The sequence below is a fragment of the Homalodisca vitripennis genome, chromosome 2 (genome assembly GCF_021130785.1).
Source record: "Homalodisca vitripennis isolate AUS2020 chromosome 2, UT_GWSS_2.1, whole genome shotgun sequence".
Lineage (NCBI taxonomy): Eukaryota > Metazoa > Arthropoda > Insecta > Hemiptera > Cicadellidae > Homalodisca > Homalodisca vitripennis.
This window is the reverse complement of record NC_060208.1, coordinates 136,085,999-136,305,214: the sequence shown is the minus strand read 5'-3', so window position 1 is coordinate 136,305,214 and position 219,216 is coordinate 136,085,999. Positions and strand designations below refer to the sequence as shown.

Sequence of the window (219,216 nt, the reverse complement as noted above, 5' to 3'; positions counted from 1 at the left end):
AGTAGTCACTGGACTCTCGCAGACCACCCCCGAGACTCTCATGGACCACTGGTTAGGAAACACTGGTCCACTCCAAATAGCACAACACCTAAATACTTATTTCACAACTGTAGCGGAGAAAACACTGAAAGAAGCCGGTCAAGATCTTGACCTCACTGACAACCAAATGGACATAATCAACAATGTTTCTGATTTTAAGTTCGAAATGACAAATCTAACCGAGGTTGAAAAACTATTCTTTCACTGAAATCAAAACCCTCAGCTGGAATTGACGATATATCATCCACTGTATTGAAATATATAGTCGAAGAAATCAGGCTTAGTCCAGTCGTATTACCTGATTGAAAAAATAAATGTTTTCTTACAGCAAACTAATGGCACAATTTAGTCAAATACATCATAAATAAATAAAAAAACCATTCTGAATCAAAATCGTCTATTAGGGGGTATAGGAGGGGTGGTTTTTAGGGGTGAAAATGGTTTTTTTGCAATTTGTGACTAAACAATGCATCCTATTGAAAACAGTTAAATGTAAAAGTTGTTGGAAATGAAAAACTCTACAACTTATGTAGTAATCATTTTTGCCCTAACCTCAAAACTTTCAAAAAAAAATTCAAAAAACAGTTTTTTTTTGTTTTAAATTTTTTTCTTTTACAAAAAATGTTCGATTGAGCTGAAAGTTTGATCAAATATACTTTGTGCTATTCTAAAAATACTGTATTTTTTTCATTAAGAAATATTCAGCCGTTATAATAAAATTCTACTTTAAAAACAATTTTTGATAATTTTCAATCACCATTTTGAAACATTTTTTTTAATCAAAAAAGGTTCTCTGACGGCTTATTATTTTCGTTTTTTTTTTGTCTATTTTGAAGAAATGAAATAAAAAATATGTAGTTTAATTGAAAAAACTGCAGAAAAATTGAAAATAAACAAAATATTGACATTTTTCATTATACATTGTATTACTTACGTGGAAAAATTGTTATTATTTATTTAAATTATAATTTTTTTTATACCAGTGCTATTTGTAAGCATTAAGCAAAATAATAATGAATCATGCATATTTAACAATTACGTGGAAATTTTTTTTAAATAAATCAAAAAACAGAATTCGAGTCTTAGTAAATTTTTTTTTAATTTGTATTTTTCATCATATATTTTTTATTTCTTTACAATATTTTTTACAATTCTTATTGAAATTGAATCAAGAAACCATTATTTCTTTCCAAAAGTTTTTTTTGAATATTTATGTATTTTTTTCAGTGAACTTAAAAATATAAATATCTTTTTTTTCATATTCTATTCTACGTCATCTGATCGTGATTCATACCATATTCTACTCAATTTTTTCCCTGCTTTTTGTAAATGTAATGATTGTATCTCCTTTCATTGAAGGAAACACAAGATCGTTATCAAAACTATCACTCAATTTTTTTTAAATGTATTTAATGTTGGGATATCACCATCAAAATCTTCTTTAATTTCGTTAAGGGAAAATTGGCACTCGGATGAATTTTTTTAAGCAATACACGCAGTAACTTATGAAATCTTTAGAATCTACACTCGATGTATGTCTACAAGATGTTGAGCTTGTCCCATCATAAAAAGATGACATGCACCTATTATGATAATAATATTCAACTTCATCTGATTCTTTGAGAAAATTCAGTCTAACTAACAGACTTTTATTAAATGATTCTGAAACATCTCTCCCCTTTAAAGTTGATAAAATTTTTCTTTAGTCTCAACCTTCTGCATGCCGCGAAATGCTCTATTTTGGTTACAAGGTTCTTCACAAAAAACCCAATGATGCTCAAAATCAAAATCACATGCTTCTTTCATAATCTTCTTCCCAATAGATTTTTTTTCTTGTTTGTTCTTTGGAAGCTGTAACAATTGATCGAGGTATATTGTATGCCGATCGACAACCATCATGAATGTGTGCTTCAGTCAATTTCTGAAATGTTTTGTACCGCTGATCATTGCTTTGTTTACTTGACGAAATAAGAGTATCTATCCCTCGACTTTTTATTTTCACCAAATCTCCATCGCGGCTTTTACAAATGATACAAGAAGGTACCTTTTCCATCATTTACATGAATCTATAAAATGCAGAAAGCACGATAAAATTAGTATACTGAAAATACGTAAAAATTACTAGATAAATAGCATGCGTAAAATTGTATGTACAGAGGCAAAGTTTTATGATCTTTATTATTTTTAATAATTTTTATTGAATAATTTGTATAAAATTTTGTTTCGCAAAACTTTAAAGTTTTACTTACGATTTGTATTTTATATGGACAAAAATCTTGTAAATTGTTAATCACGAGGCTTATTTCATGACACTACTCCAATATAACTTGACTGACGACAAAGCAGCTGCTTATTGAATGCTTAGAAACATACTGAGACCTGTATAATAGAAGAATAGGATTGACCCCGCCCTTTTGCTTCAAGGACACTATTATACAGGGTGTTTGAAAAGTATGGGTACGGCTTAATATTTAAAAAACCATAGGAGATAACATCTATAAACTTTGCACAGTGTCATATGGCTATGTAAACTATTTTTCCTTGCTATTACCATGACATGCCAACCATGGGGGGACGGCCCACAGAGGAAAACATGGAAATCTTAAATTGAAGCATGGGTCGAGTGATACCTCATTTGAAAGAGCTCACTTAGTAGAGTTGAATGCCACAAACCGCATCTCAAAAGGTTTATCCAATCAGAAATGGCGGGTTGTTTTAGGTACACATTGTGAAGTACATTATGCGCTGCCATTTCTGACTGGATCGTCGTATTCTGATGCGGTTGGCGGCGTTTCACTCTACTAACCAATGTGTTTTCACCGACTTTTTTTAATTAGCAAATTATGTCATAAATTTATAACACAATAAATAAAACACAATAAATACCGATGTTTGGACTGCTTGTTTGGGGTGGATCAACTGCAGGAAATCTGAATAGAGTCCTAATAATGCAGAAAAAGGCTGTGAGAGTGCTAGCAAGCTTGGGACCAAGAGACACTTGTAGAAGTGCCTTTAAAGACCTTGGTATCCAAACTGTTACTACCTTGTTTGTCTTTCAGTCCATCATTCACATTCTCACAAGCAATGCTGAACGATTCATTGACATCCATACCCACAACACCAGAAACGCAGTAAATTTCAACCTTCAATCCCACAGACTTGCAATGTTTGCCAAAAAACCTTCCTATGCAGGAGCAAAATTTTTCAATCTACTGCCAAGACATCTCAAAGAAGAGAAGAGACTATTCCCATTCAGGACACGTCTCACCACCTGGCTGGCCGACAAGACATTCTACTGCGTTGAAGAATTTTCAAATTGGAGAGATTTGTCAACCTAATTTATAATTACTTTTATGTATTGACACATATTCTGTACTCTACGTTCACGAATAAAGTTTGCTTTGACTTTGACTTGACTGAACTATAGTCATTTGCCAGATAAAGGGTTAATTTGTGGTTTGTTGTATAAAACGAAGTAAATATATTATATTTTTGTGAACTTGTACAGATGGCACCTCTGATACGATATATTTTAATCAAACCTTTTATTTAACTGTTAAAAGAAGGGGAAAAGAAATTAAAATTGTTAGTGATCTTTTTTTATCACTTTTACAGGTGAAGCTCAGACCTGCAAATGATCAGGGATCATTATTAACAGCTTTAGGATTGAATGGTTACGCAAGCTTAAAAAGTAGCTACTTTTAATATGGTGTGAAGTCTTCATATTTGTGACAATCACTGTCAAATATAACAGATGGGTTATGAGTCAGCACATATCTGTTTGATAAAAAATAAGTGGATATTGTTAAAAGTTGTGCTTATCTTCAGGAATATTTGATCAGATACAAATGTGTTATGTATTTTTTGACAAATAATTTAGCTATGTTTTTATCACACAACTCAATAGTTTGGATCATAAGTTACAAGTGGTGGAGGAATATTAGAATTAGAATATATCTCCATTCCTTCCCTAGCCTTACAAGGAAACAATACAAAGTTTGATAATAAGACATTCTACATTATTTTTGCTGCAAATGAAATATTTCATATTTATAAGAGAAAAATCATCATTTACAATTCAATTCAATTTAATTCTTTATTTACACATTTGATTTGTACAATTTTACAAAAGTAATATAATGGAGTATAGTATAATCAATGAAAGACAAGCAAGAATGAGATACCTTAACTTTCTAAGTAAAAATTGAAAGGAAGTAAAAAATTAAACTCGAGGAACTCCTTAAGAGAATAAAACACTGAACTCTTTAGGAGGTCTCTCAGCGATCTCTTAAACCCAGAAAAGGTTTCTGGTCTTATTTGTTCCCGTAACTTAGTGAACAGCCGAATACCACAGTAAAACGGATTCTTCTCAAACTTGGCCGTTCTGTGCTGTGGAAAGCATAGTTTAGTTAGATTTCTTGTATTAAAATCATGGAAGTCTGTTGTTTTAGGAATTTCATCAAGATTTTTGTAAGTAAGAATGAGAACTTCGTATATATATATATATATAATTTCAATTAACATTGAATCGCAAAAAGTACTTGCTCCGCCGGGACATATATATATATATAATGAATGCGCTGTAAAGATATTGAAATTTTTTTAAATATTCTTTGCAAGACTCGGATTTACGGAGGTTAAAAATTATTCTCAGAACAGACTTCTGGGATCTTAAAAGCCTGTCTAAAGAAGATGGATTACCCCAAACCGCTATACCATAGTAGACTTTTGCAGTATCCTCAGTAAACGTGTATATATATATATGATGGTCTTCCGATCATATGTTAGTTTGCTTATTTAAACGCATATATGACAGATACGGCCAAATACAAAATAATTGAATCTGAAAAAGTAAGCGCTCTGTGGTGTAATGGTAGCACATTCACCCGGCAAGTGAGAGATCCGGGTTCGACTCCCGGCGGAGCAAGTACTTTTTGTGATTCAATGTTTATTGAAATTAAATAAGGCTATTGCCATTTATACAATTTAACGTAAATAAAAAGTCGTTTGACAGGTGTTTGGTCTTCCGATCATATGTTAGTTTGCTTATTTAAACGCATATGTGACAGATACGGCCAAATACAAAATAAATGAATCGGAAAAAGTAAGCGCTCTGTGGTGTAATGGTAGCACATTCACCCGGCAAGTGAGAGATCCGGGTTCGACTCCCGGCGGAGCAAGTACTTTTTGTGATTCAATGTTTATTGAAATTAAATAAGGCTATTGCCATTTATACAATTTAACGTAAATAAAAAGTCGTTTGACAGGTGTTTGGTCTTCCGATCATATGTTAGTTTGCTTATTTAAACGCATATGTGACAGATACGGCCAAATACAAAATAATTGAATCGGAAAAAGTAAGCGCTCTGTGGTGTAATGGTAGCACATTCACCCGGCAAGTGATAGATCCGGGTTCGACTCCCGGCGGAGCAAGTACTTTTTGTGATTCAATGTTTATTGAAATTATATATATATATATATATATATATATATATATAAATATATATATAAAAAAATTAAAAAAATTAAAAAAATTAAAAAAATTAAAACCTTAAATACTTTTTGTAATGCTATAACTAATTGGTTACTTAGTCAAACTGAACAGATAGATATTATACACAACAGATTAGTCTAAAATATTCTTAAATGAATTCATTCTTTTTCTCATATGCAAACTAAAATTCGTCCCCTTTATAGACAATTATTTTATTTGATTGTATTCTCTATTAATTAGTAACCAATATAACAAAACAGTCTGTAGAATCTTAATATTGTTTAGTAACCATCTTAATATATATCTTAATATATCTTATAATCTTATAATATCTTATCTTATCTTATATAATCTTGTAATATGTGTATATATATATATATATATATATTATATATATATATATATATATATATATATGTATGTTGTTGATATATCTTGTATATCTTAATATGTATATATCTTAATATGTCTTGATGTATAATAATATAACATATCTTAATATTAATTAGTAACCAATATAACAAAACAGTCTGTAGAATCTTAATATTGTTTCCATTACTCTAAAATGTTAAGATAATATTGTCATTAGATAAATTGTATTTTTTACATAGATGATTTAAAGTCTTCAATATATTAGTCTTTTATGTATATTTAAACATTGTATGTACGAATAAGATTGATTAGAGTTTAAATTGATTAAGTTGTACTCTTATCAACGTTAATGTATTTTTATTTTAATGTTGATTTTAGTTAAATATAGTGAGAAGATTTCAATATACCGCAGTGATCTGCACATCAAGTCCTTTTCAGAGAAAACCGGACTGTTATCAGACCTTTCCTTGTTTATTGTTAGTTTTATCTAACCACGCAACTTGTTAATGTGGTTAGATTATATTCCTTAATAATCTTGTTTGTAAAGTTTATATTTTTTTGGAATAAATCTCATTATCTCATTATCTCTCATTATCTCATATTGGGTAAAAATAATTCTTAAAAAAATAATACATAAAAATATTTTTTAATTGCAATAGAAAATATAATTTTAAATATATTATTCAGTTACAAACAATACAGTTTATTGATTTATAATAATTTTATAAGTTAAAATATTTGGTTTCTGTGCTCCACAAAATAATGGCTTTCCTTGAATGATTTAAAACAAAGTTTCAAATGTTTATTTCAAACCTTACATTAAAAATATTGCTGGACTTCTTGTAATAGAAGGTACCTATTTAATACTTCCTGTACAGTAATCTGTGTGCCCTTCTGACAACATATATTATATATATAGAGCCACTACTGTAACTTATCATTAGATTAAATTACAAAGCTATCTCCCTCTTATACAATAATCTTTTCATTGAATTTTAAATCAAAGTTAAATGCATCTGTCTTTCACTAACATTAGTGCTTACTTAGGTTGTAAAGCTAAAACATACTGAGTTGTCAATTGCAGCATGGTTTCTACTAGTATCTTTGTTCAGTTAGCCGCCCTGGTATTTTGTATAGTTGTTATTATCTACACTTTCAGCTTATCTATGAAATCGATGGGTGATGAAACAAAAATGACCAATTCCAATGGTACCAGAGTGTCCGACACCCTCAAATTTGCAGTTATTGTAAGTGAAAAACTTAGTTAAAAAATTGAGTTAAACAATATATTGCTTCTGTAAGTTATGAATAAACATGCTATGATGTGCAAACATATAACAAAATATAAATGTAATTATTTATTGCTAAACAATATAAATTCACTATTTATAATTGTTCAAATTATAGCCAAACAATTTTTTAACATTTATGTGATAGGTGGAAATAAAGAACAATAATAATAAAATTTCAAGTTGAATGATATTTTCTCATAGTTAATTGTATCTATGGTATGGATATGAGTCATTTTGACACAGGAGAATTTTTAGGAATAAATGGTAAATGATTTTCACATTAGTTTAACAGACTTGTATTGTTGATTTGTTCTTGTTAAGGTATTAGTCTCAAGACTGTTATTGGTAGTTATGAATACCCTATATTATAGCCACCATACTATGCTTCTTGCCTCAATAACTGAACTTTAACAGAGCCTATTACTTAAGGAGCCAGTTGAACTGACCCATAGACTTGAAATGTTGCATGAAGCTTCATTCCAACACAAGTTTCATGATGGTATTTTGCTGACCATTATAAAATATTTTGACATTGGTCTTATTGGTAAGCATAATTGCAATGAAAAACTATCAGAATAAATATATTTTTTAAACAAACTCAATCCAATCATATGAAATACACAATCTTGTGGTGTCTGTGTAGACATGTACTCATAGAGTAAAAAGAAAACAAAATAGAGTGGAAAGACAATTTCTATATAGACAAGAATGAGTTCTATGATAATTCATGTCCAATCATGAAATTCATTAATGCCTACCATCCAGTATACTCCACAATTTCTTTTTTATTAGTCGGGGTCATACAAAAATTTAATTTCTGTATGATTCTCCATCTGTCTGTAGGATATCTCGAAGAAATGAAATATAGACTTACAATTTTGCATGCAACCTCAGTGAAGCCTGATACCTGACAACATGGAGTGGTGTACTTAGGTTTTTGGCCGTGACAAAACAATTTTGAACACGAGCACAAACTACACACACTTACTATACCAAAGCATTTGTTATTCGTTATTGTTCTGTTTTAGGGCCTATTATTTTAAGTAAATTGTATTTTATTCATTAACATGTATATGCATTAATAAGTGTGTAAATGTAGATTAATTCTAACTGATATAAATATTGACGATTTCAATGTAGTACATGTTAAATATTTATTAAATAAGCATGTTAGTTAAATAAAATTTTATTTTGTTTCAAAAATTAATACTAAGAAACAAGTAAATAAGCTTCCTCCTCCAAGGCTCTCCGGCTCTCTAACCGAGAGACCACGGGTTCAAATCCCGGGGAGGTCCAATCATGTACTTTGTACTTTAATAAAAAAACCAGTGCACTTTGAAGCCGGCATAGCTGACGCTGAGGTTTAAATGAGAAAGCAATGTTGAAATATTACAATTTTCCTTAATGATATGACTGGGCCTGGATCTTAGACACCAACTTTTCTATATCAACCCTATTGTTAGTGACACTAGTTATGTTTTATGGATTTCTTATCAAATAGATTTTTGTAGTTTTTGTTGTTTCTACAAAGTTCACTTGAAAATGTTTTGCTCTGAACTTTGTTTACTTTTTTAGTTGTATATGCCATTCCAATATTTCTTTTATTTTTTTTAAGCTTCTCGTTTACTTCCATATTTTTGGCACTTCCTTATTCTTTTCTTTGCTCTTTCTAAAGGCATTTCTTGTTCAGAAGATTCTTGTGTTGGTATATTCATTACTTCTATACAGTCCTTCCTTTCCCCTATACTTACGTTTAAGATTTTCCACCAACTCCTTCCTGAGATATTGAAAAGCTACTAATTGCATCAAAAAGTTCAATTTTATGCCCTGTCACTATACAAAGTTTTATGTTTGTATATATATATATATATATATATATACAGGGTGTAACAAAAATGTTAGGCTAGCTATGTATTTTCAAATTCTGTGTGTGATTCTAAGCTAAAAATGAAGAAAAACTTTTTTCCTTTTTCCACTTTGGCTACTAGCCACAATTTTTTATTAACAAATTATTATCTCTAAAACTAGTAAAGCTAAAGAAACCAAATTGAGCACATAGGTTTGAATACGTAAGAGGAAAATAAAAACAATAATTGTGTTATTTTCTTCCAGGAGGTGTTACACAAGTCAATTCAAGTTTTAAAAGGATTTAAGATTAGATTTGGATGAGTGCTATTCATTGCAGCTTATCACTCAGTAAGCTGGATAAATTGTTTTGTCCGCTGTCTACCCGTGGGATGTAAAAATTGATTTTCTGTGTGATGTATGTCTATCTGTTCGCAGGACATCTTGAGAATGAAATTGAGCTGTACGCTTAATATTTGCATGCAACCTCAGTGAAACCTATCACCCGACATATGGTGTGACATAGGTACTTGTACCTTGTTTATTGATAAAAGATTACATCATTTTACAGGTTGTTAATAGTTCAGCAGATTAAGTACACATCAACTCCTCAACGAATAGGAGCAATACATTTATCAGCTAATTCACAACAATCTTTCAAACAACAACCATAAATATTGTAATAAAAGAATAAAAATTGTATTAATGGTATGATATAAATATTGCAAATAACCCAAAACAATTTCAGAGAATGCAAGAACAATAAATATTTTAGTCACAACAACTTTAGTATTTCAACCTGGAACTTACAACAAAACAAAAATACTGAAAAGCACAACTAGCATGACTGATAATTAAGAAAATGTTAATGTTTTAGATCTCTCGACATGGGAACAGAGGGCCACTTTTTAATTTTCCAAATAGTCCTTATCCTGTTAATGACACAAAATACTGGCCATATGGCATTGGACAATTAACTACAGTAAGTATTGTTTAAAATAAATTATTGATGGGCGTATTACAATATAGTTGGAAAGGAAACAAGAACCAATGTTTGTGTTGTATAAAAAAACCAAAAATAGTTTTTCAAGAGATCGGTAGAGAAATCTCTTTTAAGAAAGACTTGGATTGATTTTTGCAGAAGAGTGGTGAAAAGGTTAAAAATGCCAAATGGTACATTTTTCATATAACACTAACAAAGCCCATTGCAGACTTGCAATAATGTTTATATGAAGCAATGGATTATGTCAGAAATGAATTAAAGCTACTAAAAAGGACCTGAAAATTATCACTTTATCTCAGTTTTGTTGCCTGATGCTGAAATGACTTCTTTACATGTCTGATTAGTGATGATTGGTTTTAAGTGTGATGGCTAAACAATATGATCTGTGAAACTACAGTGTCTGTAAATGTACAAGGACACTAGCCAAGAACTAATATATATATATATATATATATATATATATATATATATATATATATATATATATATATATAGGTACTCTAGTATTTAAACATTTTCTAAATTTAATTATGTTATGCTATTGTCATATAGTCCATGGAAACAAAATTTTTGATACAAATTAGACCTTTCTATCTTTAATACAGCGGATTCCACAACTGTAGAATGAATAAAACCTGACAAATGGTTTTAAGCATATTAATAGTCTATTAGTTAAAGAATGTTAAGCTAGTCTTAGAAAAAATGGAAAAATGTGTGACAAGTCTGTTAATTACGGGGTTGAATTTAATTTTTCTTTACTTAACCTAAAAACAGTGTAAAATAAGATTTGATATCTCTTCACAGAATAAATAGTCAGAATCAGAATATACTGTATTCGAAAGTTTCAAGCTTAGAATAATAGTTGTCACAGAGTACAAAGGGAAGTTAATGACAGTGTTCACATGATAGATGTGGTTCGTTCCATGTATTCCTCCAGACATTAGACTGGATCCCTCAGCAGCCAGCAATGAAACCGTTCCCTCACTAAAGCTGGTGGCCCCCTCCTCACTTCTGCCGGGACAATGTTAAAGAGCCTTGCTCCAGCATAGCTTGGTTTCCTGGAATAGGGTGTGTGATGGGGCAAGTCGAAGCTGTTCGCACCTTTCGCATTATGCGTATGGATGTCGCTGTTTTTCACTAGGGGCAGCTTGGTGGCGTGGAGAATCACTTCATAAGTGTAGAGGGACGTGGCAGTTAGAATTCCGAGACTTCTGAAGGCTTCCCTACAGCTCTGCCGATGTTGAGAACATGATATGACTCCAATTGCTCGCTTTTGCATCACGAACATCCTCTGGATATTGCTTTGAGATGAGCCACCCCATATTATGATACCATACCTGAGATGGGACTTGAAGAGTGCATGGTAGTAAATTCTGATAACATTGTTTGAACTACTAGATCGAACACGCTTTATTGCAAATACCGCTCCGCCAAGTTTCAAACAAAGCGAGCCGATGTACCAATTGACACAGCCTGGCTGTGGCACAAGGATGGGTTTTTTCTTTGCTAGAGGACCAACGCTTTGTTTTCCCCTCAGGATGAACGCCTGTTGCTGTCGACGCCATAGTAAAAACACTGTTGTCCATATATCTTACAAGTGTTATGTTGATGTCTGTGTCAGTTATTTGGTGGACAGTACCTATCTTGGTTCTTTCTTAAGATCTTGAGGTTGACGATGAGGGACATCCTGAACTCTGGTCCCTGTACCATGATGTCCTCTGTTTTTAACGCTTCTAGCAGTTTAAAATAAGTAAAGAATTTGTCGAAAAACAAACATCAATGACAACTGAGCCTCCCACACCGAATTCAGGAATAGTTGCTCCAGTCGCTATGCTCTGATTCTGATACGTTATTGCTTGAATAGCGAAGCCTAAATTTGTAGCTAATATCCACACTTTAGGGGAGATCGAGGCTATTATCTAATGGTTCAATGAAAATGGTTGGATCTATATCTTCACTCCCTTCCAGTAGCGATGTCAGCTACCATCAACCTAAAATGAAAACAATTTGTTGTAATGGACATCCCTACCGCTAGTGCCCACTGTCGATATTTGTCGACATCAATATTTAAGAATGTAAATCGAGGCCCTAAAACAAAATACAACAAAGTAATACGTCATATACATATCTTTATATCACTATGAATAGTGTACAGACATCTCACAATTTTTTTTTCTAAGACCAGCTTAACATTTTTTGCTTAACTTAACCGTTCTTAATCTTTATCCGTTCTAGAGTTGTATATTTGTTATGCTGTTTTTAAAGCAGTTTTTACAAACAGAAACAAAATTTTGGGGAATCTGCTGCATAGATAGAGAGGTATAATTTGTGTCAAAATGTTGTTTTTCATAGGCTATGTGGCAATAACATACCGTAATTAGATTTATCAAATATTTAAGGACTAGAACCTATGTATTTGTATTTTGCTTGCGTCCTTAATTTTCGACAGACACTGTATATTAACGTTTTAAAACATATAAATTCCCATTAATTTTATCCCCAATGAAAACTGATTGGCTGATGATTGATTTTCTTCTTACATGAATTTCCTCCATCACCTTCATAGATGAAACTAGGTTGTATATTATATAATACAAATTAGCTCTCTGCCCCTGACTATAAAATGTTTTAAAGTTTATTAATAAAAGAAAAATATGTTTATATAGATTGAAAGAGTTATAACAGTTAATTATTAATATATTATATAAGCTAATTTCTTTTTAACTTTTAGGTTGGACGGGATCAAATGTACAACTTGGGAATAAAAGTTCGTGTTCTATACAATGGATTCTTGAACTCAATGTACTACAACAAGGACTTTTATGCATCAAGTACAGCCATAGATAGAGCGCTGCTGAGTGGAGAAGCATTTTTAGCTGGACTGTACCCTCCAACAGGTTTCCAACTTTGGGATAAAGAAATCCTCTGGCAGCCTATACCTATATACTCTAACTCTCCTGATAAGTCACAGGTGTACTTTTGAAACTTCAAAATTAACGTCTCTAAGCTTTAGAATAATTTTTCAGCTTCATCTACTATTTTTTTGTTGTGTTACTTTTCTTGGATGAGGGAAATAATCTTAGAATCTGCACTTAATCCTGAAAGGATCTTTGTACCTTCCTTACTAATTTTTAATCCTCAAATCGGAGGTTTCTCAAAAACCTTAATGGTTTAAGAGCTAATTTCTCTAATTTCCTTTGGGCTCAAGAGATAAGCTCCTATAGTATGAGACAGTAGCGTAGCCAGAAATTTCGTTCGGGGGGGGGGGGTCCGAAACCGGGGCATCCGGGGAACGTTTTGTGTGTTATTTGCCAATGAGTTCACTGGTAAAAGGTAAATACCAAAAATATGGGATTTAGTAACTACGCCTTATAGAAAGTGGAAAGATGTAATAGGCCAATTCAACTCTCACAGCAACTCTAGTACCACAAATTTTCTTGTATAGCTACAGAAACTTTACGAAGTTCGATTCTGGCCGAGTAGAAGGCACCAAAGTGATGTTGGATTCACTGGATAAGAAAGAAAAAGAACAAAACAGAGCTTCACTCAAGCGTATAATTGACACAACTGTATTCTGTGGAGAAAATGAAATACCCCTTCGGGGACATTGGGCCACTAACGGCCGAAAACCCTTTAGAAAAGGAGGGCAATTTTCGAGCGTTGCTCCGGTACAGATCAAACTAACGGTCGGAAAATGCACCGGAAAAACTCTACTGATTAGAAGTTCGGCTACTTTGGATTTCACTGATTGAGGTATTTATGAATGAGTTATAATGACGATTTTTTTTGTATCATTACACTGTAGACGAGTATATAATTATCGGAAAAAAATCACTTTCGGTCGGAAATAAAATGCACCTGAAAAACTCTAATGATTAGAACTTCAACTACTTCTGACTTCAGTTATTGAGGTAAACGTGGTATTTTTGATTGAGTTAGGACGACAATTTTTTGTTATCATTAAACTGTACTCGACTATCTATATAATTATCGACAAAACATCACTTCCGGTCGGTAAACGTCGAAGAAAAGCTCTCTACAGATTCAAATTTTGACGAGTTTGGATTTCACTGGTTGAGTGGTTGAGGTAAAAGTGGTACTTATAATTTTGTTAGGACATTGATTTTAGGTATTAATTCAACGCCGACTAATAAATATGTATTTATCGAGAAAAAAACAAAAATAATCACTTCCGATCGGAATATACTAAGGAAAATGAAATAATACCTCAGTCAGTGAAATCCAAAGTAGTCGGAACTTCTTATCAGTAGAGCTTATCAAGTGTATTTTCTGACCGAAAGTGATATTTTATATTTTTTAGATAATTATATACACGTCTACAGTTTAATGACACTAAAATCAACGTCGTGACTTAATTCTAATTTTACGTCCCCAAGACGAATTTGAACGAAGTGGTCGCTAATTTAAACTGTCCAAGTCCAAGTCGGGTCGCTAGGATGGCCTCTGGGCGCTCCTCCTGGTCTGTGGGCAGTATCTGAGCAGTTGAGCTCAATGACTTGCCTGTCAACTGGAACAATTTGCTCCTGCAGCATTCTAGTAGCTGGTCGGTGTGCCACTGAGGGCCACTGCTTCATTGAAGAGCCGGGTGAGGGCGGACAGCTGCGCAGCAACTTCGGCCAAAACGGCTTGTAGGCTGCGCTGGGCGGGGGCGGCTACTTCTGCTGCTGCATCAGCTGCTGGCGCCTCCGTTTGTTGCGGCGGAGTGGCTGGTGTAGGTGGCCACTCTAGTTTCTGCCTGGGAGTCACCCTGGGCCTCTGTGTGACCGGAAGGTCAGCCACAGATGCCCAGGGCGAGGAAGTCGGTTGGCTTGGGTTTCGGGGTTTCCTCCGGCGCTTCTTCTTCTGCGGCATGTCGTCCTCAGCTTCACTCTCCGATACGGAGTCCGCTGGTGACTCGTCACGCGCTGCTCGCTTGGGCGGCTGGGCCGTTGGTCGCCTCGCCGCTGGTTTGGTTGGCCGGGACTTGCGGCCTAACTGGACAGCTGCCACTCTGGCCTCCTCGTAGGCTGGACACCCACGATAGTTGGCGTTGTGATCGCCGCCACAGTTGCAGCAGTGACCCTTAGGTCTTCAGATGATTTTTCCCGGAGCGGACGCATTTTCTCGGCCTCCCGCAGTTGCCGGAGCCGTGGCCAAAGCCTTGGCACCGGTAACACTGCGGCGGGCCGACCGGCTTCTTGTACGCAGTGACTGAGACCCTGACATGGAGCAGGCTTGTCACGTTGTAGATTTGGCAAGCCCGCTTGGTGTCAGGGTTCTCTCGCTCACTGTACCTGGTCAGCGTGATCAGCCAGCTCCTGGTGGTCCCCTGGCTTTCCGAAGTCGTGCAACCTCGTCGACGGCGAAGCCCTCGTCAGTTAAGACATCGAAGAGCTCCACATCATCGGTGTCGGGCAGTCCGCTGATCACAACCTTAAGCGATCTTTCACGCCCAAGGTTGTGAGTGTAGAAGGGCAGCTTCTTGGAACATAGGTACCGCTGAACTGCCCTGAAGTCCTCCACGCCAACTCCCCCAACTTCTTGGTGTGGGTAGGCCAGTCCGGAACACTGTCCAGTAACAGCAAGGGTATCCTGGACGTAGAAACCGAAGCCGTAGGTTGGTCAGGTGTCACAGTAGCAGAGGTGACGTTGTGGCCTTTAAAAAGGCCCTTTGCTGGAGCAGCGACCTTCTTAGGCGCCGAGCCGGCAGGTGGAAAGCTAGGCCTCTTAGCTGGCTGCCCAGCGCTTCCAAAGGCACGCTGTCCCATCTTCTTGAAGATGTCACTCATGTTGTTCCAGGAGTTGTTGACACAACGAGCGCTGGAGGTCGAATGTTCGCCGTGTTACAATTTAGGTTACATTGCGACGTCACGTGACCGCGCCCTATAGCAATACCGTGATTACACTACACTATCCGAAAGGCCGAGCCCAAAAGTATCGTTTGATACTTTATGATTTAAACGAAAGGACAATTATATTTTTAACAAAGGTCACTTTAATCAATTAAAACAATCAATTTAATGTTTGTAGACAAGAGTAAATGACAACTCTCCTTTTTTTCTCCTGCTCCATGCTTTACTTTTTAATTTGTCTTAAAATTTCGGGGGCGGTCCGGACCCCCTGGACCCTCCCCTTCGCTACGCCACTGGATGAGACATATCAATGCAAGCCTGGGTTATGGCACGGTGTTGCCAGCTGTAACGGAAAAATAGCTAATGATGGAATAATAAACTGAATGCAATAACTGAACAATTATTCAATTGTTTTTAAAATTGTTCAAATCACTTGTTTGTCTTCGATTGTTCCCATCACTAAAAATAGTGAAAGAATGTTGGCTTTTGGGGTCAAAAAGCTTTAGTGCCCATTCTGCAACAAATAAATTGTTGTTTAATGTACTTAGGCTTGATATATGCGTATATGGTTTTAAATTCGCATGAATATAGAAGTTTCTTCCAATAATACTAGTATTAAAAACATATTGTGACATGTCTTTGCGTAACTAATAAATGTTTAAAATTTATTTTTACATATAATATGTAAAACCTAAATTTAAAGAGTTAGTATTTTTTATTTTTTAGACAAAGAACTGATCAAAACAAAAATTTGTTGAGAATTATAAGTGATTGATTATTTTAGTAATATTTATTCAAACATATGTTTTGTAATTTGGCCAAAATCTTTAGCTAAAGATTGAATGATTGAATCTTTATTTTCATGATTTAAACTAACACGTGTTTACAGTATGACACAGAAAGTGGACAAAAAATAATTAATACAATAAAATATGCAGAATAATGTAATGCTGAAGAACAAAACAGATGTAAATAACCGGAAAGACGTATAGGCGAGATGTCGTTGCATCGACTTATACCGAGAATCAACTGATATAACAATTGGCAACGCGTGCAAGGTGATGCGGTAAGTGGGGTGCCCAAATGGACAGGCTTTTAAAGATATGTCTTGTACTGTAGGCATTTTTTTTAGTTTTGCAAATAACAGGGCAGTTTAGCCATTTATACATTAACTTATAGTTTGCATTCATCTGTCTGACAGACCAAACTTCATCAGATGTTTATGAAGGGGACATGTCCTCTTGCACATCTTCCTTGCTTAAATCTAGGAGTTTTGATCATCCTTTTGCATTTGGAGGGATAAACATTTCTGATTGCCTGAGTCCTAAGGTCTAGTCATCCACTGTTAGAATATTTTTAATGTACATTTTTCAATATACTGATGTCCATTAGAATATGTAAAGTAGCCTATTTATGTTTTTAGATATTTGTTAAGTATTGCGTTTTTTTTTTTTTAACCTGATTTATCAGAAATGGCTTGGTTTGGAATGGCTGTTATTCAATACTAGTGTTTCAAATGGGTTCCGCATATGTTGTGGCTTCAACTGGGTTAATATAAAACGACTTCAATTTAAAAAACTTTCTTTTAAAAAGAAGAGCCTGATTCCTTTTTAGACCTTATTTTGCACATCCTCATTTGTGACTAGCCCATGCAAGGTTCCTATCAAACAAAATAAGGAGGAGAGTTGATACAGTTTAAGAACGATAGTACTGATAAAAAATACTGCGGTTATAGATGGGATTTGAACGTGTACTGGTACTATCTTTAAATTGAGATTCAAAAACTGCACGGCCATCGGCTCTCCCAGCTTGATAAGAACATCTCTACAGTTCTTAAGGTTCATGGTTTTGAATCAAGAGACAAGAAACTATATTTATGCACCCAATCTCACCATTGTACTAGGCCTGGAAGCAAGTGTCTTCCAACAGGAACATCTTTGACAATTCTTATACAGGCAGAAACTTGTTTCCAAACATCTCAGATACCAATGTCAGGGTTCCACCAAAGCAATCTATGCATCTTGTATCATTGCACCGGGACAAAAAAACCAGAAACGCCAAATACAAGGACACATCATGAGGCACCCTTACTTGGATGTTGATGACCACTACCAATCTTAAGGTCAGTGATAATATTTATTGTGAAATCTTCTGCAATCTTTTGCATCTCTCTTCAACCAAGCTTGGAAGCAGCTTCACCAATAGAGGATTTATCCTTTTGGGACATAATCTAATGATGGTCATTGGAAGAAAATTCCATCTCCTCATCCTATTCCAATCTTTTTGTTATACACAAAAACTTATGAACACCAGCAGGGACGCCACTGTAACCCATTACTTCGACATTTGTAATACAGGTGAAGTACATGAGGAACACAGATGCAAGTAGCAAAATTTAAATATTGCCATTATATACATTCAGAAAAGTATGTTAAAACTGAAATTATACTTACAATATTTCATTGTTTTAAAAACTGTATAGTTAGAGTTGGAAAGTAGTTGAAAAGTTCATAGTTTTGTTGAAGTATTTTCATTTAAAAGAACATGAATAACCTATTTCTTTTAGTCACACAAATTAATTTTTTATTTCTATTTATAGGATTTGCAGAAATGTCCCAGGTACATGCAAGAAAGGTTGTCAGCAGGAAAGATCTACATTGCTGATAATTATACAAACTTGACAGCAGTTGTGAACTACATAAATAGAATTACTGGTGCCAACCTGACCTCAGTCTTAGGTTTGTTCATATCATGGGACACACTTGCCTCTGAGGTAGGAAGAAATAATACATAACGCTCTTTCAGTTAGAACGAATTTATCTAAAAACATGTACACCAGTGCTTTTTATTTCCGAAAGCTGCAATTATTTTTACAGATTAATAGTGGTATATGACATTTTTAATTTTTAAAGAATGTTTGCATGTTGTTATATACAAATAGTGATAATGTTTTATTGTAGATATACATATAATATGCTTTTCTTTATTTGAAGTTTGTTTTAGACGATGAAAGGATTTTGAAGGAAACAGGATTTTTCTGTACATTTGCCATCATTCACTGATACTATACAATCAGTAACACTATGTTTCGAGAACAACAATCTGATCTCTTCTTGAAGTAAAAGACTAAACTAATTAAAATGTATCTTAAAAACCATGATTAAAATCAAGGTTGAAGTAAACAAAATATACTATAGCATTGTGACACATAAGTCACAACAACAGCCACATTGTGTGTCTATTTCATGCACACTAACTCTAAAACATGCACTTAATAAAAACTTAACATATTATAGACAGGTTCCTTATTGTTCATGCTTCATGTATATCTGTAGGATTATTTTACTTCATTATGAGCTAGTAATCAATAACTCTTTTTAAGAAATCAAAATCAATCTTCTATTACATATGCGTTTGCAAGTACATTTCACAAATTATCAAACTATTATCAAAAGTATAATTTTTATATAGAATTATAAATAGTCTCAGACGTACAAGTTTGAAATAGTTTTGTAACCTATATCCGAAAATAATTTACTACACTATATCCAATACTAAGGGAATAAAGTTATGCAAATGATTTCAACGATAATTAGTGTATTTAAAATCAGCAATACATAGGGAAAAATAAATAGTAGGTAAAACATTGAAATGTTAACTAATGTTTTAAAATAAAATAACAATATTATTTAATACAGCCTTACCAAGTACAATCTTAATGCTATTTGGGCTGGATGGTGATTTGTTTAGCTCTTTCAAAAAATGTTCCTTATCTTAACTCTTTTAGAAACTTAAAAAATGATAAATCACAGGTGGTGGGTGGTCTTCTCATATTTTTCTAGCATTTAGGTTTTACTTCTTTGTCTTTATAAGGGTTAATGTACTAATACAGGGTGGAGCGCGGAAGTTTGCTTTTTTGCACTGCAGGCTGTGGTGGCACTGTTGGTCGAAGAGAGGGGAGAGTGGGCGTGGCTTATAGTGGCTGATGGGAGATTTGTATTACTTCTCGTTCCAGTTGCCATCATGCAGTGGACACGAGAGAAGAGGTCGTTTTGTGTTGAAGCGTATTTCTCAAATGCCCACTCGATCATTGCAGTGCAGCGCGCTTTTCGTTTACGATTCGCTGTTCCCCCACGCTGACTTGTTCCTGGTCGGCAATCAATTGTAAATTGGGTAACTGCATTCAGAACAGCAGGGAATGAGTCATGTGTACGAAGGGGACCCCAGGGAAGGATTACAACACCGGAAAACATCGATAGAGTTAGAGCAGCAGTACTGCAATCTCCAAAACGCTCTGCTCGGAAGCAATCACTTGCTCTTGGCATTTCAAGACGTTCTCTCCACCGGATTCTTCATGATGAACTGAGCTTTTACACACATAAAATGTGCGTGGTCCATCAATTGTCAGCACGGGACTATTTGACATAACGTACTTCTTGTGAAGACATGCTTGCAACTATACCGCGTGACGCAATTGTGTTCTTTTCTGATGAGGCACATGTTCACCTCAGTGGGTGTGTCAACAAGCAAAACATGCGCTACTGAAGTGGAACAAACCCCAGAGAAGTCCACCAGAGACCTCTGCATTTGGACCGCGTCACTGTGTGGTGCGCCATATCACGAGTAGGCATTATTGGCCTTTACTTTTTTCAGGATAACCGTCGTGCCATAACTGTGAACTCCGAACGGTACTTGACTATGATACAGGATTTTTTTCAGCCGGCTCTTGAGGCAATGCAATTAGTGGATACATGGTTCCAACAGGATGGTGCCACTGCACACACAGCGAGGGTTACCATGAATTGTTTGAGGCAAATGTTTCCTGGACGGCTTATCTCTTTGAGGGGTGATGTGAACTGGCTCTCAAAGAGCCAGACTTAGCCCCATGCGATTTTTTCCTTTGGGGTTACCTGAAGTCGAAGGTGTATATCAACCGTCCCAACACCTTGGAAGACCTAAGGAACAATATTGAGGCTGAAATTGGCAGAATACCAGTCGACATGCTTGTTAGAGTTAATGAAAACTTCAGAAAACGTATGCAGAAGTGTGTGGATGCCGAAGGTCGACATTTGCTAGATACATTATTTAAAACCATGTAATTTTAAAATTCCCTTACTGTTCAATATAATTAAAATAAAAAATAATTTTTCCTAAGGTTCATAATTTTTTTATTTCATTTCCAAATCAGCAAATTACCGCGCTCCACCCTGTACTTCAGTTTGATCTTTTGGTATGTATAAAACCCACTTTCAATACATATTTAGCAGTTACATGTATTTACCAAAATCAATGTTCAGTGACCCTTGTTTAAAAATTGCTGTAGTAAAACAACCTTGAATTTTTCTCCATTAGAACAACGTTAAACCTAATGCACTTTATAAATGTCTCATTTTAAAGATATAGTATTAATATACATACAAACACTTTTTAGGTTTTTCTTAAAATATATGAATATCTACACAATGATGTACCAGAGAGGAAATTTTCCTCTGAATAATCTGTAAAAATATTAGAAAAACTAAAGATACATATTAGTTATATCTTTAAAATTAAACACTTTCTATACTATGTGACTAAAATAAGATTGTAAAAGTGAATGAGCTTTAACATTGTTCTTATGGGGATACAATCAATATGGCAGTGTTTCCTCCTCAAGTTCTCTGAAATTTGTTGAATGAGTTTCAAGTTGCTCTTTTGATCCCAAGGGATCAACCCTAGCTAGAGAATTTTACTATGTAAGTTAAACATTTTATTAATTTAGAGTTATAACTAAAGCAAACATAATTAGTTCCATTGTAAAGTTTCTACATAAATTTACAAAATTGATTTAGAATTATGGATTTTGTATAATTCTTGTAGTGAGATAGTTGAGTTGAATATAAACACAATACCAATTATAAATTGTAAGAAAAGATTGTCCAGGTTTTAGTGGTAATCTCAGGATACTATCGTTAAAAGTGTTGAAATTATTGTTGTATATGAATTACTATATTCACAAGCCAGTCTCTCGGAACTAGTGTTAAAGTTCCAAAAACTGATGATGTATTCGTTCATTATTGCAACATCAAACACAATAAAATTATGGGTAATTGTTGTGCCTTAATTTTATTTTCTGTGTAATTCAATGCTAGGCACAAGAATTAGGCTAGTATTTATAGTAAAAGGCTGACTAATTTAAAGGGATTCAACTTTGAATGAGTTTAGGAATATTATCAAGAAAATACTAAATAAAGTATACTAAAATAATAATGATTTTTGTAGATGTTAATAATTACATTTATCTGTTTGATTTGTCAATTTATTTGTTATCCGATATTTTATCTTATATGATCTCATCTTCAGTAGTGTAACATTTAGTGAGTAAACTTTAAATATTACAATAATTTAAACACATGGTTGATATTTACTTGTGAAGTCTAAAACTAACATGGAAATAAATTACTATGTCAATACAATTATGTAAGTTGAGTGTCTGTACATTGTTTTAATCTATTAATTTCATTAATACAGTGGCTGTACTAAGTTGGGTTTATAGAAAGAATAAAAATTTCAAGTTTTTGGAACAACAAAAAATAGTACAAAACATGGATTTTATAGCAATGCAATATTTAAATATTGTAGATGGAGGATATGTGCACTACCTAACTAAGTCACTCTGTGAATATGTTTACCCAGTGTGGTTTACAGTTTACCAAGTTAATGAAGAGAGATTGATTTTACCCTCATTTCAGTCAAGAAAATGCCTCACAACAGTGACTTCCCTTCCAAAATGTTGCTTATACTATATATGAAAAACAACAAATAATACTAGTGCATTTCACTATTAACTTATAACAGAAATAAATTGCAGGAAGTAGAGGGATATGTTTTACCAGAGTGGACGAAGAAAGTATACCCTCAACCAATGAATGATTTAGCTGGAAAACTCTACTATTCCTTCTTTGCATCAACTTATACTATTTGCAGACTCGTCATGGGTATGTAAAGACAGTATCATACTTTGATTACTAGTAATTTACTTGTTGCTGCTGTCATTCTTATTTCAACATTTCTTTTGGCACTGTCAGTAGGAAGATAAATTTCATGTCTGGCCATCAGCTTGAAATAATAATTTACTGGTGCGTTAGTAGTTTTGTTGAATAATTCTTACGATGGTATATCAACTCTTTATTTTTGACATGCTAATATTGTATTCTTTTCAAAATAAGAATATAAAAGTATGAAAACTCCACATTTGTGAAACAATAAAAAATTTAAATAGGTAGTAATGGGCATACAATATATGGTTTGTAAATGTGTATGGGTTTTAAGCTCTTTTAAAAAAGTATCAAAAAAGGTCTTATACTTAAATGAGTGTGAATATATAGCTACTACTACACTGGACATTTTAATTGAATGGTCATCATATATATATATATATATATATATATATATATATATATATGTATATAAATGAATGTTTGTCTGCATGTTCTATATAGAATCGTAAACTATTTGACCGATCATTATGAAAATTTGTATGTGTGTAACTTGCCACCAAGCGGCGCTGCAAAATATAAAAGTTTTTAAAATACCTGCACATTATAAACTGCAATTACGAATCAATTATGTGTATTAAATAGCCAAACACTATTTAAAGGCGCTAAGTTATGATGTTATGATGATGTTTAAAATATATTTCTGGTTGAACTTAAAGATTGAATGTTAGACGACTTTATAATAAAGTACATGTACGTGTTCAGTGGTTATAAACATACACTTTTGAGAGATCTTCTTGATCGTGGCGACAAGGCAAACTCTACATTGGCATTGGAAATATAATTCGCTTGAACCAGAAGTGCTCTTACATGGGCAAAGCTTACGTAAAGCGAACAAAGCTGCAGGAAACAGCTAGTATTTAATATATTATACAATGTTTGCAACCAATTAATAACAATACCTGTAAACTTAAAAAGTATTGTTATAATATTAACAATACTTAGGAATGTTATTGTTATATAACATTCCTGGCTATAATACTTTTGCTCATTGCAATGATAGCTATAGAGCGGGAGGAGTGTTATGTTTTGTAGACAAGGACTTGGGTTGTTTACCAGCACAAGTAAATATGACGTCAGCAGACGCATTACTTCTAAATATTAGTTTTAAGAAGTCCTATTTTAAACTCTTCTGTCTGTACAGACTTCAAAACATACCCGAAAATGTATTTTTACAAGAACTGTCGCAAGAAATTGAATCATTGAAAAATAATGTTATTATTGTTGGAGACATTAATATCAATTTAGCTAGTAATAATTTCACTGTAAACACATATCATAGCCTGATGAACAACAATGGTTTTATCTCCTTAGTCAATTCCCCTACCCGCACCACCATTTCAACTCAAACAATTATTGATCACATTTTTGTAAGAAATCGAGATTTATCACTTTTTCAAAGTGCTATTTTTGACAATCCAATAACCGATCACAATTTTTTAGGGCTAATCTACAACTCCTCTGCAGCACAAAAAATTAAGACTGTCAATCAGAAAGTTTTACTTTTTGAGAAACTTCTGCAGCACATTTTTATTAAAATCTCTGTATCTCGCACTAATAAACTCTCGATTGCAATATGGACTAATATGCTGGGGTGGAACTTATAAATACTTAATTGATAAACTTCGAACAACCCAAAATTATTTTCTGCGCATAATTTTGCATAGACAAAAACGAACATCTTCCTTACCCCTTTTTAGACAACTTAATATTCTACCAATTCAATACATGTTCATTTTTAAAGTATTGCGACTCTTTTATATCAGGAGTGGTAACATAGGTATTGACCATGTTCACTACAACACTCGCTTTGCGCTCAACAAAAATTACCGGTTGCCTAAAGTAAACAGATCAATTTTTCGCCACTCTTTCCAGTACTTAGGTCCTAAGTTGTACAACAAGTTACCCTTGATCTTAAAAAATATTATAAATTTTAAAATTTTCTGCAAAGAAGTAATAATTTGGCTTCTTTCAAAACAGGATATTGGTTACCTAACCTCAACAATGTACTAGAAGTTTCTTACCTGTGAGGATATATATATTTTGTTTTCATCAATTATTTCATAATTTTGTTGCAAGAAAAGAAAAGAAAAAAAAAATTCTTTTTGTTGTTAAAAATGGTTCAAAAAGGCTGTTTTAAACATATGGTTCTACAAGTGATTGTTAAGTTTTGTTAAGTTGTTAAGTTTTTGTTAATCTTGTATTAAGTACTTTATGTATTGTCAAATTTTTCAAATGATAATAAAATACTTATAAACTGTTTTATTTTTCTAACTTTTTAGATTCCATAGATTAAGTAAAAAGTTTTTTTTATTAAAATACGTGCTTACTAGTAACTGTTGTTTCCACTACTTTTTGTACTGTTGTTTTCTTTGTAGGTATTCCTTCCAGGGTTTGTATCTGTTTATTTTGTTAGATTGAGTGAAACAAGCAATAATTTTGACCAATTATTTTGTCATGTACAGATATCGCAGATGGCGACTTTGTGTTTTTATTTTGTTTTAAAGTGCTAGACTCATAAGTTTAAATGTTTTTGTAGGTAATGTATTTTTGTTCAAAACTGGTCACACTATTTATAAAAGTGACCAGTATATTTCCAAAACAATGAAAGAATTGTAAATGTTTGTTAAAATTGGAAATAAATCATTTATTCATTTATTTTATTCATTTATTCAATATTATTGCATACTTCTTCAGAAATTTGTACATCCTTATTATAAAACAATATATTTAATGTTATTAGGGTTTCAAAAACACATATTAATATTGACCAATGATACCAATACAATTCCATGATACAAATTTTGCACACATAATGCAAACGGCTATCATTCTGAAACTTTACATTTGTTGAAATTGTCTGACAAACTTACTTAAGGCATGTATAAGTACTACAGGCATTTCTGTTATAAGTTTAATTTGATTTATTTATACATTGTTATGACACTTATCATGTTCACAAGTTAATTTTTATTGTATGAGCCCATGAAGGTAGATTTACATTTTCAGATGGTGATAGTTTTAGTCAAAGGTTTGGTTGTCAAGAGGTCAAGATCGGTGAAAATTCAAAACTCTTCTGGAAATTTTGTTACGAGTTTCCTCCAATATAGGTAGATTTCTATTAAATATATCTAAATTGCTATTATTATAGTTAAGGTTTTAATATGTATAGAAAAAGCAAAATTGTCATCAATTATGCATGTGTTTTTCAGGTAATTTCGTTGATGAGATGCTGACTGCGATGAAGTCTGTAGTGAATGGAACACTGACTCCAGACCGTAAGATGTACTTCTACTCTGGACATGACATCTCCCTTGTTACCCTACAAGCCGTCTTGGGTATACCGCAGACTTCCATGTTCACCTTGGTGGCACCTGGCTCTGGAATGGTACTGGAACTCCATCAGGATCCAAACACAGAAGAGTTCTCAGTTCAGGTCTGATGTTCTAATAAATCTAAAGTGAATTCAAATAAAGTTTGTAATTTAAATATGATAAAAGTCTAAATAAAATTTATACAAAATGCCTTTAATCTTATACTATACTTATTAAATATTTTTAATGCAAGAATATGTTAATTAATCTAAAGTTTTGTGTAAATTAAAAATTGTGTGTGTGTGTGTGTGTGTGTGTGTGTGTGTGTGTGTGTGTGTGTGTTACATGTAAAATACTGAATTCGGAGGATGTGTAATTTTTTATTACTCTTAAGTGGGTTTTGAACAGTTATTGAATATACTTATTTTTAAAGTTTTAGCATTCATTCTAGCATTTTATTTTTTACTTTGTTTTCTGAAAAATGAAAATTAGTTTAACTGTTTTTAAATAATGCAGTGCCTTAAGTGTTTTATTTTTGTGTTTCAGGTACTCTACATAGATGGGAGCTCCCCAGACTTGAAAATTACTCCTCTGGTTATACCTGGTTGTGGATCTTCTTGTGGTTTTGACCAGTTTCTTGACATTACACAGAAATTTACAAATGTCAGTTTTGAAAAGGAATGCCAACTAAACAGTGACGTTAAACGTGATTTATTACTGTACTATGAATAAACTTGTTCACAAAATAAACTTTAATTTAATGTTTCTTGTTTTATTTAATTTTTCTAACACTTGTTAATATTTATTTACGTGTAATTGTAAAATATTCAATTTTTATTTTCAATCTTTCAAGACAGCTATTAGAGTAATTAATATTAGTCAAAAATATTATTGTTTAAAAATTAATATTACTAATTAATCATTCAAAAGCAATGCACTTTCTAAGCTGTATTAACTCTTTCGACTCTGGGTTTTAGTTTAATACAAAGTTTACTGATATTAAGGTAATGCCTTATTAGTCTTTCATAATAAACTGTGAAATTGACATCAAATTCAAAAACGCACTTATTTTGTTATTAGATATATTTTTTAACAGTTTTTAATCTTAATGACTTACTTAAAGTTACAAAATATTATTTATAAAAAATGCATGTAATATTCAATGTTAAACACTGTGGACAGGATTTTTTACTTTAAATTGGTATTAAGTGAATAAAATTAATTATATCTATATATATTTTAAAACAATTTAACGTTTATGAATCAGTATCAAACATTGTTCATTTAGTACATATTATAGTTTTAATAAAGCTAAACTATTTTACTGGTTGAGTTAAAACATTTCACTTTTTCAATTTTGAAAAAATACATTAAAAATTCCCTTTATGGTGTTCTAGATTGTTAGTTATGGCAAATATTTGGCATAACATTTTTTTACATTAACATAAAACACACACACACACACACACACACACACACACACACACACACACACACACATGACATTTTTGTAAATAAGGAAATTATGTAACAAAATTTAAGGACAAGTCCCAGAGCCATAAACATAACCTTAAAATCAACAATAATACTATACTGTGTTATAAAAAAATGACAGCTGTAAGCTTCTTGTCATCCTTTCTAGCATCATGCATTCTCCTTTATTCCAGACACGTGCCATACGTCCTTGACTTCTTGTTTACTGTGACAAATTCAGGAGCTAGGGAGTCAGGAGTAATTTATTGTTTATTGGTCGTCACCAGCGAGTTCCTGTTATACTAACTCAGCATTGGGGGGCTCCAGAAAAAATATTCGACTGGACCCCGTCATGTTCCGCCACCACAAACCCTTCACACAGCTTCACCCCCACCTCCGTTATCCTATTGATAACATCTTATTATGTTGTTAATCATTAAAAAATTCAATATATGTTGTTAAAAATAAGTACAGAAAAATTGTATTAATCAGACCATTTTAAGCATTATTTTTTTAAATTAATTTAATGAATTCTAAACATGTATGATCCATTAATATCCATATACATTATTTTTGGATATTAATAATTGTGAAAAAATCTTTAAAGACTGTGCTTTTTTAATTTTATTGTTCTCAATTGAAGATAATTCGCCTTTAGTATCGACATACCAGTTATGATTTATTGGGTCAGACCAGATATAAGTGTTGGAGAATTTGTTGATTGATCGCTAAAACTAATATTGACTTTTCTGTTTGAATGCACAGTGTAATAAATTATCACGATTGAGATTATTAAATCAAAAGTAAGATTATCATTTTAAAAGTAATGTGGTAGACATAGTTTTATTGAAACTGTAACTGATTCTTTTCTGCTGGTATACACAGATCGTTTTTATATGGTGAAGTATTCACTTTGTTCGTATTGTATGAAATTATCTTGGTGGTGGAATTCGTTTACCATAACTTTCCTTTTATGTTTCTTGACTTAGGTGTGTTCAGGCTAATCCTTGATTATTATTAAACTAGGCTCAACAGGGGCCAAGTTTCTTATCATTTTCTTGAGTAATCTTCAACATGTCAGGTGTTACAATCTGAACAAGGCAATAGTTACCAAATATTGAAACCTCACGTCTCAGTTGACCCACTGCTGAAAGTTATCTCTATTCAAACAACTGCCCTTGTGGGTGTTAAATATTGGTAAATATTTTTCATACTACCATGTAATGGATGCTATTTGGAATCTAGGAAAAACATTCATCCGTGATGAATTCATTTATTAATATTTTGAAACCATTTATTCTCTTGTCAATTATTTAATGTGGTACTACAAGCTCATATAAATAAATTAATATTGTTTATACAGTGAAGAGTGCAAAGTTTTTAGCTAGGAGTCGTGCTGTAGCCTCGAACTGTGGATTTAAAACTATGAGTTTAACATACTCTCTACACAGATCCCTTACTATCATCTGCCAGCTGATTGATTAAAACCACCTTAAACCATCACCAACTTTACCCATTAACAAGTCACATTATATAGTCGGCCCATCTCCTCTCCAAATTCAATTTCTTCGTTTAAGTTAATTCTTTCACAAATCAACATGTGATCCTTTTTATTAATATTAATATCATTATAAATTAATATCTATTTTTTGTTAAATGTGTAATCAATAAATTAATAACTTTGTTTATCTATTGAGTTTTTTCTGATATTGATTGATTTCTGAAAGTCAAAACATTACACTTAATGAGTTTAGTATCAGCAACTGGGTTGTTTAACTTAACAGTGGAAAATATCTATAATAGCTATACCTTTTTTGTATTAATGAGAAACAGATGTCTTATATGTATTTTGTCTTATTTGTTTTAAAATAACACAGCTATTTTCTAAAATTGACTGGACCAATCCTATCAACTTAAGTGTAAAAATGGACCAATCCATGTTTGATACTACCAGTTACCTGCGACTTCGTAAACAATTTTATATTGAGAAAGCAGGGACATTATGGTGATATTCCTTTTAAATAACATTCTAAAGTGAATATCACATATCTTCTGATCCATTTTAGATTTAAGTTTAAAGAGCAGTGTTTTGGGGCTCTTAAGTCAGATAGTAGAACAGTTTTTTAAGTACCATGAAGTAACTACAATTTCTTTCAAATATTTCATCATAAATGATTTTAGTGACAGTGTGGAGGAATCCTAAAATCAAAATTTATTGCTTTTTAGTTAACACAAATACTCTTTGATTAGTAACTTTTTCTTTGATATCTGCATTACACTAATTTCCAAGCACTGCATACTTGATATTTGCCAAAGTGTACAATTAAAAGTACAGATTTACTAATACTTACCATTTTATTATCTGAAAAACCTCTATGCTCATCAGTGACTACAGGAAGCTTAAAATAATACATAAGAGGTAAAGTAATTTAAAATGGCACTTAAATTAATGAAACCTATGATTGAGTTGTCATAAAAAGTGTGGCTAGAAAATAACCAGATTAGTATCGGCAGAGCCACAGGACGAATATTTGTCATGTGACTCTCCCCACCTTCATAATAGACTAATTCCTTGTGTTATTTTTTCATATAGTTTTGTGACAAATTTTGTACGTTCTTGATATTTTAAATTGTTGTAAGTCAAGAGTGCATCTGCCAGACCATAATTTTATTTTCTGCTAGTGTTATTATCTATTATGTTTCGTTTTGTTATGAATTATAGTAGTTGTCAAAAGTAAAATGAATTTCTAATCAGTCCTCTTAGTTGAACACTAACAGGAATGTGTATTGCTCTAGTTTTAGTTCTTAAACTGTTCTAGTTCCAAATAAGTGAAGTAAATACATTGTCAACTAAGTGTCACACTCAAGAGGTTATTATCTGAGATAAAAATTGAATAAATTGTCTTGGATTTAAACTGTGATTGTCTACACCAGCGGCTATAATGGAAGTGTCCCCAAAATGTTGCTGCTTTCTTGTTCTGCTGAACACACTTTTCATTGTTGGTGTCATTGTTTATGTTTTCACTGTAATGTCTGCATCAACAGATGACCAACCTAAAAACACAAACTCTACTGGACCCAGAGCTACAGACACACTTAGATTTGTCGCTATTGTGAGTGTTCAGTTTTTATGTAATTATTTCAATGAAATCATGTTTAAATAAGTTAAGTTTAAATAATGTTAATGTAGAAACAAATCACAGAATAAAAAATAGTTACATTTTGAGTTCTAAAATTTTTATGAAGTAAAAAACTATTAACTTTTCTTTTCTCAAACAATGTATATCATCTATTTTTGTGCTTTTATATTGTCTTTTTAAGTCTCAAATAATGCGTGACATTTTCAAATAGATGATTGAATTCACTTATATTTTACTGTTACACTTAATTATCATATATTTTTAAACTAATTTAATACTTTTGACTTTGTTAGCAACGTGATTTTAAAATTGGAAATTCATGTATTGATTATTTTACAAAATGATATGTTCCCTTTAAGAAGCAATAATATTTAATTTAATATTATTAATAATATTTAATAGCAAAACATTTAATTGTAATTAATATAGGTACATAACTTTGATTTCAAGTCAGTTTAAAGTCTAAGTTTATGAAACTATTTCTTTAAATCGTTAATTTTGTTAAAATTGTTGATAGACATTATTTATGATCAAACATGTGAGTGACAATATTTTAGATGTCATAAAGTTTATATGTAAAAAAATATATATTTTCATACTATAATAAAATCTTCTAAAATTGTCAAATATATTTCAAAACAAAATCTATGCTACATATAGTTTGTTTAGAAAATATTTAAAAATATACTCAAAATAATAAATAAATATTGAATTTATTAGAAGTTTATATTCTTAATTGAAAATAATTTATGTTACATTGAAATTTATACACACAGCTGTGTTACAGAAATTTGAAACAAAATTATTTAAGATGATCAATAATGTTTTAGATAACTCGACACGGGAATAGAGTACCTCTGCTTGACTTTCCGGACAACCAATATCCTTTGAATAACTCTAAGTATTGGCCTTATGGGATGGGACAGGTGACTCCTGTAAGTATAAAGAAAAACATGTTTGATAGTATAAAGTTATGTTACTGAACATATTGTGTCAATCTTCTGTAAACGGTACTGTTACGTTAATTACTGTTAGGTAATTAATATAAATCAATAGAGCGGGGCATCAAAAGAGCCAACAGAATGAACTAAATCGTTATTGAATGACATTTTAACCCCAAAACCAATATAGTTCTTTCCTAGATAAACAAACCCCATTTACCACGTTTCCACTCTCTACGACCTTTCTATCAAGAGTTATTGCACAGGGGAACAGACACATGGATGGACTGCTCTTTAACCTGTTCAACCCAAAATTAATAGAATTCTTCCTTTGACTGAGAGGAACATATGTGCCAAGTTTCAAGTCTATAGTCTTTTCTATCATTAATTATCGTGCAGATGGACGAACAATGACACAATTTTAAGAAAGCCCCGTCAAGTCCTTAATGTTACATTTTGATTTTGACAATGATTGTAATATATATACTCGTATCCTATACTAAAATTAGTAAATACGTTATAGAAAACTAATGTACGTATGAAAATGAAGTAGACAATACTCAGATATGTAGCTGTAAACCAAGGCTAGTAACTTGTAAACTTTTACCTCTAAATGGTAAACCCTAAATATCTAGCACAAAGTAAATGTTTGGAAAATCAAATATTTATTTTCATAATAATTTTTCTTACAAATTGGAATGAGAATTATTATACAGATAAATTATGTCATCGTTAATTATCAATCCAGCAAATAAAGCTCTTTTCATCTGATTTTTTCAATATTTCCCTCTTTTGAAATTGTTACAAACTCCTTTACCCAGCTGATTTATATGTAAAGGATTGTCCAAAAAAGCTCTGGTTTTTATATATCAAAATAAGAAGTTTATTTTTATCAAAAACACAACATAATACATAAAAATGATCCATTTTGTATTGGGAAAGGTGGTGAATTGATTTTATTGTGCCAAGAGACACATTTTTATGAACTGCTCAATGCACATGCAATGTTTTGCTCAATCCAGCCAGAATTACAATGTCCAGGACTTTTAAGGTTACTCAACCATTTTTTCTTATATCTTTTATATTGAAGTTCTGAAAGATGTCCCTCTTTAAAAATATTATTTATATGCATAAAGCTGATTTAGTACCTTAAGTATATACATTTTCTATATTTTAATATTTGAATGAATATAACTACAAGATTATTGTTTAATAAAAAATAATAATATTGGGAAACCTAAATACCAATGTTACTTATAACTCATTATCGTCTATGGTTCACTTGTGATGAAAATCAAAAAGGCTTTCAGCTCTTAACTTCCTCAAATTTTTTCATAAATGAGCATTTTAGTTAAATTAAATATAGTTTTTAAAAACTACTAGAGATGTCAGAAACTTAATTGTTACTCTTTAGTACGGCCGTGTTCAAATGTATAATCTGGGAGTGAAAATTCGCTCACTCTACAATGGATTTTTGGACCCACTGTACTACACTGAAGATTTCTATGCATCGAGCACTGCCATTGATCGTACACTGATCAGCGGAGAAGCATTTCTGGCTGGACTGTATCCTCCCACAGACTTTCAAGTGTGGGACAAAAATATACTCTGGCAGCCTATACCTATGTATTCCAATTCACAAGATAAAACTGTGGTAAGTATATCAAAGTCCACAATATTTCTATCTATACATTTTAAATATAAATGAAATTTTCATTATGTACAATTAATAGTGTATAACTTGTGAATTAATGATTAATTATGGTATTACTAATAATTATCTTTATATGTTAGAAAAAGTATTATGATAGCAAGTGTTGAAAATATGTGTTTGCATTTAATCCAATGGTAAAATTAAATTTACATGTATTAAAAAAATGTTTGACTAATTTTAGAATTTTAAATAAACAGTATTAAACATATAAAGTAATAAGGTTGTTTATATTATTATGTGCTTTAGATAGTGAAAATATTTGTGATTGAATGAGAATATAATTTGGTTAGATAAGTATTTTATCTCTGATTGTTATACTTCTTAAATAATATGAATATTTCTAGGAAGCCTTTTTCTGCCCCAAATTCATGCAAGAACGGGCTAAGAACCGGCTAAAGTATGAAGAAGACTATGCTGCTAACCTGTCCGCTATATACAATTATATATATGAGCACTCTGGTGTCAATTTAACAACACCTTTTGGTATGTTGTCTGCATGGGACACATTCATTGCAGAGGTAACAGTTACATTGATATATTTTGTGAATCATTTATAGTAACGTTTTTTTTAGAAATAATTTAAACTGACCATTGAAGTTTTAACTGTTAGTTTATATAGTTGATCTCACTGCACTGGTTTATAAATAATTTGAAATTACTAGTGCAGTGAATAATGAGTATTTAAGAATAAACACTTGGATTATGAAATATTTGTTAATTTATTTCATAAAAGGGTAGTTCAATTTTCAAGTAACCATAATTAATTTTGTATGTATACTGTATTTTAATTTATATAAATATTGGCCGAATATGTGTACACAGGACACAGAGGGCTACAAGGTACCTGATTGGGCAAATGGAATCTACCCAGAGCCACTGGCTGATTTGGTAGGAAAAATGTACATAGAATATGTGGCAGGTGATGAAATATCTACAAACCTTATAATAGGTAAGTACCAACAATCTGTTAGCTTCATGTTTTTCAATTGATTGCAGAATGGACACAAGATATAATTAATTATTCTTAATGTCATTATTAAGGTCTCTTCTATGAAGAGTTACTCGGTGCAATGGGGAGTAAAGTGAATGGCACACTGAGTCCTGACAGGAAGATGTATTACTATTCCGGCCATGATACCTCCATAGTGACTCTACAAGCTGTCCTGGGGATACCCAAGTCTGACATTATAGGTATGGTGAAGCCAGGTTCTGCCCTGCTGTTTGAGCTTCACCAGAACTTGACAACTGAGGAGTACTTTGTGCAGGTTGGTTCTACACGTTTACTTTTGTACGTAGTTTTTTTAAGTAAAAATAGATGGATAGCAAAAATTAGTTAATCAAGAAGGAAAATTGATGTGACTGAGAATATTACATTAATTTTTCAACAAAAACAATAAATTGAAAATTGTTATTTTCCTTTCTACCAAGAAAAATTGTCAGATAATAATGTCTTATCTTGAAAATTTTTCTTAAAATCGTCTAGCTTAATACCTTAGAAAAAGAGTAGCATTTATTTACATTCTATAGAAACAGAGCATACCAAGCAAAAATGTACTATAACAAATTGTTAAAATACAATGTGGGAATTCGAAATGTTAGACCATGTTTGTTAAGAACAATTTTGTTATCAATTAATGGTTAAAAGTCATTTAATAAATATTTGCTCAGCTACTTCCTACTCGTAAATAGTGAACTGAACAATACTGATATTCCAACTACAAGTTAATAATCAAAGAGTAGCTCTTAATTTCAATCTTAGAAAAGATAAATCACAGAAGTTCATATAGAAGTTAAATTGCATATAACTATTTAACAAATATTCAATAAAGTAAAGAAAAATTCAGAACATGCAAAATTCCATGTAAAATATAATATTCAAAACTGTAGGGTACATTGGTAGGGATTAAATCTAGTTTAGTTTCTATTGAACTAAGTGTAACCATATAATAAGTATGTTTTTTACTTCCAATAAATATAAAAAACTGCAAAAGATAGACAAGATGTATTCCTTTATACTAGTGATACTACAATAAAGATGAATTTAATTCAGTCAAGATCAATGTTGCGATTAACAACATTTAAAATCTCATAAAATAGGATGAAAAATATGAAATTGTGGTAAAGTATTTGAATGTTAAAAAATATCAGATATTCCCAAAATTTTAAATTTGTTCAATTTAGCTTATCTATAATTATGATAAATAATTTTAAATCTCTTCCTCAAATTAAAAAAAAAAATGGACCCATATAGATCGAACAATTTGAGAATATGGAACACTAAGTGATACATTTTCACAAGTTGATTTTCTTTAGACTGTTTTTCTTAGTTTTAGATATAATAAATAATTAAAAATTGTTTATAAAGTTGAAATAGGCGAAATAGCTTCATTAAGTTTCTCGAGATGGTACTTCTGACAATAAAAATAAAAATATTTTTGAAATTGGTTATCAATTCAGCCTGTAAACTGAACAAAAAGTACATTCCATGTATGTACGTTATAACTAGTAGTGATGCCTCAAGTATCCATTATTATTTATCAGTATTGTTACAGCTTTCAATTTTTAAAGTCTATATATATTTTGTGTGTGTAGGTATTGTACATAGATGGCAGTTCCCCTGACTTGGAGCCAGCTTCTATGGATATCCCGGGTTGCAGTCACCCTTGCGGATTCAGTCAACTCGTCACCTTAACACAAAATTTTACTCACATCACAAATTACACAGATGCATGCCAAATTAACAATTCTCTAAGCTATGATTTAAGTAGCATGAAGTACTTAACTTCATATAATTTATAGTCATATAGGACTAGCACCATTCTGTCAAGCCCTCTGTCTTGTAATGCAAGTTGAAACTAAAATAACTGCACTGTCAATTTTGGTTGGATTTAAAATAACAAACACGAGTTTTTGTTGAACAATATTAGGAGATTGCAAATGTATTTTAATAGTATAATCCTGTACAGGAGTTTGAGAGCTTAAGTGTTCCAATAACAGTAAAAATACAACATTAAAAAAAATGTAAAGATGTGTACATTATGACCATTATTAACCTAGGGTGTGTGTTTGTCAGATATCATTTATTGATGGTCTCTGACATATGGCGTTTCTTCATGGTTTGGTTTGGTAACCCTCAAATCTGTGTCATAACCAGGGGATTATGGAATTACACTATATGTTCCTTACTTATGGTCTCATAAGTCCCAATAAACTTATGGTATTAGAAAATAAATTATCCAAGCTGCAGCATTGTAAAACATTTGTGAAATAGCTGTCACACTTAACATAACTCTCATGCATGGGTAATTGTTGATATTGTTCGCAGTAAATATTTACAAGCACAGAGTAGGCCTAATGCACCTCCTTTTTTTAACATCCTAGCTTTAATAATGCTTAAAATTAATTCAAGAATACCATTTTTGAATTTTTATTTTTCTTGTTTTTCAGAATTTCAAGGGCACTATTATGGTAAGGTTACAGGTTATTTATAGTTCAAAAAGTGCTTTTTCTGTGAGCAATTAGGGTGGCATGGAAATAAAGTGGAATGAGTGTAGAATCCATCAGTATGTAGAAGTTCAAATAACTGATAAGTAAAATAGACAAGATATAGTTAGCTGGATTAACTATTTCCAGGTGAATCTTCAATTAATTATAATAGTCTAAAAATGTTGCTTTCAAGATTGGTATCCATAGCAAAGCCCGACACCCTTCATTTTCTAAGTTTTGTACATCCACGACATTAGATGTCTTATTTTGTTGATAGAATCTGGTAATTTTCTACCTAATCAATAATTAATTATTAATGAACAAAAATAGATAGTGCATTTTAATTGAAAAATGACATCATATTTTAAATCAATATTTATGTTTTACAATTTATTTGAACTGAGAAATAAATGCACCAGGAATGTGCTTTTCTAACTGATCAATCAAACTCAATAATTAGTTTGTCACATAAGTGCTACCAACTTGAAGTGGTGTATGTTAGTTAGGAAGTTCCAAAATAAAAAAAAATATTGTAAAACATTTAACAAATAAAAAATTCTGTAACGGTAATAGTATTTCTGTTTCCTTCTTTCAGTATTCTTATTTACCCTGATTTAAATAATTATCATATCACATAAATAGTATAGTTGACACTTGTGTTGTCATACTCATACATATATGACAGATATAGTTATTGTTGTTTAGAGTGTATTATAAGTGACAAGAACTTAAAAATGTCACTGTTTACATTCTTGGGACAGATAAACTGAGAAAATAATATATGACTATAGTATTAGCAAATAGGGAGGGGACTGAGGATTGGGGGTGAGGTGTATTATACATTGTTTGGTATTATTTTTTATATTATGTTTGCAATCAATATAAATAATTATACTAATTATTTGAGGATAAAATTACAAATAACAATGGTGACTAACAGGGTGGAAGTGCAGCCAATACTAATCCCCTACACTTGTGTGTGTGTGTGTGCGCGTGTGCGTGTGCGTGCGTGCATGCGTGTGTGTGTGTGTGTGTGTGTGTGTGGAGTTTAAAACTATGTACTTAGGCCCAACCGCACTCCATTTGCTAATACTATATTGCTATAGGATATGTAATAATGCCTTGGCGACAGGAGTGTGTGATTTGACATCAAGCAGTTGATGGTCTAGTTTGGCATTCAATGTGTATTTCTGTAATCCAGCTACTCAGAGGATACCTGCCACTACAACCCGACAATTCCTCTGAGGTCACAGAAGGGAGCACAACAAAAGTCCATATAAAAATTGAGAAAGATACACAGTGAAATGAAGTTGCCACACACTCCACGTTCACTCAAAAGGAACACACCTCCACCCCAAGACAAGTGGTATAGCAGGGGGGATATCAGGATGTGTCTCCCCCCCCCAAGTATTGGACGAGATACAGAACTTTGTGTTAATAGAGTTGCACTTAATAACCTTATGGAAAATTGTAGCGGAAACATGATACAAAAATATCAAAATGCAAAATGGAAATGCAATTGTCCAAAACTCAGGGGAGCTAAGTAATTATTTGACAATAACCTGTTGTCAGAAATACATTATATCCCTTATTTAAAAAATTATTACAAAAAAGTGGTCTGCCACATTGGCATATGCTTGCTATTGATCGTTGCTGGAGGCTGTTGCCATTTCGAGAATCTGGTCAAATTGATCAGTTGCATCTGTGTATAAACGTTTTCTATAGTTTTACACAAATTGTAGTATACATTTGATAAAAACTGATATAAAAACAATTAACTGAACACAATGGTACGTTAATACCAAATGTATCCAACTTCACATAAAAAATTTAAGATTTTCTTAAAAAAATTGTTAAAGATATTTAGATTAATTTTTAAGAAATATTTTAACAGGTAAGTTAAGAGTTCAAATTGTATAACTTTAACATTATGTTAATTTTTCTTCCAAATATTTGCCTTTCAAGCAGAAAAATATTACTAAAGCAAAAGTAACCTAAACTTGCAAGTATAAGCACAAGATGTTCTATATTTTCCGAGGGATTACCCATCCTATAACGTCTTGGTTATTCTACGTCTTAGAAAAGGGTATGTTTGCTATGTCCTCAAATCAATGTCAAAACAGACTTCTGAGTAGTCTTCAGGATTACAGGGCCACATCACAGGCCTAGTTATTAACCCCTTTTATCCCTACTCTCGGTAATGGTTGTAGTAGGAAGGTAGCCCAGTCATGCTCACCTAGACCATAAGCTCTCTAATGTCAATGAAAATTGACTTCATTAATCATAAAAGAAGTGCAAATCATCAATATCAATATCAGTGTACAGTGCAAGTGTCCACTTAACTTTGATTTATCATGTAAAATTGACTTCATTAATCATAAAAGAAGTGCAAATCATCAATATCAGTGTACAGTGCGAGTGTCCACTTAACTTTGATTTATCATGTAAAATTGACTTCATTAATCATAAAAGAAGTGCAAATCATCAATACCAGTGTACAATGTGAGTGTCCACTTAACTTTGATTTATCATGTAAAATTGACTTCATTAATCATAAAAGAAGAGCAAATCATCAATATCAGTGTACAGTGCGAGTGTCCACTTAACTTTGATTTATCATGTAAAATTGACTTCATTGATCATAAAAGAAGTGCAAATCATCAATATCAGTGTACAGTGCGAGTTTCCACTTAACTTTGATTTATCATGTAACTATTAAACATTAACCTTGTAGGGTGGGACTCTTATAGCATCTGAGAAACACATGGATAATATTAAGCAAGGTTAACACTCAAGGAGTTAAATAATAACCTCCTAAGTCTTCGAAGTAAGAAAATTTATTATCAAGGTGGCAGATTGATATAAATAAGAATTTCCTAGAATTTATATAAGTTTGGAAATTATTGTCGTTGAGAGTAAATATTTTGAGAGAGTATATTTTTAGCCAGTAATAACTATACTTAATTTTGTTAGATATCTAAAATCTATTTTAAATATATTTCATCTTCATCTCATATGCACAAACGTACTGTTAATGACAATTTGATCAAATGTTTCAATTTGATTGCATTCGGAATACAATAATTAATGTTTACGAATATTTTATAAATATCGTAGTTATTGTAATGTATAATCTAGTGATTGCTATTAATTACAATTTGGTATAAACTGCAAAATTTATCAAACATTTCTTTCATCATACAAATCTTATTTCGATATTATTTCCCAATATTTTATCACAGCTCTTAAAACAATTTCATGGTTTATCATGATAAGTTTAATTGTTGAGGAACCAAACAGTACACAGAATGGGAAACATTTTAGTTAGAGATATAATGCGTTTTTTATTTTCTTGACACTAGAAATCGTCAAAGTAGCCCAACATTTCTTAGAAATTCTATGTAAAAATTAATCTAATTTATATACTACAGTTTCGTACAGTACAAAGAGATTTGATAGAATTATTGATTAGCTTCAGTTTGCTCAGTTACTAAGTTGGTTAGGTCTAAAAAAGTGTTTGCATGCAAGTGTATTTTTCGTGTACAAGTTTGTCCGCAAATGGATTTGTCCGTGCATTATCCCGAGAATGGTTTGATATGAAACGAAGACATTTAGTGCCAATGTTGGTCTATTAAATGGTAAGCTGGAATTTTAAAACTCGCGTCTTAGGCAAGAAGTAGATTACAAGAACAGAGAGACAGAGGTAGACATTTTTGATCGAAGGCTTCTTAAAGCTAGGTGGTACATGTATATTTTCTTGATCAGGGTAGCAAGGCAAACTAAACTATGGCACCGTAAATACTATTGATCCAAACCAGAAAATTTTTTTGGGACAAAATGGCCCTTTTGTGCACTGATTAATGTATAGTTTCGATATTGTGAATAAGATACACTCGAATATGGACAACACTAGAGAACTTCAATTCAGCCTGTTACGCGATACCTGAGATGTTGATTTGGAGTACTCTCAGATTGTCTAGAGGCTTGACGTATAGTGAAGATATTGAGCATTGAAGTTGATCCTTCCCTCTTTCACCAAAAATTTTGCGAAATTCTACTCAAGGTAATGTTTGCTTGTGACTGACACGTGTCCATTACTCAATTTCTCCTTCAAACTTAAAGGTTTCCTTTTCCGGTCTCCTTATCTTCCCCTTTCCCGCTAAGTCCCACTTCGACTCCGGTTCGTCGAGAAGTTGACCACATACACCACAATTTTGTAGCGAGACCAGCCAACAGTGGATCCAACCTCCTGACCCGTACATTGCCGACAAATTACCGCACGCTTGGTTTCTCCCGAGAGTCACACATTTGGCTGGTCTGAATGGTCTCTTGTCTTTAGGTGGTTCCACACAGTTGAAGATTCTCCTTCCGCGATGTGGTATTACTGTCCGCTTCCTGGAGCAATCAGGCACGTCCTCCACAACGTCGTCTTTCCACCGACTAACGCCTCTCTGACACGTGCACGCTGATATTGCGTGGTGCCACCCTACTTTCATTGCACAATGTTGGTAACCCCTCTTTTACCGACTGTGTTGTTGCTGCGATTTGAGGGCTGATAGGTAATGACTCGCGGACGCTGCTGAAGCTTGAACAGGTTTAGTTCTTTGACTATACTAATAATATGTGAAGCAAAATGGAATGGAAATCTATACAGAAGTTAATCGAATGTGAAATAAATATTAATGAATCGTATGCTCTCTGGCTTCGGGTCTTTACGAACTTGAACTTACTGTGGCAGCACCGTATGTATAGGAAATCGTCAGGCGTTGATCGCTTCACTTCGTGATGTGTTGTGGCTGTACTTCTAGTTTAAAAATAATTAAATATTTGCAGCAAAACACAATTAATACATACCCAAACAGCCAATTATAAACACGATAAGTTTTAAATGTTCATAAGTGTATTAAAACTTTTCGAGAAGTTCTATCAGAGAGTTCAAAATCAATCTTTAACAAAATATAATAGTATGGTATGTTACCCTATTAACAGGTTTCGAAAGGTTCCTTACTTCCTGGTGACTACAATAGTGTGAGGAATTAGTGTTTTAGGAAAATACATAAATGTTTTGTAATAAAAATATTGTTACTTAACCAATATTGTAGGTTAACCAAGAAAAAACAGAAAACATTGTATTTAGTTTAAGTAGTAGACCTAAAGGCTCTGAAAATAAATCTGTGAAACTTCTAGGAATTAATCTAGATTCTAGCCTTACTTGGGGTGTTCATACCAACTCACTCTGCTCTCGCCTTTCTAGAGTTATCTTTTGTTTAAAGAAACTCAAGTTATGTACAAGTCCTAGTATACTTATCAATGCCTACTTTTCACTTTTTCACTCTCACCTTTTGTATGGCACTATTCTTTGGGGCAACTCTGGTGGTGCAAAGGAAGTATTTAAATGTCAAAAAAAAGCTATTCGATGCCTTGTGAACATAAGTGAAACAGATTCTTGTAAACCTTTTTTTATAGAGCTAGGTATACTAACGCTGCCAAGTATTTACATTTTGCAAAGCCTGGTTTTTATCAAAGAAAATCTGACTTCGTTTAGCCTAAGAAACTCTGTACATTCTTATAATACCAGATCTGTAAACTTAATTGATGTGAAATATACTAGGCTGAGCAAATCCCAACATAGCTATATCTACATTGGTACAAAACTATTTAATAAGTTACCTCTCAACGCCAAAACAATGAGCACTAAGAACTTTAAGAATATGTTAATTAAGTGGCTAAAAGTGAAAGCCTTTTATTCAGTTGAGGAAGTTTATTTAAGTGATTTTAATAACATTGAATGTTGAATTTTAAACTAGTTTTAAGGAATTTTAATTAGTTGTAAATGTTGAATTTTAAACTGGTTTTAAGGAATTTTAATTAGTTATAAGAAATGTGACAATTGATGTGGCCTAACTCATACCAGCTCTGACATTGTTAATACTTTTAAGTGGGACAACAATAAAGATTCTTGATTTCTTGATTTCTTACTTCTTGGAAGAACTGTATTCCAGCTTTATATGTATAACTAGCAGTTACCCGCGACTTCACACGCAATTCGTAGGCTTTGCACATGTATGAGCATTTATGGTTCGAGTGAATTATACTTCCGACGTCAATGTTGTGTTTGCCTTGTTGCTACGATGAAAAAAATGTGTCAAAAGTGTATAACTGTATTTCATTCAACTACATTTGATACAGCAGTTTCAACTCTCCCTTTGTAACGACAAAACTTTTTTTGTGGCAATAAAGACTTCTGTTTTATGAGAAGGACTTTGCACTCATTTTTATCACCATTTTGAACATGTTTAACCTAATGAAAGTGAACTAAGGAATACTTATTTCAATGCCTAAAAGTGGGATGTTCCTTCTTTATGTTTTTTCCAAATAAATAACGTATAGGGTAGTAGATATTATAGGTTAACATGTACAGTCAGTTAGAGGCTCTTGATGACTCAGGAAACTGTTTATATTCATTCATTACAACGACATAAATCAAAGTCGGGCTAGTTACACCATTTATAACTCAAAGGCTGTTCTGATTATAATTATCTCTGATTTGTTGGATTCGTTTCCGCCAAACCAACAGAATAATTACCAAAATAATACCACCAATACCAGAATAATTATTAAAATATCGTAAAAATGAGTATGTTCACGAAAAAATCAGGTGAATATATAAGGAAAAAAAAGATTTCTATACCGGTATCCTAATTGTAATTATAATCCTAATAATATTATAAAATTTAAAAGTGCCTTATTTGTTTGTTATTTTCTTTCACACGTATTTATTTAACCGATTGTGCTGAGTTGTTACATGGGCATTCTTAGCATCCTGAAATGAATACTCGTATAAGTCTATTCTTATATCGACAATCGCTCCAGGCTAAGCCCCATTAGTCGCTAAAGTAGTGAAAATCCCATCTTGGTCTCTAAAGTTGCGAAATGCTAATTTAAAGAGCCTGTTCAAAATGTAATCAACTTGTCTGTGTAAACATTCTTTTATGACAGCACAACAATATGTTTAATTAATTTAACCTTTGTCTTCAATTTGTTTACATTTTTACTGTGAAAGGATAGAGTAGGTCTAACCTACTCTATGTTGAGCACAAAATAAGAAAAATATCCAGATAAGAAAATAAAAAATATTTAGTAAAAATATACTTTTGACTGTACATTTTTAACAAATATTAAGTATTACATACAAAACACAAAGTTAATATCTAACTTTTACTATAAAAAAGACTGTTATAAAACTTACCTTAGTTGTATTTTGAGAGAAGTAGACTTTTTAGATCTGTGTGTGTGTGTACTGTATATAGTAAGTTTCAGAAAAAAGAAAATCAATTATGGCAAAAAAATACTAAGACCAGAGTAAATTGCAATGTGAGTAGTTTGCTCAAATATATTATTATGTGAGGAATTGAAAGAAATAATACCTAAAAAGTAACCTTCCTCTGCTGATGCTGCAGGTCAGGAAGTAAATTACCACCAGGAGTACATGCATAGGTACATAAAACAATTAATAATAATTGCCACATCAATGTAGTGGGAACAGGTACTGGTTGATCACATAACTTTTTTCCTAGTAGGTATTACAGCACTTTAACCAGCGACACGAAAGACGATCAATTTAGTAATATTGATGAAACCGAAATTTAATTTAATATTAGTGATTAACTAGTAAAAATTAATGATTAAAATACAAATTATAATGTTGATGATTGAATTGTGACTACATCATTAGTATGATATTCAATTGAGTATTAATCACATGTTAATTTGTTGCAATAAATTGTTGTATAAGTACTGCATAGTATTGTAATTTTTATTTAAAAATTTTAACTAAAGAATTTGTATTAAATTGTGAAAACGTTACAGAGAGAAAGTAACTTTGTACATTAATGTAAAAGGTAAATAATTTCTTGTTGGTACTCGTTTTTATGCCTAAAAGTAGGATGCTATGCTCTTATGCGCACATGTGCGGACGCACACGCACACATGGGGGATACAATAAAAAACAGTTTATTTTCTATGAAGAAATATAGGAAATCAATTAGATGATTTAAAAGAATCTGCCCAGGTTGATAGCCTTGAGGAAAGTTCACTGAGGCTATATACAAAATTAAAATATTAGAAAAAACCAGGATGTAATCTTGTGTGAAAATAATAACTTGAAGAAGGAAATTAGCGTATTGTAATTAAAAGTAGAAAATTTCGAAAAGTATGGTAGAAATAAAAATATATTAATAGAAGGTGTACCTGAAGCTACTGCTTAACAAATGCATCTGTAAACCACAGTAGAGGAACCTATTGATTCAGATATTGAATCAGATATTGATTCAGATATTCATCATGCTCCTGCCAAACAGAATAAAGGTTCAAACTCTTTTGTAGTACAGTTTTAAAATAGACAGAAACATGATGCTGTGCTTAAGAAGGCTAAAGCTAAAAACGTAAAGTCAAACAACTTTCTGCAAAACAGTCCAGATACGAATTTTTATGTGAATGAACATCCTACTCGCTATTATAAAACTATTCTTTTTTGTGGAAAAGTCCTCAGGCACCAGGGGTATACATATGTCAGCCCAGGTCTGATGAGTGGATTTTCTATCTACGTGAACTCTGCCCTGACAAATCCCCACAACCTTCTGCTTCTCAACACAGCTGAATTGATAAATTTAAACATTGATCTTAGTTCTGGAAATGTAAATACTAAGTTTACTGTCTATGGTATCTATTGCCAGTGTAAATTTAATTATAATAAATTAAAACATGAATTTTTAAGTATACTAAAAGTAACTAACGATCCTATGATTATTATTGGAGGTATCAATATATGCACTTGACGTAATAATGGTTCAGGGAAAGGCTATTCAAATCTAATACGTTCTTATGGATTTGAAAACCTGGTTAAGGTTCCTACTCTAATTGTTGGCTCTTCACTGGACCATGTGTTAATAAGAAATTCAAGAGGATTATGTATACAATACAATGTAATGACATAGGAATTACTGATCGTTGTGCATTAAATGTTAGTACTCTATATCTGGCGCACTGGGTAAATGTTATTGTTCTGGGTTTGTTAGGGCACTAGATTATAATATATTAAAAGGCAGTTATTGTTAGATGCGTAATGTATATAATAAAATAGATGTAAATTAATGAGTAAAAACTTTTATGAAAAATATTATTATTGCCATAATAATGGCAGTAGTCTGAAAGTGTTAAACAGTAAAAATAGGAAAAGGTGTAAAATGGGTAAATGATAACTACGTTTGATAAAAAAAACCAAATCTTGTATAAAAGATATGTGAAAGATAGAAGTAACTTAACTTTCAGTTCAGAAAATAAAATAATCAAAGTTTGTAACAAAACAGATTAGGGAAACAAAGAAGTATTACTTGTCTTTGATAGAGGACTACCATGCTGATACAAAAATATTGGAGTGTGATAAAAAAAGTTATAAGGACTATTAAAGCAACAATAGATAATATAAGAATAATCAGCACGCTGCTTCATATATATGAGGGCAATTAGTTTAATTTTTGCCAATACTTTTAATGAGTATTTGGTAAATGCCGCCCAAGATTTAAGGAGTAACGACTTTGGCAGTGATGTTTTCATTATACAAATTGTGAAATATATTTTAACAAATATAGTATAAGTTATAATGAAGTAATTGGGGCTTTAAAATATGAAAAGTAAACACAGTAGGGAGTTAGATGGGATTAATAGTATTACAATAAATAAATATGTACAAATGTTTTTACCACTCTTACATTAGATATTTTTAACAAGTCATTACAACATGGGGTATTTCCAGACAAATTTTAAATTGCCACAGTTGTGCCTGTTTTCAAGTCTGGGCGCATCCTCGTACAGCCCTATGTCTCTGATTATCACCATTGCTTAATTATTTGAATCATTATTTATATGGTTCAGTGAATAGAGCTCATTTGTATATATTGTACGTAGACTTGGATAGCATTTAATAAAGCAAACCAGTGTCTAATTTAAACTGTGTTTCTCACTTTACTTACAAAAGACTAGTGCGGAGGTGGGTTTTCTAGCAGGATAGAAGTTTGAGTGTGAGAGGGAAAACCTCTTTACAATATATATATACTCGTATATGTATATATATATATATATATATATATATATATATATATATATATATATATACAGGGGTGCTGAAAAGTCCCGGGACGGTCTAATAACTTTTGAACTAATTACAATATAAGAACCAAAATTTACATCAAGCTTTTGCTCATATAAAACTATTATTGTATGTATTTCACGATGATATCCTGCTTATGGGGGACGTCCCACTAGGGGTTGGTGAAAATTCTTAAATAGAAGCATAGGTCGAGTCGTACATAAAATTAAAGCTCTTTTAATTAGAAACATTTTGGCGAAAATCTGACGTAAAACAGTTGACGCATTACAAAATGGCGGACACTCAAAGATTATAAAATACAGAATTTTTCAAATGCAAACATTCTGGTTGTTAGAGAAAACTGAGACACTTAATCTTTTATTTTACTTCTTTTACTTCAAATCACTTACCAAAACAGTTATAACAAATGTTCAAAGTGTTTGCCTTCAGTTTGCTGACAATATCCCAATCGATTGTAGAACGCTGATATCGCATTGTTTAAAGCTTGGTAAGGAACACCCTGAGCTTCTCTTATAATACGGTTTCTCAACTCATCCAAATTTTGAGGTTTTGTTTTAAACACTTTTTCTTTGAGGTAGCCCCAAAAGAAGTAGTCTAAAGGGGACAAATCTGGAGAACGGGCAGGCCATTCTATTGTTCCCCTTCTACCAATCCACTTATGTGGAAAGACATTGTCTAAAAAATGTCTTACATGTACGCCATAATGTGGAGGGGCTCCATCTTGCTGAAACCAGATATTTTCATTAAACAGATGTCTTACCTCATCACATGATCTAATACGGTCACTAAACCCTCGCATCATTAATAAAGTTATTCTTTCTCTCTCGGAAAGCGCCATAGCAAAATAAACTAGCACTACTGAAACTACTTGCAAAATTAGGGCTTGAAGACTTCTAAGTGACTGAGTTGATAAAACAACTGTATCTGTCAGCTGGCAATTTCATTGTTGTCTTTTTGGTCTTGTTTGCTCCAGCTGATTACCTTCCAGATAAGGAAGGTAATGACCTTACCTGCTGATAAGGGATTTCCAGATAAACAATGCGATATCAGCGTTCTACAATCGATTGGGATATTGTCAGCAAACTGAAGGCAAACACTTTGAACATTTGTTATAACTGTTTTGGTAAGTGATTTGAAGTAAAATAAAAGATTAAGTGTCTCAGTTTTCTCTAACAACCAGAATGTTTGCATTTGAAAAATTCTGTATTTTATAATCTTTGAGTGTCCGCCATTTTGTAATGCGTCAACTGTTTTACGTCAGATTTTCGCCAAAATGTTTCTAATTAAAAGAGCTTTAATTTGATGTACAACTCGACCTATGCTTCTATTTAAGAATTTTCACCAACCCCTAGCGGGACGTCCCCCATAAGCAGGATATCATGGTGAAATACATAAAATAATAGTTTTATATGAGCAAAAGCTTGATGTAAATTTTGGTTCTTATATTGTAATTAGTTCAAAAGTTATTAGACCGTCCCGGGACTTTTCAGCACCCCTGTATATATATGTGTGTGTGTGTGTGTGTGTGTGTGTGTGTGTGTGTGTGTGTGTGTGTGTGTGTGTGTGTGTGTGTTTGTATGTTGTATTACGTTAGCTGAGCGGCTATGTATTAGCTTATAATATAGCATGTATAATTTGCAAGAGAATCGAGGACTGATAAGGCTGCTTAATAATACATCCATTATACATACAAAAGCTAGACTGAAGTTATTGTGTCCATTAATTTGATAGGTATATCTCGATGTTTTTTCTTACCATAACACGAATTTGTACTTCACACTATTAGTCACCGTTATCGATGACGAGTTGAAGTGATTTTATCTGAATCGAGCCAAATGACCCCATCAGAGAAAGCATAGTGTTTGATAATAAAAATGGGATCGAGTAGTTGTTGCCGCTGCTGTATTTTCTCGCTTGGACTCTTAATAGCATTCGCTGTGCTCATTTATGCCCTCAGTTTGGCCTTGAAGTCTACAGATGGCCAAGAGTCTTCTTCTTCTAACGGTCCGAGAGCAACAGAAAGCCTCAGGTTCATTACTGTGGTAAGTATATACTATATTACATGTAATTCTAAATCTAAATTATAGAAAAATAAAACTCTTCTCGGCTCAGTCGGAAAAAGTAGGTTAGATTTCGTGAAAAATTAAATATTACTAATTTATTCTTATGGGATTTACATGTACCGGTGCGCAAGATCTCAATAACTGTTGAAGGTAAAAAAATTACAACAAAAAGCTTAGAAAACGTTATAATCATTCCAGAACACTTTTTATTTGTTCTCAATGTTTTTGTTTATCGGAGTTGTAACTTGCTAAAGTTTCCGCGGCCGCCATATTGTTACTGGTACGGTCCAAATTCACGGCCGAGATATTTGTGGTTTGGACATCTGGGGATCACGTGCGATGAATTTATGCAGAAGTTTTCGTTAGGCGCTACTATTGGTTATGTTAGTTATGCAAGAAATAGCCTTTCTAGTCCAATGCTATAAATTGAGGCACGAAAAACGTGCCATCTGCTGAGTGAAAGATTCAAGTAGCTCCTGTTATAAATATTTGAACGTAACAATCAAAATTACGTGGAAAAGCGCTAGCGTGTGACCTGAAAACCGATTTAAATAATACTCCGAAACTTATCACACCTGTCTCTATGAATGATTTATCAGCTCTCGTGTAACTAATACAATCAAAAGTGCTATCATGAGGACAATTGCATTATTTTTAAATACAAGTTACACAATTTACTAGCTAAAAGTCTATTGTTTCTATGATTTTCGGGTTTGTATAAGGAATATTAAAAAAGATCGCCTTAAAAAACTTTAAAATGATTATCGACGAGACACGAAAATAATTTCCATAGTTGAAATTAAATGGACTGACGTAGTCAAAATTAAGTCGTAATACCATTTAGTGTGTAGTAGTATCTCACTGTTCGAGAGGACTTTAGTCCTTCAGTAGAGATTTTGAGAGTTACTAGGTAAGTGCTTTTGAGGTGGGAACATCAGAAAGTTTGTTTTGATCAAATGAAATTTCAGCACTTCTACCTTTTAATACTCGTATTTTGTTGCCACTAAGTGAGCAAAATTAAGAATTTTCAAAATTTGTATGTCTGTCTGTTTGTTTGCCTCAGGTTGCGTTAGGAACAAAATGTGCCACACATTCCAAATTTTATATATATGGAGCATTCCACAATGTTAGCAATGAATGAAATATTTTTTACAACTTTCGTTGAAATTGGTATCCATCTTTGCATTGTTACAACTTTACATAGCCTACTAGTTCTGCTTCCCGTTCGCCTAGCCCTTCAATCTTTCCAGGTTCGAAACCACACTATCTACTGTCAAATTAATGGGCTAAAATCTCCAATATCAAAACGAATGCATCGGAAACAAACTACTATGAGGTATCGTCATTAAAGATACTCTTCCTTAATCAGAAACTATAAGTTTCCAAAACCTCTCCTTCCTTACAATGTTGTCCTAATTTCGCATCAATAGAGCAGGATAGAACCATGGTTATCATAAAGAACTGGCTTCAATCTGCCATTGAATTTTCGGTATTTGCAATGAGGCTCCTCAAATATATGACATTGGTTGTTGTTTTCCATTGATCTCCTGACATGTTCTCCCAGTAGATGCACAATCACAACATTGTTATTTGCACAAACAGAAATTTCACAGCTCGCTTTGACTCTTAACTCCACACACCTAACCAGAACTTAGGTGGTTGTTAGACAGATTACTATTGTCTGGCTTGTACTTGAATGGTCAAGTTGGCTACGCCAATTTCTACACCAGGAAAAAGTTCGTTGACAATATTGAATATATATTGTATGTTAATATAGTCTTGTAAATTTCTGAATGTGTAACCAAATTATTATTAGGTGACAAAAATTATCCGAATATAACGATATTGTTTATATTTGTATTTGGTAATTTTCTAAATTCCTAAAGAGTTAAACTGTTCATAAATATAATATTAATTATGTGATTATTTAGCTTCATCATAGTAATGTTGACGATTTTAAATTGTAGTAATGTCCTAACGCTTTACACTATTTCCACTACAATATTCCTATGCTAACAGTTTGACATGATGTTGGATGTTTTAGCTAAATTTATTTCAACGTTTAAACGCTAAAATAAAATGTCTAGCTGTTTGATAATGTTTTGCAAAACTAAGCTGTAGCGGGACTGTTTTAAGTGAAAACGTGAATCACGTTGGCTGTTCTTTTAGGTTATAGGAACAATGTTTCGACAAGAAAAGCATTGATACTAGGATTCAGAATTGTCACGCTTTACTTTGTTCAGAAAAATGTTGTTTCATTACAATAAATTTATTTACCGTTATAGTTTCAAATTTGCACCCTTTAACCCTAGTGTCGGTTTTTACTATTTACTGAATCTTATATAGATTTAATGAATTAATTAAGTACTCAGTTACGCACTCAATTCCATTTTCTAAAACTGTAACTTCTCTTTTTATACTCGCACTCGTAACTGGAGTTGCCAGTGTATAAAACACCTTTTCAAGATCTTTATGATTGCAGATTTCGTTCTTTGCTGTTCAATTATAGATTTTTGATAGTTATATCCAATATAGATTAAATAAAATAACGCTCTTAGTAAAGTTAAGTTCTAAGTTTAAATATGATGATAATGTTGATTATTCATAACTTTTTACGTTCTCGCGTACATTTAAGGTTTAGATTCTCGATTGTGGATGTTCGATACGTTTGTCTAATTTATTTTAGACCAAATTCTTATAACTGTTTAATTCTAAAGATCATAATGATTTCAAATTTTCCTTGTTAATGTATTTCTGACCTGAGTAAGGTTGTGTTCGTATCAAGTATTTCCGAACAATAATATAGGCTACTGTACAAGAGGAAGACGGCAGTTTGCCATGTGTAACAACACTCTGGTGTTCTCGTTGTTTACAGTTGTAATAACAGATATTGGTGATAACATTAACAATTTCTGAAGGTGCGTGTTACATGATAGCTTCAGCATTATCTAATTTCTAAGAAAAACAGTCCTGCGACACTTTTGGTCCATGAATTAACGATGGAAATTGTCAGGCTGGCTCTGTCTTGAAGGAATCATGCTGAAGCCACTAACGTTGTTGTCCCGTCGTGCACGAATAATGCTATTCACGATAAACGTATAGCCTAATGGATATCACTTAATGCTATAGTGGATCTTACCAAATATCCAATAAGAGGGACAATAAGACTACCAATCTGCAGAAACTGCTTGAATGCAATGTGAATAAATTACAGTTCTTGTAGTTGGGATTTAATATATTTCTTCATATTTCAGATTGTTTTACAAGATACTTTTCAAAGTTACTGTCCAATTCCATTGTTATCATCTTTAAAATCTTACTGGTAAACGGACTGTAGGTCCACGTCATAAAACTGCCGGAAGCATTTCTTACCTAGTTCTTAAGGGGTGGACAGTGGGTCCACGGTCCCGGCCTGGGACCTACTGTCCGACTCACGGGTTTCTTTTGACGAGGGGTTGACAAGGGATCGTCGTACTCACACTGCAGCACTTGAATGGATGTTTAGAGATCTAAACTCTATATCTGCTAAATATTTTTCAGTACACTACATAAGACAGCTGCAGAAAGAATTAAACAAAATTATATACATAAAATAAAGTCAGGTTAGTTACGCCATTTCAAACTTAAGAATGTCTGTAACGATTATAATGGTCTTTGCTTTTACTATGTTATGAGCTTTAATATTCGTGATTAGTAAATTTGTATTGTTTATTACGCAGGTATCTCGACATGGAAACAGGGGACCAATATTCAATATTTCAAACAGCCCTTATCCTGTGGATGATACCAAGTATTGGCCTTATGGAATGAGAGATTTGACTCCAGTAAGTACGCTTGGTAATCGTTGCTAATATTGTTCATGCATTCTACTAAGTTTGATATGTTATTTCATCGAGCTAAACTTAAGGTTTGTTTATAAGAAAACTAAAAAAATGTATTTTCAGTGTATGTTTAGTCTAATGTTAGTTTAGCGGTTCATTACTGACGCTGAATAGTAATGACAATGGAAGTAATAACGCGTATAGTACAGGTGTTACAGACCACCCGGCATGATACTCCTGTGGTTGAACAGTTTGACATACACTGACGCAATAAGCTGTAACCCTAATAAATATCGTAAGGTAAACGTCTCAAAATTGTTTTTTTCACATTTAAAATATAGAGTGTACCCGAAAATGATGGCTACATGTTTGAATCTCGTAAATTTCAAATAGCAAGATGGGCCATGTAGCACACCATTTTAAATGTCTTTAAACGCTAAACAATTTGGTACAATCATTTTGAAAATATCCTGTCTTTTCCAAATGGCATATATCTGTTAGACATTTTTGAAGTTTTTCTTTTTCATTATAGTACTTTTGTATTATATTTGCGAGTGTCTAATTTTTGTATTCGAAAAAGCACAAGATAAGCTTTGAACCGTGTGACCGGGTTTGAAAGTTTTTCTTACACATCACAAATTTTGAAATTCGAAAAACTTTGGATGCTAGTGCTCAAAAATATTGAAACGAGAGCATAGGTTACGGAGCACATCTAAAAAAGATTAAATTAAAAAAGAAATTAAACTTAATTTCTCTCTCTTCTAGTATTCAAATTATTTGAAAAACTCCCGTATTTTAACAGGCTCAAAAATGTTTCTTTATACCTACTAAAATAAAAATAAAAGTTCATCAAATGTAGTGACATAAGTATAAAAGCCTTGTAATATCTTTAAAAATGCAATTTATAAAAAATAATTACATTATGATGAGCTGAAAAGTTTTATATTCGGGATATAGAGGTTTGTATTTACTCGAGATCCATTACAGCGTTTAAATGTCCTTGTACAAACCTAAACAGCTGAACAACACTGATACTTATATTATGATAAAATATGTTTTATTACACAATCATTTTATTAAGCCTTTGCCAACTGTAGCTTATTGGTAAGTTTCGTTTTTGTCTTAACATCAATATTATTTTATATCCTTTTTTAATTTCTGATAATCATGACTTGGGATATCGCTCTACGTACAAACAAGCAGCATCTGTACAATTCTGAAAAAAAAATCCTAGAACGATAAGCATATCAAAGGCTTCATTTGAAAAATTCATTTTCAAAATAAATGTATGTGCCTTATGTATCCCAAATGTATCGCAAGTAGTTTTACAACAATACACGACATAAAAAAGAAAATGGAAAACACCGTGCCTTTCTTCAATAATGGGCTTCCACAATTAGCAGGTGCACTATATGCTTCATGTCGTATAAGAAAGAAGCAGATACCTGTTTAGGTAGCATTTCTATGGAAAAGTCCACATCCCTTTATAACAAAATCATAAAAAATTGTGACTTCTTTTAGAAATGTTTGTTGCCTGGAACAATTCCAAAGGCGTTTTGTAACTGGTGAAAATCTTTCGTCTTTTATAGAATCTGTTGAGCCTTTATTGCTAAATGTTACAAATACCACCAAAAAAATGTATTTATGCCGGAATCATGTGTATAAGTGGCTTTTGCTAAAAATCATTTATGTATAGCACCGAATTTTATATTCTAGTCAAAAATTGGTTAAATACAAAATAACTTTTATGTCCTGCTCTAATGCTAGTGGCACTCATTAGCTGACAGTGTTTGTCATTGGTAAATTGTCAAATCCTAGAGATGTTTCAATTTACCGGGTTTGTATGAAAAACAAAGGAATCAACACAAACCCACTTTTCACTGAATGGTTAAACAAAAAATTGTTCCACCTGTCAAAATGTTTCTTCTTTTGTACAATATTTTTGAAAATATCGTTCTAACACTTTCATGTGAAGAACACTAACCTGCAATATGTTGTTTTTAATCTATCAAGCACAGTAGTAAACTGTTCAACAAACATATTCATGGTACTGTATAACTCTATTACAAATGTACAAAAAAGGTGATTAGCAACAAAACATACAAAAAGATGTAGAGCTAAATGACTTAAGATGAACCCTGATTGAAAATATTATGGATGATCTAAAAACCTTACACTTAATTTAGACAACTGTTTAGTCGGAGAAGAAGAAGAAATTCCAGAATGCGATAATCTACGAAATCAGGTTAGACTTACTAGGCGACAATGACAAGAACATTGTGCAGTTACTCTCGCAAATACACATATGACAAGGTTTTCGTGTTTTCACAACTACTATAACTTGTACTGAGCAAAATATTATTTTTCCGGCTAACATCTTTACACTAAAAAACTTGAGGAATATGTGTTAAGACATTATTTTTATGCCAAAAAGCTAAAGTAGATACTGAAAACGTTTTTCAACCACCAAGCATTATAAGCACATGAAACATTCTGTTCTAATCTATTTTCTCAATACGTAAATATACAGTGTGGTATTGTATTGAACGAGTTTTTTTTACTTCAATACCACTCATATATTTCAGAATCGATGATCTTCTAATCTCTGCTAACTATGCTTTTTTGGTGAACTGGCTCCTCTGATTCAAATATAGCGTTGAATTTATTATTTTATACTATAATTAATAAATACGTATTGAAAAAAGTCGTACTTTGAGTTTTAGAATATTATTTAGAAGTTTGCCTCATTAGTTATGCTATATCTTATGTGGTTGGTGAAAACATTGTAATTTTTCAGGAATACATTTTAAATTTCGTCTTTATATCTTATAAATTTATAAGGTTTATACATTTAGTTATCTTATAAGGTTTATACATTTCAGAGAGGCCGAATTCAAATGTATGATTTAGGAGTGAAAATTCGCTCACTGTACAATGGATTTTTGGATCCATTGTATTACACTGGTGATTTCTACGCTTCGAGCACTGCTATGGATCGAGTTCTCATGAGCGGTGAAGCATTTATGGCTGGACTGTACCCTCCATCAGGCTTCCAATTGTGGAACAAGAAAATCTTCTGGCAGCCAATTCCTATATACTCTAATTCTCTAGATAAAACTATTGTAAGTATACAAACATTTTAAAGGAATGTTATGTAGTTGGGATACAAACAATTTTAAAATACAGATGATATCTAAATACTATACTTTAAGCATAAATTATTCTTTAAAATGAAATTACCTCAGATGTAAGATTTCTTACACTTTTATGCTTCACGTCTACTTTATGTATAATAATATCTTGAAGTATTCATGAAACTCCGAAATAGTTAGATATATTGATGTATATATAGCGTTATTCGAACATTTATCATTTAATTTGTTGGAAACATTTTTTTATTCTCTTAGGACATGAAGCTTAGAAATTGCATCTAGTCCTATAAGAACCTTTACGATGCTTCTGGATTGACAGGATATTCTGAATGGGTAAGCTTGGGGTAGGGGCCGCCTCCTATCTAGATATATGAGGAAGAATTTAGGGCACTAATTGGAAGAAGGGGAGGCCAGCTCTGAACCAGCCTCTCCAGCCAAAGCAGATATGGGGTGGCACACCCTAATGTTGAGGCTAGCAAGAACATTTGACACTTAGGAAATCTCGACATTTGCGGTTAGTGATGTGCCGCTCCTGTACATCCATAAGGTTGCGCAGATTTAAGTGACACATCGGTTTTTGCTGTGCCCAGTATATGTTCAACTGGAAGGTATAGACCAGTCAGAAGAGATCCCTGCTGGGTCTGGAAACAATGTTACTGTGTGTGTTACTAAAAACTAATGGAGTCTGTGTGTGTGTGTGTTACTCAATCACGTACAAACTACTAGACCGGTTTTAGTGAAATGTTTCATAAACATTATTAGGGTCTCTAGTTAGCATATATACCTATTCCTATTTATCAAATCCCTCCAAGCTACCTACGCCCCACTTGTCACTAAAGGGGTATTACAGCAAGAATATCGTATTAATTCAAAGAGCCTGTTGAATATAATCAACTGTCTGCTTAAACATTTCTTTATGGCAGCATAACCGTATGATTATTTAGTTTAACTATTATTATAAATGGGTTTAAATGTTATAGTCTTAAAAGCAAACAATATAGTAAGCTTGACAGTAAAAAAATTTTATATCAATCTTTTCTAGAATCTTTGTTGAGCACAGAGTTTATTCAGATAATAAAATTAAAAGTTTTAGTACAAAATATATTTTTAACCGTACGGTTTAGTAAATACTAAGTATGCAGTGCTTGGCGTTGACGTTAAAAATATAATTCGCTCGAACCAGAAATGTTCATACACGTGCAAAGCATAAAATAATAGATATGAACAATATTTTGCTTAACATCTGAAACTGTTAATAATGAAAACTGACATGATATGTTTTAAAGCATTGATACCTCCGTTTCTAAACTAATTACAAAGAGCCCCATAATTTATTACAACGTAAGCGCGTTAACTGAAAAGCTAAGGGGACTTTAAGATTCATCCACTCTGACCTATAAATTATTCAATTAGGCCTATCACTGAAATCGCAAGATCTATTCAATAAAATATCATAGGTTAGGAGAGAAATTTGAGTTATTTGACGGATACTAATAAAAACTGTTTCACCTCTGACTTCAGGGTCCCAAAGCATTGTTATTTAAAGTTAAATATAAAATGAATCAGGAGATTGGAAATATCTTCTAGTGACTATCACATCTCTCTGGAGTGTTTACAATGTGATTTAAAAAGAATATACCCATGGTTTTCCTGTTTTCCTGCTAGTATTTTATAAAAATGCATTTTCGTTAAGTGTATTTCTTTACTTAAATAATCAAAGGAAATAAAATATATATATATATATATATATATATATATATATATATATATATATATATATATATATATAAGAAATATGTATGCAGTAGCGAGTGAGTTAGTTTTAATGTTACTTTAAAATTTAATGTTTTAGAAATCTTTAAATGGGTGCATTTTTCAGATTTTCTACAACCCGAACTGTAAAAATTATAATTTAGATCAATATAACCTAAAAAGATATATAATTCACGCACAGTGGATGTTTATTAATAATGTTGCATACTAAAATAACATTTATCGAAATACAGCTCAAATTCAAACAATTTATTTCTTAAGAACTGAATAGTGTATTAAAATGAAAGACAGTGAACGTTTCTTTTTTGAAAATCCACTTGTTTTTTAGAAATCCTGGCTGTTTGTTTCCTGAGGGTGTATCGGCCTCTACCTCATTCTGTATATTGGACGCAGTGGCTGTTCTGTAGCCCAATAACTTGCACACCATATCGGGTGTGTAAAGATTTCTCGTCTACAATCGCTTCCACAACTGTTACTCTGGAGTATTTTTAATGAGTTCCTTTGAGCTTCTTTTCTTTTGTCACTGTATTGACATAATTAATCTGTTGCTAATTATACTTGTTCAGAAGATCCACTAAAAGAAATCTTTGCAAATAAATTTGATCTAGAATGTCTGTGATACCAGTTCAGGAGATTATTTTCTATCCACATTATTGTATTTCAGTAGTACTGGACCCAAGACAATCTATACCTATCTAGTTGTTTGTCTGTCCGCACGATCTCTCGGTAACGAAATGATCTGCAATGATCGAGTTCGATGATGGTCCATGTACCTTCACGTAATTTGACTTTCGCAGCCTACCTCTACAACAAATTGAGCTATGGACTTGAAATGTTGTATATTTAGGAACCACTAAGACGGTTAGCACTATTCCTCTGTTTACTGTTTGTCTGTCAGTCTGTCTGATTTCCACATAATATCTCGAGATCGAACTGAGCTATGGACTTGAAGTGTTGTATATTTTGGAACCACTAAGACGGTTAGCACTATTCCTCTGTTTACTGTTTGTCTGTCAGTCTGTCTGATTTCCACATAATATCTCGAGATCGAACTGAGCTATGGACTTGAAATGTTGTATATTTAGGAACCACTAAGACGGTTAGCACTATTCCTCTGTTTACTGTTTGTCTGTCAGTCTGTCTGATTTCCACATAATATCTCGAGATCGAACTGAGCTATGGACTTGAAATGTTGTATATTTTGGAACCACTAAGACGGTTAGCACTATTCCTCTCTTTACTGTTTGTCTGTCAGTCTGTCTGATTTCCACATAATATCTCGAGATCGAACTGAGCTATGGACTTGAAATGTTGTATATTTTGGAACCACTAAGACGGTTAGCACTATTCCTCTGTTTACTGTTTGTCTGTCAGTCTGTCTGATTTCCACATAATATCTCGAGATCGAACTGAGCTATGGACTTGAAATGTTGTATATTTTGGAACCACTAAGACGGTTAGCACTATTCCTCTGTTTACTGTTTGTCTGTCAGTCTGTCTGATTTCCACATAATATCTCGAGATCGAACTGAGCTATGGACTTGAAATGTTGTATATTTTGGAACCACTAAGACGGTTAGCACTATTCCTCTGTTTACTGTTTGTCTGTCAGTCTGTCTGATTTCCACATAATATCTCGAGATCGAACTGAGCTATGGACTTGAAATGTTGTATATTTAGGAACCACTAAGACGGTTAGCACTATTCCTCTGTTTACTGTTTGTCTGTCAGTCTGTCTGATTTCCACATAATATCTCGAGATCGAACTGAGCTATGGACTTGAAATGTTGTATATTTTGGAACCACTAAGACGGTTAGCACTATTCCTCTGTTTACTGTTTGTCTGTCAGTCTGTCTGATTTCCACATAATATCTCGAGATCGAACTGAGCTATGGACTTGAAATGTTGTATATTTTGGAACCACTAAGACGGTTAGCACTATTCCTCTGTTTACTGTTTGTCTGTCAGTCTGTCTGATTTCCACATAATATCTCGAGATCGAACTGAGCTATGGACTTGAAATGTTGTATATTTTGGAACCACTAAGACGGTTAGCACTATTCCTCTGTTTACTGTTTGTCTGTCAGTCTGTCTGATTTCCACATAATATCTCGAGATCGAACTGAGCTATGGACTTGAAATGTTGTATATTTTGGAACCACTAAGACGGTTAGCACTATTCCTCTGTTTACTGTTTGTCTGTCAGTCTGTCTGATTTCCACATAATATCTCGAGATCGAACTGAGCTATGGACTTGAAATGTTGTATATTTTGGAACCACTAAGACGGTTAGCACTATTCCTCTGTTTACTGTTTGTCTGTCAGTCTGTCTGATTTCCACATAATATCTCGAGATCGAACTGAGCTATGGACTTGAAATGTTGTATATTTTGGAACCACTAAGACGGTTAGCACTATTCCTCTGTTTACTGTTTGTCTGTCAGTCTGTCTGATTTCCACATAATATCTCGAGATCGAACTGAGCTATGGACTTGAAATGTTGTATATTTTGGAACCACTAAGACGGTTAGCACTATTCCTCTGTTTACTGTTTGTCTGTCAGTCTGTCTGATTTCCACATAATATCTCGAGATCGAACTGAGCTATGGACTTGAAATGTTGTATATTTTGGAACCACTAAGACGGTTAGCACTATTCCTCTGTTTACTGTTTGTCTGTCAGTCTGTCTGATTTCCACATAATATCTCGAGATCGAACTGAGCTATGGACTTGAAATGTTGTATATTTTGGAACCACTAAGACGGTTAGCACTATTCCTCTGTTTACTGTTTGTCTGTCAGTCTGTCTGATTTCCACATAATATCTCGAGATCGAACTGAGCTATGGACTTGAAATGTTGTATATTTTGGAACCACTAAGACGGTTAGCACTATTCCTCTGTTTACTGTTTGTCTGTCAGTCTGTCTGATTTCCACATAATATCTCGAGATCGAACTGAGCTATGGACTTGAAATGTTGTATATTTTGGAACCACTAAGACGGTTAGCACTATTCCTCTGTTTACTGTTTGTCTGTCAGTCTGTCTGATTTCCACATAATATCTCGAGATCGAACCGAGCTATGGACTTGAAATGTTGTATATTTTGGAACCACTAAGACGGTTAGCACTATTCCTCTGTTTACTGTTTGTCTGTCAGTCTGTCTGATTTCCACATAATATCTCGAGATCGAACTGAGCTATGGACTTGAAATGTTGTATATTTTGGAACCACTAAGACGGTTAGCACTATTCCTCTGTTTACTGTTTGTCTGTCAGTCTGTCTGATTTCCACATAATATCTCGAGATCGAACTGAGCTATGGACTTAAAATATTTTGTAATGAAAATGCACGTCCGCCCATGCGGTTTAGCTGGGTATTGCCGATGCCTGTAACTCAATAGGGATATCCCGGGAGGAAAATTGAGTTATGAATTTGACATTTTGCATATATATTTACTAAGAATCTGACAGGGGCTTTTTACAATCGTGTTGTTATCGGTTTGTATGTCTATCCTCCGTGTGATAACCTTTGATAGAAAGGTCCTTGAGTTTTGATACTTGAAATATATGTTCCACCTGGTCTTAATTTTACTTTGATCTTATGGATAATATGATGGCAACGAGAAATCGTAGAAAAAACTAATTTCTATGCAAACAGAGTAAAAGCTCACATAGGATCGTCCAAAAATCAGTGGCCACTCCTGTAATTTCTAGACGGTTTGACTAATAGAAATAAAAATTTGGACCCAGTAATTGTCCCCTGGCCCGGACTGAAAGAAATCTGTAAACTTACGGTATTAGCTGCATCAATAGTCATGTTAAGCTCATTACACCCATGGTCCGCATTGTTAGGCTCTGTTAGCGTTTTTGTTTCTTCCATCTACACGAGAACAAAAATACTTCAAATTATCGTATTGTCCCGGAAACCAGGAAAAAATGAAGTCACATTTTATAGAGTGGCTTATTTTCCTACTTATTATTTATTTAATATACAGTGATAGTAATAATTTTAACAGCTTTTTAAATTGTGATAGCTGCAAATTCTAAGGCATTACACGGAACAATTTGAGACCGATACTCGTAAATAAATGTTTTGGTTTAAAAAATGCTGTAGTTATAATTTGATGGTCCAAATTGTAGAAATATTAAGTATTGCAAAATGTATGATAAATAGAAAATGTTGTTCAGTATGTAATAAAAATTGTTGTATTCAAATGTAGTTACAATGCAAGATCCATAATTTATTCTTTACATAAAAGATTATGTAATAATAATGTACTAAATTTGAACATAATAATTACTGAATCGATAATCCTAGTAACAGTTTTACCTCAAATTTCATATATGTTGCACTTAAGCATTTACTTTGTTTTTTTTTTTTTAGCAAATCACATTCATTCAATAATATAAATAAACCTTTTTTGTATTTATGATAGATTTTTGTGTCTACTATTACCATTGCAATTCATACGTAATGAGCTCTGGTAAATGCATGGCAACTAAAGTATTAAATTTTAAGAAAGATTAACTCTAGAAAATTATGAAACATTACTTTACTAACACTGAAGTTTGAGGGGAAACTTGTAAAAGTTTTATAATTATGAATGTGTTGTTTAAATTTGTAGGAACTGGAGTCTTGTCCCAGATTCTTGGAAGAGCGAGAGAAATACTCACAGATATTTGGAGAAACATATTCAGCAAATGTGTCATCCATAGTGAGATACATTAACAACCAAACTGGACTCAACCTTACTAGGTTCGACGGCTTCAGTATGGAGTGGGACATGCTTATCTGTGCGGTAATTTGTACTTCAATTGTTTGAATAATTAAACATTGTTAGTACGTAATTAAATTAACACCAAAACAAACTTCACGTTTCAGTGTAGTTGTTATAAATTTTGTATTAACATTTTTACTACCAATATTTGTTATATTTACAATTGATTGTATTCGTGTACGAAGCAAAAAATCATTTCTTCTAAGCTTCAAATTTTACTTATACAGTAAAGGTTGATGAACAAAATCATGGAATCACTAAAATTAGAAATATAAAAATAGGGTCGTTGAAACAAAGATTCAGAGAGTAAAAAGGGAGACCTCTTCATTTCGTCGGGATTCGAACCCGGACCTCTCATTTTGTGGGAAAGAATCTCACAAAAAATTACATCAGAGCCTTTACTTTTTGTTCATAAACTTTTTTGTAGTGTTTGGTTATTTTTTTGTTATTGCCTCATATACACTTTTAATTAATACACAATTAAAGAAAATTAATAATAATTGTCTCTAAAAACTATTATTTAGATGATTATGCAATAGTAATAAATATAATATTATTATTGAGACTATTCATTATTTTAGCAATAGGGATACGCTGAAATTATGTGATGTAAAAAACAAAATATCAATCAAGTAAAAAAATAAAACAAAATGAATTTTATTACATTAGTTTGAACAATGTTTTACTCATTAGTACATATAAATAAAATATACTTTCGTAAGGATTGTATATGAGTTGTAGTTCTTATTATTTTCTAAGTATATCTTATATTTAACAGGCACCAGTTACTGCACACGCAGTTTTTTTTCACGTGGCAAACATGGATCGTCAGTTTCAGTTCTCTCCCAGCGCAGCGCCAGTCTGTTATCTACTTTGTTTGAGTTCACATCGTGTCTTATAATTACAGTTGTCTTTTTGTTTGTGTTCAACATTTAGATATTTTTATTTCCATCTTATTACCGTTATGTCTCTTACAAAACTAACCAAAAAGAGAAAAATAAAATATAAATAAGTTCATAGTTTTTATCGAACAATAGACAGTACAATATTTTTTTTATCGAGAGTAAAGGATAAAATCTTTGTTTTATTTGTAAGGAAAGTGTCGCAGTATTTAAAGAATCCAATTTAAAGAGCCATTATTATTGACAACATGGGGAGAAGTATTCTCTTGTAAAAGTGGTGAAGCTCGAGAGGCCAAAGTGAAGAAGTTACTGAAGAAGAAATTGACGTCACAACGAACTATTTGTAAAAAGAAGGCAAGTGAGTGCTATACTGCTGTGTGAGCTAGTTACCGCGTTGTCAAACTAATAGCTAAGGGGGCTAAGGCGTGCAGTGATGTAGAGTTTGTTAAAATCTGGGTAAAGTCTATTGTCGAAGAAATGTACCCAGAGAAACGATATATTATTGAAACTATTAGTTTGTCTGCCAAAACTATGACAAGAAGAATTGAGGATATTGGGGAAGAACTACAGTATTGTCCCAAGCACAGCTGTAAGACGTTTATATATTATCCTCTTGCCATGGACGAGATCACTGACATAAATTATATAGCTCAAATCCTCATTTTTATTAGATGAATTGACGATAATCTAACTCATAAATGAAGAACTGGCAGCTCTTCGAAGTCTAAACGAAACATTAGATTTTTTTATTAAAATAGTATGATTTATTTGAAAAGGTGTTTAAAGATCAAAATCTAGACTAAGCCAAATTGAAAAGCGTGACAACTGATTGTGCTCGGAATATGATTGGGAATAAAAGAGGACTTGGGAAAATGCAAGAAGAAGTTTTAAAGTGACAGGCTGACCCCCGCTTTCCTTTCATTGTATCATCCACCAAAAAGTCCCTTCCAGCAAAAGTTTTAAATTGAGAAAATATGATAAATTCAGTTGTAAAAACTGTAAACTACAATAGAAGTAATACACTTAACCAACGCTGGCTGTACCTCGGAAGAGCCTTGGAAGGGGGCTTTTTACTTGCTTTCCGAAATTGAGACATTTTTAGCTGGGTAAGTAAGACGTTGGAAGAACTTTCAAATTTACAATGGATATGCGATTTGGTCTTTTTAGTCGAAATGACACGTCATTTAAACGACCTTAACTTAAAGCTGCACGATGCTGGACAATTTGTAAGTGATATATACATCTTTGTGGAAGCACTTGAAAATAAATTGAAACTTTCAAAATGAGCATAAAGAACAAAACGTTTGCTCACTTTCCAGCTTGTAAGATTCTTAAGGTCGAACTTAGAGAGAAGGGAATTGATAAATGTTTTCAAGCAATTGAACTCATAGAGAACGAGTTTTGCATGAGGTCTTGTGAATTTGATTGTTTTTAAATAAAATGTGATTTTTCCAAAATACTTTTGAAGTAGATGTACTTAACGTAACAAAACATTTGCAAATGGAAGTTATAAAGCTACAAGCTACTGACACACTGGTAGACTCGTTCAATAATAACAATTCTACGTTATTTTATGCGAGTCTTCCAGAGTGCTTCACACAACCGAAAACGTTTGCAGCAGGTATATTCACAATATTCGGTAGTACCTACTTATGCGAGAAGACTTTTTCGCATATTAAACATATGAAGTCGGCGTCTCGCTCGAAAATTACTGATGGACATTTACACCAACTTCTAAGAACTATTGTCACTAACAAAAGGGTTTATATAAGGTTGGCGTCTAAGATGCAAGCCCAGTTATCCCATTGAGGATAATTGGAATATTTCAACAATACTTATCTAATTGTTTCTTATGTTAATTTTTGAAACGAAATAATACTTTTTTTAACTAAAAGGCTTGTTTAATTAGTATTCAAGATGTACTAGATTGACATATTGTCAATATTGATATAAGTTAGAATTAGTATATTTACACAATGATTAATGCATTAACATGTTTATAAATAAAACAGTATTTATTTAAAATAGTAGGCTTAGCTCTGAACAGAATAATAACGAATAGAATGCATGTGTATTGACCGGCTCGTGCTCAAAGTTGTATTAGTCATGGCTTCCTAAACTTGCAGTAGTCCAAACGGCAGGTAGCAGATTGGATGGGTTGCCTATGTTCTCAGACAGCATAACTTTTACTTCGCGCGCCGAACTTTCTCCTCTCCCCCGTTCAGACGAACCAGCATATTGGAAGCCTTTTTGGCCATGCTATGTTGAAGATGCGGCCATAGGTACAGATTTCTTTCTACATATCTGCTACAATAGCATATATATTTTCTTGTTCCTTTATATTTTAAAAGCATTGATTTTACATATGCCGTGAATAGTGACCCATATAATTCTATGATAAATACAGTAGGCTATTTAAAAACTTTAATGTAATGTTTCATTAAAAGTAAAACAACAAAATTGAAAATATACTTTGTTATTGCACTGGCAGTTAAAATTAAAGTATAGTGCATCGATTATGCAAATATTTTGAAATATTTAGAATTTGTTAATGAGGATTACTGGTTAAATATACCAGTATAGGTTTTGTAATGCCTCCATACTTCTTATGATTCATTCTTCTTATTATGTACATTCTTTTAGAACTACATTTTACTTACGTATTAGAACAAAATTCTAGTAGTAGCATATATAATCAATTCATTCCTTGTTACAGGATTCTGAAGGCTACGCTTTACCAGACTGGACAAAAAAAGTATATCCTGAGCCAATGACCAACTTAGCAGGCAAATTATACATTGCTTACTTTGCAGCCTCAGATATTATGGTCAGACTTTTAATAGGTATAATAAAATACTGTCCTCTGTAAAGTTCACTTTTTATCCAATTTCTTGCTTTCATTGTCCAACTAATAACATCTTTATTTCTCAACACAATATCATCTATACTGATACAATGCAATCTCTATTTACCTTTCTCTTTATGCTCAAGCATTCAAAATCGTCTGCACTAAATGAGGTAAAATGATGAACATATGATGCTTTTGTGCCTCTTCTCTTACTTATCACTTAGTTTATGTTGAGTGTATAACATTAAAAGTTGATTTTGTGGGTTTAAAGATGATTCCTTCCCTTATGCAATGTAAACATAGAGACAGAATAAAAAAATAAATAAAATGTATCAGGATAACATCAAAATGAGACAAAAATAACACTAATCAAACAAATGATCTATTATCTTATTTCAAATGACAGTAAAAATCCAGCTCATAAAAGTCTAAAGAAAACGGAATGTATGTAGAACAACTCACATAATCATTAAATGGTATTATCTATTATGTAATGCATCAGATAAAATATATTGATGGGATAAATTAATAGACAATTGTTTTTAGTTACCAAATGTAAATTTTGACTTCCCACCAAACTACCCCATTCCATAGGGAGATGTTGAAATTTTCCAAACATAAAGAAACCCCTCATTGGTTGTATATACATTTCTTGATATAAACCTCTTTAACTCGTTTATAAAAACATGGAGGGGTGGGATGTACTCTATAAATTAATTCTCCACATATAGCTATTTACTGTATCTTCAATATAAAGAGTAATTGGCTATCTTTAGTAATAATTGAGGGAATCTCAAATAGTTTTGATAGTGTTATTTATCACTTTGGAAAACAGTTGAGGTATCACATACTGAAAGTTATGAAAGTAAATCACAGTAAATGTAATAGCCTCTACTTAAAAGACATTTGAATGTTTTAAATTTGTATTTGAAGTTAAACAGAAAAAGATAGTATTGCAAACTATTTTGTATTACCATACATATAGGGACTGTCACTCTATTTTTGTGATTTAATTCCCTGTACTTGTTATGTCTTTTTAAAATTTGGTAACAAATTTTGAAATAAATTTATATTTATTCTTTTGTGTTAACCACTTTTATAAACTTTTCTAGAACATGACTATTGAAGCGTAGTTCAAAAAAATCCTCAAGAAAAAGTAGAAATACAAATTACTTTGGGTAAATTTTAAAAATTTCCAACATGATTTCCTTTAAGTTCTTTACACTTTTCTAAATGCTTCTCCAATTTCTTTAACCATCCGAAAAGTTGCATTTCATTCCATTGTGTTATATTCCATTCTTAAAAGTGGATTTCCACAATATTTTGTCAACGATTTCAAATTTGTTTGTCACAACGGAAGCACAAGAAATACCCACATCGTCTATGCTGCAGATGCCATAGAGCAGCAATATTAAATAAATCCTTCATTGTTACCCCATTTAGAGCTTGGAATTCCTTTCCAGATAGCACTAAAGACTTGGAAAGTCAGTCACGGTTCAATTCAGCTTTGAAAAACTCTTCTTAGATCGAGTGACTATGGCTGCTGAGATCTATATCGTGGACATGGGTGTAAGCGGGTGGAATGAATAACTGAGTGAATGGGTTTCAAAATATATTTTCTTTGTTATGCAATATATGTTATTATGCAGAGTAATATTAGTTTTCTTATAATTTAAAATGTTACAAACAGATTTACGTTGATACATTTTTGTTACTGGAGTGATCTAATTGTTTAGTAGTTGGATTTTGTTGAGGTTAAATGTAAGAAAGGGTCATGTGGCCCTAATTACGCCTCTGTACTCATGTACGAGTAGAAAATTAAGATATGAGATGACTATGACTACAACTGTTTCAGAAGGTTCTCAAAATAGATATCTGTTTGAGAAACGTTTTCTTTGATGTGAATCATCCACAAAACCATTTTTCACTTTTGGAAATTAAAAAAGTTACGTGGGACAAAATCTAGTTGGTTATGGTGAATGAGGTGATAAATCAAACTTCAATTCCACAATTTTAGCTATTGAAACTGCACTAGTGTGCAAATATGGATTGTCATGAACAAGGGAAACCTTTTTCTTGTTCAAACATGGACCTCTTTAATTTCTTGGCTCAACCAAGAATATACAACAACCAGTATAAAATATACCCTATAATTTAATTTTTTTCTGTTTCCAAGTAATTAATGTTAGTTATTATATGCGTATTCTACAACCATCGCCATCACATTACCTGCCAATTTATCTGTCTTTGCCTTCTTGAAAATCCATTCACCTTAAAAAATCCTACCGTTTTGGTTTTTCTTTGCATTTGGAGAATGTATCAATGCAGAAACTCATGTCATGGTGATAAGAATGTTCACTCTGATGGAAAGGAATCAAAAACAGCCTCAAAATCACAAGCTTGTGTTCATTATTCTCTAAACTCAAACATTGCATTCATTTTGCAAAGATTTTTTCATAGCCAATATTTCATACAAAATTAACAAAAACTATTATGCAGACTTTGATTTGTTAATCACTAAAAACCATATTGTAGGTTTTCTCAATCATTTCATATTTTCATGGGTTGTCACTTTCACTGAATGTCCAGAATGTTGTTCATCTTCCGTGGATGTACAACCATGTTTAACACATTGACTGCAGTAGATGAACATTACTACTACACCCACTGTCCTAAAGTCGATACATGACTGGAGTCGCAGTAAAGGTGTTAAACTCACTTACCCAATTATAAACATTTGCAAATACAGGAGCTGATGTATCTAACTCAGCTTTCATCTCGAACCCTTTAAACAATTGCTAAGCTTTTTTTAGAACTGTTTAAACTTTCTCAAAAGTCACTTTTTCATTTTTTACTCAACAAAAGTTTGCTGCCTTAATTGACTAAATGAAACCACAAGCAGGATATAGCTGAATCTTGGGTTTTTAAGTAGAATTATTGACCCTCTCATATAATTTGATTGTGATTAAAGGATTAGTGATTGACAATGTTATCTTTTAGTTACTCAAGTCATGGTCATTAAGAAGATAATATATCAATGAATTTATGGAAAATGTTACATTTTAACTTGAGCATTACAAATAAGGGTATTTCCTTTTTTATACAAAAAAATGGAGAGGTTAAGAAAAAAAATAAAAATGTAAGAATAATTTAAATAATTAAAAGCTATAAAAACAATTGAATATTGTATACTTTTATTTAAGTTTAAGAGTTTTAGCATGTTTGCAACAATTAAAAAATATCTCGTTTCAGGACCTTTCTTTGGAGAGATGTTACAAGTACTGGAAAGCAAAGTGCATGGAACACTGACTCCTGACCGCAAGATGTATTTCTATTCGGGTCATGACACATCTCTCATGACTCTACAACTAGTTCTGGGAATCCCCCAAGATGAAATGATTTCCATTGTCAAACCTGGATCTGGCATGATTTTTGAACTTCACCAGGATTCAAAGTCTAATGATTATTACATCCAAGTTAGTATTTCAATTTATCAGAACTTGCTATATAACTAGTAAAGCTAAAAATTCTAGAATTTAGTTACTATCATAAATAAAATCTGGTGATAAAGAATAAGATAGTGTTGAATATTGCAAAAATAAATCCAGGCCCTACTACAAGTTAAGAGATCTTAAATTACTTTATCATAATACTAAGCTACTAAAGTTTTGATAAATAACCTAATAAATTCTTAAGATAATAATAAATTAGGAGTGATGACCACACTTTAGTAATTTAAAGATAACACAAAAGACAATCAGTAACACTTTTTACCCTAACCTTCCTAACACTTTTTAATGGCAAACCGTTATTGCGGACCAGGTAGTAAGTGTAATCAAATTTCTCCAACTCCAAAAGTACGGATTTATATTATTGGATTAGTGTTCAGTAAAAAAAAAAAAAAAAAAAAAAAAAAAAAAAAAAAAAAAAAAAAAAAAACTATTCATATTATCAAAGAACCATTAGCATTTATTCTTAGCAAATGTTTCGAGTTTGGTTACTTTCCTAAGTTGCTTAAAACCTCCAAAATTGTTCCAGTTTATAAGAAGGGCGATAGGCTATTGCCTCAAAATTATCGACCCATATCCATCTAATCTAATTAGGTCTTACTTAAGTAATAGAAAGCAATATGTTTCAATTGGGGGTAATAATGCTTCTGTAAAACCAGTGAAAATGAGCGTCCCCCAAGACTCAGTACTTGGCCCCATTTTCTTTACTATTATAATAAATGATCTACCAAATAATTTGAATGTTAGTTCAGTAGTCTACGCAGACGACACTTCTCTTTTTGCAAGTAATAAAAGCCTCCCTTATTTACTCACTATAATGAAACAAGCTGAAAAAGAAGCTTTAAAATGGTTTTCCTCTAACAAATTGCTATGTAACCAAGAAAAAACTCAAAACATTATTCTTAGCTTATTCAATAACACTCAAGATGTCCAATCCGCAAAATTACTTGGTATTCACATGATTCTAAACTAAACTGGTCCCATCACATTAATAACTTATGCAGTAGGCTCTCACGAGTAAATTATCTTTTTTGGAAACTAAAAGATGTTGTTTCTATTGAATACTTGAGGACAGCATACTTTGGTTTATTCCAGTCTCATAATTCTTATGGATTAATACTTTGGGGTCATTCTTCCCACGTTAAAGATATTTTGATAATACAAAAGAGGGTTTTATGAACAATCTGTAGAGCTGAATTCTTAGAACACTGTAAACTCACAAAATTCTCACAATTATAAACCTATACATCTTCCATCTATTATTATATGTAAAAACTAATCTGCACTCATTCACATTTAGACAAGATTTACATTCTTATAATACTAGAAATCGTGATAAGCTTGATATACCCCAGCACAGGCTGGCCAAAACAGGTTCGTCTCACATGGTAAACAGCATTGTTTTCTTTAATAAATGTAATTTAACAGCTTGGACTGCCTCAACTGGGGTGTTTAAGAGTAAGGTATTACATTGGTTACAACAAAATCCATTTTATAATCTAGAGGATTTTCTAAATCATGATATGGATGTAGAATTTTGATTCTGAATAACTAAATAGTGCCAGAGTAGTAATTAAACTCATACATTGTAAAAACACAATTATAAAATTGTACTGTAAACTTTACATGTCTAATTTTTAAATTATTTTCTCTATTACGTCTATTATTATTACGCCTATTTCATTATATGTAAAATGTGATCAATAGCAATAAAAATTATGATTATGAATCAATCAGGATGTAAAATTGAAAAAAGAAAGTTGTAGTGACAAATAATCAAACTAATGAATAACACCGATAAACCAATAAAAACCAACAGACTGACCCTTTTTCAATAAGGATTGATATTGAGGTTACTACTAAATGAGGTTACTATTGAAATGTTTTCTTACTAAAGAATAACTAAAAAGTATTCTCCTATAATTTATATTTTGCAAGCCTTTAATCAAGTAGGAAAAGAATTGAACGCTTTCATTTATTGTCTTTCAAAAAAACTCAAAGTCTTGAAATAAAAATCTTACATCTAATCCTTTTTTAATACAGTTTACTTTGAAATCATAATGCAACAGTTCAAGAAACTAAACTTCTTTTACTAACAAACATACTTAATATTGTGTAGTTTTAATATGTTGTAAGTTGGTAATTTGACATTAGTAGGTCATTACTACAAATGATAGTATATTCAAATTATAACTAATAATTTGGAAAGAGATGAAAATGAAGAAAGCCTTGTTTATTCGGCTGGGAAGGAAAGTAACCTGAAGCCAACACATTTAATTCAAACATTTCCTCACAGTCAAATATAGTATATTGATGTATGGTCCTTTGGTGCATTTAAAATAAACCACTGTTTCCAACCAAGGACGTATCCAGAAAGGGTGTTCAAGGGGCCCGGACCCCCCAAATGTTTAATTGTTCCAATTACTTTTTTAGTAAGTGATTATTATTATTTGAATAATTCGATATTACTGACATGTTCTGCTAAAAGATTGTTCTTAACTTAGATACGGGTCAAGAACTTTTTAAGGATCAAAATGGGACATAACTTTCTGTCCACTTTGGGTAAATATCAGTTGTCTTGATCTCCCCCCCAATTTTTTCCTGGCTACGTACTTGTTTCCAACTGATATTGTTGTTGTTTTTGAAGGTAAATGGTAGAGATGTCTCTCAATAGTCATAAATTTACCTCTCAAGTCATTGTTCATTTCATTTCAGGTGCTGTATATAGATGGCAGTTCACCAGACTTGAAGCCTGTGCTCCTAGACATCCCTAATTGTGGAAGTATTTGCAGTTTCAACCAGTTCATCAACATCACCCACAAGTTTGCCAATGTTACCAATTACGAGCAAGAGTGCCAACTTAATTAACAGCAAATGAATAATAACAAGAAATGAGGTCTAAAGATATACAGTTATTTGCCCATGTAAATCCCACCAATATTAATTAAGTATATTATTGATCTATATCAGATAGTATAAACTGCAGAATCCTATAACTAAGATTCTTCAATACTTTCTAAAGAGACATTCAATTTGAAACCTGCTACGTTGTTATAAGAAGGGGGTGTAACCTACCCATATCTTATAATATTTATTTTTAGAATAATTAGTTAACTGCTTTAGTAATTAATAAAATGAAAACACAACAATTTACTATGTATAGTACATTTTGGAGAACAACCTACTATATTTCATCCTTATTCTGAACATCCCGTTTAAAGACTGGAGCCTGCATATTACTAATGAAGAAAAGACAAGGAAGTTTGTACATTTAACATGGAGAACTGCACTGATAAAATATTTTTACATTAAGGCAAGATTTGATCTTGCTGTTTTTATCTCCAGTTTAGGCTTAATATCTTGAAACACCATGACTATCTTTCACTGGTGAGCTGTTAATAGTTCAAAACACATTTCTTATAAAACTCGTATATAAATAATTTACTATAACACAATGTGTATTTAAAGATATGTAACGTTTTCAGATATTCTGCAATTCCAAATAAGACTCCAAAATATTACCAAAATTAATTTTTGTACAGTAGAGCCCACAGGAATTTGAATACATAAATAATTTATTTTTTAACAAGCAGATATAACATCCCTGTAAATGGTCACATTTGGGGTTTTTTCATATTAGAGTTTTAGTAGTGTAAAATTAATTTATCACGTATATCATGAAAAGATCAACTCCATTACTAAACATTTAAAATATACTGTATTTCTTGCTGCCAACTAAATTTATGTTTGGGGTATGAAGAAATCTTATGTAACCTGCATGAAATATGTAAGAAATTTGATGGCTTGCATTTGAACTAGATGTGTTTTTATAAGATATCATGTTCGAAGCTGGGAGTCTATTTGTACGAGGTGGAGAATTGCTTTCATTACTCTGCCCAGGTGGGTAAATAGGAGATGGTTGTTCAGAATCTTGTAATGCCTCAGCATTGATGCTTCAACTAGGAGACAAAATAAACAGGTAATTATGTAGTGTTCCATTAATAGCGTATCTATTATTGAAAAACATTAATTTTTCATATGTTAATGGGCTCATAAAAGTTTTATTTTAATCCCTACAATAGATCTTGAATATTTTCTTATAGGTTCAAACACAAATTTCAAATAATATTCTAAACCTGATAGGCAGATCATTGTTTTTTTCATAAGTTTATAAGTAGTATTTTCAAATGATTTATTATTGTACTACAACATTTTTTTAGTTGTTTTTATGCTTCTTGGCCTAAAATTTATCTTGAATTAAAGACCAGCTAAGGTTATAAACATACATATAGCGTCACTTTACAAGTATCTAACCTTCATTCCTACCAGAAGTAAGTTTGAAAAAGAAATCAATTCAATCAAATAAAATTATAATACTTTTGAATTTTATCACCAAATATATTGATAAGATTTCTTACAATGAATCTAAAGTGTGCATTTTAATGCTTAAATTGTACAACAGGAGGGAAACGTCAATATTGATAATTTTGGCAGAATAAAGTGGCTTTATCTATTCTCCACTCAGTGAAACACAAGTGTCAAGGTGTACTAGGGCTGACACAGTCTTATAATTGTGTCAGGCAGCTATATAACTGTAGTATAATGGTTTCTTGCAGCTGTTTTCGATGCTGTTTATTCTCTTTGGCACTGTTATGCCCATTTGCTATCATCGGGTTTGCTCTGAGTTTGGCCTTCAACAAAGTAGAAGATGTGACACCCCCTGATGCCAGAGGCTCAAGAGCTGTTGACACCCTTAAATTTGTTGTTGTTGTAAGTACAATGTTTGGAAATAGAAGTAATTTATAAAAAGCAATTTTAAAAAAGCTCTTTAAACATTGAAAAGGAATAATCCACTTACAGTACTTAAATACAATTTCTTTTTCTGTAATAATTTGTCCATTCTGACTTGTATAGAGTCAACATCCAAAGCGAAAAAAGGAAGTTAAATTACATCTTCTTTAGTATTTTCATGGCTCTAACACCTCCACTTTGGCACTACTCATGTAGTCTATCATCTTTTAGGGCAGCGGGAGATACTAACAGTATGCATCCGCTGCGGTCAGTGTGTTTAAACTGTCCATAAACTAATATTAGAGTACATTATTTTGTTAAGGTATATAGCACTTGGTATCTTGTAATTACAGAAAATATGCAAAAGAGGATAAACATTTCTGAGACTAGATCTAAAGAATAATTATTCAAATCAGCTTTTTGGTCAGTTTAAGTTTTTTCATTTTCAACTGATTTTCCATATGACCTATTTACTTTGTCATTGTAGTGTCATCTTCTTATGAGTGTATTTAATGATAATCAATGATACTCCTTTATTACTGGTAAAAATAAACATTGCTATTTGTCACACATTGTCACATTGAAAACATTATTGTACCATTGAGTTGTCACAATCCTCCAGTTCGTCCAAACTTGTAAAAGATGCAATACATTAAATAAATAAAAATTAACACAAAAAATTAATAAATTTAAAATCCCTTTACAGCATGGATAAAAGAATGCACCGTACTAAGATTAGCAATAATTGTTTAATTCATCGGTGATCCCAAAAACTCATCCACTTCTTAAAATAGGCGTTCCAAGGGGGAAAAAAGCCAATTTGTCTTTTGAATATACCAAATGGCAGTGATCTTACATTTATTTAGCAGTGCATACTATAATTTTGGTTCTAGAATATTGGTTGCTAATGAATATTGTTTGGAAATCAGTTTTTGGTCTAACCAGTCTTTGACCCCTTATTTTATATTGTTGGATGTTTTGATATGTTGAGTTGTTTGATGTAGCAACAATTTATACACAACTATAAACAAGGAACTGTCAATGATATGGAGTTCTTGAATTTTTGCATGAATCTTTATAACCAATACCAGGAAACATAACTTACTGCTTTTTTGGCGTTATTATTAAGATGTTATTAATGTTCTTTTTAAACGTATTTCCCCATATTTCAATAGCATAAAACAATTGAGTAAAAAAATGCATAATATACCATTTTAAAAGCTTTTTCATTGCAAAATTCAGACAGTTTTCTAATAATAAATATTAGTTTACATAATTTTAAACTAAGAGTAGTTATATGTTCATTCCAATTTAAATTTTTGTCTATAATCAGTTTGAACAATTTTGTAGAATCATACATTGGTATCACTAAATTGCCAACTGCTCTTTGAATTTCCAATCTATTGGTCTTAAATTTATTGTAAATAATTTTATATGATTTGAGTTCTTCAAAAGAATCTGTTCAAATTTTATACTAGGCATTGTTGAATCTTTTTCACTATTATATGAGTTCGTACACATTTCTGATGAGCAGTACAGTATGATAAAAGTAAATTTTTACTAGCCCAAAGATTGAATTTTTAAGGAGCACAAGTCCTAATGAAAATGTGAAAAGCAAGGAGCATAAATGAATTATCTTTGAATACACAAGTGTACTAAAAAATGAAGAAGAGAGATGTAAATAAGAAAAGAGTGGACAAAGGAAAACATATACATAGTTTAAGCCTTGAGATTTAATTTTATTAGAAAGTAATAATATTTTAAAGAAACTTGAATCTAAAGTGAGATAACTTCCAGTTATACAATGGTCCTTACACGATAAAGGAGATTGAAGGATCTGATACATATTTTGTTTGTTTAGGAGATTTAAAAGCAAAATAATGTTGGTGTGTATCATGTTTCTAAAATAAAGAAATGTATACAATTAGAATGATTAAACAATTTTAAAACAAGAGGAAAGAAGATAAATGTAACATAACAACTGATTGATCAAAGAGTCATTAATATTTTTAATACTATATATTTAAAACAGATTATTTTAAATAACAAAGTAATAATGTTTTGATTTGTTAATTGATGGTTTTTATTGCATGTTGTAGAGAATAAATTTAATCTTTCATGGATATTGATTTGACTTATACTGTTAACTAATAATAAAATATTCAGATACTGTATTAAATACATGTATTAGAGTTATAAACTGCATTAAGTTTTCCAAATTGTGTATTGCTCTGAGAATGCATAAACAATTTAATATTCTTGTAATAATATTGGTTTCTGGAAGGATTATTTTTTAATATGGATTAGTATTAAGTTATTGAAACAATTGTATCAAGTTAAGAATATGAAGTGGTTCAAATTAGTGTCATATTGTCACAGCTGTGTCATATTGAGACAGCTGTGATTCTCAATGATTGAACTTTTATATTAACATTAACACATACCTTCTTCAATCAATTCAAACAGTAGTCACCTTCTGGTGTTAATAAGTATTAAAAGCGAGGATTATCCATCTGAAGTGTTTTAGTTTATCATTAACCTCTGTGTGGCTGCCAGTGGTCGTAGGGTGGAGAAAGACTTCCTCCATGCCAAAATACCATACTGTGGCTCATTTGTTTACATGTCAATTATATTCTGATACGCATATAATTAATACAAATATTATTCAATAAAGGAAAATATTTTGTTTTAAAATGTAAATGTTTAATACTAATCTGCATATTTTAACAAGAATTTTGTACATGATACTAGGAATTGAAATGTCCAACTTATTATTATCACACATTGGTACTTTGTTTTGTTTTAGATATCAAGACATGGAAACAGAGGATCATATTTTTCATTTCCGAATGACCCGTATCCTATTAATGATACTAATTACTGGCCATATGGTTCAGCTGAACTCACAACGGTAAGTCATTGAACAGCACTAATTGGTTAATAGATTGTGATTTGTTTTGTTTACAACTTCTTTGATTATGCGTCTGTACTCATTGTACAGCGTAATCGTATTGTTCTTTGCCCTTATAATTATTGAAGCTCATATTACTACAAAGAAACTTTGTAAATATTTATAGGTCAACACAGTCTGCTGTTTGACGTTCAAAATGTTGAGAGATTGCTCTAAATAAATATTTAAAATTGTAATCCCTTTTGTGATAACATTCCTGGAAAGAGTGTGAAAATAAAAATATTGTTACAGAAATTGGATGTCGTTATTTTTATTAGTGTTATAGATAGGCAGTTATTAAAGATATAAAATTAAATTTGAGTTTAAAAAACCTACTAAAAATAATGTTTCAAATAAATACTGAAGGAAAAGTAGACTATAAATGTAAAATATTCAGAACTATAAACTAGAATACAATTAAAAAAATGTCCATCTTATTTTTTGAAAGTGAATACTTACCAAGGCAGTTACATTACATTAAGATTGTGGTTGTGTTCTTGAGCACTGTACATTTGCCATTTATTCATTTTTTAAATGTTTGAATAAGGTCTATAAAATGCTTTGTAATAGTTTTGATTGTATTAGTTACACAGGAGATAAATCATCCATATGGCTTAGAAAACAAGTTTAGTGTAGGTGGAAGGATGTATGATATTACCAAAGCATTCGACACTGTTTCTCACAAAATTCTTCTGCAGAAATTAAAGCACTACGAATTTCAAGATTCAAGTATTGCACTCATGAAATCTTACCTCGATGAACGTTATCAGGCTGTTTGTTTGGAGGGCAGTGAATCTACTTTTCAGTTGATGGAGCATGGATTCCCATAGGGCTCAGTGTTGGGACCACTGTTATTCATAATTTATGCAAATTACCTCCCCAATGCTATTCAGAGTGAATCGGTGGAAGCTTACCAGTTTGCTGATGACTTGCTGTATGTGAGAAGGGTAGCATGGCATTGAATTTGAGATTGGATGGATTATCGAACATCATACAAAATTGGTCTGAAGCAAATAGTCTTTGCCTCAATGACGCTAAAAGGGTGAACATCAAATTCACATCAAATCACACATCAAATCGCACTAGAAATATGCATTCTGAAGCTGTCAAGTTCCTTGGTGTGCACCTTGAATCTAATTTAGGATGGGAGACACACATTTGCAAATCTGTTGCGGAATATTTACTCTCAGAGTCCTTTATCGCACCATCTCAATTCAGGCCTTGCTTACCGCATACTATGCCCATATTCATAGCCACTTGGCATATGGAACCATTCTCTGGGGAAACCATTTTACTGCTATTCGTATACTGGTTCTTCAAAAGAGAGCATTAAGGGTAATGACAGAAGCCCCATCTAGAGCACATTGTAGACCAATCTTCAAAGAACTTGGAATTTTGACCTTACCAGCAATGTTTGTACTTGACTGTTTAAATTATGTCAGATGCAATATTGGAAACTTTTCAGCCTTTGAAGATATACATTATCATAATACCAGACATAGACAGGATCTCTTCATTAAATTTCATAAATACGCAAGAACTCAAAAAAGTTTTGAGGTAGTATCAGTGAAGCTTTTCAATCTTTTACTTGTTGACACAAGACTGTTGTCTGTAAAGCACTTCAGGCAAAAGCTCAAAACGTTTCTTACCAACAACCCAATTTACAGTTATTTGGAGTTTTTTGATATTATACATCTTTTTGAATAATGTATAAAAATTGTTATTTCTTTGTATGTAATTTACTGTTTACTCTAAAAATAATTTTTTACACTATTCCAAGTAACATGATTATCACAAATAAAGATTGTTTGACTCTTGAGATATGCTGAGGTCTGGTGGATTAATTCAAATAGTTTAGAGATCCGTGGTTAGGCTTGTGTCACGTAACACTGTTACTGTTCAAATGTTTACTACCTGAGCCTCTCACTATAGAGTGAGTGGAGATGGAGATGGTAGTCCAAGCACTCTCTTTTCCACACCTTAATTTATAGCATTGGATGAGTTATATCTTGTGAAACTAATACAATCTAATTTATTTTGACTGACAGTATAAACCTAACTTTTAATTTTTAAATCTTTCAGATTGTTAAAAAAAAATTGTTTAAATTTCTCTCTAATGACGTATATGTAGACAAGATATGGTGATGTAACATAGGAACACTTTTATTTCAATGTGCTCCTTCAAACAAAGCAGGTTCTCAAAAATTAGAATTTCCCAAATTTTATCTGCAATTGAGAAAAAATTAGCAAGGTGAAGTATTTTGTCATCACTCTGTGTATTATTAAAATTATGTAACTAACATATGGTCAACATAAGTATAATAAAGAAAGGACGGTGTTATTGAATTGATGTTATACACTTTAAAAACTAAGTTCCGAGAAAATAATTTTTATTGTAGTTCCAACTTGAATTCCTCTTTTTGTATAAAGAGTGCACAACTAATGGTCATTAACCCCTTTCACTGCAACACCATCATGTACCAACTTTAGGTCACTCAGAATACCTCAGTCAATGTGAAAAACTGTGTTACCTCTGAAGCTATTATTATATATTGTTGACACCTTCACTGCAACACCAATCATGTACCGACTTTAGGTCACTCAGAATACCTCAGTCAGTGTGTAAAACTGTGTTACCTCTGAAGCTATTATTATATATTGTCGACACTTTCATTGTAACACCAATCATGTACCGATTTTAGGACACTCAGAATAGTAGTAATGTGTGTCTGTTGCAGTGAATTTGTTAAACATGGTAGGTATATTCTAGATACCAATATTGATTTAATTTTTGTTAGAATTTAAAACTTAAAATATTATTGCTTGAGATATTAATGTGTACATGAGAGCATTGTGAAAAACAACGTTTACTACTTTAGTTTCTATTCTTCAAATTTATGTTTAGTCTTAAATAAATTGCTTATATTAGAGAGATCAAGGAACTTTGTTTCATATTAAACATTTCCAGACTTGTTTTCTTCCTTGTTTTTTTATTTTGTTTTTTGGATTTAAATGATCTTGAGGAAGGAAAGATTGATGGTGCCTTCATTGTAATAAAATACTTTATGCAAGTAATTGAGACTATAAACAATTTGTTTCAGTATGGTCGTGTCCAAATGTACAACTTGGGAGTGAAAATACGTTCTCTCTACAATGGGTTTCTTGACCCACTGTATTACAGTGATGACTTCTATGCTTCAAGCACTGCTGTTGATCGTACATTGATTAGTGGAGAAGCATTTCTGGCTGGGTTGTTCCCTCCAACAGGTTTTCAACTGTGGAACAAGAAAATACTGTGGCAGCCTGTTCCAATTTATTCTAATTCTCTTGACAAGACTATGGTAAGAGTTCATAGGTGTTTTCATAGATACAGTAGACTATTAATTGTCAGTAGATTTTACCTGTGTGGAAACCTTAACTAATAGTGGCAATTTATAATGACTTTCAGTTTATTCTTTTATCACTTTTGATATCTATGTTTATAAAACAGTATTAGCTTTATTGTTTCCAAAATATTTTTAAAGTCTTGAAATTGGTTTTAATGTATTTAGTTCAATGTGAAATCTTTTGCTTTTGGATACCACAGGTAACCCTGTTAAGCAGATAAACCACCCATGGATAATCCAAGAGTTCACTGTAGTTACTAGATATTTTATAGTACATAATAAAAGTAGCTAATGTATACTTGCATTCCTATATATATATATATTCCATATATGGCTGTCATCCTAAAACTTTAGGCTAGAAAGATAACTTTACACAAAGTTTGTTACTTTAAGTACTACTCTGAAGCATTCTTCACTTTTCTTTTACAATGTTTCAAGACTACAGTGTGTTGTACAGTGTATTTCATAATCCTGTTCAAAATATCAGAACAGGGGTTATTGAAGTACAAGTCGTGGCTGTTTTAGATCAAATAAGAAAATTATTCTGTAGAATTACATTTTATTAAGTATTTTTCGGTTCTTACCAACCAATATTTAGAGTAATGAACTATAATTTCAACATTTCAAAACACCCTGTATATTGTAAAAATTTCTGTTTTGCACTATCTTTAAATTTTGGGTCCAAAATATATCTGACCAAGTGTGTGTTTTACCCAGAAAAGATTATAACGATTATTATTTAATTATATCAATAACTGTATATCATAGGTCATATGTATCCTTTCCAACAGTTTCAATAACCATAATTTATTGTATAGTAAAACTTTTTATTATTAAGGTTAAAAGCTATTGATTATCAATTCATTACTATTATGTTTCTTTAAATCTAACTTATAGATTTTAATCCAAAATCCAAACTAGTATTTGGAGGTATGCTAAGAAATACAACCAGGAGAGAATGATCTCAACAGACTGCTACTGAACAATGCAACACTGAAATTGCTAATATATCCTAAATAAATAATAACTTTTATTTCTATCACACTACTAGGTTGGGTTGGTATTATTTAAGAATAACAATGCTTGTCATATTCACATGGTCTACATATATTACCAATCTGAAAAGTAGATAGAAAAATCAAAAATAAACTGTAGTAATTTTTAGGAACTGAGGTAGTTAACATATATACATCAATAATATTTATTTTTATGTCAGTATTATCATAATATTTCAATACAATATATACATTACACAAAATTTAAGTTAGCAAATGTGCCTTTACAATGAAAAGATTTGTACTTATATAAAAAAAATAATAACTGAAGTGATTTTAATTAAGTACTATAAAAACATTCAACCATAAGAGAGTTTTCTGTTTACAGAAGAAATAATATTAAAATATTAATTGTTTTTTGTGTGATTGTTTAGGTAGTAGAGTGGTGTGCCAGATTTGTACAGGAACAGATAATTTCGGAAATGAACTACGAAAATGAGAATGCTTTCAACCTTACTTTTGTGAACAGTTGTCTGAACAGAAACACAGGATCTAACATGTCAGGAGGTTTTGGTCTGATAACTGCTTGGGACACGTTTATAAGCGAGGTAAAAGAGGTCATAAGTTTTAGTTGTGATTTCAGCAAGTTTAGCACTATTTTATAGCTGTTGTAATAATTTACAACTTTAAACTCCTTAGCGGTTAATGTGACTGAAAAAAAGAATATCCATCAATGACATAAAGGAGGTGGGAGAGGTGGCCCAAACTTCCTCCAATACAACTGATTTTTATAATTATTGAAAATGGAATGTGTGATGAGATCCACAATAGAATCGATATTTGGATCCAGTGAAATATAATATAATGGTAGCTTATAAAAGTCATACTTAATTTAATATAATTTTTAAACTATTTTGACAACATGGTAACAAACTATACAAATAACAAAGTTATCTATTTATTGTACAAGCTCAACTAATTTAAAATATTAACAGTGTCCTCTTTCATGTTTATAGAAATTTGAGGTAAAAGTTAAAAAAGTTAATCTCAATGACATTAAAACTTCTTTATAGTACTAACCACGAGTGATGTTGGCTAGTTTTCAAGAGTTGACCTCTTCCCCATCTAATATCAATCATGTTTGATTTTGTAGTTTTCATGAACAAAACTTTAAAATGTACAGACCTAGGTGTATATTGCAGTCCACTGCACAGGTCTTTGATACTGCAGATTCTACTCTGAATAAATTTAACTGGGATTTGCTTGGAATTACAAAGTTGAAGAAATTCCAACTTATAAAATAATAGTAGAATTGGTTACATTGTTTTTAATTTAAATTATTTATTCAAAACAAAGTTTAAATTATTTTATAAATTATGTAGGCCTACACAAAAATGCTGACATTAATTGGGTGATGTTCATTGTCAACCCAATGAGTCCCAGTGGTAGGCATGAGGAACCAAATTTGCTGTATGATACAATCTGCCTGAGGTCAAGAAGGTTATAGAGTAGCCTACACACAAGACTGAGGAAAGGGATGTGGAAAATGCAGTGTACGTATTTCTGGAATCTTTATCTACACTTGTCATTCCACTAACCAACCAAGAGTTAGATCTGAAACACACAAGGAATCCATGCTCTGGAATAACCATATTCTGCAGCATCATTCATATATGATGAGATTTTGTTTGTTAGCTTTAACATTATACATTCTTGTGACAAACCATCTTTATGACCATTTCCTGGTCATTTTCACAGCATGCAGACCACTTAATACAGTTGCCTCTCACGCTCATGACCTGAGCATCAGTGACACACAATCATTTAGTTTAGATATCATAAGAGAGAGTATAGAAGAAGGCAGAGAGAGGAGACTGTGTCGGTAAGAGAGAAGGAGACAGATTAAATGAGAAAGAATGTTGGTTATAAGTGCTTTCTATGGAACATACACAGACCAACAGGTTTTAAGGAAATTGGAAACAAGACAATTTATTAGATAAGATCTGCATTACTAAGTTTTGTATTTATTAGTGTTTTCATTGTTATTAAGTGTAACTATGTACAAAATATGACACTAAGAGCTCAATAAGTACACCAATAAATTATTAATAAACCTGTTGAGTGCATTCTGATTGACTTGACTAATTAACCATGAATGTTTCAGGAAACAGAAGGATATGTTTTACCAGACTGGACTAAACAGGTTTTTCCTCAACCAATGACCTTTTTGATTAGAAGAATGTACTTAGCATACTTTGCAGCAACAGATATGATGGTTAAATTTGTTATAGGTAAATACGATCTTTGATAACAATTTTCTATTTTTACGTGTTTAGAAACAGTTTATGCTTTACATCTTATCTTGTATTTGTATATTAAAATACTAAATTTGCAGTTTTTACAATCAAATGACAAATTGATCACATTTGTGTTTAGTTTTTCATAAACTAATAAGAAAATAACTAATTATAATGTCAAATTAAGAAAACATACTTTAATGAAAAGAGCGGTATTCATTGCAAGCTCAGTGTCCTAAAATCACTAAATAATCATTATTACCTTTTTTAGTCAGATATATTTAAACATTGGCATTTGAGAGTTCTGTTTATTCAAACAAGTATTGATTGAGTAACTTCAGATTCTGTAGCTAAGTCATACATCTGCGAATGAAATTAATATCTTGAACTTAAAATATGAAATTCATCTAATTTTATTACAAAATAAAAATTGTCTACAAGTACTGTATTTGTGTTGGAAACTTCTCAATGCTAAAGGCTAAAAAGAAATAAATCAGGGTTGTCTTGTAAAGTGGCAGGTGTGTCTCTGATCTAGTATACACTTCTGTGTTCATTCAGTTGATGGATGACAAAGTTTTTACACATTATTTTTATAATCTGAAATCAAATTATGCCAATTTAATGATGAGTACACTTAAAATTGTTATTTGAACATACACCAAACAAAGTTCAGGAAGAAACATTTTTGTCCCTTTATAAAATAAAGAAAACGTGTTGTAGAAATAGCATTCCATTCTAATGGTAGTACACGGAACTAACTCATTTCAAAATAGCACATCCAATATGTAAGATGCAATCTCATAACTATATTAAAATTTGTATCCTATAATCAACAATGTCTGGCTACAAAATTACCTCAAATGTGGAATATAGTAGGGATTATTGATTAAAACATACCTTGAATATAGTAGAGTGACCCAATTTGTGGTTTCAAAAATGGGTCTTATGATTTTTTGAATTATATACTTAGTAGTATTTAATAATTTTATAAATGAGAAAATGTATGCTTAATTTAGTTATGTTAAAAATAAACCCATTTGGATATTTTTAATGGTTTGTTATTTACATTAATAATGTTTTTATATTTACATTTGAATTGTTAAACAAGTAACTGATATATGAACAACATAATAGTTATTGAAAAGAAACATCTACAGTGAAGGCTGGGATGGATTTTGTTCAGTTAATAATTGTGTTGTTGATAAAGGAAAAGTAAATAGTTAGTTACCTAAGTTGTTTTAATTCATTCTTATAAATTAGAAGACAGTTTGTTGAAATAGAATTCAGTATGTAACATATACAGATCTAATAAATACTGTATGTTAAAAAATACTGTTCTTGGTGGCATTCCACACTGTCCTGAATTATAGAACCTGCTGAGAAGATAAAGTTGCTAATGCTATAAGGTGTTTCCATTTGAAATCCCTCAATATATGTGCCATCCAACCCCTAATGTTAGAAACACAGTGTCACAGAAGGGTTCATAATCAAGAGTGATGTATATTTATCTTAGGACTTCTTCTTTTCCTTTAATATATGAAAGGTTTAACTGATAATAAGTTAACAATATTTTTATTGTTGTTCAGGCTTACAAAAGTATTGACAAATTCATTCAAATTGAGCAATATTGCCATGTCAATAACCTACTTATATAAATAATATTACAGTACTTAAAGTTAAGACAAATAAGTCAATAAATAAAACAGCTAAAAAAGTTATTGCTATATAAAATCTCTACTAAACTAGAGACCAAAATAAAAATACAGACATAACAACTTATACATATACAAACAAAACACAAATGTATTTATTAATGAAATGAGACAGACACTTATTGTAGAACATTAATACATAATTAAGCACAGTTGCATAGTATAAAAACTAAATTCTTAATTTAAAAATTGATCACAGACATTATGAAAAATTCATTTAAAGAATAAAAAGGATTGTTGAGTAACCATTTATAAAATTGTTGTTTAAATATTTTCACTGAATGTTCACTTATAAGGAGATTAACCTTATTGTGAACTTTCAGAGAAAATACAATGTGACTTGATAAAGATTTGCTAAATCTATAGTACTCAATTACTGCCTTTTTCTTATTGCGAGTATTGAATTTCATTTGTAAATTTCGATAAGTCATGATTCTTCAAAATGAAAGCAACCAAATCAAAGATAAATAAATTGATGATAATTTGTACTTCTAATTGAGTAAACAAATATACAGTAAGCTTTTGTTTCTTGATTTTGTTATTACCCTAATTGCTTTTATTAAGAATCAAAATTTCATCAATCCTAGACCAATTAATTGACAAATTGAAAATAAGCATAGTACATTATTTCCAGATAGTGACTTGGCAAGCCTCTATTTCCAAATGTCAAAAGAATTTCTCTTGCCAGTATGTTCACAGCATCAATCATGGATCTTCCCTTTCTAAATCCAAACTGAGAAAAATTTAGGTAGTAATTATTTTCAAAGAAGAGAGATTAACCTGCCGATATACTATCAGGTCAAACAGCTTGGCTAAGATTTGGATTAACGATACTGGTTGATAACTCTCAGGTTTATCTATCTCACCTTTTTTAATAATCCAACATATTTAAATTGTTTTTTCAGCACTGTCAGCTATGCTGCATAGCTGTTCTCAGTTTACCTAAAAACAATACCGTTTATTTCATTTTTGCAAGATTTTATGGTATACCATTTGTTACTTTCTTGTGTAGAATTAGTAAATATGGCAGTACTAGGAGATTGAAGTGTTACATGTCTGTATACTAATAATGGCAACATTTTAGATTGAGGAAAGAAACAAGAACTTGTCATAATCTCTTCTTGCATATGTTTTTCCTCTATTAAATAGTTAGCAAACAGCATTTAAAAACTCAAAATCTATTAAATTTTATACAAAACTATCAAGAACTATGGTGAAGTATTTTTATAAATAGCATAAGATTGACTTCATATGATTTTTGAAGAGTATAAAGTTAGTTTAGGTGATGATTTAACCTGAGATAATGGTATAAGTTTCTGTATTCACTAAGAGAATGATGAAGAATTGAAATGCTCATCCTTTTGTAATTGTAGGACTTAGGCTACTTAAATTTTAAATACTTTATACTCTTAATTTCAAAATGATACAATGCGTATTATATGAACTACATAAATCTATTCTCTGTATAGGTAAATTGTTGAGTCCATTGGTTAACTTCAGATGTTTTTCTTTCTTTAAGGCCAGTTCTATAAGGAAATGCTTGGAGTGATGGAAAGTAAAGTAAATGGCACGCTGACTCCTAACAGGAAGATGTATTTCTATTCCGGCCATGATACCTCCATAGTGACTCTGCAAGCCGTCCTGGGCATACCCAAGTCTGAAATCATCGGTGCAGTGAAGCCAGGTTCTGCAATGCTGTTTGAACTTCATCAAAATATGACAACTGAAGATTACTTTGTGGAGGTGGGTTATCAAAAATCAAAACTTGACACAGATAATATTCTATATGGACATATGTTGTGTCTACTTTACAGAAAATTAATAACATACGTTAGATTCTGGTTAATTAGAACAAGGATGTCTGGGTAAAGCGATAATGTTTTGTAAGGAAAGTTTTAAGTAAACAAAGTATAAGTAGTAGCGATAATTAATATCTGAAATAATATATCAACTACCTTTAGGAGAATAATTATTTATAATACTTAAGATGCAGATGCATTAAAAATAAGTTTAGAATTTAAGTAAATGAATTTATTATTAGGTAACTTAAAACAGTAAAATATGAAAATGCACAAAATACGAGATATTACAAAGATTTAATGATTAAAGGAAACCCTTACCACTAGTGGATTAGATCTTCGGTAAATACAAAGTATACTCAATAAGTATCCGAATTGGCATTATTAATAAAGAAGAGTTTGACTTACAGCTTTAAAACTTATTATTTTTCAAAGTAGTCCACTTCTGATGCTACTCATCTAGTGTCATTTCCACTACTTAAAGTAGGTTTTGAAGTTGCTTTTTGGAACTTAGAAAAGTCAAGTGATTTCCTGTGTACTGGATGAGATCTTGTGCAGCCAAGATGCTTGCTTTTTTACTGAGGTAAAAAACTTACAACCTTTTTAAACATTTAATAAGCTTGTGTATAACAAAAACAGTCATCACTAAAAACATGCTATGACATTTCATATGTCTCTTTACAAGTATCTCCAAGCTATTCACAAAACTGCATACAGATACTCTGGGTGATTTTTCTGACATATCAACATGCGATGAAGAACTCGATATGTGTGGAGACCAACTGATACTGTCACAGAACTAATCATTGTAGATTTACCAAACCTTGTAAATAAGTCAGGTGTAATACAAAGTTCAACTCTGCTAAGTTTCATTGTTCTGCGATGCTTATCAGAAGAGATATAATACCAAACTAAATAGTTTTTCTTGACTTATAACGTTATAGGCATTAATAAACCTAATTGAAATGCACTCTTACATTTTTCAGTTAAAAATACACTGTTTGTCAACATGGCCTCATAAGATGTGATGAAATTCAAAACAAATGAACAATCTTCAAAAACATATTTATGGCAACGTCCACTGTATCCAATCATCCAGTTGTAGATCACCATCTGATCAGCTCCCTGTGTTTGTCTTGGAGTTTTATATTTATTTATAATATAAAACCCAAATAAAGTTTAATTTCTTATTCTAAAGGGAACTACTTAAATTATTTTTTAGATAGTTCAATTTAGCCTGTCCACTTTTGGTTACTGAAAAGTGCAGACATAAAAAAATATGAGAAATACTCAGTTAAAGTAAGCTTAATCTTTGTCATAATCAAAGTTTTCATTACGGTGTAAAATTTAAAATCTAAGGAGTAAGATTTTTTTCCAACCAAAGAGTTTATTCAAGTTGTATCCCATATACATTGATGTGACAAAGACGAATGGTAGCGGCACTGAAAAAGGAATTATTACAAATACTCAGTTTGCCTTAGCTATTCAGTTTACACTACTCCCTACTAACCAGTTAAAGCATCTCAAAAGAAAATTAAGATTACATGGATTAGTATGAGGAAGAACCATGTATAGTGATAGTTAACTCCTCTAATTATATGACTTGTCTTAAAATATTTATTTTGATACAAATAATACAATCTAATATTGTACAATCTGTTGTAGGTGCTGTATATAGATGGCAGTTCTTCTCATTTGACCCCTGTACCCATTGACGTCTCTGCATGTGGTCATCCCTGTGGCTTTAAACAACTTGTTAACATGACTCAGAATTTTGTTAATATTACCAATTATGAAGAAGAGTGTCAGATATAAAACATGTTTACTTCAATATATTTTTTGGCTTTTTCATCAGATCATGGACTATTATTTTACTACCCAAATGTTCATGAGCATATTATGTTGTTAAGTGTTCTACTATTAAAATACTATTATAAATAAATCCCAGAAATAAGGGAATTCAAATAAGTCAAATTTATCTCTATTCTGATCTACAGACTTAGCAATCATTCTTCAGTTTTGTTTGCAGTTTGAAGATATTACTGATTGAGGGTATCCATTATGTCTAGGATACGATTCAACTTTCTTAAATCCGTCTTTTAATCCATATTTATCAGAGCGTAAGCTCTTTCCTCTATCAAATAACGAGTAGGCCACTCCTTCTTTGACAGATTTTTGATTGTTTGATTGATAGTTTAAAGATTTTCCACTTCCATTGTGAGGCATATGGAAGGAGAAATACTATTAATTTGATTTCAAGAACTCAAGATCTAATATAATTTTAAGAATTAATCTGATGGACTTCTCTACAAAATTCCTAAAAGTTTTGATAAAATTGTCAGTTTTCCTACCAATGACATTAAAATGTCCAAAAGGACTTTATACAATTCTGTGGAAGATTATTCACGAGAACTAATTATAGGCCATACATGTGGTGAAGAGTTCAGTTATATCTTAATTTATCTGAAAAATGTGCTTTTTATTTTCGTAAAGTGTTTCTTACTTTAAATTCAAAGGAATAAGTTGAGTCTTTACTTAAAACTGTATATTTGCAAATATTTAAAGTTTTGATAATCTATTTTTATGCTATTGAGTCAAGCACAACAGGAGCAATGTCTTTATCAGTCAGTAAGATTGTGACCATGTCGCTTTCCCCAAGGATTAGCTATTTAACCCTTTTCTCCTCAATTGTGAAGTTGGTGAAGTTAATAATTTTATAAATTTTTAGTTAATTTTAAACCTAGACTGTTAAATTGTAATTTTAAATTAGGCCTAGTTTTATTGAACAAAATATTCACCATTTTGACAATGTCTTACAAAATGACCAAAGACTTTAATCTTTAATATAGTAAATAAAAACATGTATTTAAGGGTTGATGTATTTTTAAAATGTATTTGTATTTAATAATTATACGTTAGTGTGGATTGTTGTTATCCTTTAACTGTTGACGTTGTTATACACTTTGTGTTCTGACAATAAATGATTGATTGATTGATTGATTGGGCTTTGTGGGAGAAATTTTTCTGAGCAAAAGATTAGGCTCACAACGAAACGGGTCATCCTGTTTCTCAGATAACTCTGCAACAGCTAACTCAATTTCAGTTACGGAATCCAGTGCCTTTACCAATTTGTGTGTCATAGAAACCTTAAATGTGAAAAGTTAAATCATTTTTGATATATTTTGTGGACAGATTGGCAGGTAGAAAGACAGACAGACAGTAAGAGAGACAGAAATACAATTTTCCAGCCCCATAGATGATATGCTTTGTATGTTGTTACTAATGTACTCTTTCTGGAGTTAAGCTTTATATTCAAATTTTATTTTCTCTTGCAGCTTGTTGAATAATTTCTGTACTATTACACAACTATCATATTATATTATGAGTACCTCAATGATTTTATTAAATTTTTTAATGTTAAGAATGGAAGGCGCTCATTAAAATATACCATGAAATAAGTCTAAATATCATAGTAAGGATGTGTCTTAGCCTGAGAGCTACCCATAGTCACAATCAATCCATTACATGTTTATTTTTGACTGAGAAGATATAAGCTTCTTTCCATCCTCGTTTCTTCTCATAGCTTATTTGAAATGTTGTTTATGTGCAATCAGAATATCGTCTATGCGTTTTTGTAATCATGGTTTGTAAATGTTTATTGACATGTTTCCTTTGTTTATAATACTCTCTAAGACATGGAATTCATAATGGTGACAGTTAGCTATAACTTTAGTAAAATTCATCAAAATTAATTAAAATATTATCAGTGGAAATTACATATTTTTAGGTTTTCTAGTTGGGAAATTGACAACATATTTAATAACATAACATTTATTAAATCTCACTGTAAATTAAATCTCACAGTAATTGACTTGTTTTATTCTGATTATCTTATACTAAATTTATATTTTTTTTCACTTGCTAGAATTATATTTTAACATTTTTTAAAATGATTTTTGAAGTAGATTCTAATTTATAAAAAAACATATTTATATTTAATCTTAATTGGCTATTATATACAATCATAATCCCAAAAGAGAAATCTGAAAAGAGTTAAAATAAATTGTACTTTAGAAAATTCAAATTCATTGAATTTATCCTTTGCAGCTGAACTAATTTCTGTTCAATTCCTTTTTATGTCAATTAAGACTGCACTAAATAAAATTTGCTTCCATAAAATGAATCGATTTTGTATCCATATAAATCAATCTTTTTAATTTTTACTGTACCAAAAGTCTTTGATAAATTTAGGTTTCTGATACACCATCTGACCATAAAATAACGAATCACTGTTGCTCTTTTTTGTTGCAAACAGAAAGCAGAACAATATCTTTAAACCGCAGCATAATGATTGCAGTAGCTTTATGCTATCCTGATCGCATTGTAGCAAAAGAGTAGATTTTGAGGGTTGCTCTAAACCTGATACTCTGTGTACTGGCAGGGCAGTGATAATGGAACTAATCTAACAGCATCAAGCCTGCACAGACAACAATTAAAGGATGCATGTACCATCTGCACAATACAAATGTACCACCTCATTCACCAAAGTAAAACTGATTGCAGGTAATAATTGGCTCATTCAAAAGAATGAAAATTTTATGTTTTTAAAATTAACTATGATCAAAGGAAATGAATAATGGTTTATTAAATTAATTATGACTTAGCGGAATTACCTTATTTAAACAAAATATGACATGTTTTTAATGAAATACTAGCTAAGGAATTTTTAAAACCTTGTGCTTCTCTTGAGTAATATGTTACATCTATAAATTTATAAATTTGAAAATTCAAATTTCTTTTCAGCCTTTTTTATGTTCTTTATTTCAAAATGGCCGAAATTACGGCTTTAAATGTCTAAAACAATTTTTGACGTGACAACGTCTTAAATTAGGTTGCGGCTCGGAGTCACTCATGAAAAAGTGTAACGCCCGGTAACGTTATGATGCCCGTCCAGTGGGTCCGCCGCACGGGATAAAGCAGATAACTGTGGGTCCGCCGCACGGGATAAAGCAGATAACTATGTTTATTCGTGAAAATGTGGAGTGCTTAGATTCGTCATTTACAACAACTACAACAATAAAGGTAAATAATTGTACACTGATATTTCATTATCGTAAACTATGATTGATTGATTAATTGTTAGATTGATTGACACAAAAGTTGAGAAACTGAGTTTATAGGTTATGTCATACTATTGACAAATGTTGATAGTGTTTAAGTAAATTATTAGTTTAAATCACTCTGCAATCAATCGTAATTCAGTCGATTGAGAAGAAACAGCGCGTATTGCTAGTCAAACATTTAAAATAACAAATTATAACCTCTAACCTGTCATAACAGTGCGACCAAACAAACGAACTAAACCGACCAATCACCACGCGCGAAGTTAGAATTTAACTGTGTTTAGCAAGAATTTCAAATTCCAATTTTAGTAAATGTTTTATTCAACTTTACCATTTACAATAACAAATTTTAATTAATTTCAAATTATGTACAATGTTTTAGTAAACAAAATATATTTCTATAGTTAAAATTTGTGCAATTCTTATTTTCATTCAATTCCTTGTTCCTATTGTGCAATTTAATAATATTCATATCAATAAATATTCTACCGAGAAAAAGACGTTGTCACGTAAAATCTTCGCCCGTAAAACCGACTTTACAGGCAACCATAATTTTTTTGACATTGCAAACATCTTATTTTCCTATTTTTTTATCCTAAGAGGTTTTGATTACTAAAAAAGATCATGAATATTAGTGATCTACATCTCTTTAAGATGCAGCGTAATGATGGCAGCAGCCTTATGCAATCCTAACTGGTTTATAGTTCAAGAGTAGTTTTTGAGGGTTACTGTAATCCTGATATGGTCTAAAAACAGGCAATGATCTGTATACTATTGACACTCCAGCAGTAAAAGAAATTACTCAATAGTAAAGTATTTGAGTGATTTCCTAGCTCAGAAAGTTTTTCTTCACTACATTCATTAACTGTAAATACCAGTATACTTTTAAAGGAGTTTTTTGTTTTACAGTTATTGCAAATATTATGAGGACTATGTTCTATAGTATATTTTATCCATGAATAATAAATAATTAATTTAACCTTGACTCAAGCAGTAGGTGAGACTCATGTGATGAGTTATCTATATACCATGAAGAGTTTTGTATATTCCTGACCACTTTAACTGCAGATCTTTTGTGGGATCAAGACAGTGCTCTTTGCTGACCCATTCCATAACTTAATTGGTGAGTTAAGAGTCAGTATTGTAAGTACTACTGTCCTAAGTATCATTCCTTTCCTCTCCTATTATTATCTGCTTTCCTTTTCTTTTTATTTACATTGTTCACAGTTTAAAATAAACACACATTGAATGCAGCCAAAAGACGTCAGTAAATAAACATACAAATCTATTCTTTTTCTTCCACATTTATTGAGAGCTAAAACATAACGATTTACTCGTATACCAACGGTATAGTGGTCCAACTGGCCGTTTCAGCTTTCTACAGCGGAAAGTGAAGACAGAGAGAGTGATATCACATCCAGTCCTCTCCACTACCCGACCATTACATCACAACACCATGACCGTCAAAACTGTGAGTATCCATTTCCGATGTTATCTTTTATTACATTTATCTCTAGTGTTCTGGGAATCATAAAGGGTCAAAGCTACTTGTGTTATCTTAAAGAAGTAAAACATTGCTCTCCTAGAAATTTTAAAGCATAAATAGTTCTGGCAAATACTTTTATTCTTACTCTGATAATAATTAAATTCAAACAAAAATGAACTCTCGTAGGATTAAAATAGAATACATAAAAAATTCTATAAACAAAGATTTAAAATGTTTACTACCCATTTTCATGACAATTTTGCCTGATCGTTAATTTAAATTTTTAAACAATTTAAAGTAAACACATTTACACTAATTAAAACACATTAGCACTAATTAAAACACATTAACGGTGGTGACTAATGGAAATTTAGTAGTTTGTTAAACCATTTAAATAATGTTTGACACTTCTCTTGGTGGTCTGCAACAATATTTTAGCTTTCATGACGATTTCTTGTAATATCTAAATTTACTATTACAATATATATAATAAGCATATAATGAAAGGAAATATATATAAGTAAAACATTTGAAATAAACATGTGCTGTGAATTTAATACTAAACAATAATAAATAGCAAACTTTTGTATACAAACAATAGTTGCAAAAATTACTAAAATAAATTACATTAAACTTGTTAAGCTTGTGTGAAAGTTATTGAGACAGAACATATAAAGATTTGTACATAAATCAAAATTGTTGTTTTCGTAATGTCACATAAAGAATATATGTGTATAAGCATGTATTCATTTTTAAGATTTTAACACTTCCATGAAACAATTTAATGCTAGTTGTGCTCCTAAGTTATGTTGTGAATCCCTGGATTATTCTAAAAGCCATTTTAAGCTCAAATGATTTTGTTTCTGTGTGAGATTAAATAAGAAATAATGGCTTCCATTTGGTAGTTTCACTGATATCTTTTACATTATGAGATTAGTTTTTCCAAGAAGAAGGTACATAAGGCAAATAAGGTATAGTAGTTTTAATTTATTCATACAATTTTTGTATGACCATTTATAAAAAGAATAGTAATAATATCTCTTAAAATTATACTAGTTAGAATGTGTTTTGAAATTAAATTAGTGAATACATCATTCCTGTAGTATTCTGACAGAGATACCAGGTCTGTCTTTTCTGTATGGTCTTCTATGTGAAACTTTCAAAATGACTTTCTGGTCATAAACTGAGCTAATGCTTAAAAACTTAAAGAGTGGAACCACTATGGGGCAGCCCTTTTTCATTTAAAAAATAATCATCAAAATCTGCTCCGTAGTTTGTAAAAATTGGTGGACATACAAAATAAAGGACATAGGAGCAAGTTGAATTATATAAAGCTGCTCTTTTTTGAAGTCAGTTAAAAAAAGATGTTATTAATAAATTGATTGCGATGGAGCACACTGAAACTATCTATCCCTGCTATCCTAAGTCAGTAATGACTGGTTTCGCAGTAAAGGTATTAATTAAGTAATGAATTCTAAAGCAAATTAAAAACTAGATCAATAGCGTTGTGTGTAAGGGCCACAGGTGTATGTAAGCACTTCACTCACTAATGCAGCTTGCATCAAGGTCTGTTAGTGCCTCATATAGTTCACAACTGCTGGTATATTCAAGTTTTAAATTTCTTTAAGTTTGCTTAATGGTATCCTTAACGAATGACATATTTCATTGTATTACACTATACTCAGAGCATTCAGTGATAAAGTGGTAGATGTTACACAAATTATGTTTAGTATATATTACTATAAGAAGAGGAGGAACGACCTTCCAATCTAGTTAAGGTAAGACTGCTCTTCCCATCCAGAAAAAAATTTAATATTTAATATAACTTTTATATTTTATAACCCTGGCTATTATAAAATTATCTTAAATTTCTTCCATTAGAATAATGTTGATCAATATTCTCTCATATTGTAACCACACAGTATGTTATGTACCTTCACAAAGTACTATTTTTGTCATATCCATAAACCTTAAGATTTGTAAAATGTCTTCTTTTTGATTGACAAACACTTTCATTTTGAATGCGTTGAGGCATTTATATAAGTATAAGCTGCATCTTTAAACAATTGATATATTAGTTAGTCTAAACATTTGATATGTTATAATAAGTTCTATTGATACCTATGTTAAATAATCAATGTATTAGTTAATTTTAACATTTCATATGGTACATAATAACACTCTGATTTAAACTTAATCAAAAGTATACTGATCAACATAATATAGCACAATTAGTGTTGGAAATGTGAAATTTCTATTAAAAATCAAATAATTCAATCAACTTCATTATGTTGTCCTACTGGAAGCTGTTGCTACAATTTTAATTTCAAATCAATGCAATCTATAACATATGGCGCAATCAACATTAGGATAATACAACTGCTTTTAAAAACTCAAACAATTTGACCTACAACAGTCTATAAAGACAAAATTTTCTTTAAAAAATGTTTCAGTTAGAAATGATTTAATTTAAGAATGAAATAGACTACATATTCTGATGTTGGCCAGTTTTAAATACTCAAGCATGAAATATGGAAAAAATTAAAACTTTAATCTGCTAGCAGTTGTGAATGTTTAACCCATTGAGAGGAGGGCTGCTTATGTAAATCTTCACTGCCATCTCTTAGTAGTGTATACTCACCAGTATACACCGGCAGTCACTTACTTGGTGCAAACACTCACAGCTATTACCAATTGATTCACAGCTGTTGTTATTGACTTAAAATCCAATTTTGAAAATTGCTAGCATTTTAAAATTATGTGTTTATCCTTTTTGCTTAAGCCTATTACAAACTGATTAATGTATTTTTCAAAAATTAGAAAATAAGTTTTATTGTAATAAAAACAAAATATAGAAATTGTTTATATTTATATTTGCATAAGTTTCTATTGCGATTCTTTACTTTACTAAGATTAGTAAAAATGCTCATAACCCATAAAACGTTATGAATTTTGAACTTGATGTTAGTTATTGAAAAATATGATTTTTGTCAAAAAAGAGATATTTTATGACCAAACATCCATAACAGTAATCTGTTTTAAAATCGCTTTAATTATGTATGGGGCAGAAAAAGAACACAAAAATTAAATTTTGATTACCTTTCCAGAGTTTACTAGTACCTTTAAACAAGGTTACAGGTTTAAACTTGTAGTAATGTACATTTATATTACAAGTAAGGTTGTAACAGTTTAAGCAACAGTAGTATTATAACAGCTGTAGTGCACAAGCCTGGAATAACGGCAAGAGCTTTTAAGTATGCCGTTGTGTTGTTATGTTCAGTGTTATGTTCATTATGATATACTGTGACCATTTCTTACACTACTTTAACTATGACTGTGTTCTATATACAGAGAGTTCAAGAACTGCAGTAAATCACCAGAAACACAATCTTTTAAGAAACGTAATTAAAAATAATTTAAGAACTTATGTTACATAGAATGTGAAGAGTACACACCATTTAATCTTAAATGAAAATGATTGTAACAAAGTAATATTTTTGAATTATTTGTATTATTATAAATCATTGAATGGCAGTAAATGTGAATAGTTTTTGGGTCCCACCTGTAAAAGCCGATTCTTGAAATTAGTTTGTACTTATGATTAGTTTAGTAATGCGTGGATTAACTCCAGAGACAAGTTATTCTGATTACAAATTGGGTTTGTAACACAGTGATTCCATGATGAGTAAAATAACAATTTGATAGGTTTTTCATTTATTTAATTACTATAATAACGTTTTGCAAAAGGACCAAATTAATTGGGCCTATCAAATTGATTTATAATATTTGTATAGCAAAAATATGTTCTTATTAAGTAAACAATATTTTTTGCATATAATCTATTAGAAAATCCTGTATATTATTGTGATTTAACAATAATTTGCAGGATTTTATAATGTATTAAGCGTGTACAAAATGTTATATAGTACTTAAAAGGAGTATTATGTACAGACCCTTATGGAGTTATAATAAAAAAAGGAATGGAAAATAATAATTTGTTTAAAATAATATTACAATACTTTAATTTATATGCTGTTAAAATATTTGTTACAGATATTGTGCATTTTAGCAGTGCTCATCTGCATATGCTGTGGTGATGAGCCTCCAAGCAGGTTAAATCTCTTCAGGTTCTTCATGGGGTTTGGTCCAGAAGTGAACAATGTCCAGAAGATATCTTTTAATCCAGAGGCTGGTCTACGGTTCCGGGAGCAATATGAGAAGAAGTATGGGCCACGTGGTCAGTTGCTAATAGAGAGGTTTGGCCAAGGGCTGGGGATGCAGGGTCCCTCTCTGGTTGATGTAGATCAGGTCCTCGATGTGGTAAGTGAAGTAAATGTGCTGAATTGTAAATTTGGCAGCATTCTTTTAAAAGCCTATATTTTTATTTTATAGCACCACATTGGTCATATCACTTTACTACAAGTAGGCTATGTGCAGGGCCGTATTGAGCTTTGATGGTTTCCAGAAAATATATATTCGGCCAGGCTCCGACGTCGTAACACAGTCCTGTAGCGGGCGGCGGCGGGGCTACTGTGAATCGTGACTGTGAATGGAATACTGTGTTATGTACCTGTTTTAGTTAGATAGCCCTTATTTTGTACTAGTAAGATTGCTTTTTGTTTAAGAGGTTAAATGTAAGAAAGGACCATATTGTTGTAATTCCGCGTCAATAAAGAAGTGTTTCTATTCTATTCTATTCTAATGCCACTTCGTCCCTCCTACCAGCCTACGAAAAAGGTGGCTTTATCGTGATGCCAATTTACAACACATTCTTAACATAATATTCTACATCGCAAATCTATTGTAGAAAATCGATTTCAAATACCGAATCCTCAGTTCAGATCCTTGTTGGATGTCATGGGACAATAAGAACGAAGGTAGAGCAGAGCAACTATCGCAAACGAAACGTAAACAATGCAAAAATAAAAACAAAAGTACGTGGTACTGTGCTATATAAAACAATATGTGTGGGGAAACGGTAAAACAACAATAGCTAATAAAACAATTATTTTGATTTCATTATGTTGGGTTTAACGTTAACTACCATTAAAACTATGTTTACAGGTTCGTACAAAAATGAAACTACAAGGGATAACGTAGACGGGTACACAATAACTTATGTGATGAATATTTTCACAACTGCATGTTTAGTTGTAGCACTCGAAATGTTATCATGTGAAATGCGCCTGACTTCATTTTTATTTATAGAAATGACATGGGTTACTATTAAATGTGGTTATATAGAAAAAACTATCAAATTAAAAATAGAAGAGTCGTCTTCTTTTTAAAGCTTCAACTCCTTTATGTTACCTTTTTACTAACTCCTTCTCTTTCTTTCTTACTTCGTAAGTAAACAAACATAGCCTGCGATGACAATTTTGATTTTTAGTACCAGATAAAATACAATTAAAATCTAGAATTGGGTTAAACAGGGTCGGCGATCCACTGTGTACATCGATAGTTTCTTGGCAAGTGCTGCAATCTGCATGTGAATGTGTGAACTAGCTTGCTGCCATTATGGCGTTTTAGTATATCTCATTTCATCGTCACTCATTCACATTAGTGCAAATAAATATTAATTTTTTATGGAAATTGTACGAAATGTTGTGTTTTAAACGTCAATTTTTACATATATGTAGCTACAGCTTATGAGTACTCTAAAAGATTACTATAAATTAATATCTGTTTAAAAAAATAGTGTGTAGCTGTGTAAAAAATGTTCCGAATTGAAAACTATAATAAAAATTATGATGTATTGATGTGGGCCTATTAAAAGAAAATGTCCATTCCAACACGGGCCGAAGAAAAATAAATTTTGTATATGACTGTTTTCCAACTTTCTAAATTCAAACTGTTGAATTTTGACCTTTAAAATAGGAGGAACCGTTAGAGACTGTCAATAAATGGTGCATGCTTAATTTTATTATTTACAGATTTTTATTACTTTTTTATGACAATTCGAGCTGTTATACAATCAAACATTCCAAAACTCAATGGCCGATATTATATCTTATAGTAGTATAATAAAATCTTATATGTTAAAACAAATTGATAATAAAACAAATACGCAAATATGAAATGTTGTCTAACCTATTCTTTTGCATAACAGTTTAAATGGAAATATTTAATACCTACTAATGAAAGCTGATATGTATTTATTTATGAAATCACTTACGTACTTGAACATTTTCATCTCAACAGAGTTGTGAAGTTATTAAAAAATACATTAATTCCACTTTCATAACACACTTTACTAGCAAACGATCTATTATCAAACTAAATCTTGTATCCACTCATTGTAGCTCATGTTTAAGGGTGTTACGACTAACCTAACATAACCTAGTACAAAATGCACGTTTCTTTCATTTCCTTCAGTTATAAACAGATAGAAGCATATTTTATGTTGTCAGCCTTCTCTCAAACAATTCCAACTCACTTGTCTACAACTAATCACCTGTGAGAACCGTCTGGTTAGGACTAATGTAGGATATTAGGTATCTCTAATGACTGTTAATAAAGACCTAACGATATAATATGAAATACGTTAGTATAAGTTAGCTTTGATTGAGATGGAACATCATTACAATAATTTCAATGCTTTTGATAAAAGAAGATCAAGATTATATTTTACACAATTTATACCGTTCTCTGTTTATGTATGCTATGTTTATTTAAGTGATTGTTTATTGCAATAATTTACTATATTTACCTGCTTGATGTTTTCAGCCATTGAAAAACAAGACGAGACATTACAGAACGTATGACTTCAATCCCCCGAGAAATAAAACAAGACGGGGAAACAAGACGAGGATTGAAGCAGATGATACGACACACATTCCGGAGGAAATAGCTCTGCAGTGAAATCGAGATAGGGCCGAACTGGATTTAAAAATCGAAATAGGAGCCAATCTCACACATTATTTGGCTTTCATAAACACCTTTCTTCTAGTTGTGTTCAATTAACGGATCCAAGGTTCTGAAAAACTTAAAACTAGAATACTAAAATATCGATTAATAATTTAAGTGAGATTTTAAAAAAGCTGAAAAGTTTTATAGAAACAGCTATTATTAAATTACATTTTCTAAGACTATTTATATATGAGAAATATTTGTTATCCTGTAATAGGTTTTGTGAATAAACTCTTGGAAAATATGAGCCTTTTTGTATGATTATATTTATTTAAAAACTGAAATAATTATTTTATGTTTTATTTTGGTTTACTAGACGCGCAATAGTAACTATGCGACACAAAGACACGCCCGTTTACAAGTATAGCCGGCTTTCGGCTTTTTGCACAGATCTCACCGGCAAGCAACGATGCAGTATCATCTACCAAACTTGGGTAGTCTTATTTATCCCTCGAATTATTAATGAATAAATTAACAACAAAGAATAGTAGAAAACTGAGGGTTAAAAATACACAATTAATGGTGTTTTATTTATTCAAAAGATTATAAAACAAACTACATGTAAATAATTGTTACGATTTACCTAGGGATTGGAACCCTGATCTCCCTCCCCCGTTTGTATACGCCACTGGGAAGTACAGGTGCTTCCTTTTTAAAACGTTTATTCCTTTAGGAAGTCAGACAGTAACAGGAAGAGATAAAGAAAACAAAAATTTCCTGACATAGATAAGTCAACTTTTAAAATTTGTCTCTTAGCAGTTATTCATTTCTCTCAACTGGAAATGTTTCAGGTTTCACAGCGTCTTTCAAAGAAAGTATTCTATAGTTTTACAGAGCATTTTTCTTCATATTTTTTAGAAAGACTACAGATCTTTTTATTAACTCAATATTAAACCATAACATCGAACAATCTAAAAAACATATTGTCAAGACTGGCCTTTCTGGGCGTGGTAAAACATCCCAATACAGTGAACAATAAGGTTACAAGTCATAACAAAAACCTAACCAACCAACCTGTTTGTGTGTGGTAAAGTTTGATGGTCACTTATTCAAATGGTGAAACCTAATTTGAAAAAGCGCATGCACGTATTTTTCCATCCTTGAAGTTGTATCGTGTAAAATTAGACAGTTGAGTTTATAAGGTATTTCAGTTAAAATAGCCTAACAAAATTTAAACACACCCATTGCACTTTGATGTATATTACCAGATGTATATTTTACTTTTACTTGATTCATGTAACGGTGATTAGGAACAGTAATAATACTCACCGTATTTCATGTTTAACTGAAACACGTATATTTTAATCTAACCATTTTCAAATCTGCATATAAATCTTGTCTATAGAATGGTAATTTATTATAAATTCTTGTTATAACAGACATTAAATCTTAGTTGTTCTAACGTAATACCATGAGTGAAGCATGTTGCACAACTCTGAGTCCAAATAAAATTAAAAACCATATTGATAATATAAACTTTAATACGTCGCAATTTTGGCGTCTAGTTCTTAGAAGTCTTAAAAATCAGAAAATACACTAATATTTACAATTGTTTTCTTATATAATACAACAGTGGGGATAGTAGTACTCCACTTTACTAAAAGGAAGGTGAATTGGAGCTTATTTCGTATAGAATTCGCTAGTGTTGCACTATATGTAGTCTGTAATCGTTGTTGTGAAGAGACTGTCTTGTCTTTCTCTTTGGGTCTTATAGTGACTGGTCATTATGGATAAAATGCAAATGGTTGTCTAAAATGCGAAATATCACCTTTGGCAGTTATGTTTTATAATAATAAAAAAACATAGCGTATAAGTTTTAAAATGGACTGAACATATTGGCATCATGTATATTGACACTTTGCACTGTGACTTGACAAAATTTAATGAATATATATGAGTCATGAGCTAAGTGTCTGAAATATAAACGTTTTGTTATAAAGTTACTCTTACAAGATTTATTCATAGATATAAAAAACCCAGTAATTTTATTCTTGAAAAGAAAAACAACTAAGTACGTTAGACAGTGAAGATCAGCAAGCTGTAAGTTTATCTGAACTTTTTTAATCTGAAACATTAGAAAATTTCATTCCTTTTCGAAAATAGGATAGCGTTCCTGTGCTGACCACTTCATGTCCTTCAAAAAATTATTATCATTTTCTTTTTACTTATAAAATTGACCCCTAATCCTTTTACTGTTTGCCTGTTGAATGGCGCAGAGAGTAGCATGTCGAATTGAAAGCCAAAGGTCATTGCTTGATACTTTTTTTCGTTTAATATGATCTTTTTCTAACGCTCGTGGGATAGGAAAAAATAGTAGCATGTTCCAGTGGCAAGACCATGTGTAAGTAAGTGTAAATGCTATTTTCTTGTGCACAAAACCAAATTAAGTGCTTAATAAACATGTTGGAGTGGGTCGGCTCCCCTTAGTATAAAACGTGAGGGAGAGACCCGTCTTCTCTTCCCTGCGTTGACTAGTAGAGGCCGAGACAGAAAAATCCCTCCCCTCTTCCAAACCAGAATGTCTGTGACGGTGTCCACTGTACCTTCTCACGATAGATGTTAATCATCAGGACACGGCTATAATTCTCACCCTTATTCATCCTCAATACCCTGTCATTTGGAACCAGCGCAGAGAGTAGTCTAATCTCGTATAATATTTTTATATAAAAGACTCAACTAAAAAAAAACTACAAATTACCTTATATAATAAAATGGAAAACCCGGGAACTAAGGAAACCTTCCTATTTACCCTGAAAACAATTAAATATCCATTTTGATACTCCAAAAATATCTATTGACCAATAATTACAACCATATACTTTGTATAACAATATGTTATGTATATATTTTTAAATACATGCAATCAAATAAAAATAATTAAATAAATACATCAGGTCTGGTAATAATTCAAGCGAAGGAATTCACAGCGATTGCATTTAAATAGCTTCATTGTTGGAGTATAATTTAAATGAATATTCATTTAACAGCATAAACCTCCTTGCAAAGCTTCTGATTGAGATCTAATTTCTCCTTAACATTTTACTGGATCTCTGTTCTTTTCTGAGTTTACAAAGCATTTAAATAATGTATTAATGAATGTAAATCAGTGCTACAAATTGCTCATGCTAATCTTTTAATTCAAAGTTAATCTGAAAATTATAGAACATTATGAATTATAACATTTATAGTTATTAAACCAAAACAAATCAAATATGGGATAAGAAATAAATATAAATATGTAAAATTATGATAAACAAATGATGACGAACTGATTTTTAAGTGGCCCAGCTGATCACCAACTTCCGTTAGATGTAAGAGTAAGCCGGTAGGAACTAAATTAGCCTGTTCTACCACGAGCTGTGTCCGTAAGTATTTTACGTAATAGAATAATTATAAGCCGAGAAGTTATCAATAATAAATTGAATTTTTTAAATAATAAAAAAAGTAAATTTACATGGATTTATAATTTTTCTTTAATAAATGATAAAATTTATTTATGCTTGCTCGTGTTTAATCCTTCTGATGAATCAGTTTTATTTTTATTTAATATTAATAAATGTCTCTACATAAGATTAAAACGTTTTGAAACTGTTTTAAGGAGGTTCTTGGCATCAGCCTTTATTGCATATTTCAGCCAATTATTACATTGTTTCATTGCTTGACTACTTTCTTCAAATTCGTTTTTGTAGGATTTTGAAATTTAACTATGAGTCACGATATTGTATGCTACCGTCCAGAATATCTAGTAAAATATCCAGTTAAGGGAAGTCATTTTTAAAAATTAGTGCCAACTTGAGTAAGATTGTAGGATACGTTCAAAGTTAGGCTAAGAATAAGACTTTTAAAATAGACTTATGGTGTCAATGTGCTTTAATTTTTATACATTTACCATGAATGGTAGGTAATAAAATGAATAGTGTTGTGAACAGAAGAAAGTGTGGCATTCTGAACAATTATAATCCCATATGTAGCTAAATTATGTTCCTACACACAAACTGCTGTATTATAGTCGTAATTTGGAATGATTTAAAGAATTATTTCAATAATTTCAGAGTATTTCAGCACTAGCCGAAATTTGAAGCGTATACGATCAATGACCGGCTGTCATTGTCTATCAATGTCAATCATACACGTACTCTGCCACGAGATGAGCATTTTCTCACTAGTCATCTGAGGAACAATTAGCTTACTCATATTATGAAACCAGTCACGTGATCAGTATTTTCTTCAGTCGTAATTGATCAATTTTTGAATGTGTTTATTAACTTAAAAATGTTTAATAAGTAAAATGTATTAGCTATATTAATTTTAGCATTTGTTTCTAAAATTTAAAACATCAGCAGTTGATCCACTAAAGTAGTTAAGGTTGAAAGGAGCACTGCGAGAGCTGTGTATATTGTCATGACGCAAAACTACATTGCAAAATTGAACGATTTTGCATTACTCGATCAAGCTGATTTTTTGCATACAAACACAAATACCATAACACATTACTAAAAATTAGAACGATTACTCAACTAAATAACTACAGCAGTTGTGTACTGGTTTACTATTACCCGTAAAACACAAACCTATCCAATACATTTTATCAACAAGATATGCACGTTATATTCAAATGTCCCGATTTTGTATATCCATTGTATATTAACCACGTATATCATGTGGCTTTTTAGTTGATATTCTATGTACATTTGATAAACCCATCCATCTATTAGATCATCCATGGCTGATTGAAATGCCCGCCAGAAGTACAATGAATATCCACCAGATATCTAATCAATGCTCATTTATATACTCGTATATAATAAAATACACCAAATAATATCTACTGGATATAATTAGATTTTCAACAAATATACATGACATATACATTTATTGTAATGAAATATCGACAGTTTCCAAATTTAATATCGAAATCTCCACCAAGTATACACTGAATGTAATGACAATTCACTGTTCATTGATATATTAATCTTCAAAAGAAGAAGTACACAGCATACTTAACCTACTAGCTGTAAATAAAATCCTGGGAACTTTACAGATTGGTTTGAGGTGAAGAAAAATGTACTATAACTTTTATAATTATAAAATAATTTTAAATAACTGCAATTTTCAGGGGGTGTTAAATAATATTCACACACAAGTACAATAAAAATAAACATATATTAATAAAAAAACAAAATTTACAAATCTCAATAAATTTGATACAAAGAATAATAAAGTGCTCTGATGCACTGCTAACCTAAAACATTTGTACATTATTAACACATTGTGACACAAACCTAGTATATTACACATGACCCTCCTATTCACAGCAAAAAGCATAGGTTATAGCCTGGAAGAGGTACACACCACCAAATGAAAAAGTAGCGGGAACAATCATCTACTTGGATATGTGTTAGTTTAGTAAATGGTCTTATCTCTAATGAACAACAGTGTATACAGGCTGACAGACCTAACGTAAAGAAATGTTTGTACATAAATTAAGTTTTTTATAATTGTGTAGTACAAATACAAATATTGGATTGTGTATAAAAATACACTGCAGGCTTGTGTTTTGTTCATCTTTGGAGAGCAAGTTGAGTTTATTAGTGAGAATATATATATATATATATATATATATATATATATATATATATATATATATATATATAACACATATATATAATAACATATATATATATATATATATATATATATATATATATATATATATATATAAAATATCTTTAATTCAATTTATAGTGCCGGGTGATGATATCATATAAAGTTTCATGTACCTTTGGCTGCACTACCAGTAGTCGTCAGAAAGAATAAAATACAGAAATGTGACAAATAAATATTTTTAACATAGGTACTGAACAGAAAGCACCCAATTGGTTTATACACATAAACTTGGTGTCTGAAGCAACTAATTTTCTTCTTGGCAGTGCGCTTAAAAGTTTTTAGATACGCTAATCCAACATTTGTATTTGAAGTTTGATAAATTAACAGCAACAATACAAAAAGGAAATAGTAAATTACTGAATATTTATTTTTATTTAAAAACATGAAAGACCTTTGCAGAAGAAAGTAAATGTTGTTTACCACTTGAAGCAAAAAGTTTAGGTGCTTAATTTTATTTTCCAACGCCAGCTTTGCCTCGCTCGTAAAACACAACTCTGCAAAGTAAACACTCACATTCCCTCATAGCGTCGAAAACTACTATGTAATATCAGTATGCACTCATTGTTATTTGTTATATAAACAATGAAGTAATTCTGAATTCAATAAATAATACTTATGCACAGACTATTGTTTGTTTGTCATTGTTTCATGATTTCGTCAGGAGGTATATTTGTCCTTGAAATGGTGGAAGAATTATCGTCAATATTAGATCGTTAAAATAATCTGTGTAAAATTGAGTGTTTTAAATCTTAAGTTTTATATGAAAAATGAATTAAAAATGAATCGCACCAAGTATTATCTGATGAAAAGTAATTTTACCACGATGAAGATGAAAATGAAGCATGACGTGTTACAAAACAGCGATGAGATGCATGAAATAGGGGAGAAATACCGATTACTAAAATAATAAGTTATAAAAATGAATTGTTATGACAATGAAGATGGACTTGATTGAGTTACTGTGTGGAACTTGTTGTTGCACTCTAATAAATCTAATGTAAAATTAACATCTAAGGAAGTTTTCACGTAATCTTCTCTTGACAGGAAGGTGATGAATGAAGTGAGCTAGATGCCAGCCTGGTTTGCTTTTACAACTGAATGCTCTGTCATGGTAACATGTAACCACCTCTGGCTGAACCTTAAGCTATGTAACACTAACAGAAGGTTAGTGTATACCCTCAAGGGGCGAGTAGGATTTGTACTGGTAGAGGTCTGGACCTCCGTAGCCGTACAGAAGCTTGCCTCTGCCGCTCTCGTCGTAGTACGGGTAGCGGTACTTGGGTCTGTAACAGAACAGAGATTGATGTTAGTCAGGCCAGTGTCCAGGGTTGTGTCCAGGGTTGTGTCCAGGTCTGGACCTCCGTAGCCGTACAGAAGCTTGCCTCTGCCGCTCTCGTCGTAGTACGGGTAGCGGTACTTGGGTCTGTAACAGAACAGAGATTGATGTTAGTCAGGCCAGTGTCCAGGGTTGTGTCCAGGGTTTGTGTCCAGGTCTGGACCTCCGTAGCCGTACAGAAGCTTGCCTCTGCCGCTCTCGTCGTAGTACGGGTAGCGGTACTTGGGTCTGTAACAGAACAGAGATTGATGTTAGTCAGGCCAGTGTCCAGGGTTGTGTCCAGGTCTGGACCTCCGTAGCCGTACAGAAGCTTGCCTCTGCCGCTCTCGTCGTAGTACGGGTAGCGGTACTTGGGTCTGTAACAGAACAGAGATTGATGTTAGTCAGGCCAGTGTCCAGGGTTGTGTCCAGGTGTGGACCTCCGTAGCCGTACAGAAGCTTGCCTCTGCCGCTCTCGTCGTAGTACGGGTAGCGGTACTTGGGTCTGTAACAGAACAGAGATTGATGTTAGTCAGGCCAGTGTCCAGGGTTGTGTCCAGGTCTGGACCTCCGTAGCCGTACAGAAGCTTGCCTCTGCCGCTCTCGTCGTAGTACGGGTAGCGGTACTTGGGTCTGTAACAGAACAGAGATTGATGTTAGTCAGGCCAGTGTCCAGGGTTGTGTCCAGGGTTGTGTCCAGGTGTGGACCTCCGTAGCCGTACAGAAGCTTGCCTCTGCCGCTCTCGTCGTAGTACGGGTAGCGGTACTTGGGTCTGTAACAGAACAGAGATTGATGTTAGTCAGGCCAGTGTCCAGGGTTGTGTCCAGGTGTGGACCTCCGTAGCCGTACAGAAGCTTGCCTCTGCCGCTCTCGTCGTAGTACGGGTAGCGGTACTTGGGTCTGTAACAGAACAGAGATTGATGTTAGTCAGGCCAGTGTCCAGGGTTGTGTCCAGGTCTGGACCTCCGTAGCCGTACAGAAGCTTGCCTCTGCCGCTCTCGTCGTAGTACGGGTAGCGGTACTTGGGTCTGTAACAGAACAGAGATTGATGTTAGTCAGGCCAGTGTCCAGGGTTGTGTCCAGGTGTGGACCTCCGTAGCCGTACAGAAGCTTGCCTCTGCCGCTCTCGTCGTAGTACGGGTAGCGGTACTTGGGTCTGTAACAGAACAGAGATTGATGTTAGTCAGGCCAGTGTCCAGGGTTGTGTCCAGGTGTGGACCTCCGTAGCCGTACAGAAGCTTGCCTCTGCCGCTCTCGTCGTAGTACGGGTAGCGGTACTTGGGTCTGTAACAGAACAGAGATTGATGTTAGTCAGGCCAGTGTCCAGGTGTTGACCCTGACATTGAGAGGGGAGAAGATACATGCATCCAGTTCTATAGTATAAGTATACGCTTGAGAGTAAATATATGTAATACAGAACTAGGAATATTTTATTTTATTCCACAGAATACGAGGTTAAAAAGAGACCTTACCATAACACAATAACAGTAGGATCTTCAACTAAAGGAATACATTGTTTGTTGAAAACCATTTTTTGTTCTTATTTTATGCAGAAACAAAATTGTTTATATACTCTCATTTAAAATTCTTATAAAACGATTAAATAATATAAAGTTTATAAAACGATTTTTATAGAATTTATGAACGGTTCATACACATAACCAGCACAACTGTTTATATTTCATATATCAGACAGCAAATTTTATTCCTAACTCTACTCTAAAATGTATTAAAAAGGGTTCTGTTGAAAGTTTGCTTTCCACTTTATAAAACAGAGAAAAGGCGATTTTGTCTTACAACTGTTAAATATCCGTAGGAAGAAGAAAGCTAAGCCAAGCTGAATACCAGGTCGATCTGATAGTCTGGCTCCTGAATTAAATAGTGCGCCAGACAGACTTGCACATGAATATATAAGGATCCTCGGTTTTACTTATGGACTCTGTAGGCTACCTGCTATTCTGTTAATCTTGTTGGGCATTAGAAAGTAAACGAAATGAATAGAGCTAATATTTCTTATGTAGTTATACGCATAATTATGTGTACGCTTCAACCATCATAAAAACTAACAGTATGATTATCAAATATAACAAGCCATATACTGTATAAATAAAACGAGTTACAAGACTAAACAAAGGAGTTTATTCACAGAAGTTCAAAATTAAAATTGCAAAACAGACGGTTAAACAGCAATTAAAAGTGCATTAAGCTGGTTAAGGAAAGTTAAATTGACTCCTCCTCAACCCATCCTTTGAACTGATGAAGATATATGAGCTAAAGTGAGGAACTTATGTGGGAAGTTGGAGAACATGATTAAACTTTGTGATTGAGTTAAACTAATAGCGGACCAAGTTGTAACAATAATGGTCAAAACTAGGATACAAATTTTGAATTATAACAAGACTAGAGTGATAGTAATACTGAGTGATACTGTTTTTAATTTAGAAACTGCTCTCTGGGCATTGAGGCCAAAAACGTCCTTTGAGTTCAAATACAACGTGAGAACAAAAATACAATGGGAGGGTATGATAATTGTTTGAACAGAAAATATTAAATAAATTAAGAAATATTGCTTTAAATGCGTTTTTGAAACGGACTAAGAAGAAAACCCAATTTTTCTACTTTAAAACAGATAAATAACACATTCAGATGGTATTGAATAATAGTAAGTATTAATATAAATGAAAACACTTTTAAAATTAACAAAACAAATGGGCGCATGTTTGATAATATTATTAATGTATCAATTATCAATTTCGTATATTACATGTTTTATTGCTTTGAAGTATTTTCATATAAATAAAAAAAATCATTATCAACTTATCAGGGAGATAACAATTATACGAGTTTTTAAAATTAGTTTAAAAACTCAGTTATCCTTTGAAAACTTGCTGACCAAAGAGGATAAATAAAGTGAAACAACTACATACTATCAAACAACGTCAAGAAGCACAGTGGTCTAAACATTCTTTAAGTTGCATAATATTTTGTTACAAGTGATAGCATCTGTATTCTATAAGAATTTTGTGAATTTATACGAAACTAGCAGTTAAAATAACATGTACCCCTACTATTTCGAAAATCTCTCCGGGCTACGCCCGAATGGTCTTTAAGATAGCGAAAAACCCCATAAGAAATGCACTACAGCAAACAAATATTATACTGACGTAGGAAAACATTTCTGATTTTACTAATAATAGCGAAATGTTTAATGTGATAAATAGTTAATTGGAAACTGTGCAGAAAGTCCTGCGGTGGTCCTAACAGCTTGTTGTAAAGACGTAACTATTGTAGTTTACCAAACCAAGCAATTCGACCCAGCCTTGGAACTTTCCACCCACTGAAGCGTCTGGTGTATAATACTACACGATTATTGTTTGAACTGACAACCGACCTTCATAACTGAATGTTGGATATTTAGTTTCAACCAATTAATAAACATAACAGAATAATGAAGGACAGTTGAAATATATTTCTTTCTTGGGTTTAATATAATTATAACATTATAGTACAAACCAATATAGGTTTGTTATCAAAGGTTGCTATGACTTTAAATTTTAATATGTGTTGCAATAAAATAATATAAAACAGATAAATTTATATAACTTTATATCTAATATTACGTACCTTTCTGTACTATAATAAAATTATGTACCATCTTATTTATGGAGTTACTTGACATTAGGGTGTGAGAATAAAATCGTTAACCGTATTCCATAAAAGATATTAAATCTACGGTCTAGGAAGATACTTTATGAATTCAAAGGACAACATTCTCTAATTATTTGTATTTAAGAATAGAAGGGACATAACTCGTGGTATTAAGTAAATATTGACAGTTCGTGCCAAATATTGAACTTCAATCAATTGAAAAAAATGTTATTCTTGAACTAGTTCTTTTTATGTAATGATTTAACGAATATAGTGTACAACATTGTATTCCATTTTGGCTTATAAATCGTTAAAATAACGTATTACTTTATGTAGTAATGTGTCTGCTAAGTGTAGCTCTACAAGAAAAACATCGTACATCAGTCCATCAAATTTTATTATGTTCGTATGAAGTTGTTGAAATTAAAGAGCCACAACTAATTCAGTTTGATTGTAGATTTAGATAATATCCTCAGGCATCAGGTGATATCCGGCTTGCAAATTGCAAACTATTACATTTGATCAAACAACTGTAAGTACCTCCGCAGGACTGCCTACACACTTTAATGTGTGGTCGAAGTTGGAGAAGAACCTTGTGGCAGTTATGTTTGTGGCTTCCCTTCTTTAAATGACCCGTAAATTCCTATGTGAGCAACACCTCAATCGTGCCAGCCACATTAATTACATTACTAATACAGGAATAATTTACGTATAACAGTTAGTGAGATACATCGCTCTATATGCAGTGCAAGAGCGATTTTGTTGTTAGTAGCCACTATGTTAATGTTAAACTCAACTATTACTAACTTATTTGTAGGAAAAAGTAAAAGGATTTCAAAGAAACCAATATCATGGAGTGTGAATTTCGCCATAACAGTTAATTGGAAAACAATGTTATGGTGCATAATAATGTGCTATAGTTAATTGTTATCTAATTTAGTTGTGACTTCCAGCAATGCCATCTTGTACCAGCCTGAGCTACAAGTTCCACCATCAACTTTGACGTTCACGAAGTTTTATCTCATTGTAAAAAAACGAAATGGACTTCAAGACACCCGTCTACTACCAGATGATCTAATTCTGACTAATATCATATCAACTAGTGACAAGGTTCGAAACGTCTACGACCTGTTTCTTACCCGAAATGTCAACGACGAAAACTCACTATCCCATCTTATCCGTTCAACGTTTGAGTCTACAAGCACAATAAATTATTCAAGTCATCTGGGAGAGGTGCAGCAACTCAACTATTCCAGCTTTGACAGCACTAAGCCATGTAAGCACATTAATGGGCTCACGTGAATTTGTAAATAAACTAGTTGACATAGTTTTTAACTGAATTATGATCAACTTGGCATGTGAATAATATTTTTGCCTCTAACATTAAGTTATTCACCTTCATAAAAAAGTTGAAGATAACAGCAGTTTGCATTTTTGCAAATATTTTACTCCAATATTGCTCAATATAAAGCTATGTTTAAAAGTTGGAATGAAGAAAAGCAGTTTATCAACGTTCATCTACCTATTGCACTTTGTAGAGAAGAACCGAAAAATTGTTTACGAATTCTTGGATGATTTACAATAACTTTTATTGTTATATTTTTGTATTCTTGTTTTTTGATACCTCGGTCAGCCATTAAACTCATAGCAACAAACTTCTAGAAATTAGCTTTCAAAAATATCAATGCATTTTTTATTGAGTACCGTTAGACGATAGATGCAAATGAAACCTACTTATTCCCTTAAGGTTTATTTAAATATCAATTTAGATTTTTAATTGCCTAATTGCATTCAGCAATAGAAAAGGTCTGATAATAACCAGCTAAACCTTCTTTAAACAAAATTAAAGGGTTCTGTTAGAATGGAATCCTAAAGTCTAATTACTCTCTTTGCGATAAATTACCTTATTTTTACATGAATTTTTTTATTTATGTATTGAAGTATTACTTAGAAAATTTTCAAACATACTTTTTTACTTCTTAGATTTTATATCACCCTTTTGTTTGATGATGTATTAGCTTTTAATCTGCTAACAAGGAGAAATAAAATGTACGACTTTCAAACAATTAGCAATAACGTTCATAGAAGTGCCAATTTCAGTCATTAATAAGCTCTTTGATAAAGAATATTGCTTTACTGTGAGATAAATGGGTTTTGTTGAATATTCGGTTTCATTTAACCAGACACTAAATTGCTGAACGTACTAGTTTTTATGGAAGTAATCAAATTTGTTTTGAGGTTTATATAACTTGTTTTGAGTATTGTAGTTTTGTAAAAAATGTGGCAAAATTAAAAATGATATTAATGATAACATTTAGGACGTTATTAGCTTTTTATTATTTTACCATTAATTTGATTTTATATCAATCCACACACCATTCGTAATAAGCTAATTATTTATGAATTCAATAAATTACAGTAATTCAAATCTGAAAAAAATAGATTTTACATGAGGCCGTCATATCTAAATGTCAAACTGAAGATGTATTACATTAGTTCATATGTTTAATTTGCACGACACTGATTGGACAACAACTGCCAATAATGCCATCTTAATATAACCGTAACATATAGAAACTTCAACAATCTTGAAACCTCACAAGGCAAATATTGTTTTCCATATAAATTTTGTTTAACGTGGACTTTATTTAGTTACAATTAATACGAAATAATGTGTTTAAATATATTCATTATAGCGGTTCAATTGTATATTTCTGTAACTACTATAAACGATCACTACGTTGAAACTTTGTATAGTAATTACAACTTTGTTCGCCCGCTGACTGTAAATCATACGAGATATAAGACACAAGGAACAGACATTATTGTTAATGACCTGAGAATTCTAAACTACCTTTTCTTTGCTTTGCGCTTGTCCAAACTTTGAATGACTACCATTTTGAAACCTTAAAATATATCGTGAAAAGAATAAATTTTAATCTATCGAAATTGGTTATAATTAATTACAAGTTCTGCTTTTGTACAAAGTTAATGCTGGATATTTGAAATATTACGTCGGTTAAAGTGTTCACAAGCGTACGTTATATCGCATAAGCCTTTACATACATACGTACATATATACTATGCAAATGTTACATGGTTTTTAACGTAGCTCTTATGTTTCTTGGGTTATACGTAAAATATCATTCTAAATATAAACTTATATAAAAATATAAACGACCCAGAAATGAAAAATCAATCTAAATTTAAAATGTTTATACACGAATGTCATACAATTTCAGACTCTTTATTATATATCAGTTCACTTTGTAATGCAATACAACATATGTATGAATGAAAGACTAAGTACAAAGATTAGTGTTAATGAAAGTAAGATTTTATTAATATTTACTCTATCCCGTAATTGGATCACACAGTCCAAGAAGTAATCCTAAATTAAGTGTAAGCACAGGTTCAAGCTGTGTATTATTTTAGAATGTTTATAAAAACCTTAGCCTTTCTAAATTACACATCATCTACTTGAAATATGTTTCCTAAATAAATAAACCCACTTTTGCAATGTGTTTGAGTGCAAAGTTTAAATTTCTCAAAATATCTTGAAGTCCTTAGTGTACTTATTTGTAATCAGGTTGTTGAAAGAAATATAACTTAAATTGTAAAAATAGTATGGCTAATTAAGTTTCAGTCCTAAAACGAGGTTTACAGGCCTCCTTCCACCGTTCCACCACAGTTACACAAATTTCATGTACTTCTATCATTATTCTTGTCTCATCAAAGTTTCTAAAACTTTCTAAGAAACTAAAAGGGTTAGAATGATGAGATTTACTACCGGATCCTTAATGTTAAAGGGTTGTTGCAGGCTCTGAAAAGGTATCTTTAGATCCCTATATTGTTGAACGCTATAATTTAATACAAATTATAACTATTAAAGAATTGTTAAAACTTTGTATAGTAACCATAATAAAGTTTATAAATAATCACTTATTTTTACGCGTAACAGCTTAGTGTAACCATCTGGACACAGGGATATGTTGAGTACTAGCTGTGTACTGTTTATATCTCACTTTATTATCTGGGCTGATAAGGATTTTAAACATTCAGTTTTATTACGAGACAAAACTCTCATTATTATACAATACTAGTGATTAAATAATCTACATTAGAGTTCACTTTTCACTGAATCGTAAAGTTGAGCAGACAACATTTTCCAATAACATTCCTCAAACCCAATAGATCAATGAGGGCTAAATGAAATTCAGTGTTACGCCTCTTTGGCGGTTGGCAAGCATTAAACACGATTAATTTTGCAATTAGGCAGTATGTTGCAGCCGAGCATCATAATCCACTGGTCGGGTTCATTAACGCAATTAGTGGCCGAATAACGAGCTATAAAACCGCCAGTTGTACGGCCCGTGTTTCGCGTCACCGTGGTCATCACAACGTCATCGCAACCTTGTCACAACAGTCACAATCACGGTACATTTATATTCCCTTTATTACTCCCTCATTATTGATGGCGCGGCGACAGACATATTGGTGTCATAAACGGAATAATTAACTTGTCCATGTCACGAATGGAAAGCTTTAAAGTTTTGTACTGTTCAGACACGTCTGTCAATCACCTGGGAATGAACAAAATCTAGTAAATTGAGAAAATACGAGGGGAACATAACTGTGCGAAATTTAAGGAAAGAATTATTCTCTTCCATATCTTTTCCCATTCAAAATTTCATGTAAGATTAATATCACCCTCAATAGATTTGTATAGTTTAAAGCACCATTTAGTATTTAGCAAAATCTCAATTTCTTACAAATCCAATCAAAACTAATCAAAAAGAGAATAATGAAGGGAAAAGAATCTGTAGGAGGGGAATGAGCAATATAGCATAAAAGGGATCGATAGGAAGACTTGTCGGGAAAGAACAAGGGATTATGGATGGAACAATAATAATGGTAAATATGGTAGAAAACATTGATAGAAAACATCGGTGAATAGCATTTTTTTTAATTATCCCCCAACTGCCCTTTTTTGGGTGGGAGGCTCAACAGTAGCTATTGCCACCCCGATTTAATACATAAAAAACTTCTCAGTTGGTCATATAAACATCCCCAAAAATAATCTCTTCATAAATTTTCATAAGAAATTTATTAATAGGAAGATAGGGGTGGGACTTTGAAGACTACTCGGTATAAGAAAGTAACATTATAGGAAATAATAAAAGAGGTGGGAGAAGTATATTTTAGTATAAAACTGACCTTTAGCCACCCATTGAATCTTATCACTGTGCAATTTAAAACCCAATGTTTTAGACTAATAAATAAATTTTGGATCTATTGTACACATGTCCATGTTAATCTAAATTATGCTCAAGTTTTGAAAAACTCAATTCATCGACGGCCATGATCCTCAGCACCAAAACCACTCTTTTTTAAACCAAATAAAACATTTTAGAGTGTTCGTAACTCAATTCACTTCATTACAGTTTTACATATTTGGGAAAGTAGGAAAATAACATTTGTTAAATATGGGATAGGTAATCCTCAAGTTTATTCATGCAGGACGAAGCCACTTGCCCGGACCATATTGAAGGAGAAATGCAAAATTGTTCCCCATACAGCTGAAGTGGGTACCACTTAAGTTCCCACAGCTATCATAAGCCCTAGCAGAGTACCTTCTCTACCTGGATTTTAACACCTCACAGTAGGATAAAGAAGTGGCATTTGTGTAAATCCATCAATTCCAGATAAAAACTTTACTGTATCATCGATGTTCCCGGATTATTTCAACTAAATATGTTTATGCAAGCATGGTTAGTGTTGTAACCAATTTTGTAATTAGTCTCGATAATCTTTTGTCTGCTTGTGGTTTTTCGGTGTAAAATGTATACATAATAAGTAGCCTTAGATATATTAATTGTTTTACAATGTATTTATGGAGATTTAACAATGGCACAAAATTGAAACACGTAATGTTAACTAATTACATTATAAAATTACAATTAATGGTAAAATTATATTAAAAAACGAGGACATTTTCTGTTTATTAAGTAAAATATTATTTTATATAATATTATACTATGATTCTTGTTCAAAAAGTACAATATGAGCTCATTTAACAGTTGTTATATTTTATCGAATTATAGTAATTGTTAAAGCAAAAATGTAATATCAAATTTGTTACATCACATTAGTTTTGAGAATTGTGATAAAAGTCATCTTTATTAATACTGTAAACAAAACAAACACTACACTTCAAAATTCAATTTTAATCAAAATTACTAAACATTGGAACGTCTAACGTCTTTGCAATTATGCCTTTTTGTAAAATTTGATATTAGAGTTTTAAAAGGGGTGTCATTTGAAAACTAGAAGATATAATTATCCTATTTATCAGATCTACGTAACAGGAATAACAGTTATGCATAATCATTGTTTTATTTATGCGTTTTTAGGTTAAAAATCGTAAGTAGACGAATATGCAGTCAACCAAACGAGATAAATTCCTAATTGTACTTTGTCGCTGTCTTCTTTTTATCCGGGAACAATAACTTGTAATTAATTGTAAAGGGAGAGTCTGTATATACTATATTAGCCACCTGTATGATGTTTATATAGAACAAAACACGACCACTTGCGGTCCTTTAACTAGTTTAAACTCAACAATACAGTGAGATGAGAGATGAAGATTTGCCTGAGGCAAGCTCAGTCTATATCAAAATGAACACCTTAATGAGTAATCTATTTCACATTCACGTTTAATGTATTAATTTTAACAGATTGATTATTGAAAGAATAACAGGATTTCAGACATTTTCCATTTTTATAAGTCAAAGAAATTGAATACTACGTATCGCGGATTAGAATCAATTATCTTCCTCAGATGTCAAAAATAATTTAAGACATGAGGTTATAGACAAAACAGTATATGGCATTGAACTCCCCACGTTCACAACCACAATTTCTACGTCAAAAGATAGAAATTCATGTGACTCCACAATATAGACGTACTGCACAAACCGTTACACTCCTGTACACATTACAGAAGACAAGAAACTGGTTATATTGATTTGTGTGCATAAAATTACGTCCTAAGATTTTTTACACATGGAAAAGAGGATACACTACAATTCTGGAATCGCAATGCTCCATAACATATGGAAATACAAAGATTTGAAACCCTTATATTTTCAAGTAAAGGATAGTCAATAGTAAATTTTAAACAAAGGGTTTTACTATCGTTTCATACATAAAATGTTCATTAACAAAAGAGATTACTGATTTCACGTAGAATATTTGTTTTTTCTTTGAGTTCCATTTTATACTGATATCTCAACCAAATGTTGTTGATTTAAATTTAAGCTTCTCCAAATTTGTAACTCCAAATTTCTATTCCTATGAATGTATTTTGTAATTAAACCATTGCTCCGATAGCATTTTATTAGTAATATGCATACACAACTAGGGAGGGGTAATTTTCGTTTTATTGTATTCTTGTTGTGTTGTGTAATGCACGTAATTACCTTTCAAAGTACTGGAAATTTGGAGCTCGAGGCTGCAATGATTCCGTTGGTGGCATCAGCAGAAGAAGTAACAGGAAACCCACCACGAGTATATGCTGGGAAATAGAAAGAATACAATTCAGAAAGTAAACACAGGAGATCCAACATACAACGGTGAAGATATAATTTATGGATAATACTAAATACATAGACGAATAGATAGGCTCTCAAAAAAGTAAAGCTATAACAGCTACTCCTCACAACACTGTTTGGACTCGGATTTTCGTGGTCCACACTTAACCCTAACAGTGCAGGACTGACTTACGTGTCATTCACACTAAACTAATTAAAGATGTGTGCAGTAATTAAGGTTGCAGTTCTCTCAAATTTCACACATGATGCAACTAATTTATAGTCAGTTTCAAATAAATATTTGGCTTAAGTTGAGTTGTAAATGCACTTTTTAAGAGATAACAATTGTTTGCTACTCGGCCATAAACAGTTACTCAAGTCAAACCAGGTTACGTCTCAACAGACATGGACATTGGAGTTGGAAACATTCCAGCTGTCTTCCAGTCCAACTCATTTAGTAGGGCCTATCCTCTTCCTCACTCCACCTTATTATAAACAATTGAAAACGTAAATCTCGTTTTACAATCTTTATAGACGTTAATAGCACCCGAATTTGAGTTGGTGTTTTTTTAACGTGAAATACTCAATATGAGACACCACTTTAAGGCCGATTTGGTTATAAAATGTTTAATATTGCCAATCAGCATTCAAGACATCGAACTCGAGATTTTAGAAGTGGAGTTTTGTAAACTTAGGCTTGCAATAAAAATACAAGAATTTTATTACAGGATTAAAATTTCATCTAATAAAATTTGTTAGTTAACAATTGTTGAATAATTATAAAACAGAAAATATTCAATTGCTTTTCCAGTAGTGATTATAGTATTTTTACGATATTTTTTGCAATATTGTTTGCTTATATAATAATCTTGAAACCAAACGATCTGCTAAGATTTCGAGACTTTACGACTCAAATCAGTAATTTGAATTATACTTAGTGTATATAAGTAGTTTATATACAAACCTTGGACTAGTAACAGACATTATTTATCTAAAGCAAGAATGCAAAGTTTTTCATAAGACTATCGAGAATCTCAAACAGATATGTATATGAATGTGTACTAAACCAAGTTTAGTATATTTTACTTTTAATTCGCGAAGTTCTACTTTACGTGGTTATATAAAAACAATTTGTTTTCGAGAGCAACAAAGGGTGTTGCCCTTGTACACACTCTTTTATCATAAGGGCAGTGACAAAACACTGATCACTCTTCATCATTTTGTAAATATATTAATAAACGACCGTACTGGGTTTAGTAAACTAATCACTTCACATAGCTATTTAAATGTTGCTATTTTTGGAAACGAACATTTTTGGCTCTGATCGGACTCAATGAGTAAGACACAAATCTATATATTCCAAACAAAATCTACGTAGGCAATTATTTTAATTAAAAAAAATTCAAATAAAATATCAATGGTATTGCACAAATAAATTATAGTAGTCATTTTTGTTTGCGGTTCTTCCTAGTATGCCAATGATGACTATTAATGAAAGATTTCAAACTAGAAAATGATAAAAATAGAATGAAATATAGAATTTACAATTTCTGGTATTAATTAAAAAATTATATACACCAAAACTTTCTTAGAACCATCTCATCAACACTAATTTCAGGAAATATCATGTTATTTTGATTTAAAACTTAACACGACTTTGAACTGTTGTCACCAAGGAAAGGCTGAATGCAAGACAGTAATGTGCCATTTCTAACTCTGTAAGGAGGCTGTCGTCATACTATAGTAGTATTGCGTAGGCAGCAGGAAGAGGGGGACTGTGAGTGGAGGGAGGCACATTAACCTAGTTTCTTCTCGGCGAAAGGTTACGAAAGAAGAACCGAAAGTTGCAATGTAGATTCCTCATGACTCTCTGAGTTTACTAAATAACTCAGTTCTTTAATAGTACAAACATTCAGCTGGCGAGAATGTAATTTTTAATAGAGTAAGTTAATAATAATCTGGATGTTGCAGTATAACTGTCGAAAGAAAACTGGTTTAGACATTAATATATTTGAACAGGATAAATTGCTCTCACAGGGCAATTCCGTGGACACATCTAAAAACGTCCTTATTATTCAGATATTTAGGAAAAATTAATTTTATACACTCGTCCCTATAAACTCCCATATTCCGTCCCTTGCCTCTCCCACCATTAGGGCTTGTTGTTATTTCCCTGCATATTACTGAATTCCTCTCAGACCTTACAGATTTAAGTGAAACCCTACTTATTGTAATGCCAGGCGTATATAATATAACTTCAGCAATATTTACAATTTTTGTATAAAAATGTATTGAGGTGATATAACCGGTTTTTGATGAATGTTTTAGAAGTGGTGAGAAGTGTACTGGTAATATACCAATTGATATATTCCACTTGATTAGTGCTAATTAATATAATATTTGCCACTTAAATGGTTTATCATATTAAAAATCTGACTTTGTATTCAAATACTCATGTGCAAGGAGAGTAAGACTTGGTAATCTTGAAGTCTGTAAAAATTAAATATGTGGCGTTTCTTATTGTGAATTCTTAAACCAAGTTAATTCTAAAAATAAGAGTAAAGTTTTAACTATTTTAAATATTTTAAAAGAAGAGACCGTTCTCCATTTAAACCTTATTCTTCTCGTCCGTATTAGCCAACCCCCTATCCTATAAGAGGGAGAGTCGGTGCTGTACAAGGTCGATGTTAGTGCTGCGGTCACAGACAGGTTTTGAGCCTGCACTATCTCTCTTGCACAGACCAAAAGTCCGATGTCTTATACCGCTCGGTAATCGAATTGTATGTTAATTAATATCCAATGGTACTTGGTATTAAAAACATGTGGATATGGACTTGAATAAATTTCTCTGTGGACTTAAGCAAAAATCGCGGCGACATTTGCTACTCAAACATTATCAGCAGAACTGAGAAGTCGATAAAGGAACATTTAATGACTTGGGTAACGATTGCTGAAAAGGTGCATCTTCTTAATCGAGTCGTGGGCGCGGTGGAGGTGGTGATGACAGGGAGAGCAGGGGGAGGGGGAGCTTTTCATAAACTGTTTATACAACACCAAGTACTGTACAGCCTTATTTGAAAGGAAGTCACTCAAGATTTCACCGCCACTCTAGACTCCTTCCCAACCTTCCTTTCTATCCCTTGTTCCAGACAGATAAATCTCGTTAAATTTAAATGAAAATATACAGCAACATAATTTTACACCAAAGTACCAAAAGTATAATATACCAAAGTATATAAAGTGTATTCTACTTTTTAAATTTTAATGGTAGGTTAAATTTCTTATTCTGCATTTAAAGAAGTTTGAATTCGTTACAAAACGTCTATATCGTTTCCAAAAGCCATTCAAGCTTGTATCCTTAAATTATGTGACTGTTGTTTAGTTCAATTTCCAAAACTATTCCGAACTAGAATAAAATAATATAAATAATCGAAACTACGGGTTTCCACAACCTATTTTGGAATATCTACATGTATTAATCAAACTTTTAATATAAATACTATAGTTTTAATAAAAATACTACTAGAAATAATTTCAGTACGTTTCTGAAATGATAGAAATCGAGCTATTTGTATTGTTAGCGCGTCCCTAACATTTTTGACGTGTTACCAGCCGTTAGTTAGCCCACATAGAAGGGATATAGTCTCAGACACATCAGTATGGAAAGGTTGAGGAAGCGGGGAGACAGACATTGATGTTGCAATGACGACCGGTTTCTACCCGAACTTATCGGCAGCATGACGTACAAGCGGGTTGCGGCCCGGCCACTACGGTGGGATTACGGCTGCTTTTACTTTCAGCTGTTAGACCGAGGGGAGGTGGTAGGGAGGTTGGAGTGGGGGAAGACAGAAGGAGGTCAACACTTTCGTTGTCTGTCGTCTCCGGCTAAACTTTCTTTTCGACAGCATCGGAGCGTTCGCCGTTGTATTGTTTTAGTGCTGAATATTTGTTGATTTCAAAGCCTTTTCGGTTGGATAAATAGTAATTCAGCCTTAAATTCTTGGAAATGATAAAATAATGAACTAATCATCAAAATAATACGTCTAATAAACATATATAATTAGACGTAATATATAATTATTTAAACAAACAAACACACACACACACACACACACACACACACACACACACACAAAACAAAATACATTATTTAATACATTTAATGAGTGATTGATTGGATTATACTGACTCCTTTAGGGCAAAAATATCATTACTGCTGTTGTGTATTAAAAAATAATTAAAAGGTCAACTTTTCTACAAAATAGGTATTCCGTTACATTTCTACACTTTTTAAAAATTTCATACTTACTCCCAGAACATGACCAACAGTGAAAAAACAAGTGTGAAATAACGGAAAGGAATGGATTCCACACTGGATCCACAAACTGAACTGAATCCACTAATTGTTATTTCTTCTTTAATAATTAGTGGACTAAACTATTAAAAAGATATTCATCATTTCCTTATAAACAATTTCACAATATACACAAATAAATCGGCTTATTTTAAAATTTAACTTGTTCAAATTGTATTTGATTTTATTTATGGCATGGTTTTTCTCCTGGAATTTTAAACAGCTATTTTTATTTCTAAATCGGATTGAAAATCAGAAAGAAAAAATGTCAGTTCAAGCCATTAAAATAAAAATAGTGGACGATTCGCTTTATTGGAACATAACATCAAGGAGTCCACCGCGAACATTCTGCATTATCATTTAACGATCCTTCCTTGGCCCAAGAATTAACATACAAGAAAAACTGTTCCTACGAGGAATAGAATTGACTTAGAAATTAAGCTGGGCTTCAGTAGGTACTCACCAGAAAGAGTCTAGGGGGCGGCCGGGGAGCCATGGCGGCGTCGGTGGCAGCGGCAGCGACAGCGGCCGGGGTCCGACTGAGACTGACGACCGGAGGGAAAGTGCGGAAGACCCAGAGGAAAGTGAGAGTGCCGAGTGTAACTGATAGTCAGGACACCACCAAACTACGGTCTGGCCCGGCTGTACACGTACTGGGCCTTGAACTTGGCCTTAACGGCCTTCCTGTGACCACCACGGCGAAAAATACTTTTGCGGAAGGGTAAAAAGATATGTATTCTTTTGTATTACGATAAAGATACGTATTACGACCACGTTCAATATGAAGTTAAAGATTACAAGCAACGCGCAGCCACTATTCCTGATGTGAAAAAAAACAGTTAGTTTATTTATTTATATGTGTCAACACAATGAAAAGAAGCAAAATTATGTAATCATTATCAGTACTAAAATGGGCAATGTAAGATTAGTGGGGCGGAATCTTTATGCCAAAGTTACACATTTCATGACCAAACAGTGTTTTACTGAAGTTGAGCTTACAAGTGGAAAGTGTAACCCTTTCTTACAGGATAATACGAGTATATATATATATATATATATATATATATATATATATATATATATATATATCTGACAATAAAACAGGCGTAGCAGTGGATCGTGATCTTTAACGATCTTAAAAGGATTTTAATGTTTTAGCCGACTTGAATATAATTTTTATGATATGTCTTTGAATTGTTCTACCCATTTCCTGACTCGCTCATCAATAATAATTGATATTAAGCCACATTATATGAAATAGTCTTACAAAGTTTGCATCATTTTACAAGTAGTACTATAAAATTCAAATTTTCAAAGCCAATTAATGAAAAATATATTTTACTGTTATTTGAAGAAGCGAAACCTAAAGATCGACTGAGTTTTGGGGCAGCAATGGTTTCAGAGCACAGAAGGATGTGTGTTAATTTAAAGTTTTCCCATATAAATCGTACGTCTTCCACTACATACAGTATTGTACTTTTGAAGTTTGTTTTATGTGTACCCATCACACACAACAAACACATGTACAGAACTAGTCTCATGTATTTTCTATTCGATTGTACCTGTATACTAGGATGTAGTTCTAGACTAGTTTATACTATCCAACACTATTGTATTTAACTTTTTTAAAAGTACATGAAAGAAACCTAAGTTAATGTGAGGTATCAATATTCATACATGACCGGCGGCTTGCCGCCTTTGCTGGGAGACTGCTCGTGAACGGCTGCTGGAAAATCTAAATAGAAACATGGGTTAATCCAAATATCAGTAATTATAAATGTTTGGATGAAAAAAAAACTCGATAAAAAATACAATAACATTTCACTTTCAGAATCCTGAACATTTAACAACCAACAAATATTATTCTTATTGCATTTAAAAACAAATATTCAATTACTTATTTATGTAAGGTTTTGAAATCCAAACTTATATATTTTACAAATTTGAATTTAAAATTAAATACTGATAATTAATTTTTTAAATTGGAATATAAACAATAATGAGATCAGAACCGTCAAGGGACCGTGTTTGCAATATGCTTATTTTAGGCTTTTACTTTTCTAAATCACCCGCTAACCATAAAAAATTAAAACATAAGCCTAAAAAAACTTGAGTTTATAACCACGATTTGTAAAATATGTGCTTTAGAGTTAAATGTGACACTTTATTATAAAAAAGGGAGTATTCGATAAGAATGCAAAAATAACTTTAAATATACTCGTAAGTTTATTAGGTACTTTAAATTAACCTTATAATTAAAGCCTTAATTTAATAGGCACAACTTTAAAACAATTTACGAGCTGTGTAACCAAATTACAGATAGGGGTAAACTCAATTCAAACATTCAATTCAATAAAATATAGCTGAAGATAGGATTTGATACAAAAATAATACGTTACTTAAATAATTTTATAAGAGTAAATGGTTGAACCTGTTATTCCCTGCTGTTTAACGTGAAAATCGCGGGACAAATAATATATCTGTAAATAAACTGAGTACAATTATGTGACATTATAAAATGTGACATAGTGATGCAATGTAGCCTAATGTAATCAGCAAAATTCAAAATAATTTGTTTCTCATGGACATTTACATGTATCAAGAATAATCAATGCATAAATCCAACTTAATGTTAAATGTTATCTAGAAAAGTGTTTATATTATCAGTGTAATATTAAATCTGTCAGGCTAATTTAAACTAAGTAACAAATTAAAATGTCAGTACTGTGGGTGTGTTTTACTGGTATGGGTGGGAGGGATAAAACATCCAGAGAGAGAGAATAAAAACAGTTTTTTATAAGTCTTTAAGCTTATTTTTAAGAGATGAAACGGAAGGGCTGATTTCTAAGTAATCTGGCATATCTATTATAAACTTTAGGTTCTAGACATTATATTGATGTTCGAACACGTTGGTATTATGATGGGATGTAATAGAATCTTTTTATTTCTGGTAGAATATACATGATTTTGGGTATGAAAAAATTTGAATATATTTAAAAGTGTAAACTGACAAATTATATACAAAATGGAGGGAAAGGTTAGGATGATTTCTCGGAGACAAACCTGCAGACCGCAGAATTGTCTTACGCGGAAGTAAATTAGAATGTCCAGAAGTAGACGCTTTTTGAACGAAGTAGCATTCTCAGACGTGCGTATGTATGCTATATATGTTTTCTTGATCAAGGAATCAAGGCAAACTCAACTTTGACACTGAAAATACATTAGACTAGAAGTAGACGCTTTTTGAACGAAGTAGCATTCTCAGACGTGCGTATGTATGCTATATATGTTTTCTTGGTCAAGGAATCAAGGCAAACTCAACTTTGACACTGAAAATACATTAGACTAGAAGTAGACGCTTTTTGAACGAAGTAGCATTCTCAGACGTGCGTATGTATGCTATATATGTTTTCTTGGTCAAGGAATCAAGGCAAACTCAACTTTGACACTGAAAATACATTAGACTAGAAGTAGACGCTTTTTGAACGAAGTAGCATTCTCAGACGTGCGTATGTATGCTATATATGTTTTCTTGGTCAAGGAATCAAGGCAAACTCAACTTTGACACTGAAAATACATTAGACTAGAAGTAGACGCTTTTTGAACGAAGTAGCATTCTCAGACGTGCGTATGTATGCTATATATGTTTTCTTGGTCAAGGAATCAAGGCAAACTCAACTTTGACACTGAAAATACATTAGACTAGAAGTAGACGCTTTTTGAACGAAGTAGCATTCTCAGACGTGCGTATGTATGCTATATATGTTTTCTTGGTCAAGGAATCAAGGCAAACTCAACTTTGACACTGAAAATACATTAGACTAGAAGTAGACGCTTTTTGAACGAAGTAGCATTCTCAGACGTGCGTATGTATGCTATATATGTTTTCTTGGTCAAGGAATCAAGGCAAACTCAACTTTGACACTGAAAATACATTAGACTAGAAGTAGACGCTTTTTGAACGAAGTAGCATTCTCAGACGTGCGTATGTATGCTATATATGTTTTCTTGGTCAAGGAATCAAGGCAAACCCAACTTTGACACTGAAAATACATTAGACTAGAAGTAGACGCTTTTTGAACGAAGTAGCATTCTCAGACGTGCGTATGTATGCTATATATGTTTTCTTGGTCAAGGAATCAAGGCAAACTCAACTTTGACACTGAAAATACATTAGACTAGAAGTAGACGCTTTTTGAACGAAGTAGCATTCTCAGACGTGCGTATGTATGCTATATATGTTTTCTTGGTCAAGGAATCAAGGCAAACTCAACTTTGACACTGAAAATACATTAGACTAGAAGTAGACGCTTTTTGAACGAAGTAGCATTCTCAGACGTGCGTATGTATGCTATATATGTTTTCTTGGTCAAGGAATCAAGGCAAACTCAACTTTGACACTGAAAATACATTAGACTAGAAGTAGACGCTTTTTGAACGAAGTAGCATTCTCAGACGTGCGTATGTATGCTATATATGTTTTCTTGGTCAAGGAATCAAGGCAAACCCAACTTTGACACTGAAAATACATTAGACTAGAAGTAGACGCTTTTTGAACGAAGTAGCATTCTCAGACGTGCGTATGTATGCTATATATGTTTTCTTGGTCAAGGAATCAAGGCAAACTCAACTTTGACACTGAAAATACATTAGACTAGAAGTAGACGCTTTTTGAACGAAGTAGCATTCTCAGACGTGCGTATGTATGCTATATATGTTTTCTTGGTCAAGGAATCAAGGCAAACTCAACTTTGACACTGAAAATACATTAGACTAGAAGTAGACGCTTTTTGAACGAAGTAGCATTCTCAGACGTGCGTATGTATGCTATATATGTTTTCTTGGTCAAGGAATCAAGGCAAACTCAACTTTGACACTGAAAATACATTAGACTAGAAGTAGACGCTTTTTGAACGAAGTAGCATTCTCAGACGTGCGTATGTATGCTATATATGTTTTCTTGGTCAAGGAATCAAGGCAAACTCAACTTTGACACTGAAAATACATTAGACTAGAAGTAGACGCTTTTTGAACGAAGTAGCATTCTCAGACGTGCGTATGTATGCTATATATGTTTTCTTGGTCAAGGAATCAAGGCAAACTCAACTTTGACACTGAAAATACATTAGACTAGAAGTAGAGATTTCAATATATTCCAGTGACCGGCACTTATCTACGGAGTGTTTGTTTGGTATAACATATAAACAAAATATGCCATGCAGCCCTTGTTATTCAGTAAGAAATTGCTTGCGAAGCCGCGTGTTCTAGTTTATTACAGCTTTATTTATTAACTTACAGCTAGTTAACACTAATAAAACACGCTCACATATCACTACGGTGTAAACGACATTGTGTTCAAGTTGTAACGAGTAAATCTGAGGTAATTGCAACTAGATTTTGCATTAGAGATTACAATACCACATTTGTTAAATTTATTTTATAGAGGATAAACAGAAGTACAGCGGTTTATATAATAATAATAGGTCATTAGACCAATCATTGTGCAAGTTTGATAAATTTAATTCAGTATAAAATGTTTAAGAACCTGGGAGGGCATTAGGTGGTTAAAACTGTTTTATTTTTCAAACTTATACCTCGGATATAATTGGAAAAATGTGCAAACTTATTAAAACTGCTTAATAGTAAAACTAATGAACGGATTTATTATGCAGCGATTTCCACTTTAAAACTTTACAAATTAGTGTAAAACAACTTTAAAACTGCAGAAATGAGAACATCGTTTGTGCTACTTACTCTATTTGTCTAATCAACTACATTAGTACAGGAGTATTTTAGTTTCAGCTCTAAAATGATGTCTATTATAACTTTGAGACGTATAAGAAAGTTATAAATTACTAAAAACATAAAAAGGTGAATAAAAAATATCTTAAAGTTTAATAAAATTATGTTGAGAATTAACTTTCTGATTCACTTGCTAAATAAAAAATAGTGCTTTGCGAATTTCCAGAACAATTGAAGTAATAACAAAAATGTCGATTTTTGTAACGGTTATTAAGTGTGTTTTCATCGTTGTATACGTATGCAGCTTTTTATACTTTAAACTTATTGTAAAAAAATCCTGTCTTAATTATTTTCTTAGTTTGTACAAAAACGATGTATATACAATACACTATAGAGTGTCATAGATGATAGTTTTTACTTCAGATATTTTTACCAAGAAGATTATAAAATAATATATTTTTTGAGAGGACCATTATTTGTGACACATAATTATATTTTTATCTCTGTGAATCATAATTTAAAATGTTTGTGATTACTTTTTATTCATAAAACTCGTGTACGTTATACCAATTTTCAATGTTTAAAAATATTATACAGCCGCCATTTTAGGTTGTTAACACTTAATTATATTATATTACAGTGTTGGCATTATCAGGAACTTCATAATGAAATGCAGTTTTTTTTTCATTTAAGATTTTTCATACGAGACGTCCACGATGCTAGTCACTAATGGCATAACAACTAGTTTATGTGCGTATATATAATTGAAGCAAAATAAAAAATAAAAATTGGGTTCGACGCAAAAAAGATGAATGACAGTTAAATCCCAAAGCCAACAGTGTTGATATATGGCTAAATGTCAGGTCATACCGAGTAACAGGCAAGGCGATGTTAGCTCCCAGAAGGTGTTCGTCGCGTAGGAGAAAGTAAAATAACGGGTCTCGAGCAACTAACCACTCACACTCTGTATGTTATCTACCTCGCCGTAATATAATGTGCTAAAGGGCGAGTCTCTGTCGTAAACCTCGCTGATTATGCCCTTCTTCAACTCTTCTCTTAGAATAAAGGGAGGTCCGTCCTTAGGAGCCATGACTGATGATCGTGTTCTCAGTTTACTCAGCCGCAGAGCCTATAGAATGATTGCTTGCATATTTAAATTTTTGAACTATCTGCGAACAAAAGATTTATTTACTTTCATGTTTAGAGAACGAAATTGATAAGTTTGGAAACCTCATCTGAAATATTTTAGTTAGTAACTGGTACATACTCATTCATACTTCATTTATCTAGGCCTAGAATGTCCTTCATGGTTAGGTTCAAGTGTAGGTTCAGTGTTTATAGGATGGTAAGGCTTGCCTAGATACCTTTTAGGCCTCTTTTTGAATGTTTTTTTGGTATTCTGGGCATACCAAATATATGCCCAATAAAATTGTTCAATAAATTGTTTATTTTACAGTAAAACACACGAAAACCAAATCAAAACGCACCAAAATTTGAAACACAAATCACAACTAACCTTTCTACAAGTGTATGTCAACAATATGTTTTAGTAGCAGACAACTAAATAATTGCTGGCAAATCATTGCTGCTAACCGTATCAAAACAAACACGAGCCACATTTTTGAAACAGAATCACTACAACAAATGCTTACCTACCTTCAATATCAGTGAGCGGCTGTGCGAAAAAAATCTTTGTACATCTCTTTAGAAAAACATTTATATTTTCAAAACTACTCAGCAGAAATCAATCATTTTTACACCAAATTAATCGAAAAAATATAGGATTTAAAAAATATAAAACCAAAAAAATGAATTTTTTAACCTAATCTACCATCCGAATCTCCTTAAAGAATGTACTCACTATAAATGTAAACAAATTGAAAATTATAAAGAATGTTTACACAGAACGGTTAACTACATTAGACATGCTCTTTTAATGAATGATTTATAACGCATTTATTTAACGCACATATTTCACAGCCTTAGAGACCTAGATAGGATTTTTCGCTACTTTAAAGGCCAGTGGGGCGTAGCCCGGAGGAGTTTTCGAAATAAGAATAGGTCTATATTCATCCCAGGGATTGTAAAAATGTCCATGTAAAATATCATTACAATCGGTTGAACAGTTTACGTGTTAAAGCAAATATAAATAAATAATAAAAAAATATAAATGTGCAATAATAATATGTGTATTTATACGTAATATTGTTAGAGTTTTATCGTTGCAATCCTGGTTACTCATAAGACAAATGTAAAAATATGCGTTAACGCGTAGCCAACCATCATGGAGTAACATACACCATCATCGAACTCAGTGTTGCCTATATAGGAATGAAGTCTTTAAGTCAGTTCGTATTAAGATATCATGCATACAGACATACAGATAGGCATTGGGACAAAAATGAAATCTGCCCAGCCCTAACTACCAACGCCAACCAATCACCATTCCATTACAACAAGTCTTCTAATGAGATTTAATATACAATTGGTGATGCTTTTTTATATTGAACTAAATAACAACACTCTAAATTAACATGATAAATGAATGATAAATGATAATGATAAATGAATGATATGATAAATGATAAATGAATTTATTCCATCATAATAGTACCTTGTACAAAACATAAGACTGACTTGGGATTAACTGACCACTTCTACAAGTAATGTGGTCAGTGGACAACAATACAAAACATGATTGTTATCTGAGTCCAGAAAGACAGTACAAGTTGTTATCAGCCTGGCTGCTCTCCGTGGCGTCTAAACACTAATCACTAGATATGGTTTCAACAGAAACTTTTCACTGCACACAACTGCTATGCTTAATATTATTTACAAGAGCAAATGGTTAATAAAAAATGATTATACTTATATATACTAAAGACTACAGAAGCTATATACATATGAATAGTGAAATAAAACATTACCTACATTATTGGAAATTTATATAAATATAGCCTATACCTAATGATGTAGTATACTATTCGTAAAATGAGTTACAGTTTTCATTTAAAAATAATAAAGTTCTAAGCTTGTTACAAAAATTTCTACTATTTACAGATAATTTGACTTCGAAAGGCAATTTGTTGAAAAAACTCGGACCCTTATAAAGAAATGATCTTTTAAAAATGGATTTATTAACTTTTGGTGTTCTGAACATACGACGGTCTATGCTTCTGGTGGCATAATTAAGGTCCGTTGTTCCCAAGTTACCACTTTTAATGTAAAATAGTCTCAGAACTTTAAAAACAAATAAATGCTGTAGTGGCAATATCTTTAATTGACAGAAAATGGGAAAGGAGCTATCCCGTATTCGTTTGTATGTTATAATTCTCATAAAATGATTCTGTATTACTCTTAGCCTCTCTATTAAATATTTAAAAGCCCCTCCCCAGCAAACGATTCCATATTGAAGTCTAGAATTTACCAGAGCAAAATAAAGAGTTTTTAATAAGCTTTCATCACAGAAGTTTCGCAAAAAATAAAATTTTCTAGTAGTCGATTTAAGTTTGTTTTGCAATAGAGTAATATGTTTTTCCCAAGTTAATTTTGAATCAAAAATTACTCCAAGGTATTTAAATTGAGTTTCCTTCTTTATACACTTACAATCACAATAGATTATCTATGCTCCCTGTACAGCTTATTTCGTGAAATTTGAAATCATTATTAAAGTTGAACTCATTAAAATCAAAATTTACGTATTTAGTTTTATCAACGTTAACAAACATTCTATTTACTTTACACCATCGTCTTAAAATTAAAAGATCCTCATTAATTTCGTCCCACAAAAATTGTGAATTTTTTTTAGAATAAAAGATTGCAATATCGTCAGCAAACGCGCTAGCCCTTCCGTTGAATTTGTGCTCTAATAAATCATTAATAAAAATTAGGAACAAAATGGCAGATATGACACTGCCTTGTGGCACACCTGATTTGACAGGTAGCGGAGCGCTGACTGACTGGCCAACTCGCACCCGCTGCTCCCGCCCGCTGAGGAAGCTACGGAACCAGCTCAAGGCTACACCCCGCACTCCCACCGACTCCAGCTTTAATAGTAAAATATTGTGATCCACTAAATCAAATGCCTTTTTAAAATCTATAAATAGGCCGGTAGATTTTTTACCCTCGTTCAACTAGAATAGATCATGTTTGTAACATAAATAAGGGCATCTTCAGTTGATCTACCTTCCCTAAAACCATACTGGTTCTCACTAAAAAAATGTATATTATTTAAATAACTAAGTAGTCTTATTTTCATTAATTTTTCAAAAATCTTAGAAAATACTGAAAGCAAACTAATTGGGCGAAGGTTGTCCAATTTTATAGACGCGCCCTTCTTATAAATTGGCACAACTACACTGGACTTTAATTTTTCTGGAAATTTACCAGTAACGAAACTTAAATTTATAATTGTGGCAAGAACATGAGAAATTAAATGGGCGATGTGTTTAATTAATGCTATAGTAACGTTATCAAGACCTGACGATGTTTTATTTTTCAAATTTTTTATAATTTGCAACACTTCGTTTTCATTTGTTGGAAGAATAAAAAAAGAAGAAAGTCTAGGAGTTAAGTTAAGTTCATTGACATCGTTTGGACGATTTGCTCGTCTGTACTTCGATTAGGTATTTGTTGATTGTGTCGGCTACTATACGAGGATCAGATAAGATTACTCCGTTATCTAGTTCTATTCTATCAACAGATGTTTTACCATTAGACCCGCTTAGAGAGTTTACAATTTTCCATTGACGGGCTGTATCTCCCTTAGCTTCGCCAATTTTTGCAGAATAGTACCTATTTTTGGTTTCACTGATTTCCAATTTTAAATTATTACAGAACCTATTGTAAAAAATAGAAAAATTCCTATCATATGGCCTGGACTTAAAAATGTTGTAAAGTTTAATTATTCTGTTAATTTTATTAATTAAATTAGAGTTAATCCAAGGACTTCTTAACCTGGCCTTATTAAGTTTACAATTTTTTGAGTTTTGAATTGTTGTACAGTTCTCCATAACATCACTCAAAATATCGAGAAAACAATTAAAATTATCATCAACATCTTGTGAGGCAAAACATACATTCCAGTCAACATTACCAAGCTTCAACGAAAACTGTTCAAAATCTACCAGGGTTGGAAAGTTATTGTTATTGTTTACATTAAAACGACTATACTGATTTTGCAAAGTCGGAAAAACTATTCTTAAGCCTAACATACAATGATCTGTCAAACCTACGTCAAATATTTTACTCTTGAACATTACCATGTACTGAATTTTAAAAAGAAAGTATTGCATTGAATATTTCCACGTAGATTAATGTTTTGTTTTTGTCTAATTTTTTAATGGTTTTATGATACTCTGATAATTTAAGAAGGTAAAAAGTCTCCATTTGGTTTACTCTTAGCGATACGGTGGTTAGGTATTATATGTTACTGCTTGGCATGGGAGGAGCGTTTGATACTGACATAACATCCTAACATTAGGCCTAATTGTTTTGGCGAAACAGGTGGTCAACTACAAGTCATTGATAATGACGTGAATAGAGTGATTTACACGGCAGAAAACTGGTCACAAAAAGTATGATAGGGATTCCATTGAATAAGCTCCTCTAAAGGAGGCTTTATCTGATTTTTTTATCGTTTCTTCATAATGTTTATCCATTATTGGGAGTTTTTGTATCAGTTGTGTTCTTATGGTAGTATAAAGAGCTTTACTTTAAAATAGGTATGCTCTAGCTAAAATTAAAACTATTTAAAAACTATTAGGTGACGGTCTTACACTACCCCTATAAGACAATTTATGATATTTATGCTCAAAATAAATGTAAAACATACCAAAATCATAAATACAAAGACACTGTAAAACATTGATCAATATACTTTTGACACTATTAAAAAAAGAGTAAAATACTTTAAAACACTTGAAAACATATTGAATCCTACACATTTAGTATGGTTAAATCTTTTGGAATTTCGGAATATAACTTTGTTGTTTTACGTATACTTTGAACGGTCTTACGGGCACACTTCTATTCTTCAATAATTGAAATATTTGTTTGTATGTGGACCCTAAAAACATTCGTTACAGAAACCTCAGTTTTCTCATGTCACGCTACACCGACCACAGTACCACACAGAGAGCTGTGGCTGTCAAGGCTGCCCGTGACGTCAGACTGATGGGAGTGCGCGGAAGCAAATCTCTGCAACTTTCACTCTCGTTGGAGAACTTTCTTCCGCAGCCTCCCACCTTCATCGACTTCACCTTCACCTTCAAGAGCGCTCTCTTTTGGCCACTCCACTTTTATTGAGTGCTTGTTAACTTACATCTTAAGTTTCTAACAGTTAAGTGATAGAGAGGACACACAATCAGGATTTAAAATAGGGAGGTGGAAATTAAGAAGGAGGACATTAGTGGTGTTCAAATTCTATTCCGGCTAGTTCCCCTTTCATGGTATTGAACACCCTTTTTACCATTTTCTTTGTTTGTGGTCATATACTCATCTTCACTGCTGAAAAATTATAGCAACTGTAGTAGTAACTCCCTTTAGCTATTACTAAAGGAATTATAAAGCCTAAAGTAAGAGCTCTGAGATCTCCGGGAGATCTAATTAGGCTTCTTTTTACTGTACACCAAAGACTGTCAACGAAATCGATATTAATTTAATGATAAATCTTTACTGGCACAGTTTGGACTTTTGGACACAAAGACTGAAACACACCAAGTCATTATAACATGTTTTGGGATAGTTAGGTTACATGTTGCCAATACGTCACATATTTGAATCTCTAACAGGTGTATTGAGTTTGTTTACAAATTAATTTATTCTGTTATTTCTTCGTTACAATCATGGTTTCCTATAGACCAATTTGAAAAATATACACGATTAGCCAAATCCCATGGAGTGAAATGTACCATCAACGAACTCAATGTTGTTCATATAGAAACATACATAATTACAAGTCTGTAAGTAATTTCGTCGTTAACAGATATCGTGCGGACATTCAGACAGACAGATATACAGACAGAAGTGTATTACCAGAAATGTATAAAAAGTATTACCAGCCCCAAGAGTGATAAGTTTCGCAAAAGATTAGCCAATAAAATTTTGGATTAGTAAGACATTTAAAATCTATCTTAAACTGAAGAGCACAATAAACATTACAACAACGTTGGTATTATGACTATGAAATGTCAAAATGTGTTTTCTGAAATGTAGTTAAATTGTTAAATTTTATAATATAAGATAGAATCAATGATTAAACTCGATGAACATTTAAACAATTAAAAAGTGTACTTTATTGGAACGTTTAAAAGTTAAGTTTTTATACGTTTTAGTTTAATTTTAAAGTTGTCAAAATGTTAACACTCACGTTTATGTGTCCCTATTACGAAAAATTCAATAAGAATAAATCAATCAGTAAAGCTTTATAACAGTCGTTGTTCAGGATAAGAGCAATTGATGTGCCCAAGGGAGGAACACAAGGAAATTTGGGGTTGGAGGGGGCGGCTCGTATGAAACTGCAAACAGCTGACAGTAATACTTCCCATTAAACACAATAAAGACAGTTCGAACTTTTTATTTATAAGCGACCTGAAAAATTACTGAATATGACAGATTATTCTCACAAATTGCTCTGTATGTCAACATTATATAAAAAACAAAACCTAAAATATAGCCTAGTTATGAAACAGCGCTTAAGTATAACAACTAAGACTATTAGTGTACTTCAGTTTAAAGTTACATACATAACATGAAAAAAAAAAAAAAAAAAAAAAAAAAAAAAAAAAAAAAAAAAAAAAAAAAAAAAATTACCGAGCATAGTAACAAAACAGAGATGAGCTAGAAAGAAATACATTGTTTTAATAACACTCTAAATAAAACATCGCTGAAAAAAGCAAAACAGAATAAGATCTGGATTGTAATTGTACAATCGGTCTATTTGTTACCCTGCTCTGGACGACGTGGATTACAAGAGGAGCTCGGCACACAGATCAAGGCTGTTCATTTGGCGTAAGCAGTTTCAGAGCAGAAATCAAAAGCTGTTTGTTTGTCCTGTTTGCGGAAATCGATAGCAGGATTAGTGCCCTAACGTTGAAATGAGATCTGGAATACAGGGTCAAATTCAAATTCAAACAAGTAATTGTTGATATTTACGTTAAATTTATTGTTAAACCATTTCTAATTATTACAGATATTTAAACGGTTTCCCTCCATTGCGTTAGTTTTAGGTAACAAAACTTTTAAAAAATAGTTTAGGAGAGGTGAATTAAAATTAATTTGATGCAATTTAAAATAGTTTCATTTAATTTGAAGTCGAGTAGCTTATAACTATTCAACTGCCTTGAATTAGATGAGATTGCTGTCACCAGCAAGAAGGTAAGGATAGATTTGTAATGTACTTTCTGATACTAACAACATGTTTAATATTGCTTAAAGTTTTCATTATTATGATATTATGAACTGACCTAGAATGCTTGGACTTTTTTAGACTTCCATATAATATTCTTTCTCCGCTAAATATAAGTTGTGTTACTGGTAATGACTGAATATTTATACCAACATTAACTTTACCGTGTCATTATTCAATTTCGGTTGGAAAAGAATAACTTCTAATGCCGAAGATGTATTCCGACCATGGCATCTCCTACCAGTCCTCATGTGTCTGAAACGTTCTCTGCGGCAGAAATGTATGTTAAAGCTTTGAATATCTGCAAAATAAGATGGTGCTCAGTCCAGAGAAAACAAATTATATACATTTTAGCCTAAGGGGAGAAAAAACAACTCAAAATCCGTTAGTGTACAGATGTTTAAACTGCTTAGAGGTTCCAACGTTTTGTGATGATTTTTGTTTCAAAAATTAGGGGGGTTGATACTATTAAGTATCTGGGAATCGTATTAGATAGGGAACTAAATTGGAAACCACATATAGCAATTTTGAAGGGAAAATTGATGAATCAACTTCGTATTTATAATTTTCTTAGACAATTATGCCCATCAGACGTACTTCGCACGGTTTACTTTTCTTTAATTCATAGTAGGCTTGATTACGCTCTCTCCTGCTGGGGCGGAACGTATATCACAAATTTAGGAACATTAATAACAATACAAAAGATTTTTATAAGACTAATGACCAAAGCTAATTTTAGGGAACATTCTTATCCCTTATTTGTAAGCATGAACATATTACCCCTTCGTTATATGTACATTTATAAAGTATTAAAATTGTTTTATATGAGAAGTGGTAATGCTCTGAAAAATGTAAATAAAGCAGAAATGAGATTAAGAAATGTAAATAATTTTTGTGTACCAAAGCCTCAAAAAACACATTTTACAAAATTTTTTTCTTTTATAGCTCCGAGGACATATAATTTACTGCCGGAATTAGTCAAAAATAGTAGGAACATAAATATATTTTCTAAAAAAATTAGAGTATGGTTGATAGGTCAAAATGATATTGAGTATATGTTTAAGATAATAAATTAGTGTATGGTTAGTCTTATCTGCTAAGTCATAAATCTATTTAAATAGACACAGTAGAGCATTATAAAAAAATTATTTGTAATATAATATTTAATGTTACATGTATAAAGCCTAACATTTTAATATTGTAAGTCATGCATAAATCCTTTTTATTTAATACAGCACAATAGTTATAATAAATTTAAACTTTGAAACATACCTAATAGTACATTATTTACTACATAAGCTACAATAACTCATTTTTATAATTTCATTCTTGCTCGTTTCCGCAATTTTTATTTTTTACCCTTTTTGTATATAGTATCCCCAACACAGGCACAGCCTTATGGGGTACCTAAATTTCCCTTATTGTATAAATTTATTGGCCTAATTATTGGTTTAAAAAAAGAAAGAAAAACCTAAAAGGATGTAATCTGCTTTTTGTATTTTATTACTCTAAGTACATAAAGTAGAAATAAAATAAGTGGAAAACATTTTTTTGTATTTTTTATTTACTGCTATTGTAAATACGTTATGTAATAGTATTATTTATTATTAAGCACTGGCAATAATATTTGTTTGTAATATCCAGTTTGTTATTTTGGGGAAATAAATGATTTATTATTATTATTATAATTAATCTGTGCTCATAATAAAATGATAACAAGAAGGTAACGTTGGCAATCTTATCATTGCATTTTTATGGAACGGAACCAGTTGATCGTATAATTAAATTCTTCTGAGTTCATACTGAGATTGAGCTAGACCTTTTGGGCGCAAGTTTTTGTTAGCCCTGAGAAAGCTTTCACCACTTCGCAACAGATTAGTACAACGTTCTGAATTGCTTCATATCATTATTTTGGAATTGCAACGTAATGTACAATTTATTATATTACGCTCTTGGGTCATTGTAACCCTTATACAATAGGTATAACATTCATCATCCGGGAGGATGCTTTAACCCGAATCCCTCCGCCCCACAAACTAGAGACACTTCTTACTCAATTATTACGCTCTCTTACTTATCACTTACTCACTCCCGGCAAAATTACTATCATCCCGTGTCACTCTCAACCGTAACAACGGTTCGAGACAATTATTTTCGTTTCCCCATTGACTCTTATGACCTTACTTTCTACTCGGATTTTACAGTGTATTTTCGTAAGTGTTGGAAAATCAATTCTAAACTTTTCTCTTTTCATTTATAAGATGTTTAAATTGATTGCTGATTGGTTTAGTTGTAACAAAATATTTTTGAAACTGTTCGTGAAACTGGAATAATAGGACTACACATTTTTATAATTTCAAAAAGGATTCCAGATAACTATATAATGTAGTAATTTAGTATACATTTCAAAAAGACTGAAAATAGGGATGACCAAAGGGAATGCCAGGTTTTTATACTAGTATTTCAAATACAGTATTATTGACTTGAGTAGTAATTATATGAACACGTCCTCCTAAGTCGTAATGTATACATTTTATAAAAATTCATTTCCTTATTCTCCCTCCGCCGTTTTTTACGAAACTGCCTAAAAATATTATTTCAATTACCTATTTTTATTTCTTCAGGGAATTTATCTCAAAAGTCTAAACCCCCAAAACTAAAGAAATTAACCATAAACTAATTAATTGTAGCGCATACAGCCATCAAGCTAAAACGGAACATGTTTACTTTGTGAATATTTGTTCATTTATATAAAGTTCTGTCTTCAAATTTAACAATTGTACTCGAAAAGAATCTTGTAATGCAAGTTGATAAGAAAACGACCTTTGCAACATATTTTAAAAGCTGCAGTACATATGTACAGTTGAAAATCTAATTACACCTTGTAATTAGAAATGGAAAACGGGTCCAACAATTTAATGTGCCTGTTATTGTCAATAGCGTTTATAATGGGTATAAAACTACACGAATTCCCACCACAAAGCTGGAGACAGGCAATAAATGTCCGAGCTTCCCTTCAACAACCCCGTTTATGAGCGCCCGCTTCCCCCGCTATTGTGTGGTGCGTTCGGCTAATCCACCGTTTATACCCCTAAATGATGATGTAACATTTGAAAAATCACAGTTTCAAAAAATAAAGTTTACAACGTAATTACATGAACTCGTAAAAATGTATTAAATTAAACAATAAATATTTGTTTACTGTAATAAATAAATAATCAAAACTCGTAACATTCCACAAATGAACCGTTTAGTTTATAACAGTGATTGATACATATAATAATTGAAAACATAATATCTATATAGATCACACTCGTATGAACAGCTATTGAAAGGTTTAAAGAAATGATACTAGTAATTACGTATAATTGTACTCTATTGACAGTACTCATACTACACTTAAAGATCAGACTAGAGTTTCCAATAATCAGTTAAAATTTACTGATGAATGTAATATGGACACTCTTCATACGGTAATACGGTCCACTGACATACCGAGGGTCACAATTAGTTCATTGTGTATAGTTTGTGTTAGCCTACAGATACCCAGGAAATCACAAAGTTCTTGTGTACGGCGATAATCTAGAGAAAGCTAGGTATGACTACCGACACGCACACGCGCGCTCGAGGTTCAAAGCGCGGGTCGAATAGAGAAGGTAATGGTGACATGTGCAGGAGTGATTAGCGAACACTTCATACACTCACACCTTGTACAATGGTGCGACTTTAGTTCAGATCTCACCAAACAGTATATTTATTTTAGATACAGTAATGTTGTCACGATTAGTTTTAGAGTTAGAAATGTTTGGATGTGTGAGTTTTTGTTTAGAAGCATGTGGCTCCTAATTGTTACAGTACTGTAATTGAAACTCTAACATAAATCGTTATTTAAACAAGTTTAAATGCCCTTAAAGTAGTTACGTCTTAACTTAAATGTACCAGAATTTAATATGCTCTCATATAACGTTTTGTCCTTTTAAAAAAGTAGGTCACAAAAGAGATTTCTGTGAGAGATGGGAATTTTGTTGAGTGTCCATACATTACCTCAATAAATATTATATAATATACCATAGATCTGCACCTCTATGTAAATATGCACAAAAACTACGGGAAATTGTGTATACTACACTTATATTTTAATAGTTTTAATTTATAATTACAAAGACCACAATTTTGTAATCGATGTACTCCAATAATTACTCAGTTTTTTGTCATTGTCAGCTGTAATAAAAGTTAATTAATTGCTTTCACATAATTTACCAGACAAAACTAATAATCTAGTAGGTATGTAATACAACTTGACCATTGATTCGTCAATAAACAGCTGTTTCCTCAACCACATTCGCAGGAATCGGGTTATAACTGGTGTAGTATGATTGTGAATATTTTGAATACAATGGAAAACGTAACGTATTTGCTTGGAAGTAAATGGAGTAGCGGTGGACCTAGAATTGCCAACTCCTCGGACGAAACCGCAGTGGTGGAGAAAGTGAACAACGGTTCGTTGTGACGTCACTAGTGCGGTCTACACTGGCGAACATGACCAGCAGACCTTCAGGCATGCCGTTCTCACGTTCTGGTGTCACATATTCTTTTCAACGGAAGATATTTTGCAATATTCATAGCTCCCTCTGACACAACTAGTGAGTTCATAAGGCAATCAACATTTATAATTCCCTATGATAAAATACTATCCTACAGGTTGGCAGAACTCAACAATTCTCACAAAACTTTGTTGGAAGTTTTTACTTAATTTTATTTTCTTTACAATTTTTTTTAGATTATTCTTATAATGGCAAACGAAGGAAAAAAGCGTATAATTTCTAAATAATATGTAATATCAAAATTTTATTTGGAAATAATTGGTATTAAAAATACTGGCTTTCTAGCTTTTGTTCCAAAGCGCATCGCCAAGAAATAAAATAGCTTTTCAACTAACAGTCCATCTGGGAGTTTAAAGTTTCTTTACAATTATCTACAATATAAGGTTTCAGGCAAGTGACATAGGTAAAGATTGAACTGTCTTTGCTGAAAGGAGAGAAGTTTAAGATACATCCATGATGACTTCCTCCAAAGAGTTGTTCTTGCTCAAATGTCTTAAATTTATTTCTTGAAATTCCTGTAACTTTCCTGAATCGAAAGTTAATATACTGTCATGACATAATGGATGAGTAGGAGGGTTTCTACCTTCCTTATATGATGCCCTCAGAAACTATTCCTTAACTGTGAAGCTTAAAGTCGATTTCAAAAATCTAGGTTGTATGCTATTATAATGCTAATTAATTCTTGGCTGCTGACCTATTTTTATTTTTTTTTAGTAGAATTTTTGAAATATATTTTTAATATAATAACGCATCCGAGTGGTTTTAGATTTGACATAAATCTATGAATACAGTAAGCATTTAAAATACTCTAGATTCCTCTCAATCTATTTAAATGTCTTCAACATATAAAACAAGTTAAGAAGTAGGGCAATTATTTTACGGAACCTAGCTCGTTGAACTTGGAGATAAGCTTTAACCTTTTGTATTCGCTACGTCTTTAATATTCTGTTGCGGAATTATGGAGTGGTACGAATTAACATCGATTTTGTGGGAAAATTCATTGCACTGCCAAGTGAATAATAATGATGATAAGTGACTTTATAATTCTGTAAATAATTACATTTGCAGCTATTAGCTTCTCCACCGAATTTTGACGATAATAAGGAATTTGCTCATAGATAAATTTGCCCACAAAATATTAAAAAACTATTTTATATCTTTACTATACTTTATAATATTCTAAACTGGATTTTAAACTCAAAGAACTTTCTTGCACATTTTAGCCCATTACAAGTTGAATTCTTATATCTTGTAGCTTACACAGTTTTAATTAGTTTTCTAATAGTTCCTTCAAGAGGTTTTCACACTCCCATCAATACAGCTCAAGGTTTCACTGACTGAAGTATCTTTTTGGGCGGATATTCATAATATTATACAAGAGTGAGAGGCCTAAAACTGGTACTTACTTTGGTCATTGTTGTGTACAAAATACTCCATGCACACGTTTCAACTTCAAAGCCCTTCGCAATTGATAAGTTAGATATTGAGGGTTTTAATTTGTTGTGTTGCAAAAAATATTTTCCATTTTCGAAATAAACTTTGAAATTTTAAAATATATTAGATTTACTGTGGCAGATGATTAAACACGCAGTGTGAGACCTGTGACCAGAGCTACAAAATGACTTTGAAATAGGCATGTAAAGTAAATATACTTTTGTGATCATCCACTCAAAAACTAACATCATTTACTGATTATGATATTGTGGTAGCTTATAAAATGGTCCAAATCAACTCTTTATCTTCCGATTAGAAATACTTATAAGACTACTTTTTTTAATCTAACTAATCCATATTGGAGTTTGGAAATTGTATTATAAAAGAGAGGATCTTATAAAACTTAATTACTGTATATGTAAATTTTTAATAAAGCTCTGGTTTAATGTTGATTACTCGCTGCAAATACAGCAGTCGCGATGGCAATTAGATTGGAAATATTAGATTTGTGCTAGTGGAGAGAAATTTCAAACAATATTTCACATAGTTCACGAATGCTCTCTGCAATACTTCCAAAACAGATTATCGATCTGAATTCAATTAGTCAAAAAGCTTTCCATTGATTATTGGAGGTTGATTTGGTTTTGTGACGGCAATTACAGATATTACATTACATATGTCCCATATTCCTTGTATTTACTGTTGTAAATATTTAACAAGTGTATAAATTATTGTAATTAAAATTCGATATAACACTATCTATATGTTATAATTGAAACATACTTGGAATAAAATACAAGAATTGCAAAATCTGTTCACCCTTAAATAATGAAACAGTACCAGAAAACAAGGAAACTCACATGTATTTAATTTAAAAACTCAAATTAATTTAAAAAATTAACGCATTTAAAAATTATACTGATACGGTACAAATTGCACAATGGTTTAGTTGAAACATTAAATAGTTTTGGTCACCGTACACAATGTCATCGTCACAATAGTGCTTGTAGACGTGATTATATTATGATGATAAATAAATACTACATAAACATTAAAAACAATATAATTACAAACAATTCAATTAATTACATGACTTATGAACTATATTTTACAAAGTAATTATAACATCTCCAGGCGACACAAGCACCATATTCATTATTTGCTGTCCATATCTGTTGTCCAGTCATAGTGAACTTCGTGTTCGACGATTTCAATCCAGTAGATTTCCTTTCCAGTTGAAATCTTCTGTGCCCGTCCTCGGCTCCCTCTTCTGTGTCGCCGCCTACCCGGTGATGGGTACGCCGATGTCCCTGATGGCTTGTTGTCTTCGCCTCTCCTCCTCCCTTCCGTCCTCTCCTAGACCCAACCGTTCTATCAGGTAGACGGAGTGATGGCCATGAATCCTCTCGTACTCGCGGTTTCGCCTCTTGGAGACCTCGGGGTCGAAGTGCCACCGCTGCTTGGCGAGGTAGGTGGGCGATGCGCTCAGGGCGTACCTGATTGAAGTGACGATGCCCTTGATCGTCAGTGGCTCCTGACTATTGGGGTACCTTTGGGTGTCCACAGAGGCAGACACAACACCGATTATTGCCTGAAACAGCGAAATAGTCATTGAGTGACTACAACAGGTTGTAATATGACATCCATTATCAATCCCAAGTATTCCTAAGGTCCAGTGAGAGAACATGTATTGTGAAAAAACCCAAGTGAGGAAAAACACGAATCAAATACAGTAGGTTGATTGCTTATAACACTTGCAGCCTCGGCTGCATAACAACTATAGTAGTTAATATTAATATTGTAATCAGGAAATAGGAAATAGGAAATCTTCGTTAATTCTCCCTAGGACTTCATTTCAACTTAAGACTACCTTGAAATAAGTGACGGCCATTCGTAATGATTCTTTATTACCAAATTATACCATTCGCTACATGCTAGAAACTCTTTGTCAGAAGTGTTACAATTGGAGAATTGATGAAGAATAAGGAGAAGTGGGAAAATATATCTGAGGCCAGCGTTGCTTGTTAGTATAAGTCGTTATACTATATACTGTGAACGTCGTTAGTTTTTTCAAATAACCTTAGTAAATTGAAAATAAAATATTTAAAATTAATACTAAATGTAGAAATCAACCACGATGTAATCACCGTAAAGACATCCATATAAATAAGGATTTTGCATAGGAAATGTGGTCCATAATCGAAGACTATATTTATTAATTATCTATAAATATTTATGGATATAAAGACCGATAAAATATTGTTTGGGCAACATATTAGTATTTTTTGGTAACGAAAAATAATAACTTGCCAAAACGTAGGAATTACAAGAGAAATGTAGGATTATTTACCAGTAAAAAGGAATTGAAATAACACTGAATGGGCAACAATGCGGAATAAAATTTCACCACAATGAAACCGATAAACCATAAGTTCTGTAAACATTCTATAGGGAATAAACGGAGAAAGGTAAATAGTAATTCTAGAACTATATCATAATAAAAAGTTAGGAAAAGCACGTTTGAGCCACCACGTATAAAGTGTGTATGCATGAGCAGTCCAATATTATGAGCCAGTGATGCATAAGAAACTTTTTACAGGTGGGGGTATTTTTAAAATCCAAGAGCTGTCTTATTTGTAGTATTTGTACACGACGGCCACTTATTTAACCACTAGAAATATTACTAATTCACAACGCAGCCGAGCATCCCGTAAGTAAGTAATAAGGCTCCTGGTGTAACCCGAAAACTTCTTGACTAATCGGTGAGTAGTACCGGTAAGAGATTCCTGGAAGTGGAGAAAGTGTAGAAATGCTGATAGACGGACTATCCGGTGACTACTGGGTAAAACCCTTCTCTTAAGGATATTGATATTTTCATGAAGTAATTGACAAATATTTCAATTATCAATACAGTGATCAATAAAACACATACTAGTTGTAAATAACATTTTGCAGCTATCAATAATCATTAATGATAGATATATGAGAGGTACAAATATATAGGAATCAATGTCAATGTTAATCAATGTCTCATTGAAATGCATTATGACTCACATAAAAATTCTAATGTTGATGTTACATTGATTGTTGGATTACAATCCCTCTAGAGCTCTCTGGTATACAAATATATCTCTCCCGGTACCCAGAATTAAAGTAGACTTTACTTGCTTATTTAAATATAAGGATACATTAGGAGCTACAAAGGTTTATACGTAGAATGTTGGTGAATGTGAACTCTCTTATGCCTGAAATGTTAAAATAATATTAAAACACACGTGGTAGCCCACGGTCTTGCAACTTAGTTCTCAATATCTATAACCAAAAATCGGTTTCTACAAATTAAAAATTAATAAGGATGGAAACACAGTATTTAAAAACACTTAATTGAACATTGAGTCTATACCGTGAAAATGACCGAGAAATAAACTTTCATACTTATGTTTAATTCTAAAACGTTTAGCTCTTGTTGGAATAAATGGAGTAAACGAGTTTGGTATTCAATGCTGTTTACTTGATTAAAGAATGCTGCTTTACAATCAAATAAATTATAAGCAAATAGATCTTTTACACTTAAAATTTTACAATATTCCCTGTTTCCTTGGATTTCATGGTTTGCTAGTCCGAACTTAAGTTAATTTTTAAGGTTACATATCATGTTTACTTGTTTCATTTTTATAATAAGCAGTTACCCGCAACTTAGTAAGCAATGTTATTTAGAAAAACAGGGACACTATGAGCATATTCGTTTTAAAGAGAGTTTCAAATAGTTCTGAGATAAAGCATAGTCACTGAATGATATTCTTATCTATTGATCCTTAAGTTTAGATCTTTATATTTAAGTTTAAATATGAGGATTACTTTTTATAAATATTTCTGAAATATCTCGAATTTATTTCAAATATATTTCGTGAAATTTTATTGAATAGCTCTAACGATTTCAGTACAAGTTAAACTATTTTAGGTCAGAGTGGAGAAACCCTACGTCTAAAGGAAGATTAAAGTCAAAGTTCTTAGCTTTTAAGTTAACAATCTTATGATAATAAACCATACCATTTTACTGTAGTTGTTTAAATGCCTATAAAAACAAATCCAGACAAAATAAGCTTCTTCACGTAACATGATAATTACTGTAAAGTGTAATTGGCAGAAGAATTACAAAAAACAATTACTATCATCTGTTTAAATGAGCATTAATTATTATAATTATGTTTCTTTTCTTTGCCAGGTGGTCAAAAACACATTTACTATCTGCTGTTTAAGCTAAGTCCATAAATATAATGGATAATGGATTTTTAAGGCAGTTTTAAAGACCAGTGAGGCGTAGCCCGGATGTATTTTTGTAATATCAATAGGCCTATATGGTAACCAAGGATAAAAATATCATTACAATCGATCCAGTTGTAAAAAATAGACATTTCTTACTTCAAATAAAAAATATACATAAAGTTTAAAAGTGTTTAATATATTTCTTGTTTTGAAATGTTAGTTATTAATTAATTTTGTTTGCCGAAAATAATGTTATTTATTAGTTAGTAAAGAAACAAATAATCTAATAAGGTAATTGTCTCTGTAAGTAAATTGCTTCCAAAAATACAGTTACTCTTTTCCATAATAAAACTTCCAATTGTTGTGATTGGAAGGGGGGAGGTAGAATCTCTCACATCCCTCAGATGAGCACGCCCCTGACATAATTAAAAAAAATAATTTTCACAAAACGCATTTTAGATTTGGATAATTTGAACCTGCATTCTATACTGTTTTAACCTCTTAAAACGTATCGCACAGTAACCCCCAACTTATCTTCTTTCTTCCTTTTGATACGTTTGCTATCAATGAGTCAATCAAACAAAATAACAACAATGAGTGAATAACAAAATAAATATACATAAATATGTATAAATATTTAATTGGTATTATATATGTAAGGCACAGAGTCAATCTGTGTCATGCCAAAAGGAAAAGGAAATATTGAAAAATATTATATTTTAGAAGAGCCTGCAGAACGTTGTAGGCAAGTTGCAATATAGCTCCGTGTAGTGTAGTGGTATTCGCTTAAGTTTACAGGCGTAAATACTTCAGCAGAACTTGTCATTGAATTAATCTCCTTCTCGTCGTAAAGTAATATTACTTTCTGAATTAAATTACTTGAAATTACTTTTCTTTCAAATGTAACGCAAACAAAATACTTAAACAAATTATTATGTTACTGAATAGTTGAGCATTACAATTTCAGATTAAAAGCTATAGCAGATATAAACCTTTTACCCCTTTATCAAAAAATACATTACTATAAATATAACTTATGGCTGTGCCTTTCAGGCAAAGTCGGTACAAATTAGACTTATTCATACTAAACAATCATTTATTTGTATTATACATTTTAAATTAAAAACGTATTTATATAAGTAAATATTATTATTAAATTTGTCACCTTTCGTTTGAAATGTATTTTCAGATATATTGTAATTAGTTAAAAATATGTTATTAAATCACAAATATCTACACTACTAAGGAGCATCTGAATGAATACGTGTTTTAATATTATCAAATTTGTAATGTTGGTACGCTTTATACTTACGTTATGTATTAATATTAATACATAATTATTAAAATAATACACTAATTGTTAGTGTAACAAAAAGGCTAGAATAAGACCATTAGAATTAAAAGAAAGAGGATTTCATTTGAATCAACTTATTGAAATATTACAATAAATAGTCACGAATCAGTTACGACATAATTGTAAACAATATAAAAGTGACAAAGTATTTTTCATGATTGTAATATATTTTTACGTAATTCTAACTTATTATCTGTGTAATAGAGGCCATAGTATTTATAAAGTAAAATGTATTACATACTGTATTCACTATATAATTGATTAAATACATATAACCTAGTTGCAATATGTTTTTGCATAACATGACAATTGCTTCAGTTCTGATGTTCCAATTTGGCGTCCAATTTCATTGCCCATTGGCGACTATTAACAAATACATTTCAAAACTGAATTAACTGACAACAGCGAATAGAACTAGACTAATACAACCGGTGATAGAAATTAATTCATATTCACTGTTCCAACAAATTAATTACATCACACACGCTGCTTATTTAACTAACCTCGAATAATTATTTAATTACTTTTAGTTTGTCTAAATAAACTTCGATTGCCAAACAAAAGAATTGTACATTACTTTATTTGGAAGCGATTAGAATGTTGAGTGTATTTGTTAAATACATTTTTATATGCACTTACTCTCAAATCCGAGTTTGAAAATCAACCACTAAACTATAATCAAATTAAACTATCACTAGTAGAGCTAAAATAACAATAATAACATTAAATTTAGCTAGATTAAGCCTGCAATATCACCCTAGGCAGAATGTCGGTTCAGACAATCAGGTGGTGGTCGCGGTAATGTAACAAAACCTGATCGATTAAATCGCTCTTAAACATTTTTAATTAATAGTGGTGCACAAAATTATATGCTCAATATAATGACTGTAATAGCTTCATAACAACACCAAATGCCAAGTCCATACCAAGTCCAACACCATATTTTGAACCGCCAAGTCAAGAATAAAAGTTAAGATGGTAATATAATAAATAATACTTTCCACACAACAAAAACAAATTATTTTAAAACTCCACTATTTTACTCGAATTTATATTATTTGTGTGCAATAAATGCCCCAATAAAAGACACTAACTGTATTTATCTAAAAATTCCGGTTTACAACTTTTAAAGAAGTTAGAATTAGTATGAAATAGACTTAAATGACATGAACCTTTATACAAATAATAGTATAGATGAATTACCTTCATATTTTGTTTATAAAAGAACATCCTTACAACATATTTTCTGAAGCTATAATATTTTTCACTTATTAGATCTTTAAGCTCAATAAATCATGATTAGTCCTAAGTGTGTTTAGAGAATTTTAATAGATTATAATCACTTATAACGTCAGAATAATATATCACATCTGAATACTGCTAGTATTTAAACATCCTAATTTTTGGTTCGTTTTAAAACGCAATAGAAACCATAGAGAAAACTAATTTCAACACTGGACTTCCCAGAATTCTCAGGGCCACTAATGTGGACAGAGTGAAATACCATGTCTAGGACCTAAAGAGAGAAAGTGTGCCAATAATTTCACTACTATTTATTTAAAAGAGTATGGCAAAAGTCAAACATAACATACAAGTAATTACTAAATTTGGAATATCTGTATTGCATATTTTAGTTATATACCAATGATATATGAACAATGTAACACATCTATGATATTAGCACATTTCATGTGAAGTTATGCCAATGTCGTGATGAAACCACAGCTTAATTTATTTTGATACATGTAGGCATGTTCTAGTAGTGTTCACCCTCAAATATGAAACAGAACTTGATTGGTTAGGAGACAGGTGACAGAAAAATATTTTATAAAACATCCGTGTGAATAAAGACACAAATTAACTTTACAACGCATGCAAAAAACGTTTCAAAGCTCATAAGTAAGTAGCTTCTGATCTGTTATAGATTATATGCGTGCAATTATCTTACATTATTTGTTTGAATAGAATTTTCAGACCGCTTCGAATTGTGAAAGAGTAAATTTAAAACCAAATTATTTCATAAACGTGTATACCTCATTGAAATAGCTGGATTTTCTTTTATTACTTGGACTATTTGTAATCTATTTTAATGAATAACCGCAATGACGTTTACAATAACAATTTTGATTGATTGGGACATCTGTTAATAAAATACAAACAATGAATACGTTATTTTAACTAGAAGTAACATATTCATATCAATGTGTACGTAATAACCTACGTAAAATGCAATAGAAATTATTCATCATCCTCAAAACTCGAAGGCGTTGTGAATTTTATAATTGTCTAAATTTTCGTTAATGGCTGATAGACAACTAAAATTTACTTACAAATAAATACCTACTTAGTACTAACGCACATCTTTCTTCTGGAAGCTAGTTCTTTTGTCTTGAATTTCAAAGAAGTATTTCCCTCCCAAAAGGGAGGCAATTCAACGGTACACAATACAGACGGTTCAGAAGACAGCCAGTAGAGGCAGTCAGTCTGGTACTGTGTTATACCGGACTTCGTCGTGGCGCAATTTGACCTACATTCTCTCCTCGGTCCACGTCGCTCTTTCCACGGATCTGGGACAGAATTCCTCCGGCTGCTGCCTCACACACATACATACTGTGCGAGCTTGTCAACCCAATTTACTACATGATTACATTGTTGAAGACAATGATTATTGCAATACAACTACGAGAAATTTACTAGGCATTAAATCTCTTTCCTCCAGAATCACAAGACAGCAGCTGGGGAATTTCATTTATCTACATCTTTTATCATTTTTTGAAAGGATACAAATATATATATATATATATATATATATATATATATATATATATATATATTTATAAGGTTTATTTTGCGAAAGGTGAAAACCCCATGCACAAATTAAGAGTGGTACATAGTGAATACAAGCCTTAATACAGGTCACTCAGGGAAACGTACCTGAAATTGTTCAATCGGTTTTTGTGTTTGGTTGAAATAATATTTTTATAATTAACAAAAACATTCGTCACAACCCCTTAAGCCATTTATTCAAACCAAAAGTATAATATTTCAACATCATTTTAAGATAATTTGAGTTACCATAATGAGATTAATTTACCGCTTACCGCAAAGGGAATTAAACCGATCGAGATGATCGTTTAGACATTATCTGGTAAGTCATAGTGAAACAAACCATTTTAAGGAAAATATAATATTAAACTTTTAATAATTATAGATGCAATTTAAGTCAATTTAAAATAGATAAAGATTTCATCTCAAAACATGATAGATTTAAATCTACTTTCATAGAAAATTCAAAACTTTTTTACTAAAATACAATCAGAAAAAATATGTAAAATTGAAGTGACGTTTTTTAGTCTCTGAAACGGCTGGACCGATTTCGTTAATTTTGGTTTTGAAATATTTGTTGAAATACAAGGAAGGTGTAAAAGGTGAAAAACATTGGAAAAGTTTTTCAGAATATTTAATAATTCTGGAATATATTTATAATACTTACGACACCTAATCCAAAATTAACTGATCCTAAACAACTGTTGACAATCTCAGCTGAAGTTCACCCAAATGGCAGAAAAATTTGTTTACCTTTAAATTTTAGAAAATATTGAATAGTTATAGTGTTTGATCAGTACTGTTATGCAGATTGCAAAGACATAGTTACTATCTAATTTTTATTTTAGATTACACCAGTTACTAAAAACTATCTAATCCGTTGAAAATAATATTTAAAGGTGTTCTAAAGCCCACCTTGATAAAAAACGATGTGAATGGTTTGCACATAAGGTTATCGATATCGGTTAGCATCCTAAAAAAATTCTGTATTTAAAGGAAAAGCAAAGGGAGGGCACACTCTTCCCCTTATACGTCAGGTAGAAAACAAGCGACGGAAGTATATGCACTTTGACTAAAGCAGTCTTTTTAAGCTTATGCATGCACATTTTGCTTGTTCGGTGTAAAAATAAATATTACTTATAGCGCCCAAAACCGCAAGTAAACGCTTTTAAATCTCAGTTGGATTCTAAAACCTACTAATGTGTTTATTTTTCAGTGGGTTCAACTACATAAAATCAACTGTGGAACCATAAATAAATTAATGCGGAGGTGAATTTAATCAATAGTATCTGACTCTCTTGGAACCGCAGTAACTTTTCAGGTGTACGTAAGTTATTTATTTTGTTTATCGGTCAAAAAATCAAATTATCACTATAGCACTTGAAAAACTTAAATAGGAAAATTAATCTAAACAGACGGAAGTTGACTCTTTTGGACTAAATTAGATTTTGGAGAATTATAAGTATATATTTACTCATACAACAGAAACCTACAATAAACCAGTAAAGATTTTATTTACGTTTTGAAAATCTCAACCATAGATACTGAAATTATATGTACTAGATATCTCTACTTATGTTAAAAAAAAACAAATTACGTCAAAAACGCTGTCATTAGGAAAGCTATGGACCCTCAATTTTGAAAATTACGTGTGAAGCCACGGGGATCCAATGTTTTAAAATAATTAATAGATTTAGAACTTTAACGCAAGTGATTTTAGAGTTTTAATGTAAAATTGGCCATTTATATATATATATATATATATATATATATATATATATAGATGTTAATATGTAAATTAAAACGGTATAGTCAACAAGATTTGTTTTACAAATAACTTTTTTGTTAAATAAATATAAGGAAAACCTCAAAAGAAACTTCGTAAAGGAGCCACAAAAGACAAATGAACCGCTCAGACCGATTTGCTTTTTGAACTGTAATAGCTTCTCGCTTTGTGCCTTATGCCAATCGACTACAAGTCAACTCTCGTCGTTTCGACAAAGATGACAAGTCAATTTATTATTACTCATTTAAGTTGACGAGTTACTTTTGTCACTTTATGTTTTAGAATCATGGTAAGCTTATTATTTTTAAAATTGTCAAAGAACTATTGAATATTTAAATAAAAGTTACTGAGTATTTGCATTTGTTATAAATATTGCTAAGAGGTTTTATTTCGATAGAAAAATATTTATTTCATGTATTAGTGAACAATTCAATGCATTGTTGCGTCCTAATAGATGCATGCTCCAGCATTGTAAAAATTCATTATCTTTTATTATCTCTTGAGATAATTCACGAATAACATCAAGGCAAGTAATCATCACAATACAAGGATTCTCTCCCTTGAGGGAGCTATTCGTTAGGGATCAAGTAATAAATAGATAATATTCACTGATTTTTCATCTCATTAGAACTATGATTTATTATGAAATTACAACTAAGATGCTATCAATACTATTTTGCGCTAGATTGGATAACCGAGGATTAAATCATGAATTAACAACTCGTAACCATTCACACTGCACCGTTCAATATATTTGTTACGTTCTGTTTCGTAAGATCTTAGAGTAGTCCTATCCATGTAAGTAGCAGAATAACATAACTTTCTCTCAGATAACCTGATTCTTTAACCGTAAAAAACATCTTTCAACCACAATTACGTTAAAGTAGAGATGATGTGGTTTACCTTGTTAAATTACTACTCAATTCATATCGTGTCAGTGCTGTAATGCACTTGTTCATCTAGTATAATTTAATCTAATTTGCGGATTCCCACACGGAAATGAGCTACTGCGGTCGATCTCGTTGTAATATTCAAGCCGTAGCTGTAACACACTTGGAGCATTGTGTGCATGTTTTATGTGTATCATTATATACAGTTTTTGGAGCAGAAATCATTAAAATTTATCACAGTTATCATGGATTATCATTTATGAGTACATTAAGCAGTTAAAATTTTATATGATACGAACTTGAATTTAGAGTAACATTTTACTCGTAAACAATTGTTTTAAAAGAATTCTTTGACGTTTGAGATACTCTCCTACTCTAAATCATAAATACATTGTTTCATATATGTTAAACGTCTTTATAAACTAAAAATTTGAATCCGAATTTATGTATGAGACAAGATAATTTTATGATTCATTTTAAGGAAATTTTGGCTATCGGGATCTTAACTTTCCCACGAAAACGTATGTTTTATAAGTAAAACTCCTGAGATAAACAGACTTTGAATGTATTCCATTAAAAGAGAACTAAGAAGATAAGTAAAGGCAGGAAAGTACTATATTGTAAAGTAAATTATTTAAAATTAACTTACAATGTAAACATAATTAAATCTATACTCAAGAATTAATAAAAAAGAAGTAACAACTGAATCAAAATACAGCTTATGATAAAATATATTGAAAAATTGACTTGCAGACTCACGTTAATAAAACTTAACTTCATTCGAGGATCTGCATCTAACTAAATCCACACTCACGTTTTGCTTTGGGATAAAACAACAAAAACAGCAAACGTTTATTTTTCACACTGTACAATTGCACCAACACTGTCCATGTTTTAAAAGAAAACACAGACAGCGTCAGCGTAAACAAGGTTTATATTTGCTAAACAACGCTCTTCCCTTTGCTCCACTTTTATAAAATATACGTATATTTCCATTTACATACAATTATATCTGTGTATTATATGCTTATTGTACTATTTGAGTATCAAAAATTGTGAGTGGGCAAATATAATATTCGATATTATTAGAATGTATGCATAGTTTACAATGTAACATTGACAGCGAGACCTTATTAAACAGCTAGGGAACAGGAAAACGAGTGTTGGCGCGAATATATATATATATATATATATATATATATATATATATATATATATATATATATCAACCGGGAACGTATAAGAACGAGTTTTTACTATTGTGTTTCCTACATTATCCTGTTACTGTTAATATATTTATAACACTCCAAAAATAGAGAGGTTTGTAGAGATATACAAAAATGTAATAGTTACACAATCCTAAAACACATATTTTTAAAAGCTTGAAAGAAGGAAATGGTCAAATTGGAGATCTATAAGTTGATTACATCTAATAAAATCAGATTGAAGTTAGAAAATTTGCTTTCGTTCAAATTGTAATAATTTTGGAATCAGTAGTCATAAATTAGTTTTGTGTAATCAAGAATTTTAATTTGAGGTATAAATCCATGAAATATCTCTTTTTTTAGTTGCTTTCCATTTTCCATTTTGTAGACGTATTGAGTTTCTTTAAATCCATGAAAAATTTTCTGAACGATTTAAGTCGATCTGTTATTTGTTAGCCTAAGAAAATTGATGTCTACACGAAATCTCGCACCCGGAACCTCCGAATGATAAACAGAGATGCTAACTACTCTGCTGTTAGGACATTCAAATGGAGTTACATTTAGAATACCCCAGGATCACAACAATTACATATGAAGAGAAGAATACTATACAATATTAGCTAGCTGATGTTTTCATGGAAACAAAATTACTAACATTAGATAAATAAAATTAAGGCTGTAAATAGATTGCTACGACAGTATCTTCCAAGGGAGAATTGCAAGTAAGGCAAAATACAAAAAATGTATTGAATGTAATTACATCAGATTTGATTAACTAAAAGTGCCATTAATTAACCGACATAGTAAAATTTCGGTTTTCCATAATTTTCAACTTAATAAATGATAGCAAGAATGAAATAGTTTTAAATGGAAAACTTCATCGGATTTTAATGCATTTTTCTCCTTATCCTTGCTTTAAAACACATTATCTTTATTAATTCCTATTTTACTGAGTATGGTTTAAGTCTTGCTTTAGAACGAGATAGATAGTTTGCAGTGTAGGAAGGGCGGCTAACAAATGTTTTTAGTCATTAAACCGCACTAAAATGGACTAAAATCGTTATTTGGTAATAATGAACTGTTTATATCATGAAGCAATGTCTGTTTATTAAACTTTAAGAGCTATAATTGTCAATAACATTTGATATTTCTCATGTACTGTCAATACATTTTTGACAGGCGAAGCAATATCGAACATGTATAACACACATAATTACATACCGAACCGGAATTGTCAGTATATCGTTAGTATCAAATTACATTGTACGATGTAACAGCGTGCGGAATATCAAGTAATTATTGCTTGTCTAAACGAATGTTTAAAATTAAGTAATTAACTTACGCATCCTAATAATATTATAAATGTGAAAGTGCCTTTGTTTTTTTGTTTTATTCTCACACGTAAACTACTCAACCGATTGTACTGAGAGTTTGCATGACCATTCTTGCGGTTCCTAGGGCGAATATAGGCCTACTCTTATTTCGAAAATGCCTCTGAGCTATGCCCCACTAGCCTTTAAATTAATGAATAATTCCATCTTGGTCTCTACAGCTGTGTAATATTATTTGGATGAGCCTGTCAAATATAATCAACTGTTCCTTGTATATATTGTTTATTTTCAATATTTTTACATTTATAGTGAGTACATTTTCTAATAAGTAACCATAATTTGTAATGATGATTTAGATTTCAGCGATTAAGTAAGTACTAATCTACTTTAGAAAATGTCCTAAAACATAAGAAGGTCAGAATTTGACTTCGAAGACTCCCTTTGAAGCAGTCGGCAAGAACTACACTAGATGAAATTTCGCTGGACTGTTCCTTTGAAGTATAGTAGCAATTTCAGCTTTAAATGTTCAAACATGTTAAAAGCCTTTTACTATAAATTGAAAGTGTGACATAAAACTGATATGAGTTATCTTTCCACAGAAGTAGGATTCTCTGATCTGTGATATATACATTTTCTTGATCGTGGGAAGAAGATAAACGCAACATTGGCGTCGGAAATGTAATTCACTCGATCCAGAATTGCTCATACATGTTCAAAATCTGCACGCGAAATTGCGTGCGAAACCGCGGGTAACTGCTGGTATTACTTATAAGTTCCATTTTTGATGAATTTCAAATTTCCTAACAGTCTTATTGTATGAGTCATGTTTGAAGTTCTGTTTCCTCTTAGACAATAATTTTAAAGCTATTTATATGATTTATACATAATTTTAAAACATAGCACACATTAATTTGTACACTGTTCCGTCTTCTAGAATGAATAGTTTTATGATTCTAATTTTTACACATTTATAGTTTCCATGGATTACTAGTTTCTATATTATTCTTAGTTGGTTTATTCTAAATTGGTAATCCAACTACTTGGATGTCGAAATTTTGGGATGTCTCAGGTTAATATGTATTGGTATTTGCCATGGTTTGATATAAGTGCCTATGGGATCTAAGTATGTTAAAATGCTAGGATGTAAAGGAACTGAGAATGGTTTAAAGCTAGAGCGTAGGGGATAGACGATAGTTTGACATTAGGTTGTATGGGTACTAAGGGAAGTTTGAGAGTAGTATGTATGGGGACTAAGGATGGTTTGAGATTAGTATGTATGGGGGAACTAAGGAGGGTTTGAGATTAGTATGTATGGGGACTAAGCATGGTTTGATGTTAGTATGTATGGAGACTAAGGATGGTTTGAGATTAGTAGAATGTATGGGGGGGACTAAGGATGGTTTGAGATTAGTATGTATGGAAACTAAGGATGGTTTGAGATTAGTATGTATGGGGGGGACTAAGGATGGTTTGAGATTAGTATGTATGGGGACTAAGCATGGTTTGATGTTAGTATGTATGGAGACAGGATGGTTTGAGATTAGGGCATATGGGAACTAAGGATGGTTTGATATTAGTATGTATGGGGACTAAGGATGGTTTGAGGCTAGAGTAAATGTGAATGAAGGTTGTTTGCGGGTAGGAGGTATTGATTCTCCTTTCTTCATCGCCTGATATTTGCTCTACTGCCTTCGGTCGCACATTGACTTGTAAAGGTGTATAGATGATGTATGCTTGATGAAGGGATGGAATGTGATATCTGAAGTGGGATTAAGGGGAGGCGGTAAGGTCAAAATTGAACTTTTTGACATTTTTTTTATTTTATTAGTTGAAAGATATTTTTTTTACGAACATAGTGATATATAACACATAGGTATTACTATTAGGCAATTTATTAAAAAAAATCGAAACAAATGAATACAGAGGCCTCTTTTCATTTCTCACGCGCAGTGACATTTTTGTATATACTACTTTGCTTTCCCCCTGCTTCTAATACTTCTTCATTATTGTTTTCTATGTTGGCACGACTGCATAATGTGCTGTCTGTCAGCTGTGAAAACAATAAACAGTCCTGATCAATAATATAACCTTTCTGCTGTGATTTTCTCGTTTATTTCAAGTGGAATCTTTTTAGTTTTGAAGTGAGTTGTGTTTATTGGTTTATTTATCATGCCAAGGCCTACTTATAAGGTAACTAAAAGTAGGAAGGGTGTTGGTGGTCGTGGTAAAAAGAAAGTAGTGCCTGTTGAAAGCTCAAATCCAACATTATTGCCTGTGCCTGGTAATGCCAAGCAAAAAAAGGAATCTAGTTCGAAGAAAAAGATTGACTTCTCAGGGTATGCCAAGTTTGATAGTGAACCTAGTTATAAGAATGAAATCATTGATCTTAGTATTTTATCAGAACAATTGTTGCAAAACACACTTTGTAAAAACTGTAAACAGAATGGCCTACAAATTAGTTCTGAAAACCATGTTGGTCTGGCCTCTAAATTGGTATTGTATTGTTCCCACTGTGACTTTTCTGTAAATTTTACCAATACAAAGGAAATTAAAGTTCCTGATGTAAACAAAACATTTTTTGATTTGAACATGAGGCTAGTGTATGGGCTACGATGTATCGGTAAAGGGTTACTAGCGGGACAAACTCTCTGTGGAATTCTAAACTTACCGCAACCTCCTACAAAGTTTGCTTTATATAACGCCATAATTCATGAACAATGTAAGAAGGTAGCATTTGACTCCATGAAGAATGCTGTAGAAGGTGCAGTGGAAGAAAATAAAATAATCATTGAAGAAGAAATGAGGAACACACCTGGCGTTATATTAGAGCCCCGAGACATATCTGCCGGTTTTGATGGTACGTGGCAGCGTCGAGGTCACCAGTCCCTAAATGGTGTAGTAACTTGCACAAGTATAGATAGTGGCAAAGTATTGGATGTGGAAGTATTATCCAAGTACTGTGTTTGCTTGGACAAAGATAAACACGACGATTCCTGTACTGCTAATCATAAAGGCTCGAGCGGCAGCATGGAAGGCGCTGGTATAAGGCGGATTTTTCTAAGATCTGAGGAAAAATATAAGGTAAGATACACCAGTTACCTTGGTGATGGGGACAGCAACAGCTTTGATAGTGTTATTCAATTAAATCCCTATGGAAACACAAAAATTAAAAAATTAGAATGCGTGAATCACGTGTGTAAGAGAATGGGTTCAAGATTACGGAGATTGAAAAATGATATGAAAAATCAGAAACTTGATGATGGAAAGACATTGGGAGGCAAGAATCGCCTCACAGACAAAAAAATAGACCAAATTCAGTCTTATTATGGGAAGGCCATAAAAGAGAACAAAACTGTGGATGGTATGCGACAAGCTATATGGGCAATGTTTTGTCACATAGGGTCCTCCGACGAAAAGCCGGAACATCGGTTGTGCCCAGAAGGTAATACATCATGGTGTAAATACAATAAGGCCAAAGCTGAGGGAAAAGTGTATAAGCACCAAAACAATTTGCCAGAGACCATAATGAAGGCAATACAACCTACTTTTAAGGCATTGGTTAGTCGCGATTTATTGAAAAAATGTATTCACGGCAAGACACAAAATGTGAATGAGAGTGTCAACAGTGTTATATGGACTAGAATACCCAAAAACAACTTTGTGTCATTGAAAACATTAGAACTTGGTGTATTTGAAGCTATTGCCAGTTACAATGATGGTAACATCACAAAATGCAAAGTTTTGAAGTCTTTGGGAATTGAACCAGGTCGGCGGATGATTTCGGTAATGGAATTTTTGGACAATGAGCGCATCCGTAGGGCTGAAGTGGCTATTTCTGATTTTTTGAGGAATGCTAGAAGACAGGAGAAGCTGAGGAAAAGAAAACTTGAAGAAAGTTTAGAAGAAACCCCATCATATGATCGTGGAATGTATTAGGTAGGCAAAAAATTAAATATTTTTACTAATATGCCGTTTTCCGAAAATCTTTATTTTTTGGACAAAAGGTACATTTTCTCTGGAAATACTTTAGATAGAGAGTTCAAATTTTTACACAATATCTAGGTAATAGTTATACATACCCTGAGTTTTTTTTGTGGTCCAAAGTCAATTTATTTGGTTACAAAAAAATAAAATCTGCAAAAAAATCCAAAAATTTTAGGTGTTACGGGAAAAAAATCATAACTTTTTTTTTTATAGAACTTCCTAAAAAAAACTCAGGCTATGTATGAAAGGCATATAAACAACTGGCAAAAATTTCAAAGCAATAGGCCTAGTAGTTTTTGAAAAAATGTACCTTATGTTAGCATTACAGGTAAATGGGATTCCGCCTCCCCTTAAATGGTGCAAATACAAAAAAGCAAGAAATAAACACTTACAGTCTGTATTACATTTGAACAATAGTAAGTCGATGATACTAACAGATGGTTGATTTCATTAATATTGTTCCAGTGTTTAATGCCATCTTATAAACAACAGTAAATAATAAATACATATCCAAGAACCTTTCGTTCTAGCGAATATAATACAACCATTACCATATATATATATATATATATATATATATATATATATATATATATATATATATATATATATACGAGGTCCAATCAAAAAGTATCCGACCTCGTCGTGTATCGCGGCTTCTGCTGCCAATAATGAGATAAGATTTGTTGCGACAATAGTTCCTACTATGATAAGGAAAGGTACAAAGTCTTATCTTGATCCCCCGACTGGTTCGCCGGAGACGGGTCAGTATGTACTGATAAGTCAAGTGCGCGTATCGGTTTTCTCTAACTGTGAAGATGACGGAAAAAGTGGAACAACGTTATTGCATTAAATTTTGCGTGAAACTCGGAGAAAAACAAAGTGAGACCATTCGAAAAATTCAGCTAGCATTCGAAAATGAGGCAATGAGTGTTACGCAGATTAAAGAGTGGTATAACCGTTTCAAAAGTGGTCGAACCTCGGCAGAAAGTGACGCGCGTTCTGGCCGACCAAAAACAAGTCGAACTCCGAAAATCATCGAGAAAGCAAAAGTTTTGATCTGTGAAAATCGTCGAATGACTGTGGAGGAAAGTAAGTACTGAGTTAGATGTCAGTTTCGGATCAGCTGAAGCAATTTTAACGGATGACTTGGGATTGCGCCGGGTAGGCGCAAAATTTGTGCCAAAATTGCTGACAGACGAGCAGAAGCAACGGCGATTGGATGTTGCCGAGGACATGCTGCAATGTTGTGAGGATGATGCGGACTTTTTGACATCGATAATAACTGGAGACGAAAGTTGGGTCTATGGATATGACCCTGAGACCAAATTTCAGTCATCACAATGGCAGTCTCCCCAGGATCCTCGGCCAAAAAAAGCAAGGCAAGTTCGAAGCAATGTCAAAGTGATGCTTACTGTTTTTTTCGACCACCGTGGAGTTGTGCACCATGAATATGCCCCTGAGGGTCAAACTGTGAATGCACAGTACTATTTAAGTGTCCAACGTCGTCTCCGAGATGCGATTCGCCGCAAAAGACCTGACTTGTGGGCGTCTCAAAATTGGCGGCTACACCACGACAATGCGCCCGCTCATTCTTCCCAGCTCATTCAAACTTTTTTGGCGAAACACGGCACTCCGCAAGTTCCTCAGCCTCCGTACTCTCCAGATATGGCTCCATGCGATTTTTGGCTCTACTCCCACCTCAAAAAACCATTGAAAGGCACCAGATTTGAAAGTCGAGAAGCAATTATGAAAAAAACGACGGCTGATCTCATGGCGATGCCGAAAAGTGATTTTCAAGACTGCTTCCAGAATTGGAAACGTCGCTGGAATCGTTGTGTTGCTTCTCAGGGTGCTTATTTTGAAGAAAATTAACGCCAGCTTTTTTCAGGTAACTTCAGTTTTACGTTGCACCAAAAGGTAGGATACTTTTTGATTGGACCTCATATATGGTATATATGCTATAGAATATATATAAAAAATATACTTAAAAAATAACCAGGGTTTACTGAAGAAATCTGTTTGCCTTCCTTCTTTACAAGTAGAGTTACATGTTTATTTTCATAAGACTTTAACTAGGTACAGCATATAAACACAATTACTATCAAAATATAAACAATTAAATCTAGTAAAAAATTTTAGTATTTAAAAATACAACAACATGTTTCATTAACTGTAAATAAATGTTAGCAAACTTTATTACTTATTGGTTTACGAAAGCGGTACCTAAAAGCTATCGATTGACGATCCCTAGTTACAAAATATAACAATGTTACAATGGTGTATGCAAAAACTTTAATTTAAAAACTATATTTATTATAATGGAAGACATTTTTATAAAATTTAGAGAATAAAAAGTGATAAATTTTGTATTTCTAATTATTTGTAAACACTGTTTTACAGAGATGTTTTACATTATTTTATAAGAATGTATGGAAATATTTTAAAATATTAGTCTCACGAAAATAACTGTACCTTCACTAATAAAGAAGATATAATATGACATTCTACTCGACAAAGCCCTCACCATGATTTTATTGGTTTGAAAGAAAACATAGAGTTCCAATTATTTAAAATATAAAAGTAAGGATTGTTTAATACATATTTTAAATGTAATAGCTAATTTAAAAATTATCCATGAAAACTGAAAGCCGAGATAATAATTAGATATACAATATATTAATGTATTGATTATAAATTAAATAAACTATTTTAACCTTACAAGAGCAGAGAAACTAGATACTGAGTTGCAGAAATATCTAAAAGTAACACAATCCGCCTGAGATCGTAGAAATCTAAGAAAAATGGCATTATATAAAAGTATAACAAATAAATTATTTGTATAAAACGCTTTCTTTCAAATGCTATGTAACATTTGAAGTTATCACTAGAAATCCACTTATAAACGCTAACATTGAGATAAAACAACTCAGTAAAAACAGTACGTGATAAATTCTCGTTTGTAAAAAGCAACATCGAGTAACGGCAAATTACTCAGCTGTCTGGACGTGTATTTACAAGAAAACAGCGAGCAGTCAAGTTAAACTGAACAGACGGTTCTTGGTAATTTACTCGGAAAATGAGAGGCGACATCGGAGAATTAGGTTAAAAGAGTGGAATTGTTTAGTTTCTGAGCTATAAACGTTCACAAAAGTCCCTTTACTAAGAAAATATTTCAGTGTAATTACAAGGAAAACAACTCCATTCAACTAATTAAGCTGCAGTATTATTTTGCTTAAACTTTTTGTTGTTTCAGAAAAATTAACAATGAATAGGTATTACTTGATCGAAAAAACTCGTAAACATTAATTGCTTAATTTTTTATCGTTAACTCTTAATGACAAATATTTGTAAGCTATTTACCATCGAAAATCACCTCAATAATTGTGTTCCTTTTAAACGTAAATGCATATATTTGTCTTACATCTACAATTGCTTAGAGAATATTTAATGTAGGTAGTAAAGAAGTGCCGGTAAGGTTTTGGTAATACACTCAGAAAATGAACGAACTCTATAAGAGTTCTAAAATTGAACCCAACTATGACGTTTTTATTTAATTATAATTACTATACCGAGACTAAACAATGACAGGCCTACACGGAGAATACTAAATTAATGTATGGATTTTGCTAAAACACAATTTTTGAGAGCGTTCTAAATGAGAAATTCCTTCACTACGATAACATTGAAACGAACTGAATGAACAAATGAGCAACTCACCAGAAGCGTCAGGAGTGCGGGTTGAGCGGCCATAGCGCGGTGGCACACTGACAGACTTCGAGAGTGGAAGTGTCCTTGAGGTTACGTCAGAGTTGAGCAAGGAGCGCACTGGCCGAGCTGGCGTGCGGTGTGCGCTGGTGCATCATCGGGTCTACTGGGCACCAGAGTCAATGTTTACAGCCGAGGTGGCCTCTGAGAGAGTCTGTTTTAAGTAACGTTTGTTGTTACCTGCGGGCAGACAATAACAATGGTTCAATAGTTCGTTAGATGGCTTTGTTTGTACTCCAGTTGGCCGATGCCTTTATGTTTTACTGGTTTTTCCTCATTATAATGCTCAACGGTAGACGGGATATTTAGGACTTTTCAAATCTTGTTTAAGTCATCACCCCAGTCTCAGCAGTTTATTGCTACGAACAGACCGAAAAATCGTATGAGTTCGAAACTCCTAATGGCGAAGAATATTTTACTCCAGGACCTCCTCCAGTAGAAATGGCGTGCCAGAACCAAAGATCATCCAATCTATACGCCTCACTGAGTTTTATAACTACTTAAAGTCCACTTAGTACGTTACTGTTGCCTTAAGTTCCATCAATGGTAGTACTAGATCTGCAGACGGGTCCTGCTGTGAATAGTTAGTGCAGTAAAAGACTTTATAGCTACATATTAATTTCTATCGCAGTAGCCAGTGCATTACAAATCTCAACAATTATTTTAAACTCGAGGATGGCCCGATTGTTACCGCCTCATCAGCTGGAGCGAACTCTGCTCAGTTTTAATCTCAGGTCGTGATTATGTTCTCAACAAGAATATATGAAACGAGGAGAAGAAGGTACCTAATTGGCGGTTGCTACTTATCGGATATTATACCGCATGTAATACAAATTTGCAACAGAACGCATGTTGGTGGTATTAAATGTGTGATAGGACACCATGTTGTCAACTCTTTCCAAAATTGGCTGAACTGTGGGACAAATCGTAAATGCGACATGGTCAAAAAAGAAACGAAGGTTAAGTGACAGACAGGAAATGAGTTCAAATCCTGAGTGTTAAGTGATTTGTACGCCATGAAAATAACGGGATAACTAATGATTGATTGAAGCTGGACATGCCCCTAAGTATTAACGCCAACGAGATTGATAAAGGAATCTTTAATAGGGTACTTAGGGACAGTTATATTTATTTTATTAATTCCATGATGAACATCCATACAACGTGCTTCAGTTAGGTAAATATTGTAGGCACCCACCCGAGCTATTCCCGCTATTCCTTTGCTATCTTATTTTCATCAATTTTATTGTTTCTTTCCGTTTATTTTGATTGACCGAAACATCTCGATGATGAAGTGACTTCGGTCTCCAATCTTCACTTTTACAGAGTGACTGTGTAGTGATGGCAGTCAAAGCAGACCTTGGTTATACAACAGTTCTCGAGTATTCGCGACCCATCCTTCACGTTTTTCGGAGCGTAACATCCCAGCAATCTTAGTACTACTCGCCTCGAGGGGCGGATATTTGAGGTGGGGAGAGGTAAACAAATTGTGAAATTGACAGAAGTCTGAGTGGCGAAATGCACCTCATTACTGTGTTAATCTTGGCGAATTATTCACGACTTTCACCTGGTTAACGTATTGCTACACTAGGTTGATAATGAAACCTCAGCTGGGCTATGTTGTGGTATTTGTTGAAATAAAATGAATTTGATGATAATAAATACAAATAAATTGACCTACAGCTGACAAGCGATGACATAGTTGAAGAACATTGGTACTATTTTTTATCTTTTATCTTTTTATCTACAATGATTAACTATTGGCTACAAAGAGTTGTTTGACTGTAAAATCTGCTTTAGATATAATGCTAAAGTAACCGATGAAGATTAATGGAGATAACAGTTATTTTATTGGTTCAATTTGCCGTAAATTATTTTATGTATAAATGTGCTTAAAACGAATATTTCGTTTTAATTCTGATTAAATTAAACTGAGTTGGATTAAATGAAAATAAACATTATTTTTGTGGAATTAGAGAGTAGTTATTTACATTGTTCGAGTGTTTCAGAACTATAAAAATGCTCCGATAAAATTTTTACATTCCTATCAATATCAATTTAAATGGATTTAGCTAACGAATTTATCCAATCCAGTTAAATAGTGATAGATTAGAGAAAAATAGTTTTAGAAGTAAACTTACAGAATTATAAAATAAAAAGAGAAATAATACGTAGTTGTAATTTATTAATAGCTCTATAAAAATAATAACAATTTTAAAGTACAAAATATACCACTTATAAATACGGAAATAGGTATGAATAAAACATTATATAAACTGTATATCAATAACTAAAAACAAAGTATTTTGTTCTATATGAATCAATAATGATGATTTCCTAAATGGAAAAATAATACCAACAATATTCACATTTTTAGAATGCTCAAAGTGATAGATGAATAAAGCACAATCTTTCCATCTGCCGTGCCGTCATCTCTCGGGGATTTGCCCACTGTCCGATCACATGAAATCCCCAGTCGTACGTGAACGCTCCGTTTGCCCCAAGAGAACATCTCCCACTGTGTCGCGCCGCCCATTTCCGCCATAAGAGTGCCCATAACAGTAAAATCCAGCTTAAACACAATTCATTCTGTCTCACACAGTCGTTTCTTTATTTCCTCGTGACCAGGCCTGTGCGCGTTCTTTTTCGATTAAATCGGGTAAACGGTTGAAACATACGATACGGCTCTAGATTTTAATCTAGAGGAACATTTTAATGTTTCCTATAAAATGTTGCACTTAGATTATAATATATAATCGCTATAAGCAGATTTCCATGACATTAGTTGATATATTACTGATTAAAATAAATTAAGTAAACTACTAATATACGTCAAAATAAAGCATTATATGATTAACAAGCCTTTACGGACTGATTAAATAAGTTGAAAATCAAACTACAACATTCGCATTATTATACAAACTTATGAATTTTTGCTTGATCTCCCCGTTGACTTTAAAGAATTACATATTTTGTTGTTCAATTTGGATGCTTGCTTTTCTGCCGCTTTGAAACTGTTTGGAAATTGGCGAAATTCATAAGTGAGCCAATATTTAATCTGTGCATATTGGCTTTTATTTTTTACATTCACCAAACCATTAATACTTATTTTGTTTGATACGAGCAAGGCTGAGAATAAATATATAGTGTTATAAACATTCAGAAAATGCCAACAAATAAATTAAGGACAACTAAAGATTGAAGTTTAACATCATCGGTGTTTGCTTGCAAAATGTATGTATGATAATTTAAAATGCCGATTTCAGAAGTTCCCCGCCTCAGACGATCTCAACTTCTAGAAGGTTTAGGCTTACCTATGGAAGTAATCGGCAGTAAATTCACCTGAGGCCATATATGGTGGGATCTGGTTAGACCCCAACCTCGTGAATGCACACGTGAGGTCGGCTATTTCCGTTGTCGAATAACTTGAATATTATTAAGTACATAGACTCTTATCCGAATGGTTAACCTCCCGATATACTCGTATAATTTGGAACAGTTTTTAAACACAGTTAAAACGTTATTATAATGATCAAGTTTCCTTGAAAGGATTTTTTCTCTTTTCAGAATTATTCATATCAGTGATATCAATAGGTGTAAAAAGCGGTTAAGGTACTTTGATTTTCCCCGTGGCTGGGAAGTGGGAAGTAATTTCCAAAAGTCAGCGAATGAGCAGTCAATGATAGCGTGCAGTAAATCATGAAGGCCCTCCCCCAAAAGCAAGACCGATTTAAGCAGGAAGCATGAAAGTGAGACATGTCGGAACCACTTAGACTCATGATAAAGTGACCGGGGACATGACACATCGCTTTGCCCTCTCCGGAACGTTGGCTACCGTTGTTACGGTGACGGTGCTACCGGGGCGGGGGAATATGGGAATTTCTACTCCACTGAACAAAACCTGGAGACAATGAAAGTGAATTTGAGGTACTCTGGCAAGAGGAAACGTTATATAAATGTCATTGAGAAATACTATGAAATAGTTTCGGAAATATTAACAGAAAAAATATTGTCTTTGGCTTTGTTAAACAATATTTGTTAAATTTATGAAATTCCATTACAAAATTTGTTTGTGACGATTTAAAATTAAAAAAAGTTAAATAATTAAAAGAATACTAAATAAATAAAATAATAAATAAATCATTAAATAATAAATAAATAATAAAATAAAATAAATATTGTGACCGTATTATTTAGTTAGTTTGTAACAATAATAGTAATAAGTGGATGTTTTCGAGAAAAGGGACAATATATAAATTTAAACTTGAAATAGGTTAATGAACACTCTAATGTTTTTTAGTTTATTTTCAAAATTTAAACAGTTAAGAGAGGCAGATTAGTTATTTAAAATGTATATTAACATATATTTCAACGACTGTAGTGTTGCTTTGCATTAAATGAGCTCTTGTTATATTGAATTCTATGCGTTTATTTGTTTAATTCTCCTTAAAACTCCTACATTTGGTGCCAGGTTAGCTATTTCGAAGTAAAAGATAGCCGAAGGAAAGGAAACAAATGTACATTACAGAAAACAAAAACATTCCATCGAGCTGTATTCCGTAATGTTTGCACGGGTGTAAATATTATGGTCGGCTGATAGAGAATAACAACAGGTCATACTTTACAAAATATTCCAAGCACTCAGACAAGAGAAAGAAAGTGCTTGACGAAGGTTTACAAAGTAAATAATTCATCCACTGTAAACAGACAGTGAGTACTGATCCGTGTAAGGTTAGGGATTGTTAATAATTAATTTGCATGGGCCTATGTAAATTATACAAAGAATGTGCTGAGAATTCCGACCAGTTGTTCAATTTCAACTCACACAATTAAATTCTGTAAATAAATATAACAATTAAAAAAATATTAATAGTAGAAATTGTTTTTTTTTCAATTTATAACACTCATGAAGAGAATGTGAAGAACGTTTAAATATGCATATAATAACAACTAAATGCAGTAAATTGTACACGGAATACTACTGATTTAAAAAATATAATTTATAACATACAATGTTCAATGTATTGTTCAGTATTTACACAATCGTAAGACAAACTTACTTTTTAGTCTGTATTAAAGAAAAACAAACATCCAAGTCTTCTCATTGATAGTATTAGTAGGATTAATGTGTGTGTACATAACCAGTCTGCATCAAGTGATTATATATATTGAATATTTTGTAGGTTAAGCTACATTATATATATATATATATATATATATATATATATATATATATATATATATATATATAAGTAGATATGAATATGAGGGTTCTAGCGCACTTTTGGGACAGTCAGAAAATCAATGTAAAATACTGTCCATTGAACCATAAACAAATCTGAGAAATCACGAATGTTAAATAACCGAATCTAATAGCTGTTTTACTGTTCATTGTAGGCTTCTAATTTCTTAAGCTGTTTTAATGAAAAAATCCAGAAATCTTAATAAAAAATCTATAAACGGAAATAATGAAATTTGCTAACAATCACTCGAGAAGTCGGGGAGAATGTGAGTAAAAACCGCATTCTTTTCACGAGGTTCTTCATTTACTTTCTCCAAATGTACTATAAAATCATCAAAGATTTCAGGTTTAAAATCGTAGTCAAATTCAATGTCCAAATAGTGAAAGATTATAGGTAAAATCTTCTCATAATAAACGTGTGTATTTAAACCTACAAACCTAATGTATTCTTTGAAAAGGAAAATAATTTTGTCAACGGTTCCAAGAGATAAGTAAAAATTTTTGTTCTGTTTTCTAAAATTCTGTAACAAAATGTGTTTGCTTCTTGTCTCCATATTGTAATTTTCTAAGCAGGTTATTCAAATATGTTACTTTATTTCGAAATTTCTTAGGCTTAGGTCTTTCGTACAAAATTAAATTACAATCTCTACAAACTAATCTTTTATCAATAATTTCTCCTCTATTATAACACTTGTAACAGTTGGCATTATACTCTTCCATTTTTACAAAAAGAATAAATGGAAGCTATGGAACTAAGTCTGCCGAGATATAAATTTTTCAGCGCAAATGTTTATGTTTATATTTCAACTACCGAGATAAAAAGAAATAATTTCATTCTATTGTACAACTATTTAGGATATTTTGTTTATGATTACAAAGATTATTCCGGAAGAAATCGAGATTTTTTCATCAGCGAAAGAGTATATTTTTGAAGTTTTAGAAGGAATGAAAGAGAACAATATGAACATCATTAACTACTGAATTTCTCTAATATCGTTCTTAATCACGTCATATGATAAAAATTTCTCAGAAACCACAACCACATAACAAATCGCGTTTGTAAACAGCATTTTGAAAATCCATATTGATAATTATATCGTTCTTTGAACTAGAAATATTTGTCAAACTCTTTGTTGTATCAATGACATAAATGGGTCTATTTGCTATAAATTCTTTGGGGTTGTAAATACATTTCCATATTTTTGTAGTAAAACTTTCTTAAAATCTTGATACATCTGATACATGATTCTGAAAAGACCACCGGAAATGTTTAAAATTTTGTAATTCATCTGGATAATAAGAACCATTTCAATTTTACTCTGATATTTTTTCACATTCAAACTATCGAACTTTGAAGGATTTTTTTTCTTGATTATTCTGTCTATCTGTTTGAAAACCAATGATAACGAACTTGGGATTGAAGATATTTCTATAAATATTTGTGATATCGAACGAATAAGTTGTTCCCGGAAATACCTTTTTGCTCAATACATTGCCAATCTAGAAAATTAAACGTGATGTTTTGAGATTTTATAATTTCATCAATCAACCTAATTTTACTCGTGGTTTTATAATCAATCATTGGAACTCTAATAAAAAAATCTGTAATTGTAATTTTGCCATCAACAGGCATAACATTTCCAGTTGCAGTCTTCAGAATCACATCATCGTCTTCAGCTCTTATGAAACTAATGTAAAATCCACCTTTATAGATTGGAAAATTTACATTTTCAAAGAATCCTAAGCCGAAATGTGCTAAATCACCGACCGCTTCAAATTGTCCAAATTTAAAAGTGATTCAAAACTGTTTGAAAATACATCACTTTTGGAATAACAATAGTTCCTTTAATTGTGCTTTAATTGGCCACAGTTTTCGACTTCTTCTATCAATTTATTGTGTTTTCTTACTTCAATCTTAGAAAATAAAAACGGTATATAAAATTATCGATTAATCTAACATTATCAGTTTCCAAGATATGCTTGACCATCTTGTTTTGTTAAAGTTCCAGAAATATAAAACTGGAAGTTAGACGAGCAAAAATTATCTCCAAAATCAATATTAAACCTCAGTTCTTTTATTCGGTTCATTCAAATGTTGTTTACTAATTGGATAGAAATTTTTAAACTCCGCCCTTTCAATATCACTAGCATACTTTCTGTAGGTCCACCATTTAATAAGAGAAAATTTAAACATCATGTATAAGAAAGAAAGATATCATTTTTTCATCGATCTAATGTACGTTTTTATAAGAAAAGATATAAATTTTAGTAAAATAATTAAAAAGATTAGAGTCATTTTTAATGATCTACTTCGTCATATTCAGGATTCTGTTCCTTAAATTTTGCGATCTCGGTCACATATTTCAATAAAATCTGCACAGGATAGTAACCGCTATCTATAATATTATTCCAATCAACTGTATCTTTATTTTCATCCAAAAACTTTATACTCAAGTGTTGATAGAGGCAAAGAACAGACATATGATCTTTTAATTGATAATGTATATTTTCTTGAATGAACTCTGGGGACAGATTTTGATATTTTGCAATGTTATACCAATTTAACTTATTAATGTACAATCGCATCATATCTTCGGATAATTCATATTTTTGAGAAATATCATCCCAATGTTCTTTTTTCAAATCTCTTTCGTGTTGCATTATAAAAAGATCGAAAGCACTGTAGTGTCCCGCCATCTCTATTTATTAGGGAAAAATTTCAATAGCGTTACATTCAGCACATTTTCCAGAAATTCTCTTAACTCCGTTAATGTTTGCATAGTATTTTATATCGTTTGTGGCAGTTTTCTCTTTGCACCTCACACAGTATATGAGCGCCATTTATATAAGGAAATTTTATCATGCATAAAACCCTACGCGAATACCTATTTCAGTAAGATCTTCCTCCATATTATTAAGTTTTTTTTTCTAATTTTTGAAATTTGACAGCATAAGAATCATTGTATTCCAACAAATTTATGACCAATATTCTCAAAAGTTTTCGTAGCATCTAAACTAAACTTATCAAAAGACTCTTTAAAATTAGTAAGTTTTTCATTAATTTCACCAACATCGTCTACTGATCTTCTATTTCTGGCTTCTAACTTGTCATAGACTTCTGTTGTAAAAATCTTTAACATGCTGTTTATGATTCTCATAATTTTGTTTTAGTTCATTAAAACATTTTAATAGGATCTTCTAATTGAATCATTTACAACACCAATTCAAATGGATTAATTCCTTTACTAACCACCGCTAATTCTTTTTCCTTTAAAATCTAAGGCATTTTTAACATTCGGATCATGTAAATCAACAATATCGATGTTTTCTGATAATTTTAGAGGTTTTAAAATTTGTTCTTTAACAACAACATCATGTTTGTCAATACCAGGTCGAACACCGACAATTCTTTTCTATTAGCCAAACTAACATAATTCTTTTCAACTTTGATCGCTTCAGTAATTTCATCAGCTTTTTCGATATGAGACATTAAATTGGTAAATAATTTTTTTACACCATCATCAACTTCTTTTTTCCAATGTTTTTATTTTATCAGCAACTTCATTTGAACTCATGAAATTTGCAAGTTTGTTATCATATTCTGCTTTAAAATCTTCAATCTCGACAGCAAACGTATCTGAAATCTGGAAGGTTTTGTAATAAATTTTCTAACTTGTTATCAAACTCATTTCTCAAACTGTCAAAATTCAAACTATTATCTACATTTTGAATAATTTGTGTTCCAAATACGTCAAAAATATTTTGTGAATCCATATTTATTAAGCAATAATTTGTTTAACAACTTCTTTAAAATCTTTACCAGTACTCAGTTCATTCAAAACAAAAAACACATAAAATGACCACAAATTGGGGGATCTTTATAGTCTTGAATCTGAGAATCATTGTAGTAGGACGCTTGATTTTTTCAAATATTTAATCAATTCTATAGGTGGTTTGTCCTCAATTCTTCCATACGAATCAAAATAACATGCATTCTTATCATTTTTATAATAACAAATCCAATGCGTTCCACTTCCCATAATCGAGTCTAAATTCACAATTCCACATTCAAATTTCTTAACTTTTTCAGGTAATGTATCTCTCATGAAGATTCCTCTAAAATGTTTAATATTTTTTGCAGATTTCTTCCAATTCCCCGAATGTTAATGGTTCAAATTTTTTTTTAATGTTTGATTTCACGTAATTCAAAGTTTTTTCATCTAATCCAGATCCTGTAACATCTTCCAACTCTTTATCTAACCAATTTAAAATGTTTCGAACAATAGGAATCAAATCTTTTTTAACGATTGGAGCAGCTTTACGAAACATAAGGAACAACATTTTTAACAACTGGAATATTTTCTCCAAAATCTAATAAATCTTTTCAAAAGTCCACCATTTTTAAGTTCTTTAACTGATTATAAGAAAATTCTATTCTGGTTCCTTTATTGTTTTTCTTATGTTTTTCGAGTTTATTGTATTGTCTATTTGTTAAAAATATCTTATCTTCGCCATTTTTTAGTTGATCTATTTTAAATTTGAATACTAACGGGTATTTTTTTCTTAAAAGCGGATTTTATTTTTTCTTTCTGATTTTTACTGAAATTTACGTTCACCTCCATTTATATAGTTAAAATTTCAAGTTCTCTTCAATTCCCATTCCTAGTTTTCTCTTCAAAAACATTGCTCCAACTGTTGGAAGTGCAACAAATCTTTCACCTAAACTAGCATCTTTTGATAAAAATCGATTCCATTGCTTTATCTTGCAAAACTTTATTCTGCTATATGTCTGGAATTTGTGTCTCTATGTTTTGCATAAAAAATATCGTGTTCCATAGCAGCTTGATCTAATTTATTTATACCAGGATCTCCTCTTTTTAGTCTTTTTTCGAGTTTTGTGCCAGGCCCCAGATACTGATAAGTTGGTACGTGTAATTCAAAAGGTAAATTGTGATAAAATCATTCAAAAGTCCGCTACCTTCAATCATAGATGAACTTATTGCTGGCAAAACTCGCTTTAAATATTTATTTCCATCAGGTTTTTCAATCAATTCATCAAGTTTGTTCGAAATAAAATCTTTAATCGCTTTCTTTTCGTTCAAAAAAAATTGTTGTTTCCAGCCTTTTCTTGAGCATAGATATAATTTATAATTCCATCGAGTTTTGGTCAAATCGTCGATATATTCTGTACTCAATCTTATTATCATTGTATTTTCTTACACCTGATCCTTCGATTCGTTTTTCCCAATTTGGTTTAATCAAATTGAGATATTTTTTACCTTTACTTGACTTAGGCTTCTTAGTAGATGGATCATTATTTTTGTAAATTGAATCAGATTTTCCATAAAATTTCTGTGTACTTTTTCAAGTCTTCTTCAGAATATAAACCGTCTTTTGGAACATCAGTGCCTGTTAATAATCTCCATAAACCCTGAGTACCTTCGTACATTTTTTCATTAATAACTATGTCATTATGCTCAAAATTCACGGGCAAATTTCCAATCATAAAACTTTTCTTTTTTTCTGTCCCAATACAAACCAAATTTATCATCCTTTGCTCTAGGAAGAAATTTTTTACCAATTTCACCAATTATTATATCCGTTGTTCCAGGACTTATTGGTTCAACTATGGTAGAGTCTTCAATGATTCGAGGTCTAAATGGTGTTGAAGATGGTAAATTTTGGCAATTCAAACTCAGATTCTGGTATCGAAATATCGGCAAACTGTCGTACAACTGGAACCAAATTCATTAAATTTTGATTATCGCTTAAAACATTTTCAATTTTGCCCCTCAACATTTTTTATTGCAGAAGTTACAGGTTGATTAATTTTTTGAATAAATTCTTGTTCTTTTTCATCAATTCGAATCTGTTCTTTAAATTCTTTGATTAATTTCTTTTCGATTTGATCAAGTTTTTTTCGCTTCTTCTGAAGTTACGTTCGCCATTTATTTAGGAAAATTTTGAAACGTGGAACGTGGAAACGTGAACACGAAACGTGAAAACGAGAACAACGAAACGTGAACACGGAACGTAAAAACGTGAACGTGGAACGTGGAAACGTGAACACGAAACGAGAACACGAAAACGTGGAACGTAAACACGAACGTGAAACATGAACGTGAAACATGAAACGTGAAACATGAACGTGAACGTGGAACGTGAACGTGGAACGTGAACAGATTTACCGTTTTTCTGTTATTTTCATAATGTAAATAAAACGTAAAGATAATGTAAAAATAATTGTAACAAATATTTTATCAAGTAGATTTGTCAGACCACTGAGCAGCATTTATATTAGAAAATTTATTCAGATATTTACCATTTTTAGGCTTCAAAGTTAGATTAATAGTTAAAAATCCGTAATCTTCCTTCCAAATTTTATCACATAATTCATTAAAGTTGGTTAAAACTCATATCAGATCCCACATAATTGTTATAAATCTTTCTCGAATAGTGATCGTCTTGCTTAAAAACACACAACATATTCAAATTATTTCTAATAACTTGTTTATCAACCTTTGAAAAGCATTGGGAAAGATAGATACAAGAGATATTTTTGTGACGAGGACATTACGAAATATTCCTTAATAACGTCTTGATTTTCTAAAATACAGTCATCGAAAACGATTAACGAATTGGGTTTACACTCGCTTAATGGAACTATGTCCTCAGAAGCATTATAAAAATATGATATTTTTTTTGTTTAAGTTCTTCTCAATGTTTTCAAATCTTTCTTGTAATTTTTTATAGGCGTCTTGTTCTAAAGATTTACTAAAAACATACAAATTGGAATAAGGAATCAACCTATTGTAGATAAAATTCAATAATAAAGTTGTTTTTTTCCACATCCACTTGAACCAACAATTAACAATCTGATTGGTTGATCTTTCTTATTTTCTTCAAACGTTTGAAGTTTTATCTGATCTTTTTGCTTTAAAAATTTCTCCCATTTAAATAGCTAAAATGAAGCTGTTCAAGTTGACTTCAGAAAGCTCTAAATTAGTTTTAAACTTGGAACATCCTATACACTTAGAGGAAGAATCAAATTATTTTATCGGTTTAAGCGGTTTTTTATTCTGACAATTTTGTAATAAATATTAGTGAAAGTTCTCCTTATTTGTATAGGATTTAGTGAGAAGAACATAACAAAATATTAGGGTTTAAACAAAGGATATTATACTTTCGATCAAATTAAAAATTCCCTTAAAATTATCTGAAAACATTCAAACAATCAGATAAATCTTTAAACTTTGACGAAAACAAGTTTGAAATGCAAAAAAAATTATCTCTCTAATAAAATTCAAAATAAAATCACCAGTAAGAATAATGTTTTCAGCAATTATTGTAGAATTGTTAGGGTTTGTTCAAGAAAAAAACTATTGAGCCAAATCAGGTATATTTAGGAAATAAAACGCCAAAATTTAGACCGTTCGATGTAATTGAAGTACATTGTAATCTCGTTGAACCTAAGTTTTGAAAATCATACCGAACATCTTCACAAAGAATCGGAAATTTTGTACACTTTTTTCCCAAATGTTGCTTATGGATCAAAAATCAGTGAAAAAACCGAATGAAATCGATTATATTCCAATTAGAAAAAATATTAAAAGAATTCAAAAAAATCGTTCTAACTATACAAGACTCTGAGGGAAATTTATTAAATAATGAGAGTAAAACAACAATATATTTAAGATTGTCGAAAGAATGATGAATCAAGGGGGAACGAATCGTTCTTACCTTCAAACTTTCCAAACGAGTTGATAATGATGATAAATACCAATACTTTTATCTAAAAGATAAGGGGGGCTATAAATAGCTTACTTCAAACTTCCAAAATAACACTGTTTTCATTAATGAATCTGGGCTTTATTCTCAAAATAAAAATTGCTTGTTAAATTTTTCTATCTAAATGGAGTCAGTCATAGATCTAAGAAATAATCAACTAAAATTCAATAATAAAGAAATTTTAACAATTGTTGACGAAAATAATGAATTTTGGTTTAAAGGCTAAAGATGTTGCAGAAATATTGGAATATAACAATACAGAAAAAGCGATTAGAAATAATGTCGATGAAGGTGACAACTCTCAATACTTTTATCTAAAAGATAAGGTAGCCCTCGAGGGCCACCTCGCAAATATTCACAAAGATACTATTTTCATTAATGAATCAGGACTTTATTCGTTAATTTTAAGATCTCATAAAATAGAAGCAAAAAGCTTTCAACAATGGGTTACGAGAGATGTTTTACCAAGCATTCGTAAATTTGGTGTGTACAAACTTGAAAACGAAAAATAAGCAGTTAAAAGATGAAATAAAACAGTTACAAATTAAAGATGAAATGAAATCATTGAAAATAGAGAATCAAGAATTGCGAATGGAATTAATGAAGAGAGATATGGTAATGTAAAGATTTTGATAAGAAAAAAAAACACCATGTTTTTTGTGTTAATTAAGAAGAATCACATGTGGGAATGGCCTTAGTACGTTTATCAGAGCTCAGAAACGAGAAATACCAAACCGATTAAAACATCTAAAAATAAATTATCCTGAATTAGAGATTTTGTTCATTGATGACGAACCAAATTCTATCAATCTGTATAACCAAATGAAAGAATCTTTGAATATTTTATACAACGGAAATCATTTTTACTACAAATATGGCAGAATCTCGACTGTTTTATAGAATATCTAAATTACACGATGAAAATGTTTCTAAATTTTACTAAAAACTCTCGAATTTATTATATTTTGTTTGTAAATGTTTTAGCATAACTAGGTAACCAATATAGAATTTTTTTTTCATATTCACAAAGGCATTTCGTTTTTATAACTTTCGCTGAAAATTTTTTTAGCACAATCTTTGCAAAAAGCATCTTTTCTATCTTTACTATACTGCCAGTTATTAAATTCAGAAATATTTTTAATTTCTTTACAAAAGTAACACTTTTTTCTCTTCTAAGTTAATTTGTTCATTTTATCATATAATTCCTTACAATAACAGTCTTTTCTATTCTCTTCTTGACGCTTTGTACATTTCTTTCTTTTGAGACTCCATTTATATAGAACAAATTATTACACGATGAAAATGTTAAACTCTTGAATTATGATATTTTGTTTGTAAATGTTTTTGATAATTATTTAACCATTTTATAGTTCTTCCACATTCACATTGAGTATCTTCATAATATAATCTATGGTGATTCTTCTTTACACATATCTTTACAATATGAGTCTTTCTTATCTCTACTATAGTGATGACTATTAAACTCTGAAATTTTTTTAGTTTCTTTACATTTAAGACACATTCTTTCTCTTCCAAAGTTAATTTTTTCTATTTTATCATACAGCTCTTTATGATACTTTCCTATAAACAATCTTTACAATTATAAATAATTCCATCTTTTCTAGTCTTATTGCACATTGAACATTTCTTTTGGGCCTCCATTTATATAGAAAAAATCTTTGACTTTCTCAATTCATATTCATAAAAACTTTCCGGTTATTTCTTCATTATTTAAATCTTTTATACTATAGAGTTACAGGATCTGTGTTATTAATTTGATTAAATCACAAAGATTTCTCTTGACCAATTGTTCTTATATTTGTTCGAAAATGTTGTTTTTTTTACTAACAATTCTTACATGATCATCGACTTTAAATTTAGTTTTCGTGTGAATTTCAGGTGGAACATACTTGAAAACGGTCTCTAAAAACTCCTTTTCTGCATCCTTATCTACGTCTTTAGGCTTCATTTTGATTGTGCTATGAACAGTATCGTTATATTTCTTTACGATTTCTTGAAGAATATCGATCCATTTAAAGTTTTTATTAATCTCAAAAATTACTTTCATTCTCTCATTTTGAGTTCTGTTATATCTCTCTACAATACTTGATTTCTCTTCGTTTTCAGTATGAATAAATCTTAATGTTGTATTTTCTCAAAACATCGTTAAAATTCTTTATTTTTAAACTCTAAACCCTTATCTGTATGAAGTAAGTTTGGAGGTTTGTGATTGATCCTTATGGCATCTTTTACTATATCTTCGAAAGCTTTTGAAATATCCTTGCCGTTTTTTCTTTTGATAGCTCTTGACCAAGCATATTTTGAGAAAAGTATCAATAACATTTAACATATACTTAAATCCATCATTTTGATCTGAATAGTTAGACATTATAACTAAATCTGCTGCCCATAAATCGTCAATTCCTAATGTTATAATTTTTCTCTTTTTAAACTTCTTTCGTACTGGTGCATGAATTTCTCTAGCTTCAATCTCGATTTCTTCCTTATTCTTAGATTCTTTCTTTACTTGTTTTTCATTTGGATTTCTTTATAAATTTTACTCTTATTTGTCTTACATTTTGAACATTTTTGCTGCAATTCTATACAACCCGTTTTTGAGTTTGAACGATTTTAGAATCTATATTTTTCGTTTTTTTCTTGCATTTGTGGCAGTGAATCAAATCATCTTCCATTTACATGTCAAAGTTTCCAAGTTTATTTAACTCATCTAATATATCAGATTTTGCTTCATTTTATAGCCATAAGGTACTGTATCGATCTTATTTTCTAGAAACGATTCTCTTATCATCTTTAGCGTTCAGTGCTAAACTTGTTTATAGTGATGGTATACAATTCATGTTTATAGCTTTTTATTACAGTCATCCTCCCTAAATTCTTCTTTATCTTCGAACAAACATCTCTTTAAGTTTTCGATATTTATTGTTTTATTTACAACGCTTCTCTTAATTCCTTTACAACCTAACTGGATTTTTGTCTAGATATTTGTACGAGTACATCTTTGATCTCAATCCACAAAATTCTTCTAATATCTCGCCGTTCAATTCGTCTTTGAATTTCCCTATTACCTTCTTATTTTTAGTAGTGAAAACATTCATGATCTTTTGGATAGTCGCTCGTATCGAAATCATCTATATTTTCTTTAATAATTTTAAAGGGATCTCGTTTCAATTCTAAGAAATAACTGTCTGTATCCATGTAACACAGATTCAAATCTGGATCAAACTTCTTTAATTTGTTGTAATAAAAACTCGTACATTAGCAAATTTTGAGAGGTCGAGAACTGAAAAATCCTATGTAAATCGGTTTGTTAAATTTAACCTTTTGTTTGTACATGTGACTCGCTATACAGTTGTCGTCAAAGATATTGAAACATTTGAAATTCGTTTTCTTAGCTTGTTTCATTGAAAATTCTTCGTTTCCTAGTCTAATATCACATCTGTTTCTCACATTTTCCATAGATTTTCCAAAAACTGAGTTGTTCATTAACTTGTAAAAGTCCTTCTCAAAGTCACTTGTAGCCTTGGTTCTCATACTAGTATTAAAATCGATATAATATTCTTTCATGAAAGGTTTCTGATCAAACGCAATAACCCTATTCACATGTTTTTAAAATCATACCTTGTTCTAGATAGAATTTCAAATTTCTAGAATGAACAACATATTCTGTTTTGTTTTAAAAGAGTTGTGCAAAGTTTGTTTTTAAAATGTTCTGGAGCAAGAGGTAAATCTTTGTGATGTTCATGCAAATTTGTTGGATATTCAAGATCAACTTCTAAAATATATCCATAATCTTCGTCGCCAGTGAGTTCCAAAATTGTTTCTTTCCATTCTGCTGTTGTATACGTTTTAGGATCCATCCACTTGATTTTCGTTTATATGGTAAATTTTGCATAAGTCCATACCCATAAAGGTTGTTTGCATCGACGTAACAACAAATAGTTTTCGGGCTTTGTCTTATCAAAATCTTTTAAATATTTGTTATTTTGCTTTCACATATCGTTTAATACATTGAGAAATGCCTCCGCGAATACCTTTTTCGATCATCAAATACATATTATAATCACTAATTAACTGTAATTCTATCTTCGTTAATTTTTAACATAGCATCCCATGCAAGACTGGGAGCTGAGCTGTTAGATAGTGTGCTGGATCAAGTTTATAGCAATTCAAACAAATATTCCTAAAATTTTCAAAGATATCAGCGAGCAATAGAACATCTTGAATGTTATAGAGATCGGAGTAATTTCCTAGATTTTTTACTTTTAATTTGTTCCATACATTTAAGTAGTGTTGAAAATCTTTCTCAGATATGCTCTCATCTGTCAAAAGTAAATAGAAATCTTGAATTTTTAGCTCTTCTGTGTAATCAAGTTTTTCAATACTGTCCGATAAATTCGTAAGGAAATATGCCTTTTCCCAGATAGAATTTTAAAGATTTCTTCTTCGTCATTTGGTTGTCTATCTAAGAATTGCGTTCAGACCATCTTGTATAAAATGATTTGTATGTTTGAAATCATCTTTTTTGAGGTTTTTAGCTTTCTTTTCTATAGACGATGCCATAAATCTGAACGTATCTACAAAAGAAAACTTGATGAACTTTCTTGGTTTATCATCTTCAAACTCATACCCATATCCTGAATTTACTGAATAATTTATGTATTTTTCATCGGTGTTTGCGATCAAATCAACATTACCATACTGTTTTGCCAATTCTTTTATGTACAAATGAGCATCGTAATTTGACATATTGTGACAGAAAACTGGAATATTCTGAGGAAATTTGAGATTCAAGTTACAAGATAAATGAGCTGAAACCTCTAAATTTACCTGTTAAATGACAATGATCTCGTACTTTTTTTCTTGTTTGATTATCAAAACCCTCACATTCACAAATATGGCAAAGATTTGAATTTTGATATGCAATTTCTTCTTCTTCGGTCAATTTCATAGGTATTTTATTCTTAGAATTATACTTTTTAGCTATGTATTTCGATAATTTATTAAGTTCTTCAAACAATTTTGCAGGACATTTGGCAAATCTTCTTCATTTTTTGCTCGATAACATATCGGCTTGTACATACGATTGGTCACATTAGACACTAAGTATAGAGTAAAACCATATGGAATGTGCTTCTGGAATCTTGGTTTTGTGATCGATTTTTTGCGGATTGTTTTTGCATGTGGGAATCTTCTCTAATATGCTTTCAAAATCCATATAAATAACGTAAGGATGAGAAAATTTCTTTTGATAATTAGTAAATGTTGTTGTTTGACCTGGAAACGGCATAATTGGCTTTACAAACTTCGTGTTGCTTGCAAATTTCTAAATGATCTGTTAAATCTCCAGATTTTGTAGAAATGGCTTAAACATCTTCTGCATAGAAATTTTTTATTTTTACACTTAGATAACTGAGAAAATACAAGTTTGTTTAAATCTGTTATCAAAACATAATGAGATTTTTCATCTTGTTTTACATACAATAAATTGATTTCTAATTTGGCGTCATAAACTTCTGAAATTTGCAACGGAACAATATTGAAGTTTTTTCATCAAAACTATAGACATTTACAGACATTTTCGGATAATTATACTTTGCTTTACTGCTTCGTTTTTTTCAAATAATTGTATATCTTTTAAGGACATTGGATACTCGAAACCTGAAAATATCTCGTCATTTACAAATTTTTCATATTGTTTTGATCTTTCGCAGTCTCTTTCGGGTTTTTCAATAGCACATCGGATAGAATAAATAAAGCAATAATCATCTTTATTTTTGATATTTATACAAGCTTTCTTATCTTTGATTTTTCTTTGGTAAATCGATATATGATCCTGCGTTCCATAAATTCGTGTTTATTAAGGCTCAAAATCAGTTGTTTACAGCGTTTTAATGTCCATCCAGAACCTCGATTTGGATGATTTGTCTGTTCTCGATGTGTTAATTTATTAATTGCTTAGTAATAAAGTCGTTTATGTCAAAGATTTCGTCTGCTTTTATAGTAAAGTACATTGGACAAGTTTGTGTTTCACCGTTCCACTAAAGTTCGTTCGTATTCGCATTCTAAAGAGAGATAACCCTTCATATTTTTAACATTTTCTTGAAATTTCTCGATTAAACTCTTAATTTCTGACCGCATAATTGATAGATATTTGTAAATTGACATGGAATTTATCGTTTAAAAATTTGTTAAAAATGTATTGCTTGAAAAGACCGTGTATTGAGGATAAAACTTCTACATCAATGATATTTTCAGGTTTCCTCATTAAGAGTTTTGTCAATTTCTTCGATCATTTCAGACTTAGTTTTATCGTTTGTTTCAATGGACAATTTCTCAGCGATTGATTGAATTTTTTCATCTTTAAATAGATTGAGATCTTTTTTACTTTCCTTAAAATTTTTTCTTTAGTTCACGCAATTTTTCTATATTATACATGTTTTTTGGTGATCGGCAATTTGATTTTCTTTAGCCCAAGTCTTCAAATAATTTAATTCTTTTTCATAAATATCTTTATTTTTCAGATGATTTTTCGACTTATAATGTCGGGTAAAATGATGTTCGAAAACATCTTTTTTGCAGTACGGGCAGGATATCTTTTTCCTCTCCATTTAAATAGGGAAAATTTGAAACTGCCAAGTTTTACTTTTTAGTAAAATATCTTTTTATTAAGCTGAAAAATAGCAATAATTCAGTAGATTTCTAAGGATTTTTTATCAAAATTTGATAAAAAATTAGCACAATTTATGTAGAAACAGCGTTAAATGTTTCTATTTATATAGGAAAAATTTAAAGATTTTGATACAAATCAGCAGAATTTATGATTTAACAGCGTTAGATTCTTCTATTTATATAGGGAAAATTTGTATAACTCAGTCTTTGAAAAGTGGAGAATTTTACTAGAATTTGACACAAATCAGCACAAATTGTAGTAAAACAGCTGTAGATTCTTCTATTTATTTATAGAAAAAAATCTGTAAACTAAGACTTAAAATTTTTGAAAAAATAGTATAATTATAGGACAAAATAGTTACTATATTGGTTTGTAGGAGGCAATTTAAATTCTTTATACTATTTTTTCAAAAATTTTTTTCTTATGTAAATGGAGGCTACTAAAGGAAATTAAATGAGGTTGGTGATTTAAAGTTCAAAAGAATATAAGAAATTGATTGATTTAGAAGAAAATAAGAAGTATAAAATTGTGACATTGGATAAAATGAAAGATAAATTCGGGTTTACAATAAATTGCCGAGTTGGAAGATTATAAAGTACACTTGCCAAACAGATTTTTGACTGTTTTGGATGAAAAAAAAGATTAAAGAATTAAACAAAAATGAAAAATTACACTTGATTGTTACTGGAAAAAAGACTATTAAAGATAAAGACTGTGTTACAATTAACTTTGTAGAATAAAGATTTCGAAGATTTCTGGATTTTTTCATTAAAACAGCTTAAGAAATTAGAAGCCTACAATGAACAGTAAAACAGCTATAGATTCGGTTATTTAACATTCGTGATTTCTCAGATTTGTTTATGGTTCAATGGACAGTATTTTACATTGATTTTCTGACTGTCCCAAAAGTGCGCTAGAACCCTCATATTCATATCTACTTATATATATATATATATATATATATATATATATATATATATATATATATATATATATAAAATTTGAATTGGACTTGATACGATGAGAAAAAAATTATGAAACACGAAACCACTTCAAAATAAGTTATCGCGAATATGAACAAACCAGCATTTCCAGCTGCATTGCACGTGAGTTGCGAATGACAGATACTTCCAGGCACGTCCTTTTTAAAATGGCATAACAACACCCCTTAAAATAAAAAAATGACAACTGGAAGATATTCCAATCTCCTGATCCATTTCAGAATAATTGGACTTGGATGTGTGAAAGTTCTAACTTCATCTGATATGGTACGATAAGATTAAGCCATTATTGAACTTGCACATAAGATCAGTGATGAAACTTTTGAGCGCCGCCATTTTATTTAGGATGAACCTTTTGAGATCTAATTTCTGGCATGATGTTTTAATAATTAAGACCTTTAAAATGGTATGCATATCAACCTATGCTTACATTTAAGATTTTCCATCGACTCCTTACATGCCATCAGCCCGAGGTGGTTAAGAACTGCTACTGATGGTAGATACAAGTTTAATTTTTCCCCCTAAGTTACTATACAAAGGTTTATGTTTGCACGTTTACAAGTGCAGAAGATATTAGACTGTTTCAAAACTGTTCAGTACTCCAGTAATAATAAAGATATTTTGCAAATAAAATCCTGGATATGTTCTTTTGTGAAACCACGTTATTTGTGCGTTTTGTAATTAACAAAAAAACAAATATTAGGTCTAAGTAATGTTGACATGTGAAAAAAATCATTTTGAAAAATATGAAAAAATTTAATAAAAAAAAAATGGGTTCATTGGGCTATAAACAGAATTCCCGAGGCATTATTTTGAAAACGTTCTCTTGCGCACAAAATGAATAATGAGAACTAGGAGATGGAAAAGTAACTGACAATTAAGCTTGAAGATGCACAGAAATTACAAGCGGGTAAACAACTTATTGAACTCATCTTCATTGTATTGTTCCGGCAAAAACGATGATTGTTTATGCATATATTTTTCAATGGTTTGTAGTAAATTAAGGGCTGAATCTAAAATAGCGAGATCCAACACGAGATGTCACAAATTGGGGAATACTTTATTATTTAATTTTTACTGTCACCTCCTCCAGAATATATAAAAACATACCTTTTTCTAGAAGACCTAGGTAGTGAAGTATAATTATTTTCACAATCCTAAATTAATTGTTACCTAACTTTGGGTTAGTAGGAGTTAATTAATATCATTGACACAAATTACCACATTAAGTGACTGCAACGTTTTAATTCTAGGAAAGCGATTATAGTGTTCCAAAAGGCCAAGTCATTAATAATACGTTCAGTCATTCTCTATCATGATGAAAGTAGATGGTAAATTGTAGTATCACGAATTGGAATTTATATCCCACAATAATGAAGAAGTGCAAGTCACTAATTCTATTAGTGAAGTAGTAAATACAACGATCAAATGACTGGTCACAGACAGACTAATTTCTACACGTCATAAGGTGACCGTACCGTGATCTGTGTGATAAACATGTGAATGTTCCTGGGCGGTGTAAAGGGCGGGGAATGGCGCACGTGACGCCGGTCAGATTTGAGCCGCGGGCCGAGTCTAGAGCTGCGTGTGAAAGTGAAACGACTGTAAAATTCTCCGCCATTTGGCACGTACTCGCTTCACCGGTCTCGACTCTGCACTGGATATTTGGCTGCTTTATTTTCGCCGACAAACTTGAAAATGACTCAATTATTCTGTTGAAGCACCTGTAAGCAACCAAACGTGTGTGAACAATAGACCTATAAATATACTTTATTTAATAATTGTTATTGACGTGGATAATTTTAAAGAATAATTGGTTTCCGGACATTTGCAACATAATGTTACAAAGATAGAACGATACGTTTCAGAGACTGGAATTTATTCTCTTGCCAAGTGTCAGAAAATCTTAAGACAAAAAGGTTCAAGACAAAAATGGGCAAAAATATTAGTATGTAGCGATGAACTCACCCAACGTTAACAGAACAAGTTAATAGAAAAAACTCAAACATTTACCATAGAGACCAGGATGACTAAAGCAAGGTCTAACTATGTCAGTACAGAGCAAGCGCACTTAGTAAGTCATCAACACTCTTCAGAGGTGCAGAAGAAAGATACTTTTTTGTGGTAACATACTCGTCATCAAATTCTAATCCTCGTAACCTATTTTTTATTTTTATTTTGTTACGTTAACAATGGCAATTGTTTGAAAACCTGTTATTCTTCAAAATAATATATTATTATATACAGGATGTCCCGTAACTCTCTGGAAATAGGTATACCAGGTTATTACTCAAGTCAAGACAAACATACATAAAGTATTTTTTCATATGAAAAAGGGTCTCCGATGCTTAGTTTACTATCTGTTTGCCTGCATGTGTTTGTTACAAAAAAAATAATGTATTAAAAACTAAATTATACAAAATTTGGCTCAAATGTTTATAATATTAAGTCCAGTTAGTTTTTAGGGCCAGAAAGTATAATGAAATTATCATTAGTATTTTCAAAATGGCGGCCATTAAAACTTTTAAACTTGAGATATCTTAAAAACCAGCAATGTTTCTCAAGATTTACAAGAATAACAGTTTCTGGACGATTTTATCATAAACTTTATGACACAAAAAAGTATTAAAATTTCTTATTAAATAACTGATTTAGAACAAATTTACTGTGATAAGACATGGCCCACATTGAGAGCTTCCGTTTATACAGTTTTTGTATTGTTGGCTAATCGCTCAGAAATGACGTCCATTATTGTATACTTTTTCGGCGGAAATAATGAGCTTAAAGGCCTGCGTGTTCATTCTTTCCATGAGTAGTGTACCAAAATTTGTCAAAAGATACTAAACTTTTTATGAAATAGTAAACATGAATTGTTCTATTAGTTTTTTTTCTTAAAATTTATGTACTAATCTCTGTAAAACGACATAAAATTGGCTCTTTATTACTGTTATATGTGAAACATATAAATTGCTTATTATATGTAATTAGTAGTACTTTGCTGTATTCCTGGTTTGTCCGTGTATTTGTTATTTCCCAATAATTTCTGTTCACAGTTTATCCGAATACACGAGGTTGTACTTAATCGACCTATTCTCCAGAAACATTCATGCAAAAATCGTGAGAATAGTAATGCCACCAAATTATAAAATTAATGTAATGGAAGAGTGAAAATAACACTTTTACTGGTTCTTATTTTAGGGTTTTTGAGTGTAACCATGCAGTTCGAATGTATTACATTTCTGACGCTATAGTTGAGATAGCTTGCCCTGATCGGGGATCAAGACAATATATACAAAAGCGTCAACTTTCGGCTTTTAAAATTAAATTTCACTTCCAGTCTAAGGTATTTCCATTTCCCAGTACTTTGGAGTTTTCCTTGTTACTCTGATCTTATTATATATATATATATATATATATATATATATATATATATATTTTATATATTTGTCAGTTGCCAAGACGTATTTCGGGCAAAAAGCGTTTCCTACCGGTAAAAGATATTTCATGTGCCATTGGTGGGTTTAATTTGGTATAATGCCAAAGAAAAATATACACATACCCTTAAGCCAAAAAGTGTGTTTTCCTACCTTTAAATTCACTCATGTCCAATGTAATTACGGATCCACACTTGAGTTTGGGGTGTTGCCCGACCAATAAAATAACAACATATGTATATGTATGTCTCGAAAATCAACTTAAATTAAAAAGAGTATAATTCTGGCCAACGATATTTTTATGCTTTAATTGACTTTGCTCTACCCCTATCAAGAATATTTATGAAGATGCCAGCTAGAAAACTGGACTTTGATCGAAAAGCACCTAATTCTGCCGCTTGTGTTCTGATTCCGGTGTAAGGAAAAGAGCGGGAAATCCTTGAAACTAAATTCATTAAACATTTCAAAATAATCGTTTGATTAAGTCTTGTTGCTTTTAGACTGTTGAGCCCTGTTTCTGTCTATTCCCTCTAAGTCGAAATATCATACACAATGTGAAGAAATGCAACAAGTGTCGAGTTCAATCACTGTTTATATCAATACAGTTGGGTTTTATATAACTATAATACTAATTAAACATATTTTATATAATACTAATTAAATACTGTTGTTTTTAATTAGTATTTGCAATGTATTGGATGGTTTTAATTCGTCGTTGGTGCAGTCTTTAGTTAAAATTAGATAATAACGTCGTATTTTCACTTTGCATTACACTACTGATCAACTTAATGTTTAATGTTTTCTAAAGTTTAAATTTAATAAAACGTTTTTGCCTCTTTGGCGAGTTTCAGCTGAAATTTTCAACCGCTGTTTTCTGTCTGTTTTATCTGGATTATTTTTCGTAAATATTATCGTTATCTTTCGAATCTTCAAATATCCAGCGATATTTTCCGATTTTTCTCTTCGTAAAAACCTTTCTCGGCCATCAACGAATGATTGAACAAAAAAGAATTAGCCGTACTGTTTCAGCCGTTCTGTAGAGTTGCCGAATCTGTTAGCAACACACTTAGCAATTAATTTTTATTTATGAGATGAACAAACATTCATCAACCAACATAGATACATACAATTATGGTAATCTAGTTATGTAATTCATTGTAATCGTTAAAATATGATTATGACAAATAACCCGAAACGCTGTGTTTAGACAATAGTACGTAATGGAAACCCCGTTGTATAGAAAATAACCAAATGTACAACACAGAAACGACCCACACAAAAAACGTGATCTTTGGACTCTTATATGATGAGAATGATGGTGTTAAACACACAGCTACATCGTGTAGACTCGTACAACACCGTGTATACAATACCATTAGCATTCTTTAATGAAGGTAACAGGATGTTTCCGGACATTTTCCATTGTATAGTGTCATTTTTTTGTATTCTTTAAGGTCTTTAGGATAATAATAAACCGATAAAAAGAATAAAAGAGTATCAAAAGCCTGAAAAAACGTAACGAAAATGTTATGCCACAGATAAATTCACACCTTTAAGCCTAAAAATCAATTAATTTTTTGACCAAGAAGCATCTATGTACCAAATTGTAAGTCTCTAGAACCTACAAGTCTACTAGTCTATCAAAGGTTATCGCACAGATGGAAAGACAGACGAATAGCTACCCTTTGACTAAATTTTGACTAAAAAATCAATAGGGTTCTTCCTTGGGCCAATAGGAGCTCATGTGCCAAGTTTCAAATAACTACGACCATTCTGTCAAGAATTAACGCACAGAAGGGCAGATTTATCGAGAGACAGACGGACGTTCTGCCATTTAACCTTTTGCAACAAAGATCAGTGTGGCTATATCTTAAACCAAGAAGGAACCTATGCCATAAGTTTCAAGCCTTTAGTTTCTACGACGGGTTATCACACAGACGATTTGAAGAAGACCGAGTTATTAAAAGTGAAGTGGAATTTAACAGCGTGTATAAAACATCATTTAAACTTTTCATAGGATTTGTTCCTTTTTTATATAACATGCTAAAACCTAATTGCCAAATAAAAAGGCTTAGCTGGGAAATTTTATAGTTTATAAGACAGTTTATTAAATGTGGCATTGGTTACTTACAGTCTCCAATACCAGCTTACGTGGACAAACCGTAACATAATGTTAGCGTATATGAAATCCTGAAGTTGGTACGAACAAGCCGTTCTGAGTTTGAGTGGTTCATGAAACTTTTAAGTGGGCTTGTATTAGCAAATAACAACTACAGGTATATTACTTATTGCATACAAGGACTCAACTTTGCAACTCAATCTTGCAATTTAAAAGAACATTTTTAGGATTCAAAGTTTGTATTAATTTTGGTTGCGGCAGAATATATATTCCAGATAATTTCCCCACTAAACATGATTAAATGGTATACAGATTTATATTACACATAATATTAAGTTACTGTAGCCTGACAACTAAAATATTTCTGTTTTGGAGCGTGAATAGTTTTCATACGTTGTATAACATTAGTCCGTAGTTTTTATCGAATTGGTAGAGGTGAAAAAAGATGATGACGATTTTGCGGGTAACTTAATGGTGGTTATGTGTAGTCTTATATTATGTTTAATCAGTAGAATAGATCGTCAAATAAACAACTAAGTAGTCATAAAAAACTAAGTTACATATAATCATCATAGAGTCCGTACCAGTTTAATATCAGCTGATTGAAAATACTAGTTTTTACCTTAACAGAGATCCAGTTAACGTCCAAAAGTCAACGTCGTAGACAAAAATATTCTCTAGTTTATTGGGAACGGCTTGCAAAAATGTAGCCAACTAAAGAATGTTTTAATAAAATCTCACTGCCTCAAATCTTCCAAATACCTTTGGACTGGAATTTAGCAGAGCACTCGTCATAACATTTAATCAGATCTCTAAGTCAAATATATCATAAAAAAAGATTTATTACCTTTACCATTCAAGTGAATTTGTAAGGGCTTAAAATGTTGAATATATTTAAGAATGTTTATGGCTACCTACATTATATAGAAAAAGTGTAACGATTTTGAATTGTCACCAAAATATTTGAGTTATCTACTTTCTTAATGAACATTTTCTGAGAAATAAGAGAACTATTTTTAGGCACAAAATATAATCTAATATTTTAAGAACATATAGCTCTTGATGACTGAATGACATTCAGCTTTCCGATTACTTGATTAATAAAATTATTACTGTTATTTGTTCCATGTAGACACATTTATAGTTGAAAATTGAAATAAACAAAAAGTTAAATAGATCTTCTGTTAAAAGGAAACTAGAATATAGTAAACTTTTTGTTTTGAGTTTACTAAGGATTTGTTTTCAACTGTAATCAATATTACTAATAATAACAAGGGATGTTTGTAATAGTTATGCTTTATGGTGGATGAGTAAGGGGTGGACGGGACACAGTATATTTAACATAGTTACAGTAATTCAATAAAAGAAAAAAAAGAAATAGTTTTACAGGTTTTAGTTTTATAGGTGTGTGATGGAGACTGGGATCTTGATTCAAAATATTGGTTTCATAATTTTTTTATTAAAACCTCAAGGTTGTAATCATTTGTAAATAAGTGTTAATAAGTGAAATTTATGTTGCAATTTTGGAAACTACTAGTAAATGATAAAACGAAAATGAAAATTCTAAAAAGGCAACGACCGCGTTATGTCACCTCTCATTGACGGAAATATTCATTGGTCTGGCATAAATTTACATGAATAAAATAAAGATAAATCGGGATTAAAATATCTTGACGGATAACTTGACTACTATTTCCAATAACAACAGATTTATGATCGTTCACACAAAATATTATTTATTAGAGGAATGTTCATTTTATTTAATTATTTTTTCTGATTCTGTTCTTGAAATGGTTTTATAAGATTAAATTGAAAGTCATTAAAACATCTAGTTTTGACGATAATTTTAGTTCATAACCACAATAATTAATCTGAAATAATTTTAACCTAAATTTTTCTGGATGATGTCTAGTGTAAAACATTATATTAAGGAGCGTCAAAAAGATATTTACTCTTTATTGTAAAGTGTATACGTTTTGAATAGTCAATCCATGGATTATGAAAAAGTTAGAACTTTCTGTGAATAGCAAATAAAACTACTGTATCTGAAAATATACAAATTGCTTGGATATGTTTTATGCATAATATTCAAAATGAAACATCTTCTATAATGCTGCGACCAAAATTTAAGTCTTAAAAGTGTGGAATAATAATATGGACGCCAGTACATCATACTTATAATTCGAATAAATATATAAATTGCAATAAATAAATAAATAAACACTAAATGTTGCAACATAGGAGCTAAAATACGAATATATTCTTTAAATACTGCTGGTATTTATGATACTGTTTTATACCAGTATTACTTTATTTTCAACGAGGATTTGACTCCTGCAAAATTTGGCTGCAACTTAATTACCAATCGGTGTTGCATGTAGACGTTGGTATATTGCAGAGGCTTTGTATCGAACTAGGAATAAGCGTGTAGTTGAATATTTGCAAACATATTTACAATTAATTACAAATATAATAGATTACTAATTTGTATGTTGAATATTTATTCATGAAAACTGTATCTCTATACTCTATAAATATTGAGTGTGTAATACGGGAAAGGCTTATCTAAATTATGAAGAATACATAATTTAGAAAATGTACTACATATCGTATAATTCATAGCATTTGCATCAGCATACATATTTATATTGATATTAATGATAACCATGATAGTACGGAGGAAATTAAAGAATGAAAAATTTGTAAACGGACTGAGGACAATTATTTTAACATGTGCTAATTGGTTGGATTATTGATAGGACCATCGTTAAATTCTAGCGCGTACTTCAATACATTAGTTTACACAGGTGTATTTGTATTCAGACAATAAAGAATTCAATGATAATTCATGTCTGCCCATGGGAATTTGGTGGATTAGCAAAGCCTAACATAAATGTGGTATCTCACGAATGAATTGAGCTATAAACATTTGTATATTTTACATGTGACTTAAGGGTCTGGAAATTTTTCTTAAAAAATACCTCAAGTATGATTTCACCTGTAGGCATTACATTTTGAATAGAACTTCATTTCTACATGGAAAGAATGAATTCCATGAAAGTATTTCCATAGGATTTGACTGACATGCCAACATATAGATAGGATTTATTGATAGGCTGGTAGATGTCATGTTATGTCTGCTTGGAGGATGTGAACGGTTTTCTTCTGTCTGATTACCTGACTGTCCACAGGACATATTGATAATGAAATGAGCTATAAAGTCATGACATAATGTATACTCTCTTTATAGTATTATACCACAGTATTACATAACACATGGCGTGGTGTATATTATCTCTCGCTTTGTAAATTAATGTAGCGGTTGATTTTCAGTGTAATAGTAAATTTTTCGGTAAGTGACTGTTATGTTGATGGAACCAATGGCTATAACTGATTAAAATAATTTAAAATATCACATCGAATAGTATTATACTTAATTATAAATTATTATAAGAAAGAATTATATACTTTAGTAAATTCTTCTCTTCATTATTAGTACATTCTTTGGTATATTAGAATTAGGTGTAAGATGTCGCAAGGCATTATTTTCTCTATCCAAATAGTGTAAAATTCGAATCGTAACGTCTTAAACGTATTTGAGTGAACGAAAAGGAAACGGTAAAGTTTTATTTGATACACACAATGGAGTTTTGAACAGAACCGTGCAAAAGTTTGCTAATTTAGAATGTAATAAAACTTTGAATAGATTGACACAAAGTTCGGCAACAAACGGCCAAGTGAAGATTACTTCAGCTTATTATTGGGCTGATTTTAATCCCGTCAGAAGTAATATTTTGTAAGTCTAAAGTTTTGTGAGTCCAACTTTAATAAAGGTAATATACAACAAAATTGAACTTATTTGTCGTAAACATATTTCACCGAGAATTGAACTTATTTGTTTGTTTGTTGACAAAGTATTAAAAATTAAGAGCAATGTTTGAAGCCTTAAAATAGTAGTAGAATATATGAGTAATTAAATAACAATAGATTATAATAAAATTAAAATCAATGATGAATTCCAAATTATATAAATTAAATGAACATATTCGACTTACTGTGCAAAAGATTTATATACGTTTGGCAAGAATTCATAATCAAGATTGTGCCATGGAGGTCGGGGGGAGATACGAAATAAACCTCTTATTTACATTTTTCGGATAAACGGAAGATGTTCCTTTATTGGAACATACCTTAGTTCTGCGGTTTATAAGCTAATATGATCAAATAAAGGCTAATTTCATATTAATTATAGTGAATATTCTATTTCGGGATTCATTTATTTTAAAAATTGTAAATAGGTACTTAGTTCTTAAAAGGCCCATAAATATTTGCGGCAACTAAGAATTATAGAAAATTATAAGTTTAAATTCACAACTGATATATGTACGTTTTGTTTACATTGTTACAATTCTGAATAAGCATTTAGCCTAATTACTCTCTGTCCATGAAGCAATATAAAGTCTTGTTTAGTAAGACGTTTGCTTTGGTGTTAAATTCTTCTCTCAAAGCGAGATATGAGCCACTGGTAACCTATAAAGATGCACTATTTCTGTGCAGCACGAGCCACTAGGGGCTCATGAAGATAGTAAACTTTGGCGTCTGATAGTTTACTGCACGTCAGCGTCAGCGCTAGAGCGGTCTTGGTGAAATTAGTGGAACTACCGGTTGGTGTTCTACGAGGGAGTGCCACCGCGTACCGAGTTTAATTTTTAACTGTCATAAGTCGCCCGTGAGTCATGCGACATACTGGTTATATTCAATTAGACCAATATTGCAGCCTGGAAAATATCTACAATACATGACATGTATACAAAGACCTATCCTATAACTTAGAGGGTGCATGCAATAATGTAGCAGACAAGGCAGCAGCTGAAATCAGTTGCGAACAAGGGAAACTTGTGCACATCGGACTAACCCGTGACTCGTGCCCCACTTAAGAAATAACTGTGTAAGCAATATAGTGCTTTTGTAATATAGTTGATTTCGTAAAATAGGGTACTGTATATTTTCCCATCAATAAATATTCTAATAATACTTCAAATTGTACCTCGATGTTCTAATCTTGTAATAAATTAAAGTGAACAAGAAATTAGTTATAATTATGGGTTACCTTGATAGTTTAATTTGTTGAAACCAAACGATGAAATAAGCCTTAATTTTAGTTTGAAATATCGTAGTAAAATATTGCATTGTCTATTGAAATATACGCCAATGTCCGAAATGAGTTCCAAAATGTAGTACTTTCTATTTAACTTATAATCTATTTGAATTTTCCGACAAATCTGTTGAAAGTAACGGTATATTGTTGACTGTGGCTGGGGAGTTAATAGTCTTAATTAATTAAGAAATTAAATAAAAGAATTCTTATTGATTATGTTAATTATTTTTAGGTATTGTATTTTATGAGATTTGGAAGATTAATCTAGGTATACTTAATAAAATATTGTTCAGATATTAGTTTCATAAATTTAACGTGTGTGTTATTCTAAACCAATTTTCTTCAAAACTGGTTAATAAGGAAGGGCCTGTTTATGTGGTTATTGTCTTGTGACATAACTGTTGTGCAAATTAAACTGTGTATCTGCATTAAATAACATTTCTGGCGTTGATAAAATATTTATTGGAACATAGTTTGTTTAGAAATTTAACTGTTGTATTTACATTCGGTAAAATGTCTGGAGTTTGTAATATGTTATTTCAGAGCGACGGACTCATACGACTAGAACTAGGTTGCTCATGTATTAACCTACCCTATGATCAGTCTACAAATTAATATGAATGAATAATTGAGACAAATACTTTATATAAAAAGAACTTCTCTAAATGTAAATCAAATATAAAAAATCGAAGTATGTTTTTCTATAAACGTAATAAATGTACTCGGCAGGAAAAGTAAAAGTTAATACGTTTTACTGTCAGATGTTGCGTCCGGCATTTATACTTTTTGTACAATTCAAACATCCTTCTCGTTGATATCAAAGCTCTAAGGTCTATGACAAAGCTTTATAATGCCTAGAGAGAAATTACGTCATTGAAACAACACAACAGAATTAATTGTACAGTATCAAGGGTAAACGTACGCCATACTTTGGGTCACCGCGTGAGACTTCGCGTTCGCTCGATGGACGCTTTATCCAGTGACAGACAAATAATGCCTGTTTTTGACTACATCAATGGAAAGTCTCAATGTACTAATGTTTAAGATTTTTAATATCGATTTAGTTGTGCAGTTTCATATTAAAGTTTAACCCTTTAGGTCCATTCGTTCGACAGCTATCGTGCGTACAAATAGAACACAAAGACACGTAGTGTTAATTTAACCATCAACAACTGATGGAACTGGCTTTCCTAAACGCTCAGTAAATACAAAAATGATATATTTAAGGTATACACATATTCTAAAAAAAGCAATATCTTACTTTTTGAGTAGCTGCATATTATTACAAAGAAATAACTTTATAATTTAATTGTATTAGTAATTAGAACATATATAAAAACCATATACTCAGCCTATTTTATAACATACGTACTGAACGAAATCCATTTACCAGATATTTGACGAATTAAAAGTATTCAGTGTAATGGCATTTTTCGTTCGCGTTAAAATAACTTCTTACTATTTTAGTTTAAAACAGAAAAAAAACTAATTTATTAAGTTAATTAACATTATTAGAGCATAAGCAATATAATTCTTTTAATAAATTTGAAACTTTCTAGAACATAAATACCGTTAACAATTTGTAAATTTCAGTGTTTAAAAAAAAGGATTTATATTATTATTGTTGACTTATCATAGTGTTTAGTTTTTTTATTGTATACAACTTCTGAGGAGATATTTATCATGAAAGCAAGTAAAGTTAATGCTTACGTTATTCAACGTTTATAAATTAAATTTTAAATATGCTAAGCTACCCAAGTCTTACTATTTGAACGTTATAAATTGTTGCAATATTTCTCTTTTGAACAAACACGTAAAAATGTGTATTTTATTTGAGGTGGTACACATAAAAAATGAATCAAACCATCTTATCTATGAAGCAGGAAAATCACATAAAAAAGAGAAACGAGACAGTAATAGAATTGGTAGGGGTGAACTAGAACACTTGTTTAATGAATATTCGCAACTAGATCCAACAAGTGTAAAGAAATTCCTCCAGTTGAAAGTGTTTCCTTTGTGAAATACTTAGTCGTCTGTTAGAGTTAAGATGGAAAGTTTATACTCGCTTCCGTCGCGGTTTACGTTTGCTTACAATCTATCGCAACCACAAAACCCCAATGTTGAGATTGCTTCTTGCCACGATCGACAAAATATGTAACAAGTGTATATTTGTGGCCATTGTAATTTACTCCGGTCTTAGTATTTTTTGTTCCATAGTTGATTTTAACTTTTTCCCCATCAAGATAATATATACACGTATACGGCTATGAGAAGCATACTTATTGTAATTTACTCCGGTCTTAGTATTTTTTGTTCCATAGTTAATTTTGATTTTTTCCCCGATCAAGATAATATATACACGTATACGGCTATGAGAAGCATACTTATTGTAATTTACTCCGGTCTTAGTATTTTTTGTTCCATAGTTAATTTTGATTTTTTCCCGATCAAGATAATATATACACGTATACGGCTATGAGAAGCATACTTATTGTAATTTACTCCGGTCTTAGTATTTTTTGTTCCATAGTTAATTTTGATTTTTTCCCGATCAAGATAATATATACACGTATACGGCTATGAGAAGCATACTTATTGTAATTTACTCCGGTCTTAGTATTTTTTGTTCCATAGTTAATTTTGATTTTTTCCCGATCAAGATAATATATACACGTATACGGCTATGAGAAGCATACTTATTGTAATTTACTCCGGTCTTAGTATTTTTTGTTCCATAGTTAATTTTGATTTTTTTCCCGATCAAGATAATATATACACGTATACGGCTATGAGAAGCATACTTATTGTAATTTACTCCGGTCTTAGTATTTTTTTGTTCCATAGTTAATTTTGATTTTTTCCCGATCAAGATAATATATACACGTATACGGCTATGAGAAGCATACTTATTGTAATTTACTCCGGTCTTAGTATTTTTTGTTCCATAGTTAATTTTGATTTTTTTCCCGATCAAGATAATATATACACGTATACGGCTATGAGAAGCATACTTATTGTAATTTACTCCGGTCTTAGTATTTTTTGTTCCATAGTTAATTTTGATTTTTTTCCCGATCAAGCTAATATATACACGTATACGGCTATGAGAAGCATACTTATTGTAATTTACTCCGGTCATAGTATTTTTTGTTCCATAGTTAATTTTGATTTTTTTCCCGATCAAGATAATATATACACGTATACGGCCATGAGATACTTCTGTGAAAAGACAACTAACATGGGGATTATAACAGTCTTCAATTTAAAGTAAAAATTAGATAGTAACTTTGTCTTTTATATTATATATATATATATATATATATATATATATATATATATATATAATATATATATAAAATACTTAATATGCTAAAAATATAAACTTTAAAGTTATATCTTCAATCCAAGAACCGTAACAATATCCATGTAAAATTTCAGTACAATAGGTTGAATATTTTACGCGTGGAAACAAAACAAATAGAGCCCTTTAAATTTATAATATTATTATAATGAAAGATGAAGAAGCACTCGCTCTGACTCATATATCTTGCATATACATCTCAGGACAAGTCTTTTAAGGTTTAAGTATGCAGCTTGTGAAATTCCCTTCCTATCTACATCATCTTGTTTAGTTTTTTAGTTCTTGGTTAAGGTGTTTTTGTGTTTAGAGTAAAATAAGAATATATTTATTTCTATTACACAAAGATAAGAAAAGAGCAGGCACATCAATTAATATTAATATCTAAAGTACCCTTTGGTTTGAACGAATGATAAAACTTATTTCTCATGCACAAAAATTATATATTATTTCAAAATTTTTATATGTTTGAAACCTTTTTGTAAAAATATACTGATATTTTTAGCATTGACTACAAAATTAGCCATAAAACTGTACAATATGTTAAACTACGAGCAGTTATACAAAGCAGTGTAGTAATGCTTATATATATCATACGTTCTTAAATTTCCATCAATTTGTATTTATATATTTGTTTATCAATAAATAAATAAATCTATAAATAAAACATTTTTTAATTCAATATCTCATACTTTCGTTATCATTTTTATAACTGCTGAAATATTAAAAAGCTAAGACACTAGACTATTACAAGTATATGTAATGTTAATATATTCAGCATAAGTCTGTTAAAAAAATGATAACTGTGTCAAAAAGCTCAAACAAGTGGAAACGTTGCACAGACATTATTTTATAAATGTCACGGCTAAGGTCATTGGCCAGCTTGGTGTGATATTACGTATAAATATGATAGCTGATAAAACCTTAGTGTAATATTCTTAACTTTATTATTTATGTATCTAGAGAAAAGTACTTTTTTGAACTTTTAAAACATTAGTAAATATTACCATGAACTAAACATTTCGTTTTTAACTCTTCTTTGTAACTAAAATCGTTTTTGTGTTTATGAAAATATGTAAATTCCTTGAGAATAAATTAACAATGTTCCAGTTGTCACGGAGTCTGCTAAATTCTTCCGACTGAGCAGGGAAGGACTATTATTAGGATGGAAGTTTCCAGCCGATTATATCTAGAATTTATGCTGAAGAAAACAGATAAACTTAATGGTCCTAATGCTTACATGAGGTAAATACCAATGCATCCCAACACGGGTAATCATGTCAAGAGAAAAAAATTCTCTTTGTACCATCAATATTGACTACCTATATGTATTGCACCGATACTCTATGTAATATTGACGTGAGAATTTCAGGTACCTAATATATTTACAGAGTAATTATAACTTACAAAAATAGTAATGCTATCTCATATGGGCCACTTAACATAACTTAAACAAAACTCTTATCGCTGTGAACTAGTATTAAAAACAAAAAGCGAAATATGTTTATAAACAGTTAAATATATTTACATTTAGTTTAAAATGGAAAACATGTGTGTTAAATAATTTAAACGTCAACAGCTTTTAACAGGAACAAAAGTAGATTAAAAATCCAATATAATCTGAACATGTTTTCATAATGAGTCCATATGTTTTACCAAACCATAGCAGGCAGTTATAAAGTCCCTGTGAAGCTGAGGGTAATGTAATTAAACCACTTTAACCCGGCTTTGAACTTGGAGAAATAAACTCTCTCAGGTTTAGCGTTCTTTTCCAGCGCCGGGGTTAATTAAAACACAGGCTTGTTTATATTTATCTCCCAACTACCCTGATAACTTTAATTTACGTAGAGTGTCTTATACATTGCATTAGTTTTGTGTTTATGTTATGTTTACACAATGATACATCCTTAGTAATTTAAGTTCATCAGATTTATTGTTATTAGTGTAATATAAACGTTTAATTATACTATAGTAATATTGATTTATATTCTGGAACTGTTACAACAGAATTCTATATAAGTTTGGTAATTTTACTCTGTCACAAAATTAACTAACGATGAGTGCATCACATTATACTTTGTGTATAATACTATAAACTATTTTTATGCTTAGTATATGTTAGTGGAAAAAGTCAATCCCTATGATGGCGTATATTAACAGAGCAGATATTATGAAACACATACATATTTACCACAATAGAAAAAATTTCCAAAGTTAATTCAGTGTGACGCAATTGTCTGTGATAAAATTTATTTCTAGTTTAAGAACAGTAAAGGCAAAAAATGCAATGTGTAATGCTGTATTATATTATAAAACCAGAAATATACATTTTATTTTGTAGAGTGTAAGGATAAATAAGAGCATCCTCATTATTATTTTTTCATAAAATGCACATCCAAATAGTTATAATTTGTGATTTTAATTGGAAATGAGTAATTGCGTAAATTCTCATAAAAAAGAGAGAACAAAATAGATGTACTTTTATTTTAAGAATAATGTGGTTTTTCTTTTACAGGAATTAATAAATTTATTAAATATAAGCAGTGTGTTAAAAACGTTCATTAGATTCTATAAATATTTATAGATAAGACTAAAATTATATTTCATTTTAGAACAAAGTATTCGCTTCATACAATTTTTTAGTGTCGGTGTTCAATTAACCTAAAAAACAGCAATGAAGTGTTTTTACATTTGGACGATCTTAAACCTTAGAATGGAATCGTTTATTATAATTATTTTAGGCAAGGCTTAAATGGTTGTTTCGTAAAGTAGAAATGCTGTTTTTATAGAGGGCCTATTACTTAACAAGCCGAGACAATAACTTAGTTACCAGAGTCGAGTGTTATAGAAATAAAAAGCTAGTCACATTAGATTACAAAAAACTGGTTTTGTCCCGCAATTCAAGATACGTAGGCTTAAATATGTTCAACAAACTTCCTAGAAATGCTTGTGATATTGATTTAAAATGTTTTAAAACAAAATTGTACAGCTGGCTACTGAGGAATCCTTAGGAATCCTTTTTACAGTGTAAATGAGTTTTTAGATCTTTCAACCATTGACATTAGCTTTAATTGATGACCTTGCCTTATCTGTGATATTACTGTTTTAACAATTTTGAACGTTTTGTATATAATTGAATTTTTACTTTTATTAATTGATGACCTTGCCTTATTTGTCATATTAATTAACTATTTTGAATTCTGTGTATATAAAGGATCTTTTACATGTATGTTTTTACTTTTTATCATCATTGTACATTACCTTAAACGGAATTTTAAGTCTTAATTAGTTTTGTCCTTCAAATATTGATTAACTTCAATTGTTGTACTCCGCTTTATCCAAGCGACCATTTGTTAATTGTTAGTTTTAATTTTATGTGAATAATTGATTTTATTACTTGAACTCTATTTTAACTCTAAGTGATGATGTACCTGTAAAGACATAAGTAGTATTATCTATTATTTATTTTGTAATGCCTTGTGGCAACTTGACGTCAACTGTATGAGTTACCAACTTGTTTTTGTTACAATAAAGACTTTGACTTTGACTTTTGACTTTGATGCCAGCCCTTGTAAACTGCATTGTGAATTATTTTTATTTCAGTAACTCAGGAAAGGTAATTTCACTATTGCACTAATTTCACTAATTAACAAGTCGTGAATGTATTAATTTTGTAGAAAGAAGAGATTATAGATCTGAAAAATTATATGATAACAAGATAATAGAGGAGGTGACATTATGTCTTCAATGAATTAATTCAGTGTGATGTTTGAGCCATGATTGTGTAGTATTCCCAGATGATGGTATATTTTACTGTACAGCTTAAGGACGTGCAAGTATATTGGAAATTACTACTAAAATATATTTGCAGCCAGCAGCTCAATTTCTGTGACTTAAACATAATTATTGTAGCGTGTAAACATTTTTGCCGTGTAATACTTAAAAATGTTGTAAAAATACTATAAAAAAAACACAATCTATATGTTATTAGCATTTTAGTGTTGAATTAAAAATATACCTTCTACACAACTTGAGACAATATTGAAACTTGATTCAGGTAATTTAAATATTTGTAACACATAAAATAAGAAACCATTCGCTGAGCGTCAGAGAAGCCATTAGTTGAGAAACGTATCTTTGTGCCTGACCGTCCACATTAGATCTTGGAGCCGTGTCCTTAAAAGCAATCCAATCCTAGATATCTCATTGAGCCTAGTAATTAACTAGGATGGTAAACAATATTTCTATAATTTTGAGATACGTGTCGCACTAGTACTAGAACTGGTTATCAGAGTAGGTTCAAAGAAAGAGACTTGACTATAGACTTGAAATTGTCATCGACCTCTACAGGCAATATTGAGTTAAATGATAATGCATGTCACTCCATGAGATTTGGTTGAGCATTAGCCAAATACCCAAAGTGAAATCTCATGAACGAATTCAGTTATAAAATAAAATTTGATATGTTTTGCTGTTACCATTTAATATGTTTTGTACTAGTTATTTTGTATTTTTATGTATTTCAATGATTTATAAAGATTGATATGCCCAATTTATGTAACAATTGTGTGCATCTAGAAATATTCTGACTCGACAATTCTCTCCCACTCACTTGACCTAAAACTACTTTGAGACTTAAAACAAAATAATTGTTGTAACATGTAAGTTGTTTGCTGCTGACGAGGTAACATTGTGTGTTTAAGCACAACACGAAGTAAACAGTGAACTCCGGTATCTTGTTTTATAGGGTATTTTATGTCTTACTTGGTAATAAAAGTCAAACTAAAATACGTTAAAACTTGTGAATTCTTCCCTATTCTAAATGGCTGTTTGAAGCATTTTATTTTCAGCATTACTAAATTCGACATTGAGGATTAATTGACAAGGAACTCCTTCCCTACCGTATCTTTCATTATAATCTTCCTGTAGTAAAATTTATTTATTATATGTAGTATAACCGTTGTCGGTGAAGTTCTCGTATCAGAACACCCAGTAATTGGTATACGTATATTCTATAACATATTTTTGATAATATGTTCATAGTTAATTGTTGTACGGATAATCAAAGTATGGAAATAATAAGGTCTTAAAAGTAAAAGTAGACTTAAAGTTCGTAGTGTCTCTGTGTATGTTCGTGCATGGTCGCGCGTCTGCTGAGCTTACTCGCGGATGGCAGCTGTTTACAGGTAGACTGTTTTTCATTGTGCATTTATTGTGCCAGTTTCTTGTGAACAAATTCAATTTATGTTACTTGTATGCAAGATAAGTGGCGGTTGAATTGACGTCAAGAACGTAGCCAGGAAAACAACTGGGGGAAGGACCTGACAAACTGATATTTTCCCGTATTGGACAGAGAGTAAGGCCTCAATTTATTCCTTAAAAAGTTCTTGACGCGTTTCTTTATTGAGAACGGTCTTTCAGCAGAACGTCAGTAATACGGAATTATTTTAATAACAATAATAGTTTACTAAAAAAGTAATTGAAATAAGTGAAAATTTGGGGATCCAGGCCCCTTGGACCCCCTCTCTGGCTACGTCCCCGGTGACGTAGACGATTGAAACTCGGTTTGAAACTGTACCTCTACTACCTTTTCTCGCTGGTGAAAGATATAGATTGGTCCTTTGGAAGCTTTGATTTTATATATGAATGTTAAAATTAGCTTCATTTCATCTTCAGCTGCACAAGCTTCTGAAAACGGATATTATGACAGACTTGACTGCTGGAATCTAGAGTCAACATACGCCTGAAGAAATCCCAAAAAGTCTCTTCAGGTCATGATGACGTTGAAATCGAATTCTTTGTTTAGTTTTCACATCAGAGACATCTAGATTACCATAAGCTCTTTCAGATTTCCCAGCAGCCAACTAATCTAATCTATATGAATAGGTACTCTCATTGTTTCCTCAGGTGCACAGTTTAATGCACTGTGAAGTTTTAGAGACAATCAGAAAGTACGGCGTAGCGATAGAGTTTTCTACATCTAACGCAGATATGGTGGAAAGGGTTGGTTCAATGTAAATGTTTAGTCAAGCTCTAATCCACCTTCCGCTCATTGAAGTTTCCGATATCTGTGGCCCTGGAACCTGGCGTCTACATCCGTCTTAAGATGTCTAAAAAAGACGTTGGTTAAGACGTTCAAACCATCATGGAGCTGAAATATCGCATTGAATCAACCCTTTCAGGGTGTTTTAATGCAAAAAACTCAATTTCCTTATTAATATTCTACTAAAACAATATAATTTCTTGAAGTTGAATTTAAATAAAAAATAATCCCTTTTTTTTAGAACATGACAATCCCTGAAGTCAGAACTCATAAACATACTGTAAAACCTCGTTCAGATCTTAAAAAACTTCTATTATATTATTAAATTGCTTGTAAACTCTATTTGAGTGATTACAATTTTAAACATTTGATTTTGTTATAAGAAAAGTTGTTTTACAAGATTTATTCGAAGCAATGGATTATTGATACCAACTTTGTATATGCACGGGATAGAAAATTGCACATTTTCGTATAGGAATACGTTGAAATATTTGTAAATAGTATCTAAAATATACTGAATATATTTATGAGTTTATTTTTAGTCGACAGTAAAGTTTTTAAATTTAAAATACATAGTCACTCATAATATTCTTATAAAATGAAACATTGAAAACAAGTAGTGTTGAAAATAATGACGATCCATAGTATTTAGAAGCGGGACTTGCAAGGTTTGACATGTTCAAGCAAATGCTTTGTAAATTATAAATGAAGCTTTGAACTTACTGGCGTAAAACTTTGTCAATTTAGAATTTAATAAAAGTTTGACTAGATTGACACAAAGTCCTGGCAACAAGGAGTGAGGAAAGTTTGCTTCGTTGAAACTAGAGTAACTTTAATTCACCATTTGCTATTTACCAAATGTTTATTTAAGGTATATTGTAATGATATAAACTTTTTTTATTTTTTTTTTTTATTTATTTATTTATTTTTTTTTTTTTTTTTTTACGATAGGAAAATGCATTATGCACCGTCAGGGACAGGTGTTCGCCCTGGTGTGTGGGACTCTCACCCACTAAAAACCTACCGGTCCAGGCATTGGAAACCCTCTCGGGAACGCATCTCTGCAACTACTTCAAGAGGGTGCCATCGTTCGCCCAATGGGCATTACTTCATTCTAAAATCCACCAGCATGAGCTATTCTGGTGCTTTATAGCTGCTCTCTTCTTTTTTGCCTTAGCACCCTCTTCCAGAACGCAGCGACAGCGTTCCACGATTCGGGACTGGACAACATCTCTTCTATAAGAGTCTCCGGCGAAACATGCCCGATAGCTGCCTCCAGCTCCCTTCTCTCCGTTTCCCACCTTCTACATTTGAAGAAGGTGTGCAGGGCATCGTCCGCATCCGAATCCCCGTACTGGCATTCCTGACTCGGGATCTTCCCCATTCTGTTAAGGTAGAAGCCGAAACAACCGTGCCCAGTGAGAAGCTGGGTAAGGTAGAAGTCTACCTCTCCATGCTCTCTTTCGGTCCATCCCCTCAGATCACCTATGAGCCTAAAAGACCAACGTCCTCGACTCTCCGTCTCCCATCGAGTTTGCCACTCATCCATTGTGTGCGAACGGGCAGTAGCACGGCTGACAGTGCCATTCCCATCGTATACACGCTTCCGCTCAAGAGCAAGAAGATCGATGGGAATTACCCCCGCAATCACAAAATGATATAAACTTAATGTACTTGAAATTGAACTATGTTACTTATACAATACCAATATTCACATATTTCCTATTTAAATCCTATTCGGTCGAATATGTTACCTATTTATTATATATGTTTGAACAAGTTTGAAATATATTACTCTGTCTTTAGAAAATAGCTAAATGCTAGTAAAATTATTTTGAAGCTAATCAATTTAATGTTTTCTACAATAATTTCCATTAAACACTATCTTCCACTAGGATTTTATAAATATTTTATTATTGTTACCAACGCTCAGGTTAAAGAATGATACAGTTTAAAGGCAATATAAAAGGTCGGTGACAAGACTTGATTTTAGCGCACTCTTGCGTTGTAGTATCCTCCCTACCTCACCATAACGTTCCTTATATAAACCCTGATATTAAATATAAGTATATGAATATAAATGTATATGTATCATATTGCAAGATATGTTGATAACAGTTATCTGCAGACTTTAAATTTTAAATGATCTTATTTTTACATAGACAAGAATCATTTATATGACGGTGCATGTCAACGATTTAGGCTGGGCGTCATTGAAGCCAGACATTTATTAGTTGATATAAATTTCTTTTAAATGACGGGAGACTGTAAACAAATGTTGTCTGTGTTATGTTTGTTTGTCTGTTTACCCGTAGGACATATTGAAATTAGCTGTAGGTTTTAAATTTTTGCATGCAACATTAATGAAGCATGTTACACAATACGTGTTGTGGCGTACTGGTATACTAGTGTAGAAATGATTACATTGACAGTGGCGCCGTGTAGCGGTTATTATCAGCGGTGGTTATCACAAAATAAACAAATCAAGCAACGCCGAGCGTGGCTGCTGCTTGGACGGGTGACCGCTGAGCTAGCCTATCCTTGCAAGCAGTCCGCCACCCGGCCATAGATGGTGCGTCGGTGATCACCTAGGCGTTGTTACTCAGGTTAAGTGTTACGGAGGGCTTCTTAGCACTAAATTTTCGTGGTTAAGAAATGCATTCTTTATTCTTCTTTTACTTTTAATTAGCTTATTCGTCGTTTTTAAATACGTTTTGTACGGGTGTACCTCAAGGCATGTTCGGTATATAACAGGATTTCACTACAAGTTGATACGTAAACAATATCACTGTTTTCCACGAATCCTTACCATTGGCATAAGGACGTGTACTTTATTACTACACTTTGGTAGGAGTGTTGAATGTTGGTATTTGACTGTCTTAGGTAGCGTTTTGCATTGTAAAATACAATGATGATCAGACCCAATAATATTTATGCAGGTAATTAGTTCCTAGCTTGATATTAAATGCTTCATGATATGTGTGTCTGTTTGAATATGGATCTATATTGAGTATTCACTAAGAATAATAGGGTTGGTTGTTTGTTATTGGCGCTTGGAGGGGTTCACTTGATTCAAAGTTACAACATTGATTTATACAAATGAACAGTGGATTGTTTTACCACCTGGAAAGTCAAGTCCCACTCTTTTTACTTCATAGATTCAAAAAATAACTAAAAACGTACTCAGCTGAGGTGATATTTTCTAAATCAGCTTATATATCTTTGACGTAGAGAATTCCGAAAACTTTGTAGTCGTCTCAAAATCATTGAGAATTAACATAAATGAAGTAAAGTACGATATACTGTAAAATAAACGTAGACGTAGTAACATGTATTTACCGAGAGCAGGAGAAAAACCATTTAGTTAGCTAAAGTTTGTGAGGAGAAAGTTAATTTGCATTATACAAGAGCATAACCTAGTTTTTAATGTACTCGATAGAGAATAGCCCCAAATGAATTGTCAGTAATAAAATGATTAAATGTTTCACTTAACCAGCTTAAAATAACCGTAATAAAACTAAGTAATAATAAAACCCAATTCACCGTGATACTTAGTCAATATCAGCACCAGTCATAGAGACAAAGAAAAGAAACATGTTGTTATTGTTAAATCGTATGATATAAAGACTAGTGTACTTTAAAAAAAATAGAGTTGTTCATTTAGAAAAAAAACATTTAGACGCAAGTACTATACAGTTAATTTCTCATGTACTAGAAAACATATACTCTACTGTACATTTTATATTCAAAACAAAGGAGAATTTCCTTCAAGTAAATTTACATAAAGCATAGCGTATTCTAATTGAAGTTTGTTCAGCAAGTCTGGCTTCTGAATATTGATGTCCTTCGCCAACTACAACATATTCAGTCAATTGCAGATATGCTTCTAGAGAATGCTTAAGTTTGAGTAATACATAGGTAGTATTTTCTAGAGAAACATTCAAATGTATACAATTATAAAACAACAACTATAGAAATCAGGTCTTACATTTATTTATATAAACATTCGTTATAAAATTGAATTGCATATTTAAACTATATTATTTATTAACTTAAACGTGATAAGTATGCAGTGTCTTTTGTTTATAGCACAAAATGTAGGTAGTTCTGTTATGTTACGACATTAGTCTTCTAGACCAGACGTGATATTGTTACTTAATCCGGTTTCCAAGTGGTTTTAAATAGAGCTTTATTGTACAGACCATAATTACCAAAAAGCGTAATTATTTCAATCATTGTTTTGCTTTAATAAGAACTTCGAGCTATCATCATGTTAGTTTGTGTTAGGTTCTAACTTTGCCGATTTGCGCTTGCTCCTTGTGCACGGCAACTACAATCTCACATATTCACTAATATAGCTTGATAGAATGGACAAGTTGCCTATAGTTTTTTTACTAATTAGTATTGAATTATTTTTATTAGAAGACTGAGTTAATAGAGTTTCCAACACTCAAAGACCGGACACACTTCATTTCGGTCTGTCCGTATGTCGATTTGTCTGACCATTCATTTGATACATCGAGAATGAACTAGCATATAATCTTTAAATTTTGCATTAAGCTTCAATTCTATAAAGCAACACTCCATCTCACTGCGAGACGAACATGTTATTGGGCTGAGCGTTGGCGTAAATGTTTGCAATGATTTTACTTGTAACCTTGGTGGTAACGAAAAAATTGCAGATTAAATAAAATGTTAAACAAACTTAGCACAGCAATATGGGATTTTTACATGTGATATTTTAAGATATTCAAATAAACTTACATAGTTTAGGCCACTATCAAATTTAAATAGTCTTCAGAAAATTGCACTACAAGAAGTATAGTATAATATAACCTTCACAATGTTTTGAAGCAATAGTTTTAAAAATTAACTTAAACCTGAAAAATCAAATTTCAATAAAGCACATGTTCTTTCATAAAACAATAAATACGATACTTTATTCTAATATTTGTTATCCCGAGCGAAGACGCAGGTAACAACTACTACGGTTACAAAAAGTAGTTTTCATAATTTATTTGTAACTTTATCTATACATCAAACATTTAAGTTAATACATCAATATTATTTTATGTAAAACTTTAAAGAAATATATGGATAACATATGCATACCGGAGGTCTTAAAAATATTATAGATCTTTAGTGGTAAGTCCTTGAATATTTGTGATATACTGCGTGGAAATGCATGGGGTTTATATATAGTGGTTTTATTATTACAGTTCTTTTATAATTTGATTTACGCACCTCAAATAAGGTTGACCAGTATTATATTAAAAAAGATAGTGAATATGTCAATAAAATATTATTATTTATCTAACACAAAACATATTTTTCGTAGGTTTGTGTTTTTCTGGTAGTAAATAAATAACTCTAATTGATAGAATATACGTTATATTTGACATATTATAAAATATATAAGCGTTTTCATGTCACTATTTTTAGCTGGGGTTTGTATCCTTACGACACTAAATATATCTCCGTACAATTTTTGTTATATAGTGTATATTTTGATTAAATATAAGATTATATTTAGTAAAAAAGGTATATGTCACCAGCATAAAAATAGGCTTTTAAAATCTTTTTATATTCCACCGAAAAATTACTATAAACGTATATGTTTTAAATCTGAATAAAATTAATAAATTGTGCAAACTAATAAAAATACAATTGTAATGTAAGTAGTTAGTTTTACCAAGTAACCAGTTGTTTTCAATTACATCACGTATAACCGTATTTTATTTATCAATACTAAAGATAAATATAGGAAACGATATTAATTAAGCTGGATGGAGTTAATGTAATGGAAAGATTTTATATATCTTGGATGAAACTCTATACTTTGAGTTTATACCCTCAAGAGAGGTATTTCTAGAGGTAGCAGTTTGTTTTTCACATTATCTAATTAAAGGAAAGAATGCTGTTTATTATTTACAGTAAAATAATGAAATACCTGGCAATACTAGATCTATTTTATTTTGTATTAAAAGAAAGTCATAAATGTAACTAACCTATAATGTTTGAGTATTTTATAACGTCAAGCAATGAAACTGTAGTTCGACAGCTTCACAGCGGGTTAATTGACATTTTTAAACTTGTCAATCAGAGTAAAATAACTTCTCATAGATACCAAGAGCTGTGCGTCTGTATTATGTATTAGTATTTGTTTACGCTATTTTTGAATTAAGCACTTGATTGATTTTTGATTACCAAACTTACTGATACGACATGAGTTGGCCTGGTTATCACCATGCATGTTATTGATTCTTGTGTATGATTAACCTTAGCTTTTGAAGATGAGCTCTATGACATGTTTTAAGTAACTTAATATAGCAATGGTAAATATAAGAAATTCCGCTTTCCTTCAATATGAATATATTAACATTTCCAATAATATTTACTGTCATTTTGCCTTCTCTAGACATCCTATTCATTAAAAATGTTAATAGAAATCATGCGGGTAGTATGCATTTTAGAAATATTTATCAAAGCTTAAACCTTGTAATTACACGTCACCTCGCGATATTTAGTTTTCACGAGTCTACTCAGCAAGATAACGGGCACTAGTCTAGCTTAATTTGGTATATTAAAGAGAAGAACTATCTGGTAACGGAAAAAAAAACAATATATTTTGAAACAGATTAACTTTTTAAAATTATGTTACAATTTTAGACAGATCAATATACTCGCAAACTAAACGCGGTTAAAATCAAAGCACAACTGCGCTAAATAATGGCCGTTACCTCTCAATAATTTACTGCCTTCAATAATGTAGAGTCCTAGATAACTAGTCAACTTAGTATTGTCCTAGACACTTGTTTAAGCAGATTACAGAACAGTCTTGTATGTTTACTGCGATTTAACTGCTCTTCTACTTCGATTACCATATTACTGGATATTCGAAGTAACCTGGAAATTACCAGGTTCACGGGTAACACAACAGTATTTATACTATACAAAACTACACATATTATTCTCCTGCATATTATTTAACCTAATGATACAGACTGTATTATGTTTATCATGCATCATTATATTCAATAATAAATGAAATCTTAATATTATTGAAAATATAATGTTTTTATACGATGTTGCCAATCTGGTATTACAACTGTAATTATGTTGAGGATCGTCCCAAACAGGTGTATAAAGGAGAAGTTACGAAATACATTTTTTTCGGAACAAAACTGGGTTTGTGAACCTTTTCAAAGAAATGGTTGAAATAGGAAAAATCGAATTTTTTGGATTTATAAGTAATTCTATAACTTTTAAGAAATTCCAATAATTTATTAAAGCAATATTTATATAATTATAATAAATAAAAATATGACTTTTATAATGTTCACAATTATGACTAGTTAGGTTAAGTTTTAGTTGCATACTTAGAGTAGTTCCTTTTGGAATGCATACTCTTGGTGAGATTTCAATAAACTGGTTTGATGGACTTTAAGCTTTGGTACCGTTGAGGCAACGGCTCTTTTTTTCGTGTTTATCAACAAAAAATAAATTTAAAATGTCTTTGAAGGAAAGAACCCTTCTTTTCTAAATATAGAGTGTTACATACTCTCTGGGTTACGAGACATCCTGCATTGTAATATTTGGGTTTCCAAAAAAAAAAAAACTCTAACTTAAACTTTAATACTTTAGTTGGTTTACAACAATAAAAAAATTTAATAAATTACATTTTACAAAATCTGAATGGTTAAAAAATTTTCTTAAGCGAGGTAATAAATAAAGTACCTCGGTATAAAGGTAATAAAAATATTTTCTGGCTCCAGTTTGACTTCAATTTTAGGTAACACATACGTTTAGTAATACAACCATCAAAATAATATGTAAATTCATCTAGAAATTCTAACGGAACAAATTTACAACTATAACTGGCATAACTGGTCACTTTGTACGTATCGCGTGTATATATATATATATATATTATATATATATATATATATATAATAAAGAATACATATTATATATATATATATATATATATATATATATAATATATACATAATTGTATAATAATATATATATATATATATATATATATATATATATACGTATATATTTATTTATTTATACGTAAAACCTATTATTCTGTTAGAGGTTACAAGATTCGAGGTGTAAAGGAGAAAACTATATACATTTTGAAGCATTTGAAAGTTTAAGGCAAAAGTTATCTTTTTACACAGAATTAGAGTTTTTAATGTAAATTATAAAACTTTTATTGGAATAATTGTTCATTGTAAATACGACGAGAACATTTTAAAATATTTGTTGCTATAAAAAAGATGTTTTAATGAGTTATTTATCGTTATAAAATTATCTCAGGTACGAGATAAATTAAAAGCAGATGTCGGTTGATGTTGCTTATTTTCAAGTTAAGTAATAATACTTTCCCACTTAATTACTTCATTCCAATTCTCATTTCAGAAGTAAACTGCCAAGAACCGCTCTTCAAGTGCATTTCGGATCTCACAGTTGTCATTTAACTTCAACTAAACTTCTACTTCTTCACCAACTTCCATTATGTGGTCTTTATGGTCCCATTAATGGTTGTTAGCTTTATTTATTTCACTGTATAAACACCTGTATTGGAAGTGATTATTTTCCAAACTAAATGAATTTAAATGTAAATTTTCGTATCGAAATTATTTATTTATAACATGAAATTCTATAACATAATAGAATAAAAACTATTAACTTGTTGATAATAAGTTAGCAAAATGTATTATTTTTTTATGTTAATTTGAGGCTGCTTTAGGATTGTGAAGCAATTAGGGCTGTTTTCGAACATTTGACACGGTTCTAAGATACAAAAACCAGGAAAAATTACGTTTCAGAATCTGCATTATCCAACATTTAAATCTAGCAGGTTGCAGGTAGTGGTCAAAGTTTTGCAGTTTTTCGCAGAAGTTAAACTTTGAATACTTTCTGACATAAGTTATTAAAATAACTATTTCTTTTACCTAAATAGCGTATGTCATTACATTTACAGTAAGGAAAACTCTATTAAATTCGTAGTCTCCATATTTCAGAATGAAATATACTAATGGTTATACGTATAACTTAATAATTTTGCATTTAGATGAATTTTGTAACTAATTTTTTATGCTAAACGTAAGATGTTTAGTTATGTCATCAGAGTTTTATTTATGGTATTCATTAATTTAATAGCTTGTTGATATTTATTTGGAATTGACATTCCAAAATCTCACGCCCAGTACCCGGGAGCTTTTTGCCGTCATCATCCCGTAAATTATTTGAACTATTCCAATTATTTCCCTAATAAGGATTGGAACAGAATAGACTCTTTCGTGCCTGTGTATTGAATTTATTTATCAACAGCCAAATGTATGACTATATGCATGTATGTCTTTGCATTTATGAAAAGTTATAATTTTACCAAATTATGTTTTCAAATATATTTAAAATTTGCATACATTGATCTCAAAAAGTGTTTCCGAAGTGTCAAAGAAGTGTTCACTTATATAAGCCAAAGTGTTAATTTGTCCTCGTTCTAGAAATGAACTCTCAAGTCGAGATGGTGAATAGCTCCAGGCCCAAACAAAACGGAAGATTTAAATATATTACGTTCAACTTCACCAGGAATCTAATTCGCGTTTAATCGGTGGCGTCTAGTACTAGAACTATTTCAACACTTTATAACAAAACACAAACTGATCTGAAAATTAGCACAGGTAGTTGTTAAAACTACTAAACAGACTGACAGACTTGTTCTCCTTCATACGAGTAGTTGAAAGAAACATACACAAGGAAAAAAGTACGAGTAAAATGCGCTGGTACTGCGTTTAAAAATGTAAAGAACAGACATAATTTATACATTTGCAGTCCTCTTAAAGAGAAATATCTCAAAACTTTATTTTTTACATGTTTTAAGCTTTTTTAGCATTCCGTTGCTAATTTTAATACTACTTAAATAGAGTTTATTAAACAGAATAGAACTAAAACTATTGTCTCTACTCAGCCTTTGTTTTACCAGACAGTAAAATAAATTACTCACTTAACTAATAGTGTAATTTATATTTCTAATACGCATGATTACTTTTGTATTTTAAGTTAAATGTTTTACGAATGAAATTTTAAACAGTACAATACAATTGAAAATAAAAGTTTTGCTTAATTTTTTCAAAATTTTAATAAATATAAAATCTTAATATTTGTTATATTTTATCATTCTGTTCCAAATACAATAATTTAATTCTGTTTTCCCACTGAACAGAAGCTTTCGCCTATTGTCCGAATAGTTTATGGAATAATCTCTGGATTTTTTAAAATTTATAGATCAAACAGTTTGAAATTTCCAAAATGATCCAAGATTAACCAATTGACATCAGTAGTTTCGTTCAACCTAAGGAATAACGGGTTCTAATATAACTCGAAACACTAACGTGAAATTATAATTTTATAAATTATACTAAGATACTTTTTTAAGAATAAATAAAAGTCAAGTAAATTCATAAAATAATCTATCTTAGCTTAATTTTTTCATCTTACTTCTCTAATTACACGCAGCAGCGCTATTTTGAAGACAACAGCGATTGAATTCTTATCGCTTGTTATTTCGTGGAAACGGGTTATACGCATGTGAAGTTTGAAGCAAGTTGTAAAATTGATAACATTTTTATTATATCACTTGTCTATTTGCCATGATATTAATATCTATTTTAAGGTGTCCCGTAACTTTCTGGACAGAGGTGTATTACACTATTGTTCAGGTCAAGACGAATAAATTTCACCATTTGAACAGTCTTAGTTTTAAAATTAATCTAATTGAAGCAAATTTCCATGTCGGATTGATTAAATGTTTCATAAATTGCAATAATAGAAAATAAAGATAGTAGTTATTGAAAATTGTATTTAAGGGAACGTATGTTGATCATATGTTCATTTTGTTGTTACATGTTAAATATTACTACTATCAGATATTACTCGTCCCATAGGAAGATTAACACATATACTGTTACACATATATTGATTATCACAGGAGAATTACTGTGTTACTGTTTTCCACTTATAAAATATAATACATGTCAAGAAACTAGTAACACTATCAGGTTTTTGTAGAATACTGGATTTAGTGTACTCTCTGTTTGATAATTAATTAACCTGTTCGTCACTTTAATAAATTAAATTATAATGAAATATATTACAAGTATTTAACAAGGTTTTCTTCAATATTTATCAAAATATTAAGTATTTATTTGGGCTAAGAAAGACCATTTGCAAACCCTTCATTAATATGTCTTATACAGTAACAAATCGATGGAGACATAATTAGTCATGGCGACAGACATTACCCCGCACCTGCTGGTGATAAATATACTTCACCACAACATGGCGGCTAATTAGGGTTTTCCTAAGCCTCGATCTTGAGGTTGTTAAGGAGCATTAAATCATTTTAAATAATTTTCTTTATTCACATTTACTATGAGCGCATACTTTGCTCACTAATCAAATGAAGTTAAATAGAAATCGGTAAAACCAAATTTTAATTAGTTCAAAGTGTAAATGTACGATTACTATTATGTATATTGCTTAACCGATTGTCAAATCAAGAAATGTGTAAGTGATTTTGCAATAACGTAGACGAGGAATATGGTGAACACATGGACAGGGTTAGCCATTGAGGAGGCAGTACTCTCTTCCAAATCAAATTTAGAGAAATAAATGAAAATTATATTTGTTTCTTGCACAATTAAAAAGTTTTAATATATTTAACAGTTTAATTTATGTACTTAAAATGACATAGTATAAAACCTTTTTGAAATATTTTAGGTTGCCTGTATATACTGACAATGAGTATTTATTTTATTTTGGTTGGGAAGAATGAAAAATCAGGTTATTATTTTTAATTCGATTCCTGAACAATTTTAATAACTATTATATAGCTGTTATTTTTTAACATCTAAATTTTTTAATGAAGACCGGTATATGGCTCCTCCAGAATATCAGTGCACTAGAAAATAGGTTGACTTCTGACGTATACCTTCGAGTTGAAACTACACTGTCTCTTAAATCTAGGCAACGCTTTGTATGTCAAAAAGCGGCACATCACTATCCGCAATTGTCGATCTATTGAGGTGAATCAAAAGCTCTAGCCTCCTGAGGAAGATAACTGTTGGAGTGGGTGGACCTCCCTTAGTATTAAGGGTTACTGCTAGCCTGGACATAAGGGCATGCTACCCGTGTTCACTTTGGGTGGAAGGATTGGAACAGATTTGACCTCCTCTTTTTCCACTTAACATGACTGAGATATTGTGTCCACCATCCCTCCTGATGGGATCTCGACAGAGGTGGCCTCTACCTTGAGCCTTACCTATCCTGAATAACAACATGTTGTGTCGTAAGCAGTACAAAGGCCCTTTGAGTATTAAGTGCAACGAGAAGTTTCTCAGTTTCGTGTCTTATGTAAACAATAAATACCTGTTTTGAATTTACCAGAAGTTTGAATTTTGGGACTCAGTAGCGTCTGAAGTAAGAGTACACTCTTCTCTTTACTGAAACGAATAAATTGAGACAGTAGCTGTCGTGTTTCTTAATACTCTGTGACACATAAACATAGATAGAACTTAGTATTATTATTTAATACTATAATAATTTCTTCCCATTTCTCCAAAAGTCTTGAATTGATAGAACATGTTAATTTAAAGTTAAATGTTATTAGTAAAGAGAAGACTAAGTTAAAACCAACCAATTCCCACTGATTAATTTCTTTACTTTC

At 31.7% G+C, this 219,216-nt stretch overlaps 6 protein-coding genes across 6 annotated transcripts; 4 read left to right on the top strand and 2 right to left on the bottom strand.

Annotated features, from left to right (window-relative positions):
• The first annotated feature begins 6,782 nt into the window (after positions 1–6,782).
• On the top strand, positions 6,783–27,013 carry LOC124354761 (lysosomal acid phosphatase-like). Its single transcript, XM_046805447.1, has 7 exons — positions 6,783–7,152; positions 9,920–10,024; positions 12,777–13,016; positions 18,497–18,670; positions 22,748–22,874; positions 26,147–26,370; positions 26,795–27,013. Exons 1-7 carry the CDS (start codon positions 6,991–6,993, stop codon positions 26,978–26,980), a joined length of 1,218 nt encoding a protein of 405 aa, XP_046661403.1. The 5' UTR covers positions 6,783–6,990; the 3' UTR covers positions 26,981–27,013.
• A 3,440-nt stretch (positions 27,014–30,453) lies between these two features.
• Positions 30,454–72,917, top strand: LOC124355818. The gene is made up of 16 exons (XM_046806972.1): positions 30,454–30,834; positions 31,692–31,796; positions 33,217–33,456; positions 33,861–34,034; positions 34,339–34,465; positions 34,558–34,781; positions 36,109–36,314; positions 41,223–41,410; positions 45,547–45,698; positions 49,030–49,212; positions 52,953–53,057; positions 55,937–56,176; positions 62,607–62,780; positions 66,378–66,504; positions 69,762–69,985; positions 72,734–72,917. The coding sequence occupies exons 1-16, from the start codon at positions 30,664–30,666 to the stop codon at positions 72,884–72,886; spliced, it is 2,793 nt and encodes a 930-aa protein (XP_046662928.1). The 5' UTR covers positions 30,454–30,663; the 3' UTR covers positions 72,887–72,917.
• Positions 72,918–73,021: 104 nt separating this feature from the next.
• Positions 73,022–89,804, top strand: LOC124354759 (lysosomal acid phosphatase-like). Its single transcript, XM_046805446.1, has 7 exons — positions 73,022–74,788; positions 77,616–77,720; positions 80,861–81,100; positions 82,575–82,748; positions 84,305–84,431; positions 87,669–87,892; positions 89,614–89,804. The coding sequence occupies exons 1-7, from the start codon at positions 74,621–74,623 to the stop codon at positions 89,761–89,763; spliced, it is 1,188 nt and encodes a 395-aa protein (XP_046661402.1). The 5' UTR covers positions 73,022–74,620; the 3' UTR covers positions 89,764–89,804.
• Positions 89,805–94,527: 4,723 nt separating this feature from the next.
• On the top strand, positions 94,528–101,603 carry LOC124355816. Its single transcript, XM_046806971.1, has 3 exons — positions 94,528–94,542; positions 98,611–98,877; positions 101,284–101,603. The coding sequence occupies exons 1-3, from the start codon at positions 94,528–94,530 to the stop codon at positions 101,416–101,418; spliced, it is 417 nt and encodes a 138-aa protein (XP_046662927.1). The 3' UTR covers positions 101,419–101,603.
• Positions 101,604–107,148: 5,545 nt separating this feature from the next.
• On the bottom strand, positions 107,149–130,875 carry LOC124355815. The gene is made up of 4 exons (XM_046806970.1): positions 130,740–130,875; positions 124,507–124,646; positions 119,579–119,673; positions 107,149–108,416 (listed from the first exon to the last, which is right to left on the bottom strand). The coding sequence occupies exons 1-4, from the start codon at positions 130,873–130,875 to the stop codon at positions 108,299–108,301; spliced, it is 489 nt and encodes a 162-aa protein (XP_046662926.1). The 3' UTR covers positions 107,149–108,298.
• Positions 130,876–145,275: 14,400 nt separating this feature from the next.
• On the bottom strand, positions 145,276–165,756 carry LOC124354758. Its single transcript, XM_046805445.1, has 2 exons — positions 165,593–165,756; positions 145,276–145,821 (listed from the first exon to the last, which is right to left on the bottom strand). The coding sequence occupies exons 1-2, from the start codon at positions 165,623–165,625 to the stop codon at positions 145,513–145,515; spliced, it is 342 nt and encodes a 113-aa protein (XP_046661401.1). The 5' UTR covers positions 165,626–165,756; the 3' UTR covers positions 145,276–145,512.
• Between the last annotated feature and the right edge of the window lie 53,460 nt (positions 165,757–219,216).

What these genes read in the sequence shown, in the direction of transcription:
- LOC124354759 (XM_046805446.1), top strand. Translation starts at nt 74,621, where the DNA reads ATGGTTTCTTGCAGCTGTTTTCGATGCTGTTTATTCTCTTTGGCACTG. An exon ending in GTTCAGCTGAACTCACAACG is followed by an intron (nt 77,721 to 80,860) that starts GTAAGTCATTGA and finishes AATTTGTTTCAG; the next exon opens with TATGGTCGTGTCCAAATGTA. An exon ending in ATTCTCTTGACAAGACTATG is followed by an intron (nt 81,101 to 82,574) that starts GTAAGAGTTCAT and finishes GTGATTGTTTAG; the next exon opens with GTAGTAGAGTGGTGTGCCAG.
- LOC124355816 (XM_046806971.1), top strand. An exon ending in TAGATCAGGTCCTCGATGTG is followed by an intron (nt 98,878 to 101,283) that starts GTAAGTGAAGTA and finishes TGATGTTTTCAG; the next exon opens with CCATTGAAAAACAAGACGAG.
- LOC124355815 (XM_046806970.1), bottom strand. Translation starts at nt 130,875, where the DNA reads ATGGCTCCTAAGGACGGACCTCCCTTTATTCTAAGAGAAGAGTTGAAG. An exon ending in CGCCCCCTAGACTCTTTCTG is followed by an intron (nt 119,674 to 124,506) that starts GTGAGTACCTAC and finishes TCTATTTCCCAG; the next exon opens with CATATACTCGTGGTGGGTTT. An exon ending in AATTTCCAGTACTTTGAAAG is followed by an intron (nt 108,417 to 119,578) that starts GTAATTACGTGC and finishes GTTCTGTTACAG; the next exon opens with ACCCAAGTACCGCTACCCGT.
- LOC124354761 (XM_046805447.1), top strand. Translation starts at nt 6,991, where the DNA reads ATGGTTTCTACTAGTATCTTTGTTCAGTTAGCCGCCCTGGTATTTTGT. An exon ending in GCATTGGACAATTAACTACA is followed by an intron (nt 10,025 to 12,776) that starts GTAAGTATTGTT and finishes TTTAACTTTTAG; the next exon opens with GTTGGACGGGATCAAATGTA. An exon ending in GGGACACACTTGCCTCTGAG is followed by an intron (nt 18,671 to 22,747) that starts GTAGGAAGAAAT and finishes AATAAATTGCAG; the next exon opens with GAAGTAGAGGGATATGTTTT.
- LOC124354758 (XM_046805445.1), bottom strand. Translation starts at nt 165,625, where the DNA reads ATGGCCGCTCAACCCGCACTCCTGACGCTTCTG. An exon ending in CCGCACTCCTGACGCTTCTG is followed by an intron (nt 145,822 to 165,592) that starts GTGAGTTGCTCA and finishes TCGCTGTTTCAG; the next exon opens with GCAATAATCGGTGTTGTGTC.
- LOC124355818 (XM_046806972.1), top strand. Translation starts at nt 30,664, where the DNA reads ATGGAAGTGTCCCCAAAATGTTGCTGCTTTCTTGTTCTGCTGAACACA. An exon ending in CACTTAGATTTGTCGCTATT is followed by an intron (nt 30,835 to 31,691) that starts GTGAGTGTTCAG and finishes ATAATGTTTTAG; the next exon opens with ATAACTCGACACGGGAATAG. An exon ending in ATTCACAAGATAAAACTGTG is followed by an intron (nt 33,457 to 33,860) that starts GTAAGTATATCA and finishes GAATATTTCTAG; the next exon opens with GAAGCCTTTTTCTGCCCCAA.